Source organism: Peromyscus californicus, unplaced genomic scaffold (assembly GCF_007827085.1).
Source record: "Peromyscus californicus insignis strain IS unplaced genomic scaffold, ASM782708v3 Scaffold_18__1_contigs__length_77618521, whole genome shotgun sequence".
NCBI lineage: Eukaryota > Metazoa > Chordata > Mammalia > Rodentia > Cricetidae > Peromyscus > Peromyscus californicus.
The window spans coordinates 12,160,644-12,449,001 of record NW_026294480.1 but is presented as its reverse complement, the minus strand read 5'-3'; the positions used below and the strand labels follow the sequence as shown (position 1 = coordinate 12,449,001).

The 288,358-nt window shown below is 44.9% G+C and overlaps 2 protein-coding genes and 2 long non-coding RNA genes across 4 annotated transcripts; 2 read left to right on the top strand and 2 right to left on the bottom strand.

Annotated features, from left to right (window-relative positions):
- Window positions 1-95,342: 95,342 nt before the first annotated feature.
- On the bottom strand, window positions 95,343-99,288 carry LOC128113390 (uncharacterized). Its single transcript, XR_008219430.1, has 3 exons — window positions 97,074-99,288; window positions 96,240-96,523; window positions 95,343-95,686 (listed from the first exon to the last, which is right to left on the bottom strand). It is a non-coding gene; the product is annotated as an uncharacterized LOC128113390 (long non-coding RNA).
- Window positions 99,289-102,082: 2,794 nt separating this feature from the next.
- Ankh (ANKH inorganic pyrophosphate transport regulator) lies at window positions 102,083-241,213 on the top strand. The gene is made up of 12 exons (XM_052743047.1): window positions 102,083-102,299; window positions 185,661-185,877; window positions 195,702-195,820; window positions 199,194-199,277; window positions 206,636-206,806; window positions 208,821-208,955; window positions 211,241-211,333; window positions 214,939-215,034; window positions 233,629-233,758; window positions 236,397-236,520; window positions 237,374-237,473; window positions 239,278-241,213. Exons 1-12 carry the CDS (start codon window positions 102,204-102,206, stop codon window positions 239,389-239,391), a joined length of 1,479 nt encoding a protein of 492 aa, XP_052599007.1. The 5' UTR covers window positions 102,083-102,203; the 3' UTR covers window positions 239,392-241,213.
- Window positions 241,214-255,133: 13,920 nt separating this feature from the next.
- Otulin (OTU deubiquitinase with linear linkage specificity) lies at window positions 255,134-281,114 on the bottom strand. Its single transcript, XM_052743046.1, has 7 exons — window positions 280,858-281,114; window positions 272,818-272,894; window positions 269,209-269,303; window positions 265,728-265,871; window positions 260,889-261,014; window positions 258,212-258,481; window positions 255,134-255,674 (listed from the first exon to the last, which is right to left on the bottom strand). The coding sequence occupies exons 1-7, from the start codon at window positions 281,007-281,009 to the stop codon at window positions 255,480-255,482; spliced, it is 1,059 nt and encodes a 352-aa protein (XP_052599006.1). The 5' UTR covers window positions 281,010-281,114; the 3' UTR covers window positions 255,134-255,479.
- Window positions 281,115-281,173: 59 nt separating this feature from the next.
- On the top strand, window positions 281,174-286,661 carry LOC128113388 (uncharacterized). The gene is made up of 2 exons (XR_008219429.1): window positions 281,174-285,365; window positions 285,473-286,661. It is a non-coding gene; the product is annotated as an uncharacterized LOC128113388 (long non-coding RNA).
- The last annotated feature ends 1,697 nt before the right edge of the window (window positions 286,662-288,358 follow it).

The window sequence follows — 288,358 nt, the reverse complement described above, 5'->3', positions numbered from 1 at the left end:
TTAATGCTTGATTCCCAATTGGTGTGACTATTAAAGAAGGATTAGGAGGCATGGTGGGTGGATTTGGAGGTTTCAAAAGCCCACACTAGGCCCAGCCTCCCCAACCCCAATACTCTCTCTGCCTACCTCTTTAGGATAAGATATAAGACCTTAGTTACTGCTTGAACAACATGACTGCCCACCTGTGCCATGATCCCCACCGTGATGGTCATGGACTAACCCTCTGAAACTGTGAACAAGCCCTCTATTCAGTTTCTTTCATAAGCTCCTTTGGCATGATGTCTCTTCACAGCTATGGGACAGTGACTAAGACATACCTGGAGGAGGGACATTACATTTTACACCTCTCTGAGCACCCGGAGTCTCGTAAGTTTCATTAGCTTCCCGGGCCGAGGAATTTCCTCAGCTTCCTCCAGGAGGGAATGTTTCAATTTGGAACAAATAGCTACCCAGTCAAAAGCAGGGGAGAAGAGCCAAAGCCTCGCAGGTGAAATTTAAGCACTAGATCCAAGAAGGAAGAGAAATGTTTAGAGTGAAGTAAGCTTCAGTTTCACCTTCAGGACAGATGTGAGTTTCTTAGGACTGAGATAGAGACTAAGAAACTGGGTAGAAAATTTGAAGAGGCAGTGGACCCTGCAAAGCTTCACGCAATTTTATGGGGCCAGGAAGACAGCATCTTTGTTAAAGTGGCCTTGAAAAACCCAAGGGAAGAGGAAGAACTAATCTGACACTCAGCAATGTTTTCCCCAGTGTGTATCACAAAAGGATATAACACAAAATGGATTTAAGATTAATGAACAGTAGAAATCTAAATAAATATTAATTATATAAAACAGAAAGAGTACCTGTGGATATCTACATACATTGGTAATTCAGCTGCGTGACAAAAGTACCAGCAGGAACAAGGGATTATATGGGACTAACTATGTTAAGACTCAACATCATCTTGCAATATAAAGGACTCGTTATAGTAGGTTGGGTTTTTTGTTTTAATCTCCAGAAAAAGAACTTAAAGATAGAATAAGACTTTATAAGAAAATCTCTTTTAAGATAGTAGAAAAGAGATTAGAAGAATTGAGAATTGAGTTGTTTAGAAGAATATATATATATATGGAGAATGAGGGGTAAGTACCCGGAAATCATTAGGAGAAGATGACATGAATGGGGGAGGGGTCTTACACAGGGACCTAAGAAGGCTCTTGTTGGAAAGATGACTGAGTGCAAACATAGAAGATGAGCAATCTGACTAGATATCAAGGAGAAGGGAAGAGCAGAGATACCAAATGTGGAAGGTTCTCGATAAATCAGTTTAGTGAGATTTTGCTACAACAATCTACCTAGCCCAGCAAGGACAAGGGCCAAGGTCATTGCTCAATCACAAAGAAGAGTCACAACAGCCTGACTAAAGTTTTGCCAAGGAGGGTGCCTTTGTCAGTAACTAGATGGCTTCACCAGGGGAATTCTCTCCAAATATTCAAGAATAAATGATAACAGGGCAAGAGATATGGCTCAGCAGTTAAGAGCACTGGCTGCTCTTTCAGATGACTCAGGTTCAATTCCCTGAACCTACGTAGTGGCTAATAACCATCTATAACTTCAGTTCCAGCAGCCTGATGCCTTCTTCTGGCCTCTTCAGACCCCAGGCACAGGTATGGGATAGAGATATACATGCAGACAAAACACCGATACACATAAAGTTAATTTTTTATTTTAAAAAATGAATAAACTATACAAATGCTGAAGAAACTTCTACAGAATAGAGAAAGAAGCTGTACTTCCTAATGCATTTTATCAGACCAAAGTCAGCTTGATACCAGAATCTGGAAAGAACACAAGAGAAGATTTACATGACCATTTTCTTCATCAATACAGGTGATAAACCAGAAAATGAGAGCAGCCCTTGACCCCTAGGAGATGCCTGGCCCTGACATCCATTCCTAAGAGCAGACTTAGTACCCCCAGAAAAGCCTCCATGTTCTCCTGTGGAAATTAAGCCATTTCAGAGAAAACCAGTAGCCAGAAGGATTGGTGTGTAACTATGATGAATCAAGCCAAGTTTATAACCGTGTCCAAACACAAACCAAAACAAGACCAGTGCTCAGACCATAAAAACAACTGAATGTCTTCTCACTGCGGCTACTGAAGATCTCACCAGTTACAGCTCTGGCTTCAGTGCACTCTTTCCATCTCTGAGATAAGATTAAGATGTTCAATTATAGAACATCCTCATTTCCTGGCAATGTGATTGAAGCAAAGTGCTACTTCCGAAAATTCTCCCTGAAAATAGCAACTCTTTCATAATTCCTTTCTAACCCCAGCTCTCACTCCAATGCTCATTTTCCCCTACAAGAGAGTTGTTTGGGGGATAGAGCGGTAGCTCAGTGGTTAAAAATCACTGACTGCTCTTCCTGGGGACCCAGGTTCAATTCCCAGCACTCACAGAGAAGGTAGCAACCAGCTGAAACTCCAGTTCCAGAGAACCCAATGCCCTCTCTGTCCTTCAAGAGGACTCTATGTATGTGGTGCACAGACTGTATGTGTTTACATACATGTAAGCAAAACACCCATACATAAAAAATAAATCAATTTTTTAAAAGACAGTTGCTCAGGCTGGCTTCAGACACATGCTCCCTGTGTCTCTGCCTCCCAAGTAGCTGGGGTTATAGATGTGTGGCACCATGCCTGGTCCTCACTTCTCAGCCCCTTATTCTGCAAATGAGTCTTTTCTCCTAGAAGACAGTAGTTCAGGGGGATGAAGAGATTGCTCAGCAGTTAGAAGCACCGACTGCTCTTCCTCAGGACCAGGTAGACCAACCCGGATTTGAACATGGAGTGAAGTTAAACCTGGCCTTTAGCTTCTTTTACCATCATATCTTCAGTTCTGACATCACAGCTGTGGACTACCAGACCAGCTCCTGACTACCTCGTAAAGAGATGTCCAATGGTTCCTCCTGTGACCAAAGTTTCCTTTGCTTGTAACGAGCCATAAATCAAATTCACTGAATTTCAAATATGTCACTGGTTATCTGTGACTATAGGGGATTCACATATGCTGATGTATTCACTAAACACAGCTGATCCAGCCATACATAAATATAACAATAAAAAAGGCTCAGGCAGAAGGACAGCAGAGAGTCCTAGAGCAGGGTGGGCAATTTAGCAAGACCCTGTCTCAAAACAGCAACGGTAACCACAAAATTACAATATATCACAATCAAGTTAGGTAGACTTGGGAAAGAGATCTCAAGATTGGCTTGATATTCAGAAGACTAAAAACAGGCCTTATAAAGGGCCCCAGAGAGTTTCTGGGTCTCTTCTACCATATGAAATACAACAGGAAAGGTACCATGAATGAAACAGAAAGTGACCCTTACTAGACACTCACTCTTCAGGAGTCTTGATCTTGGATCTCCCAACTCTACTACTACGAAAAACAAATGTCTCTTTATAAGCAAAAAAAAGTAAACCTTAAAAATTAGAAAATCAAGACAACTAATCACAAAACAATAAAAATTTAATTTTTATTCTTGTAGGGAACAGAACAAAACTTCCTTTTCTTTGATATAAAATGTGCTGTATTTATAGAAAACTATACGAGCACCCAAGTCAATGATGAAATATGAAGGAAGTCTTACTTTGAAATAGTGAATGAAGTAAGTGGTCCACTATAGTCACTTCAACTCAAGCAACAGGCATTAGCTAGTATAATAATGCAAGAAAATAGTGGAACAAAGTAACAATGATCTGAAAGATCCTTACACTGAAAATTAAAAATTAATATCTAGTATAGTGAAAAACATAATATTGTAAAGGTATTAATTATTCCCAAATTAGTCTGTATCCCAGCAGGACTTTTTTCAGTCAAAAACTGAAATCTCATTTAAATTTTACATAGTATGCTGGCTAGTCCAATTTGATACAAGCTAAAGTTATCTGAAAGGAGGGAACCTCAATTGAGAAACTGCTTCCGTAAGATCCAGCTCTAAGACATTTTCTTAACTGGTGATTGATTTGGGAGGACCCAGCCCATGGTGGGTGGTGCCATCCCTGGGCTGGTGGTCCTGGCTTCTATAAGAAAGCAGACTGAGCAAGCCATGAGGAGCAAGCCAGTAAGCAGCACCCTTCTATGGCCTCTGCATCAACTCCTGCCTCCAGGTTCATGCCCTATTTGAGTTCCTGCCCTGACTTCCTTCAATGATGAATAATGATGAATGATATGGAAGTGTAAGCCAAATAAACCTGTTCCTCCCCAACTTGCTGTAGTCATGGCGTTTTCATTGCAGCAATAGTAACCCTAAGAAATGAAAAGGTCTAAGAAAGGTGATGGTGGTGGTGGTGGTTGTTTTGTGCATCTTTATATGTGTGTGGTGGGTTTTTTGTTTGTTTGTTTGATTTTCTTTTTTTTTTTTTTTTTTTCGAGACAGGGTTTCTCTGTGTAACAGCCTTGGTTGTTCTGGAACTCACTTGGTGGACTAGGCTGGCCTCTAACACAGAGATTTGCCTACCTCTGCCTCACAAGTGCTGAGATTAAAGGCATGCACTACCATGTTCAGCCCCAAGAAAGTTTAAGACCATCTAGAAGAAAAATCAAACTTGGAGTTTTACACAAGCAAACCGTGAGACACACTGCAAAGACACAGCAATTAAGAGTACGCTGTTAGCTCAGGGATGGAGCAATAGAGTTATGGAACAGAAGACCATTAGCTTACTTTAGTTTCCTATTATGTCACAAAACACCCAACAGCTTAAGGGGGAAAGAGTTTATGTGATTCACAATTACAGGTTACAGTCCACCGCTGTAGCAGGAACTTGAAGCAGCTAGTCATAGGGTACCCACAAGGAAGAGTAGATAGCAATGAATCAATGCCTATAATCAGTTTCATCCGCTACAAGAGAGCCAGTCACAAGAATTGCTGCTGCTGCTGCTGAATCAGAAAGAATGGCACCAAGCAGGGAAAGACCTGCTAAAAAAGTTAGAAGCCAGGCCAGACAAGGTCATTTCTTTTAAAGTTGATAGTGAAGAAAATAGTTTGAATTCACAGAGCAGTTTAACAAATGGAATGGATTCAGTGGAGCCTTCCCAGAAGTGGAAAGCTTACCTAAGACAATCCCTGCAAAAGTGACAGAAGAGAGTTTCTTTGCACCTAAGCATTGTGTATTTCAGCCACTGCACGTTCTGAAGACCTATCAAATGGCATCCACGTGTCCTGGAAATGCCAATGCTTCCTTGACACCCAGTTGTGAATGGAACCCTTTAAACCCAGAATTCACTGCAACTCAAGATGCAGCAAATGAAATCTTGGTACAAAAGTCTATAACTTATTCTACCAACACAGTACAGGAAGAATCAAATAAATTGCAATGTGCTTTGGAGTCTCTTAACAGCTTGTAATGAAAAACAAACTTAAATCAAAAAGAAGCTACTTCTACAAATTCAAATTGCTTTTTCAGTGAAACAAGTCACATCACTTGAAGTAGCTGAAGTCAAGAAATCTCAGCCACAGCATGATGTGCCATAGTTCAGAAAAATCCTCCAATCAGAAACTAACAAATTAACCTCACACCTCCTGGAGTGGGACAGGAAGATGGAACTGGGTGATGGTAGATGATGTCAACTAAAAATTCAGCAATCCGATTAAACTTGGGGAATCTGGCTGGCAAAAAGGATAATAATGCAATCAAAAAAGACCTCAGTGGGGGAAAAAACTATAAGTGGTATAACAAACGAAGCAAAGCAGGATGGTGGAGGAAGGACGGTCACTAGGATCATCTAGCTGCCATTTACAAATGTGACGAAGAGAGACCGAGGCAGGAAGAGCGCCAAAGTGACAACTGTGGAAACAGCAAAGGAGTTGGCAACGTGGTACTTGATGCTGGGTCTTTTCAGAATTGAGAGCCCCTTAAGCTGTCTTCAGTCCTTTCTTCTGAACATCGTTCTCAAAGATTTGGACCACTTGTGTCTGCCAACAAAGCTGTGCCTGAGAGCAGAGCTAAGGGGACCTCGTAAGACAAAGAATCTCGCTGGAGAGTCCCGATCCTCAGAGCAACAAAAATGTGCCCACATTGTTTTCAGATATTCTTGAAAGCGGGCGCAGCACGGTAGAAGATGCTCCGTGTCCTGGAGAATGAGTAACATAGATCATGGTGTAAATAAGAAAAATCTCAAGATGAACTGCTTCCCTATTGAAATGGTGACTTTGCCTCTTCTTGATGGTGGGGTGGGGAGGATATTAATACTACCCCCCCCCCCAAAAAAAAGGCAATTTCAGGTGTGGAAGGAGGGGAACCAAATTCTAAAGTCTCTTCCCAGGATGTGGTGGTGAGTAATCCTGAGAAAGACACCCTGTCAGAGAATAACTCCTCACAAGAAGAAGCTGAAATGTCCCAGTCAGAGGCTGATTCGAGTCCAGCATCCCTCCGTGTGCAGTACATACTCAGATGCTGTTCACAGAACTAAGGGCAAGCCAACTGTCAAAAGCAAGATGGAGATAAAATCTGCTCAGTCCATGAGTAAAGTAACAGGCCTCATTTAGGGACAGCAGGGCACATCTGTAACCCCAGCACAGAGGAGGCAGGGACAGGCAAGATCTCTTTTGAGTTCCAAGCCAGCCAGAGCTACAAAGTGAGACTCTGTCTCAAAAAACAAAAACATTTAAAAAAAATAAATTTCTTATATACTCATTTGAGAATTCTGAAAATACTGATCACAACACTCACTGTGGTTTTCTTGCACTGAGATGAAGCCTTTTTGTATTGCCCAGGCTGGTCTCAAAAGCATGTGCTGAAGCTGTTCCCTCTGACTCAGCCCCATAAAGAACTGTGCATCGTGAGTGCCTCAGGCACGATGGTCTACTTGTTTGCTCAGCAGCAGAGAGCGTGCCTAGCATGCACAGATCCTGGCCTCTATGATTCCAACACTACCAGAGAATAAATAAATTACACAGCAAAAATCCCTGAATTTTACATTTATATTTCTCTCCTAGGCAGAAAGCTTTTTCCCAGGGTTCACTCACTCACTTCCTTTAAGACTTCCCCCCACATTTAAGCACCTCAATAAGGTTTTCCTGGACTGCTCCAACTAAAGTGTCCCTCAGTGCCTACTCTTATTGCTACCTCCCACCTGACATACTATATATGCTGACTTTATTTCTAGGCCTCCACCAAGCTCCATAAAATCTCAGAATTTTGTTCATTACTGTATGGATCTCAGAAGCTAGAAATGTTACGGGGACATGGCAGTGACTCCAATCTGCTACAAACATGAAACTTAGCTTTGTAACTTGACAAAACATCACACCATTTCCCACCTAACATACTTCATTCTCTCCCCAACGCTGCACTTGTTGTTGTATTTAGAGGACCCAGAAATATATTGCACCCCTACTCTGTGGTTTTCTTCTACCCCTACTCTGTGGTTTTCTTCTACTCCTGTGTGGGGCATACATGAGCTACAAAGACGGTGCTGAGAGGAAGTTAGACCAAGTTGTCTACGCAGAGATTAGATACAAATGGTGCTGAGAGGAAGTTAGACCAAGTATTTTATGCTGAGCTAAGATACTAAGATCAGGAGATGATGTCAGTGCATAAACAACTCGTAAACAAGAAAATGAGTATAGGGTGACCTTTAAAATGATTGGTCGGTTCCTTCACCCCCTCCTAGGCTTCTGGGGTTTTTCTATAGAAGAGGCTTACTGCCTAACAACTGCCTAACAATAAACAAGTTCTTGCTTGACTTGACTCCCCTGCTGTGACTGATTGTCTCCAGGGAAGAGGAAGGCTGGGAAACAGGCAAGCAGTGCACTTACCTTTCCTTGGTTCCAGGCCACCTCTTCACAGGTGACCTAAGTTCCCAGTGGGGCAGAACCCCACACCCCTGCTCTGTGGTTTTCTTCCTGATCTGTCCTACATCACTATTGATTCTCATACCTATCAATGAATCACTATGTTTACACCTGATTTTATGTTTAAAATGGAATTACAAACTTTGAGGGGAAAAGAAGGTACAATATATTGTTTTACTAAAAATTATCTATACAAATGATACCTTGGTCTGTTCCGTATGATCTTTGGATGAAAAGCCTTTAAACAGTCAAAAAAAAAAATCAATTCAAAAAAAAATACTGGCATGTAGTTGGTTTTTTACTCTTGAGTGGCCTGCCACCCAGCTCCCAAACAAATACATGGACTCTCATTCTTATTCATGAATGTCTGGCCTTAGCTTGGCTTGTTTCTACCAGCTTTTCTAACTTAAATTATCCCATCTCTATCTAACTGCATTTTGTCTCTGGACTTTTTACCTTTCTTTATTCTATATATCTTTCTTTCCTTCTTAATCCATGGCTGGCTGGGTGACTGGGTGGCTGGGTGGCTGGCCCCTGGAGTCCTCTTCACCTTCTCCTTTTCTCACTGCTCCCCTTTTGCTCTTCTTCTATTTATTCTCTCTGCCTGGCAGCCCCGCTTATCCTTTCTCCTGCCTCGCTATTGGCTGTTCAGCTCCTTATTATATGTTTTAGGCAGGCAAAGTAACATGGCATTACAGAGTTAAACAAATGCAACATGAAAGAATGTAACACATCTTTGCATCATTAAACAAATATTCCACAGCATAAATGAATGGAACACATCTTAACCTAATATTCCACAACACTGGCAAAAGTTTATTCCATGTCTCAGTTTAAAATTAAAAATTATCTCTTTTATGCCATAAAGGTATTTGTTAAATAAATTATCTATTTTCTAGCTCGAGAGTTAAAGGAATTTATTTTATTTATTTATTTATTTATTTATTTATTTATTTATTTATTTATTTATTTATTTATTGTTTATCTGTTTCAAGATAAAAATCATAGATGTACCTTTTCCAGATTGGCTTTCCTCTGGTCTTTTTCCTCTGGTCCTGTGAGGAGGGAGAAATGGCAGGTTGGTGGAGACCCACTTTGATATTCCTGGTTTGGCTTTCTTTCATTGTCCTTTAGATTTGGGAGGGTGCTCTCTTCTTTGTGTTTTCAGAGTATTTATTGGTCACTTGGAACTGTAGGGACCCTAAAGGGAGGAGGATGTCAAACAGCAGTCCATAAAACATTTTAGACAAAATATTACATCAAATTTCTAAAAGCACATTTTCGTCCAACTTCATCTGTTAAGAAATGCTTTTAACTGTGTACTGCTAATTTCCCAACACTCTAGCATAAGTTATTTCAAGCTCTAATCATTTTGAAAATTGTATTCATTGTGTATGCTTTCATTTGCTCAATTTAAAAAAAAATATTGGTATATTGATTACTTTAAGCTGAGTCACTCAAAGAACTTTAGAAAGAGCCATTTGGTCTATTTTTCTTACATTCCTACATTCAACAAGACTAAAAATTCTTTTGGCCTCTTTTTATGAAGCTACAGTTACCCTGGTACCAAAACCACACAAAGATGCAACAAAGAAAGAGAATTACAGACCAATCTCCGTTGTGAACATTGATGCCAAAATACTCAATAAAATACTGGCAAACTGAATCCAAGAGCACATCAAAAATTATCTATCATAACCAACTAGGCTTCATCCCAGAGATGCAAGGGTGGTTTAACATATGAAAATCTGTCAATGTAATACACCATATAAATAAACCAAAAGAAAAAAAAACTCATGTCATCTCATTAGATGCTGAAAAAGCCCTTGACAAAATCCACCACCCCTTCATGATAAAGGTCCTAGAGAGATCAGGAGTACAAGAAACATACCTAAACATAATAAAGGCAACATACAGCAAGCCAACAGCTAACATCAAACTAAATGGAGAGAAACTCAAAGCGATTCCACTAAAATCAGGAACAAGACAAGGCTGTCCACTCTCCCCATATCTATTCAATATAGTACTCAATATTCTACCTAGAGCAATAAGACAACAAAAGGAGATCAAGGGGATACAAATTGGAAAGGAAGAAGTCAAACTTTCACTATTTGCAGACAATATGATAGTATATATAAGTGATCCCAAAAATTCTACCAGGGAACTACTACAACTGATAAATACCTTCAGTAATGTGGCAGGATACACAATTAACTCAGAAAAATTGGTAGCCCTCCTATATACAAATGATAAATGTGCAAAGAAAGAAATCAGAGAAACATCACCCTCTACAATGGCCACAAATAACATAAAATACCTTGGGGTAACTTTAAGCAAGTGAAAGACCTGTATGATAAGAACTTTAAGTCTCTGAAAAAAGAAATTAAAGGAGATATCAGAAAATGGAAAGATTTTCCATGCTCATGGATAGGTAAGATTAACACAGTAAAAATGGCAATCTTACCAAAAGCAATCTACAGATTCAATGCAATCCCCATTAAAATCCCAACACAATTCTTCACAGACCTGGAAAGAACAATACTCAATTTCATATGGAAAAACAAAGAACAGGATAGCTAAAACAATCCTGTACAATAAAGCAACCTCTGGAGGCATCAGCATCCCTGACGTCAAGCTCTACTGTAGAGCTATAGTAACAAAAACAGCTTGGTATTAGCATAAAATCTGACATGTGGACCAATGGAATTTAATTGAAGAGCCTGACATTATTCCACACCTATGAACACCTGATTTTTGACAAAGAAGCCAAAACTGTACAATGGAAAAAAGAAAGCATCTTCAACAAATGGTGCTTGCATAACTGGATGTCAACATGTAGAAGATTGCAAATAGATCCATATCTATCACCATGCATAAAACTCAAGTCCAAGTAGATCAAAGACCTCAACATAAATCCAGCTACACTGAACCTGACAGAAGAGAAAGTAGGAAGTAGTCTTGAACAAATTGGCACAGGAGACCACTTTCTAAATATAACACCAGTAGCAGAGACACTGAGAGCGACAATTAATAAATGGGACCTGCTGAAACTGAGAAGCTTCTATAAGGCAAAAGACACAGTAAATAAGACAAAACAAAAGCATACAGAATGGGATTAGATCTTCACCAACCCCACATCTGACAGAAGGCTTATCTCCAAAATACATAAAGAATTCAAGAAGCTAAACATCAAAATACTGAATAATCCAATTAAAAAATGGGCTTCAGAGCTACAAGGAGAATTCTCAATAGAAGAATCTTAAATGGCCAAAAAACATTTAAGGAATTGCTCAACATCCTTAGTCATCAGGAAAATGCAAATCAAAACGACTCTGAGATACCATCTTACACCTTTCAGAATGGCTAAGATCAAAAACTCTGAAGACAGCTTATATTGGAGAGGATGTGGAGCAAGGGGAACACTCCTCCACTGTTGGGGGAAGTGTAAACTGGTACAGCCACTCTGGAAATCAGTACAAAAAATTGGGAATCAATCTTCCTCAAGACTCAGCTATATCACTCTTGGACATATACCCAAGGAATGCTCAATCATACCACAAGGACACATGCTCAACTATGTTCATAGCAGCATTATTTGTTATAGCCAGAACCTGGAAACAACCTAGATCCCCCTCAACCGAAGAATGTATAAAGAAAATGTGGTACATATACACAGTGGAGTACTACTGAGCAGTAAAAAACAATGACATCATGAAACTTGCAAGCAAATGGGTGGAACTAGAAAAAATCATCCTGAGTGAGGTAACCCAGACTTAGAGGGATAAACATGGTATGTACTCACTCATAAGTAGATACTAGATATAAAGCAAAGGATAACCAGACTATAACCCACAGCTTCAGAGAAGGTAGCTAACAAGGAGGACCCTAAGAGGAATGGATGGATCGCCCTGGAAAGAGGAACTAGATAAGATCTCCATGAGCAAACTGGGGGGGGGAGGGAAATAGAGGGTATGGGATGAGGGATGAGAACATAAGGGACGGGGTGGTCGAGCTGGAACAGGGATGGAGTGGGAGAGCAATGAAAGAAATGCCATGACAGAGGGAGACATCGTGGGGATAGGGAGAAACTGGGTGCTAGGGAAGTTCCCAGGAATCCACAAGGATGACCCCAACTTAGACTACTAGCAATAGTAGAGAGAGTGCCTGAACTGGCTTACCCCAGTAATCAGATCCGTGAATATTCTGTCATCATAGAGCTTTCATCCAGTAAATGGTGGAAGCAGATGCAGAGATCCACAGCCAACCACCAGGCCAAGCTCCAGGAGTCCAGTCAAAGAGAAAGAAGAGGGATTCTATGAGCAGGGGACATCAAGATCATGATGGGGAAACCTACAGAGACAACCAAACCAAACTAGTGAGAACTCACAGACTTTAGACCAACAACTGTGGAGCCTCCATGAGACTGGACTAGGCCCTCTGCATAAATGAGACAGTTGTGTAGCTTGATCTGCTTAAGGGGCCCCCTGGCAGTAGGATCAGGATCCACCCCTGGTACATGAGCTGGCTTTTTGGAGCCCACTACCTTTGGTGGGACACCTTGCACAGCCTTGGTGCAGGGGGAGGGTCTTGGATCTGCCTCTACTGAATGGACCAGGCTCTGCTGACTCCCCATGGGAGGGCTTACCTTGTTGGAGGAGGGTATTGGGGGTAGGAGGGGGAGTCTAGAGGGGCAGGAGGAGGGAAGAGGAGGATGATCTGTGAATGGTATGTAAAATGAATAAAAAAAATTCCTTAATAAAAAAAAAGAAATTTAAAAAAAAAACTGCTCAAGAAGGCAACAGGGAGATGCAAATGTCCAGACCAGCATTTGTGGGACTTGCAGAGTTGATTTCCCTGAGATGTGTATGACATGGGGATGCAAAACAGTGCCTTCTGGGAGAGTTCTGAGGAGAGCAGCCTCACAGGATCACACACAGGTTCCTACTGCAAGCTCCTTTGTTCCAGGAGACACCACGGCAGACTGACCATGGGCGCTTTCCTCTCGCCTCTGTCACATGTAGTCTGACCAAGGTGCAGTTATAGACAAGCCCCCACGCTTTGGCTCAGAGGTAAAGGATGATGTGCAGATACCACTAACCCATGCCTGAGTGAAAATCTGGAGACAATGGCCAGAAGAAAATCAGAACAAGAGAGATAGGCAAGGGGGTGGGGAGTTCGGGTAAAACCAGGGCTGGAGTTAGGGACCCATGTGCATGATCAAGCTACCTCACTACTGAGTTCATTTTAAATATTAAAAAACCAATTTGCTTCTAATGAAGAAAATTTATTGTCCTCCTTAAAAGAAAGAAAGAAAGAAATATTATGCCTTGGTCATTTCTTTGGATTTCATTGACTTTATGAAGAGACTCCCTCCATGTCCCTTACTTTTCTGTGCATTGGCTCATGCATCAATTAGGTTATTAGGCTCAGCCCAAGCCCAAATAAGAAGTGGGCCTTTGATGGGCTCTAGTTTTTGCTTCCTCAAGTTTATCACTTATTTCTAACCTCTATGTTTTTCTGTAGAAAATTACATCTAAGGGTTTTATTAGACTCAAGTTCAATCTTTGAGGCAAGAATATGTCTTAAATAATCCCTCTTTTGAACACATTCCTTTCTGGCTTTCCTTTTTTTCCCCTAATTTTTGAGCTAGGGTCTCACTACCTAGTTCCTGCAGGCCTTGAACAAGCCTCTGCCTCCTGAGTATTAACTGGGATTAAAGGCATGAGCCACCATGCCAGGCCCCTCAACTACATTTTCATCATCTCTCCTTACATGCCTAAAGGGCATCATAACTTCAACACATCCAGCAACAGGTTGTATTTATATATTTGTGCATACATACACACACATACATAAATACATACATACATACATATGTTTGTAACAATAGTAAAAGAAAAAGAGACTATCAATTTGAGGGAGGTGGGAGGGATTGGAGGAGTGGTACCTGAGAAGAGCTAGAGGGAAGTGAAAGTGAGGTAATTATATTTCCATTTAAAATGCAGTTTTAAAAAGGAAAAGGAAAAGAAAAATTTAACATAAAGCCACAATGAAATGGTACCACATACCTACCAAAACATCACTATCAGAGAGGCTATCTAGCTACTAGATTTTTCAAAGGCTAATGGTAATATAAATTAGTACAATGAATTGAGAACAGTGTGGCCATATAATTAACACTACCCACAAGCTTCCCCTGTGGTCATCAATTTTACTCCAGAGTATATCCACAAAAGTAAATGAGTGTCGTTGGTAAGTCTTTGGTCTTTTTTAGGGGGCCCACCACCCAGCTCCCAAATAAATCACACATGGAGGCTTATTCTTAATTATGATTGCCCGGCCTTAGCTTGGCTTAGTTTCTAGCTAACTTTCCTTAACTTATCTCATCTACCTTTTGCCTCTGGGCTTTTCCCGTTCTCTTTTCCCATTCTGTAAATCTTACTCCGTTGCTGGTTGTGTAGCTGAGTAGCTGGCCCCTGATATCCTCTTCCTTCTCTGGCCCCTCCTCAATCTCCCTTTCCTAATTTCTCCCTTTACATATTCTCTCTGCCTGCCAACCCTGCCTATCCTTTCTCCTGCCTCACTATTGGCCAGAGTGATGGCCAGAGTGGTCTTTATTAGACCATCAGATGTTTTAGACAGGCACAGTAACACAGCTTCACAGACTTAAACAAACGCAACATGAACAAAAGTAACTCACCTTAAAATATTCTACTACAAATGAGTACATACATGGACCAAAATACATGCCCCAGAGTGCTGAGAGAAACAAATTTCCCAATAATGAAAAACTGAAAGCAAAGGACTAGACTCAGAGGTCCATAAACAGTTCATGGACAAATAGTGATTCATTCCCAAAGTAGAATTGCCAAGTAAAAATGCGAGTGAACAAGCCAACCACCTGGAACAGCATACACGAGCATATTGACTGAGAGACATTGTATACTAACAAGTACGCATGGTAGGCGTTCATTTGAATAACATTCAGTTTGCACATCTAACAGTGACTAAGTCAGGGTATTGCTGCTTTACTTGGGATATGAGACTGGAGTCATTGAGCATGTGCTAAAAAGTGACTGAGGTTGAGTTCACAGCAATGTTCTGTGTCTTGACTTGGGTGACATAATTTAATTCATCTTGTGAAATTCCATCACCTGCTTTTCTCTAGTTTTGTTGTGCTTTAATACAAGTTTTATTAGCTAGTTATTTAGCTGTGCTGGGGATTAAATCCAGGGCCTCATGCATGATGACCACGCAGTCTACCATTGAGCCACATCCCTGCCTCAAAAAGTCAGTTTTTGCTTTCTCTTTTTGTTGTTGTTATTGTTGTTTTGGGACAGAGTCTCACTATGTTGCCTAAACAAGCCTTCAATTTACTGCCTCCTTCCTGAGTGCTTTGACTATAGGCCCACACCATCATGCTAGCCATGCTTAATTTTTGGTATACATTAACTATTGTCTAAAACAACAGTGAATAGGGAAGAAAAAAATCTTATTTCTTCAGGGATACGTAAATGAGCACCATGGAGGTGTTGACTTTGCCTGGCATTTGAATTAGGAATCTTGGGAACTAGTGAGCTCCAAAGTTGTTCCAGCTACCAGCAAAGACATAACCTGCTTCTGTGCATTTATGAAGACCTTCAGATGCCTTATTTCTCATTCCATCCTTTCCCACTCGTTTTTTTAAATGCCCTATAGAATCTGCATAGCATGCTAACCAGCTTGCTCTTTATTCCTGGCTCACTGGCACTACTTTAAGGCCCGAGCAAAAATAATTACACTGTGAAACCCAAGTCTCCCTCTCCTGCCGGTGCCTGGGATGCCTGCAGCACCGCACTGGCTCAGAATGGAAACGGGAGTCCTGACCATTTGTAAGGCTCACTTCAAAGGCTCACTGTGGGACTGAAAAGGCCAGCTTTTCAGGGCAAAAAATGCCTCAACAAGAAGGATAAGTATGCCTTATCCTGGCTGTTCTAACATAGCCTATGTTGATTCCACTGTACAAATGAGCACTCATTAGTTAAGGTCTGAATAAATATTCAGAGAAGAGGGTCATGAAGAAAATGGGTAATGGGGTGCTGGGGCAATGCACTGAATTTAAATTCTGGTTGGTTTTGTTGCCATTGTTTTTCGTTTGTTTATTTGTTTGTTTATTTCTGTCCTAGCTGGATCAGGGTCTCTGGTCACTTAATGCCTTTACCCCCCACCTCCACCCCAAAGAGACATTTGATTAGAAGGTCACTGTTGTCCTTTTTTTAGACTGTTGCTGCCTTTTTTTTTTTTTTTTTTTTTTTTTTTTTTAGATTTATTTATTTGTATACATGTATCCCTGCAGGCCAGAAGAGGGCGCCAAACTCATTACAGATGGTTGTGAGCCTCCATGTGGTTGACTGGGAATTGAACTCAGGACCTTTGGAAGAGCAAGCAGTGCTCTTAACCTCTGAGCCATCTCTCCAGCCCCTGTGTGTGTGGGGTTGGGGATTTAGCTCAGTGGTAGAGCGCTTGCCTAGCAATCTCGAGGCCCTGGGTTCGATCCTCAGCTCCAAAAGAAAAAGTTTCCTTTTAAATGTTGCTGCCTTTTAAGCCGAGGCTGTCCTAATCAGCAAATGCAACTCCTCAACTACAGCAGTGGTTCGGCTACAAAGGTCGCAAGCAGCCTGACGACTCTGTTCCCTCAGGCACCGACTCTTTCAAGTCTACTAAGGAAACATATGGAAATCTCTGTCCCCCTAAGGAACTCAAGATTCAAAGGTTAAGGTGGAATTCTGCTCCTCAGAGAGGCTGACAAGCAAGTTACTCACCTCCTCTCCTTGCTCTATTCTCCCAAAAAGCCCTTCTCCACCTGGCTCCTTCCTACCACTTCCTGTCAGCTAGTTGCTGACTCAGCCTCCTGACCTCCAGGTGAATTTTATTTAATCAAACAAATGTAATACATCCTTGCATCATTAGACAAATGTTCCGGAGCATAAACAAAAGTAACACACCTTAAAATAATATTCTACAACAGGTCACCAAGCTGGAGATTTTTGTTTGGTTCGTTGACTTTAAACTCTGCTTTAGTACCTGATGACCACAGGCTCTGAAGCAGAACTGAGGACCGATACTGTTAGTTATTTTGTGGCGCTGTGCTCTTACCCTGCAAGGAAATGTCACAAAACACGACAGAATCCGCTAATAAGAGTTTTATTAAGATGAAAGGGACAGAAAGTGCCCAGGCCTGTGGGAGACACGTGTATAGAGAAGAAGAAGGAGCCAGGAATATGGCAACATAACTACTCCATGCATGTGCTAGATCACATGGCTACGCTGCGGGCTTATGTAACCATGCAAAGTCACGGATCCTGGTCACGCAAGACGCCTTGACCCGGAAATGGCTATCTTGACCTGGAACTGGCTAGGCGGAAGTGTCCAGGTCCACCGGGCGTGTTGTGAACCCTTCAGATACCTCCTTTGGTAGCACATGGCAATGCCTTGTCACAGTCCTGAAATCCTAACTAGTTGTGTTGATAAGTTACCATTCTTCACGTGCTTCCTGCCAGAGAACTTGTGTTTGGAGACCCTTCTATTCCCTTGGTGCTACACTTGCTCAACTGGGCAATTGTGTTGCTTAAGCCTAGAGCTTCTGGTTTTATTTTTCATGCAGCATCGGATATAACAGTGCATACTAGCAAATAGTATTCTTTCACGGTGCCAAAAACACCAGAACAATTCTTTTCATCCAACTGATCAGAGGGTTGTTAAACAGGAAAGAAAATTGTATCTATTTTCTCAAATGTTTGGACAGGATGTGGTTTCCAATCAGAAGCATTTTAAAATGTTCTGGGCAAAAGCATGAAATCCATGTCTAATTAACATGTTATAAAAATGGAAATCTCCCAGCTTACTTCCCCCTGTATGGACACATTAGACATCTCCCAACTTCAGTTGCCCTGAGCATGATATGTCCAATGACAGTGTAAGTTTCCAGTGACTCAGGTGCAGGAAGAGCTGTGGACTCTGCCCTGCCTGGCCTTGCTCCATACCGCATACTTCAAAAACCAATGTTATCAACGTCTTTGACCTTCTTGAAAGAGCCTGAGGGCAAATGGTGGAGTCGCTATGAGCTTTTGTGTGCCAAGTGTTAGTCTAAGCACAGGATATACAATAGAAGGTTAAGGTAGACACAACTGTTGACCTCTTGGAAATTACCCTACAAAAGAGGCTTTAAGAGTGAAACCAGAAGTTCAGGTTGACTAAGTGAAGGCCCTTCATACAATTTTTAAAAGATCTCATTAATTTTGTACATGGAGTTTTGTTTTGTTTTGTTTTTTTGAGATAGGGTTTCTCTGTGTAATAGCTCTGGCTGTCCTAGAACTTGCTTTGTAGACCAGCTTGGCCTTGAACTCACAGAGATCCACCTGCCTCTGTCTCAGAATGCTGGGATATACATGGAGTTTGAAGATAGAAAGGCAGTTCTCAAGGTTTTATTTGTTAGTATCGACATTCACTTTTGCTTCTATATTAAATGTCTGCTGTCCAATATTTAAAGGATACTGATGGAAAAATAAGCACAATATGTAAAGGAAGCCCCTTCAGGCAAGAAGAATGTATAACCTCCATTTGGCTGTGGACTAAGAAATGATAAAAATTCAGAATCATAAACTGTAATGCTTTCCTGGAGAGGGCAAGGAGAGATGCAGATAGAAGAAAACTCCATGTCACCTTCTTGGGGGAGTAAAACATGAGGAGTTGGGGGTTGGGAAGAAACCTGTGGCAGTTAATAAACCTAAGGCTTTTAGAACAACAGAGTTCAGGTTCGTGGAGGAGATGGGTTCACTTGATTCTCTAATTTGGGCTCATTCATAGGCAAAGGTCAACTTCATTCCCAGAAAGCATCTTGCTATGTTTTGTTTTGCTTGTACATTCCAGAGGTGTCCAAAGATGGTGTCGGTTTCTTCCTGGGCTCATGAATAGTCAAGCCAAGTGGCCAAGAATTCAGGGCAAAGCTGAATGAGGCTCATCTGAGTAACAGAAGGAATGAGGGACTGGATGAGGCAAACAGAGATGGGATCCCTCAATACAGAACAGTTGTTCATTCTCTTGTGTTGCAGGAAAACCCTCTGAAGAGAATTCCAAAAATGCTCTAATATTTGGGGAAGCACATAGCCTACCTTGAGGATGGGGCCTATGTGATAATGACTTGCTTAAAACAAATTCTATAATGTAATCAATGGATTCCTCTAATGATAAACTAAAATTGGGGGTGGGACGGCACAACTGAACACAGCCAGGAACAAACATGGGCTTTAAGTGGGACATAAAGCCTTTCGTTGGAGACGTGGGATCATCTGCAAGGCTACACACAAACTCAAGTATCATTATGTCCGGAAATTTTTTCTGTAGTTTGCCTCATTATTGAGACAAGATTTTATTATGTAGCCCAAGCAGACCACAAACTCTTAATCCTACTGCTTCAGCCTCCCTAGTGCTGAGATTACAGGGGCCAGTGCCATTTGCTTTGGGTAAAACAACTACCTAGCGGCAGATCAAAAGATAACGAGTCCATGTAAATAACAGAAAAGCTTTGTATATGGGATGGCTAATCTTGGTTGTCAACTAGACAAGCTGGGAAGAGGAAAACTCGATAAGGAATTGCTCCCATCAGCGTGGCCTGTGGGCGCATCTGTAGGGCATTTTCTTAATTGCTAATGGATGTAGAAATGCCCAGCTCACTGTGGGTGGCACAATTCCTAGGCACATGGGCCTGGGTTGTATAAGAAAGGTAGCTGGACATGGGCCTGGGGGAAAGCTAGTAAGTAGTGTTTCTCTGTGTTTTCTGTGTGAAGCACCTGCCTTGAGTTCCTGCCTTGGCGTTCCTCAATGATGGACAATGAGATGAAATAATCCCTCTCTTCTCCAAGTTGCTTTTGGTCATGGTGTTTGTCACAGCCACAGAAAGCCAACTGGGACAGTATACCATCAAGTCAGAGCCCCCAGTAGAAGCCGCTTGAGAACCCAACAGCTGAAAAATTGTCCTCAGTAAAGTTCTTTTTACCTGGGCAGGGTGGCACTAATCTGTCACCCCAACACTCGGAAGGCTAAGGCAGGAAGGTCACAAGTTCAAGGCCAGCCTGGGCAGCACAGCACGGCCTTGCCACTTGCTCAAAAGACAAGAGGCAGTGAGAGAGGAACAGGGGTAGATACAGGACAAGAGTCCTCCATTCTGGTCTCCTGGCATAGCTGCTAACTGATGCATTACTACAGGCAGAGATGATGAGGTAAGAATTCTGAGCAATGCTTGACTCTGACTCTAAACACAGTTTTATATGACTGGCCATAGAGCTACAGGATTTATTCAATGCCTATGTCTAAGGTGGTAATGCCTCTGTTGGGGTAAGCCATTCACAGTTGATTAAAGAAGATGTCATCATTCTTATGGAAATATGAGATTATATTTATGAGTTCTCTCTCACACCAATATTTCAAAGCACAAGCCACTTAAGGCAAAACCTTTTTTTTCTTAAATGTACATTCTCCGGGTATCGTGTGTGTATGTGTGTGTCCGGGTATTATGTGTGTGTGTGTGTGTGTGTGTGTGTGTGTGTGTGTGTGTGTGTGTGTGTGTGTGTTGGTAAACACTCATTCGAGTGCTAAGTAACAACAAATCTAAAGTTAGATTTCATCATTCTTGTCGACTTTGGGACAGTATTACTAATGTGATCTTGACATCTCTCCTACAGCCTGTATGAGACTTGATAAATGTCGCGTTGGTGAGCAAGGTGAAGAAAACAGACTATATTTAACTTGATAGATGTAAGAAGCCATCAGGCGGGGCACTGGAAGGCAGTAATCCTTTAGCCACTGCCTCTCTGAGTGCTTATGGATCATACAGTTCCCTGGAGATCACAACATTAGAAATAAAAACCTCTGAGTCAGGGCACTTTGATTGATACTGTCAAATAGACTCCGGCTTTCAGTTTGACTTAACTGTTATTAATTTTTATTATTGCCTAATGGAACTAAGCCAGAGTAAATGTATGCTAACTGACCCTATTCCCAAGCGCTGCTCACTAAATAAGAGCATGCTAACAATTCCAGAAGGTTATTGTTAAATCAAGCTGATGTCACCATTTCCAACCTACTGAGGACTCATTGATACTGAGACGTGAAAGATAAGGCAGGAAAATGTCGAAGATAGAAAGTGCATTGGATTTTATGAGATAGACTTGTTTTTACACAGAAAATGAAGGAAATGCCCTTTGTAACTCTAGGTCCCCTGGTCTGTGAGCACAGGAGGCGACATTCCCAGTTAAATGTGGTCTCTGCATTCATGCAGAAGGCCTGGAGAGACAGATGGCATGGAGGTGCCTGTTCCCGGATATTACAGCAGATACTGCACTTCCTTGAACCTTCAAGCCAGAGTGCACTCTGTGAGAAATTAATTTTCATTGGGAGCTGAACGGGAGCTCAATAAAAGAAATGCCTACTGCTGTTATCTTTTTAAATTCTGAATCATAATGAAAGGCTGGTGTTATCAGAGATCTCCACCTTATCTATATTAAACCTAGAAAGAAAGAAGGTAGGTGTATGGTGGCGCACCTGTCTGGAATCTGAGCATTCAGAAGGCTGAGGTGGAAGATGAGCTACTACGTAAGACCCAATCTCAAAACTAAGTAAATAAATGAAAGAAGGAAAAAAGAGAGAGAGATGGAGGGAGAGGAGAAAGAGAGAAAGAATAGAAATGAGAAAAAAAAATTTTTTTAAAAACTAGGGTGAATATGTAGCTTGGAAATAGAGCATTGCCTAGCACCTGTAAGACCCTAAATTTGGTGAGGCCCTGAATTTGGTGAGACCCTGAATTTGGTGAGGCCATGAATTTGGTGAAACCATGAATTTGGTGAGGCCCAGCACTACGAGAACAAGATGAAGAAGGAGAGGAAGATCCTCATCTGTCACTGCCAGGAAAGGCTGCGAGCTTTCTCCTGTGGCCCTCGGGAGTCGTTGCCCCTCGTTCCGCTCAGCTAACTCTTAGTCATGGTTCATGGTTAAGTGGCCAGTAGATATTCCTCTAAACGGTTTTTGTGCTTTGTCATAAGCACAATGAGTTGTTTTTGCTGCCACATTAAATGTTCACTCGACTGTAAAAATTAGTGAAACCCAAATACTTCGTTCTAAGCTGAGCTGAAAAAGCAAGCTCCAGCTATGCTCGGAGGCAAGTTAGAGGACAATTTAGGCAGGCTGTCCCACACCAGGAACTTTCTAGAAGATTGGCTGAGTAGAAAGGAAAGGCTTGGGGGTCTCAAATATTTCCTCCAGGAGACTGAACACACTGGAAGCGTTTCTTCATACTGGCTTGGCTGTAGTTCCATAGCCTGTAAACAGCTGCCCTGTAACTGAATTTGTAGGTGAAGACACAAAATAGACCAACATCTGTCTTACTTCATTCATCAGGAAATCACTTTCAATTGCATCCAAACAGACAGCATCTCACTGGAGCTCTTTTTCATCAGATGAACATTTCCTTTTTTAGGGAACAAATAGAAAAGTTCGCTGTATGGTCAGGTGTCCCGGGACACTGTCCAGTCTGAAGCTACAGACCGAGCAAACACTAAAACAGTCAACAAATCACTCAGGGAAAGGCAGTAACGTCACTTCCAAGACAGGGTTTCTTTCTTGTCAAGTTCCCCAGGCTCACTGCTTTCTGCAAATCCTCTGTGAGGTGTAACCAGACTCCTCTGGAACACTTCAGCTGTGACAACCTCCTGCAGGCCCCCAGGGGGCTGTCTACATTCATCTCAATGTCTTTAACTGAAATCGTTGTCTCAGTTTAGTTGAAAAGCAAAGAATAGACACAGGGCAAAAGTCCTGGACCATGGATGGCACTTTATCCACACATTAAAACCTGGTTCCACCTTGTTTTCAGTTCCTATTTTCCAGAAAGCAATGGTGAGTTCGATAAAAGACCATTCATGGACGTATCTTTCCACTCTCTGCCCTGTTATTTCACAGTGTAAAGACACTGGTACCACACATGCAGTCTTCTGGCTTGGTGCTGTGTTCCTGTGGATGCCAGAGATGGTGAGCACAGTCTTCAACATTAACTGGCTGCTTTCTCTAGGCCAGTCACTGGCTAAATCCATTGTGTATGTTATCTAATTGAATCCTCCCCGTAACCTAGAGGGTGGTATTGCTATTACACTGATGTACAGAGGCTCAGGAACTTAAGCTCACTTAGCTGACTAGTGAGCACCAGGATTTAAACCCAGAGTCTATAGAGCAGTGGTTCTCAACCTTCCTAATGCTGTGACCCTTTAATACAGTTCCTCATGTTCTGCTGACCCCCAACCATAAGATTATTTTCATTGCTACTTCATGAATCATGATGCAAATATCTGTGTTTTCTAATGGTCTTAGGCAAGCCCTGGGAAAAGGTTAGTAAAACCCCAAAGGGGTCCCAACCCACAGGTTGAGAACCACTGCTATAGAACATCCCCTTTTGACAGTTTTGACATATTACTTGGAGAAATAAACAGATAAAATGGCAACTGTAAAAATGTTGTTTTCAAGATGTTCATGAACGTGATCAAAACTCTCTGAGTTTCTAGAACGCCAACCTGAATAAGCCATGCTAACCCCTAGGAACATGTTAGAGTTTCTCGTACATTTCCAGACGCTAAGAAGGACTGGCCCAAAAGACCTACCTGGAAACTTAGGTAGCAGTGGACAGAAATTAATGAGTTTATATTCAGCTTGGAACTCCAGCTGAAGAAAATAGAGATGACAACCCATCCTTCCTGTCTCTCTGCAGGAAAATCTACATTGAAATCTCAAAATGAGCTAAAAAACTGTAGCAACAGAACAGGAAATGGAATTTAAGTTTCTCCATGTCTATGATGAACCCTTCTGAGTGACAGGAAGTCTGAAATGGCGGGTGTGCCAAGGGACATAGAAGCAGCCGTACAAAGGGACAACTCTGCAGAGTTTGGATGAAGTTTATGTTGCCTGTCCTTCCAGTCTGCCTTATTGGATGGGGCCTTGGTTACTGATTTCTCAGAACACATTCTACCCTGAGTGGTTAACCACGTTTTCTTCTCAGCTTTATGTTCCCATAAAAGGTCACAAGAAATCAAGTTGTGAAAAGAAGGTTTACTCAGTTCAGAGTCCTGTTGGTTCAAGTTTAAGAAGAGGCAGCCCACTGTTTTGAACTTCAGCTAAGGACAAGAGATGTCAATGATAGGACACATGTGTCTATTTAAACCACTCCTCACATCTTCAGGGAGAAAGAGAAGTGGAGGCGTGAATGAGAGAGAGTGGGGAGAGGGAGAGCACAAGGAATCCCACAATGTCATCTAAGGGCAAAAGGAAACCCAGGGATGAGTGAGGGTAAAGAGTGTCCCCATCATTTACACTTCTAAAAGCAAGAAGAAACTTCTAAAAGGTGGAGAGAATCTTTCCTAAAAGACGCAGTGTATTGAAAGTTTGTTTGATACCGCTTCTTTATACTGTAAAAAGTACACTCCAAGTGATTTCCTGTGTGTCTAATTTCCACCAGTGTCCTGGGATTCAGCTAGGGCCTGTGCTATATTCTATAACAAGCAAATAAACTGTGAGTCAGAGAGATCACATGACCTAAGACACAAATCCTATGATGTGTATCTCAATGCTTCTCTGTTATCTATCTCATCTATGTATTGAGGTCAGCAGCACAGTGGGAAAGCCAAGATCTTTAATTCCAGCCCTGCATCCAAATGCTGCAGACTAAGCAAGCATACTACTTTAGGCAACTTAGAACTAGTGTGAAGTGACTGCTCATGGGTGACCTTTGTTGCAATAATTTCCCCTTGTGCAAGGAGAATATATCCTTAGACCCACGGTGATGCCTGAAATGGCAGGTAGTACCAAAATCCATGTACACTGTATTTTTCCTTATAACACATACCCATGATAAAGGTTAATTTATATATAAAAAGGCACTAAAAATAATCCTGTCATATGATCCAGCTCTACCATTCAAGCATATGCCCCAAAGACTCTAAGTCAGCACACCACAGAAATACTTGCACATCCATGCTCCTTGCAGCACTGTTCACAACAGCCAGCACATGGGACTAGCTATGTGTTGATCATGTTCATCAACTGGTACGTGAATGAAAAAAAATGAAAAGAAATGAAATTGTAACATTTTCAGGAAAATGCACACAACTGAAAACCATCATGTTGAGTAAAATAAGCCACTCAGAAAGACAAATGTCACATTTTCCCTTACCTAGAGAACCTATATTTAAAATTATAAGTACATGTGTGTGCAAAAGATCGTTTATATATCAGGCAGGCACAGTAAGAGGGAAATAAGGACTAATACAGTAGAACGTTCATAACAATACACAGAACAGACATGTGAATATGTGTGCATGCTTCTCCCCCAACCCCCATGTCTTTGCTTTCCTCATAAAGGAACACTGTACCAGGCTTTTTCTTTTCGGCCACCAACCAGCTCTCAAATCATGACATGGAGACTTATTGTTAGTTTTGAATGCTCAGTCTGACTTAGGCTCATTTTTGGCTATTTCTTTTAACTTAAAGTAACCTGTTTCTCTTCACCTGCATCTTACCCTGGGGCTTATTACCTTTCCTACTTCTCTGTATCTTACTTTCACTGTTCTTCTGTGTCTATCTGGCTGGCAGCTGCCTGGCTTCCGGCCCCAGGCATGTCCCACGTTCTCTCCTTTCTTCTTCTTCTTCTTCTTCTTCTTCTTCTTCTTCTTCTTCTTCTTCTTCTTCTTCTTCTTCTTCTTCTTTTTCTTCTTCTTCTTCTTCTTCTTCTTCTTCTTCTTCTTCTTCTTCTTCTTCTTCTTCTTCTTCCCCTAAGCCTAGATTCCTCCTCCTATTTCTTTTCTCTGCCTGCCAGCCCTGCCTATCCTTCTCCTGCCTAGCTATTGGCCATTCAGCTCATTATTAGACCAATCAGGTGCCTCAGGAAGGCAAGGTGGAACACATCTTTACGTAATTAAACAAATGCAGCATAAACAAATATAACACCCCTCTCCACAGTTAAATATTCTGCAGCATAAACAAATGCAACACATCTTTCCCCAGTTAAAATAATATTCCACAACAGAACACTTTATGGCAATGGTTCTCAACCTTCGTAATGCTGTGACCTTTTAATACAGTTCCTCATGTTGTGGTGGCCCCCAACCATAAAGTTATTTCATTGCCATTTCAAAACTGTAATTGTGCTACTATTATAAATCATAATGGAAATATCTGATATGTAAAACCCCAAAGGGGCCACGACTCACAAGTTGAGAACCACTGCTTTATGGCTTGTCTTCAATGTAGCTAAATTGTCAACATTGTTCTTGTGCTTTGGGGTCATCAAGTAAACTCAGGGCTTCTTGAGCACAAGCCCTGCCATCCCTGGACAGCTGGTCTGCTAAGGGACTGGCAGATGACATGTACAGTGTGGCTATGGACACCAGATATCAGGGGATTCACCACATTGCCCAGAATGATCTAAGTTTAAACTTATGAGTTGTTTGCCTAGTAAGTTTTACACTCAGTATTTTCAGATCACTGTTGACATCAGTAAATGAAGCCACAGAACTAAAAACTATAGGTAAAGAGGACTTCGTACTTTTGTCATTGTCCCAACAGTCATCCTATCCACAAGGGCTTCATTACAGTGATCATCCTTCTCCTGGTCTTAGATTGGAAAGTGGTAATTAATGAGAGACCAGACAAGGAACCTTTGGAACACCCAACTAAACCAAATAATATCTAACTTTGAATCATCATTACCTTTTACTCTTCTGTTGATTGCTTAGCTGTGAGAAGCTAAGCTGTCCCTCATGAGAAATATCCATCCCTGCTCCTCCAAGCACTGGAAAGGAGTCTGGTTATAGCCAGATCCAGGACTATCCCATACTTCATAAGCCCCGGTGAAACAAGTGGACCCAGGGACCATTTTGGCATCCTCAAGAGACACAAGAAAGGCCAACAGACCTAGGCCGGCACCTGTTCTTCTTCGTCCTGGTCTTTGTGTTCACCTAATCCACCACATTCAGCATTATTAGATGACCAGAGCTGAGTGTAGTCTGCCCTGTTAACACCACAACAGGCCACCTACACAGGAAAATCACACAGGACTAGAGAGGGAGCCTCTGTAACAGCAGGCTCGGCCCCTTGCAAGTCTGCAGTACAATGTGGAAGAATGAACATTTCTCTTGTTACTATTTTCTCCTCTGTGACAAAGCAGAAGTAACAATAAGAATAAAAACGCAAGCAGTCCTAATGATTTAGCTAGAATGACTAGTTTGTCCAACAGTACTGGCTTGTGCTGACTACTCTTGTACAGTTAATTATGTGTTCCCCTTCTTCAAAAGGTCTTGGTTTAGAAAATGAGTCATGTGGTTTGTTTAGGCTGAATTGCTTAGGAAATGACCCTCTGTTCACTGGTCTACACGTTTACTAGTTGACCAATCTTCAAATCACCCCCCCCCAGAGCTCCTGGAGAAAATCATCAATCCACTTTTACAAGAATGTTATTGTGATGTTTCGTGTCTGTTCCCTAACCCCTTCATTAGAAATGTGTCTGAAGAACTCTCTTAGTTGATCACTTGATCATTCCATATGGTGGATGATTTCCCTGGCATCGCTGAAAAATGAGATAATGTGCAAATACGTAAATTCTGTGAAATTGAAATGTTCCCTTCTGAAGACTTTGTATGTTTATGTTCAGGTTCCCAAATACATCAGACAAACGTTCCACCCTGAGCTACATACTCAACTGTATACTATTATTGTAGGCTTTGTAGTAAGTTTTGAATCCAGGAAGTGTATGTGACTGTTAAATGTTCTGAATATTTTTAAAAAGATTTATTTATTTATTATGTATACAGTATTCTGTCTGCATATACACCTGCAGGCCAGAAGAGGGCACCAGATTTCATTACGGATGGTTGTGAGCCACCATGTGGGTGCTGGGAATTGAACTCAGGACCTCTGGAAGAACAGCCAGTGCTCTTAACTGCTGAGCCATCTCTCCAGCCCCTGAATGTTTTATACTAAACATAATTTTGTCTTCCATCTAAACAAAGATCATTACAAAAGATTATTTTCTATTGTGGTCTCCCAAGCCCTTATGACTGTCTGTGTTACCATTGTTCCCATCTGCTATGGCTAGAAGACTTTGAGGAAGATGTCCCAGGAAGGCTAGGAGGGGCTGCAAGATAGACTCCATTGTAAAAATTTGCTGATTTTGGACATGATTCATCCAGTGAAGGTGCCTGCCACCAACCTGCCCCTGAGCCTGGTAACCTGAGTTCAGTGCCTGAGACCCACAAGGTGGACCTAGAAGACCAGTCCCTCCGGTGGCCCTCTGACCTCCACACATGCTGCAGCAAGGGCACACACACCCACAAGTAAACAAATAATGTAATATTAAAAGTTTCTTACTGCACGATTACACCGTTGATGAGGTTATGATGGTGCAGGGCTGCTGGCATGATGATCAGGAAAGTCTTGCTGGCTGGCCCCTCGCTGAACCCCTTTTAATCCTGCTTTTCTTCCACATTCTCTCTAGTTGCCAGCTCTTGTTTATCAAACTGTCCACCACTGGCAGTTCCCTTTTCTCCCCACCCTTTAAAATTCCATTATACATAGCTGCAAATGATTAGACATTTCAAAGGAAGACAGCAATCTCACTAACCAGTCGTCCTCATTTTCCGCAAACAATTCGGAGTCAATGGGCTCCTATCAGAGAGCGGGCTCTAGGTGAGCAAGGTGCATCTGTAATTCTAGCACTGGACAGACTGAGGCAGGAGGAGGAGCATGAGTTTAAGGCTACCCCGGGTTACAAAGAGAGACCTCACCTCCAGAAAGAGAAGAAAATGTAAACCCTGCCTTCTTTTTTGAAAGAGTAAGACTCAAGAGTCTTGAGGCAGCCATCACCTTCCTCCCAGGAGGACTACCCTATTTCTACACCCCCAGCTATGAATGTTCTGTACAGAAAATTGGGCCCCAAAGTCTAATCTTTTAAAAGCAAAGTGTTTTTGAATCACTGGCTTTAGTTTGTGAATTAGAATAGATGGCACTTTTCTGTAAAATCCGTGACTTTCAGGAGAACGTTGACAAGCACAAGTGGACACAACCATCCTCATTTGTTCCCACCTTTGCCATTCTTATTAAGTATTTTCCTGGGAATCTTAAGCAGAGCCATTTGGCAAGAAAGAAAAACCTGGAAGACATCCAAATTGGGAAAAAGAAAGTAAAAAGTTATTTGCTCACAAGTGATGTGATTCTAGATGTAAGAAAATCTAGAATCCATCCAAAACTGTGAGCACTAACAAGCTTTCAAGGTACAAGATCAACACACAAAAAGCTATGTTTTTGTGCAGCAGCAATGAACAATCCAAAAGGAAGCAAACAACTCCATTTGCAAGAGCATCCAAAAGAATGAAAATCCAGAAATAAACTTAACCAATTATGTCAATGGAGATTTTCCATTGAAAACTATAAACATTATTAAAAGAAACAAAAGAGCCAACTAACATTGCAAAAATGACAATCCCTCCCAAAGAAACCCATGCTGTACATGTGGCTAATGCAAACCCCACTAAACTCCCAATGATCTGTTTTACAGAAATGGAAAAGCAGATACAGAAGATCCATGCAGAAAAATAAACGGCCCTGAATATTCAAATCAACACTGATAGGAGAAAATAAATTTAGAAGATACACTTCCTGGATTTAAAACTTACTACAAAGCCCACAAGAGCACACCACTGAGGGTGTAGCTCGGGGGGCAGGGGGGGGGGGATATTTGCCTAATGTATGTGGGAACCTGAACACTTCATTTTGTGTGTCAAATGGGATCTTATCAAGAAAGAGAAAAAGACTGCTGAAATGGCCAGCAGGTGTCTTAGTTAGGGTTTCTATCACTGCAATCAAACACCATGACCAAAAAGCAACTTGGGGAGGAAAGGGTTTATTTGGCTTACACTTCTACATTGTAGTCCATCACTGAAGGAAGCCAGGATAAGAACTCAAACAGGGCAGGAACCTGGAGGCAAGAGCTGATGCAGAGGCAATGGAGGGGTACTGCTTACTGGATTGCTCCCCATGACTTGCTCAGCATGCTTTCTTATAGAACCCAAGACCACCAGCCCAGGGATGGCACTCCCCATTGATCACTAATTGAGAAAATGCCTTACAGCGGGATCTTATGGAGACATTTTTCCAATAGAGGTTCCCTCCTTTCAGATGACTTTGGCTTGAGTTAAGTTGACCTAAAACTAGCCAGCACAGCAGGAAAAAGCATTTGCTGCCAAGTCTGATGACCTGAGTTCAAGCCCTGGGGTCCACGTGATAGAAGGAGAGAACGGACTCTCCCCACGAGTTGCACTCACACCATAACACATGTGCATGTACACACACATAAAAATAAATAAACAAATAAATAAATGTAATTTTTAAAAAGAAAGAAAAAAAGGCAACCTGTAAAATTAGAGAAAATATCAGCAAATAATAATGTGACAAGGGAATAGCATTCAAAATATATGAACAAGAACAGGAACAAAAAGAGAAAATCAAAAAAATCCAAAAAAAAAAAAATGAGCAAAAGCACTGGTGATGTGGCCTGGTGGCAGAGAACTTGCCTAGCATGTGTAAGACCCTGGGTACTATACTGAGTACACTTCATCAGACAATCAAGGGCAAGGAATTTGAACTGGCCTGTAATCCCAGCCCTTGGGAGCTGAATTCAGGAAGATTATGAGATCAAGACCAGTCTATCTACATAGTGAAAATCTGGGAGAGAAGTCAAGAACAAATGAATTAATAAACGTAAGTAACAGTTTCTCAAAGATGTACAGATGACTTACAAGCTCATAAAAAGGTCTTTCACATTACTGTTGTAGCTAATGGTGCCCTTGAACTTCTGATCTTTCTGCCTCCAGCTCCCATGTGTCAGGATTACAGACATGTGCCATCTGTGGGTTTTAGGCTGTGACGGAAATTGAACCCAGGGTGTTATGCATGCTAGGCAAGCTTATTTTCTTTCTTTCATATGAAAATGTTATTAGTAATAATTAAGTTAACCCAAATATGAGAAAGTCCTTTTTAAATTTTTTCTGCTGTTTGTTTATTGATGTTTGTTTTCATTTTTGTTTTGAGACAGGGTCTGGCCTTGAACTCATGATTTTCCTGCCTCACCCTCCCAAGAGCTGGGGATTATACACATGTGCCATCATGCCCAGACTTCAAACGGAAAATTCCTTATGTGAATGCTATTTATCTAGTGTCTATTTTTTAGAACTAGGTTATCCCAATCTAAGAAAGAAGCAAAATTCCATCCACTCTAAGTCTCTCTGCCATTGATGGGAGATTCTTATATCTCTTATATATGTCAACAGGTGGAACACTCCTGAAATCCCAGCACCCAGGAGTCTGAGGCAAGAGGAGCTGGAGTTTAGACCCAGCTTAGGCTCCAAGAAAAACCATTTCTAAAAAACTAAAATAACAATAATAGTATAGAACACTTTAATAGGAGCTAAGCTAAAATACTAACAGGAGTTACTTCAGGAAATAACCCCACAGGACGGGGAAAACCTTACCACTTAGAAGCATTTGGTGTTCTTGCAGACCTGGGTTCAATCTCCAGCACCCACAGGAGGATCAGGAGTTGAGGGCTCTTCTCAGCTACATAGCAAGCTTGAGGCCAGAGTGGGCTGCAGAAAAAGCTCATCAGCACTGAATTTACCATGTAGCAGACACTGCACTGAACAGCTTTCCACTTTGCCCTCAAAATAATCCTTTGAGGTCTCCACTCCTGACGGTTTTTCACTGCATACATAAGAAATCAAAAGGCCAGAAAGGCTGCATAACTTGTTCAAAGTGAGAGCAAACAGTTGGAGTTTGACTTTGAACTAATTTTTCACACAGAAGCCTGGGGTCTCAACAACCACACCAACTCAAGTTCTTGTTTTTTGCCTTCACTGCCATGCCTCAGCATGAAAGCTCTGGGTTACAAGCATGCAGATTCACAAACCAGGCTGCTTAGAAACACGGGACTCAGTCTGAATAATTTCTATAAAAGTCAGACTGTGGTTGGTAAAAGAATATTAGTATTCTTTTGAAAGTATTCCTACTTGGGATTATTTGTATTAGACACAGTTTGATTGCCACAATATCTCCCTTTCTGTCTAGCCTTCCTCTGTCAGTATCGATCTTGAAAAGCAGGCTTGTGTATCCTAAGTGGGTGAAAAATCATGACTAACACTCGTTGAAGCAAAGGGCCACAGCATAGATCAGTGTTCTTCAAAGAGAGAACTCATGTCAACTTGACAGCAAGATGATAAAAGCTATCTTGGCATTAATGATGAATAGAATATCACGTGTGTTAAATCGACTTCTTACATAAAATTTTTAAAAAGAATTTAGTGTGAAAAAATCCATGGATAGAATTTCTTCTTACAAAATAACCAAGATAACCTTATAGAACCCAACCCTGATCAACTTAAGTCATGAGTAAAAGCTCATTGGAACACTGTTCACTAGCCCCTCCAGCACCAGCAGGCACCATTGAATAATCCTACTGAGAAGAGAATGTAGGCTCTGTCCACAGTGAAGGTTTGCTTCGATCATCCTTCCATTTCCTGCAGTGTTGGAGTTCAAATCTTGGTCCTAACATGCTTAGCAAGCACTGCACCTCTAAACTGTATCCCCAGACCTTTTTTATTGTTGTTGTTTTTACATCCTGACTACAGGTTTTTTCCCTCCCTCTTCTCTCAGTCTCTCACACCACCATCCCCCCTCCCCAATCCACCCCCCTCTGTTTCTCTTCAGAAAGGGCAGGCCTCCCATGGATATCAACCAGCCATGGCATATCAAGTTGCAGTGAAATTAGGCACCTCCTCTCCTATTAAGGTTGGATGAGGCAACCTAGCAGGAGGAAAGGGTCCCAAAAGCAGGCAACAGAGTCAGAGACAGCCCCTGCTCCCACTGTTAGGAGTTCCACAAGAAAACCAAGCTACACAACTCTAACACATATGCAGAGGACTTAGGTCAGTCCCATGCAGGCTCCCTGGTTGTCAGTTCAGTCTGTGTGAGCCCCTAGGAGCCCAGGTTAGTTGATTCTGTGAGTTTTCTTGTGGTGTCCTTGACCCCTCCAGCTCCCTACAATCCTTTCTCCTCCTCTTCCACAGGATTTTCCAAGCTCCACCTAATGTTTGGCTGTGGGTCTCTGAATCTGTTTCCATCAGTTGCTTGATGAAGCCTCTGATGACAATTGGGTTAGGCACCAATCTATGAGTATAGCAGAATATCATTAGGAATCATTTCATTGACTTTTTTTGCCAGTTGGTTCTATCCTAGGTCTCTGGGTTATCCCACCTCTGGGTCCTGGCCCTCCAGGCAGTGTCAAGTTTAGCTCCCTCTCATAGTATGGGTCTCGAGCTGGACCAGTCATTGGTTGGCCACTCCCACAATTTCTGCACCACCTTTACTCCAACACATCTTGTAAGTAGGACAAATTGTAGATTGAAAGTTTTGTGGCTGAGCTGGTGACCCAGTCCCTCTACTGCAAGTCTTGCCTGGTTACAGGAGATGGCTAATTCAGGCTCCATACCCTCCATTGCTAGGAGTCTTAGATGACGTCACCTTCATAGATTCCTGGAACTTTCCATTGCAGTAGGTTTCTAACTCATCCCAGAGATGCTCCTCCAATTCCAGTTGTCTCTCCTAGTACTCTCTCCTTCTACCCTCCCCCAACCTGGTCCCTCCTGTTCCCACTCATAACTTCCCACCCAGACACCCACTTATACCTACCAGTGATGGCTATTCTATTTCCCCTTCACAGTGAGATTCATGCATCCCCCCTTGAGCCCTCCATGTTACTTAGCTTCTCTGGGTCTGTGGATTGTAGCATATTTATACTTTACCCTTTACTGCTAATATCCACTTATAAGAGTACAGAGCATGTTTGTCTTTCTGGATCTGAGTTCCTCACTAAGGATGATCTTTTCTAGTTCCATCCATTTGCCAGCAAATTTCATGATGTCATTGTTTTAATAGCTGAGTAATATTCCATAGTGTAAATGTACCACATTTTCTTTATCCACTTTTCAATTGAGAGCATCTAGGTTGCTTCCAGTGTCTAGCTATTATGAATAAAGCTGCTATGAACAAGGTTTAGCAAGTGTCCTTGTGGTATGGTAGAGCATCCTTTGAGTATATACCTAGGACTGGTATAGCTGGGTCTTGAGGTAGGTTGATTCCCAATTTCTGAAAAACTGCCATATTGATTTCCAAAGTGGCTGTACAAGTTTGCACTCCACCCCCAAACCTCTGCCTGGCTTGATTTACATTTTTAACACAAGGCCCTACTTAAGTTGCTTAGACTGGTCTTAAACCTAATCTGTAGTCTGGGTAGGTATTGAACTTGGAATCTTCTTTCCATGGCCTTCTAAGTAGCTAGGATTCCAGACCAGCCAACCCTACCAGGCCTGGCTATGTCTAACTTTAAGTTGTTGGGTTTTTTGGTTTTGTTTTTTTAATTTGTTTTGTTGCATCTCTGTGTGTGTATACATACATGTATGTACGAGTGCATGTACCGTGGCACGTATGGAGGTTGGATGACAACTTGTAGGAACCAGCTCTCTCCTTCTACCATGCGGGTTCCAGCTCTTGGGCTTCATGGCAAGCCTCTTCACACACAGTCACCTCATCAGCCCACAACTTCCATTTAAAACAGAGTAACAAAGACTTTACATTTCTAAAAGGTCTTAGAAACTCCATGAGAGACTAAGATGAGGTTCAATGGTAGAGTCCTGTCCTAGTGTAGTAGAATATTATTTTAAGGGGTGTTACTTTTGTTTATGTTGCATTTGTTTAACTCTGTGAAGCTGTGTTACTTTGCCTGTCTAAAACATCTGATGATCTAATGAAGAACTGAACGGCCAGCAATGTGGCAGGAGAGAGAGAAATAGGTGGGGCTGGCAGGCAGAGAGGATAAATAGAAGGAGAAATCTGAAAAAAGAAGGAGCCAGAGAAGGAGGAGGACTCCAGGGGCCAGCCACCCAGCTACACAGCAAGCCATGGAGTAAGGGTAAGATTTACAGAAGTAAGAGAATGGGAAAAGTCCAAAGAAAAATGTAGACGGGATAAGTTAAGGAAAGCTGGCAAGAAAGAAGCCAAGCTAAGGCTAGGCATTCATAATTAAGAAAAAGCCTCTGTGTGTGATTTATTTGGGAGCTGGGTGGCAACCCCCAAAAGAGCAAAGAGTAAAAAGCAACTAACAATATCCAAGTGCAGGCATGGCCTTGGCATGTCTACAAATGTAGTTTACTTTCTGATTTTTGTTTTGGCTTTTTTGATTTGCTTTGAAAGAGGGTCTCATGTGTCCCAGGCTGGCCTCAAACTCACTAAGTAGTCAATACTAACCTTGAACTCCTGATCCTTCTGCCTTACCTCCTGAGTACTGGAAAACAGATGTGCACTGCCACACCTGGCTCTTCATTTAAACTAAAGAAAGAAAGAAAAAAAAAACATAGGGAAGCCATTTTGTCAATTCAGAATTTATTTATAGAGAAATAAATCCTGGAGTTGTCGCATTTTGAGTGACATCAAAATGTCATCATCTAGAGTTAGAAATTAGGGGTAATGAAAATATTGTGTGACAAAGGAGGCTAGCAGGAACAGAGCTACAAACGCAGCTGGAAGTCTCCAGGGTCCAAAGGCACCAATAATAACATTTTGATTCCATAGGACAACTCTCAACCAAGAAACCCAAAGCTGACTATAGGTGGAGACACAGCCATCTCCTAAGTGCTCTTGACATGCACAAAGTAGGACTTCAAGTAGTGGGAGCTAAGGGTGGGAACCATTTCTGGGGAAATTTGGAAAGGAGAGCCACAGGCATGGATAAATGAGACCTTCCACTCTTCTCCTTCATTCCTTTCCAGGCTCCCAAACAGTGATCCACCACAGTGTGGCAGGCCAGGGCCTCATGCCTAGAGGAAATGTTGTCATCTTAGACATCAAAAGTCCCATCTTAACTGATAGGCACAGTTCCCATTAAGGAAGGTATATTAATCCATTGTTTACTACCATGATAAGATACCCGAGGGGGGCTACTATATAAAGAAACAGGTTGATTTAGCTCATAATTTGGGAATCCTGAGGTGCAAACAGCATGGCACAGGCTCTGGCAAGGGTTCCCCTGGGCTACATCACTTAATAACAAGAATGGGCATGTCAGGCCAACAAGATGGCTTGGCAGATAAGCGTACTCGCTAAAGATCTCAAAACCTGGCTACAAGGGTAGTGGGAGAGAAGTGACTCTACAAAGCTGTTCTCTGACCTCTACACATATGTCGTGGTGTACACACACACACACACACACACACACACACACACACAAATTAATAATAATAATATAATAATAATACATAAATACAACTATTAAAAAGAATGTGCATCTCTATGCGGTTTCTTTCCTATTCCTTCCGGTGCTACCAGGATTTGATCCCAGTTCTCCACACTCATTACCTAATCATCTAATGGTTTCCCACAGGTGTCATTTCTAAATATGGCAGTGAAATGGAGTTTCTGACCACGTTATACCATTAACGTGAGCCCTTGGAGGATGCAACACCTGTATGAGTTCAGTGAGGACAAGCACATTGAAGTGGAACAGTAAGTTCTCCCTGTCAATGGGGATCTGCTTGAATACAATTCTGAGATTCGAAAGGCATGGCCTCTAGACAAGGCAATCACAGACGATCGGTGGAATGAACCTAGATGGGATAGAGAGGACACTTCTGAAAAACAGGAAATCTATGCCCACTTGGACTTGACCACAAGACATTTCTCCCTGGATCTTAAATGCTGTCATCAACCAAGCCCAGGAAGAAGTGGGGGTGGCCAGGAAGCTCTCTCCTTCCAGCACTGGGAGACCCCCAAGAAGCCTCTGGAGTTTTCCGGTACTGGGGAGGCAGGGGGCTGGCTCTGCCTGTTAAACAAACAGCACAGAGCCTGGGGATATGACTAGGTAGCAAGCACAGGGTGAGTCAGCCGGAACTCAGCCCACACTGGCTAGGGATGAGTGGGTGGTGGAGAGTGTTCCCTCACACCAAACCTCTCACCACAGCTGTCTGGGCTTCACCTTCCTCGCCGTCCTTGGGAGATGAGATTCCATGAGTAGAAAAACATCCAGAGAGCAAAGGAGGTGAGTCAGCCCCGTAATTGCAAAGGGCTGTAAGCCTCTCTCCACACCGTTAGCTTTGCCAGGGCTTCTGAGGCTTGTTAAGTCTCTTGGCAATGGGTGACAAATGGTACAGTTTCTACCCAGAGTCGAGTGATCGCACAGGCAATGGTGGATGCTCTCTGATTTCACTTCCGGCTTAAAAGCAAGTCGGTTTTTCTTTTTAAACTATCAGCCTCAACCATCGCACCCTGCGTATTTTCCCCACAGCTGAACACTCACCTTCAACATTAGCAAACCTCTGGGCCGTCATGCCTGGTTTTAAACTTAAGCTTGAGGGAAAAGATTTTAATTATGTATTCATTTCTAACAGTCAAAGGTTTATGACAGCGGATGAGTGTGTTTCACAGTTTTGTTTGTGATGGATGTCACAGTCAGACAATTAGAGCAAATAAACTAACGGACTCCTCTTCCTGTGGCTAAAATGGCATAGGAAGTGATTTGTAATCTGTCACCAGATGAGCTCGGCTAAGCAGTAAGAACTTTTCTCACATTTGGCTAGCATGGTGTAAAACACTTGGAAGACTAAAATATGTACACTTTAGACTGGGGGACATGTCTCAGCGGCAGAGTGCTCACCTGGCTCGCCCAAGGCCCTGAGTTCAATCGCCAGTACTGGAGTCAGGGAGTATTATCTTATCCATTCTCAGCCAACAATGTTAAAAATCCCAAGAGGTTGAAAAAAAAATTAAATGGGAATTTAAATATGTATACACACATACATATACATATACACTACATGTATCCTTTTTAAATTTGGATTTACATATATAATCAAGAATCATCTCAATTAGTGGTCAGCGGTCTAGAACTCCTGTCTTTGGGGTATAAGCTAATTGTCTGAGAGAATGTGGGAAATCTGATGATAAGATACTAATGTGTTTTATTAACATCTAAAATGTAGATATGGACAAACAGTACTGAAAAACACCTAATGCAACCACTGCCATGAAAATTTTAATAATACCATAAAATGTTATTGCCTTCTGAAGATTAATTCCATCTTCTAACAGTTGATTGCTTCAAATAGATTTCTCCATCTTCCTGATTTGGGTCCATTTTTAACACATCCATGGAAAACAGCATAGGTTCCAGTAAAGTTTCACAATGAACCACTGATGTGAAGCTTGTATTGTATTTAGCAGAGACTCTGAAGTGTCTGTTGAATAATTACCTACCTGCGATGCCATCATATACCATTCGCATTAACCAAAAAGTATTAGCCCTAAAATAAAGGATGATATTTGAAGCTAACACCTGCAATTCCACCATTTGGAAGGCCGAATGTGATGGTTAACTTGACACAACCTAGAATCACCTGGGAAGAGAGTCACGGAGGGCCACCTAGATCAGATAGGTCTGTAGGCATGTCTCAGGGGTTGAAGAGAGTGTCTTAAAATAATATGTAGGACCTGGCACCTTTAATCCCAGCACTTGGGAGGCAGAGGCAGGTAGATCTGTGTGAGTTTGAGGTCAGCCTGGTCTACAGAGTGAGCTCCAGGACATCCAAGGCTACACAGAGAAACCCTGTCCTGGAAATAATAATAATAATAATAGTGTAGAAAGACATAGCCCATGGTGGGGAGCACCACTCCCTAGACAGGGACCCTGGGCTGTTGAAGAGTGGAGAGCTGGAACTCGCTGACAGAGGCAGGCCAGTGAGCACACATGCATCTTCTCTCTGCTCCTTCTGGCCGATGCGATGTGACTGGCTGGCTGGAGCTCTTCTCTGATCTCCCCACAATCATGGTCTACAGCTACGACTGTGAGCTGATGTAAACCTTCTCACCCCTACGTTACGATATTTTGTCACAGCCACAGAAAGGAAACTAAAACACAGAGATAGGAGGGTTGCGAAAAGTTCGAGGATAGCCTGGGCTACACAGTGAGTCTCAGGCAACACTGGCAGTGACCGTGGTGGGAAAAGGAGAAAGACAATCTAGACGTCATTAGAAGCGAGTAAATAAAAATCTAGGAGTGGGATAGGTCGGTAGGCCGGCAGGTGAGCGTGCTTGCTCTCTGAGCATGAGAACCCGAATTTGAATGCCCAAAACCCACGTAAAAAGTTGTGCATGACTGTGCATGCCTATAACCCCAGAGCTGGAGGAGGGCAGGGGAGCTAAGGAGTTCACTGGCCAGAAAGCCCAGCAGAAACAGTGACCTTCCAGTTCAGTGAGTGACACTCTCTGAAGGGAACAAGGTAGAAAGTGGTAGAAAAGGCACCTAGAACCCTGCTCTGGCTTTCAAATGTGTACGTGTGGGCACACAGCCCCACACACTCATATGGATACAATACACACAGTGGGGGGTGGGTAAAGAAAAATCTAACAAGCAAGGGATCCCTCCATAGGGACTATGCTCCAAAAAGTCAGTGCATGCACTAGGGATAAATCCTGGTCCCACTGCCAGTGGCCCCACAAACTGCCTAAGTCACACAACTGTCAGCCACATTCAGAAGGCCTCGTTTGGTCTCATGCAGGTTCCCCAGCTGTCAGTCCAGAGTCAGTGAGGTCCCACTAGTTCGGGTCAGCTGTCTCTGTGGGTTTTCCCATCATGATCTTGACCCCTTTGCTCATATAATCCCTTCTTCCTCTCTTCAACTGGACTCCCGGAGCTCCACCCAGTGCGTGGCTGTGGATCTCTGCATCTGCTTCCATCAGTTACTGGATGAAGGTTCCATGATAACAATTAGGGTATTCACCAATCTGATTACAGGGGAAGGCCAGTTCAGACACCTTCTCCACTACTGCTTGGAGTCTTAGCTGGGTTCATTCTTATGGGTTCCTGGTAATTTCCCTAGCATCAGGTTTTTTTCCTAACCCCTCGATACTTGGTCCTGCCTCAACATGATGTGCCAGACTTTTGACTCCCCGTGGGAAGCCTTATCCTCTCTGAGGGGTGGATGGGGGGTGAGCTGGAGGAGGGGAGGGAGGGGGAATTGTGGTTGGTATATAAAATGGGAAAAAAACTTTTAAATAAAAATAAAATAAAAGATGATAAGCTGTTAGCCAACTTCCTAAATATTCTTTAATTGTGTCTAGCAATAAAGTAAAAAGAAAATGATGAAAAAATCATCTAATGAGCTAGCAAGTTGGCTCAGAGGGTAAAATGTCTGACCAGTAAGGCTGAAAACGTGAATTGAATCCCCAGAACTCACATAATAGAGATCCAGTCCTGCAAGGCATCATCAGACCTCCAGACACACTTTGTGGACAGCTCACACCACCCTCGCACACATAATAAATAAATGTGAAAATGATTAATCTAGGAACGTTAATATCATTAGGCTAATAAAACTTAATTGCTAGACCTGTGGTAATTTAGAACATATAATAACCTTTCAAATGACAGTGGCCATATCAAAAAGTTCAGGGAAAAGGAACGCTCGCTCACGACTGTGGCTAAGTGAGCTATAACACACCTACACCGAAGGCTATGAAAGCCATTTGAGGTGACCAGGAGTTGTGCCCTTGAACTGAAGGATTTCCAAGAGTAATTGTGACAACAAAAGATGGGGCCAGAGAGATGGCTCAGTGGTTATGAGCACTGGCTGTTCTTCCAGAGGACCTTGACTCAGTTCTCAGCACCCACAGGGCAGCTCACAGCCATCTGTAACTCCAGTTCCAGGGGATCCAACATCTCAGATATTAGGCGCGCACATGGTGCACAGACATACACACCAGCAAAACACTCGTACACATAAAATAAAAATAATTTTTTACACAGATGCAGGATACAGGCACACTAAGCCTATCTTTATGATAGAAATAAAGTTTAATGTAGTTATGAGTAGGTGTGAGTCCAAATGTTCACATAACGTGCATATATAGAGTTTACACATGCCCACGTACATAGTCATATGAACATATGATGGTAATATGGGACACACCAGATAATTAACACTTTTCCTGGGGAGATAGAGGGTAGAGGCCACACGGCAGAAAGAGAAAAGGTAGAAGAACAAGAAAAATAGCAGACTGAACTAGAAAGTATAATTCTATTCTGCAAAATTATCCATGCATGTTAAAGAAGTGAGAACTAGGGAAATGTATGTTTATAAACATGTAGAGATGACTTGGGAACCCTGGAGAAGCAAATGTTCTGGAATAATTACGCCTGGTGTGTTTCTGCAGCTTGTCGTCGTTAGTTTTGCTTTTCCGTGTTATGAACGGAACACGTCCTGGCTGAGAAATATTTTACAGAGGCAGAAGACTAGGGTCTTATCTACCATTCCATCGACCCATGTGTTCACCACCAAGTTCCTAGAGCACGTCCTCCAGCCGTTACTAAGGAGAGTGGGTGTGGTGTGTGCCTTCCACCACAGTCTCCTGCATCTGCTCAAAACACAGTTCTCCTTGCTCAAGTACTTCCTCCTCACCGGCCTGACCTCCCGGGCTCTCACAGTCAGGGGAGCCCCTCTGAGTCACCATCACTCCTCTTTTACCCATTCACCCACTTGCCTGTCTCCCTCCTCAAATCAATACCAAGAGAAAGGGAAGTTCTAGGTGCCCTTTGTCCAGCTGCAGAAGCAGGATTCACTCACACAAATGAAACCGTGGCCCCTCCCGGCTTCCCAGTCTCCTGTAGTGATGCTGCTGCCCCAACCTTGAGAGGGAGCAGCCTGCAAGACCACCCCAACCCCAAACTCAAAACATAAGGTTGGGGCAAATGCTCGTGCTCTCAGCCAGCACTGTCTACTTCCCAGCATGTTTCTTCCTCCGGGTCCTTTTCCCGAGAGATGAGACTGAGACCACCCATCCCCCTTCCCTTTATGGGATCTTTCTCTGAGAAGCGGGGATGGGCTTTGAGAAATCATCTCTAGACAAAACTTTACTTTCCTCCTACAGCTTGGCAGCACATGCCAAATGTAAATGTCAAACACTCATTTTGCTTTTGTAAAATGTCCCTTGGCATTTCTGTTATGGGGACAAGTTGCCATTTACTTTTCTCAAGGCCATACCTCGTGTGAAGACAAACACCTTGGGCTGAGCAGGACAAGGCAGTAGACCAAAGAGTGCAGACGCAGAGCACAGGAAACTTCTTTTTAGCAGCTCCTCTGTTTTTGTAACCTCTGTTTTTGTAACCTTTGCTGGCATTGACCTTCTTCAAACCTGTTCATGTTTCTATCGTAACTTGTTGCCCTGATCACACTGTTCAGGGATTTAAGATAAGTAACCTCTGCCCTACAAATAAAAGAAGAAGAAGAAAGGAGGGAGAGGAAAATAGAATTCATAGAAAATGAGAAATGTCTTACCTACAGCTGGGGGTCACAGCTAAGGCAAGTTAAAACCAGAAAAATCATGCGATTTTACTTAATATAAGCTCTTGTATGCTGGGTACGTGAGGTGGGATTTAGCTACGTAGCTCAGCCGGTCTTGAACTTGCTATGTAGAACAGACTACCTTCAAATTCATGATTATCCTGCCTCTGCCTTCACAGTACTAGGATTAAGGATATTTAAATACACTTTTTAAGGGACATGTGAGCTTTCAGAAATTAAGAGCCCAAAGTACAAACAAACTCACATAATATTTTACTCTATTTGTCCTAGTTAGCATTAACTCTCAATTTACACAGCCTAGCATCACCTGAAAAGAAGTTTCAGTTGGATAATTGTCTTTGTCAGGTTGGTCTTGAGCATGCCTGCAAGGGATTATCTTCATTATTAACTGTTCCAACAGGATCGGCCCACTGTGGGCAACACCATTCCCTAGGCAGAAATCCCTGGGGTCTATAGAGAATCTCACTGAGCATGGGTGAGAGCAAGGTATCCAGTGAGCCAGAAAGCAGTTCCTCCATAGTTGCTGCTTCAAGCTCTTGTTTAAGTGCCTGCCTTGACTTCCCTTGATGAACAGTTAATGACCTGGAAGTATCGGCCAAATAAATTCTTTCTTCCCCAGGTTGCTTTCAGTCAGAGCGATTTATCACAGCAACAGAAGGGAAACTAGAACATTAGGTGTGATGAAAATGTGGACAAGTATGGAGAAGGACAACTGGACCAATGGGGGTTCATCCAGTGGCGAAAAACTGAAGAGAATGTAACAGGACGCACTTGCCCAAATTCTTCTCTGGGATCCCTTGTCCTTTCCTCCAGGTGTAAGGGGGCCACCCTCAGACCAAAGTCTGTGACCTGCTGCAGGAGGCAGGGTAGTGATGGTGAGAGACATGTTCTTACTTCTGTTTCTGCCAATGTGCCAAATCTAGTGATGGCATGTCCTGAAGACCATCATACCCAAAAAAGCAGACATACCTGAAATGCAAACCTGTGAGCACAGCCTAAAAGATGGCATCGAGGTGTCTGGTTTCACTGAATAAAAATTATGGATGTGTGTTGAGTTTCCAAGACATGATGAATTCAGCGAGAGGTAGGACTTGGAAACGTGATGTCCAGTTGTAGAATGGCTGAGAGGTGTCTGGAAGGGATGTCCTACACAATGATGTAAGTCTTAGTTTCTCTTTTAGCTCACATAGGCCTGTTTGTGGACTGCCAAGCACCATGGCCACTCCAAGACACAAAGCATCTCAGAGCATGAGCAACCAGGGAAAGGCCATAGACACAATCAGCTCTCAGGTCCCCACACCAGAGAGCACAGAGGAGTCTTCAATCCTTGTGGTTAGGTCAGAAGATGTCCCTCAGGGATGAAGCCTAGGCAGAGAGAATACAGGTGAGCTGAGCTGAGCTGAGACCTGAAGCCAAGACAGATGCCCAGGTAAAACAGGAAGACAGATGAGAAATAAACCAAGCAGGGGGACACTGTATGAACAGGAAGCAGGTCCTCAGGGAGGGTGTGAAGTCACTTAGTGGAAGTTGACTGACCTTTGTCTCCCCTCTGACACATGTCAAGCATCTGTCTTGGTGTGAGCAGACAATAATGGCAGATTCAACAACAAAAGCCAGAGCAGGCCCTGAGGCTGGTACCCAAGGGAGCCAATCTCTGGATATGTTCTCCGGTTCCAGCAAATGAGAGAGCCGGTGAGGGAAGAAATGAGCGTTTGCTTTAGCGCTGTTCAGATCTCTCGCACAGGACAACTGCTGTCAGAGCCAAGGCTGCTGACGCCTGCAATCCTCTGGATGGGGACAAAGTAGGTCATTAATATAGGTTACAAGAGCTTCCAGGCTACCGAAGTCTGCCCTCCCTGGCACTACCATCAAAGTTATAGGGCAGTCAGCTCTCGTAATTCATGGAGCCATTTATAGCTGAGAGAGAAAGAAAAAAAGAGAGAGGGGGGTGTTAGAATTGCTGTAATGCCAGATTAATGGGAACATGAACAGTGACTTCCTAAAGGCAAGAACTCTGAATTAAACACCATTTCAATAGGTCTCAATTAAGTACGGAAAGAAACACACTGTAGAACCACACAGATGGTGCTGAGAAATTAAAAACAATGAATATCGTGGCCACTCTATAAAAGCCAGTTCCTAGCACTAGCTGGTAAGCTGTCCAACACTCTCAGCTGGAAACTATAAACTCACTTTATTTGGGGACAACTAAGGCCTCGGGGCAGGATATGATGAGTCCAGTAAGTGTTGACATCCTCCCAACACCTCTTTCCAGAGCATACCACCTCCAGGCCACTCTCAGCACCTGCACTGGCACCAAGGTCCCCTCAGCTCTCACCTGAATCACTGAAACAATCGTTCCACATGCAGGACCAAGCCCACTCCTCTACCCACACAGTGCCCTTCCCGGTAACGAACTAAGAGCCACTCTGGCCCACAGAGTAGCGCAAGGATATGCCCAGGGTTCTCTCTGCTTATGTGCCATGAAAGCCCTCCTGTGGGTCCCGGATGGATAGAGATACTGTTTATACATTGTCCCTAGTCTAGCTTCAGGGCCCATAGCCAATCTCAGGATAAGGGACACTTGTGTCCCACTCCTCCATAGGCAGTAAGTGTCTCCAGGTACACCAGCTGTGTATTAGATCATCTAAGTTGCTCTTTTCTGCCCAAGAGTTGGGGGGGGGGGTTGAATTGGCCCAGGTTTTTGTACTCCCAATCCTCTCATTGTTGTGTGTCCTAAGACAAGTAGCTCACTCTGAGCCTCTGACAATGGAAAATCGTGGCGTGCGTCATGAACACATACATGGAACATGCTGTTCTCCATGCCATGTGGGCATTACCTGATGCAAAGCAAAGGGCTTCCCCTCCAAGACAAGGAAATTGGGTCATACAATGGCACATTCCAGGGTCAGGCTAGGGACCCAGGCAGCCTCTCTGCAGAGCTCAGACTCCAACCACATTCACCTAGCTGGCTTGTTGACAGCAGCCTGTGAGGTACAGTATAAAGACATCCCAGCTTGGTCTTTAGGAACCATCCTCCTCCATGTTCCCCAAAGGAGCTAAACGAATTCTTCATGACTGGGCCACCATTGAGGATTTAACACACACTCAGGAGGATGTCGGAGAAGTGCTAAATGTTGAAAAATAAGCTTTAATTGTCCTTTCTTGTTCAAAATCTCGTCCTATCCATGCTACATGAAAACACAAGCTGGCCTTTTGCCTGCTGAGAGTATCAGTTGGAGGCAGGTCTTTGAGAGTGAGTCAAAGTTACTGCTTTCATGATAAGTGTTCCCCGTCTGCTCTAGGCTCCATAGCTCACCTCATAGCACGGTAGGGGATCTCTTAATGCGGTGGCTTCCCCTCGTTTCCTCGGGTGGCCCTAGGACCTGGTGCATGATAAGTGCCAGCCGTTACCCTGAAGGACTGTCCTGCTGCCTGGTTGGTGTGCTTTGTCACTGCAGCAAGATGACACTTGGCAATGGCTTAGTGAGTTCCACCTAGAAGGAGGAAGAAAGGAGAAGCCTTGGCTGCTGCCACAAGCCAGAATGAACCTCTTGACGATGGCTCAGGCCATGCCAAGTCAGAACAGCCAACACAGTGTGAGTTCTTGGATTCTCTCCCAACAGCGCTTGAGACAGCAGGGGGGCCATGACACAGGAAGGCCCTCCGAAGCAGCCTCCAGCCGCAGCTTTATTCCTTCCCAGATGTATTGGTCTTGCTGTCACCCCCTCATTTATAAAACAGATAAAACAAAAACCCACTCTGTTGGATTGTTCTGAGGCACAGGGAGGCAAGATTCAGGTCATGACAGAAGCCCATCCAAAGATGACAGACACAGTAGACAGACCAGGAGAGTGTCTGAACTACAGAAGGTGATCCACAAACACCTCTGGTTTCATTTAAAAAGTACAAAACTTCCAGTGCCATCATTTGTCCGGTGTCTTTGTTTTACTAATGACTTAGTGGTAATTATCACAGTTCACAGGATTTCTATCCTGACACATAGAATATTCTGCTGCTTGCTGGTATCCTGTTCATCAGACTATCCACACAGCTTCACACAATTATAATTGTGAGTCATGACCATGACCCGGAGACATGGCCGTCTACCAGAGCTGTCTTCTGAATCATTGGAAAACAGAGTGGATGATGTTTTAAATGGCCTGCTTTCAAGTGTAGGCTACCATGCTGTTTTTGAGATGTCCGTTGACTGAGGAAGAGACTCCTTTCTTCTGTTTGAAGACACAGTGAAATACCCTCCCGTTCTTGTTAATTTCTAATTACAGTAGGTAGGAATGACTCTAACAAGCATTTATGAAACTACTTTGCTCACTCACTTGCTGAAGGTTAAAGAATGTGTACCCCTTCCAAAAAAAGTTCTTTACTCATCAGAGTCCCAGCAAGAACTGGGTGGCACATAAGCCAGGAGTATAACTAAAGCATTGCTAGAATCATCACCCACCATCCAGTCTCCTTTTCACACCAGACGTTGGCTGGGCCCAACAATAGACCCTACAACAAGAGAGTCTCCGTTGATGTAGCCAGACTTGCAGGTCACAGAACATACTGGAAAAGGAGGATGGACCCAGGAGGCCCAAAGTTACACAACATAGTCGCTTTATAAAATGAGGTCTCTCTTACCATGGAGAAAGACTGGATGTGGGGGGGCGTGGTTCTTGGGTCCTAGTCTGCTCTCTATTGCTGTTATGAAACACCATGGCCAAGAGCAATCTGGAAAGGAAGGGGTGTGTATCTGGTTCACCCACTGCAGTGTATCATCAGGGGACGATGAGGCAAGAACCCGGAGCCAGGAATTGAAGCAGAGACCACGGAAGAACACTCTTTACTGGTTTGTTCTCCATGGCTTGTTCAGACTGCTTTCTTCTACAACCCAGGATCACTTATCCAGGGTGGCACTGTCCACGGTGAGCTAGCCCCTCCCACAGCAATCATTAACCAAAAAATTGCCCCACAGGCCAGCCTTATGGGGCATTTTCTTAGTTGAAGTGTTCTCTTCCAAGGTGACCCTGACTTGTGTCATCGTGAGGAAAAACTAACCAGCCCAGTTGATTTGTTCATTTGGGGTTTTGTAGAACAGTCTGGACTTCAACTTACTGTGTAGCCGAGGCTGACCTTAAACTCCTAGTCTTAAGGTTTTTATTGCTATGATGAAATACTCTGACCAAAAAGCAAGTTGGGGAGGAAAGGGTTTATTTGGCTTACACTTTCCCCATTGCTGCTCATCACTGAAGGAACTCAGGGCAGGAACGTAAACAAGGCAGGATCCTGGAGGCAGGAGCTGATGCAGAGGCCATGGAGGGGGTGCTGCTTACTGGCTTGCTCCCCCTGGTTTGCCCAGCCTGCTTTTTTATAGAACCCAGAACCACCAGTCCAGGGATGGCACCACCCACCATGAGCTGGGCCCTCCCCCATTGATCACTAATTGAGAAAATGCCTTACAGCTGGATCTCATGGAGGCATCTCCTCAACTGAGGCTCCTCCTTCTCTGATGACTCTAGCTTATGTCAAGTTGACATACAAAACCAGCCAGTACACTCCTGATCCTCCCACATTCAGGTCCCAAAGACTGAGATTACAGGCATCCCCATCACACTTGGCTTAGAAAGACTGAGTTCTTAAAACCTGACATAAACAAAAAAGTAAACCAATCATCATCCAGTCACCAGAATGCCATTCTCTGCATCCCTAGAAACAATTTCTGCTGCATCTTTCCTTCCTGTGGGGCTTTGTGCCACATCTCCTTAGGATGCTAACATTTCTGCTACATTACATCTGTATCCGGAACACACCTCACATTTCCAAACATCATGCATAAAAATTACAGCATTTATGAGAAAAAAAATAGGATCCAAACCCGTGCAACTTTGCAAGCGGCGTCTTCATAAAAACAGTAATTGGTTCCTGGGAGATAACTGGAGCGGACCAGCAGGCAGTCCAGCCAGGCTGGAGGCTACCACTGGCCATGAACAATGCATGGAAGTGACAGAGTAGAATAGAAAAGGCTGGAGCAGAGCTGGCGGGTGCTCAGACCGACAGGAGGGCTGGGGAGCTCAGGGCTGTCCTGAGGCCTCCAAACCCATCTGGACATGGCTCTAACTTTAATTCTTTTAAAATGCAGTCAATGGTTCTTGCTGGTGGGTCAGGGCTGAGCTGAAGGCTCTACCTTTTTCTAATGAAGTATTAATGGCGCTCCCATTGTGTCCTGCACAGAAGTCCCCCTGTGAGGCAGCCTGACTTCCATGTTTTTACACTGGCATTGCTTCCTTAGAAAATGGGAGGTTAGGGCAAACCTTGCAGGTTATTGGAACCGTTGCAGGGGTGAGAGGGCTAGGTGAATGAAAAAGAGGAGGGGTCAAAGGTTATAGGTGGCCAAGACAGCTATGGCTTCCTCCCAAATACTCCCAGACTCTAGATTGAGTGGGCCATCTCCAGAAAGGCCTCAGGAAGCCACCATTCAGAAAAGGCAGGAGTGGAAAGAAAGGGCAATCTATCAGCCAGTTCCTTGTTTCCTGTCCTACCTGTCACGAACTCCACCTGTCAATTGTGTTGAAGCAACTATGGAAACCAGAGGCCCTGAGGATCCAACCGGGCAGACAGTATTTCATCCATCAGAGCTCTTCAACAACAGACCATCTCCACTGCACCCAGAGGAGACAGAAGCAGCCAGCTCTGTGCTAACGACAGCCCTCACTGTTATGGAGGCCCCTGTGGACAGGAGGTGGAGAAGGGTCTTGATTGGAAAGATGTATTCCCTGTGCACAGATTGCTTGTGGGATAAACTGAGCCCCCAAAGCTTTCATTGTAGCAAAGCCAACCACGCTGTGGGGCTCATGTCTGTGGCATCCTGGAGCTGTGTTCTCTTGTTCAGTGTGTGAGAGAGGAGGCAAACCTGATCGTCCATGCTATTGCACACGAATCTATGCCTCAGTGGGCATCAGGATGTTTTAATGCATATCCATTCATCCTACTCTTGTCCTAAAAGGCTTCAGAACTCCAGGTCTTCACTGTGGGAGAACATTGTGCTATATAATTTAGTACTGTTTTGGTTTCATTTTTGATCTGTGTCAACTGCCCTGATAAAGCCGGTTGCTTTTTAAGGAAGGGAAGATTTTATTTATCTTCTAATTCTAGATTACAATTCATCACTTCAGGGAAATCAAGGCAGGCACTTGAGCAGCTAGTTAAAACAGAGAGGGGGATGCCTATCTTCGCTTGTCTGCATGCCTGTACTAACTCTCCCTTCTTTTAGTGTTTTGGGTGTCCTGCCTAGGGAATGTTGCCACCCACAGTTGACTGGGTCTTCCTTCATCAATTATCAATACAGCCCTCCCCAAACATGCCTATAGGCCAGCCTGATCAAGATAATTCCTTATTAAAATACTCTTTCCAGGTGATTCTAGTTTGTGTCAAATTGACAGGTAAAACTAACTAGCACATACACACAGCTCACCTGTTGAGAGGTGTCCCTTTCAAGGGCATCTTTCTCAAATCAAAACAGTCAGCAGCTGTCAAGCCCCTGATGGCCCGCTCTCTGCTCCTCCTGCTCTCTGCCTACCTTGACTCTTCAAGGTCCACTTCTGCCATCCAAGACCAGGGAAAATGACTGCAGGGCATGAGGAGAGTGGTATGACATAGACTGCATTCATGATGAGGTGGTTACTGCTTCAGCATGATCCTTATCTGTGGATTGACTGTACGGACTTAGCACTTGTTTGGAGACTGAGCTATGCAAGTCTCCATGACTCACCGAGCATTGCCACACACTTGACTGTATAGGCCTCTTCAAGTTTTCCAGAATGATCACAAGATGTTTCACTGGGTTTTTTTTTTTTTTTTTGGTTTTTTGTTTTGCTTTGGTTTTTGCATTACAATGTATGTATCTGAAGTCTGTGAGTGTACAAAAGGAAAAACAGTGTCTCTCTTGATCCACTTTCTTTAACTATAGTTAAGAATGCGAACAACTTATAAAGAGATTTGTTTGGGTTCACAGTTCTGGTCCTTGAGTTCAAAAGCCTGTATCTGGTGATGGTCTTGTTGTTAGCAGAGTCTCGGGTAGTACAGGGTGTCACATGATGAGAGACAGAGATTCTGTGTGTCTGTCTGTCTATGGGTCTCTGTGTCTGTGTGTTTCTGTGTCTGTGTGTTCTGTGTCTGTCTGTCTCTGTGCTTGTGTATCTGTCTGTGTGTCTCTGTGCTTGTATGTGTCTGTCTGCATGTCTCTATTGTGTCTTTGTGTGTCTACATATCCATGTATCTGTCTGTGTGTCTCTGTGTGTCTGTATGCCTACATGTCTGTATGTCTCTGTGTCTGTGTGTTTGTCTGTCTGTGTGTTTCTGTGCTTATGTGTTTATGTGACGTTTTCTGGAGACTCTGCTGTGGCTCCACACTTAAGACCCCACCAGCTGCCATCCCATCATGGACTCTCTGTAGAGACAGATATGTCTAGGCTTCCCAGAGTTTCCCTTGAAGTGCAGCTGGAAGTTACCACCACACTAGCTGTGCTTACACATTTGAACCACAGCTGCATCTGTAAAGTGCCTCACTCACTGGATCTGGAGAGGGAAGTCCCAAGCCCTTGGACCCTGCCCTGAGCTCAATTTCTGATACTCACCTCCCTGCAAATTCTGCAAGCCTGTGGGGGTAGGGGAAGGGGAATGAAGGATTTGGAAACACCCTGGAGGACTTTTATCAGTTGTCTCTAAAGCCAACATGTCTATTTCTCTCTTGACAAGTAGCTATGTGCCTAGATTCTCCTGCTCTTTCCTTTCGCTTCTAGGACTCTCTATGAATCTACTCCCAAACAGTCAAGGATTCCAATGCCACAGTCTCAGTGCTTAGAACTAGTTACATACAGCCTTCTCATTTGGTTCTCCCAAACTCTTCCAACCAATTCCGAAGCTGTTAGCACAATCTGGGGCATTTTTAAAATTAGCCACCGCCCCACTTTCACTGCCAATTTTCTGTCTTTGTTCATTTTACATTACTACAATGAAATACCTGAGGCTGGGTGTGTTATAAGGAAAAACGAGGTTTATTTGGGCTTGTGGTTCAAGGTTGGTGGTGCAGCTCTGTGGATGGCCTTCGCCAAGAGTTCCAAAGTGATACAGGGCAAGATGATGGAGCACACATACATCTGTTCTGGCTCTCCTCCCTTTTGCTGCAGAGACCAGGATTCAGTCATGGAAACTCGACCCTGATGATCTTACCAATTCTTAGTCACCTGTAACAGGCCTGACCTCCAAACACTAAGTTCCTCATAATGGGGACTAGCTGTAAACACATGAGCCCTGGGGGAACATGTACCCAAATTATCTTTTTAACTTACAATCCATTAATCTCTGTCTCTCTGTCTGTCTCTGTCTGTCTCTGTCTGTCTCTGTCTCTCTGTCTCTCTGTCTCTCTGTCTCTCTCTCTCTCTCTCTCTCTCTCTCTCTCTCTCTCTCTCTCTCTCTCTCCCTTTCTCATCATGGTGATTCAGTCTGGGGCTTTGTGCATCCTAGGCGGTCATGTTCTACTGAGCTTCACTCCAGCCTCTTTTTGTGTCCCTCATCATATATCCCTTTCATGTTGGAGCTGGAGACGCTGAAGCGCACCTGTGTCTCTCACCATCCTTGTTGAGCATGGACTTCCACTCAGGGGATGATCTCCAGAAACTGAGAAGCTGGGGACCACCTTCTCTGACAGTGTCACTTGACCAATGGGGTTTCTAATCACGGGATGAAGCAAAACAGCAACAGGCCCTCACCCAGCTGTCTGAGATACCTCCGTGTGTATCTTCCTCCATCTCGACACATCGGTGCTGTCCGTCCTTTGGCACCAGGCTTTAGCCGACATCAAACGGTAAGTATCAAATGACACCAAGCAGATGGATACCACCTGGGCTTCTAGCTTCTGTTAATCAAGCTGGTGTCATTGGTTTCATCTCCAAATCAGCCAGTTGCTTAAATGTGCTTGATTGTACTCCTCTCGGCACTGACACCAGGGGAGGAAAAAACAGTCTTGTAATAAGTTTTGCAGAGAAGAGTCTATGAGCAAATAAATTTGGGACAGACCAGGTTACATACATGTAAAAGGATATCTTCATCACAGGACTTCTCAGGGTCTTTGGGTTCCTATATATTGAGATTCGACTCCCAACAGGGAATATAACATACAGTGTTTTTCTCTCTCTCTCCCCTTCTTCCGAATGACTAACCAGTTAATTTTATGTGGCAATTTAGTGGGTATTTTTAGTTGAGATGAACATTTAAACCATTGAATTTTGAGTGAGGCAATTGCTCTGCAGGCTGTAAATGATCCCCACACCACGAGCGGCCACAGAATGGGACGACTGAGCCCTTAACAGAGGGAGTTCTCCAGAAACCAGCACACTGGGCACCATTGTCACCCAGTGGCTCCTGTCTCAATCCACTGGCACAAACCACAGATTTTGAATGTGACAGGCTCCATAATCATGTGAATTATATTCTTATAATGAATTTCTTCATCTACATATAAAATAAGTAAACATACTATTAATTTTGTTTCTTGGAAGAACACTGGCTAATAGAGCCAGTTCACGGATAGTGTCCTTTTCTCTCCATGAAAAAACAAAAACAAAAACAAAAAAACTACTAACATTTTTGATACAGCAGAATCCTAAGGAGAAGAACCAGCTAAGGACATACCATCCTAAGCCCCAGCAGGCTAAAAGATCTGTTGTCTTGCAAACAGAGTATTTTTAAGGAAGAGATCTGAAAATAAAAATGAAGATGCCTATAGCAATTATTTATCACCCTGTTCTAAAGATTTCATCTTACTGGTTTCCTTCACAGGAAAATTTTTATAGCACTGTGCAGTTACTATCCCTCACACACTAAAAAGAAAAAAGGAAAGAAAAATTACAGAGGCCAGGAGACAGCTCAGTCAGTAAAGAACTGTCCGCACAAGCCTGAGCCCCCCTCGTTCAATTCCCAGGACCCATGTAAAAAAACCTGGCTGTGGTGACACAAGCTTGTAACCCCAGCCTTGGAGAGGCAAAGACAAGAAGATACCTGGGGATGGCTGGCCAGCCAGCCTAGACAAATGGGCAAGGCCCTGCAGTGGGGGTACCTGTCTCAAAAAGAACAAGGTGGATAGAACCTGAGGAGTGACATTCACGGTTGTTCCTCTGGCCTTTACACACGTGTGCATGCAAGTGCATGCACACACACCCCCCCACACACACATACACCACAAAAAGAAATGTAACATGACTGAAGAGATGACTCAGTGGTTAGAAGCTCTTTCTGCTCTTCTGAAGGACCTGGGTTCAATTCCCAGCAGTCACATGGTGACTCACAACTGTCTGTAACTCCAGTTCTGGAAGATCCACGTCCTCTTCTGGCCTCTGAGCACACCAGGCACATAAGTGGTACACAGACATACATATACAGCACTCATACTCATAAATTTTTAGAGAGAGAGAGAGAGAGAGAGAGAGAGAGAGAGAGAGAGAGAGAGGAAGAAAGGTAACACAAGTATTTAATGTGACCTCAGGAATATTTAATAGATGCTTTTTCACCTCTGTAACTATATTCCACTATAAACACATGATAGTTTTTCTTGGAGAATTCATTGGCAGGAGTGGCGAGGACCGCATCTATGATGCATCTGTGCTGACTGACTTTTCCTGTAGGTGCCGGGATCTGTTGTGACTCACCCAGCAAATGGAAACCTCACTCCCACCTCCCCATGTGCTGAAAGAAACTTGCTGAAGAATTGTTAGCTGTCCTCCTCCATATCCACTACCAACTCATCAGCTCCTCCTTGGGCTGAGGCATACATCTCAGCAGCAATACTGAATCCAAAATCCTTTGCTTTACAGAGGAAAATGCAGCACTGTGAAGTGGTCCCAGAACTTAGGCAGAGATAGGCGGATGGGGGAAACGGGCCAGACTCTACTAGGACTTCTGGCCTAGCCTAGGCTACATCATACCCTGTCTCCAAACCGTATAGTCCTACGTTCAAAAACAGAACTTTAAAATAAAAGTACTGATGAAATCACAAGCTCCCTGAGGGGTTTCAGCAACACAGTTGCTGTTCGATCTATTCTTGCCTTCAGCAAAGACCATGACCTTGCTGTAGCAGAGCAAAAGTATGCTTTCCTTATTACAACGTGTATTTTCAGGAGCTCACATCATAAGATTAAGATCACTATTCCTAAGAGCCATGCAATCCTTCCCAGGAAGGGGGAGAACAAAATTAGACATTGATGTACCAACTACTTTTAAGTAAAAAGAAAAGCACATTTTTACAGAAACAAACTATCCCAGTAATTCTTTTGTAACTAGGTAGCTGATGTTTGCCTACCTGTATAGCTAATACTAAAGGATTACCTACTGTATGGCAATGTCAGATAGTTCAACTTGTTCAGATTCTCTTGGGTATTATTTTGAATGCTGGTTTTTGCACTTTGGCCAGGCTGGAGTGAGATTCAAGCCTTTTAGTCACCACCCAGGGTTAGCAGCTCCAAGATACAGTAGAGATTCTTCAAAGTGAAGCTTTGTAGTTGAAGGGACGAGAGTTCAGATCCAATAATTCCCCAGTGATCACTTGAGAACCCCTCAATAGCCAGTATTATTTATGTTAATAAGATAAAAGGCAAAAATGGTACATGTGGCCTTCCCCACAAAGCCAGTCTGCAGGAGGACTGCCTTTGAAATTAGAAAGAAAGCTTGTTCATCCTTTCTCAGGGTCATTAGGCAGCAGGCGAAGCTCTTTGAATAATGTCTCTGCGGCTGTGACTCCAGCCAGACTGACCACTCAGCATTTCTAAAAGACACTGGGCTGCTACTAAGACAAAGGAGTCTGTTGTCTTATTAGACCTGGATTTGATGAATACATCTGCAAGGTGTAAAAACAGTCCCCACCACTCTACATGAACGGACAATGGGGAAAAATGGTCCTTGAATGAGAGTTTAAAATATTTTTCAAGGGTGTTGGGCTCTAGCAATGAAACCAACAACATGAGGGTAAGTGTATTGCTTCAGTTGAGAGTCTTTTCTAGAAAAGAAATGGGTTTGGGGAAAACTGAAAGGCAAATAACTTTATTCTGACAAGAATCAGTGGGCTTGGAAATATCTAAAGAATGAAATTTCTTGCTGAATACGTTCTAGGAAATCTGGTGAGAGCTTGCCACTCGATGGTTTGTTTCTATTCATCTGGTTAAAATAATGCAAGAAAGATCAAACTATTTCAACTTCTTGATGAAAAAACTGAAAATCATCTACTGTTCAGTGACAGTTTGAACCTTGCCAAGCACTTGGATCACAAGAGAAAGATCACAATGTAATTCGGTCATTGGAAAAGACATTTGGGGCTACGGATATAACTCAGTTGGTAGAGTACTGACTTAACATCCATGAAACCCTGCATTCAGTGTACTACTGAGGTACTACATTAGCCAAACCTGGTGGCACATGGCTGTAATCTCAGTACTCAGGAGATGGGGGTAGGAGGATCAGAAGTTCAAGGTCATTCTCAGCTACATAACAGAGTTTAGGCCAACCTGAGTTTCATGAGACTCAAAAAAAAAAAAAAAAAAACAAAGTAGTGGACTGAAGAGATAGCTCCACAGTCAAAAGTACTGTTGCTTTTACAGAGGATGATGGTTTGGTTCCTAGCTCCACATGAGAGCTGACAGCCATCTGTAACTCTAGTTCCAGGGGATCTTCTGTCCTCTTCTGGCCTCCATGGGCACCAGACACAGATATGGTGCACACACATCCATGCAGGCAAGCTTGCACATAAAATAAAAGTCAATCTTAGAGGTGGGAGGAAGAGGCTTGTGGTGGCCAACTTGGTTAGATTAAGAAACACTTAGACGTTGGCAAAGCACACTTTGGTGATTCTGTGAGAGCATTTCTAGAGAGGATTAACTAAGGCAGAAGAGCCTGTCCTGACTGTGGGTCCTGGGCTGAAGAAAAAGGGAGACAATCAGGAAGCAGCTGAGTGTTTGCATTTTGCTCTCTCTGCTTCCTGATCCTCCAAGAAGTGCTGAAAATCTTTTCTCCCTTAAGCTGCTTTCTGTTAAGTATTTCATCACAGGAATGAGGAAAGTAACTAATATGGAGGTTGAGTTTGTATATGCACATAAATTTTATAAAAAAGCAAAAAAAAAAAGTTAGGCAGGCCTATTGATTTAGGTCTATAATCTCAGATACTCAGGAAGCTGAGGCAGGGGGACTGAAAATTCGAAGACTGACTGTGTTACGGAATGAGTTCAAGCCCAGGTTGGGCAGTTTAGTGAGACACGATCTCAAAGTGAAAAGCACAAAACGATCCAGGGATGTGCGAGAGCACTTGCCCAGCATGCAGGAGGCTCCAGGTTCAGTCATCAGTGCCACAAAAGAGGAGGGAGAGGGAGGAGGAAGAGGAAAAGGGGGAGAATCTTTAAAATGTCATTACCTCCAACTTTAGGGCTCCACAAAACACAGCAAAAACTCTAGTACACTTCGCCATTCACCAAATTATTTTTTTTTTAGCTTACTCTAATATACCATTGAATTTCTACCTTCAGATGTGATAAGCATTGGCTTAGAATGATTCCTGTGATAAAATGTTCTTGAAATCTGGGAAAGTCAGTCAAGCTCTTAGGGATGCTGGTGTTCAGGGCCTTCTCCAGCATCCAGCACAGCTGAGGGGACCTCAGACATGACCTTGCCCTCTGGGACCTAAATCCAGGTTACCAAGCCAGAGTTGATTCTGCCTTCAGCTCCTCTACCTCACATCCAAACACAACCAAGCCTTATACAGACAAGTGTTGGTCTGAAACATGCACAGTCTGCACCTGAGCACTGGGTCCATGCATGAAGGGATGCATTTGACTGAACCCACATCACTAACAGCATCTGCTCCCACCTCTGGCCAGCAGGGAACAGGGTAGCTCCTTTGCACCCTTGAGGTGGTTCAGGAAGAACCCTCCAAAAAAGGGAAAGTATTATCATAAAAGTAAGGACTCCCTTTGCATCCTTTTTCTGTTGAAGATTCTTGTGATAAATAATGGACACTTTGTCACTGCTTGGTATTACCTGAGTGTGTGAACTATACATAAACACTATAATAGAAAATAAGTTCATGTAACCTAATTTTATTTATCATGTGCATTAAATTTACTTATCTGCTTATTTATTTATTTATTTATTGAGAGAGAGAGAGAGAGTGTGTGTGTGTGTGTGTATATGTGTGTATGTGTGTGTGTGTTTGTGTGTGTGTATATGTGTGTATGTGTGTGTGTGGTGTGTGTGTTAGAGGGGAGTTACAGGACAATTTGCAGGAGTTGGTTTTTTCCTCCTACTATGTGGGTTCCAGGGATTGAACTCGGGTCATCAGGCTTAGCAGCAAGGCCCCTTACCCACTGAACCGTCTCAACGGCCCATGTTTACATTATCTAAAAGGGACACCTATTGCAGGACTGTGTTCTAAAATAGGAAGACGGAGCCGGGCGGTGGTGGCGCACACCTTCAATCCCAGCACTCAGTAGGCAAAGGCAGGTGGGTCTCTGTGAGGTTGAGGCCAGCCCGGTCTACAGAGTGAGTTCCAGGACATCCAGGGCCACACAGAGAAACCCTGTCTCAAAAACTAACTAACTAAATAAACAAACAAACAAATAAATAAATAAAATAGGAAGATGGAATGAAGAGATGTGGAGATTTCTAGACCTGAGAGAGGAGACAGGGAGGAAAAATTTTTCATAAACTGGGGGAAACTGAGGTTTGACTGAGCCGGAAGCCAAGCAGGGAGTGAGGGGCAGTCTAGGGCCGAGTAGAAGAAAGGCGACTGTATCAGTTACTTTTCTTTCTTTAAAAAAAAGAAAAACAAACAAAACTTTAACTACAAAAATCATTGCAATTTTTTTTTTAAAAAGTCACACACTGAAATTAATTAGGTTAATTTTAGTTACTTTTCTACTGATGTGACAAAACACCATAACCAAGGCAACTTGTATAGGCAACTTGAAAGGATCTGGTTGGGTGTACGGGTCCAAAGGAGAAGCATCTAGCATGGCGGGAAAGGGGCAGACACCGCAGCTGAAGCAGCGAGCTGAGAGCTCATACCTTGAACGACAAGCAAGAAGCAGAGAGAGAGAGAGCGAGAGAGAGAGAGAGAGAGAGAGAGAGAGAGAGAGAGAGAGAGAGAGAGAGAGAACTGGGGATGGAGCTAGACTTTGAAACTTCAAGGCCTACCCCCCAGTGATGTCCTTCCCCAATAAGGCCACCACATTTCCTAGACTTCTCCAAACAGAACCACCAACTGGTAACCAAGTGTTCCAATGCCAGAATCTCCTGGGGACATTTCTCATTCAAACCATGACGGCTAGGGCACAGGGCCTGGCTGAGGAAACACTACGCACCAGACAAACTAGGGGAGCTGACGTCGTCTTCTACGGCTTGTGAGAACCCCACGTTACGTAGTTCCCTATCTTGGACAAAGCACCTCTGCAGAAATCCAGGGAACTGAGACGAGCTTGCCAGGACTGCAATGGATGGCTGTGGGGTCATGTCCCCTGTTCCTGTGTGTTACGTGGAATTGAATTGGCTCTAGGGAAGAATGTTGGGAGGAGCTGAGTTGGGAGGCAACGGTAAGGCAAAAAGTAATGAAGGCCTGAGCCAGGTGGTAGCTCTGGAACTGGGAACACCCAGCAGTGGCCTCTTAGAATAAACGTGCCCATGTTATTCCCCAAAAACGCAGAAAGGACAACAATAACATCCTGACCACAACAGACAAGCAGTAAATGCAGGCCCACCAAACAGGGCCTTCTCCACCCTTGAGGTTTAGCCCAAGAGCCCCGCCCTTGGCTCCTTCCATTGATGCCCTCCCATGCAGGAGGTAACCCCCCAAATAGTTTTGCTCTGCATAGCATGACTGCTCAGGCTATGCTACCAGCATCTGTCATGTGTTCCGTGCTCACCAGATCTTTGGGGCAGGGGTGGAGAACAAGTTCATAAAGAGGACATCAGGCTGGACACAGGCTAACCCTTGGAAAGCGAAGTGGTAGTGTTAGCAGTAGCAAATGTTTGCAGTATGTTAGACGTTTAGTAACAATTCACTCATCACTTCTAAATTTTCAGTGCTAGGGATTAAACCCAGCGCCTCCGAACATAGACAAGTGCTCCTCTTCTGAACTACACAACCAGCCCTTTTCATTTTAGGGCAGGGTCTGTGGAGCCCAGGTTGACCTTGAACTGGTGATCCTCCTGCCTCAGCTTGCGAAGTTCTAGGATTACAGGCATGTCCTACTTCTCTCACTGAGCAACTGTAGTTTCGCAGTAGTTCTTGTGGTCGGCATAGGAATTGTCCCTCGCCGGCTCTTGTGTTTGGTGCCCGGTTGCCAAGCGAATGGGTTTTGTGGAAGTGGCTGGATGCTGAGGGCTCTGATCTAATCAGTGGACTAGCACCTTGGTGGAGTCACCTTCGCAGAGGGTGGAAAGCGGGAGGTGGGGCCGAGGTGAAGGAGGGAGGTCACTGGGGGCATGTTCTGGTGGGCAGTGTCTTGCCTGGGCCCTTCCTGCGCTCTACGTTTTAGCTATCACGGTGTGAGCTGCATTGCGCCACCGTTCTCTCCCCATGGTTCTCTCCTCACCATTCTCGCCCCACCATGGCACACTTGACACCGTTAGAACCACAAGCCAGAATAAATTCTTCTCCTTAAGTCGTTTGTGCCAGGTATTTGGCCGCAAGGACAATAAAAGTAGAAATGCAGGTGAAGGCTGTCACATTTTGCCTAAATTGGCAGGTGTTCTTTTTTTTTTTTTTTTTTTAAATATAGACATGCTGGGAACTGGGTGTTTTGTAACCAAGGAGTACATTTAATGTGGGAATGCTGATGAGAGGATTGGGGTGGTGGGGAAGGATTATGTGTTTTGGTTATTTGCTTATTAATGTATTGCCATGGCTTGTCTTTTTCTCGCTGAAAAGTGATGTCATGCTAAAGTCTATGATGTCTTGGGATGAAGGAAATGTAAAGCTATTGTCTCTGTTTTAAAATGGGACTCAAGGTGATACAAGTTCTCATCACTAGTGGATAAATTCACACACTAGTGGGTAAATTCACACACACACACACATCTGTCTTACAGCCTCCTCATTTAATGGCATTCTTTTTTGCCATAAGAAATGGTCACTGTGGGAAGGAACTGCATGCTAAGGTACTCAGCCATGAGTCCAGCCCAGCCAAGCCATCAGCAGCATGAGATCAGTTAAGTATCCGCTCAGCATCACTCAGCCCGGCATTTAGCTGGCCATCATGTTCAAGCTGGTGAGAAACAACAGCCCCTCCCTTCATGTAATTCACACACCAATGAGAGGCCAACATCAAACATGAGTGACCTGGATAAACATAGCTTCACAAACTACAGAGCATCCCCAAAGAAACCACAAGACACTTTGATAACATAAATCAGAGGCCAGACACTGTCTGGGGCACCGGGGACAGCCTTTCCTGATGATGTGACTTTTGAGTTCCGTTTAACAATTCCAGTAAAACGGGTGGAAGGAGCGAGTTGGGTGGGAGCTGCTGAGTCAGGAACCATTTTCAAGAGGAAATGATCTATTTTAGGGAAAGATATTAGAATGTGCAAAGGCCCGGAGGCCAAGGAGAATATGTTGGGTTTTCGGTCTAGAAAGGGAGGGTCAAGGAAACCTGAAGAAGAGAGATTTATGAAATGAAACTAGACAAGTCCATGGTGAAGAAGTGATTTATCCTGAGTACCAAGGAAGGCTGCTACATTGTTAGTTTTAAGAAGGAGAGTGAATAGAAATCTAATGGCAACTGTGGGGAGTGCAAGAAATCCCTGCTTTAGGCCGGGCGGTGGTGGCGCACGCCTTTAATCCCAGCACTCGGGAGGCAGAGCCAGGCGGATCTCTGTGAGTTCGAGGCCAGCCTGGGCTACTAAGTGAGTTCCAGGAAAGGCAAAAAGCTACACAGAGAAACCCTGTCTCGAAAAAACCAAAAAAAAAAAAAAAAAAAAAAGAAATCCCTGCTTTAGGTCAGTATGCCCATAAAAACATCACAAGTAGCAACATAAAATGCTCTTTCAGAACAGCCGGGGCTCGGACTGGTTCAGTAGTTAAGAGCATACACTGCTCTGCCAGAGAACTGGAGTTCAGTTCCCAGCAACCACAGCAAGCAATTCTCAACCACCTGTAACTCCAGCTCCAGGGTATCTGATGCCTCCAGCCTCTTTGGGCACCTGCACTCATGTATACATACATGCATGCATACACACACACACACACACACACACACACACACACACACACACACACACACAGAAAATTGTCGGGGCTTATTTCTACTAATGCCCTAGAAGTAAAATCACAGGCTGTAAAGGTTAATTTCAACTGTCACCCCATGGGTGTATCAGTGAGATGTCTGCAGAGAAGCTTAACTAGAAAGAGAAGGCCCTGTCAACAACATTGCCCTGTGAGCCAAAGTCCTTAATTGAATGAACAGGGAAGGGGAAATGGGCACTGAACACCAGTACCTATCTCTCTCTGCTTCCTGACTGTAGACGCAATGCGACCCGCTGCCTCCCCTGCCTCCCACAATAGAAAGCTGCTCTCAGCACCAGGCCTTCCTGACCATGATAGACGATACCCCTTCAAGCTGCGAGCCCAAATCAGCTCTTCCTTACGTGCTTTCTACCAGCTATTTCATCACATCAATGAGAAAATTAGCTAAGACATGGGCTATAAGCAACATCTGAGCTCTACCCAACACCTGTCACATGTAAACTAATAGGACTATACTGTAAGTCCGTCTCTCAGCCACTGAAGACTCCCTGGCTGCCCCTTTATCTGAATCAGTTTCAGACATGGAAACACGCTGCATTTAGGGGGGTTTCCGGCTGGGTATAGGGAACCTCAGGGTCACATTCTAGCATTTAAGGAGTAACAGCCACTGAGGGTGGATATGTGTTTTTACTGAGAATATTGTTCCTGGCCTCCCGTTGATAGAAGACAGCCACAACTACAAAATAACAGGCTGTCCTTCCTCCGTGAAGGAAGATTGTGTCTGTGTGCTAGCCACAGCGTAGGAGGTGCTGAGCAACTGAGGCCTTCCCCCTAGTGACTGGAAGTGACTGAATGCAGCTGAGGGAGGGGGCTGGCTCTGTGGTTCCCACGGGAGCAAATAGTAGGGAAATCGCCCACCCAGCCTGTCCTCCAGCCAAAAGCCACTCCTTTTCCTAAATTCTGAGCCTGCTAAAGGAAGTCCAAAAGAAAACAGGCTCAGAGGAGCAAGAGAAACAAAGCGTGGCAGAAGCAGTGTGAACTTAGGAGTCTTGATCCTCAGTTTCAGGGGTGGGGACAGTGATGGACACCTATAATCCCATCTCTCAGGAGCCTAAGGCAGGAGGGTTGCAGTGAATTCAGGGCCAGCCAATAAGCATTCCCTACACCACTATAGGGAGTGTCACATGGTCTAGTCTTTCAGGAATCAATTCAGCAGTCTGTACCAATGGGCTTACCGACGTGGACACATTTTTCTATCTATAATTCTCTTCCTAGAAATTTACCCTAGGAAATAGTCAGAAATAGACAACACCCCCAAATCCTATTACACACAGTGGCCCAAGCTGGAACAGTTTGTGTAGCCAGCTAGACAAATGAGAGAAAAAAATGTTAGTGTTGGCAGAAGGTGAATTAAAGTCATTGTTCGTGATCTGTTTCAGTGTTTAAACATATTTTATTTCAGACAATCTATTTGAGATTTTTTTTCCCTTAAGAAATAATGCTTCCATTCCAAACATATATCAAAATACACAGCTCAAAATAACATCGAGCAATTAATCTTAAGTCCCAGCATCATATGGCTGACAGGCCACACTTGGTTATGACAATGGGCAATAGATCTGAAGTAATTGCCAAATTTGTTCATGTGTTTCCATTTATAACCTATCCTTAAGAGAAAGCAGAAAGGCCAGTACTTGGAAGGCTGAGGCAGGTGGATTACTATGAGTTCAAAGCCAGCCTAGGGTACAGGTAATGAGACCCTGTCTTAAAAACAAAAACAAAAAACAAGCAGGCAGTGGTGGCACATGCGCTTGATCCCAGCACTCAGGAGGCAGAGGTGGGCGGATTTCTGTGAGTTCACGGCCAGCCTGGTCTACAAAATGAGTCCCAGGATAGGCTCCAAAGCTACACAGAGAAACCCTGTCTTGAAAAACCAAAAACCAAACAAACAAAAAACCCAACCACTACAAAAAAAAAAGTATTCTGCCAACTGAGCCACACTCTCTACCCTTCTGTTTTGTTTTTTATTGTGCTTGGGATTATTCACTGGTTTTGAGGGTCTCATTATGTCGTTTGTTGCCCAGGCTGGCCTTAAACTCCTGGCTGTCCTATTTCAGCCTCCAGAAGAGCTGAGACTATGGGCATGCACTGCAGCTCCAGGCAGGAATCCAGTTTCTTGCAAGTTCATGATGTGAGTCTCAATACCAGAGCTGATCACGCTTTGCCTTTGGCCTTCCACACAGGCATTTCCCCCAAAGAGTGAGTGAGCTGCAGCTATCTGGATGGATGCCCTGCTGATCATCTTCCTCTCCTCCTCTAGGCACAGCCTAGGGCAAACATCTCATAGTAAAGTGGTGTGAATAAACCCTGGCAGCTGGACGGAGTCAGCACTGCTTAGCAGGAGTCCAGAGCAGCGCTGAGGTGGAGAGGCCGATAGTCATGCCTTTAGAGAACATTTAATGACATGGGAAGTTACAAGCCTATCAGTTTAAAAAGCATCTTATAAAACTGTCACAATGACACTTCATCTCCAATTCTGTGCATGTCAGGGTTAAGGCAAAGGACGGTGGCTGCTGTTTCTGAGTAGTCATTACTTTTTAAGTACTTCTTACTTTGTAAAATTTCTACAAGCAGGCATGAAGTTTTGTTTTGTAAATAGGGAAAGTCCAGGACAATAAGGACTCTCCCACCCAAAATTAGCTGTTTTTTTTTGTTTGTTTGTTTTAAGGTTTATTTTGTTTCTAATTACATACAGGGGTGGTGTGTGCACATTGGAGCACGTACCCATGGAAACCTGTTGTTCGAATCTTTGATAGTCTTTTAATAAAAAACCCAGAGCCAGATATGGGGTGAAACCTGAAAGATCAGAGAAGCAGAACAGCCAGCCACTAGTTCTTACCTCTACGAAATCCTCAGCCTAAAGAGAGTGAGTTCCTGTTTCCTCACGCCTTATATACCTTTCTCTGCCCAGACATCACTTCCTGGGATTAAAGACTGTGTGCTTCCCAGTACTGGGATTAAAGGTGTGTGCCACCACTGCTTGGCTCTGTTTCCAGTGTGGCCTTGAACTCACAGAGATCCAGACATAAGAATCTCTGCCTCCCAAGTGATAGGATTAAAGGTGTGTGCCACTACTGCCTGACCTCTATATCTAATCTAGTGTCTGGCTCTGTCCTCTGATCCTCAGGCAAGTTGATTAGGGTACACAATATATCACCACAGAAACCAGAAGAGGGCAGTAGATACGCTAGAGCTGGAGTTACAGGCAATTGTTAGTACCCAACATGGGTGCTGGGAATTGAACTAAGGTCCTTTACAAGAAGAGTATGCACTCTAACTACTGAATCATCTCTTCAACCCCTGTTCTTTTAAGCTCTTGCTTTCAAGGACATCACCTTGTAACAGGCTTTCTTTGGGGGCTACCAGTTGACTCTCAAATCATGACATGAAGACTTAATATAGTTATGAATGCTCAGCCTTATCTTATGCTCATTTCTTGCTAGTTCTTATAACTTAACCTGTTTCTCTTCATCTATGTTTTGCCTGGGGATTTTTATGTTTCTTTCCTTCTGTATATCTTACTTACACTGCTTCTCATGTCTCACTGGCAGCTGCCTGGCTTCTGGCCCGGAGTGTGTTCCTCCTCTCTCTCTCTCTCTCTCTCTCTCTCTCTCTCTCTCTCTCTCTCTCTCTCTCTCTCTTCCTTCTTCTCTTCTCTTGTTCTTCTCTTCTGAGACTAGAGTCCTCCTCCTATTTATTCCCTCTGCCTGCCAGACTCTCCAATCCCTCTCTCTGCCTAGCTATTGACCGTTTAGCTCTTTATTAGACCAATCAGGTACCTAAGGCAGGCAAGGTGAAATAAATGTAACACACCTTTTCACAGTTAAAGTAATATTCTGCAGCATAAACAAAGGTAACACATCTTTACATAGTTGAAGTAATATTCCACAACATCCCTTAATGCTACTTTTTGTGTGCTTCAAAATTTGCATGAGCTTTGCCACATGGCCAGGCCATACTTTTGCTAAATGTTGGATGTCTGCCAGTCACCTGGGTGCTTGGGGCAAACCAATTCACCTTATTTTAACTACCGTGGGATTCATCAAACTAAGGTGGCATAATATACTTTGACTTCTATTGTCATGGTGACAAATTCCTGGCAATAGAAATGTAAGTAAGAGGGGGAAGGATTTACATTAGCTCACAGTGTAAGCAGGAATTCAGTCCATCCTGGTGATGGCATGGCCTTGGGAGTGGGAGGTGATTGCGTTGTTATCTGCAGTCAGGAAGCAGGGAGTGGGACTAGGTTATAAAAACCCAAGGCCCACCCCTGGTAGCTCACTTTCTCCAGTGAGGTTTCACACCCTTCTAGAACAGCACCACTAGCTGAGGACCAAGTGTTCATACACAGGAGATGCTTAACATTCAAACCCCAGTGTATATGAAATCTATCAGTTCCCTATGGGTAGCCAGGCATTCAGGCTCTTCCCAACTTTTCATTATTACAAACAATGCTGCAGTTATTAGAGGCCTTCATAATTAGGAAAGAAAGAAGTCCTTGGGATCAAGACACCAACAACCATGTGAGCAGGAAAAAAGATGGTGAGAGATACAGCTATGCCGGGAGAAGGGAAGATTTCCCAGGCTGGAGTTTGCTCCTCGTTTGGCAGGGAAGGGAGGGCCCACCTGTCTGGTACTCTCTGATGCTCTGCCTATGTTCTGAGAGTCCACGGATAGGCACCCTCAGAGCTGGGCCTATACCTTTGCACTGATGACTTCCACAGCTGGGTGTGCACATAGAGAACGTCCACCTTGTGTCTCCTCCACAAGGACTTGAATAGTGGTTGGAACAAAACCATCTCCTTTGATTTGTTGAATATTACAAAAACCTCATGTACAATCACAGTTCCCATTTTTTCAGTTGGGGAATGGAGCACAGAGAGGTTAAGGAAATTGTTCAGAGGCGCACAGTTAGTAAGGGATGGAGCCAGATTCAAACCCAGGCAGGATGACTCCAAAGTCCACATTCTTAACATCTGTACTGCCTCCCATAATTTTCCACTGGCCCAATCCTTATCTCATTCCCCTTTTACAGCCTTGCCTCTCCCCTGCTTCAAGGGAAAGGAGCAAGGTTGCCCAAGCTCTGAACTCTTGCCTCATCAGCAGAGTTACCCACCACTCCCTACAATCCCCCAAACGAACGTTTGTATTTGCAAGTCAGATCTTACATCAACGGTGTATTCCTTAACACACTCTAATGCCCTCTGTCTGACCTTTCTTCCTCTTCAGGTGCAAGTATCATGTCATCAAAAGCAGAAATCAGGAGAGTGGGAGCTTGCAAGTTATGTCTACTATCTCTACCGAAATCCACATAATCACTATTAAAAAATAGTCTGAAAATAATATGTATCAAACCTGCCAGCCTTTGGGAAGACTTGGGGTGCCATGCACATCTGTGGGCCAAAAGGGTGGTGTGATTTTTTTTATAATTGTTGAGCTCATTGCTCTGTGTGTGTTGGTGACAATAAATTGGGAAATGACAGCATCAAATGACTTCTCTTATTTTCTGTGCATACTGAGTTTGCTTTTTGCCAGCTTACTCTGTCCGCTACTGAGAGAGCTGCATTGGAAACAGCCGCAGCTCAGATACGGTTTGCTTATTTCTCCTTACAGTTATGCCAAGTTTCTCTTGGCGTGGTTTAAAACCATCTTATCAGTTGTCTACAATTTAGTACTGTTCTGGGATCCTTTTGAATAGCTTTTTTTACCTGTTGACCAGGCTTACTTCCAAGTCTACTTGACCTGGTACTAATGCAGCCACACAGCCCTGTTCATTATTAGTGTGTTTAAAATGTGTCTCTCCCAGACCACACTTGAGTTACCTCTCCTCCAGCCTGAGAAATCTTGTCTTGTAGCTTCACTGTTCACTCCACATCTTGGATTCCTAGACTGTTGTAGCAAATGATTCCAAACCCAGTGCCAGGCATGGCAGAATTGGTCCCTCAGAGGTCTGGGTGCTTGAAGTATAAAATCAAGGTGCTGTGACCACATAGCTTAAAACACAGACCTTCACTGGAATTCTTCAGCATCTGTCTCCGCAAATGCTTCTTGAGCTCATCTTCTCACATTGGATTGCCTCTTTCCTGGTTTCATTTATAGTACCTAAAAAGAAGGCTGAAGAGGAGCGTAGGTCTGGTGATCTGATGGCTGAATACCCTAACTGTCATGATAGAACCCTCATCCAGTGACTGACAGAGCAGATGCAGAGATCCATGGCCAGGTCCCAGGCGGAACTCCAGGAGTCCAGTCGATGAGAGAGAGGAGGGATTCTATGAGCAAGAGATAGTGAGATCATGATTGGAAAAAGTACAGAGACAACTAGCCAAACTAGTGGAAACACATGAACTGTGGACCAATAGCTGAGGAGCCCCCATGGTACTGGTCTAGGCCCTCTGGATAAGTGAGACAGTTGTTTAGCTTGAACTGTTTGGGGGCCCCCAGGGAGTGGGACCAGGACCTGTCCCTAGTGCATGAGCCAGCTTTTTGGAGCCTAGGGCCTATGGTGGGACACTGCACAGCCTTGGTTCGGGGAGGAGGGACTTGGACCTACCTAGGCTAAATGTGCCTGGCTCTGCTGACTCCCCATGGGAGACCTTGCCTTGGAGGAGGGGGGAGTGGGGGTGGGTTGGGAAGAGGGGCTGGGGGATGGGAGGAGGGAGGACGGGGGAATCTGTGGTTGATGTGTGGAATGGATGGAACAATCTCTTCATAAAAAAAAAGAAGAAAGAAAGAAAAAACAGAGGAGCATAGGATGCAGCTCTCTCAATCCACAAGGAGAGCAGAAGAAAGGCAGCATTTGGTACAAATCTACTGTGACTTTTTATGTGTTTGTCACATGACCTTCTCAAAAAAAAAAAAAAACACCTTAGGCAAGGGACTAATGAAGAGTCCTTGCTTTTGCATATTTTCTGAAGTTACAGCCTCAGCAACTGCACCTAGCATATGTTCCGCCCAAGAAAGCATGCTTATTGTACACGAAGCAGAAAGCCTTGAAAACGTAGTGAGAACTTGCCCATCAGACAGGCACAGCGCAGAGAGAGTCATTTCTCCAGAGTGACCCTCAGCCTTCTTGTTCATTGTCATTTCTCATCAGGACGGGCTCCCAGGTGGCTCTGTCCAGGTGTCCTGACACGTTCCAAAAACCAGGCCTTCACCATCCAAACAAACGTTTTCCTGACTCTGGAAGGGTTCCTCCGAGAACTCGAGTGCTGCATGCTCAGCACCAACGGTTAGTTGGACTCTGTAGAACTTTCCAGAAGACTGCTGCAGAATCAATATTCATCTAACTATATCCATTCTTGCTGTCATTGGAAGGAAGGAAGGAAGGAAGGAAGGAAGGAAGGAAGGAAGGAAGGAAGGAAGGAAGGAAGGAAGGAGAGATCGCTTAGTGGGTAAAGCATGCTCGCCTGCCATGCAAACCTGATAACCTGAGTCTGGACCCCATGAACCCATGGGGCAAAGCTGGACACTGCAGCTCAAGTGTCTGTGACCTCAGCACATCCCCATGGGGAGATGAGAGGTCCAGTTAAAAATCTTAGAAGCTCATGAGTCAGCTAGCATGAATTATACAGTGACAAAGAGACCTGGTCTTAAGAACAAACTGTAGCCGGGCGGTGGTGGCGCACGCCTTTAATCCCAGCACTCGGGAGGCAGAGCCAGGCGGATCTCTGTGAGTTCGAGGCCAGCCTGGGCTACCAAGTGAGTTCCAGGAAAGGCGCAAAGCTACACAGAGAAACCCTGTCTCGAAAAACCAAAAAAAAAAAAAAAAAAAAAAAAAAAAAAAAAAAAAAAAAAAAAAAAAAGAACAAACTGTAAAGGTTACAACTGACATCCAAAGGTGAGCCTCTAACTTCTACACACACACTATGGGATGCATGGACACACACACGCACACGCACACAGGCATGCACGCACACACATCAAATGGGCATATTATGTGCCTATTCAGAATGGAGTTTCTAAGGCTTTGTGTTTCTTGGACTGCAACGGATATTGTTACAGATAGAGGAAGCTGCAAATGCAGAGGCCTTGAACTGTGAAAAAGTAAACACAAAAGCTTGGGTTGTAGCCACTGGCGAGCAAGGGAGTCTTTAAAGAAAGTAATTCAAGCGGGGAAAGAAGAGCAGAAAGCCGTTAGCACAGGGAAGAAAGAGGATCCCCCGGGGCCCAGCCAGCCGACAGCTCATCCCAGGCAATAATGGGTGCTTTTCCCGTGGAAGAGCCACTCTGGAAGGGCATCGTCACCTAGAGGTCGGCCCCTGAAGGCAGCACCAAGCCACTGGGTGGTCTAGTCTCGCTGTTGTCCATTTGCAGCCCCACATGGAGGTAGCAGGTCCCCCAATATCTTACAAATTTAACTGAGGCTGTCATGTATGGAAAAGGGAAGAGGGACCGGTGATTCCCCTCCTTTTCCTTCCTTCTGGAGACTCCCCACGGAATGTCGACATTACTCGAAGCGCTTGTATCAGGTCACCTTTCTCGTTGCAGCGGCATGTGCGAAGTTCTGAAAGAATAAATTTTAAAAAAAAAAGCGTAGTTTAAAGCCTACTTAATGCAACTTAAGGAGGGAAAGACCCCTTTGGGCTCACACTTTGAAGGGATATGTTATGTCCACAATGGAAGGAAAGGCACAGAGGCAGGAGAGTGCCCACATGTGGATAGATCAGGAAGCAGAGAAAGGAGAAGGTTGATCATACGGCTTTCTCTTTTCCCACCTTGTATTAAGTCTAGAACCCCAGACTGTGGGGATAGTCCTGCCAACATTTAGGGTATGTCCTCTATCCTCTGTTAGTATTCTCTCACAGACACCACAAAGGTGAGCTTCACCAATGCCTTAGGTGTTTCTTAAATCCAATCAAGTGGTCTAGACCCTACTACGATCCCCTCTGTCTCAGCCAGGCCTGCTGAGCATTGGGATTATAGGTGTGTACCACCACACCTAGTCTTCTGGAATCTTAGCCATCTGGTCCCTGAAAGACAAGAGAGGACATCAACAGTGTAGTCGAGAGGACTGTAATAAACCAGGCATAATAGTGTATGCTTGTAACCTCAACACTGGAAGCGGGAGGATTGGCTGCAGTTTCAGGCCAGCCTGGACTATACGGTGAAACCCTGTCTCCAAAACTAAAAAACACCAGAAACGTCTCCCGGGAGTTGCTGCAGGAAGTGGGATGATGCTCTAAGTGAAAACATTCCAAATAAATGGCTCCTGGACCTCCTCAGAACCCAGGGGCTGACTGCAGTAGCTGTGCAGGTGTGCTTAATACATAAAAGCCATCCATCCAGGGCTGGAAATGCAGCTGGTACCTGCTTAGCAGCCATATACAAGGCCTTTGTTTCAATCCACAGCATAACAGAAAGAGACAGAGACAGAGAGAAAGTTGTGGGCTATCCATCAAAGAAGACTACTTGGACACCGTTTTAAGCCAATAGAAGTCTTTATTAGCTAGCTGATATCTACCCTGTGCATTTGGGATCCCAGCATTAGCCCTGAGCCTTTCTCAAGGTAAAATTTTAAGCACAAAAACTATATTCTGCATTGACATACTTCATTTAACCAGAAGCAGAACTACAGAAGCCAAAAAGCAATGCTAGTACATTTAGAGACCTTCCCAGAACTATGGATTTTAATAGATTAGGTCTTTGTTTTCATGTTGGCAGGTGATGATGTTTAACATGCTGAGTTTTATGGTCTGGATGGTACTTCCATCATGGTATCAGCTGTGCTCAGGTCGAAAGGCCTGTTACAAGAGAAAGAGGAAGGAGGGAGGGAGGGATGGAAGGAGGCAGGCAGGCAGCAGGCAGGAAAGCAGGCAGGAAGCAGGCAGGAAGGCAAGCAGGAAGGCAGACAGGCAGGCAGGAAGGCAGGCAGGCAGGCAAACAAGGACTGAGGAACTGGTTCAGTTGATAAAGTGCTTGCTTACCACACGAGCATGAGGACCTGAATTCAATGCCCAGAATCCACATTTAAAAAGCAGGACACAGTGGCACATGTTTGCAATTTCAGTGCTAGAGAGGCAAAGACAAGTGGATCTCTGGCACTTCCTGACCACCTAGAGACCCTCTCTCAAAACTCAAGGTGGTACCTGGGGGATGACACCTCCGTGTGTAGATCCCTGTCTTCCATACACATGCACCCCCACCCACATGTAAACATGCACAGGCATGCAGACACGAGAATCTAGCCAAACTCTTCTCCTGTTTCCTCATTTCTAATGTTTCTACTGTGTAAGTGATCAAATGAAGTGTTGTGATTTATTTGAAAGTCCAAGAAGGAAGGTACTTTCCAAATGAAGTATTGGGTTTGTTTGTTTGTTTTTAAACCAATAAGTCTATTATCTTAACAAAAGAAAAAGGTGTCAACAGGGTCATACCTTCCCACTGGGCCCTGGGGAGGAACCCATCTTGGCTCTTCCTAGACTCATGATCTGGACATTCCTGGGCTTCTTGCATCATAACACCTGCCTGTTTTCCTGTGGCTGTCTTCCCTCTGCGTATGATCTAAATTTTCCTTTCTTCTAAGGACAACAGACATAGGGTCTACCCTGCTCCAGTATGACTTCTTCTGAATTTGAATATATCTGGAAAGACCTTCTTCCAAATTAGGTCATACCCAGAGGCCTTGAGAGTGAGAACCTGAACTTTTCAATCCACAACAATCCATTTACATAGAGCGTAACTCCAGATGCTGTTGGAGACAAGCTTCTAAGCCCACGGGTAGGGGCACATGGTGCATCTTCATGTGGTCATTACAGAGCACAGTCATGGAAATGAAAAGCCAGCTTTCAATTCTCACTTCAGTAGTGGAGTTAAGCTGTCCATTAGAAAGCATCAAATCATTTGTTGTCATTTGTTTTCTTAATCTTAATCATTGTGTTTAGTCTAGATATTAATCCTCTGTCAGATACAGAGCTGGCAAATATTTCTCTCCTAGTCTTGGGTGTGGTTGCGTTATAGAGACTTGTAGTTTGATGAGGTCCCATTTGTTGATTGTTGGCGTTGATTCCTAAGCAAACAGAGTCCTGTTGAAAAGGTCACATGTACCTGTGTGGTAAAGTGTGCTACCCGACTCAGTCTCAGAGTCTCGGGTTTCACATTGCGGTTGCTGGTCTATTTGGATGTGATTCTCGTGCGGGAAGAGATAAGGTTCTACTTTCGTCTACATGTGGACATTCAGTTTTCCCAGCACCATTTATTGAAGATGTCTTTTCCTCCAGCGTGTGTTTTTGGCATCTTTGTGGAAAATTGTGGCTGTAATCGCATGGACTTGTATCCGTTGATAAATATGTCTGCTTTTGTTTCAGTACCATGATACTTTTATCACATTGTTATGTGGTATAACTTGAGATCAGGTACGGGAATCCCTCCAGCAACATTCTATGTGTTCAGGGTTCCTTCAGCACTCCAGGGTCTTTTGTGCTGCCATATGAATTTTAAGATTTTTTTTTCTAGGTCTGTGAAGAACACATGGGGACTTTGATTGGATTGCATTGAATCTGTAGGGTTTTTTGTTTTTGTTTTTGTTTTTGTTTTTTTTTTGGTTGGATGGTCATTTTCACAGCATTAATTCTACCAATCCATGAGCCTGGTAGTTCTTCCCATCATCTAGTGTCTTCCTTAATTTCTTTCTTCAGGGACTTAAAGCTTTTGTTGTAGGAATCTTGTACCTCCTTGGTTAGGTTTACTTTAATGCTATTTATTTATGAATCTATTGTGAATGGGATAATTTCTTTCACTCCTTTCTCATTACACTTGCTATTAGTAATTTTTTGTATGTGTGAGTTTTGTATCCTGATACTTTGCTGAAAGTGCTGGGGGTTTTCAGGTGGAAATAATTTGGGATCTTTTATGGATAGTGTCCTATCATCTGCAAATAGGGATAATTTGACATCTTCCTTTCCTATTGTGTCTTGCCTTTTTGCTCTAGCTAGGAACCCCAGGCCTGTATTGGGCAGGAGTGGAGGCATCAGATAGCCTTGTCCTGTTCCTGGTTTTTATGGTATTGCCAACATTCAGGATGATGTTAACAATGGGCTTGTCGTATATAGTTTCTATTATGTTGAGGTATATTCTTTCCAGTCTTATTCTCTCTAGGACTTTTATCATGAAGGAATGTTGGGTTTTGTCAAAGACCTTTTCTGCCTCTATCGAAATGACTATATCATTTTTGTCTTTAACCCTATTTAAATGATTTATCACATTTATCAATTTGTACATTTTGAACCTTATCTAAATCTCTGGATAAAGTCAACTTGATCATGGTAGATGATCTTTTTGGTGTGTATCTATAATCAGCTTGCAAGTATTTTTGTTGAGAATTTTAAAATCTATGTTATTTAGGGATATTGGGCTATAGGTCTTGTCTAAGTTCGGGTTTTCTGTTGCTGTAAAGAACACTATAATCATTGCAACTCTTATAAATAAACATTTAATTGAGGGGCTTGCTTACAGTTTCAGAGGTTTAGTCTATTATCATCATGATGGGGAGCATGGTGGCATGCAGGCAGACATGGAGTTGGAGCTGAGAGTGCTACATCTTGCAGTCAACAGGAAATTGACTGACTGTCACACTCAGAGAAGCTTGCTCAAAAGAGACCTCAAAGCCTGCCCCTATAGTGACACACTTCCTCCAACAAGGCCACAGCTCCTAATAGTGCCACTCCCTTTGGGGGCCATTTTCTTTCAATCCACCACATTCCCTTTGGGGCCACCAAGGGCTTATTGCCATATCATAATGCAAAAATTCATTAAGTCCAACTTCAAAAGCCCCCGTAGTCTATAACAGTCTCAAACTTATTTCAAAGTCCAAAGTCTCTTCTGAGATTCATGCAATCTCTTAACTGTAATCACCTGTAAAAATCAGAATCAAAAAGCAGACCACACACTTCCAACACATAATGGCACAGGATATACATTACCATTCCAAAACGCAGGGAAGGGAGCATAATGAGGAAATACTGGACCAAAACAAGACCAAAGACCAATGCAAGATCCAAACTCTGCATCTCCTTGTCTGATGTCAAAACACTCTTCAGGTCTCCAATTCTGTTCGGTTTTGTTGACTGCAACACACTTCTTTCTCTTGGGCCGGTTCTACTCCCTGTTAGCAGCTCTCCTCAGCAGGTATCCCACAATTCTGGCATTTCTAACAGCTTGGCTTCTCTAAGGCAATCCAGGTTTCAACTTCGTAGCTTCACACAATGACTTCTCTTCTAGGTCTCCAATTAGGGACACCTCTGACACATGCCCTTGCCTCAGTGGCTTCATTCCATATCTCCTTTCTGCTGTCCTTAACTCTAAAGCCAGAACCACGTGGCTGAAGCTGCTGAGTTCTGTTGCTTGCTGGGGCTGGAGCATGGTACCCTTGTTCAACTACATTTTCATCAGCTTTCTGTCTTTCACTGCCAAAGCTTGGCTGTCTTGAAACTTGCTCTGGAGACTAGGCTGGCCTCAAATCAGAGATCTGGCAGCCTCTGCCTTCCCAGTGCTGGGATTAAAGGTGTGCCTCCACTACACCTGGATTTTCTTCCATTCCTTTTCCCAAGTTAGAAATTTAACTGAGTAGGATCTTGCCCTGAGGTCACCACTCCCTTTATTCCATTTCTTAATCCGTTTATCTCCTTGAAGAAAGGATTTAGCTGCATTCCATTTTCTGGTGCACTTTTTCTCCTCAAATATTTTTTTTTGTTCAATTTGATCCTTTTGATTATATATCTTCATTAGAGTTACCACTAATACCCACAGGACAGAGTCTACACAAGGCTATTTTGAGATTTCTTCTGCCAACAGAATTAATCCAAAACTCTTCACTTTGGCCTCAGGCAGATTCTTCAGACAATGGCAAAAGGCAGCCACTTCCTTCACCAAAATATCACAAGAATGATTTTTACGCAATATACTAAAATTCTTCTCCTCTGAAACCTTGCTCCTACTAGTATGGCTCATTAAGCAGTGCTTAAAGCATTCCACTGCTTTTATAACTCAAAGTACCAAAGTCCAAATTCCTCCAAACAAACACATGGTCAGGCCTATCACAACAATACCAGGACTGTTATCAACTTCTGTCTAAGTTAGGGTTTTCTATTGCTATGAAGAGACACCATAATCACAGCAACTCTTATAAATAAAACATTCAGTCCCTCATCATCGTGATGGGGAGCATGGCAGCGTGCAGGCAGATGTGGCTGAGAATCCTACATCTTGCAGACAACAGGAAGTTGACTAACTGTCACACTGATGGAAACTTGAGCAAAAGAAATCTTAAAAGCCTGCCCCCACAGTGACACACTTCCTCCAACAAGGCCACACCTTCTAATAGTGCCATTCGCTTTGGAGGCCATTTTAATTTCAAACCACTATAGGTATATTTGTTACTGTTTTTATCTCACTTTTGTATTAGAGTAACATTGTAAAGATTGCAAGCTGGTGCTTAACTAGAAGCTTCCTCCCAGTTAGTGCTAGGAGAGAAGTCATCAATAGTTTTTCGCAGCTCTGAACCACATGAGCTAGAGTAACAATGGGCCTAGCAAATACGTTCATTGGTGCTATAGTAGTACAAATGTTGTGTGGCTTTCTAACTGGATTTAGGATCTACTCCATAAAAGATAACCCAGGTTTGGTACTGTAAACGCTGCTGAAGACCTTGGCTGGAGAGGTCATAGGCCCTAGGATAGAGCCTACTAGTATGATTTTACTAAAGGAACATAGTATCAAACTGCTTCTACGTGCTTGCTCTTGTACTCAGAGATAAGTGTATCTGTCACTCCATCAGAGAAGCTTCCACATGCAGTGAATACAGAGACTCACAACTAGTCAAGTACAGACAGTAAGTGATAAGTGACTGTGGATTGCTCAGCCCTAATTGGGGCATCTATAACATAGGCCCTCTCCCAAGGCTTGTGGAACATCATGGAAGTGAGAGAGAGAAAGAGCAAAAGCAAAAAGGATAGCTATGAAACACAGTCCTATGGGCCATCACACCCATGAAGTCACAGCAGCTAGAGCTGTCTGCACAAGACCTAGCCAAGATCAAGCCAGTCAACACAGCAGCCTGGACAGGGGAGGGTCTCCTGAGACCCCACCCCTAAGTGAAGAACTTAGGGCAGGTGGTAACTGTTGAGTCAGTTTTCTTCAGCAGTATGACCCACAGTAGTTGTCTATGATCCAGAGGATGCCTATCAGCAGCACTAGTTAGACTCAGTGGGTTAGGAGGAGGAAAAAGGGGGGAGGGAAGAGGAGGAGGAGGGAAAACAGGGGGAGGGGAAGAGGAGGAGGAGGGAAAACAGGGGGGAGGGGAAGAGGAGGAGGAGGAAAAAGGGGGGGGAGGGGAAGAGGAGGAGGAAAAACAGGGGGGAGGGGAAGAGGAGGAGGAGGAAAAACAGGGGGGAGGGGAAGAGGAGGAGGAGGAAAAACAGGGGGGAGGGGAAGAGGAGGAGCAGGAAAAACAGGGGGGAGGGGAAGAGGAGGAGGAGGAAAACAAGGGGGGAGGAGAAGAGGAGGAGGAGGGAAAAAAGGGGGGAGGAGAAGAGGACGAGGAGGAGGAAAGTGGAAATAAACTTGGAAGAAAACTGCAAGGGAATGTTTCAGGAAGAGTTGGGAGAATGGAGTAGGAATCGGATACAACCAAAATACATTGTATCCAGGTATGAAATTACCAAAGGGGAGTCAGCAGGGAGAGGTGTTTCATACTTGTAATCACCGCACTTCCAAGGCAGAGGCAAGAAGATCATCCTTAGCTATACAGTAAGTGAAGAGTCAACCTAAGCTGCTAGAGATCCCGTCTCAGGGAGAGAGAGACAGACAGACAGAGAGACAGAGAGAACCAAGGAGGCTGAGGCATTAATTCCAGGAGTTCCAGACCAGCCTTTAAGGTTACCTTGTAAATTGGAGGCCTTGGAGGCCAATGTCAGTTACAAAGTGAGACCTTGTTTCAAGGGGGAAAGAAATGAATGTCTGAATCTTGTACTCTCCTCATCAATAAATAAAATTATTAAAATAAACTTGGGCTCATTCCTCGGGTCCCACCTGTCAAAGTAAAGAAATAGCCCTGTAAATCCTTGCCTCCTTACTGTGACAGAGGAACTGGCAGATGTGAAATGTTACCAGATTGAAACTTGACCATTACTAATTTCAGCATCATCTGGCTTGGGGGAGGGGGTGGCCATTAAGCAAAAGACATAATAAATCCATTACCTAGCAAGGTAGTTCTAGTGGCTTTAATCCCACAATCTTTCTGATGTTACCCTGAGGCCTTTTAACTTTGGAGCTACTTAGCAAGAATATTGCCATTACTATCATGATGGAAAATACGGAGTGTCAAGAGTTCATTGGGTCCGGATGACTCACCTGGGGACAATAAAGATGAGGTCAGCCCTGCACAGAGCCCTCCCTAGGGTGATGACTCCTGCCTCGTTGGTGTTATCTCTAATGGTCTGCTGCTTTATACAAGGATACTTTCTGCAGTTCTGGGGATCTGGTTGATTCTGGTGTGTAGGGACCAGGAGATGCTCCTTTCGTAGGTATGGAGCCTGATCATGGCGTGAAATGTGGGGAAGGAAACGGTTGTGATCTGGCAATCATACGAACATGATGAAAAAGACCACCCATGTGAGTCTGCTCTTCCCCAGTTTGAGAAAGTGAGAATCCCATTTGCTCACCTGACACTCTCAGAAAGCGATCTGTTCCCAGTGACAAGGGGGGATTTGGAGTGTGTATGTGTCTGCGTGTATTTTGGTTGGTGTTTGTCTTGATGAACCACTGAGTAAAGAAAGGGTCCTGTCTCTTCTTCCTGCCTTCTCTTTGCTCAGCACCATTAAGACTCGCTCTTCCTGGACATGCTGCCTCAGTCACATCCCCATTGGAAATTCTAACCATGTTGCTCTAAGCCCCTAGAAACCAATGCTCCTAAGCAAGAGAGTCTTGAACGCTTTCAAAACACTTTCAAAAAGAATCCAATGGTTGTCTGCTATGGCCTGGATGTTTATATTCCCCCAAATTTCTCTTGTAAAACCCCTAACCTCTAAAGTGACAGTTTTAGGGAAATGAGCTCAGGAGGGCTCCACTCTTGTGGATGGAGTTGTGTTCTTATAAAAGAAACTCTTGAGATCTAGCTTCATTCCACCAGGTGGGATAGCAGGAGAAGGCATCATCTCTGCAGAAGAGAAAGACCCTTTACCCAACCTTGAATCCATCAGTGCCCTGATCTTGGATTTCTGGGTCTCCAGAACAGTGCTGCCCTGATATAAATTCCTTTATGACAGTCAGAGTGAATGAAAATGCTGTACGAGCAGAGAAAAGCAAACAACACCCAGACGCCTACTCCCACCCAGCCATATTGGAACAGTAAACTCTTGACACTCCGTATTTGCCATCATGATAGTAATGGCAATATTCATTGCTAAGTAGCTCCAAAGTTAAAAGGCCTCAGGGTAACATCAGAAAGATTGTGGGATTAAAGCCACTAGAACTATAGAACTCAACAGGGCACCTATTGGAAGAGGTTTTTTTGTTTGTTTGTTTGTTTTTTAAAGAAAAATCCCTGGACCATTTCACTTAGATCTTCTGAGTAACATTTCATAGATATGGGGTTGGATCATCAAGAAATGTTCAGAGAACACTGGGTATGGTGGGAGGAGCATGAGCATTTACTGTAGTTTCAGAAGCACCCACTAAAGTCACCTGTCTACTTGCTGTCAAACAAAAGCTCCATTAATCATTGCCTTCTGGTGCCTCTAGAGCAGTCATTCATTACTAAGCACTGGTATTTCACAACGTCTTTAAAAAGAAAATGATCCCAGCTTGGTATGCTCAGTCTGTTTTCTTAAGTAAGAATGTTTAAAAAAAAAAAAATTCAATACAATTGCTATTATATCAGTCCATGAAGAGAAGGTCAGAACTGTCAAAAAAGACTGGCTGAGGCTGAGGAGTTGGGGCAGTCAGTAAAGTGTTTGTCATAAAAGCCTGAGTTCAGATCCCCATCAGCCAAGTGTGAGAGCACACCTGTAATCCGAGTGCTGGGGAAGTGAGATGGGAGGGTCCCTGGAGATCACTGACCAGCGAGTCTTGAGGAAATGGTGCACTCGAGGTTCAGTCAGCCCAGAAAGAAGGTACAAGGGGTCAGAGAAATGGCTCCGTAGTTAAGAGCACTTACTCTTCTTAAAGAGGGCCCAGGTTCGATTCTTAGCACCCACATGACAGCTCACAACCATCTGTAAGTCTGGCTCCAAATGATCAAATACCCTCTTCTGGCTTCCATGAGCTTCTGTACACATGTGCTGCACATACATAAACTCAGAAACACATCTGTGCACAGAAAATAAGCAGATTTAAGAAATATAAGGGAAGAGTGAGAAAGGAAGACACTCAAGTCCACTTCTGACCTCCACATGCACACACACACACACACACACACACACACACACACACACACACACAGCCAAGCATGGTGGCTCACTCCCCTAATCCCAGAATGCAGAAGGGTAAGGCAGGAGGTTTGCTGTGAACTCAAGGCCAGCCTGGGTTATCCAGTGAGTTCTAGCCTCGACAGTAAGATCCTATCTCAAAAACAGGAAAAAGAATAAACGTCCTGTCAATGAACACTATAATTCTTTAATTAAAGACACGGGGACTCAGCTCCCCTGCATGACAACTCAGTGATTTGGGGCAAGTTCCTTAACCTCTCCATGCTCTTGTGGCCCCATCTGCAGAATAAGGAGTCAGCAAGACTTGAGCGGCTTTTAAGGATTAAATGGGGATTAGCCATGAGTCTTTGTTTCAACAAACCTGTAATTTATCCCAGCACTGTTGTTAGTTTAGTTACTCCAACTATAATTTGCAACTGTAACTATTCCTGGACAAGGTATATGTGCCACAGGTTTTGTGAGACCCCTCTAAGACTGAGTCAAAGTCTCCATAGCTTCCTTCCGAGAGTCATGGGGAGAAAGGGAGCCAGGAGATCCCTCACAGAGGAGGGGAGATCTTGGGGGGGGGATATTAGGGAATATAAGATCTTTAAAAAGGAATGAACTAGGTTGTTAGATGAGAACTAGACCGAGTGACAGCGTCGTGTCTAGCATGTGCAGGTTAAAGTCTAGAAGCCTGAACTCTCTCCCATCACCTTCGGTCAGCCTGTTTATTGATTGAAGAACTGGCTTCCATCAAAACAGCAGTTTCTTTTTGCTAATCCACCTCCGTTTGCAAGAGCAATCCTAGAGAAAAGTCTCTCCAGTTCTGACCCTGACCAGAAGGAGATGTGCTTCCAGATTTGGGGGTGGGGGATGAGGGTTGGGGTGTTTGGGGCAGGAGACGTTGTAGCAGACAGCTTTCAGTAGATCCTGCACAGAGCTGTTGAGGACATCATGGTACCCAGGCCACAGGATGCTAGTTGAGCCCCCTGCAGCTGTGTTAGGTCCTCTGATGAGCACCATGGCATCACCAGGGAACTCAGATGCAGCCACAGGGCTGATGGCAAGTCTATATTTAGACAAGTCCCCCAGGGCAATGATAAGGAAGTGTACTCTATGATATGAGAAGCACTACCTTGACCCAACTCTGTAAATAAAAGACCAGTGCACTAGAGATGATGAGCTTCAAAACCCTCCATGATGGCATGATGGCCTAGCACTCATCTTCATGGGATCACATTTATTGCTTATCTGTGTATCAAGGATAACAGCTGCCCACAGACAGAAGGGCTGTTCCATAGAGCGTTATTACTGCCCTATTACATTACTTGCAAAAAAACCCACTGCCCCACCAAGACTTTGATATTTCCAATAACCTGTAACATCTGGCTTTTTTTATCATTTGTGCTTTTATAGGCAAGCTCAGAGACCTTAGATGGATTGCCTGGATCACTCAGGTTCAAGTTCAGAGCTCCTTCTTGACGTCCCAAAACCCATGGCCTACCACAGCTGAGAAGAAGATCCCACATGGACCATTCAAATTCCTGGTCACCCAGGACCAGTTGAGCACAAGAGCTGTTTCCAACTCCAGGGCCTTAATTTATACCTGCAGCTGCAACAATACATTCAGTCTATAAATTTCACAACAGGTCTACTGTAGTGGCCCACAGAGGCTTCCTAGTGAGACCTTACTCAGGGTCAGAGAATCTGAGCTTGCTTTACCCAGCAGGGCTGCATAATAGGATGATTTGGCCAGGGTCATGTTTACCAGGTGTTTGGAAGGGTCTACACTTGGCTGTATGCTTTGTGTGCTTTGATCTTGCAAGGGGGAGATCTTCTGCCTCTCCCCTTGGCATATTATAAAAAGCCTTTTTGAATAAAGCTCTGGGCAGCTGGGTATTGACCCAGAGCCCTCCCAAAGCTATCCTGTGTCTCTGTCTTTCTTATCATCTCTTTCTATCTAATATTTCCTCATTCCCCTCTCCTCCCCCCCCCCAGAACTCTTCAAAAGGTGGGAGCAGGTCGGAGCTGGTCTCTGACAGACTCCCAAAATCTACTCCTTACAACCTTCAGTTCTTTGCACTTTAAATCTAGTTTACATACACTGACCAGAAGCCCAGCTCTGGGGTTGATTCATCACCTAGCTCAGAGGTATTTAAGTCATTACCTGGGGTATTGTTGTTAGGGTGGGGACTAAGCCTATTCTAGGTCTCATGGAGCTAAGTGGAGTTGCTGAAACTGTGAAGTCACGAGGGTTTCTAGCAAACAGGTGAGAAAGGACACCACAGTGCAAGAGGTACAAGCAGTGAGAGACTGAGCTGAGTGAACTTGGAAGCATCCTTGGGAAGCAGGGGCTTTGGTAACCTGGCTCCCAGAGGTGAGAAATAGAGAGCTAGGCCAGCTCCTTTATAGCTGTGGAGCTCCAGGGGCTATAACTAAAAGCCAAATTGCATTAGAAAGGAAATGTAGGCATCTGGATCTACATGGACAGAAGGGACATTGACATTTCTCAGACCACCTGGTCAGTGTGCTAGAGTCATTACTGTAGCTGAAGTTTTCTCTGGTCCTGCCCAGCCCCACAGACCCCACAGCTGCTTATAAACATAGTCACTCAGAAGCTTATATTAATTAAAACTGCTCAGCCATTAGCTCAGGCCTACCACTTACTAGCTCTTACACTTAAACTCAGCCCATTTCTGTTAATCTATATGTCACCATGTGTTCTATGGCTTTACCTGTGTGCCATGTACCATGCTGCTCCCTGGATGGTGGACTGGTGTCTCCTGACTCAGCCTTTCTGTTCCCAGAATTCTCCTTGTCTGTTTATCCCACCTATATTTCCTGCCTGGCCACTGGCCAATCAGCATTTTATTTATCAACCAATCAGAGCAACACATTCACAACATACAGAACATCCCACAGCACCTCCCCTTTTCTGTCTAATCAAAAAGGAAGGTTTAACTTTAACATAGTAAAATTACATATAACAAAACAGTAATCAAGCAAGAATTACAGTTATAATATCTAGTCTATTTGTATTTGGCAAAATTAAAGAAAATATTCTGTCTATCCTATATTTGTGAGTCTAAAGTTTTATATCTAATTTATTTTTATCATAACCAAGGAAAATTATAACTATCTAGTCTTTAACTACATCAAAGACCTCAGAAGGACATAATATTACCTAAGAAAACAGGAAGAGCATTGTAAGCAACTTCCAAAACTCTGGAAATGACAGAGACAGCTGCCTGCCTGGACAGTCATCCAAAGTTCCTCTGCAATGTTGGGGTATCCATCTTCAGCCCATAGGCCTAGTCTCTCAGTCACTTTTCTCTGTATCCTGTAGAATAACTGACAGTCTCTTCTGTGAAGCAGGAACCTGAAGGACCATTTTGCCTTGCAAAGTTCAGTGGTCACCTTTCTATGGGTTCTGCATATCCAGCAGATACAACATTTTGTCAAGCAGTCCAGGCAAGAACAGCTTCTTGCTCAAATGGCTATTTTGACAAGAAGAAGATAAACTCCATATGGAGTGTCTTTGATGCCCATCTTTCTCTTTGAAGTAAATCGGTGCTGCCAGGAGCTGACATGTCTCACTGTCCAGAAAGTCTAAGTTTGTAAAACATCTTAAATGCCATATTCTGTAGGTCTTTGAAGTGTTTGAAGATTACCTACCTAATTGAAATATATCTATGTATACGTAGAAAACTGAAGTAACATGACTGTAAGTTTGATTATCATAGATGACTAATTATTAATCTGTATTTCTCAACTATACACTACAATTTTTCAGGAAAGCTGTCAAGGTCACAGAGTTAGTTGTTGACAGTCACTTCCCAGCCAGGAATGCCTGACCCTGGCAACCTTCTCTTCCCACTCTGCTGTGGGACCCAGAGAACCACAGGGTGGGAAAAAATGTGAGTTGCATCAGCCACTATTTCTTAGGTGTTTCTGTGAGCCTCTCTAAATGTTTATATTTGGATTGAGTGTCTGGAATCTGAGATTCAACAGTGTGTGCATGCATTCATGTGAGTATACCGTTTCATATTCATAAGTGTGTGCCTGTGGAGGATGCGAGTTAACATCAGTATCCTCTTCAAAGGATGTCCACTTTATACTTTGAGACAGGGTCTCTCACGGAACCTGAAAATCACTGATTTGTCTAGATTGACTGGCCAGGCCAGCATGACCCAGGGATTTTGCCTCCACCATCTTAGGGCTGGCATTTTTCATGACTGGCTTCTTCATGTGGGTTCTGGAGACCAAACTTGGGTCCTGGAGTTTGCCCAGCAAGCAGTTATGAACTGCGCCATCTCCTCAGCCTTCCAGAACTTTCTGAATACTGAGATGATGACACAGTGCTCAACAAGTTTCTAATTTGGAGCTGAGTGCAGTAACACACTTGTCATCTCAGCATTTTGGGGGGTGGAAGCAGAGGGACCAGTAATTCAAGGCCAGCCTCATCTTCACAAGTGAGTTGAAAGCCAACCTGAGCTACACAAGGTCCTGTTTTGTTTTTATTTTTTGTTTTTAAAGGTTTTAAATGTTGGGGTCAAACATGGTGACACACACCTAGAATCTCCTAGTACTTAGGAGGATAAGGCAGGAGGATTAAAGTTTGAGGTCATCCTCAACTACATAGCAAGTCCTGGCCTAAAAGAAAAAACATAAAAAAGGAAGAAAGTGGAGGAGGCAAGTGGGTTCTATAGGGCGAGGAGTGTAGCTTAGTGGTACCTTATGCTTCCCGGGCTCAAGGCCCGGCACCAAAAAACAACTTTCAGTTTAGAAGCATTTCAGTTTGGGTGGTGAGAAATGCTCAACCAGTAAAAACCATGCAGTACTCCCAAGCCCAAGAAATACTCAAATCAGGAACACTTTGGGTCCCAAACATTTTGCATTGGGGATGCTCAACCTATGTGCTTGGGAAGTGTGCACAAACACGAACTTGGACATCCGAGTATGTCTAGCTTTAAGCCCCGATTCCTTTCCCACCTCTTTCCTCTAGAATGTAGCACAGCCGGATGGACAGTGACTCCCCAAACAGGACAATCAAATCCTCTGCATCCAGTAGTGAGTGTGACTATTATTTATTTTGTTTTATTTAACTGCAGGGTATCTCTGTGTAGTCCCAGATGTCCCAAAACTTGATATATAGACCACACTGGCTTCAAACTCACAGAGAGCCTCCAGCCTCTGCCTCCTAAGTGCTGGGATTAGAGGTGTGAGTCACCACACCCAGCTGTGATCATTATTTCTAAAAAGGGATGCTTGCAAACAACGAAGCTAGGGTCTAGAGATAGGTCTTCCTGGATTTAGGGTGCCTCCACAGTGTCCTTCCCAGAGAACAGGAGGGAGTAATTTAACAGATCTAGCCAAAGGCATGTGGAGACAAGCAGAGATTGGCCTCTACAGTCAACCCTGAGAAAACCTCTAGCCACATCAAGTTCAAAGAGGCAGACTACAGTTTTCACTGAAGCCTTCAGAGAGTATGTGGCCATTATTTCATACTTCAGATCTCCCAAACTGTGAGAAATCCAACTGGCTTAAGTCACTGAACTTTCAATTATTTGTTATGGGTCCCGATGAAATGAATTTAAACTGAAATCAACAGTCTTTCATGTTTTAAGTATAACCTTAAAAAAAATCTTTAACTGTACGAATAGCCTGTACAAGTTATTCCAAACCCACTCAGCTTTGGTTTGAAAACCCCAGATTTGAACATCTATGTTCAGAATATTGAGTAATTTTAAGAACACACAGCCTGAAAAAAATATCTGTGAAGCAGGGAAGTTCCTTGGCTACGTTGTTCTCAAGGAAGAAAAACTCCTCGCATGCGGAACAGTTTTCGAGGACTCAATAACATGCTGTGGGGATTAGGATTATTTGTGCTAACCCGATAGGATTCTAAATGGTGTTTTTTTTTTTTTTTTTTTTAAATGTGCACTAAGCATGAAAGAAAGAAAGGGAGAAGGAACTAAACACGAAGAGCTTCGATTTCACCCACGTTCTGCATTGCAGCCCTCCATCTGTGAGAGGGGCCTCAAATTCCATCCTGCAGTTTTGAGTATAAACAGTTTTATTTTGAGTCATTCCCCTCTCTCATGCTAATGGGAAGTTGTTCAAGCCATCTTGAGCTGAAACGGAATCTCAGTGGTAAAGAAGCCCCTGCTAAACACGGTGCCTGCCTGATCCTCTCCGCAGCCTCGTTCTGAATCACTCTCAGAACCTTCTGCAGTGATCGGCCACTTCCGAATGAGGAAGCCCTGCCCCAGTTTTCACAGATGCTGGGGTAAAGGACCCTAGACTTACACACTGGGAGTAGGAAGAACACTGTGAGCCCGGTGGTCTAGGTCGAACAGCAGGGAGCCTCGGGGCCCAGAGAACCTGAGTTTGAGTTCTGACCACATCATTCAACACTGTGATACCAGCAAGGTACATAGTCCAGAGGTAGAACACCTGCCTGCATTTGCAAAGCCCTGCAGTTCTTCCCCAGCATTGCAGAAAATACTCTAAATTATTTTTAAGGGGTCAGAGAGATGGCTCAGTGGCTAAGAAGACTTGCTATTACTGTAGAGAATCCAGGTTTGATTCCCAGCTCCCACACTGAGAAGCTCACAACCACCTGTAACTCTAGTTTCAAGGGATCTGATGTCCTCTTTTGGTCTCCATAGACACCTTCATGCATGTGGTATGCTCACACATAAGTAGGCACACATATGTAGACATAAATACAAATTTTTAAGAATGTTTTAAATTCTATGTTTGAGACCAGGCATACTGCTACATATTTATCTACAATCCCGGCACTTGGGAAGCTGAGGCAGGAGGATTGTCACTAAAGTAAGGGCCGGCACATACAGTGAGTTCCAATTGAGATTCAAGACCCTATGCCCAAAAAACAAAAGAAAAAACTGAGTGTTAGCTGGATGTGTATCAAATGCTAATAATCCCAGAGGAGGCGGAGGATCAAAAGTCAAGGTCAATCTCTGCTATAAAAGACCATAGCTTAAAAAAAATTTTTTTAAACTTTAAAAATGAGTAAGATAATTGTATATTTTTATTGTATGCAACATAATGTTTTGATATATGGCTATATTATGGAATGATAAATCAGATTATTTAACATGTGCATTACCTCACATTTATCTTTTGTGGTGAGAACATTGCCTTACCAGTTTTGAAACATAAAACATATGTGGTTCACAATAAATTTGGGAGGTTGAGACGAGGTCTCTGTAGAGTCAGGTCTGGCCTTGAATTCCTTATTCTTCTGCCTCGGTTCCAAAGTGTTGGGATTATAAGTGTGTAGCACTGTGCTGGGCTCTAAAGTACAAATATGTGATTATTGTTTGTATGTGCATATGAAGCATGTGTGTGTGAGGGTGTGCCTGCATCATGGAGAGGACAGGACAACCTTTGGGAGTCAGTCTGGCTCTTGCTGGCCCTCTGTGGGATCATCAGACTCGCACAGCAAGCTACGGGTATTTTTATTGATTGGTCAACCCACCTGCTCCATATCTTTGGAAGATCTTCCTCTTTCTGGCTGAATTTTTGTGTCCTTTGACAGAGCAACATTCCTATTTCCCGATTCTATAATTAACATTTTTTACACTCCACAGTCAAGTGGTACCGGGAGCTGTTTTCCTGTGCCTGGCTTATTTCCTTTATTAGAATGTACTCTGGGTTCACCCATGTTATTGTAAAGGGATGAATAGTATTCCATTGTGGTAGATACACATTTCCTTTAGCCAGTCATCAGCTGATAGACGGTGGGTTCCTCCCATGCCACCGTTACTGTGGACAGAGCTGCGGTGAACATGGGAACGTGATGCCTCTCCGTCACACTGACTTCACACGCTCTGTACGCTAGCCAGTGCTGGCTCTGGAAGCTCATATGTTTTTAATTTTTTGAGAAACCCCACACTGATTCCCATCCAAGCAAGTTACTCAGCCTCTTTGAGTCTTAGCGTCTTCATTTCAAAGATGAGAACAACAATCTTGCCGGCTGCGTAAATCCACATTGCGGTCGGCTCTCAGTCATGGCTTCTTTGGCTTATCCATGTGCTTAGCCACTTTCTCCATGTGCTGTCAAAATCATCACCCCCTAAGCTGGGGGTAGAAGGACATAAATGAAGGCCCAGTGTTGGGGAGACTGATAAAGGGGGACTGAGACTTTGAGGCCAGCCAAGGCTACAGGTAAAACTGTATCCAAAAATAAAAAAGGGGGGGGGGAGAGTTCTCTTTCATTTTTCTCCCTCCTCCTTGAACTCCTCAGAGCAGCTGCCCCCTTCCAATGTGAGCTTTGGGGCAGAGTGTTTGGTGTTTGGCCTTAAATCTCATCACTCTCTTATGACCTCCTTCCTGCCGAAGACCCCAAAGTCCAAGTCCAGCCCTCTTTCTCTCTCGGATGCTGAAATGTAGCTTTTCTTTTTTGGGGGGTGGTGGTGCGGGGTGGGAGCTACAGTGAGGATAGAAAGTAGAGGTTCATCAATAGGAGGTGAGCACTCTACAACGAAGCCACAGCCCCAACTCTTTATTTATTTAATTGATTTGTCTGTTTGCTTTTAAAAAGACAGGGCTTTGCTATTTAGCCTTGGCTCACCTTGAATTCTCTTGGTAGTCCAGTCTGATTTCAAACATGAAGTCCCTGTCTAGCTGAGATTATAGTCATACATTACCATTGGCGACCTAAATGTTGTCCTTTTCTTTTTATTACTATTTATTTAGAAAACACATTCAACTTTACCTGTAAAGATTATCATGTTGATTTGGAGGTTATATAAGCTTCAGTGTATAAAATTTTGTAGGAGAAAGTTAAGCAAACCCTGGGGAAGGCAGCAGGAACAGGACTAGAGCTCTAGTGACCGATCTACTCTCTTTTTTGCCACAGGATCTGAGTGGGGATCCAGAGAGAGCCCATCCTCAACACATCTGGCAGACACACACTCAAGTCCCCAGGACAGACTTGTAAAGTACTTGCCAGACACAGGAGTGAGAGCAACATGCTTTTCTTTACCTGCTGGCTGGGGCTGTCAGCAGCCAAGCTCTCTGGGCAAGCAGGTGAGCAAACCGCTGTCAGTCAGCAAGTTCACGGGTACCTGCTGTGTGTGCGCAAAACAGCTCTGGCTACTGGGGCTGACCAGTTGAGTGTCAAGCTCAGACCCAACGCCCACCTGTGGCCCCAATGCCGGGAAAGACCTGGAAAGTTACTACACCGAGGGCCAAAGGGACTGGTACCAATCCAGAGTTAGTGGCAGTCCCATCAGCTCCAAGGGCAAAACACTCTTGGAGACAAATTGGCAGAGTCCTTAGACAGAAGGAGACCAAATTACTGACTCAGGGAAACCAGACCCTCTCTGGAGGGGCTGAGTCTTTAGAGCGATGACTGGAACATTCTTGGGTGGGGCATTTCACTGAAAAGCAAACAGCGTGGCACTTCATCTCCATCCAAAACAAGTCTCCCTTCACACAGCCCAGCCATGGCAGCCACCTTGGGTCTGACCACACCTGAAGGCTCTTCCTGAGGCACTAGCCTTTACAGTAGCCATGTGAGCTCACCCTTGTTTTTCCCAACTCCTACTCTACCCTAACCTCTGCCCCATCCTCACCCAGGCCTTCATGCTGCCCCCTACCTCAGTCTACTCAGGAGTTGCCTTCCCTAGGCAGCTCTACCTCAGGCCCTGTCTAGTGGTGACCCCAGTCTCCACCCTGCAGAGATATATATATGGCCAACCCCCAAGGAGCCAGGGGAACTAGCAGTGCAGAGAAGCAGCTTTAGGATCAGAGACTAAAATCTCATTTCGACCATGTGCAGTTGCATGGACAAGCAGGGCTACCACCTGGATTACTATGGGCACTCTCCTGTGTTTTCATATCCTGGCAGCAAGATAATAGGATCCATGGACTGTACCCTGCGCCAGACCACTCCCTCCTCTCATGTGCAACTACCAGAAAAAGAGACTGATTCTGAATTCAACTCCCGTGGGAAAGGGTACAGCCAAAGTCTCCTGGGACCAGACAGTTGGCCTTCCCAATCCTGCTTCTAGACAGCTGGCACCTAGGCTTAGAGAACCAGACAACTGTGCCTAGGATGTTTACTCCTCTGAGCAAAGGTACTCATCTTCTACAGAATGAATGATCCTAGGGAGGATCCCTCTACCATGGCTTAACCCCATGGTGAGTGCAGCTTAAGACCAACCAACCACAGATATGGAGAGAACCAAGCACACCTGTGTGCACACAAAATTTTCAACACTAATAGGAAAACAGAATGCAAAGCATCTCATTGATGTTTGCATATTTATTAGATGTTGTAAGAAGATCTTGAAATATTTGATTAAAGAAAATATATTAAAATTAATTCCATTATCATTTCAGTGAAGTGATTTTTATAATAATCTAATTATATGTTCTAAATATATCTAATTGCTAATTCCTAGAACCAGAGAATATCAATTTATGTGATCAAAGGGTTAATGTTCCTTTCTACAGAGAAAGTCATGATTATCTGTGCACCCTGGTGTTAGCATCTGAGTGTTGCTGAGTGACTGGATGTGATCTTCTATCTGCAAAGTATGTAGTATGCAGTTGTAACTAGAAAAATTGGGTCTTCTTAGGTAGAGTATCTCTGAAAACCCACATATGATACAATGTGTGTATATAATTCTTCAAAACCAAAGAGGAGGGTGCCATGTATATCATGCCTGCTGAGTTATGCATGTAGCTATCCTTCTCATGAGTACCCAGCAGTCACAGTGGACAGCATGACCCCACCTCCTGACTCATCCATAAGCTGAGCTACTCAAAGGTCCCTTTGTTCAAATACACACATAGTAGCAAAAGAGGCCTAATGACACTATGAGATGGGCATTGTCACTACCTACCTAGGATCTGGACCAGAAATGTAGAAGGTAGCAGGATAGGGTAGGAAACAAGAGGAGGAGGAGGAAGAGGAGGAGGAAGAGGAAGAGGAGGAGAAGGATAAAATGATGATTGGAGATTCAGAGAGAGTCCTAGCAATGTTTTATTACCTGGTTCTAGTCCCTTCCCTTCTGAAGGTCACTGTGTTTTTCACTTGGGTTCCACAGAACACATCTATATCTTCATAATCAATCTCTCTTTTCATGTTGGCCAGTTTTCTATAAGTCTGTTTTCTACTTCTATAACAAAATGCTTGAGGCTAGGTTGATTTTGTTCATAGTTCTGATTCAAGATTGAGTACCTGTTAAGGTCTTATTGTGGCAAAATACCAAGATGATCACAAGGCACATCATTGCAAGAGACAAGGAGCACACAAGGATTCAGTGGAGGCCCAAACTGATGACCTTATCTAATCGTAATCAATTCACAAAAGTGTCATCTTAAATACCAAAGTTGCTCTAAACTTTCATCTTTTTATTTTCACAGTGGGGATTTAATACTAACATGAGTATCAGGAGAGGCAACCTGTATTCACCCTAACCAACTATTTAAACTGATTTTTCTTATATATGGTACCAAAAGAACCAACAAAGATACCTTCATGTAGTTTAGGACAAATGAGCACAATTGCTATAAAGAATACATTGTAGGAGTCCAGCATGGTGGCACACACCTTTAAACCCAGCACTTGTGTGGCAAGCTCCATGCTGGGTGCCAAATGTAGCATGAATTTTAAAAGGTCTTATTAATAAAAAACCCAGAGCCAGATATCGGGGTAAAAACTGAAAGACAAAAGAAACAGAACAAGCCACAGCCAACCTCACCTTGCCAACTCCTCAGCTGATCTTATTTTCTCAGACTAAAAGCCTCTGAGTCCTCACCCAAATGGATCTCAGCTGAACTGCTGCTAAAAAGCTGCTAGTTCCTGGCCCTCACACCTTATATACCTTTCTGCTTCCTGCCATCACTTCTTGGGATTACAGGCATGTGTCCTTCACAAGTAAAGACATGAGATCTCAAGTGCTGAGATTAAAGGCATGTGCCACCATGCCTGGTGCCTGGCTCTGTTCCCAGTGTGGTCTTGAACTCATAGAGATCCAGACAGATCTCTGCCTCCTGAGTGATAGGATTAAAGGCGTGTGTGCCACCACTGTCTGGCCTCTATGTCTAATCTAGTGGCTGTTCTGTTCTCTGATCCTCAGATAACTTTTTTGTTAGAACATAAATAAAATATCACCATACACTTGGAACGCAGAGGCAGGCAGATCTCTGTGAGTTCAAGACCAGCTTGGTCTACATAGCAAGTTTCAGGACAGCTAGAGCTACATAGTGAGACCCTGTCTTGAAATAAACAAACAAACCAGCAAACAAATGAAAAACAAAAACAAAAAAAGAGACTACATTGCAGGCTGGGTATGTGGTAATTCCAACACATGAAAGGTGGAAGCAGGATCAGATGTTCAAGCAAGGTCATCTCTGGCTACACAGTAAGTTCAAGGTCAGCCTGGGCTATAGGAGAGCCTGTCTTTAAAAAAAAATGTTCTAGTGTCATTTCTGTTCTGACCAAAAGCAACTTAGGGAGAGGAAAAGATTTATTTACTTACACTTCCAGGTCACGGTTCATCACGGAGGGAAGTCAGAGCTGGAACGGAAGCAGAAACTTGTAGCAGAGATTACAAAGGAGCGCTGCTGGCTGGCTTGCTCTCTAGTTCAGCTTAACTAGCTTTCTTATTCAGCCCAGGAAACCTGCCCTCCGGTGTGGACTGGGTCCTCCTACATGAATGAGGACAACCAAGACCATCGCTTACCAGTTATGCCCACAGACTAACCCGAGGAAGATCATTGTTGAACTCAGACAGACGCCTTTTTCAGGTGATTCTAGGCTATGTCAGGTTGACAGTTAATGATAATAATAAGATCAAATAATAAAAATCAAATCCCAAACCGAAGAATCCATCACCAATGATGTTGCACTGGGAGACAGCTGTGCAATCCCTGTCAAAGCTGTCCCCACGTTTGTCCCAGCCGGTGGCCTTGATGGCTGCAGCTTTGGCACAGTCTGACGTCTGCCTCTTCTCCCAAGACTGCTGTACAGAGCAGTGTGAAACAAACGCAGACAAGGCGAAACAGCCTTTGGAAATTAATTCCAGTTCAGTGGTAATGTATGGCGGTTTGCCTCTAAGCTCTATGAACCTCAGTTTCCTTATCTGCGGAATGGGGGTGATAAATGACCCCCCACCATGGGGGCTTGCAAGGATAGCATGTAATCATGCATGCAGTGTGCACAGCACTTTTCCCAAGGAAAAGAACCCATGAGTTATATCAATGATAACAATAAAATGGGCAGTGAATGTTTTTGCCCTCACGTCTCTCCCTAGCTTCAGTGATCCTTTGCTTGCTACCCGTGTGTGCTCTCTGGTGCCTTTGTTGAGCTCTGGACTCAAGCCCAGGCTCTGCTTGCTCTCTCATGCATGCTATTTATACCCATCCTGTGAGGCTGCAGGACTATGGTGCTGCTGGGCATTCCCTGCAGGTCCTCTCCACAGAGCTGAATCTCCAGCTCAGCTGTGGGCTTCACAAGGGGCTTGGCGCAGTGGTTCTTAACCTTCCTAAGGCTGCTACCCTTTAATAGGGTTCCCCATGCTGTGGTAACCCACAACCATAAAATTATTATGTTGCTACTCCATAACTGTCATTTTGATACTGGTATGAATGGTAATGTAAATACCTGTGTTTGCTGATGGTCTTAGATGACCCCTGTAAAAGGGTTGTCCAACCCCAGGGGTCGCAACCCATAGGTTGAGGACCATTGGTTGGCCTTTTATGATACTGCTTCCCCTCTCAGCTGTGGATGCTACCAGCCCCTCTAGCTTCTTCTAGCACCTCACTACATCTTCTGGTGATTTAGCTGTTTTGAAGTTGGGTGCAGTGGTAGGTGCTTGCAATCCCAGCAACACTGGGAGGCAGAAGAAGGAGAAGCTTGAGTTTCGGCCACCCGGGGTTAGTTATAAGATTGCCATCTCAAACCAAGAACCAAGAAAGCCAGGTGTGGCCGCTGACTGACCTCGGGAGGACTGTCTCAAATCCCAGCACAACCTGAACTATATAGTAAGTTTCAGGCTACCCTGAATTTTATCTCACAGAAGGAAAAAAATTTAGAGAGAGACACCATATTCATTTTACTTTTATCAGAGTATGTCTTTATAATTATTTTAGTTTGTTATTGTTAATTTCTTCCTGTACCTAATTAATAACTAAATGCTATCACAGGGATGTGTGTATGTGAAGTCTTCCTTGAGTTTTTCATGCTTAATCTCCAGTGTAACAAAGTGTTATCTTTTCCATCACGTGGTTAGTGCTGATCAGGCTGTATCATCTTGTGTTAACACATAGGAAGACTTGCCTGTTTTCGAGGCTTTCTTCTTAAGAAAGAGGAAGACAGGGAAGTGTGTGTGTTGGTGCTATATGAGGTTGCAGGCATTCACCGAGAGCTAAAACACTCTGTGCATACAGTAGGACTCCTGTTTGCACACAGAATATACAGTGCATGTATGCGTAGTTTTTTGGATGCCCTGCCTCAAAACCTCCTGGCCTTTTTGTAAGAATGAAGTTCCAGAAAGAACCCTTTCTAGAGTCTGAGTCATAATCTGTGGGCAAGGACTGAAATTCTGCATTTCAAGCATGTGAAGTTCAAGAACCCTGGCAAAACAATTGGTATATTTTTAAGTACCAGGGTTGGGGTATCACTTCGTTGCACACCAGTTATGATACTTTAGATTATTTGTACTTGGCTCCTCTTTGTATTAATGCCTCAACCTACACATACAGAGTCTCATTCTCACAGGATTATTTTGAGGGTTGATATTATGATGCTGTATTCTATGACTTTGATAAGTGCACACACCAGTCTGACAGCTTCCTTTCAGAAGTTTTGGGACTTTCTGCATAAATTATCACATCATCTGCAAATAAAGAATCAGGTGTTTGTTTACAGCAGGCTCTCACTGTGCAGCCTCCTACCTCAGCCTCCTGAGTGTTGGCATTATAGGTATTTACTCGGCTCAAAAATTAGTGGTTTTTTTGTTTGTTTGTTTTTCCTAAATGTGTGCCTTTTATTTCTTTCGCATGCCAATTGCATTGACTAGTATTATCACTGAGTATTGAGTAGGAGTAATCAGAGACATATTTTTCCCCATCTGGAAAGAACTGTGTTCTGTCCAGTATCATCATATACCGAGCATTTTACAATATGCCTAGCATAAGTAGACACTCAAAAGATGCTGCAAGATGAACTATAACAAAATTAACTGATCTACAAAGAGCCGGAAAAGAGTGATTTTATTAGCACCTTGCCCATCTATTGAGTCATAAGCAAAATCATTTAATTAGCAGTGAGCTAACACATTGACATAACATAATTTCAAGTGCAAAAAGTCCTCTGGTGGAGTTTAAGAATACAGAGGTGAGCTGGGTGGAGTGCAAGTGGCATGGCATCCTCGCTCATCTAATGAGTTGATGCCATTCCAAAGAGGAAAAGCAGATCAGGTTGAGATGCAGTGCCCAGCCAAAGAGTCCTTGTTTGTCCTCCTTTTTCTTAAGAAGAAAGCCTCGAAAACAGGCAAGTCTTCCTATGTGTTAACACAAGACGATACAGCCCGATCAGCACTAACCATGTGATGGAAAAGATAACACTTTGTTACACCGGAGATTAAACGTAGAAAACTCAAGGAAGACTCAATTCAAACATAAATGTTTTTATATCTATTAGTATATTAGAGTGTGGGGAAGCAGTAAGAGATAGTTAAAAAACTATTGTAAGTAAGTCCCACATCAGATAATGTAATATTTTGTGCAGAACTATACACTGGAAACAGGGACTAATGCAGCTTTTTTTTTTTTTTTGGTCAAATAAAAAACAGAAAACGAACGATCAAAGTGAGTTACACAAGAAATCTTTGTAAAAGTCATACTACTGCAAGAACTCAAAATGTAAACATCACTAACTATTTTAAATCTCGGGCATTTTATATTATGTGGCCAGTGAAATGCAGCAGGCAGAAGGTGAACAAGAGCAGGACTAGAGGGATGAAACACAACTGCACGTCAGTCCCACTGCTACCTCTTCGTCTCATTCCGCTCAGAAAGAGTTGCCTGAGCTGAGGAGGAGTTGCACAGCCCTTCCTTTCTGTTTCTCCGCATGAGCAAAGCAGCAACTTACCAGCTAATGTATCTCCAAAATTCTCAACGTCATTGTCATTGGTGGCGACATCTTGGAGCAACAACAGTAGCATCTACTCCAAACTGACTTTTGTCTTCAGACCACTTTTTAAGGGCAGGAGTGAATTAATAGTCACCAGCATACAAAGCCAACAGGTTGTATAATTAACCTAGCAAGAGTCTCTCCAAATGTTTTGCTGATTAGCAATTATAGGGAAAATACAAATCTAAAAAGCCACGCAAGGCATAAAACTGAGCTTTGATTGAAGTTGCCCTGAATCCTTCCTGTGGAAAAAAAAAATACAGAATAAACAAGAGAAAACTTGTATGACTTTGCCTTGTATCCATACTTTTTTCTTTTGATTCTCATTTTTCGATGTATAAGGCTGAAAGTTTTCCAAAGTTTAAATAAGACAACATGGTGCACTAAGAGAAGCCTTTCTTCTATCCGTTCCTCCCCGGTCTCTTTCTTCTCTCACACACATTTAAATAATCTTGGGCTTATTTTGCCAGCATCAATTTGCAAATAAAAGCAGGCTCACATGCATCTAAAGACTTCAGCAGTCATACTTCTCTCTCTCTCTTCTAAGCACCCAAGTAGCCTGCCATTTTATGTCTTGGCACCTTGCTTTTTCACTTAACAAATTATTCTGCAGATCACTCCATATCTGTAGGTAGACATCATCCCCTTTCCTTTTAATAGCACAGCAGTTTGAGGCATCTATGTGGTCCCTTAAATATATTAAAGAAGTGGGAACTGTAACTCATCAGGCTTAATCTGACTACTTCTGGCTTATCTACTGCAAATTTCAATTGGGGATAATTTACCACTTACCTCCTGCCTCCAACTACCTGGCACATGCTGGGAGCACAAAAGCGAATTTTGATCATTCCCTCAGGTTAATTATCAGGCTTTGGGCTAGAACAACAGAAGGATAGCATGCATAAAATTTCCAGTTGGGAAGAAGCAAATGTTCTCCCTTTTGTCCCTAGCCACTAAGACCTGGGCGGCAACCTTCGTCAGTAGGCTGATGTTTACATGCACACAGTCTACAGAAATTGCCTCTCCTCCCACTTGAAATCAGCTACAGAGCAAGCTGGCACCAGGCCCAGCTGCAGAGCTCTGAGACTTGAATGTATATCTGGTCTACCCTATTTTAGGGGGCATGTGACTCATTTGAATATCAGGCATCAATCTTTGGACTGAGGCTTCCATCAGAGCAAATTGCTAATTTGGTTATGCTAAACACAGGATGCAGTATAATTACAATGACAGATGTAGGTAACGCCAGAAAGTTGAGCATACACAAGTCTTCATGGCATCTGCTGCCAAACCAGCATCATCACTATCATCCCAGTCTGATGTCCCTGGATCCCTCAAGTCAAGGACATCTCAGTCACATAGCCCCCAAACTGGATAATCTTAAGCCTGGTATTTTAGTCTCTCATTTGCAGCAAATATGTTGAGGGACAATTTGAACTTACACATTTAAGATTAATTCAGAAAAGAAAGGTCAGTCAGACATGTATGTGACATTTATTCTTTTGCATTACATTTTTATAAAAATTGCACACAATGGTAGTCACAGCACTTGGGAGACAAGAGGATTGAGTATGGGGCCAGTCAAGACCACACAGTAAAACTATGGATTAAAAAAAAAAAAAGGTGGGAGCTTAGCAATAACCTTATGCAATAAAATAATATTACTAGCCACCGGGCGGTGGTGGCGCACGCCTTTAATCCCAGCACTCGGGAGGCAGAGCCAGGCGGATCTCTGTGAGTTCGAGGCCAGCCTGGGCTACCAAGTGAGTTCCAGGACAGGCGCAAAGCTACACAGAGAAACCCTGTCTCGAAAAACCAAAAAAAAAAAAAAAAAAAAAAAAAGATAATATTACTAGTCATTCATGAAACTATTTTTTTCAAACAATAGCTTTTTCCTTACTTTGAAAGCAATACTGCCTTCAATGTTTTATAAATACCTTTGTATTTGTTACTTTTCTGTTGTTATAAAATACCATGACCTAGGTAACTTATAGAAGGAAGAGTTTATTTGGGCTTCAGCCTTCAGAGGGTAAGAGTCCATCATGGTGGGGAGCCACGGCAGCAAGCAGTCGTAGTGGCTGAGCAAGAAGCTGAGAAACTTGATTGTCAAAGACAAGCACGAGACAGAGAATTAACAGGAAGTAGAAGGAGACCATAAACATTCAAATCCCATCCCCAGTGATATGTTTCCTCCAGCAAGGCTCTACCTCCCGACATTTCACAACCTCTCCAAACAGAACTACCAACTTGGGACCAAGTATTCAAGTATCAGATCATATGGGGGACAGTCTCACCCAAACCTTGTCTTCTAAAACAGTCTCTCTTTATAGATTTATACTTGCTCATTTTGTTAAACACAGAGAAATGTAAATAATTCTTGCTCATATTTATGCCATGCAAATACAGCTACTGTTAATAAGTGAGCATATTCTCTTTCAGGATTTTTTTCTGTTACATGACCAGTGTAACAGTAACAAGGTTTGTAAACCTTGTAATGATGGCTAAAAGTGTTCAAATACAAGGCTTTATAAATAAAAAATAAAGCTGTTCCGTCCCCAAGATATTGTCTTCTAAACCTAATTTACATACTGCTGGGATATATCAGTTTCTGCATAATTCAGAAAACTTCCTACTTATTACCATTGTTGTGGAATATTATTTTAACTAGGCAAAGATGTGTTACATTTGTTTACGCTGCAAAATATTACTTTAACTGTGTAAAAGTGTGTTACACTTGTTTATGCCACATTTGTTTAGCCATGTAAGGATGTGTTACATTTGTTTGTGCTGCATTTGTTTCATTATGTAAAGATGTGTTGCATTTGTTTCACTTTGCCTGCCTAAGGCACCTGATTGGTCTAATAAAGAGCTGAATAGCCAATAGCTAGGCAGAAGAAAGGATAGGCGGGGCTAGCAGGCAGAGAAAATAAATCTAGTATCTGATTATGATTCTAGTTTCTAAAATACTTGTTTTCTTTTTAATTATGGGGGAGGGTGCACATGAGTGTAGGTACCTGCAGAGGTCAGAAGAGGGCGCCGGAACCCAGGGAGCCGAAGTTTCAGGCAGTGGCAAGCCACCAGACTTGGTGGCTGGGAACAAAACCAGAGTTCTCTTCCAGAGAGAGTAAACATTCTTAACTGCTGAGCCATTTCTCAAGCTCTGATTGTGATTCTGCAGTGTAAAAAAACAAAAAAACAAAACAAAACAAAAAACCAGATTAAATCTTACATTTCTTTTTCAAGTTGCCCTGGTGTTACTGGAATTCATATTCACCGAAAGTCTAAAGAAGTGTTCTTTGCCTTAATCAAAGATGACACTAACTCACTCGTTAAAAATACAATTAAAAATACTCAAGGACAATGGCCTTTAACTGATTTTTCTCACTGTCCACTTTAGACCATGAGTGTGCATTTGCTACTGCAGCTGAGATGTGGCAGCCCTGGTCCAGGGACCAGTGAGAGCAAACTGGCCTTCAGGAACATTGATCGAGGACCTCATCAATTCACACCCCAGACAGAGGTCAACACAATTAGACCACTTTAATTGAAATGAGCCTTTCAAAAACTAGACTAACAGAATGGGTAAACCACCAGACCATATTTGCTTTAGAACAGAAGCCTTTCTCAGTGGATTTCTTTAAATAACCCGTTCCCTTTCTGTCCGCTTAACTTAATAGCTGACTACACAGAAACATGTCTTTCAGGAATTGCTCCTGAGGAGAGTCCTGTACACAAGATCTTCCTGTTTTGCTGGAAAATCTCCTTTAAAGGTAGCTGTTTGGCATATCAAACGCAATGAACAATTACCAAAGTTTTGTTTTAATTACACATGATGTAATTTGGGGTTACATGGAGCTGCAGGTAAATCAGTTTCCTACTTTTTGCAGGCCTCATTCAGAGTGTGTAGAACTGAAGGGGACATAAGGCATCAAATATGGAAATACTTAACACTTTCAATAGAGTTGGAAATATCTGCATCAGAAAGTTAATGTCTCAATCTCTCTATTGTGTATTTAATTAGTTTTCAGAGGCAAGGTCTCCCTATATAGTCCTGGCAGGCTTGGAACTCATTATGCAGCCCAGACTGGGTCTGGTCCTTACAGCAATCCTCCTGCCTCTGCCTCAGCTTCAAATGCAGTATTAACACAAGCCTTACAGAGATAAGGGAATGGGTTCATTCCTAAGCACAAAATAGCTCACTGTTTTAAATAATACACCACTTTATTTCATTATGCGTATTTTAAAAGATGAGTGTGCAGGCACAAGTGGAACAAACTGCCTAGTTTAACTGCTACAGAGTGAAAACCCAAGGCCCCTTGTTCAGAAATTAGTAATATCAAGAGGGCAAGACCAGGGTCTGAAGAAAGAGGTGGCTCAGCAGTTAAGAGCACTGGCTGCTCTTCCAGAGGACCCTAGTTCCACTCCCACCACCCACAGGGCGGCTCACAAACTTCTGTAATCCGGGAGAGCCAACGCCCTCTTCTGGCCTCTGTGGGCGCGGGACATGCATATGGTGCACAGACATACATGCAGGCAAAAACATCCATACACATAAAATAGTAAAATTAAAAAATATATATTAATGACAAAATTTAAAGAAGGCAAGAGCTTAGTGCCAAAGCGAGCGCAGGCCTTGCTGTGAGCTGAGCTTTTTGTGACTGTACATGTGACATGCCCACAAGGCCAGCCCCGCCCTGCTGTGAATCCTTTTGCCTTCACTGCCTTGGACCCTTTTTTTCATACACTGTGATGGGATGCCGGGTGATGCTGGCTTTGTCAAGCCGTTCAGTTTTAGGTAAGAGTCTCAGCACAGCAACTAATTTATCAGGGAATCACTAGGGGCATATTATAACACGACCGAACAGATTTTCTTTTCTTTCTTTCTTTTTTTTTTTTTTCCTTTCTAATTTAAAGGCAGATTTACCAATTGGCTTTACATGAATAAATAGTTGCACATTCCTAGCAAAAACTGGAGGCCAGTGTGGAGCATCCCAGAACCCTAGCTCTGGAGCCTACCGGGCATCCAGTCAGTCCCTGCCACCTGGTGTATTTTCCCCAGGGGCCACAGATCTCCGTCGTCCCTGGAAACCCCTAGGGAGAAACTCATTGTGCAAAACCTTCCTTCTGTCCTTCTGAGGCAGCAGCATCCCCATCTAAAACACCTGCCTGCCAGTCTTGAGGCCGCCAGGACACACCGGGGCCTTCCCAGCCCGGTTGTCCCCGGAGCTCTGCGCCCCGTTCCCAACTCTGCCTTCCCGGGCCCTCCAGGGACAGCGCGGGGCCGTCAGTGCCGGGTCACCCAGCCGGTGCAGCCGGGAGTCCCGGCTCGCCTCCACGCTCCGTGCGTGCGCCCGGCCGGCCGAGGTTAGCGCCGGGGTCCGACGCGGCCAGAGGACCCAGGCGGCTTGTGCGAGCGCAGCGCCCCCGGTGGCCGGGCCGCACGCAGCGGGGCGGGGAGGCGGCGCCGGGCCGGCCCCCTCCCGGGTCGCCAAGCGGTGTCGCGCCTCCGCCCGCCCCTGATTTCCTCCGCGCGGCGGCGGCGGCGGCGGCGGGCGGCGGAGGCGCCTCGTGCGCGCGGTTATTTATTTATTTCCGGGCCCAGAGCGCTTATAATGGAGCCGCTGTCAGCAGAAGCTTCTGCTGCCGCTGCCGCCGCCGCCGCCGCCGCCGCGGTCGTCCCTGTCCCTCCTCTCTTGCTCCCCGGCAGATCTTTGTTGTGTGGGAGGGCAGCGGGGATGGACTTGAGCTTGCGGCTCTCCTGCTAGAGCAGCCGCGCTTGGAGAGGGCGCCGCCGCCGCCAGCAGCCGCCGCCCCAAGGCCCCGCCGGCCGCGGCCTCCGTCCCCGCGCCGCGCTCCGCGCGCCTCCCAGCACAGTGCCCTCGCGGCGGCAGATGAGTGTGGGGTCAGCCCACGGCGGGGACTATGGTGAAATTCCCGGCGCTCACGCACTACTGGCCCCTGATCCGGTTCTTGGTGCCCCTCGGCATCACCAACATAGCCATCGACTTCGGGGAGCAGGTAAGCCCGGCGGCGCCCGGTGCGTCCCGCTCGCCCGGCCTCGGCCTTGAACGCCCCGGCGGCCCGGGAGGGATGCGGGAGGAGGGGAGTCACCTGCTCCGAGCCCCCTTTACCCTGGAACATTTGACATGGCTTTGCAGCTTGCCGAGGGTGACTTTTGCAGCACCCCGTTCTCTACCTCCGCAGATATTGGAGACTTTTCCGGCTTTCTCTGGAAAATGGCAAGCGACGGGATGATGGAGAGCATCACCTATAGAAGGGGGTTTCGTGCTCGGGATGAGTATTATGTAATTTGTGATTATGTAAACCTCGGGCCCGAACTCCATGTAGTTTTTAGTAGCATTGAGTGCTGGTTTTTTACTTGCACTCGGTTGGTGGTGGTAGTGATGGTGGGAGAATTTGCCTTACCATGTCTCCAAGTTGATTTTCCACGTACTTCCAATTTTTACATCTTCGCTTGCAGCCTAGAATAAGGTTTAGGGCTGTCCTGAAGGTGCCTTGCTTAGCGGACCACTGACTATCTCTACTTTAGGATTTCTGTTTCCTTTCTTTCTTTCTTTTTCTACCACCCTCTTGGACCAGTAAAGAACAGGAGCACATATCTGGTGCTGTCTTCTCGTCCTTGTTTCTTTTCATATTATCTCCATGTGGCGTCATTGCCAATCTGGTGCGGCAGGCTCTTCAGCGGCTGTGAGGCAGGGTACCCCACACTTTGCCTGTAGGAACTGTTTTTTTTTGCAGGGCTTCCAGGCGGAAGCAGTTACATCCTAATGCCTGGGAGAGGATTTGAGGACCGGAGCTGCATCTTTTTCAAAAGTCTAAGATAGACCCACTTTTGCAAATGGGCTCTTTTCCCTCCTCCACCGTGCTTCAAAGCAGTGGGATAAATGCCCTTTTGTTCGTTATGGGGATCCTGTGTTTGGGGATGGAGGCGGGAGTGAGGAGTTCTCCACAGTCACTGGGTAGGCAGGTGTAGTCCACCTCTCCGTGGGGAATGATGGTTCATATGCGAAGGTGAAGAGGCGGTACAGAAGCACAAGGAAACGAAGTATCAGCTTCACATGCCTTGAAGTAAGAAATGCGCGTTTATCAAAACATCTGATCAGCTTTTAAGTCTCTGACTTGCCGAGAACAAAAGACTAGGGAAAGCATTTCAAATGTTTCTTGGGTAGGTTTTGTTTATAATTATAAACATCAGTTAGTGATTTCCTCAGAGACTGTGGTAGAACTTTCAGAGTGGAAATTTAGGTTCCACTGAAAAGTTTGGATACTGCACATCACTAATCACATAGAGGAATCACATGAGGGTCTCAGAGCATGTGTGTTGTAGGGTGTCCAGCAGGAGACCTGTAAATTTATTCCTGGCTTCCTGATTCTCTGCAGGAACAGTATGGACTTCTCTGTCATTTTATAGCTTGTTAGGGAGGCAATACAGTGGAGTAATCTAACAACTACAAAGGTGTTATCAACTGGGCCTGGAGGCTCAGGCCTTTAATCCCAGCACTAGGGAGGCAGAGGCAGGTGGATCTCTGAGTTCAAGGCCACCCTGGGCTACAGGAAGGGTTCCAGGTCAGCCAGGGTTACACACAGTGTGACTCTGTCTCAAAACAAATAAACAATACCCACAAACCAATCTATCATCACATTAAAAACATTTGACAAGTCTTGAGAAGTTAGGGTGGGTTGAGTTCTCCACTGAACAAGAAAGTTATGTAGAACAAAATGACATAGACATTCATATATTAAAATATACATATATATTAAAGTATCTATTTTCACAGAAACGACTTTTGATAATTTAGATAGAGAATTGTCCTTTTAGCCCCCTTGTTGCTGCTTGATCATCTAAAGCATCCATCACTTCCATTCACTGACAATCAAGTACATGCTTAAAATATCATGTTGTATTTATGCATGTTCTATTTGAGGGATGAATGGGAGGCCTAGGCATGGTCAATCTCATGCCCAAGAAATACACAGATAGTAAATGGTAGACCTGAACTTCAGGTCTACCCCCACCTTGACCTTTGCTGGCTCCGATGGTCACCCTCCTCCACTCCAGGCTGCACAGTGATAATTTATTTCCCAGGTTTCTAGGAAATTTAGAAGTAAGTTCTAGCTTTCCAGATCTCATCCTAGGCCTAAATTGAACCTTAGCTGCCATATTTTGAACCTTTAAATTTTTATTTGTTTATTCATTGATTTATTGATTTAGTGAGAACACACGTGCGAGTGTGCATGCACACACACACACACACACATACACACACACACGGGGGGGGGGGGGCGGCAGAGGGGAGTGAAGGGAGAGAGAGAGAGAGAGAGAGAGAGAGAGAGAGAGAGAGAGAGCAAGCACTTCACAAACTACCCTGTGAAAGTCAGAGAACGACTTGTGGAAGGTTAGGTTCTCTCCTCCATCATGTGGGCCCCAGGGATTGACCTCAGTTTGTCAGGCCTGGCAGCGTGCACCTTCACCATCTGAGCCATCTGGCTAGCTCCCATAGTTTGAACTTGAAAGTCTCCATAGATAAAGGGAAATTATGGAAGAGTGCTCTCCCAGGAAAGGGAAACTGGAACCTGGAAATCTGTGTTAGAAGAGATGATCACTCAGATAATTCAGTGGAAACAATGTTCAATTCTAGTAAGGTTGGCTTAGTCTTTGGAGGAGAAAGAATAAGAAGCTGTTGAAACCAGCCTTTACTGTAGAACCCTCTCCGTTGCTAAGGAAAGAAGCCAAAGGCTAGGGTATGTTTTATTTTAGAATTTTATTTACTAGTAGGTGTGTGTGTGTGTGTGTGTGTGTGTGTGTGTGTGTGTGTGTGTGTGTAGAATGTATACCATGGCACACATGTGGAGGTCAAAGGACAGCTTTGTGGAATACAGCATATTTCTTTTTTTATGCTACCTGAATGTCTATTTGATCACCAGTACAGAGTCCCTAATTTTCTTGAAGCCAGGTTCACCAAGTGTCTTAGGGTTTCTATTGCTATGATGAAACGCCATAACCAAAAGGAAGTTGGGGAAGAAAGGGTTTATTTGGTGTTCACATCTACATCATAGTCTATCATGGAAGGAAGTCAAGGCAGGAGCTCAAAATGGGCAGGAACCTAGAGGCAGGAGCTGATGCAGAGGCCATGGAAGAGTACTGCTTCCTGACTTGCTCATTCCAGTTTGCTCAGCCTACTTCCTTATAGAACCCGGGACCACCAGTACAGGGGTGGCTCCACCCACCCACCATGGGCTGGCCCATCCCACGTCAATCACTAACTAAGAAAATGCCTAACAGTCTTGCCTACAGTTAGATCTTATAGAGGCAGTTTCTCAACTGAGGCTCCCTCCTCGCAGTTGACTGTAGCTGGTGCCAAGTTGACATAAAACCCAGCTGGCACATCAAGTTATATAGAATAAATAACTATTTCAAAAGGTACTTAATAGCACTTAAAACGCTAAGGGCAACTTGAATAAAGAACGTTGCAGTTGTTCCCAAGATGAAATTTATTCTACCCCGTGCCAGATTGTCCTCATTCTGACACTAGGTAGATACCTACCCCCACCAAGGACAGGAGTTTGCTGTGTAGTCCAGGCTAGACTTGAACGCTTGATTCTCATGCCTCAGCCCCCTAAAGTCTGAGACTAGAGGTATGCGCTGTTAGGCCAAGCAGGTATTTCCAATGGCTCCAAAGGAGTCACTGAGTCTGGTAGAGTTCAATGTGGTCATCTCACATTGTGAGTCACCTGACACGGATGTTAGGAACCGTCCTCTGGAAGAGCAGTGTGCATTGTGTACTGCTGATCCATGTCTTCAGCCCCAGCCTAGCCTTTCTTAAGGAGGTCCTTCGTAATCTAGAAAGCCTAGGGTTAGACTTCTAAGTTAGGGGTGTCTTGAATTATCAGTGTCATAGATGGAGGGGGGGAGACTGGAAGGGCCAGAGAAGAAGTTAGTAAGTGTTCTTCCCTTCTAAAATACATCTTCCTTCCTCCACAAAACAAAGTTTTCCATAGACCAAGAGGTGTAGGGACAAAAAGGGTGAGTATTAGTGTGGGACAGAAGTCTCACTTGGAAAGGACTCTTCCTTCATTCAGGGTCGCTGAGCCATTCAGGGACCTCCTAGGAGGATTTCCTGATGTCATGATCAGAGTATCTGTCTGTACCTGTGGGAACACCATCAAAGTGCTGAAAAACACAAGTGTCGATCCCAAGCTAAGTTTCTAAATGGTAGTAGGAGAGACACTTTACCCCTTCAATCTATTCCATATTGGTAGGATAAATTTCAATATAATTATTTTTCTGTTTATAAAAGTAACATATGGCCGAGCGCCATAGAGCATGACTAGAATCCCAGCACTCAAGAAGCCCAGGCCACATAATGAGTACCTGTCTTAAAACATAAAGTATGCTAGTTGTTAAAGTTTGGTAAGAGCTGAAAAGCAGGGCTAGGGAGGAAGGTATTTTTATAATTCCACTATGAAGAGAACATTTTAATGATTTGGACGTCTCTTGACAACTAGTTTTTTGAACCTAGTTGAGAGAGAGAGGAGAGTGTGAGTGTGTGTGTGTGTGTGTGTGTGTGTGTGTGTAATGTTTCATAGGACACAGAAGCATTTTCCCCAAATAATTTTAAAGTACTTATGGGCCTAGGGATGTATCTTAGGGGTAGACTACTTGTATAGAATGCTCAAAGGCCCTGGCTTCAATCCTCAACACTACCACCCCCACGCCACCAAAATAATAATAATGATAATAATAATAATAATAATAATAATAATATGATAAAAAGAAAGAAAACAAAAGCCCAACTAACTAAGCAAACAAAAGAACTACAAATATTTAAGGGTGGCTTTAAATGGCAGCATAATAATTTCATTTGACTTATGAACATGTTTTACGTCTCTTTGTTGTACATTACCCTATTGTTTGTTCTTTGGCAAAGTAAAGTTTCGATGGACATCTCACTGTTAACAACTGCATACTGTGCTTTGTCTGACGCCCTGGGCTCTATGCCTGGCATGCTTCTGAGCCTATTTCAGTGTGTCATTCTTACATAGAAAATGAGGTCATGCTTTTCTTACAGTCCATATTTAGTCAAGGACAGTGTGACCTCCTTAGCGCTCTGTGTGACTTTTCTCCTGTGCTTCCAATTCTCCTCAGTAGTGCATCTGCCTTAAAGTACTTCTCTTTAGGTTACCCGGGAAAGCAGGTTATTTGGAGAGGTGCAAAGGTCTAATCCTGTGGTTGGTTGGTCTGTGGTCCTTTGTTTATTGAGGTGGTTTGATGAGCAGCTGAAATGGTACTTTGTCAGTTTGCTTCTTTCCAAGCCTGTCCTTCATACATTCAGATCATATCTACACCTCTTTCCAGGATGGGATCAAGTTCTTAAAAGTGATTTTGGTGGTGTATAGTGTAATGTCATTTGTAATATAGGAATACTTGTGAGATGGGGCACGCTCAGCTGTATATTAATGATAAATAATTTGGTTTTCATTTCTTTCTACTCTTCCTTGTTTGGTTTAGGGTGATGGAGGTGGTCATGGTGTAGTGGGAGGGGAAGAGATCCTGGGTGGATATGTAACTCCCTCACTGTCATATTAAGCTGAAGACAATAAACCCTGTAAAAATTCCCAGTATACCATGCCAGAGAGACCTGGGGATATCTTCATGTTTTAAAAAAGATATATATCAGGTGTTCTCGTGAGTGCTCTGGCTCTGTTAGTCACCCTGGAGATTAAATCAAGGCCTACTTTCTTCAGTGTTACCTGGATACAAGTGACTCACAGCAGTGAATTTTCTTAACAACTGAAGCTTGGCCTTTCAAGAACAAAACTTTTCTTTTTTTTAAATATGAAAACTAATCTCATTAAACAACATCTGTCCATATTGTGTATTTCTCTACCTTATGAAATATAGTTTGCAAAACATAGTGCAACATTTTTGGCAGCCTGTGCATGTCTGTCTTGTGCTAGGTAAGAAGGCTGGCCATAACTGTGTTGCTCAAAATACTCCACAATGTCACACAAAGCAATAGGAATTGACTTTGCCCAGTCCTGAGCCATGTGTGGGCACTATTCCTATGAGCTTTGGAGACCCTTGGATGTGTGATAGAGCTTGAATTAAAAAAGAAATTTTTATTGTAGGTCATGTATGTGCTTTCATTGTCTTTCACCAGAGAGTTGGTGACTGACGTTTATGCAGTGTGCCTACCCAACCTCTTTAATAACAGTGACAGAATGCAATTAAAATAACCAGCTTGTTGAGGTTGCTTTTAAATTTTCTGCCTTGGGTCTGGTCTGTGTCCAGGAAACCAAAATTCATTAGACTACCAGGCAAAATAAAGAATAAATAACTTTGGTAGTCTCTAGTAGCCGCTAGTGTCACGGTTTCTTTTGTTCATTTCGTTTCTCTTGTAGAGAGATCTAGAGTCATTGTCAATGACATAATTTTTTTTTTTTTGTCCTTTACATTTTTGGTTCTTTCAGAGTTTCAAACAAGGTATTTTAATTGTATTTATCCCTCCCTCCATGCCTCTTAGATACATCATTCCATCCCTACTCACCCAACTTTGTGTCTTTTTTTTTTTTTAAGTATTTAGACCCATTAAGTGAAGTTTGTGCTCTTTGTATACTCTTGGGTGTGTGGCATCCCACTGAAGAGCCGTCAAACCACCATGGATCGCATTCTTAAAGACACTGACTCTCTCTCTCTCTCTCAGCAGCTATCAACTGCCAGTACCTCCCCTCTCCATGCTAGAATTTTGTCTGGCCTGAGCCCTCGCAGATCTTGGGTACACTGTCTTTTAATGACATTGATTTCTTATGTGCAATTGCCCTGCTGTATCCAGAAAACATTGTTTCCTTCTAATTATCCATCACCTCAGACTCTTACACTCTTTCTGTCCCCTCTTCCTGAGCCCTGAGAGAAGGAGTGTAATGTAGATGTATCGTTTAGAGTCGAATACTCCATAGCCTCTTATCTTCTGCACGTTGATCAGTTTTGGGTCTTTGTATTAATCACCATCTACTGCAAAAGAAAGCTTTTCTGATTATGGTTGAAAGATGCACTAATCTAAAGGTATAACCATAAGTCATTAAGAGTCATTTTAATATACTATGTATATTTAACAGAGTAATAGTAATAGGTTCTCACCTAGTACCTATACTTATCTAGACATAGGTTCTTGGCCTGATAATGGTGTCAAGTATGGGTTTTATCTTGTGGAGTGGGATGTAAATCCAATAGGAAAGTGGTTGGTTACTCCCATGACATTCACACCACTATTCCACCAGTAGGCATATCTTGCCAGGTTGGTCATTGATGCAACTCATAGGGTTCACAACTGGGTAATATTGGTAATTTGTTTTCTCTGCCCCAATAGTGTGAATAGCACCTTCCAGTACTGTGAAGGCTAGCCAGTAGGAATAAAGTTTCCTGGTGAGCACCAGCTTGATTTCTCCGTGTTCGATGACATGTGTATGGTATCTTAAAAGGATCGGGTCCTAAAAGGATAACAAAGGCACTGGCAGTAGTCTATAATGTTTGGGAGTCTGTGGGACCATGCTGACCCACAACTGCAAGGGAGGTAACCATTCCTGACACTAGTCTCTTTGTTTATTATCCTGTGGTGTCTAGAAGGAGCATTGTTGCCCCATTAGTATAACTCCATTTAAACTCCACATGTGTGTATATATTAGGAAACTTCTATAGTGGTAGACTTTTTTGAAATGTCTTTAATGTTAGTTAACCCTCCCCCTATTCCATTTTCTACTCTACCCTTCTATTTGCCTCTCTAATAAACCCTTCTTGTACCTCTATCCCTTTCAACCCTTTATACCACCTACCTGTTCTATCCACCTTTCTTGAGATCTCCCATATGACTCCTTAGTTATTTCCTGAACTTTGTGGGTATGTTGAATGCAATACATATGCCTGAAGTTTCTGATAAGGGCCCCAAAACTACAAGTAGTAACCCCAACAGTTAATAAATGGAACCTCAGGAAATGCTTACATACAGCAAAGGACATGATGGTTCAAGTGATAGGCAGTCTGTAGTATGGGAAAAATATTTTGACCAGCTGTACATCCCAACAGAGGTGGTATCTCGAATATACAAATAACTTAAAAGACTGAGCATCGAGGAAGCAAACAACCCAATTTTAAAACAAGGTATGGAACTGAACACAGAGTTCTTGACACAAAATACAAATGACCGGTAAACTTAAAAAAAAAAAAATACTCAGCATCCCTAGCTATTAGGGAAATGAGATTAAAACTGCTTTGAGATTTCATCTGATCCCAATCAGAATGGCTAGGATCTGTAAAACAAATGATCACAAAGGCTGGCATGGATGTGGAAAAAGAAGAACACTTACTGCTGGTGGGGGTACAAACTGGTTCAGCCACTGTGGAAATCAATGGGGAGGTTCCTCAAAAAGATAGAAGCAGATCTATTACATGATCCAGCTCTATCCCTACGATCATCTACTCCAGAGACAACTGCTCATCCATATTCATTGCTCCTCTAATCACAGTAGCCATTAAGTAGAAATAGCCTAGATGTCCATCAACTGATGAATGGATAGTGAAAGCATGGTACCTTTACAAAATGTAGTATTATTCAGCTGTTAAGGAAACCAAAATTATTAAATTCTCAGGTAAATGAATGATAGATCTGGAAATAGTCATTCTGAGGGAGATAACCCAGACCCAGAAAGACATACATTGTGTGTTTTCTCTCATTTACAGATATTAGCCTTGAATATTCATTGAAGTGATCTTATAAGATAAGAAAGCATTGTTATATTTGATAGAGTTCCTACCCTCAAATTGCTTAGGTGGTTTAAGAAAATACACGAGCCCTGGTATGTAGAGTGAGTAGAAAATTTCTTAATAAAGAAAAATGAAAAAAAAAAAAAAAAGAAAAAGAAAAAAAATACGCTCGGAGTGGTGAGATGGCTCATCAGGTAAAGGTGCCTGCTGCCACCAAGTCTGATAACCGGTGTTTGCTCTCCTGGATCTATATGGTGGAAGGAGAGACCCAACTCCTGCAAGCTGTCCTCTAGCTTCCACACGCACAATGTGGTTTGTGCACACACACACACACACACACACACACACACACACACACACTATAATAAAATAAATGAAAGAAAATCCATAGGAAACACCTTTGCAGTCAGAGTAGGCTGGGCTGTTGGATTGGCTGGCACAGTTTACTCCAGCCCATGCCACACAAGCAGCCTGGGTAATTTCTTCTGAGCATTAATCTGGTGCTGGCAAAGCAACCGCAAGATGTTTGTTTATCGCTCTCATGAAGATGAGGCAGGCCCTTGCCTCTTCTCTCCAGATGCTCTTGTCCAAGTGGACAGCCCTGGTCTCCAGAAGTCAGGACAGGTGACCAGATGGGGAGATGAGCAGGCTTCAGACCAACCAAGCCTTGCAAACCTAGGTTTGGTGTGATTTGTTTTTGCTACTCCCAAAGCTCCGGGATCATTCTGTTCCAAGGACAACCACCAGATTCCACAGTGATGCTATGAGAACAGTTGAAATTCAAAGGACTGGTGACATTTAAGAGTTGTCACAATCCAGTAACACCATGGTTTCTCCCTTACCACTGGATGTGGCGGCTTCTTCATTCCAATCGTGATTTTGAAATCCGTCCTGAGGAGAAAAATAACTATTTGTTAGAGCAAAGGGGTTATTTATTCCCAGACGAGGATTTACCTTAACAGCCTGTGTATCTAGATCAGGAACTGGTGCAGGGTTCTTGGAGGGAAGTTGACAGTTCTGCCCCTAAGAAGAGCTGTATATCCCGTGTTACTTAGGTCTTATCGGGCCTTTACTGGTTTTTAGATTTGTGTTCACGGGCTTTCCATTGCTTTTGTTTGTTTTGAGACAGGATTTCAGCCATGCTGTCCTGGAATTCACAGGCTCTCTGCCTCAGTCTCCCTTGGTGCTGCTATCACAGGCATGCTCCATTCCACTCAGCTCTCAGTTTTAATAATATTTCCATGGGATTAGGTTGGTGAGATTTTCATTGGTTGTGACACCTTGGGTCCTGTTCAGTAGTCTACTCACCAGCATGGACTGATTTCACTGTCCCATGGGCTGACAAAGGGTAGGACTCCTTATCACAGAGCACAGGCGTTGTGAGGTTCCATCTACACACCATGCCTAGCCATTGGCTACCACCACACCCTGGCTGAGATACGGGTGGAGACCTAAGGAGGTGTTTGGGGGTGGAGGTGGATGTAAAAAGTGGGAATCCTGGATTGGAAGTCCCAAAAGTAGCTAGAAAAATAAAGCTGGGACCCTTCAGGACACTAAGTTGGAATTATAACCTCCAGAAAACAGGAGGTCTGATGATAGATGTTCCTTAGAAGCAAGAGGAGACATGCATGGGAGGGTGGAATTCAGTGTTGTGATTATAGTATTGACAGTGTGAGGAGTGACATTGGTTATTTTGAGGGGCCCAAAGAAGAGTATTTTTGTCCTGAGGTTTCAGGTTCTGGTATCCATGGGAGCCATTCCCTGGGAGAGCTGGCATTAGTGCGTCTTCCACTCAAGTGATAGTGCCCGTGTAGCGGCAAGCTCTCCCTTGTCCCCTGCCTTCTTTTCTAAACTAGAACAATGAGCCAGGGAAACATGTGAGGTCCTGACTGTCCTTTTCTGGTTTGCTTTTGGGCTTGGTTGCCCCTGTTTTGTGTTTCCAAGACTCTTTAAGATAGAAGTTTGCTCTTTGGTGTAAATAAGCTTTGACTGTCAGCCCCTGGGTCAGGCAGTATGGAGGAGACTTTACATAGCAAATTGAAAAATTAAAAAGTTGTGACCTAGGAGTGGTTGAAGTAGTTTAACAGGAAAGTCATCGTGGCTAGGTGTGGTCTACACTTGTCATTTATGGAGACATACTGCACAGAGTCAAGGTGTGTAGCCATGGTTAATAGGAAAGAGGTAACACCCACCACTTCATGGTTTTAGCCACGCTCAATGGCACAGTAATAGCTTGCAGCCAGCCTGGTAAGGGCCAAGACCTTGTTCCCCTCACTTCAGAGCTCACCTCATGTTGTCTTAGGTCCTTCCAGAGGCCTTCTTCGTGGGTTGGGTGACGGCCTCAGACTCAGCGTTGCATCACCTGGAATACCTGTCCTTGAGCCTGACCTGAAACCAGGCACGCCTCATTTCTGCTCCCCCCTGGGCGGAAGAGTGCTATGCGCCACACCACCCATCAGCCTGGACAGGCGTGGTCACAAGCGTAGGTACTCAGCCCACAGTGTATTTAACAGACTTCCCTAGGCAAAGTGGGGCTTACACAGTGAAGACAAAGGAGCCTGGGCTGAAACTTAAGGGGGCTAGTGACCCACTGACGGTCCCCAAAGTGAAGATGAGCGTCAGTGGCTGAACTGCAGAATCCATTTGGTTCTTCAGAAATTCTTATTTTGTATCTTCTTTCAAAGGGGCAGGGGAGAATGTTTTCCTCTTTTAAAAAGTGACATGTAATTTACACGCACACAAAATCTACAGCTCCTAAGCATATAACTCCATGCAATTTGACAAAGGGCAAATGCATGCTTGTGCATAATCTACACCCATCAAGATACAGAACCATCTTATCAGCTCAGAAAGTGCCCTGGTGCCCCTGAGACCATCTCCACTGGAGGCAGCTGCTGTTCTGATTTGTTTATTGGTCTCTGTAACTGCTCAAACAAATGACATATGTATTCAGTCCCTAAATGACAACCTCTGGAGCCACTTCTTTATGAAAATATTTATCATCATTTCAAAATATAGCTTAAGTTTGAAATGTATTTTAAAAATGAATATAAAGTAGACACACACACACATATATATATGTGTATATATATATATATATACATATATATATATGTATATAGAGAGACTATTATCCAGGCTTAACAATAAAGAAAATTATAATGTGTGTTACATTATGTTAGGTGAAATATGCCAAACACAAAAATAGCTGTATGATACCACTAATAAGAGATAACTACCTTAGCCACAGTCATAGAGATAAGGTGTACACTGCTAGCCAGGGGAGATGGGGTTGGAACTGCTTGGTGGGTACAGTGTAGAATTTCAATATGAGGTGTTAAAAAAACTTCTGGAAATTGATCCCAGTGGCAGTTGTACAATGAATTTATTCAACATCACTGGTATGTATGCTTTAGAACTCTTATAAAGATAAATGCTTATATATTTTTTTCTCAATTAAAAAAATTGGAATAGGCATCATAAGCTAGTGGCAAAGTGTGGTTTTTGAAGATCCCTGTTTAAAATTACATGTGTTACTTACATTCCCTTTCAGACAACCTTCTTTTTATTATAAAGGAAGGAAAGGCTGGACGTGGTGGCATGGAGTCTTCAATCCCAGCACTTGGGAGGTAGAGGCAGGTGGGCGGGCCTCTGAGTTCTGCCCCACCCCCACCCCTGGTTTCCACTCCCCATCTACATAGGGAGTTCTGTGTAACCAGGGCAACACAGTAAGAACTTGTCCCCAAAACTGACAGCCACAAAAGACAAACTTCAAATACAGAATACAACTTTTTGATGCTCACCATCTCGGTGTGCTTCTTACTGTGTACGTGTTCCTTTGCATCTGTTTTCTGTGTGTGTGCTTTAGGGGAAAAATGTAGCATTTCCCACCTTCTATGTATGCTAGGTGACTCCACTTGGTTTAAATATTCACGTGGAGTCTGAGGGCTGGTGTTTCTAGCATGAGGTCTCATGACCATGCTATAATTTATTTAACCCCTCCTCTGTGCCTAGGTTGATTCTGTTTCATCCCTGTTACTGGTAATGCTATGAAAACGTGTGTGTGTGTGTGTGTGTGTGTGTGTGTGTGTGTGTGTGTGTGTGTGTAGAAACCTTTGTATAACTTGATTATTTCTTTGGTCACGTGTATGTGCAATACGTGTACAAGGCCTCTTTAGATACTCTACATTTAGTTGGGAAAGTTGCCTCAGTTTCTCTTAGGAACTGCTCTGCCCTGGTCTAGAGGGTTTCCTGCCTGGGAGCTACTTCACAGTCTGTGGCTTCTTCCCTGAAATTCTGCGCTTTAGTTATCAAGCCGTATGGTCTTGAACTCCATGGCTTGTTTTATTAAAAGCACTCTAAAATGATGGTTGATTAAGGGTATCATATTACTTTATAGACAACTCTGGATTCTCTTTTCACATTTTGGACTTTAGGCTAGGTGTACTTGCAGGAAAGTGGGGATTCTGTTGGTTTTCCTGGCAAACTTGGAGAAGTTTGGCTCCCTTTGAACACACTGGTGAGAGAGGGGGAAAAGGCAGACAGAGCCTTGGCCCTGAGTAAGGTACATGAACCAAGCGCATCACTTTCCTGCCCCGAGAGGTGAGGATGAACAGCTGTGGCCTGTGGGGCCTCTGGCTCAGGTGCAGCTTCCTGGAAAAGCGGCATTGGTGATTTTGTAGAGAAATTCAGCCTTGATGTTTAGCAGGAACGGAAAGGGGCGTGGGTTCTCATCCCTATTTTGATGACCGTGGCTCCCTCCATTCTTCCTGGACTTTCCACTTCTGTAGGCTGGGAAGGAGGGGGAGAGAGGAGGGAGCAGAAAGGGTTTCCATTAATGCCGATGTGACTACCATCCCTGTAACATGTTCCTTCCTTCCCTGAGAAGTGGAACACTCGGGTCCAAACACGCACGTTGCCTAGGAACCGTACAGACTCCTGGGAGTCAGGACACCAGATTTGGCTTCTGTTTCTGTACTCACTGAGTTTGTGACCTTGAACCACGAACTTGGTGTGTGGCTTCACCTTCCCCCACTGTCAGGTGGTGGGGACAATGGGGTGACGCAACTTTCTTTGGGGGAGTGCAGAACAAACATGAATACAGAAGTGCTTTGAAAAGTATGAGGTGCTGTGTGTAGAGAATGCAGTCTTGCCGAGACTTGAGCTCATGGTCCTGCTTGGCTTTGCAAGTGGTATTTTTGCCTTATGTCCATCCGGTGATTCTCATCAAGGAGATTTCTTAAGCTGGAGCCAGCCGGGCTGGGATACGTGGAAGCATGCACATGGAAGGTGCTTGGAGAATTTGGATAGTGCAGCATGTCGGCCCCCTACCCCAGCCTTGTGGAAAGGACATTTAAGGGCGGGGTCTCTCATCTGTGTGTGTTTTAGTTGCATTACTAGAATTTAAGTAATGTGATTTTTTTTTTTGGAGAGATGGGTTAAATTTAATTTTCGTTTCATTATAAACTACTGTTTGACACAGGATTGGGGATGGTGGCTCATGTGATCTTCACATACGAATGATACCAAATATTTCTGAATTTTATCAACAATTATGAGAGGAACACACCAGAGTGCTTTGAGACAGTATATGGTGGCTGCTTAATGAGCTCGAAGTTGTGACTGGCTTCCTCAGGCGTGAAATATGGGGTGTGTATGTGTGTGTGTGTGTGTTCATTAAAGAGTAGAGGCTCAGAAGCACAGAGACCACGAATGTGTCTTGGATACTTATGGTGTCTCAGGCAAAGAGCTAGTCATGGGTAACAATGAGACAGCTGCTCTGAGGTTCCTAGGTAAAGCAGGAGGATCTCTGGAGCCTAGGAGTTCAAAGCCAGCCTGGTCAGCACAGAGAGGCCTGGTTTCCACAAGGGAAAAAGAAGCCGGGAGAAGACTGAAGAAGTCTTTCCCTTCAAGTGAGTCTGCCTAGAAGGGCAACTAATCAAATAATAGAATCAGGGCTGAGACAGGGGCAGGGCAGGGGAGGCGTGCTCTGGAATCCTGCAGAAGGAGCCCTGGCTCCATCCTCAGAGGCAAGGAGGCCTTCTGTTCCTGCTGAGACCTGAAGGGAGTGGAAATTCTTCTGGAAAGCCCCATTCTAACTGAGGGACGACACGGGTTTACTGAATGTGGAGCTGGGCCTGCAGGAAGCGAGAATGGCTGTGTTAGGAAACATAACTGGGCTGGTCGGGGCACAAGTTTGGACTCGACCCAAGAGTGTGGCCTTGCTCCTGAGCCGTATGGAACAAGAAATGGTTCTTAGTAGGGTGCAGTGTGCTTGGATAGGCATATTTGACATGTAATTTTGGTTTCTGTGTGGCTGGTGAATGGAGGGAACCAATTAGGGAGCCACTGTGGTTCCCCCCAATTAGGTGGCTGTAGCCTTTTAGGGATTAGAGTGACCCAAGAGGCTGGAGGGGAAGCCAACCTAGTATCTGATAGACTTGACCGTGGCTCAGGCTCGGATGGGGTGGCTGATTGGCCACCCCACTTAAAGAGAGCTAAGTGAGGGGGGTGAAGGGCTCTGTTCTAGGACTGGTGACATAGCTCAGTCCACAGTCGCTAAGTGATGACTCAGGGTCTGTCCCTGGAACCCCACAATGGAAGGAGAGGACCCACTCCAGAAAGTTATACCCTGACCTACACACACATACACACACACACACACACACACACACACACACACACACACACACACATACACACACACACACACACACACACACAGACACACACAACTTTTTATAAAGGGGCTCTATTCTAGCCATTGTTAATTTATTAATATATTTTGAAAATATTTGAAATTACTTGTCTGAAAGAATACAAATTATGAATGAATAGTGGAAGCTAGAAAAACATACTTAATATCTGGATCTTGATAGCCCCCCCTTCACACACACACACACACACACACACACACACACACACACACACACAAGCACTCCACTACATTCTTTGTAAATGGGCTCTTTTTAGAATTCCTTTTTGCCCAACTGCAAATGCTATGAATATTCATTTATTCTTTTAAAATGTAAAAGTGCTTTATCATGATGGGGTCAGTTCTCAGCCATTTGCCTTAATGAAATAATGATATGGAAGATTTGAAACTACTTGTGACTATTTGCCATTGGGTTGCATTAGGACTTTGGAGCCTGGTGACAGCAGAGAGATACCATCTGGAATTAAATTCACTGTAGCTCCTTATCTGTCTTTCTGTAATCTAGATGCTTGTGTAAGCAGCTGCAGGTGGACCAGCCTCGGAGGGCATCCTTTTATATTTGTTTCTTTGTATTATTTGCACCTTCCAATCTAATTGTATCATAAAAGTCACTTAGGCTGGGCGGTGGTGGTGCACGCCTTTAATCCCAGCACTCGGGAGGCAGAGGCAGGTGGATCTCTGTGAGTTCGAGGCCAGCCCGATCTCCAAAGCGAGATCCAGGAAAGGCACAAAGCTACACAGAGAAACCCTATCTCAAAAAAACAAAATGAAACGAAAAAAAGTCATTTAGAACACATTTTTCCCCCTGTAAAAATGAGATTATAAATTGTGGCTAGGTTTTGTTTCTTTCTTTTCTTTTTGAAACAGGGTCCTGTTGTGGTTGATATTTTGTGCATCCCAATAAACTAATCTGGGGGTCAGAGACAGAACAGCCACTATATTAAACATAGGTTTTGGCAGTGGTAGCACACGCCTTTAATCCTAGCATTCTGGAGGCAGAGATCCGCCTGGATCTCTGATCCGCCTGGATCTCTTTGAGTTCAAAGCCACACTGGAAACAGCCAGGCATGGTGACACACACCTTTATTCCCAGTAAGTGATGGCAGGAAGCAGAAAAGTATATAAGGCGTGAGGACCAGGAACTAGGCAGGTTAAGCTTTTAGCTTTTAGCAGCAGTTCAGCTGAGATCCATTCAGATGAGAACACAGAGGCTTCCAGTTTGACGAAACAAGATCAGCTGAGAAATTGGCAAGGTGAGGTTGGATGTGGCTTGTTCTGTTTCTCTGATCTTTCGGCGTTCACCCAAATACCTGGCTCTGGGTTTGTTTTATTAATAAGACCTTTTAAGATTCGTCTTACATCCTGTAGCTCTGGCTGGCTTGGGACTCACAGAGCTCCTTCTGGGATTAAAGGTGCATGCCACCATGCCGATCTGTGCGACTGAGTTTCTAAGCCACTCCACCACAGCTGTGTATTCTGACTTAAAAGTCTCAGCTTGGTAAAGTAGCATGTGTCTGTGATTCCAGCACTAAGGAGGCTGACACACGAGACTCAAAAGTGCTAGCCTAGCCTATTGACCCTGTCTCAAAAATAAATAAATAAGATACATTTGCCATGAGCAATAGTAATAAAGTCATGCTGTCAAAATAATTGTCATCAAAGAAAGCTGTATTACTGAAAAAAAAAGTTTGTCTTGTCCCTCTGAACCTGAACAACTAGTTTGATCATAATATGAGGAGGGTGATGGCAGTCTGGGGAACCCATTGGTGCCAAGAGCCATGGAGATAGTATTAACTTAAAATCGAAATGTCTTCTTGATGCATGGGACTCAGAGTTGTGACTATAGCTGTTTCAAAACCTCAGGAGTGAGAAGTGAGTGAAGACAGCCTCCTTGGGCACAGCTTGACAAAGACTTGGAAGCCGGGAGGACTCTGGGAAATGGACCTCCCCTGGGTGGAACTGATTGGGAACCTGGGTTGCACTATCCTGGCCTGTGCAGAGCACTGCAGAACTGCTCCCCTGGGGCATCTGGCTTGGGTTGCTGGGGTGAGGAGTGAGTGGGGCAAAAAATGAAGGGACTGTGGCCTTTGCTCAGGGGAGGGCGTTGTTCCGGAGAGTCACAACCCACTGCCTGTAAAGTGCTGTCAGTTTTTGGACCAGCGTATTTTCTGCTGTTGGGGTCACAATGAAGGCCATTCAAGATCTAATTTTTAAATTAGATTTATAGATTGTATTCTGTGTCAGAGTATATGTATATATGCACACCATGTGTGTGCTTTGTGCTTGTGGGGTCAGGAGAGGGCATCAGATCCCCTAGAACTGGAGTTAATGGATGGCCATGAACCACCATGTGGTTGCTGAGATGGAAGCCAGGTCCTCTGCAAGAGCAACAAGTGCTCTTACCATTGAGCCTTCTCTCTAGCCCCCCATTGAGAATGTTTGAACACTGAAAATACATCTCCTTTCTTAGAGACGTGGTCTTCTGATGATCCGTAGGTAGCTACCTAGACGTTAGCATTCATGTTCTCTGCTCTGTAATTCACTGTGACCTCGCCCTGTCCTGCAGGCCTGGCAGATTTCCAGACCCTTGTCGCTTTCATATCATGTTTCCGTTCCCTCAGTTTGTCCTCAGGGGGCACTCGGGTCTATTTATATTATAGTATTGCTGGGTTTTTACTGAGAGTAAATTTAAAATCACCCATTTGCAACTTTTGATTGAGGTTTATCTATATGTTCTTTAAGTTGATATTTCCTTGTAAAATAGTGCAAAAAAACCCCATCATATTAATAGCAAGAGATTCATAAAGTACTAGAAAGCTGAGCAAAATAAAATGTTTTCTATAATTAGAGCATGCTCATTTTATAAGAAGACAATCTCTAATATATTTGTGTATATGTCTATATTTTGGAGACTCAACCATGTCATCTATAATATAAGACATGTTTCCACTTGCAGGCACAAAAGGCAAGTGTTTGTTGGGTATGTTGTTTCTGTCCTATAATCCCAGCATTCAAAAGCCTGAAGATGAGAATTGCAAGTTTGAGACCAACCTGGACTACAGAGTGAGCGCCAGGCCAGCCACAAATAACTGAGACACAACACTCTGTCAAAAAAAAAAAAAAAATGCTTACCCCCTAATTTCTTAATTTCAGAAGAAATGGACAGTTTTAGTTTTGTTGTTTTGTTTTGTTTGACAAGGTTTCAAGTAGTCTAGCCATCCTCAGACTTGCTCTGTAGCCCAGGATGATTTTGAACTCACAGTGGTCCTCCTACTTACATAGTCCAAGTCCTGAGATTGCAGGCATGTGCCACCATGCCCGGTCAGAAGGTGGACAGCATAATTTCAGTACGTGACCGACGGAATGTGCGTTGCGCTTCCTTGCCCGGCATGCACTTCATCTTTGTAGACCACCTCTAGTTTGCAAAGCACATTCTCAATGGCTGCCTAGGAAGAGAGTGATATCCCTCGGTAATGTCTGTAGAGCATGCACCTGACGAAATTCCCCTCCTCTAAGACAGAAGCACCTGTCGGTGCTGCAGGGTGCTCCCCAGCAGGATCCCCCTGGACTGTGGAGGATTCTAGAGACCAGTGTCATGGTACAGTGACCTGACTTAGTGATCTAAGGGTTGCTGATAGCCTGCCATCAAAGCTAGCCTCCCCTTGCTTTGGGTATCTAAGTCTCCTCCCATCCCCTTCCAGGATCATATACTGTCATAATGAAGGAGGTGAGGGATGCTCCCTGTCACCATTAAGGCATGAGTTACCCCTAGAGCCAAGTAGAGTTCAGCATCACTGCAGGTTCTATCCTGTCTCCCATCTGTCCCTAAACATTCCTAACATGTGGCTCTGACTTGTGCCCCATCTCTCTCTGACCCTTCACCCTCTCCTAAACTAACATGGGCACAGTTCCCTCTGATACACAGTGTACCACTTTTTTAAAATGTAATCATAGTGTGAAAAAAAAATACATGATGTGGGCTCTCTGGACATTAATTGGCAGTGCCTTCTGGCACACGGTGGGTGCAATTCCCCTGCTTTTCAGCACCTTTTCATAAGTTGAGTCTGTTTTAAAGATTTTTTTTCCCTGCCAAGCATTCATTAGTTTCAGATTGAGTTGCCCTGGTTGCCACTGTGATGGATTCCTTCCCTCTCCTCGGCAGCCAGCTCCAGAGGAGGCAGAGAAGGAGTCACATTGATTCCACGCCACCCTTCTGAGAAGTGCGGCAGTGCCCGCTGTCTTATAGGGACCATTATGCACTGTTCCTCCTCCGTCTTCCCATGATCCCCTACGACAGGGCTGCTCTGTGACATAGCCTCTGTCTCGGTGTCCACGGAGGTTTTCTTCTCCCGTAGAGTTCTGCACACAGTAGGAACTTCAGATGAGCTTTCGTAAGTTAAGAGTCAAGGAAATCATGGACTTATCAGGTGCCAATGAAATTTTGTTCAAGTGAGTGTCGACACAGACTCGTCCATCTGTCAGACAGAGCCCACTTTTCTCTGTATGTGGAGTGAATGAAGTTTGTGAGGTGTTTCCCTAAACACACACACACTCACACTTGTCACTGTGGTGTGCACATTAAGCTCAGGGTATACATCAGGAAAGCCGAGGATACTTTGAGGTGTAAGCAAACCAATACAAGCAGATGGGCCGTGTTCGGGACGGATGATGGCTGGGACTTGAATGCAGGTTTGGCAGCTGCTTAAGCGCGCAGTGAAAAGAGCTGCTTTCTGCAGCATGCGTGCGTGCGTGCGTGCCACGCCCACGGGGTCTAACTGTGTAGCCCAGGTTGACCTTGAGTTTGCCTCAGCCTTTGGAGAAAGAGCTGATTACAAATGAGGACATCGTAGTTGGTTTGAGAACAGTTTTATTATTGTATTTGGTGAAAAGGTTCATCTAGTGAGATAAACCATGTGTTTTGTGAGGCAGTTTCCTCTGAGGGAGCAAAGTCAGCACAAGCTGTCAGTCCGAGGGGGTCCCCTGTAGGGAAAGGGTGTACAGGAGGCTCACAAGCAGTGAGGAGCTCCTTTTGAGCTCACCTTCTCCCCACCCACCCCACCCCCATGTCTAATATGTACCTTAATAAATGCTCGTAATTTTCTGTGCAGGTAATGTGAATAGTGGTCATTTTTGGACAGGCTCTGTGTGGGGAATACTGGAGGGACAAAAACCTTGCGGTGGGAGGATTCTATTTTCTCACTGTTCCACAAAGGGAGAGAGTGTATTTAAAAATAGAACTGGAGTGCCCTCCCTCCCCCATCTCCAAATGAGGCAGCAAAAGAGAAAAGTGGGACTCACCTGTGTGCAGATCCAGCGGAGGAAATCTGATATTCTAAACTGCTGACTAGGGTGCAGGTGCAAGCCTCAGGAGAAAGGGGCAGAAAGAAGTGTGGTGTGTCTAAATACACAGCCCTGTTTTGTAAACTAAAGTCTCCTCCCCGCCATAAGCACATTTCCTATGTGTTTGGGACTGTTTTAAAAGCCAATGTTTCCTTACAGACGTTATTAAATCATTGGTTACACAACCTTGGCAGCCTTCTGGTAGTTTTCTTTTGTTTGAGATTGCCATTAGCCTGAACGAAAATATTTACAGGCTTCTTGAAATAGGCTAGATTATGTTAAACAGGGAATGAAATGTAAAACTAAAACCTTAGAAAGCCAAGCATGGATTTGCCCCAAAGGTGATAATGGGGCTAATAAACTGATCTGTGACCCCTCTGGGAGAGAGGACAGTGAGTCATCAGCATCATGGGGGCTCGGGATTCCACACAACTGCCTATCCTTGGGGTTTCCCACAATGAGGAATAACCTCACGTATGTGCTGCTGTTTTTCCTGGGAGTAGACAACACGGAGGCATGGAAACATTTATGCTTCTCTTTCTCCTGTTTGAGGGTCTGGGGATTTGTGCTCTGGCCTTTGGTGGAGAAGTGGTAGAGAGGCAGGAGAGGGAAATAAATGCAACCAGTCATCCTTCAGCAGACTAAGAGTAATGTGCAACTCAGTCTTCTTCATAATACAGTCTTCTCTTCTTGGTAACTATTACTGCTTATTGCAAAAAAGAACGCTAGTGACAAAGATTTGCTTCTTTATGGAACATGGTGGTAAGCCCAGAAATGGAATACAAGTCCCTGCTAGGTTCTCTACTGTCAATTTCCTAGAGTCTCATAATGAGTGGTGCTTGTCTGAAAGCATATGTTACTCCCATATTGAGTAGGAGAAAAATCTCTTTATCCTAAGATTGTCAGAGAGACGGGCTCCGGAGTAAGCAGACATCCTTTGCTAGCCCACGTGCTTTGGAAGCCTGGGCAGCAACAGCTTGTCATTCGGCCGCCATGCTCACAGCAGTTGCTAGGATCTGAAGGAACAATTCTGCTCTAAACAAGATCACGGGAGGACCCAGGAAGCCCCTGATGCTTGCCGTGAACCTGCTCTTTGTTACCTTGCTGTTCTGTGAGCATGCTCCTGCCTTTGCTGTAGGTGGCAGGTCCCCAAGGACCTAAGGGTACTTCCTTTCTCCCGCAGCCAGGTCTCAGCTGCACATCCCTGGCCTCCACTACAAAGAAGGCTCTGTCGGAACCAGCCACAGCCTCTGCTTTCCTTGTTATCGCCATGCTCTTCTGGCTAGCCACCTCCTCATTCATTTTGGGGGGCTTACTTCTTTTTTCACCTCAGTGTGGATTCAAGCTCTGCTTTGATTGAATAACTGGCTTTCTCCCTGTCCTTGCAAATAGCACAGTGCTGATGAAAATGGGCCCTTCATAAGACAACCTGTAAGACAATGGCCAGAACTGAAGACTTCACTGCATTCTTAGCAATTCTTCTCATTAGGTGTCAGGGGTGTGTGTGTGTGTGTGTGTGTGTGTGTGTGTGTGTGTGTGTGTGTGTATGCTCACACGCATGTGTGCTTTCTCTTAAGTTATTAGTGTTGGATGACTTGTCTCTGGTAGAAATGGCCCCAAGCAATAGTCAGTTGACTACCTGGGCCTTTCTGTTTACCCTTTGCCCATATAAGAAATAATAGAAAGGCTGGCAATATCACCCAGCAGTAAAGTGCATAGGCCCCTCGGCTCATTTTCCAGCAAGGAAGGAAGGGAGGGAAGGAGGGAGGAGAGAAGGGAGGCAGGGAGGGACAGAGGAAGGGAAAAATCCTTTTAAAAGTGGAGGGAATAGCCGGGTGGTGGTGGCGCACACCTTTGATCCCAACACTCGGGAGGCAGAGCCAGACAGATCTCTGTGAGTTCAAGGCCAGTCTGGTTTATAGAGCAATATCCAGGACAGGTACCAAAACTATACAGAGAAACCCTGTTTCGAAAACAAACAAACAAACAAACAAAAAGTTGAGGGAATAAAAATACATAAAATGGACTGTTAAGTAAACCCCCAGATCACTGTTGCATCGTAGTCCATCTCTACTTACACACAAAGAGTGTGGTCGTAGAACATTACTGCTTTCCTTCTTTATGTGAACTGTCGTGGCCCGACTTGGAACATTCACACACAGTTAGAAATGCTATCTTATACAGTTGACTCATAGGAATGATTTTGTGTGTGTGTGTGTGTGTGTGTGTGTGTGTGTGTGTGTGTGTGTGTGTGTGTAGCCTGGGGTAACCCTGAGCTTGTTCTATAGCTGAGACTCTAAACTCCCGGTCTTCCTGCTTCTACATCTTGCTTCTGCATGCTGGAATTATAGGAGAGTACCAATAGGCCCAGCTGGGAATAGCATTCTTAGACATTTGTATGACAGACTTTACACTTTTACAAAAACCAAACCATCTTCCTTAGAGTTTGACATTCTGCCTTAAGCATGATTTACTGAAAGATATTCAGTTGTATTTAGAAAGCACGGATTTTCCTAGATGATCTCAGGGTGCTGCTGTGTAGAAAGGTTTCTAAGGACGAGGTTTGCACTCTTGCATAGAACTCTATCACCTCTGCCATGTCATAGATAGTTGCATCTGTCCTCGTCACCCTGTTCCTATGGTCCCTGACAGTCCTCAGAGCTCATTATAGGAAGAACCTGGCGTCCAATTGACTCCTGTAGGGACCTCAGAAGATCTGCAATGTTGTAAGACCATGTAGTGAGGGCAAGTGGGTTGAAATCTCACTGTCCACCCTCATGAAGGCTTTTCCTCGACACACAACCCGACCAGGCCTGCTTCATCTACTTTGTACTATCTTCTCCTCATGTCCTTTCTTAGCGTTCGCAGTGAACCAGACAGCTGGGCACGGTGACATTAATCCCAGCACCTGCAGGGCAGAGGCAGGTGGATCTCTGTGAGTTCGAGGCCAGCCTGGGCTACATAGTGAGTTCCAAAACAGAACAGGCAGGACTATGTAGAGAGACCCTGTCTCAAAAATAAACCACACTGTAGCCAGCAATGATGACTTCGCCCCTCAGCACGGTGGAGTTTTGGGTACGAGTGGATGGAAAAAGAAATCTCCAGACTCATTGTTGCATCTGAATTAAACTCTTCCACACCTGCTAATTAAGTAAAAACATAGAACACCACTCATTTCTGTTCGTTACCAAGGTGGCAATTGGAGAAAGTCACTGGGAGACATGTTTCTATCAATACCGCTAATCTGGATGCTAAGTGGTTGGATAGTGCTGAAGTCTTTGAAAGTTGAGTTGCAGACAAAGGGCTTTCTTTATTGGCTGCCTTCCATTCTCCTTTCCCCTCTTTGCCTGCTTAGGCAAACAGGAGTAGAACTGCATGAAGAAATCGATAATATGATAGATTGGTAAGAATTTTCTTCTCCCAGGGGAATTATATTTAAGGAGAAAATTGGTTCCAAACACTGTGGCTCCTGTCTTCCCTGGAAGATGCTCCCAGAAAGAGACCTATCTGAGACAAAGACAAAGAGCTTGATCTAAACTAAAAAGGAGATGGGGAGTGAAAGGCTCAGCTTTCAGACTCAAACATGAGAAACCCTTGAAGTCTGAGGCATGTGTCAACAAATGTCCCAAATAGCAAGGCCCTCTGCCACTATGAGATGAAGGGCAGAAAGGACAGTTCCCATTTGTGATTGGAAATGGGGGAAATCAAAGGTTGCCTTTGAGTTCTGTTGTTTCTCAGGATCTCTGAGCTTGCCCAAGACAGACAGCTATGGTGGAAGCTTTTCAAAGTGAGCCAGTCTGCAGTGTGAGAAGCTGCAATTGAGCGGGAAAGAGCAATAGTCTTCCTGGGTATGAAAGACTTCTGAACTGAACTTTGTTTCTTTTAAGCTGGTGGCCAAGAAACTGGGGGGAGGGACGGGGCGTGGGGGGGCTCACTGAAAGCCTGTGCATTGCTGGAAACTCACCTTTGGTCAAAAGTAAACTCAGAGACACCTGGCAGGTGGAATGTAGCTGTACTTGTTGAAATTAAGCAAGCCCATTTAGTGTAGAGAAGGAATAGGCCATTGGCGAGGTACATAAGATTTAGGGTTGTCCTAAGGTTGCCAGACTGGGTATATTGAAAACTCAAAAAGACGTTAGGCCACCCCTGACTTCAGGGGAACTAGGGCAAAGGCTGTTTTGTAGTGTGAGGCAGATCCCTGCCACACAGATAACGAAGCTATTCTCTCCTGCAGCCAAGTCACTGCTGGGCTCCACTGTGAATGAGAACTTGACTCCAGCAGAGGTTTTGTGGGCGACTCAAGCACACGCTGCTCCTCCCTTCTAGCTCTCCTTGGACTTAAAGGTCAAAGGTGAAAGAAAGCATAGTGTCCATTCCAAAAGCTCACATCTGTCTCTGAAAGAATCCCCGCTGGGTGCTTGTGTTCCTTAAGGACAAGATGCGTGCCTTACGAGCTGGCTGTCAGGGTTTCATTATTGTAACCCTTAATCTACCCCGCCACACCTTTATTCTTCTTTGTGTGTGTGTGTTGTTTGTTGTTGTTGTTGTTGTTTGCTTTTGTTTTTGGTGGGATTTTGCTGACTTTGTTTTGTTTTTGAGATAGAGTCTCATTTTGTAGCTGAGGCTGAACTAGAACCCTATCTATATAGACCAGGTTGGCCTCAGACTCACAGAGATCCGCCTGTCTCTGCACCCCAAGTGCCTGAATGAAAGGCATCGTTCGTTACGTTTTGTTTATTTGGGGGAGCTGGATCTTACCTAGCCCAGGCAGACCTCAAACTTCTGGCCTTCTTGCTCCTGCCTCCCTCACGCTGCGATTTTAGGTGTGTGTCGCCGCCGTACCTTGCTCTTATGGCTTCTTATATAATTTTTCTTTGATGGTAGCCCTCTCATTACTCACCTGAAGAGGAAGCCAAGAGCCAGCATCGCTTGAAGAGGTCAGCAGAAATCCGTGCACCAGGGCAACAGAAACGTCTTCTCTCCTTGCCCTTGCTGCTTTCTTTCTGACTCTTCTCCAGTGTGTGCCCTTGCCAAGTCCGCTTCTGCACACTCACTCGTCTTTGTCCATGCCCTGAGTTGTTAGAGAGAAGCTCTCCGGTGGGTGACTGGTACACCTATAAAGTAAGAACCCCAAGGCCCCGCGCCAAGCTGCCCCGGCAGACAGGCTGTTATCTGCTGCAGAGCTGCTGGCAGGTCTGTATCTAGCAAACAACCTCTTGTGAAGTGCCCATGGCCCCAGGGCACCCAGGCATGTTTAGCTCAAGGCTCTCTGGATTACTCTGAAGTTCTCGAAACTGAAGCCGTTGGACATCAGCAGAGCTAGGGAACAGAGCATGCTGAACCCAGGCCAAGCCCAGGTAGAACAGGTTTTCTCCTCATGGGTCTACCTGTTCAGGACATTCTGCTCCGGGTGTTGTGATTGAAGGGGGAAGGAAAGAGTAACCACCATCGCATGTGACATGATGTTCCTTCCAGGATCGCAAGCACGTGGAACGTGATAGAAAGGACCCTTGTGAGCTTATCGTTCAGGTTGGGGCTAGAGAAGAAAAGTGGTAGCCCCTGCTCCTGCAGGCCTTATCTATTCCAAGCCCAGCCCACAAAATTTATCTGAGTGCTTTCTCAGGCTCTTTAAACTAAAGGCTTTGATGCTCTGCAGGCCTGGATGACCAGTTCCAGCTTGAGACACAGCCAGAATCCTGTAGAAGATGGTTTATGTCTTAGAGACCTCAACATACTAGCTACCGAAGACTGAACACCCAAGATTACCCAGGGCTCCATAGTAGGCACTGCACAGCTGACCCAGGCCTTCCAGGCAGTCCCTCTGGGGTGTCCCTTGGTCATTGCCTCCGTGCCTGGCTTTCTGATGTGTCAGTGATCTGAGTCCTTGATGTGGTTCATTCCAGCCTGAGACACTTAGGCAACCTCTAAATCTAGCAAGTGTGGACATGATTGACAAGGCTCTCAGCCGAGTCAGAAGCCACGCCCCCCCCACACCCATACCCCATGACCAGGCAGGTCTCAGGTTCCTGGGACACTAATTATTTACCATCCTCACCTCAAAGCAGGCTAGGATGGTGTTTCCAATCTCCTCACAGCAAATAGCCTCTTCTGTGTCTATTTTCTAGGAATTCATTCAGTGTAGTGAGAACTCTGGCTTGTTTAACCTTTTTATTATCTTCTGGGGGAGTGGGGTGTAGAAATTGTTTAGAGTTTATTACCCCTTTGTAAGACACTAGTCCCTTTTATTTTCCTCAATACCTTTTGACATATTGACAATTCATCTCAAGAGCTGCACAGTCAACTTACAAAACATCAAAAATAAAAACCTCATGATATTTTAAGGAAGTCTTCAATTTCGTGGTGTTCCCCATTCATTGCTGCCCGTCTTAGCTGCATGTAGCCCTTGAGTGGCACGTTGGACTAGAGCTTTGGAATCACCTGATTCTGGAATTCTAGGATATGGGAGTTCAGTGACCCTCTAGCACCAGATGTTACCACATAGATAATCACCCTCAAAGGTGTCATTACATGAAGTGAAAGCAATATGATATGGAGAGACAAGTGACGCCCGCTTGCATTCATGTGTGGCCCTCACTGTAGTCACCTTCACAGAGACAGAGTAGACATGACAGCAGGGGCTGGGGGAAGCAGGGAAGGGGTATTAGTGTGTAGTGGGGACTGGGTTTCAGTTTCATGCGATGAAGCAAGTTCTGGAGAGGGATTATGGTGTCAGCTGCCTAATAGGCATACACTTAGTGCCACTGAACTTCATACCAAAAACTTGGTGGCTGTTATGTACATTCACATGATGATGTAAAAAATGAAATTCTAAAGGAAAAATACCATCACATACCTTTACTTATACAGTCACTGCTTCTCCTAGGATCCTTTTTATGCAAATTGAAAAGGCCTGGGGTCTTTCTTTCTTTCTCTTTTTCTTTCTTTCTTTCTTTCTTTCTTTCTTTCTTTCTTTCTTTCTTTCTTTCTTTCTTTTTTAAACAAAGTATTGTATAGCTCTCTATCCCTCAAGCCTTTTTATTTTCTGGATTCTACCCAATGATTGTAAAACCTTGTCTGCCCCTTAGTAACAGTTACTGTCCTCATGCACACTAGTCGGGTGTATCTCCCCTCAAAACACGTAGGACAGCTCCAGTCATGTATTTTTGGGTGAAGGAGACATAATCCTGATTAGGGTGTCAGTGTACGGAGTTATGAAAGGTCAGATAGTGTAAGGATGTTGAGAAGCTGTGAGTTCTTTCTCTGTGGCTTCATTGTGAAGCCTCCTTTCCTTAGTTTCTTTTCCTCTCTGGAGATATCCTTAGAATCACCTTCCAAGATGTACCTCAACTGTCTGTAGGTGGTAGTACCTCCCTGTGGGACAGATAGTGTGTGCGGCTGTCTGGGCATTATTAGAAACCACTAGAAATTTAGAACAGAGAACTTGAAAATGCAAAACTTGCCATTTCTACAGTCTTATGTAGTGGATACGCAAGCATTGACCTTTCCTTCCAATGGGTCGCGTCACTAAACAGTGGCTTCCACTGAGATCACCTGTTACTGATAACGCACAGTTCAGAAAATTGTAGCAGCGGCAGCGGCAGCAGCAGCAGCAACTTTCTTAATACATTTCTGTCCCAAGCCAAAATGAAAAATGATGGGTACTCACACTCTGTAGTGCTGGCAGAACATTCCTTCTTTAAAAATCTTTATTCTGGATATAGTAAGGCAAAAATAAACTATTATTTTTACAGTGCTGTCGAGCTGGGGATGTTTCTCAGGGCTATAGCACTCACCTAGTATGCACAAGGCCCTGGGGTCAACCCCAAGAACCCCAAATGCCAGGAAAATTCCTGACTTCAGTTAGACAGCCCACTTGCTGAGCCCCAGAGGGTTAGGGTATCACCATGTGCAGGCCTGGTGTGTTGGTGAGATGTGGTAAGGAGTCATGTGCCATCTCCATTGGGAACAAAGCAAGAGCCCTCCATTTAAAACATTAAGAACTTCCTGCCCTTTCTCCTGCTTATTCTCGGACAAATTCTGTGTCATCATAGAGGGCGAGCCTGGGCAATTATGGAGTTCAGTGAATGAATGATCAGAGACTGGCTATTTTCTATGCTTTGAGTTGCCATCAGTTAGAGAGATGATACTTTTGCCAGTGCATGCCATGCCCCTGCCTCTGAATGCTCTTACATTTTTACATTCCTTCCCATATCAAAATAAATGCTAGGTCCCACACACATCCATGACATACACAAACTATCTTATTTATGATGCATAATTAACGTGTTGAGGCTGCAGGGTGGAGAAATGAGAGCTACAGATTCCATCATATTTTCTGGTACCCTGTAGTTTCTTCTGGGGAAGAGCGTCAAGGCTTGATGATTGTCATCTCTCTCAGCAGGAAGGTAATCTGAGTTTGGAGACTGATCACATCTAGCCACCCTGGCAAAGAAACCAAACAAAGCCCCCTTTTTATTTGGAAGGTGGAAAGAAGATGTGAGGTGAGATCTGGCCTCGGCAAAACCATTAATAGACCTTTCTTTAAGAAGACCAATTAGGAGGGTCCAAGGAGTTGCCTCTAAGGATAAAATGCTTGGCATGTAAACATGAGAGCTAGGTTTAGAGCACCAGAACCCACGTAAAAGCTAGGAAGGTGTGGTGGCTGCCTGTAATCCAACACTTGAAAAGCAGATACAGGGGATCCTGGGCAAGCTGGAGAGCTGGGCTATGCAGAATTGGTGAGCTCCAGTTCAGCAAGGGACTTGGCCTCAATACAGTGGAGAGTAATCCAGGAAGGTAACTCAAGTTAACTGCGGGCCTCCCCATGCATGCATATACATGTGTGGGTGCACAATGCACACATACGTGCACTCCTCACAATTCAAACATGCATAACCCTCTAGACATGCACAAATACAATTCCTGTGTCAGACACTAAGTCATTTTCATGTGCAGATGAGTCGTGTGTCAGGCTGTAAGTTTTAAGTTATTGGTGTTAGAGTTCTTATTTGTCTTTTTTCAATGTTAGGGACAAAAATAGGACAATCTTTCCTTGCTGGAAATGAGAACTCAGTCTGGATGTTTCTGAACCAGGCACTTGGGTTTCAATACAAAGATTAAAACTGGGACACAAAAAATACCAATGCTGCTGTCAATGGGTTCCTGGGTTCCTGGGTTCCTGGGTTCCAGACATGGGGCCCCATCATGCATACTCTGCTCCTGCATGCAGTTCATGCTTTGGTTTTCTGGTCTTTCACTAAACCGACACAAGAGGCTCCATTTGCTAAAAGTGAGAGCTCACTTGGGATATCTATTAGGATAACTGGGTCAAAACCTACTCAAGGGTCACTGCTAAGGTTTTACTGGCTTATTTTTTTTTTATTTGGGTTATTGTTTAATGAGAGTTTAGTGTTTCCAAAAAGACAGTTCCGTGGTGCTTGGGTCTGGGGTACTCTTTGCCTCATGTGGATAATGATTTGTTCCGTGACCAGCACATCTCAACTCGGGGCACAGGGAGGGACTTAGCCAGCCTTCTGTCACACCTGCAGTTTGTATATACTGGCAGAAAAATTCACACCGTGGACTGGTCCGTTATGCTCATTAAGTGATTTACTACAAAGTGAATTTTTTCCCTAAAATTCCCTGTATCAGAAAGTGTGCAAAGACTTAGCAGCCAGATGAAATAACCCCTTTGGAATTGAGCAAAAACAGCTCCAAGCCTGAATGCTTGTGTTCTTGTATTTCCCTTCCATGTCCCTCTGGGTTGCCTGTGTAGTGGCGTGGGCCAGCTTGTCCCTAGGAAGAGCATGACTCGACATGGCATGATTTTCTGGAGCTGGAGAGGACTGTTGATGAGTGTGATCCTGGCAGGAGACAAAGAGTGGCTGGTTAAGCAGAAAGGCAAACAGGAAAATAATTAATAGCCGGGAGAGACATCTGCCAGAACCCCCTAGCATCCAAACACATAGAATGCACAACCAGATACCAATTAAGGGAGAGTGTGGGATTTGTGCTCTTCTGACCACCTAACACACAAAGATGCCGATGAAGATTAATGACCCAGCTGCAAAAATGATCTTTGAGTCAATAGTGCTGGACCCGAAAAGCATTTTAGCATGCACCAGGCTGGCTGCGGGTGTGGACTGTCAGGTTTTCTAAAGGTTCCCTTTACAATGGGGCATATTCTGCCAAGACACAAATTATTCTAACAACTAACCAGAGGTACAGCGTTCATCTCTACGGGCAACATCCGTCTCCTTTAGGCTCAACAGAATTAAAAATATATGTAGGAGCATTTTAAAATTTAACAAACTCTGTGCACATCCAGATTAAAAAAAAAAAATTATAGCCACAATGCGTCGTCGTAGGGGCCTCTGAAGCAGTGATGGATTCTGCTTGACTCATTAGTGTCGATGGCATTATTCAACTACAACAGAGAGCACTACCTTTGCTTTCCCATCTTGTCTGTGTCTTGTCTGATCACAGAGGGGGGCTGTGATCCCTTTTCTAATCCCGCAGCCCTCCTATCATCGTCCAGGTTCCTCATGAGGAGCCCAGTGCACAGAAGGGCTCAGTGGACTTGCTCAAGACTACACAGTGCACCTTTATGTGTTTTAAGAATCTCGAGAAATTCCTCAGTGAAGCCCCGGGAGAGATGATTTCCCTCTCCCAGCACAAGTGTCCTTTTCCCAGTCTCTGCCCATGTTCACCTGTATAGCCAGCCACAGTGATAAGGCTATTTGGGAAGGCTGTTTGTAGCCTGTGAGGGGTCCTGTGATTATCTCCATTTCACAGATGGGAAGGGTAAGGTCAAGGATGCCAGATAAGTTGTCCAGAGTTAGACAGCGGTTCTTATCTGTGCCCCACAGGCCAATAGTGCACACGTTGCAAACCCTTCTGCTAGTCCCTCTTCACGTTTTATACAGGATCCTTCCAGGCTGCCTTTGTTCTTAACCGTTGCCTATGAGGTTCACGGGATGTGAGCACGTTCTGAATATAGGCCAGGTTGATACAGAGTGAGGTGCCTGTCATTGTGACTGCAAGTAATCCCCGTGAAGGTTTTGTTCGGTTTCCTAATTCCTTTCTGCTGCTGAAAAGAGTTTTCAGAAAAGAGAGAAGATAGGATAGGGCTGAGGCCCAGCTCTGCCTTTGCTGACCCGTGTTTACTTCCTCTGAATGAAGGACCAGTCTAGAAAGAGATGCCCTTATGTGTGACACAGTTCCCACTTCGCACTGTGTCATAGGCTCAACGGGACCTAAAGGTCACTCTGACCCATCCTCAGGGTCAGCATAGGCCAGCCAGTCCATGCAGGGGAACATTTTAGCTACCCAGGAAGGTCTCTGCACATGTTATACATGCCCTTGAGGTTATGCAGCAGCAAGTGTTCAATAGAATCCTTTCTTATCTCACTTCTAAATCCATCCTGGGGTTCATACCCACAGGAGGGAAAAAGCAAGCACTTCTCCCTCCCTCCCTCCCTCCCTCCCTCCCTCCCTCCCTCCCTCTCTGTCTTCTTTGCTCCCTCCCTCCCTTCCCCGTGTGTGTATGTGTGTGTGTGTGTGTGTGTGTGTGTGTGTGTGTGTGTGTGTGTGTGTGTCTTCCTATTCTAATAATGCAGAAGGTTGGTTTTTCTAACAGCCCACCCAGCTCTGAGAAATGACAGTGCCTTTTTACTAGCCTGCCTGTCACCACAGCTAGCCAACAGCCTCTGTGTGGATGAAGTCTTTTCAGATCTGAACATTCCAGGGCAAGGTGTTCAGCTGACAGGACATGTATCTCATTTTTAATGAGTGTGGCAAGCTGATTCTTCTTAGTGTTAAGTCTCTGTTAGAATTTCCAAAACATGTGGCTATGCCACGACCTGAAAGGAACAGGAGTTTACTTGCTTCCAGACATCTGCACATGGGATCCCTTCACAGCCATTAAAATAAGCAAGAGATGAGCCATTGTCCTTGTCCTGGTCCCTGTGTCACCAGGGATCCAGCTGAGACAGCAGGAAGAGCAGCATTGTCCCCGGAGCTGCCTCATGGGGTAGGCTTGTCAAGCTCAGGGCCATCAAAGCAGCACTGGGACCCCCAACTAAATCAGAAAACATGTTCGATCCCCGAAGCTGTCACTCAACTATAGCTACTTACCTTTTCTTTGCCAATTGGAAGTTACTCTGGAAATGATCATTGCAAACTACATTTCTAAAAAAAAGTGTTGCTGTTTCCAGTCACTCAACAGCCTTATTCTTCCCCAAATGTTCATCCATTGCTTTCCCTGGAGCAGACATCTTTATCCTCCTTTTGAACCTGGCTTCAGCCAGCATACTCCAGATGTTCTGAAGGGTGGTCTTTCCAACAGCCTAGCGAGCCATGCAGGCAGCAGATGAGAGCTAGAGATTCAGGAAACTAAAGTAAGCAGTAATTGAAAGTTCACCGGTTGCTTTCCTGACCCAACCTGATCCTCAGCATTTTTAAATTATCTATTAGAAATTTTCTGTCATTTTTACAATTTTTTTTCCAATTTGCTTGATGATTCTATGAACTGGCCTCATTGTTGAATATGCCCTGTTTGCATTTCATTTCTGCCCCGTGCATAGCTACCTTTGGTTCCAGTAGCCAATAATTTGATAATCAACTTCAGTTAGTGAAGTTTTAGAATTGCCTATAATCTAGGAATATTTTCCTTTCATTGAAACTATTTTGGGAGCTTATAACATATCACAATTGTGGAAATGATATTTAGTAGCACCTGGAAAGATGTCAGAATTTCCATGGAAACAATAAGATTTATGCTTGCCACGGCACCTTTTAGTACTTTTAAAGTATTTTTGTTATGTTTTTAGCTTTTGAGTTATGCTCAATTTTGGAAGGAACTCTGCTGAATTCTTAGGCCAGAAAATATTTTTAAAACCCTGTATTTGGAGATCACTGATCTAAAAGTTGCTTTTCTTGGAAGGGGGGCTGCCAGGAATTCTCACTGTAATTTCGAGTAGAGCTGGCACACCTAGAATTATGATCTGGGGAGAAATATAAAATTGGGTATGTCATTGGGCAAAGATTCTCTTCCTTCTTTCCAAAATTGGAAAATTTTAAAAGTAAAACATCTCTTGTAAATAATTGATCTTCACTCCTTTAAGTCCCTGGATCTTGTCTACTGAATATTTAGGTTTATATCCATAGACCTGGGTTGCTCTCAACCCTGTGTATAAAAAGCTTCTTTTGCAGTGGACGGAGTCAGTTATGAGGTTTACAAGTGGTTAGAGAACCAGTGAGTGCTGAGGACTTGGCTCTGAGTGGGATGTCTTTATCCACCTTCCTGTCAAAGCCCCGGGAACATCACAGAAGAGGAGGTAGACAGAGTGTGGGAGCCGGAGGATGGGGCGAAGTGCTGTGACATGCTGCCTCTGGATATGACACTCTTGAACTCACAGTTGTGGTCACCTATAGAAGACCTGCACAAGATCAGGCTAGCCCAAATTCCAGCATGGATCTGGGAGGAGCTCATGAAGTGTCCCGTCCTTAACTGAAGAGCTATTGGCAGTTGACAGCTCCTGAATCCCTCTTGGGGTGGGAGTGGCCACCGGCAAGAAGTCCATTCTCCAGTGGATGACCCCCACTCATGTACACATGGGCAATACTCATTGAATTTAGTGGGCTCTTTTTCTTTCTTTAAGAAGCCATGTAGTAAAGTAGATATGATCACATTTCACTGGATACACATATGGAATTCTCAAAGAATAGATTTTGAAAAATAATTTAATTTGATGATGAAAGAGAGTCATTCATCCATGGCAGTAATAGCTTTTCCTCAGTTGTTGGGATTCTTACACACGCATGTGGGGAAAGAGTGTTTTTGTTCTGTGACTATCTCAGATTGGGCGTGTTCCCCTACTTGCACTGTTAGGAGAGTAAGGCTTCAGGGAAAACTGGATCCTGTGACCATGTAAGTTAGGACTGTGTAAGGCTGGCTGCGAACAAATGACTTCCTGCTCTGCAGCCTTCCCTGGGGAAGCAGGGTGTTCATGGTTGTACCAGACACTGTGGTAATCTCAGCTGTAAGTAGTCCTTGCTGGAGAAGCAAGGTGTTCATGGCTGTACCAGGCACTGGTAATCTTAGCTGTAAGTAGTCCTTGCTGGGGAAGCATTTTAGTCGGTTGTAAACTCCAGGAATGGCACTGGTCCCTTAAGATTAGATTGTACAAGGACACTGTTGTCACTTTGTTTTTGTTTATTTTATTTTGTTTCTTGGTGTGTCTGTGTGTGCATGTTCATGTACATGGGGAGGTCAGTGGTTGACACAGAGCGTCTTCCTCTATCACTGTTCATCTTATTTTTTCTTTTCTTTTCTTTTTTTTTTTTAATGGTTTTTCGAGACAGGGTTTCTCTGTGTCGCTTTGTGCCTTTCCTGGAACTTACCCTGTAGACCAGGCTGGCCTTGAACTCACAGAGATCTGCTTGGCTCTGCCTCCCAAGTGCTGGGATTAAAGGTGTGTGCCTGGCCATCTTATTTTTTTCATACAAGGATTTCACTAAACCTGGAACTCTCTGATTCAGTTAGGCTTGGGGTCCACCTGTCTCTTCCTCGTCAGGGCTGGGTTTACAGGCCTGAGCTACTGCACCCAGATTTTTACATGGGTGTTGGGGATTGAACTCATGACCTCATAATTGCATAGCAAGCATGTTACTGACTGAGCCATCTCCCCACACACCCCCTCCCCTCACTTGTGAGACAAGGTCTTGCTACATAGCCCAGGCTGGCCTCTAATTTGTGGTGCTTCCTGCCTCTCCTCCTTCTGAGATTACAGATGTGCACCGCCACTCCTGGCTGTAGGCATTTGAATTGGGAATGTACACCCTGCAATGATCACACAATGACCCAATTGCCCAATGGTGCAATTCTCAGAATATATCCCCATCATTAAGGGATATAAAACTACAGATCTTGGTTTTTCACCGCAGTCCCATGAGCCAGTATTTTATAAATATATATATATATGTGTGTGTGTGTGTGTGTGTGTGTGTGTGTGTGTGTGTGTGTGGAGAGAGAGAGAGAGAGAGAGATAAAGAAAGTCACAGAATGTAAGGAAATCTAGAGGACACAGCCAAAGGAAGTTGAAGACCCATATGCAAACAGCGGTCTTGCCCCAGAGTCTGTGCTATCAACCAATAGTCTAGACCAACTTAAATTTCACCAGCCACGCACAATCCAGGCAGAGAGAAGAGAGGGCCTGTGTCCGCCCGTCCGTAAAGGAGGTCTGCAAAGCACCCACGCACAGCCCACCCACTTCTCTGAGAACCAATCCTTTCACCAGGAAGCAGGTAGCCACATGTCATTCAGCCTTTCCACTGGCCTCCTGGGGCTCCGACTTACTTCCCCTCCCCCTCTCTCCCTCCACCCTCCCCCGTTTTTCTTTCTTCTTGTCCTCCTTTTATTTCAATGCAGGATTTTTGTTATAGAGCCCAGGCTGGGCTCAAACTCACTGTAGTCCAAGCTGCTCTCAAATCTGTGACCCTCCTGACTCACGCTCACAAGCACTGGGGTTAGGGGTGCACTCGTAGGCCTACCTTTCTTGTATCTCACTTCAGATGACAGCTGCTTATGCTGGGCCCCTGCTCGGGGACGGCCGCCGACAACTTGACAATTGGATACACTCACGGTTTTCCTTCCCTGGAATGACCTTGTATTTCAGCAGAGGCCTTCTCCAGGTTACAAGGCCATAGTCTGAATGGTAATTTGATTGCCAGTAATTCCCAAGGAAGAGGAGGGGCCGTGACTGTTTGGATTCAGATTATACCAGGTGGTCCTCTGTGCCCACACCTTAGTGACAGACTAAAACATGCCGCCTTGTTTCCAGGTGGTTCCTGCCACCTGCCACCCCCTCCTTCATTATGTCTTTTTCTTTTGTGGTCCTGGAGCTGGAACCCAGGCCCTCATATACTGGACCAATGCTCTGCCTCTGAGTCACATCCTCAGCCCTTCTTTAAACTACCTCCTCCTTTAAGCTATTCTTAATTAATAGCATAATTATAAAAATAAATGCAATTAATTGTTAATATTCAAAAAGGCTCCTGGCACATGCATTATGCCATGAGACAGAGCCCTATGGATGCCACCAGGGCCATCTCCTGAGAAACTCACTGTTAGAATGCAATTTTTCAGACACAGCCCTGAAGTCAAACCCTCAAAAAAGAGCAAAGTACTCATGAGAATGTGGCACCCTAGGCACACTATTGGAGAATACAGCTGTTCAAACAGCACAGGGTTCCCTGCACTCTATCTAAATCAAAAGGGAAAGAATGAACTTAGAGAGTGCCTCTCCCAGGAACACTGTGTATTGTTAAGGGCCTTCTTCAGGCAGCTCCTTACCTGGCCGCCACCCAGAAGATGCCCTTTTCATGCACAGACCTTCAGGGCAGTTTTAATTCACTCATGGTTCTTTAAAAAAAAAAAATAATAATGTCATTCATTTATTTATTATGGCAAGGGTTGGGATGGGCAGTGCATGCCACAGAGTGGATGTGGAGGTCAGAGGTCAACTTGCATTCTCTTCTTTCATCGTGTGTGTATCCCAGGGATTGAACTCAGGCCTTCAAGAAAGTGGCAAGCACTTTTCTCCACGGAGCCTGCTCACCAGGCTTCCCTGATAATTCATATTGTCAGTTATAATGAGGAGGACAAGAGACTCCAGAAGGACTTACTCAGTTCTAGCTAAGCACGATGCTTGCATGTTTAACCCCAAACCTCACAATGACTCTAGAAAAAGCGTCCCAGGGTCTTCGCTGATTGGCCATTCGCTGATGGGGGGGGGGGGGAGGCTAGTAGTTAGAAGTGAGGTGACCCACCCAAAGTCACATTATTCTCAGGCCTTGGATATAAAATAATTAATTCACTTTTACCCTGCACTACACTGTAATAGCCAGGAATGCTTTCATGAAGAGATGCCCCCAGACTCCCTTTGTTCTTCTTCAGTCTTGGAGACTGGATTTCTAGAAATAATCCCATCAACCTCCCAAAAGCTGAATATGCTATGCAGTTAGAACTCAGCTTCTACTGGAAAATGTCAAAATCCTACATATATAATACAGGCTCTGAGATAGGAACGGGGAAAGTGTCAAGTCCCCACTTTATAAATAAACCGCCAAATGCTTGGGAAGTGTGTGTTTGGGCAGGTTGCCTGCTCTCTCGTGTAGCATATCAGCAGGAGTGGGATCCTAAATCCGCTTCCGCCAGGCTAGCGCCGCACAGCCATCATGCATCACATGTGTCTCAAAAACCAGCCTTCGAAAGAGAACCTCTTTGAGAATCACATTAAATAAAGAAGCCGTTGCACACTCACCTGTAATCCTCAGTAAACCGAGGCAGGAGGATCGAAGGTTTGAGGTTACCTTGGACTCCACAGTGAGACCCTGTGTGTAAACGAGAGGGAGTAGGAGAAGAGGGAGGTATGAGGCAGAAGGGGAGCTGGGAAGGCCATTACGTGTTTCCATGTTCTCCTTAGACCTGAGAAATGTAAGCTGTCCTCCTGTACACAGGATAATGATACGGAATTCATAAGTAAGGTTAGTGTTTTTGTCAGAGTTTTTAATCATCATAATTGATGAATAACTTCAGCCAGGAATGCATCTACCTACCCACTAAAATGATGGTCTTCAGACTGTAAGGTGACCATTTCTTACATCAGAGGACCATCACTGTGCGATTTCCAATCTTCACTTTGTACCGTCTATGTTTGAGAGGGAAGGTTGTTCATCTACAAGTAGTTCTGCAGCTACTACCAAGATTTGTTACATAGAAATCTTCCTGTGCCTTGAAGGTGTCCTTCAAAACATTCCTCTTCTGCTAGCCTGGGCTCATGGGGCAAGAGTGTTTTCCTAATACCCGGCCCTATCAATATTGCCTGTGGCTGGCCTCCAGGGTCCTGCCACGTCCCTCTATTTACATACGCCCATCAGGCCAGAATAACCTGAGGTGGGCACAACAGGACAGGACAGGAATAGAAAGGAAGGAGAGTGTGCCCACCACCCCCTAAAAGAGGCCAATCCAAACATCTCTAGGCTGTGAGGGCAGGAAGTGGCTGGAAAGATATTCCCTGATGGCTTGGGATATGTAAACATTGTGGGTTGGGATCGTGTATGTGCGCACGAGTTAGAGATGAAAAGCAACTTTCCTAACATAAAAACAATTTGAGTGTAACTGAAATAGACTAATAGCAACAGACCCAAGCAAGAGAGCAAGACACTGTCAGCAGCTCGGCGTTGGGGGCCTCTTGCCCCAGACTGCCTCCACACTGGCCGTTTTGACCAGCTCTGTACAGAGAAGCAGCCAGGTGGGCAGTAGTTAAGCACTGAGGTCATTCACCACTTTGCCTGTAGCTTTTTGGCTTATTTAGCACTCAGAAGTCACCTGGTTTGAGGAGAGCCTGGGCTAAATAACAAAACTCTATCATAAAATCAAGGGGGATCCAAGAAGAAGGTGAAGAGGAAGAAGAAGAGGAGGAGGAGGAGGAGGAGGAGGAGGAAGAGGAGGAGGAAAAAGAAGAAGAAGAAGAAGAAGAAGGAGAAGGAGAAGGAGAAGGAGAAGGAGAAGGAGAAGGAGAAGGAGAAGGAGAAGGAGAAGGAGAAGGAGAAGAAGAAAGTAAAGAAAAGAGAAAAAAGAAAGAAAGGGAAAAAAAGAGAAAGAGAGAGACTCATTATGTAGCCCAGGCTGGAGTCAACTCACTACGTAACCCACAGGGCTGGTCATGAAAGTGTGGTGTTTCCACCCTAGCATCCCTAGGGCTAGGATTGCAGGTGTGTTCCACTGCCCAGAAAGCTCTCAGTCCTGGGCAAACTGAGTCACGTCACAGATACCTGGTGTTGAGCCCTCTGCTTATCCATGGAGAGGTGGCCCAGTTTTCCCTTTGTCCTCTTGGAGGATCCATTCTTAGATGGATAACTGTCTTCTCATGAGGAGAATATAGATGAAAGGAAGCTGTGACTCTTCGATTATTTCCAGGGTTGTACCGTGCATTAAGTAACAAATCCAAGGGCACTGAAAGCTGTTTGAAAAGTCACAGATCACCAGCCACTCATCTCCTTTTAGATGTTCTGATGGACTGTTTAGTGGTGTGTTAATAGTGTCATTGTTATAAGCAATGTGCTTTCAACTCACATTTGTGCAAAGTTTTGCAGTTGGTGCTTCAAAACCACTGTCTCCTTCCTTGATATTTCCTTCCTAGTATTGCATGTGGAATTCTGCCCTGGAGGGCAGATGAGGTAGATGTCCCCAAACCCTATGGTTAACTTTTATTAACAGTGGATATGAAATATCTCCCCACCCCATAGTCTCATGTGTTTGGACACTTTGTCCTCATATGGTGGCACTGTTTGGGGAGTTGTGGAACCTTCAACAGAGGAGGAAGTGAGTCGCTGGGGTTGGGCCTTGAGGATGAGAGCCCTGTTTGTGCTTCCTGACCTGTTGAGATTTAAGTGAGCAGCCTTCCCTGTCATGATGGACTGTATCCTCCCTCCCTTCGGTTGCTCTTATCAGGTATTTTATCACAGTGACACAAGCTGTAGCTGACATATTCCCCAAGGCCCATTGCTCTCCACTGGTGCTCAAACCACCCTTCTCTATTCCATGAAATGCCTGATTCCCAGGCTTAGTTAACTTGCTGGTGCATTCATGGTGAAGCAAATAGTAAACCAGAGAGTCCTTCAGACGTGGGGGCTCTCAGAAGGACACTGGCAGAGAGTCCATCAGACGTGGGGCTCTCAGAAGGACACTGGCAGAGAGTCCATCAGACGTGGGGCTCTCAGAAGGACACTGGCAGAGAGTCCATCAGACGTGGGGCTCTCAGAAGGACACTGGCAGAGAGTCCATCAGACGTGGGGCTCTCAGAAGGACACTGGCAGAGAGTCCATCAGACGTGGGGGCTCTCAGAAGGACATTGGCAGAGAGTCTATCAGACTTAGGGGCTCTCAGAAGGACACTGGCATTTCATCTCCTGTCATTCTCCTCTGTTTGGTCAGAGTGGCAGCAAAGTGCCTGGGCCTCCGCCCCAGGCACTTTATTGTCCCTTGTGGTCTTCTGTGACACCAGGTTCCCTGGCTTTTGTTATTGATGATTTGCTGGCACAGACATGTACAGGTGAGCGTGAATGTTCTGTATATGTGCGTGAAGGCCAGAGGACAACCTTGGATGCCATTGTAACTTTTTTGTTTGTTTTTGAGACAGGCTCTCTGTCTGGCCTGGAACTCACCAAGTATGGTAGGCTGGCTGGCCGGCCAGTGATCTCCAGGTATTCCGCCTATCTCACCTCCCCAGTACCGGGGCTACACGCACAGGCCTCCGTGACTGGTTTTATGTGTGGATCCTGGGGACCAAATTCAGGTCCTCATGTTTATGTGGCAAGCACTTTACCCACTGAACCAACTCTCCAGCCCAAATTAGCATTTTTCATTTTTGTAAAGATTTATTTGCTTTGTTTTATGTGTTTGAGCATTTTTGCCGGCATGTATGTGTGCGTGCCACGTGTCTGCCTGGCAGTCAGAGGACGAAGGTATCAGATACAGATGGTTGTGAGCCACCATGAGGGTGCTGGGAGCCAAACCCAGGTCCTCTGAAAGAGCAAGTACCCTTAACTGCTGAACCGTCTCTCCAGCCCCACCCCACCCCCATTAGTACTTAAATACTTGCTGATCATTTCTAAAGATCAAGAAACAATCTCTAAAAACGCCTCAGTTCCAGTGTGATCGTCCCATCTGAATTTCAGTGCCCATGTTTCATGTGGCTATGATCAAAATGGTCAGGGCCCATTCTTGCCTAAAGGGCACCTGTTTGGCTACAGATAGAATTGTCGATGTCTTGTCCAACTTGGAGACCTTGCGTAGGTATAGGGAGCACTGAGAAGAAGGGTGATGGGTCTGGGGAGATGACTCAGCTCTGAAGAGCACTTTCTGCCCCTCCAGAGGACCTGAGTTCAGTTCCCAACACCTGTGTGAGGCAGTTCACAACCGTCTGTAACACCAGCTCTAGAGGATCCAAAGGCTCTAGAATTCTGTTGGCATCTGAACTCATGTGCACATACCCACATGCAGATACATACACCTACCCATAATTAACAATAATAATAAAAATAAATCTAGAAAAAGGATGAAAATTGCATGGAACCAGACGTCAACAGAGAGCCAACTGTTTGATTCCTGATTGGAGAAAGTTTGAAGTTTTGCTATATAGTCATGTGCTGTTTCACAATAGGGATACCTTCTTCAGAATGCATCATTGAGTGATGTGGTCATTGTGTGGACATCAGCTTGTACCTGGGCACACTTAAATAGTACAGCCTACTATACAACTCGATGTTGTACAGTCTAGCCTACTATATATACAGGCCTTTTTCTTAGCAAAATGTATTATGACCATATGGTTCATGACCATATGGAATACACTTAGAATACTTGGCACATGGTAAAAGTATTAGGAGTTACTGTCACTAAAATATACTTAAATCATATTCCTTCCAAATAAAGGAGGGAATGAAATGGAGGGAAAACTATAGAGCCAAGTACACTAACTGCCAGAGCACACAATGCTGACCTCTTGCCACATACCCGTGAAAGGTTCCTTCCCATTTGTACCATAGCCCTGATCCATGAGGTGATGAGGCTCTATACCTACTCTTAGGACTCTTAATTCCCTGAATAGTTCTGGTGTGTTCTGGGCCTCTGGGCTTTTCCTCAGCCAGCTATCAGGTTAGAGAAAAGTAAACTTACTTGCCTTCTGGTTTCTATAGACTAAATCCAGACATACTGCAGAACAGACCGTACAGGGTGTTCATGTTGCTCAGAATAGCACCTTGTTAATTTGTCATGAGCAGAGTGGTTTGCCAAGAAAACAGAATGCTCGTGTGTGTGGAAAAACACAGATCCGTGAGTACTTTATCATTTGGGTTACTCTCATTTGCTTATCAGGTCAACCATGTATGCATCCACTCAGTCTGCAAAACTGGCCTCAGCATCTTACCCTCTGCTGATAATAATTAAGGTCCTAACGTGGATCTGCAGTTAGTATTCTAGTTGTATGTTAAGTAGCCTGATGCCATGGGTATTTGACATGTAATCTTTTTGAAAGGAGATAAAACACAAACCTGTAAGTCTCCAAGGATGGACCATGCAGAGACTCACTTTTGAATTAGCTATTTCTTACAAAAAAAAAAAAAAAAAAAAAATCCAGCGTGATCAGTTAGGATGAGTCAGCTCATTACTGATGTGATCGGTTCCACAGCGTCAAGTCCCTTGTATGGAGCTAAGGACTATTTGGAAAGCACTGAGAAGTGGAGATTTACACAAAGGTCAGATGGAAGCGGCCCCCTCTGTGTACTGGTACAAAGAGCAGCGATTGCCTGGAATCGCTGAGTCAGAAGAATTTGTGTGCCCGCACATCTGCTCAAGCTCTTTGACCAAGTCACAAGGCTATCGAGGGTTGCCTAGTTGTTTGAGCCTTATCAGCCGCTGTCAACCTGACGACTTGGCCCCCTCCATCATGGCAGCCAAACAAGGAAAGCACGTGCATATTTGCTCTGTGGTCGTGGACTTTCCATTTGGGTTTTATATAAACATCAGAAACAGGCAAACAAACTACCCAATCTGTCTGTGACTGGCAGTCAGTAATGACTTGCCCTGTCCGCCCCATATCCCAAAGCATTTTCCCTGGTAGGCTCTTTGTATGTTTGTTTGTGAGACAGAGTCTCGTGTAGCTCCAGCTGGTCTCCAGCTCACTCTGTAGCCTTAAACGGGTATCCCTCCTCCACCTCTCAAGTGCTGATCTTACAGGTGTGCACCACCATGCTGGGCTTCGCACATGTATTCCTTATCACATCTGTCCTTCAGCATAGCTTTCCCTGAGTGGTGAAGGTGAGAGCATTCAGCTTTCATGGTTAGAAACTAAAAGCCTGGAACACTGATCTGGTCTTTGTCAGGCTAAGCCGAGGTCAGGGACCAGGAAAAAACACAGAAGCACCCAGGGCTAGCTCTTGGGCTGGGGCAGTAATTCAGTACAGACTTTGAACTCTTAGGAGCGTTCATTCTTAGGAGCTGAGGAGCCTTTTATAACATATCAAGGGTTACATGATCTCCAAGCTGCAGGGCTCTTCGTTGTATTTATTAACTCACAGTGTTTCAAAATGACTTCCGATTTCCGTGTTACAGCACAGCGCGCCTCGCTCCATGCCCTGGAATTGAGGATCTTGTTTAGTTGCACGTCCAGGAGGTTGTGGACGTGCGTTATCACCTCTATTTAATTCAAATGTAGCTTAATCTTCACATTAGGAGAGACATTACTTTTCATATCTCTACCACGGTGAAAAAAGAACAGCGTGGTAACCACTTCCCTTCTGATGCTGATTTCCAAACAGGACTAAGTTGTGTGCGTAGAGCAGACAAATCGCTTCTAGGCTAAATCTGCTCGATAACCCCCATCTTCTTTCATCGCCTTCTTTTCTTTTTTTCTAATAAATCTAGAAAGGAGACAGACTCAGTGTTTAAAGTGCTTGTCAGACAAGCATGAGGATCAGGGTTCAAATCCCCAGAACCCTGCTAAAAAGCCAGCTGCTATGGCAGAGAAAGGTTGGTGGGTCAGGTCAGCTAACCTGTCATTCATAGCAATGAATGAGAGACGGTGTCTCTGGCAAGGTAGGAGGTAAAGGCTCATACCCGTCCTTATCCTCTAACATTGACATGCAGCACACTGAACACTGTGTATGTGTGTGTGTGTGTGTGTGTGTGTGTGTGTCTGTGTGTGAGTGTGTACATGTGTGTGCATATACACGCACATCATGCATCATATGCATACCTACATTAAGAAGTCTGGAAAAATTCCACTTTTATCACTTTAGTGTTTTCCTATTTGTATTTCATCTGAAATCCCCTGGAGGAAGGTAGTTCTGCAAACAGATGATTTCAGCCTTTGTATTTCTGGAGCCTGTTTGGCCCCATGCTCCGCTCCACTGTCTGAGAGCCCTGCTGACTTCTGGTCGGTGTGAGATATTCTTGCATACCACCTACTTGTTCAGCGGGTTCCTGTCCACCCGCTAGTTATCTGGGCAGCACCACAGGAAGAGGAGCACGTTTAAATATGGAAATGACTTCTGACATGTCAGAGGCCGCAAACTCAGGTCATATGTGAGTTGTGATCTCCAATTTGCTAGAGAATACCTACTTATTTTCTACCAGTCTCTCAATTACAGGATTATTTGTGGGATGGGCACCCACCGAAACCCCATGCTGTATTTTTCTCCTGTGTAACATTTGCATAGAAAATTATTCATGTTATAAACAGAGTCTCTCTCTTACATCGTTGTTGTTAGTCCTGATGTTCTGGGGATAAATGCATTGGCATTTAAATGCATTCAAAGCACTTAGGCCCAATAAAGTAAATGAACGAAAGTTATTTCCTCATAATGTACTATAGATAGTATAGATTCAGCTGTCAGACCTTCCAGGTAGTTAAGATTCCAGTCTGTAGTTCATACTTTACTCTTTGCAACAAATACAGTCAATCCCAGGTGTGCAATTGAGTGTTAGGCTTTACTTACCATTGTAAAATTATAAAATGCAGTGATTAGTATCACCCAGCCCAGATAACCTCAAATTAATCACCATATTAACTGGCAGGTACATAGGGCACATGAAAAGGGCAAAAGCGATTCTGTGCCTTTCATGCACTTAGAGATGTGTGGTCATGAGTTTTCTGAATCAGGGCAGGTTTTAGTGTTGTGGTTAGTATTGGTGCTTGATGCATACCTAATTGTCATGAGAAGTACAGGCAGTTACCTTTTAGAAGTGAGAAAAAGATTGTATAATAACTGAATCCATGTCTGAGCAGATGGGCCCCGGGGAGGGTCATCATGTGTCTCTGCTGTGTGCTATTCCTGAAGTGTGAAATACTCACTCTGCTCAGATGGCTAGGGAAAACCACCTCCCCCACGGAAGCGCCTCATGTCGGGCTAGCCAACAGAAAGCCAGATGAGCCACATATGACAGTTAACATTTTCTAGTTGACATCATTTCAGTATTACATTTTATTTAGCCTAACATATCTAAAATACTGCATTTCAACATGAAGTCAAAATAAAATTATTGTTGGGGTTGTCTCTTTTATTTTTTTTAACTCTGTCTTTGACACCCTGTGTGTTTTCCTGTTTATAGCTTACAGAAGCTTAGATAAGTGAGTTGCAGATGCTCAGCACCTGCATGTGGCCGCTGGTGGCTGCTGGTGGCTGTGCTGGGTGTGCTGGGTAGTGCTGGTCAGAAATGATGATAAAGTTACATCACTAACTGACTGACACTTCAGACTGGGGGGAAAAAGGGATCATGTGAGATGCCTGTTCGTATGTAAAAAAAATGAATAAATAAAAATCACGTCTTGAATAGGGAAATGTTGACAGAACTTTCCAGAAAACAAAACAAAATAAAACTATTTCAGGCATTTGTTTGCCCAGGTTGAATGCTTTTACCCTGCAGGATTGACAGTTTTCATAGAGAGGAGAAAAAAGGAAATAAAGAACTGATCTAATGTTAGCCATTTCTTCAAGGAAATTAAAACTCTACATCAGAAAGCCATAATGTGAAGGAGTCCCTTTTTTTTTCACTCTTCTATCTGGGTCTGGTGTTGCCATGGTTACATGCATGGGCTACAGCAGAATTAAACATTGTAGTTATCACCAGAGCACTTTAATTCTTGGGTTACTTTTCAGCTGAAGATGTTTCTGTTCTATTCCCCCTAAGAAGATCAAAGCTTCCCCTTTCGCATTTGCAGAAAGTTCACGTTATTGGTTTAATTTTTTTCATGTTATTTTTATTTAAGCATGTGTGTATGTGTCTATGTGAGTGAACGTCATGTATATGTATGTGTATTCCTGTATTCATGGAAGCCAGCAGCAAGTGTTGGATCCTCTGGAGCTGGAGTTAGAGGTGTTTGTGGACCGCTGGACATTAGGAACCAAACTTGGGTACTCTGGAAGAGCAGCTAGTGTTCTTAACCACAAGGCCATCTCTCCAGCCCCAAAGGTTAATGTTTTGATTTAGTTTGGCCAGTTCCCAGATGTCACACTGATGCCATTTCTGAAGCTTCTCAGCCCTCACTTATAAGTACAAGACCACACTCACATATCAATAGTCAGTGTTCGTTCACAAGCACGAGACAGTGATCTGCCTTTCTTCCCTGGCGTGTCTCTGGAGTGCAGGCTACTTTATGCCATTCCATCTGCAGAGGAGAGCAATGAGGACTGTAAATTCTAAGTGAGGTGATGACAAACTGTCTTCCTGGCTGTACAGAAACATTAACCCTCATTTTGACAATCATAGATTATCGGCCTCAAGGGACACATAGCCGGGACTTGCGCTCAAAATTAACTTGAAATGTATCTATTACCTATATGATGTTGGCCTCTCCTGCAGGCTTGGCACAGTCTTGAAACTATACATTTATTGAAGGGTAGTAACTGGTAAATTATTATATAATAATAGTAAATTCCACCCTTAACCAGGTTTTGGTAAGGCTCCTCCGAGTTGTGTTCACAGCCTTAGCCTTCTGTATCTGCCCTGACCTGGCCCGACTTTAGAGTCCTACTACCAATCAGTTTAGTGAAGCCCCTCCCAGAATGCCTCTGGCTTCTGATCAGATGCTTCTGTCATTTGGAAATTCCTTGCCTACCTCCAGCAAGAATTCCTCCACCCTTGATGTCACCCTTTAGCAATACCCCATCCACCGATTTCCTCACTCCTCTCGTTCCTGTATTCATCAAATCCATCTGCCTCTTGTTCCTGTTGCAGTAGAGTTTAACCTTCATATGCTGGTGAATACCAAAGGTCTTTGTCCTTTTCTTTAACAAAGCGATCCATAAGAGCCACAGAAAGCTCATGTATAGCATCAGTACCTTTTACTGTAATGTATACATGGTGAACTCTTATTTCATCCCATGCCAGAAACCAAACAATGCTACTTTAGGTAGGCAAGTGTGAATCCTATGGTTAGGATTGAAGCTCATACATAGAAAATTCATTGTTTATCAATATCATTATACATCTTATTATACTTATATCCAAGTGGTAAAGACTGTCTGAGAAATGCTATATGCTACTTATAAAATTCCAATTTTACTGGGCATAGTAGCACACATCTTTAATCCCTGCAAGAGGCAAGCAGACCTCAGTGAGATAGCCTGGTCTACATAGTGAGTTGCAGACCAGCTAGGTCTACAGTGTGAGACCCTGTCTCAAATCAAATAAAATACTATTTTTCACTCAGTCTTGTGGAGTCCTTATGTTTCGACTTAGGTTGGTCAGTGGGAAATGGTGCACTTCTCCAGGAACTCAGGTATTCTTCATTCATACCACGGTGTCTGGCCCAAAATATGCAGACACGCATCACCCACTGGTGTTATACACTGAGTTGCAATGGTTGCTTAGAGGTGAGGTTTAATGTGCTGTTATTTACTTTCGGGAAGTCACTGTGAGTTTGCACACAGAGTGGCCGTCTGGCAGATACACGCTTCCCACTGCCAAGGTGACAGAACTGCATTAGGACCTCATCCAGTCACATTTCTTGTGGAGAAACTCTCCTTGGGTAGTTGTTGGGCCCCACTGGGAGAGTGCATTTCATTGCAAATGCCTTTTCCTGACCTGGTGGTAACACTGTGGTCCCAGGTGGGCATGGACACAGGTTATCAGCCCATTTCCTGCCAGTTGTCTTTCCTCAGTGTGCAGTTATCATATAAGTTCTACAAACGAGGGTGAGAGAACAGCATATTGTGTGCTTTCAGTATTTCCTTTCTGTGAAGATGATTTTGGAGACTCCCCAGGGCCTCCTCCAAGACTTCAGCAGCTTCTGGACCTTGGGCAGGCTCCTGCTGACCCGCCTCCTTGGGAATCTCTGTTGGGACTTGAGGCTTTAGTGCCTCAGTGGGGGAGACACTTTCCATGTGTGTTTAAACCTCAATAAATTTCTGTGCAATCATTTTTAGAATGGAGCATTTCATGACTTTAGGAAATTAGCTCTTTCCGGAAGCAAAACAAATTTAATTCTCAGTTAAAACCTCTGTTCAAGGCATTCTCTACCACATGTTGTTGTGGATCACCACTTTTCAGAGCGGGATTTTATTTTCTACATTTCTGTTAGAAAGGTGGTGATCTTGAAACCCAGTTGTGTGGGAGCCAGTTTGCATGGGTGCGTTTATATGAATGAGACACCCCCTCTCCCCTGCCCTGCCTCTGCAGGACAAAGAGAGAAAGAGATGGAACTGCACTAGGGGCAGAGGTGAGAGGTGAAGAGATGGGGGCACTCTGTCCCCTTCTGTCCCTACTGAAGAGTGATAAAGACAAATCCAGAGCAAGTAAACAGTGGGCTTCCTTGTAGAATAAAACCACATCCATATACTTAACGAACTACGGGTCAGAGTAGATGCTGAGACAAGTCACAGAGAGTCGTTGTTCCTGGCTCCTTAACCTAGCTCACGTCAGGGCTGAGGAAATGGCTCTGTCTGTGAAATGACATGAGGACCAGGGTTCAATCCCCAGAACATGCAATTTAAAAATCCAGGTTGTGGGATGGGGCAGTGCAGGGACATGGCTGGAGATGCCTGCTGTCAAGCTTGATGACCTGAGTTTAATCCCAGGGACTCACGCAGTAGAAGGGAAAACCCAACTCCCATAGGCTGTTCTGATGACCTTTGTGTGTGCTGTGTCTCCACCCCTCAACATACACACACACACACACACACACACACACACACACACACACACACACACACACACACGTACTTGTGTATATACACACACACAAATTTTGCATGCTTTGCATCCATTTTTTACATTTTTAAGCCTTGCTACTCCTGTTACCATAAACTATTTTTTACCCTGGAAGTCTGAGCTCACTCTGTCTGGTTGGAGCCTGTCTTAGCTGAACTCTGACATTGCATGTCATTCGGCAATGTCTGTGACACTGATGCCCCCATGAAGTGAGTCTCTTGATGAGTATTTCTCAACCTGTGGGTCATGACCCTTTGAGGGTTGAATGACCCTTTCACAGGGTGGCCTAAGACCATCAGAAAACACAGGTATTTATATATGATTCAAAACAGTAGCAAAAAAATCACAGCTATGAAGGAGCGACACAATAATTTTTTGGTTAGGGATCACCACAACCTGACGAGCTGTATTAAAGGGAGGGTGGCAGCGTTAGGAAGGTCGAGAACCACCGTCCTAGGTGGAGTCACCACAACATGAGGAGCTATATTAAAGGGTGGCAGCCTTAGGAAGGTGTGGTTCTAGATGAAGTCCTTAGGGGACCAAACAACACTCCAATCCTTCATGTGTGAACCGAAACCTACGAAAGTGTAGCAGGTGTTACACGCTCTGAAGCAGAGACTGTCTGAAGCAGAAAGGCGGTGGGAAGATGAGCACCGAGGGAAGCCGGTTAGACGTCTTGGGGGAATGCAGAGTATGTAATGAGAGCTGGTGGGAGATTAAGTTAATACCTCAAAGACAGTATAGAAAGATACCTTTGTTTCTTCTCGGACTCTCCTGTCCATTCACTCTCTGTGTTTGTTATTGCCACCCTCCCATGTCACTCGTTTCCACTCATCGTCCATCATGTTAGCATCACACACAGGAGCCTGCCGCCTTGGCAGATATGTTTAGTTATGTTGTGTGCTAATCAAGGAGCATCAGGCATGGTCAGATGGCCTCTGATGTGAGGTCTGATGGCCTCTGAAGGCTGCCACAGACAATCCCAGAAAGCCCAACAGAACCAGTAGCTTTGATTCATCATCGGTCCTGCAATGGCCACTTCTGATCTCTCACATGGTCCATCCTCTCCTTCTGCCTACTTGGCAAAAGCAACAGAAAAATGAGAACCTGTGTCTACAGGCATCAGAGCATTTTATCCAGTGAAATATTTGAATTTAGAAAACCTCGTGCCACAGATTCATAAAGATTTTATTTTGCTTTTTAATTTAAAAATCTATGCCCAATGGAATCTTGCAACAATACATGCATTAACGATCCAAGGAATCAAAAAAAGAGCATCAGCTTCTTGCCCCTGGGCCCATCTTTTGTCACATCCCAAAAGAAAGCTTTATTCCATGCTGGACCACTTGTTAGTATCACGTTAGGCAAAGCTCATGGAGAGGCTGAAGTGCCAACTGCTCTGCTCTTGGGGGTCTGAGTTTCTGAGAAGTTTTTCTTAGGACCAGACCAACCTGTCACAGGCTCCGCTGCGGGAACAGTCAGGCAGACTTGGTGTGAACAGACGTGAATGTGAACACTCAAAGAGGATTCAAAGACGAGGGCCTCCAGAAAGCAGTGAGACTCCAATAAAACGTGTCTGTGAGAGCAGAACCACAGGCTCCATCTCAGGGCTTTTCTGCCCTGTTCACATGGTGTGGTTCATTCTCACCTGCTTTGGACAGTGTCTAACCCAGTGGTTCTCGCCCTCTCACATCATCCGGTTCTGCTCCTCTCTCACACCTCGGTCACTCCCCAGTGCTAAGTCAGCTTTGGAGGAAAAGCATTGTGAGAGAATCATCAATGTATCTGGGCGAAGTTGAGAGGAGATTAAACAGAGACTGTTTAAAGCACCTCTTCACAAAATCTGATAAACTTTGTGTGTGTGTGTGTGTGTGTGTGTGTGTGTGTGTGTGTGTGTGTGTGTGATGAATGAATGAATGTGGTTGAGTGTGTGTGTGTGACTGAATGAATGTATGTGTATAAGTAGGTGTGTGTGTGATGAACCAATGTATATGAGTGTGTGTGTGATGAATGAATGTGTGTGAATGTGAGTGTGATTGAATGAATGTGTGTGTGATGAATGAATGTGTGTGTGACTGAATGAATGTATGTGTATGAGTGTGTGTGTATAATGAACTAATGTGTGTGTGTGAATGAATGTGTGTGAGTGTGTGTGTGACTGAATGAATGTGTGTGTGATGAATGAATGTGTGTGCATGTGAGTGTGATGACTGAATGTGTGTGTGTGATAAATGAATGTGTGTGAGATGAATGAGTGTGTGTGTGAGTGCATGTGTGTGATGAATGTGTGTGTGTGTGTGTGTGTGCCATGACCTGAATATGAAGGTCAGAAGACAACTTTCACCCAACCCCACAGTCAAGCTTTAAAAAAAGCTTGCATTTTATTTATGTATTTACAGAGAGAGAGAGAGAGAGAGAGAGAGAGAGAGAGAGAGAGAGAGAGAGAGAATGAATGCACGTGCACGTGCCACATCAGAAATGCAGAGATTTGGTGACAGCTCGCAGAAGTCAGTTCTCGTTTTCCAGCATGTGGGTTCCAGGGACTGCACTCAGGTCTTCAGGCACAAGTACCTTCACCAGCCAAGTCACCTCCTCAGTCCTGTTACTATCATTATCACTTAGAAATTACTATTTTTATTATTACTGCTACTACAGCTTCCTCTCCTCCTCTTCCTCCTCCTCCTCCTTTTTAAGACTGATTTTATTCTAAGCCCATGAGTGTGGGTACCCTCAGAGGCTAGAGGCATCAGATGCCCTAGAACTGGAATTACAGGCACTTGTGAGCTTTCTGACGGGTACTGGGACTTGAACTGTGGCCCCCTGGAAAAGCAGTTTGCTCTCTTAACCGCTGAGACCTCTCTGCATCCTCTGGAATTTCCCCTGCTGTTCATGTAGGGAAACTCTGGCTATCGTTATACTGTCTTGTGACTCAGCTAAATGTGCCCAAATGGCTTTTCAGTAGTCGCCTCGACTCAGTGTTCCTGTAGGAAATTCAGGTGGTATTTTATATGACTAATCTGCACACCGCTTCTGCTGGAATTCTCTGTGGTCATACTTTTTTATCTGAGGGCCTGTTATCAATAACCTTTTGTATCATCCTAAAATATTCATACGCAATGAGAAACGGGCTACGCTAATAAGGACCTATATAATTATACAAAATGAGTGACCAGGATGATCACACTGAATACAAACCAGATCAGGGCTGTTGTGTGAGCTCTGCTGATTCTGTGCTGACAGGCAGGCCCTGATCTCGCTCCTAGTTCTAGGCAGCACTCGCATTGGTTTGTTGCGAGTCTTTACTTAGTAGACCGTCAGTTACTTGGAGTTGTACTTTATTCATTTGAGGATAAAGGCAGGTTCAAGAAACAACCACTATAATCCTTAAGAGTGACCTTACTCGGGACTATTGCAGAGGTGCCAGGGTAATTCCAGTGGGATATTTAACTCGAAAGGCAAAAGAGGAGGAAGGCCTCATAGTCAAGGAACACAGTGATGGATCAGTGAACTTGCTAAGAGCAGACTCCATGAGCAGGACTTGCTTGCTAACCCAGTCTGGATGGTCTGAAGGCAGACTGTACTGGGTGATTTTGTGTGTCAACTTGACACAAGCTATAGAGTCATCAGAGAAGAAGGAGCCTCAGCTGAGGAAATGCCTCCTGAGATCCAGCTGTAGGCATTTTCTCATTTAGTGATCAATGCGAGGGTGGGGGCAGCCCATGGTGGGTGGTGCCATCCCTGGGCTGCTGGTCCTGGATTCTATAAAAAGGTAGGCTGAACAAGCCATGGGAAGCAAGCCAGTAAGCAGCACTCCTCCATGGCCTCTGCCTCAGCTCCTGCCTCCAGGATCCTGCCCTGACTGAGTTCCTGTCCTGACTTCCTTCAGTGGTGAACAGCAATGCTGAAGTTGTAGGGTCTGAGGAAACGCTGAAGGAAGACCCCGGACTCAAATAGTATGGAAGAGTAAAGAGTGTGTATTAATATTCCAGCATATGTGGGGTCGCTCACCTGTGCAAAATGGCTCTGACCCTGAGAGCAGCTCCTTTTAAGCACAGCTAGGGGAATTTCAGGAACAGTGAGGTCATCAAACGTAATTGGTTAAGCAAGCAGCAGTTAAGTTAGTGTTCTTTTAATTGGTGGAGGTTTTATTTTTGGACATACTTGGGTAAGTTTCAAGGGGATTGCAGGAACTGTCCTTGAGACATTGTGGGGCCTGACTCAGGCCTTGTCCATGCTCTCTCCCTCGTCCCTGAATGTAATTTGTTGACACATGGCCCTTCGTTGGGAGAGACACCTGTTTACCCCTCCCAGAGACTGAAACCTAAATTCAGTAGTAAAAGTGGGAGTGTTTAACCCCTTCAAAGTATAGGCCAAATAAACCCTTTCCTCCTCAGCTTGCTGTTTGGTCATGGTGTTTCATCGCAGCAACAGAGACCCTGACTAAGACACAGATCATGGCCAGAAGGGAAGGATGAGGAAGTTGATCATATGTTGCCGGTACTCAGGTGTCAGCTCCAGGGGTCCATCAAGAGTCTTGTTACTACTCACGTAGCCAGGCTGGAAGCTGCCTGGAACACGTGGAAAGAGGGCCTTGGAGGAACTTACTCAAGTTCGGCCAAAGGGTCTTTGTCACCACAAGCCTGAAGACTGCGGTGGTCGGCCTTTAAAACCGCATTTGGGCAGGTCTGTAGATGCCTGTGTGGTGTTTGCAGAGCAAGAAGCACCACTGCCCTCCACAGCAACGGGTAAGGAATGCAAGAGAGGTGAGAGATCCAGCCTGGACAGTGGGTGAGGCTGGAGAGCGTAGTACATTGATGGACCTTAGAGGATCAGAGACAAACAGTACATTAGCCTGAGCAAAGGACGGGGACTGGAGAATATGGCCCCATCAGAAAGATTTGCCTCAACTTTGACACTCAAGTTACTCACATCTAGGGGAGGAAAAACAAGTAAGTCTGAATTTCCATTAACCCTTAAAACAAAAATATGTCTTTCTTTGGTAATATTCAAGCTTTGTGAGCCCCTTTTTTTATTTTTATAGGCAAATATACTCAACAAAAACAATATCTTCATGATCGCATGACTGATATAGGGTAATCGAAGCAGGAAAGAACAAGGTACAAGCTATCATGAGTGGAATTAAGAAAACACTCAACCTTGACACAAGCACCTCTAGTGGGCCACAATGGTGCCATTCTTTCCCTGTTGTCTTTAGGCCTAAAGGATTAGGAGCAGAGGAAGAGATGGGTTAGAATGGATTATATTTAACACGGCTCTAATAAAGTGGAGGTCTGTCCCAAGCCCTGGGGCCTGGTCACAGGAGCTGGCTCAGTGTTTCGGTTGGGAGAGATTTAAAGCACCCAGGCGTTTGTTTTGCAGAAAACACGAACTTCAGAGAAAGTAGCTTAGTTCCTCCTTGACTGGACCCCCGGGAATGTGAGGTAGAGATTTAAGGTTGGTTTCTTTTGAAATAAAAATGAATTCACTGGTTTGGAAATCAAACTTCTTTTTGTTACTTTATCACTCAAGGTTAATTGTTCACTTGTCTTTGGGGACTGGGTCTAACACAATTAGAACATTGTTAAGCTGTTGTTCCAATGGTATACTCCCACAAGGCAATTCAAAAGGGCCTACAGTATACTGAGATTTCTGTGAGCTGAAGCCAGCAATCCTTCCTCCCACTCCTGACAGCCATTGCATGCGGAGGCTTCCTTCAGAGAGTGTGATGTCTCCGAGTGGCCAGTGAAGTTGTCAGAAGGGAGCCCTGGTGCCCAGGTGGACCACTGGGCTTTCTCCTTTGCCTTCCTCTGTCCCGTGTGTGCATGTGCATATGAAACGCCCGAGTTACACGGGTACGGTTGTGACTCTTCCAAGCCCAGTGTCCGTTCTGTTACCAGCCACAGTGAAGTGTTCAGAATGCAATTCGCAGCCCAGGGCACAGGAGTTAACTCATTTAGAAGGCTGCGTGGGCTCCACCGGAGAGGTCATGGCCTGTACTTACACAAACATGATTTATCTTTCGCTTTTTATAGTTCATTTATTTCCCACCTACTTTCTTCACCTCAAGGTGCCCTGATGAAATCATAATTCTCTGTGAAGTGGCCTTCTGTCGCCATGGAAATGATAGTATTGAATCTGCAGTTTTATGAATGCAGCGTCCTTCCCACTGGTGTGGATGCAGAAGAGGCAAAACACAGCCTGAGAACAATTTGAATCTCTCATACAGAAAATTAAATTTCGAGATAAATGTTCATCCTGAAGTAGTGAGTTAGGAAACTTCTGAGAGGAAAGTAAAGATGAAGCTTGAAGGTTCTGTTCGTTTCATTTTTAGAATTTGGGGGAAACGGGCTTGAATTCTGCAAATAATGTGATAAATGGCCGAGCACTGTGTTCACATTAATGCAGTTAGTCCTGTCCCCTGTGTGCTCTGAGTTTGATTCCTTGAAAGTTAATTCTGAACTTAGTACCACCGTGTATGTCCATGCTCATCACTGCTGCATTTCCTGTTTTTTTTTTTTAAATAAGTTAATGATTTCATATTTTCATAGTAGAAATTCTCCTGTCCCATGAAATTCAGAATTGCATCTTGGTTGCTGGTTCCCTGAAAGGGACTTACTTAGAAGCCGTTGGTGGCACATAGTTCCCAGGAAGTCAGAATAACAAGCTAAGTTAGAGAGTGAACAGAGTCCCTGCTGTGTCTTGACTTCAGCTGGCATCCCTAACCAGCTTCCTGTGAAGGCTCCTTTGTGAGCAAACTCTTGGTTTCAGATCTTAATTCTGTTTTGGCTTTGGGAGTCCAGTGCCCACTCCAGAGTCACATTGAGACCAGACTGACTCAGAGGAAGGACCCCTCCTGTTGACTCATCTCCCCACTTCCTGTGGGTCTGTAGCTTCCTTTGGAGGCCTCCCATTCAAGTGGTCCCTCGTCATAGCCTGTAAGGGCCGGGAAGCTCCAAACGATGTGAACCAGATCCTTGAAGGCCATACTTGCTCTTTGGCTCTTCGTTCCATCAGAAAGGTATCTTTTTACACCACCATAGATTGTATTATGGAGAAAGAGAAATGTGGAAGAAAAAAAATCAGAGCTTTTTCATCGTGTTATATACTTGTCTCATCAAAGTCTTTCAACACATACTCTTAAATGCGCCCCTGGACTTAACTATTTTTTGTCTGTTTGTTTAGATAGGGTATCACTAGGACATACAGATTTTAGTGTGTATGTGTGCGTGCGCGCACGTGTGTGCACCAACCTCAAGAATTATTCTTCATGTATAAGCCACCTTTTTTTTTTTTTCATTTTTTAAGACATGGTCTCTCACTGGCCTGCAACTTGCCAAATAGGCTGGTTGGCCAGCAAGCAAAAGGATTTGCCTGTCTTCCAGTGCTAGGTTACAAGCACATGATACCACAGCTGGCTTTTTTTTTCTTTTTCTTTTATTGGGTTCTAGGGATTGAAGCTCAGGCCCCCATGCTTGAAAGGGCAAGCACTTTACCTACCAAGTTATCTTCCCTGGCCTGGTATACAGGCTTTCACAGATGGACCAGTAGAAATATATAACTCAGATGATCCCATATGTATAGCAATAACCATTAAAGAAAAAAAAAGTGCCATGAATTTGAGGCAGGGTGGGGTGGGGTGGATGAGAGGGATTGATGGGAGGAAAGAAAGGGGGTGAAGGATATAATTATATTTTTAAAAATAACACTATGATTGCCTTTTAATGTAGAACTATATTTTTCAAATTTGTGATACTTGGCATTGTTCAGAATGTGAAGAATTCACTTTGTGTCTAAAATAACACGGGCTCCCTCAAGAAAAGGCACATACCATTTTTCGTCCTCTTTTGTTACTTTATCAGGAATCTAGTTTAGGAATCTGAGTGTCTTCTCCAGCGTTTCCTCTTTTCGTTTTCAAGAGTTCACAAGAGGACAGTTAAGTTGATGGGGCCCAGGGACAGAGCACATCTAATGGAAAAGCCACTGTGGCCCAGTTCCAGTAGAAGAGTGTCCAAAATCAACACAACTCACCCTGCAGTGTCCCTCACTGTCTGGAGTCATCCCTGCCCTCCTAAGAGGAGATGACACCCCACTGGCCACAGCCATAGCCAGGGCTCCCCTGAGCTCCTCAGGAAAGGGCTCACAAATGATAAGAACGCAGCAAGCACCCACCAGAGAGCACCATGCCAGTGTTACACCACTCAACTGCCACATAACCTCAAATGGTGATCACTAAAACTAGGGCAAACTTTCCATTTAAAAATTAAATATCTTGATCCTGAGCAAATAGTAGGCTTCTCTGAATTGTTTTTCCCCTACCTAAAGATACCTAAAAGATATGGTATTTAGAGGTTTTAGGGGCTCAGAGGGGCAGTTGTGAGGAAGACGAGCCACATAGGGGATAATGCGTATTAACTGATCGTGTTAAGTTTTCCCACTAGCTATTGAATTAAACAATCAACAGTGTTGTGATGGCAAAAATAAGGGAGAGCTGAAAATCATGGTTGTGAGGTTTGTGCCCACCATGTACGTTTGTAACAGCTCTAAGCTGGCATTAGCTGTGGGTCTGTTTTGCATTATCTGAGTTTGATACATTCCCATCTACAGTGTGAACGAGTCAGAAATTATTTAATGTTGTGGGTGCCTTCTCAGAACGCCTACCTATGTGCTAATGAGAGTGCTTAGGAATACAGACCTCTCAAAAAGCCACAGAGAGAGAGAGAGAGAGAGAGAGAGAGAGAGAGAGAGAGAGAGAGAGAGAGAGGCCATTGGATATGGAGGATATTGGATAATACTGGATATGGATATTGTGTTATTGAGTCGCCTTGGTTAGACAAGGGGCTGCGATTTTGTGTTGTTCTGATATCCTGAGGCAAGGTGAGCTGAGTCTAGAACCATCTGCACAGTTCTTTTACCTCCAGCATTGATAGCGTTGACTGGGGTAATCCTTGTGAACTGCTATCTAATAAGGAAAGAAAGGTACAAAGCAAGATCACTGGAAATCAGGCAAATTCCATATAAACTTGCCACCTCAGAATGATAGTCTAGACAAAGGAAAGACACTTAAATTATGCACATTTCCAGTTGCTCAGGCTGACTTATCCAAGTCATATAAAGCAGCCCAGTGACTCCTCTAGACGCAGAGGGTCTGGCATCAGAGGATGAGCTAGATGCCAGCCTTCTGATTTGCCATGTAGTTGCCTCCATCATTTAGCACCTGCCGTCAGCAGCCCTCATAATGCGTCCTTCCTTGTTTCCCAGCCCATTCATTTCCTCTATTTGCACACTCTCAGCAAGAGTATCTCTTATTTCGAGAAGTTAGCCGCAAATTCACAAACTTGCGTTCCGGTCTTTGTTTTAGGTGAGGCTCTAGCTGCAGTTATCAGTCCTCTGCTGGGGATTCCATCATTGTTGCTGAGTGGACAGGGTAAACATGAAGCACACACACAACACACACACACACACACACACACATACACACACATTGGCCCTCTCTGGCCTGCTTCATACTTGCCACTCAAGCATTCACTTTAAATAAAAAAAATCCATTCATTCTGCCTTCAAGAGTTTCTTTGGAGTCTTGGGTTGCTCCAAGTGCCGGGAGTGCAAACAGTGGCGCCCACCTGCCTGCGTGCCTGAAATTATAAGCATCTATGCTGGGGGACAGACAACCAGAAACCTGTTAGGAGGTGGCTTGCAAGCTCCGGTGACAGGGAGGGAAACGTACTGCACACCCAGCTTGTCACTCTGGTCGTGCAGTGTGGCCTAATGGGCGGGGCGGGGTGGGGGTGGGGGGTAGTCACTACCTCTGTGTCTTCGGGTCTAGGGAATTCAAGAAACAATAGGATCCACTTCATAAAGTTATTGGATGACAGAGTGTCTCATTCATTGTGTGCTCATCTGAAATGGTGGCCGCTGGTGGTGATGGTAGTGGTGTTGATTTTTGCCGGAGCAGTTATAGGGAGTTTGCAGTGGATTGGGGGGGGGGGGCGACTCAGGAAACCTTGCTGAGCTGGAAAGAGGTCAGATCTGATCTGACGGTACAGTAAAATGAAACTTGGATTTCTCTGAGATAATGAGAGTATAGAAGAGATATGACATTCATAAGAAAGTGAAAGAAAACACAAAAAAGACATTGGAATGGAAGACTAGAAAGGATGGAGCCCAGGGCCTGCAGTCCTTTCCTGGATAGCAACTGTCTAGGTGGGGTTTCAAGTTCTCGACCGCCTGATGCAGTCCTAGACCTCAGGCCCTGACACTCAAACAACCAAAAAGCGTGCTAGGGCTGCATGGGACCCACGACACTAATTCCATGGCAACCAGGGACTGCAGTTCATACTAATCAAAGTGTGCGTCTGCAGTGATTGACAGTGCCCTCCTGACATCCCTCTGCACATTGGTCTCAGAGCTACTGAGTGTGTTAGTCCAACAGTACTACTACCAGGATGGGGGAGAATCCTACTTCCATTCAGCTGATGTGTATTGAATTCCTGTTGTGTGCCATGTGATTCAGTATGCCATGAGTGGTATGCTATGGCATCAGATATACATCATGGGAGAATGGGAATGGGATGAGGGCAACGGACCAGGCCTGTGGACCAGAGGACGTGAGACAAAGGCGTCTAGTAGTGAGGGTGTCGCAACATGAGGGAGAGAAAACCAGCCTGAGTGGGAAGGAAGTCTACAGTCTGAAATGAGACGCCATGTCTGGAGTCTAGAGCTGGGGAAGGATGGGGTGTGGTAAAGAGGGGTGGAGGGCCTCGGAAGCCCAGCAGAGAAGGCTAAGCTAGGATCTAGGATGCAGGGGAGTTGTGCAAGGAGACACACGTACAGGTTCTTCTAAGGTGAAACAGAAAGCAGACTTAGAAGCAAGAGGAGGAGCGGTGGGACATTGGGAACCGTTGTGAGAAACAGCACTGCTGGGTACAGGGCACGGGAAGGAAAGGAATGGTAGAGAGCGGATTCCAGCATGGAGTGGATTGGGAATGGAGGGGTGCAGGAGAGGGATACGGCAGTGATTCTACCCAAGATGGGAAGATGATGACCACAGAGAAAGGGAGAAAGGAAAAGCCTTGGCGGTGTCGGGCATGATGAGTTTATCCCAAACACACTGAGATAAGGACTCTGCCAGGCCCTGCCCCATGAAGCTATGTGGTAGATGGTGACCCTGCATACCTGAGAGTCCCAGGAATGAGCATATTGGGTGTGGGCCTTGTTGGCCTGAGGACAAGAATGGAAATGGTGGCCGTGAGTACAGTACACTCCTGAGGAAATGGCTGCTGAACTTTCCAACAGCCGACACAAGAGGAAACAGTCACGCATCTGTGCTGTGGCCCAGGTCACAGTCCTCCTATACACAGCTAGATGCCCGTCCATAGCACATGTACTCAGGGGCAGGATCCATCCTGTTTATAAGGATGAAGCCACTGTGTGTGATGTTCAAGTCATCTTCATGACAGATTCATATCTTGGGGTGGGGGGTGGGGGGATCCAGGCTGAGAAGATGGTGTCGTTGGAAGCCAGGCTTTGGGGCGCTGGTATAGACATTCAGTTCCCTTCTATTCCTGTCAGACCCGCCTCTGCAAGCTCTGCTTCGTAGATAAGTCAGTGAGGGCAACAGAATGTCCCAGGAATGCTTATGTGACATGAATCTCAAAAACAGAGTTCTGCAAGCAAAACTTGTGAGAAAGTCTAAGGCCTTGTCAATTGAGATTCACAGCGTATAAAAGTCTCTGAGGTGTTCACTCCATTGTTTAAAACAGTTAATCCAATGCTGCTTTTGTGTGAATGGTGTAGACGCATGCATGTCTGCACATTGGTATGTGTGGGTGCGCTTGTATGTATGGATAAGAAGTTGAGGCTACCCGTTGAAGCCATGTGTCTTCCTTGATTGCTCTCCCTTATCTTTTGAGGCAGGGTCTCTCGCTGAAACCCAAAGCTCACTGATTCACTAGCCACTAGCCAGCTTGCTCTGGGAGATGCCCTATCTGCTTCCAAGTTTGAGAACTATACAGTTCCCCGTGCCTACCCAGAATTCCATGGGTGCCGAGGATCCAAACTCTGGTCCTCATATGATTACCCCTTGAACCATCTGCTCAGGCCCCAGGAGCTGTTCTACAGGGTACCTGCCCATCTCTGGAGAAAGCAGTGTCTCTTGGGACATACTTTCAGAAACATTAGCTTGTTGATGTCTAAATCTAGGGTGTTCCGTTCTGTAATTCCAGCTGAGGCAAGAGAATTGCAAGATCAAGGCCAGTGTGGGAAACTTCGTGAAAGAGAGGCTGTCTCTAAAAATTAAAAAAAAAGAGTCCGAAGTATAGTACAGTATCAATTAGTGTGTATGAGGCCCTGGGTTCACCCTCCAGTCATGCATAAGCAAACAGACAGACATCAAACATCAAAAAAATAAATAAATAAATAAATAAATAAATGAATGTTGCTAAAGAATCTAGCATTTAGTCGGGCGGCAGTGGCGCATGCCTTTAATCCCAGCACTCGGGAGGCAGAGCCAGGCAGATCTCTGTGGGTTCGAGGCCAGCCTGGGCTACAGAGCGAGATCCAAGACAGGCACCAAAACTACACAGAGAAACCCTGTCTCGAAAAACAAACAAACAAACAAAAACCAAAAATAAATAAATAAATAAATAAATAAATAAATAAATAAATAAATAAAAAGACCTAGCATTTTCCCTTTGGTGTTTTGTTTCTTATTAATTGGTTCATCTGATGTGGGCATTATAGATAGAGTTTAATTACCACAGAGTATTGCTGAGATCTCTCTATAGAGGTCGGTCAGCACAAAAGCTGTGTATTTTGTTCCCAAATGCTTCCTACTGAAATAAGTGGATAGCCCATCAGGATTGGATCACGCTGCCGACATTGAAGGTGCCTTTTCCCCCTACCCTCTTGTTGCTAACTATGTTTTCATATTTGGTGGTAATGACTTTGAGTCAACAACCACGTTCCAGTGGTCATTTGCATGCCACCGGGGAAATGGAAACGTTTCCGTGCACAAATCCAAAGAATTCAGGATAAGAAAAGAGCAACTGTTGACTATGATGACTGTTGAGTGTGGGGCCGGGGTCAGGCTTGAGTTCAGGCATTCTTGCTCCCCTCAGACAAGCAGGATGAAGCAACACTTCACCCTCCTCCTGTACTCCAAATTCAAACCCCAGTACCAGGGAAAAGACACCCTGCAAAGGAGACACAGGAGCGGGCCCTCCGGAGCCAGAAGGAAATCTATATGTTGCTTCACCTTCTACTGAAGTGAATGTAGTTCACACTTCTTCGAAGCCCTGGGACAACATGGTGCTAAATAAGCCTCCTTCACATAATTCCAAGAAAATGAAACCGCTTCCTCCCGAGCCTCGCTTTACAAACCTGAAGGCCATCCGTTAAAAAAAAAAAAAAAAAGTCTGTTACATGATGACACGTGGCAAGCGCTCTCATTTGCTTCTCGTGCCCGCCACCTAAATGGGAAGGATAATTAACTAACTTTATAAGAGATCTGCCTATGGGGGAGGCGGCTTTTCACCACAGCACATTTCCAGATGAGAACGGTTAATAAATCTGAGGACGTTTATCTTTAGATTGTGATCTAACAGCAAGCAGAAGGAGACGTTATGGTAGGAGAGCTCTTAAGTAATTAGGACTGGAAGAAGGGGTGGGAGCAAGAGGAGGCATTTAATTAGTCACCCTGCAATGCTCCCTGAATGTCCTTCCTGTGCGGCACTGGCTGTCACTAGTCCATGGTCGAGGCTGCTCAGTGACCCTGTTTCCCTGTCTCTGTGTCTCCACTCTTGCTGCCCCTGTTACATGATGACATCATTGCCAGTGCTGGGCACACAGGGAAACAGTAGCATGCAGTGTGAGCTTGAAAAAAAATCAGCCTATATGAGGTGTCCACTGTGGCTAAAGTAAGTGTCCTGTGCAAACAGGTTCTGCTGCCCCAGAATGCACCGGTGTTTGCTGCACACTCCTCATTAGCCCCCTGCCCAGACCACCCTGCCCTCCCTGGTGTGCACACCAGTTAGCTGTTCCTCAGCAGGAGAGAGCCCCGCGCCCAGATGCATTTATTTACCCTGTCCACGTCCCTCCCTCCCTCCCTCTGAGCGGGTTCTCTCCAGTGTAAACAGATCCCAGAGATATTAATTCTGTTTACCCCAACGCGAGTCTGCCATCAGATAAGTGTTCGCTTAGCAAACACGTTCGCTGTGCAGGCCGGAACGGCTCATTGGTTAGCATTGCTTCTTCCACTTAGAGAAAAACACCCCCCCCCCCCGTGGGTGGCCGCTCTATTCTTTGTTCAACCATCAGCAGCAGCACAGAAATGCAGTGACAGCAGATGCACAGGGAGAGGGCTCACCATGGCAGGTAGCACGTGGGCCGCACCTGCCAGGGCCTCACTTGCTGTTCCCAAAGGCCACACAGCCGGCAAGGGCCACTAGGTGTCTCTTGCAAAGCGCCCCATTTAGGACCCAGATTTCCCTAGAGCGGAGGAACCCGAGGCAGGCGGTGACTGTGAGGACAGCTGAACTCGGATCCAGCACCCTGTACAGCTGCTGGATCTGGCTGCCTGACAGTTTGCCTGTCTTGTCTGTTGCCTCATCCTCTGGGCGTCTCCTGGTTACTCAGCCTCTCACTCCATACCCTGCTCTACCACAGGGAGCCATTCAGCTCATGGTCTTCCTGGTCTCTGATCCCCTCCAGTGCTCACCTGGCTGCCTGCTCTGCCTGGGTCTAACCTCTTGAGTTGGGAGAATCCCCGTAGGTCCTCGGCATAGTCACCAACACCCTGTAAGGGCCAGGTCATTAGTTGTGTCAATGTTCAGGAGAAGTGGGGTCCTGGGTGCTATCTCTGTACATATGTGGGATCCATGTTAGCTTGCTGAGAGGCAGAAGCATTTGTCATGTTGAGTCTTCAGATTCTGACAGTGTCTTCTAGGCACCTCTCAGCTCAGACTCCTTAGCTTGATGCCAGGGCCAAGATAGCTCGAGGAGGCAGTCAGACTCAGCCGACACATCCTGCCCTCTTTGGACATGGGTAAGAACACCCACCTCTCCTTTACCGGAGGCTTTACCATAAGTAAACATCACTCTGTTTTCTCTTATATAACTTCAAGGATAGGTGATCAGCCAGAGCAGGCAGAGCTCACTTGCTCTCTATGACCCTCTCTCCATGTTTGAGATCCTTCCCTGAGCACAGAGCATGCTCCCAGTATCCCAGTGTCCTCTCCGTGCTCCATGGCAGTGCTGCCTCTTGGAAGGCAGGGAGCACCTTTTAGACCTCTTCTCTGAGCTCCATGTCCCTCACCATGGACAGAAACAGGCACAGGGTCTCAACACATTCTTCCTAATCAAGTGTCTGCAGGCAGGTCCCTTCCCAGTAGTCCCTGGGTGGCTGACATCGCCTGATATGGAGGGAACCAGGCTGGAGGCCCCAGCAGAGGCTATGGAGACTTTGTAGGCATCTCATTGGAAATGGGTCTGCTTTGGTTTAGTTTGGTTTGGGTTTTAAGATAGGTTCCTGCTATCCAGCTTAGGCTGGACTGGAATTCACTGTGTCATCCAAGCTGGCCTTGACACTGTGATAGTCCTCTGGTCTCGACCTCCTGAATGCTGGGACTGCAGGTGTGAACCACCAGTGTCCCAGCATGTACTGTATGCGTTTCCTTTTACTGTGTCCAGTTGAAGAGGGTAACTATTGAGTGATAAGAAGCTTCATTGATGTTGCTTCTGGCAGCTAGCAGCATTTATTCAAAACTAGTTTTTGTTCATACTGAACAACAAAACTATGTTTTAAAGAAGAGCATCTAGTAAGGAAATGTTTGCTCCCTCTGGAGGCCCCCAGGGAAGCGGCAGGATGGCTGGAAACGGAAGTTGGAATGACATCATTATCTCTGTAGCTTTGCCTTTTTCATGCAGATTACCGAACAGTTATCGGTTCCTCGGCTGCTGGACTAGAATCATTAAGTCTCAGGCAGTTTAGAGCAACATGGTCACTTCTAGAAACCCAGCTCATCTAGTTTACATCCTAAACCCCACCCACCCACCCAAGACCTCACTGAGAGGCAATCCAATCCAAATGGCCTGTGGGCTGACTATGGCTATCTGCTACAGCTAGTCTAAAAAGGAAGTTAATTCCAGTAGATTTATGCTAGAATTTTATGCCGCAGGTCTTCATGACTAGTATTCAGTCTGCCCTGAAGCAAAATAACACACTGAGTTCTGCTTGGAGCCTTGAGATTCCTATGTGCCAGGGCTTAGACTTGGAACTCTTCCCTTAAGCTGTCACATCTCTACTGTTCTTGTTTGGGAAGAACAAGAAGGTGAACGGCATATGTCTTAGTCATTATTCAATTGCTGTGACAGCAGACCATGACCAAGGCAACTTATAAAGAAAGCACTTAATTTTGGGTTCATGGTTCCAGAGGGTAGAGTCCATAACCATCTTGATAAGGAGCCTGGCATCAGGCAGGCAGACATGGTGCTGGAGCAGTAGCTGAGAGCTTATATCTGATCCACAAATTTGAAGCAGAAAGAGAGCTAATGGAAATGACATGGGCTTTGGAAACTTCCAAGCCTGCACCTAGTGACACACTTCCTCCAACAAGGCCACACCTCCTAATCCTTCCCAAGTAGTTCCATCAGCTGAGAACCAAGCATTCAAATACATGAGCTTGTGGGGGCCATTCTCATTCAAACCACCACAGAATATGATCTCAGTTAATCCTCAAATGCATCCATCGTATGTGAGGCAGACTTTTAGGGGTATTTCTATTTGGCTAAGGACAGTTAATCTCAGAGAGGTTGAGTCACACATTTACAATCATCCTGTTTGCATGTTAGGAAAGAAAGATGTGAATCTGATGGGCAGAGGCTGCCTGCTCACTTGACTGAAGTTCCAATCCTGCCTCTTAGGAGCTTTGCCGCCTTGTGAGCCTAATCTCCCCACTGGGTCCCTGTCTTTCCACCTTTCACAGGAGCTAAGACTGACTGCCGTGCTGGCATTTCAGAAGGATCAAATTAAATGTGGTGACTCGAGCTATGCCCTGCCAGACCCCAGAGCATGCATAGGAAGGTACTTGAGGGCAGTGGCATCTTCCTACAGTTCTCTTCAGAGGTGGATGTGAAAGTGTTTTTAGAGTTCTGCTTAGCAGTTCCTTTAAAATACAATTTACAAAGAGATAGAAAAGAGCCAGTGAGGAGGTGATTTGGTCTTGTTCCAGGTGTATTTTAAGGCTCTATCCTTTCTGCAAAGTTTACAGCCAATGTCAACAAGTAGTTGGTTTGTCTAATCTCCCTGTGGTTTGCATAGAAGGTAGATTGGATGTTTTTCAAAGTTGGGACTTCCTGTTTTTCCTCATCCTTGTTTTTCTCTTTGAGTTCTTCAATTTTTACACCAGCTAAGAAAACATTCAATAGAGTCATATGGGACAAATCTCACATCCCATATACTTTTGTGATGATTAAAACTAGGTGATAAAATAGTTTGTTGTATTCTATTGACTGCACTTCCATCTTCAAATGGAAGCAAATATCTGTGGAGAGACAGTTTTGTTCTGTATTTTTTTTTTTAAGAAAGATTATAGGAGAATCTGAGTGCATTTGAGCTTGTGACAATCTGCTGTGTCCTGATCTATGGAATTGAAAGTTACCAGTGATGGTGCACATTGGTTATCCCCGTGCTAGGGAGGAAGTTGTCCCTGGGATTCACTGGCCAGCCAATCTAGTGGAAATGTTGAAATCCAGAGATAGTAGGAGACACTGTGCCCCCAAATACAGGAGAATGATAGGGGAAGACACCTGAAGTCAACCCCCCGCCTCTACATGCATATGCACGAGCAAACACCTCCTCCCACATGAATATCCACCCCCTACACACACACACACACACACACACACACACACACACACACACACACATGATTAAAAGGTGGGTAGTGCTTATGTAATGATACCTACAGTTGGCCACTGGCCTCACAGACATGTGTGCACACATCCACAGACATATGCATACACATGTACCTGAACATATTACAGAGAGAGAGAGAGAGAGAGAGAGAGAGAGAGGAAGTTGTGAAGGCTAAAAAGTGAGTACATGACTTAGAAAGGGGGGTTGGCTTCTCAGTTCCCAGGACTCCGGAAGTACAGCATGAATCTGAGTAATTGCTCTGAACCCGAATGTCATCGGAGGTTATTAAGTTTCCTTTACAAACTACATTTAAGTCATGCTAAATGTAGAGCACTGCTAGTTAAACCATGTCAACACTGAGCTGGAATGCTTCTTGCATTTAGAATAAACGCTGTTTTATATATATAATGCTGGATGAACTGAGATGTGGTCATTCCCACACAGCCCCAGTGACCTCTTAACACGTGAAATACTTTTTTTCTTTCTGTACAGCTACACTGGGCACATTCCATAGACCTTTGTTCTAAAGGCTTATCCTACCCATTTTGGTCAGCTAGAGTTACAGTCCTAACTGTGGGCCTCGTCTAGCTATCCTGCTCATATCTGACTATTTGCTCAGTCCTTGTCCCTCTTGGGAATTTCTTTCTGCCCTTCCCCTGGCTTCTCGTCTTCAGCTTACTGAGTCTGTCCACCTTAGGGTCTTACGCTTTAATCCTGGTTCTCAAGTTTGCTAGGTCTATAATGAAATGTACAGGATGAGGTAAGTCGTGATGAATGTCTGCAATACCAGAACTCCTGAGGTAGCAGCAGGAGGATCAGGGATTCAAGGTCATCTTTGGCTGCAAAGGGAGTTTGAGGCCAGCCTGGGATACATATCTCAAAACATCAACCAGCCAAGCAACCAACCAACCAAAGAGCTATGTGTATACATTTAATGCATATAGTACATCTTCCTAGCTCCCAGCTCATGTGCATGGTACACTGGCCGTAAAAAGTTAAGATGGCTACTGTCTGTGGCAAACATGATGCTAGACAGATAGGCCTAATCATAAGCGTAGCTGAGTGAGTGACATATTTCTAGGAGTAAATAAGAAATGCCAACCGTTGCTGTGCCAGGAGCAGTCACGGGGCACCAAGTGGTTAGCGGGCTACGGGGAGAACAACCCGACTGTTCTCAGAAACTGGGTAGAAGGTAAGAGGAGGCAGCCGCTGCTCTTCAGCCGAGTAGGAAAACAACCGAGGAAGGCCAGAAGGGCTGCAAAGAGCGCTTCGGTTTGTTTTGGTTGTGTTTTCCACTTGTTTGTGAGTGAGCTTGAGAGGCTCATTCTATAGCTCAGACTGGCCTATAGCTTGTAGCAATCCTCCTGCCTCTCAAATGGTATTACAGGTACCTTGCTTTGGTTTGTTCTTTGTGAAGCAATATTACTTTAGCCCAGGCCAGTTTGGAACTCACTAAGTAGCACAGGTTGACCTCAAACTCATGGCAATCCTCCTGCCTCTCAAATTACACACATGAGCCGCCACACCTGGCTTCTCATAGTTTTTAGACAGGCAACCCTGATGGTCCTGTAAAGTTTCTAGGACTCTAGGATGCCGTCATTGACCTGCAGACTGGCTAAGATGCCTTCATGCTCTAGGGGCTCTATTATAATTGTTTTCCCTGTTTCAGACAAGTCACAGTTTAGGTACTGAAGTCAGAAAGAGAAGGAACAGGGCCCGAGGAACCGCAGGCTTTGGGGGCAGCACACAGCTCCTAACATTTATCCTTGTATGACAGAAATCATGGTGCATTTCCAACAAGTTGAACAGGGAGGACTCTGCTTAGAGATGGCCTCCCACGTAAGCACTGAGAGCATGATAACAACAATACACCAACATTTGCTTGAGGGAGCGTGGTATTTACATTTGCACACCAGGGAAAGCAGCGCCTCATTGATTTTTGTGTGCCTTTGTACAGCTCTTAATTTCCCCAGGTTAAGCCAGTGAAAGTACCCCCTGGTCTTTGAATAAGTAATGCAGTTATGTGTAACAATTTTTCCCTTCTCCTAAAGTAGCCAGTCATCACAGCTCGCTCTATGTCACTCTCTAATTCTTTCTCTCTGCTCATATACATAACGTTGCTTACTTCTACTTTCACTGGTTAATGGCTCAATATATTGAGCTTTCGTCCCATCCTGCTTTATGTCTGTTGTTCCCTTATGTGGAAATATCATATCTTTAGTGTCTCCCTCTCGGTGGACAGCCATACTGTTGTCCACTGCCTGCTGTTCCAGACTGCTGATAAACATGCTTGTGTCCTGCTGTTCTGCTGTGCTTTGCATCCGTTTCTGAAGGGGGATCACTGGATTGGGAGGTTCATATACTTTTAATTTTATTCTTCTTTTCTGTGTTTGTTTTTATTTTTTGAGACAGTGTCTTACCCTTGTAGACCAAGCTGATTCAAAGTCCCAAGCCTCCTGCCTCAGCCTCCAAGTGCCTGGATTCCAGGAAGATTAAATCAGTTGTTTTCAGTTTGAATGTGATGGTGATGGCCTGGCTGTTTCATTTCCCCAACACCCACTGAAGCGTGGCATCTTTTTCCTTTTCTGAAATTCGCTGTCCACAGTGCCAGGCCTTTCTGAACTTCATTGTGTGTTCCTAGTCATTTCTCCTGTATGAAGCTAAAAATCATTTGTCTTATGTCCAAGTGAAAACCCAAATTGCGAGATTATAACTCAGACTCCATTACAGATAAATCTAGCAAGATCTTTCATGTACTTCTATTGTTTTTCTCATCAAGAAACAGTTTGAGTCTCCATTTATTTGTATCTTAGTGTTCGTCCTTGAGGAGCCAAATGCTATGATTTGTTTTTTATTTAAGAATACTTGTTGGAAGGGCTGGCAAGCTAGCTCAGCAGGTAAAGGTACCTGCCGCCAGGCCTGATGACCCGAGTTTGATACTGGAACCCACATCGTGAAAGGAGAGAACCAACTTGTAGTAGAATATTATTTTAAGGTGTTTTACTTTTGTTTATGTTACATTTGTTTAACTCTGTCAAGCTGTGTTACTGTGCCTGCCTAAAGCACCTGATGGTCCTAATAAAGAACTGAATGGCCAATAGTGAGGCAGGAGAAAGGATAGGAAAGGCTGGCAGGCAGAGAGTATATATAGAAGGAGAAATCAGAGAGAGAAGAGATCTAAGAGCCAGAGAAGGAGGAGGACTCCAGGGGCCAACAGCCACCCAGCTACACAGCAAGCCGCAGAGTAAGAGTAAGATTTACAGAAGTAAGAGAACGGGAAAAGCCCAGAGGCAAAAGGTAGATGGGATAAGTTAAGAAAAGCTGGCTAGAAACTAAGTCAAGTTAAGGCTGGGCATTTATAAGTAAGAATAAGCCTCTGATTATGATTTATTTGGGAGCTGAGTGGTGGGCCCCCCAAAAGAGCAAAAACATACAACACCAACTCGCTTACGTTGTCCCCTGACTTCCACACATACTCTGTGACACAAGCATGCACATGCTCATACAGTCAATCAATGGGAAAAAATTAAAGAATCTTGTTTGACGTATTCCCAGAATTTTGTAATTTTGTCTCATGAGAGATATTTTATGAGTCTGATGCATAAAATAATAAGCATATCAGTGTAATAAAATGGGAATGTGTGTCCATCAGACACGGAGAAAGAATATCCTCTTTCAGTTTTCTTGTTTTCCTTGACACTGGTTCCTTTTAAATAATAAATATACAGTAGGGAGTTTTATTAAAGGAGATTGAGAGCCTTAATCTCCTAGCATACAGTTATATTATTAATGTCTAAAGTAATCTCCATTTTACCTGGAAAGATTTAATACTTCCACATGTAAGTTCTTTTTTCTTTGGGGTCCGCTTCGAGCAGCAATGTCACAGGACCTGTACAGACAGAAATATCCCCTTTGGGCAGTGGGAAGCCTTGAGGGGAACTGTTCTTCAGCTGCCAGAGGATGGAGCAACAGTAAGGAAACCCTAAGCACATCACCTGTGGAAGATTTAGCAGGGTGTGAGCTGCTGCAAGGGCACTGGGCAAAACCCACAGACCACCCTGTAGGCCGGCGATGCCAGGCCACTGTCCTACTATCCATGGGAACATCACAGTCTTCCTCTGTTTGGAGTCAGTGAGGCCTTGACTGGGGTTGTGCTGGCTTCCACGGGTGCCCTTTCCAGGGACCAACGTCCCCTGTCATTTACAGGAGCCAGCACTGATGTTCTGTTCTTTCCCCCAAAGAACTCCCTGGAAGCTACAGTCCAGCAGAGTCATCGAGCTGCTGCTTTTGTGGGACTTACATGCCTAGTCTTCAGGACAGGGACTAGACCTGGGCTTTGCCACTAGATACTGTGACCCCACTCCTTCCTGATTCAAAAAATAATACGGAGAGAGATTGAAAAGTATACCCGATATTGACATACATATGAACAGGAACACCTCTTTTATATACACACATAACTCACACACACACAGAATAAAAAGCAATAACAATTCCACAAACAGTCTTCTGAAATAGAAGATTAACCTTGGGATTTGAGTCACAGAACTATGAGAAAAAGAGATCTTAGAACAGGGTTTCCCACAGCAGGTGCCGGATGCTCAGCTACTTTCGTCATCATCATTACTGTAGTGACAGGGCGTCAGAGGGGCCAAGTGCAAATTGCTTGTACTTAGTGTGTAAATACATTTGCAGACATCATGGAAGGTGATAGACAGCATGTAACAATATGTATCTAAGTTAGAGACTACAACAGCAGGGAGCGGAGATGCTGAGCAGCTCGGACACCCGGATATCCCCAGCCAGGGCTACGGTGGCAGAGTAATCAGGAAAAATCTGGCCAGCAGAGACAGAGCAAGCATGGAAAGTTCTAGAAGTGCTCTTTCCACCCCCAAGTTAGACTTCTGTCTATTGGCGTCCCTATGCATGTGCATGCCTATGGAGGCCAGACGCTGACCCAACCTCTCTGTCTCTCTACCTATTTCTAATTGATTATCTTTTTTGTTTTCAGAGACAGGGTTCTCTGTGTAGCCCTTGGCTGTCTTGAAATTCACTCTGTAGACCAGGCTGGCCAGGAACTTGCAGAGATCTGCTTGCCTCTGCCTCCCAAGTGCTGGGACTAAAGGTGTGCTCCACCACCACATGTCTAATAAAATATCTTTTATTTATTCTTCAACAATATCATACAGATAAGCAGTGTATCTTGGTCATATCCACCCCCCAACTCTCCCCTCATACTCTCCTGGGTCACCACCCCCAAAATCCTTCATCTTGTCCTCTTTTTCTTTTTTTTTAAATAGGTTTGTTTATTTTATTTTATGTGTGTGAGTGTTTTGCCTGTATGTGTGTGCACCACGTGTGTTTCTGGTACACTTGAAGATCAGAAGAAGCATCCTATCCCCTGGAACTAGAGTTACAGATGGTTGTGAACCACCACCACATGGGTGCTAGGAATTGAACCTGGGTCCTCTGGAAGGGCAACCAGTGCTATTAACCACTAGGCCATCTTTCCAGACCCTATCTGCTCCCCTGTTCGTTTGTTTTTCTTTTTGTTTGTTTGTTTTGGTTTTTGTTTCTTGGGTTGTTTGTTTGTTTGGAACCCACTGAATCCACCTAGTGCTGCCTGCTAGAATGTTTGGCCTGATGGTGTGGAATCTTGTGCAGGAAACCATAGCTGTAGTGAATCTGTGAGGGCGATGGCCATGTCGTATCAGAGGACAGCATTTCACAACACAGCTCTCCATCCTCCAGCTCTTACATTATTTCTGTCCCCTTTTCCATAATGAACCTCATGGCAGTGTGGTATAATAACCCTGTTTAGGGCTAAGTATTCAATAGTCACTTTCTCTCAGCACTTTGAAGACCAGTTATGAATCTGTCATCAATAGCTGACTGATGCAGAGGAAAGCTTCTCTGGCAATGGCTGAAGGAAACACAAATGTGTATAAACAAATACTTGGAAAGCACCTTGACAACATGATAATAGCAGTCAGTTCTCCCTAGGACCTCTGACTTCCCACACCATGGACCTTTGAGCAAGGTTTCAATACCAACCATGAATTTCCTCCTTTGGAGCAGGCCTCCAAATCCAATCCAAAATCCCTGTGACTTTTATACTAGTCCACCAGTGGGCTCCACACAAGAGCTTTCTTTCCAGGAACCCAGAGCTCACCAATTAGGCTAGACCGGCTGACAGGCCATGCCCAAGCACCCTCCTGTCTTTTCCTCCCCAGCCTGAAATACAGGCACATTCCCACTAGCAGATTTTTGCTTAAATGTTAGGGGTCTGAAGTAGGTCCTCATGGTGGCAGGGTACACGCTTTGCCAACTCCTCCATGACCCCACTCCCTCCTGATGTTTTTAAACTCAGGTCTGACATGAACAGGTATCATGTTGACATATTAACCAGGAAATATTTGAGGACCATGTGTAAGTATAAAAAGCTACTAGGAAATAAGATGGTTCAGTAAAAATGTGACATCATGGTGAAAATGAGGTTTTGGTTTTGTTTTAAGAGCACAGGAAGCCTTTAGTGTTTTTCTAAAGGACACTAGAATTTTCTTTTGTTTTTTCTTTTCTGATTTTTTTTTTAGATAAGCATGTAGCCTGAGAATGACCTTGAACTCCTTCTGTCCTTCTGCCTCCCACTTCACAAGTGCTGGGATTATAGGCATGCAAGCGACTAGCAGTAGAATTTCCTTAGAAATATTCCTTCTTTGTCAAAACTTCGCCAGTTAAATTTGGCTGAGTAGACGAGGTTTATATCTAAATAATGGAGAGTGGAGAAGTTCTGTGACACACATTGAATTATGCTATACTTCATTGTACCTTTTCTGGTGATTGGCATTTATCTATCTTCTATCTATCTATCTTCCTATCTATCTATCTATCTATCTATCTATCTATCTATCTATCTATCTATTTATTTATTCATCCATTTATTGAAACAGGGTCTCATTGTGCAGCCCTGGCTGGCCTGGAACTTGCCATGTAGACCAGACTGACCTCAAGCTCACTTGTCTTTGCCTCCCAAATCTCTCTCTCTCTCTATCTCTCTCTCTCTCTCTCTCTCTCTCTCTCTCTCTCTCTCTCTCTCTCTCTCTCTCTCTCACTCTCTCAACTCTCATCTATGTATCACAAGTGGCAGCAAACACCATTATCATCTTTTGGCTGGACCCGGTCATCTCAGGGTTTTCAGCAAACACTAAATATAGACCTACAGAGCAGAGCCATATTTGATTTCTAAAGAGACCAGCCTCATTTGCCTGCTGTTCCCTTCAGACCACAGGCTCACACGTGGGTGTCAAGCTCTTGGCTGGAGCTCCAGCTAGGCAGAGCTGTAGAGAAACCCTTGAAAAAAACAAAACATAGCTGGAAAAGCACCCGGAAGACAAATGATCCAATTTAACTCAAACCACTTTTTAAAATACAGACAAACAACAATAACAGTGGAAAATTACAGGAACCCAGAATCCTGGGGAGGACTGACATCCAAAATGACTGACCACCCCAGTAATTAGAAAAAGCTGACCCCACAGGTGTCTGGGTCTAGCCATGCTCTTCTAATTCCCACACCTCCACAAATGTCACCTTCCTGAAGATGCTGAATTCAGGAAAGATTTGTGAACTACCCTTTAACTGTTTCATGATGTAATGAGTGTAACAGACACTCTGAAGCTTTAGAGGGAAAAATCAACTTTATCAAAAGGCTTAGAAAACATCCTGGACTGTCTCCACACACAACAAAGGGTTGTCTAGGCCTGTAAGTCTAAGGGTTTCTCTAATCCAAGATGAGACAAAGGAAACATCTTACTAAAATTAAAAAAAAAAAAATAGGACTTTTGAGCATTGAATATCAAATCCCAACTAGAAACCTTGTAGAAGAATTTGAAAAGCCATTTCTGAATGAACAGCAAGATGCTTCTCCTGATATGGCCCTGGTCTTCTGGTAGCCTCAGAGTCCCCAGCTCTAGGCACTTCCTGAATTGGATAGCCATCCCTCTTGTGTCCTCACAATCCCCATCTTCGGAACCTGGAGATCCACAATGGCACACTCACCCTCTATCCTTGTTGGTTAATTTGCTGTTCTGGGGGTTGAACCAAGGTCTCCTGTATAGTAAGTAGTTAAGAATTCTACCTCCAAGCCAGCCTACCAGCCCAGTCACTCGGCTCTCATCTGGTTCTCTCATTTTCTCTAGGTCTTAACCTATAAGCTTGATTTTCTTCTTAAGCAACTAAATTCCTCAACATGGCATGACTCTGTCAGGGAATAGTTTGTCCTGTTTTCCAGAACCCTCCAAAGCAAGTGAAAGAGGGGAGCTGAAAAAAACTTGTGTTTAAGCTTAACACTTACGAGGCTAATCATGTGGCCCAATGCTGCATTCTATTTGTGTCCCTGTTAATATGGTTAAGAGACAACTGGATGCCCAGTTACATGGGGCTAGAGTATGCTGGGGCAGACATATCAGGAGACACCCTGCCTATCTACTCAGCAAATATCAGAACCATGCGGATAGGTACAGTGTACCTGTCATCACTTTGCATATTTTAAGCCCATAAAAATCTATGAAGAATTGTGATTTTTTTTTTGAAACCTATAAAACCAAGCCCAAAGCGAGGATTTTACCCAGTAATGATCATATATAAGTTACAGATCATTCGTCTTTGTTCCTGTGTTGAATTCAGACATCCATGGCGTTAAGTAAATTTGAGAAAATTGGTAGCAAATGAACCTGTCGTGTTCTGCCTCAAGGTGACCAGAACGCACAGTGTATGTGCAGTCGTGGGGCCCGGGGGTACATAGACCAGTGCCGAACAAGAGAGAGAAAGGGGTGTGGCTAGGACCGAGCCAAGAGGAAGCTTGAGACGGACAAGATGCGCGCTGTATACACCCTGATAGGCAGAAGCCAGATCAAACAGGGGCAGATACGAGCAAGGCCCCACAGAAGACTAGAGGCCACCCCTTGAGCTACCTGATCAGACTGGCCTTTACACGGTAACAGGTGTGAGGCGGTGAGGAAAGGCCTGGGCCGCAGGTGTTTTGTTTCGTTGTCTTGTGCTAGGGAACAAGCAAACAGGAATTTCATCTCTCCTGATGCCCTTACTGTAGAAGATGTAGGAGGCCGGGTCCTTCTAAGAGGGAAAGAGGACTACCAATAAGGAAGATTGGAGACAGCCAAGCTGCTGTCAGCACCATGGAGGCTGGAGACTGCCATGGAAGCGGGTTAGGTTCTGTACCAGATTCCAGCTCTTCTCCAAGTTGAAGCTTACAGAAGATGGGAAGGGTAGACTGGGTAACTAAGTATTGAGTCCCAGTCTAAAGACTTGACTTGTGGGTGTTGCTGAAGGAGGCTCACAGTAACTGCTTGAGCTGTCATGGGTGTGGGGTGACAGCAGGCTTGAGGGAACAGGTGACGTGTCCTGAAGAATCTCACTCAGTCTGCAGTTTAGCAGACTTGTCTGGTCTCCAGGTCCCAAGTTCAAAATGTTAGGTGTTGCTGGTCAGTGGTGATGCACACCTTTAATCCCAACACCGAGGAGGCAGAGGCAGGAGGGTCTCTGTGAGTTCAAGGCCAGCCTGGTCTACGGAATGAGTTCTAAGACAGCCAAGGTTACACACAGGGAAATCCTGTCTCGAAAAACAAAAAAAAAAACAAACAAATGTTGGGGGTTTAGGATTTTCTGTCCTAAACAGTTCTTCCAGGGGAGGCCAGATCAAACCTGTGAGTTCTATTTCCCTGGAGGGGAATTTTTACTTTTTATGTCCTGTGGTTTGACGAACGTGTTGCATCAGAACAGAAGAGCAATAGGCAACCACGAATCTGGACGATGCTAGGATAGGCGAGTCAGAAGTGCCCGCGACCCATCAGTTTTTCTGGAAAGTTGCTGTGTCTGTAAGCCACGCTCCACACTGCTGCTGGTCTTCAGCGGGGATCTGAAGTGGGAGAAGAGACCCGTGCTGTCTCATGTGGGACTAGGACTGAATTGTGAACAAGGGGTAGCGTCGTCTTTAGTGTCATCGTGTGTTGGGGTACTATTAGGTCCGGCCACAGTCTAAGCTCAAATGTCTTTGTTTAGAAAATCAAAGGTGTAGGAACTGGCCTTGAACTAGCAATTCTGCCTTCATGGGGACCTCGTTCATCTCAATGACATCGCAGCTACTTTTTGAGCTGAATCTTAAAGCCATAGCTGGTCCCCTTCCCCAGCCACAGCAGCCTCTCCTGGACTTGGCCTAAGATGCAGCTGGGTTTCAAGCAGTATTGCCAGAGACCTCTGACCAACCCAGTTAACTTGGCAACACAGCCTAGTCACATGCCAGCAGGACTCAGCGTGCATGCCCTTGACAGCCTTGGGTGTATCCCCAGAGACCTACATGGAGGATTCTTGGCTTTCTGGTCCTTTCTATCTATAGCCTTCCCAGAGGATCTCTCACAGGCCACCAGCTTTAAATGCTGTCCCTGTGCTGATGACTACAAAGGAGGTCTACACACGGAGGGCTCCCCTGCATGCCACACACCTGTGGTGGTACTTTACCCTCTCTGTCTGCACTAGCCCTATCTTAGGGAACTCCGAACTGCTCAACCCTGAACCTCAACAGTCATCCATTTTCCCCTTTGCCTCACACCCACCACGAAGACCATCTTCTGCTCTCATTACTTAGCCTCCAAATTATCTGGTTCTATCTGCCTGTACTACCCTACGTTTCCATGCCGCCACTTCTGGTCTGGATTCCCCCATAACTCTTGATCAGAGCTTGTGCCCTTTTCTCTCCAGGCCACTCCTGTCACCGCAGCTGGTGACAGAACTACATTCTTTGCCCTGTCTGGTATGATCTGCTTTTTCAAACTCTGTGTGTGCTTCACTCCTGAGGCTCAGCCTTCCTGCTGCTCTTCATCCCACTGGCTCCTCACCCCTCATATGTCAGCCCCAGGGCTCCCTTATGGGGGTTCCTCAGTCTCCCTAAATGAGTTTCCCCAGGACTGCCAGTTCCTGGGCATATTGCTTTCCTTCAGGACACCTCACAGTGGATATTTATACTTCTTACACATGTTTTATTTCATTCTCCAGTCTGTCCATCCTCCTGTCACACATGGGATACCCTGCCAAGCTGTGGTTCTGGGGACAGAGCCATGCCATGTCGGTCTCTGCTCCCTGGGGCTTGTACTCAGAGGAGATAGATACCTGAGATAACAGTGAATATACAATGTGCCAGGAAGTGAGTGTGTTGTGAACAAAAGAGAGGGGGATAGATGGTACAAACAACAGGTGGCTGAGGGACATGTCAGAGCCTAACAGGTGGTAAGAAGTCATCACAAATAAGTGGAAGATGAGTGGTCTGTCTCGTATGTGGTTTTGAAGAAATGTAAACTGTTTGGAGGTAGTTAATTTTGATCCACCTCTCAAAAGTGCCTGAAAGATTGAATAAAAAAGTGAAGTGTGTAAACAAAGCCATAAAGTAGAACAAAATAATCATAGCCGGGCGGTGGTGGCGCACGCCTTTAATCCCAGCACTCGGGAGGCAGAGCCAGGCGGATCTCTGTGAGTTTGAGGCCAGCCTGGGCTACCAAGTGAGTTCCAGGAGAGGCGCAAAGCTACACAGAGAAACCCTGTCTCGAAAAAACCAAAAAAAAAAAAAAAAAAAAAAAAATCTTATTACAGATGGGTAAATAGCAAAGGCTAAAAATGCATGCAACAAGTTCTGTGGAATGATCAATGGTGCTTCATAATAACAATATTCTGATATCAAGAAAACCATAAAAGTAATAATTTGGGCTGGAAGAAATTACTACAAACAAGAATAAAAAGAACTAAAGCACTAACCTAGCACATGTTCTTAATTCTGGAGCTTTTTATGAATTTCAATATTAAAGTCAGGATAAGTTTTTTTTTTTTTTTTTTTTTTTTGAAGTGAGGTATGCATCTAATAGCATCACCGCAAACATTAGATCAGTGGGATGTCTTGTGGGCCACAGCATCTAATAACTGAAAGTCCTTGCTCTCAGTGTCCTTTTTAGTCTAGGAACTAGTGCCCTGTGCACAGCCTATCCGTATCTCTTCCGAGGTCGTTTGAGTGACCCACTCAGCAGCTGAGTGACGGAAGCTGATCCAGGCTGAAGTCTGCCCATGTGAACCCCATGCTCTTTCCTCAAACTGCCGTAGTCGTTGGACTTCATGACCCCTTCTCAGCCTTGCCAGCAGCTGTCATTAGCTCTGCCCTTCTTCCCGCCTACCTCACCTCTAGGTTTAGGACTCAAATCGGAAACTGTTGGTGGAAAGAGAAAGTACAGCCAGGACCGATGGGTGGTTGTGGTTATTTATTTTTAACAACAACAAAAAAAAATTGGTCAAGAAAGCATGTAAACAAAAGGTTTGCTACTAAGTATATTTGAAACTTGTGCTAAATAATGTCATTTAAATTTTAACACACTTTTATGCACTAAAGACAGTTCACTGGCCAGTGGGATGGCTCAGCAGGACAAGGTGCATGCTACCAAGCCTGACAACTTGAGTTCAGTCCCTGGAACCTACGTGATGGAAGAAGAGACCTCACTGTTGCAAGTTGTCCTCTGACCTCCACATACATGCCCTGGCACAAGTGTACACACACACACACACACACACACACACACACACACACACACACACACACACAGTAAATGTTTTTTAAAAAGACATTTAAAATTCAAAATCATAGACTTTAGGAAAGATGGGGAGGGTTTAAACTAATACCATTTCTAAGAGGCTGAGAAGGGGTTTCATGGTGTTATGTTGGCACTGTGAATTCTATGGGTTTGGGGAGGTCAAGAAGGGATTCCGTGGTGTAATGTTGGCACTGTGAATTCTTTGGGTTCTTGGAGGACGAGAAGGGATTCCATGGTGTTATGTTGGCACTGTGGATTCTGCAGGTTCTGGGAGGCCGAGAAGGGATTCCATGGTGTTATGTTGGCACTGTGAATTCTTTGGGTTCTGGGAGGACAAGAAGGGATTCCATGGTGTAATGTTGGCACTGTGGATCTGTGGATTCTGCAGGTTCTGGTAGGCTGAGAAGCTAGCAATTAAAAACTGTTCTACATTGACTTTTAGTGGAGCAAGACCTAAGGAGAATAGATTCATACACATTGTACATTAACGAGCAAGCACATTCGGAAGAGAGTGGAGCAAGCAGGATAGGGTGCTGAGGAGAGGCAGCAAGAATCAGTGTCTGCTGGAGTCTACCCCCAGGTCTCATGGGGAACTGTATGTGAGTGACCCACATGGAAGCAGGGAACTCGTCCTCATAACCTGTGACTATCAGCTCTTGGCTTCCTGCCACCTGGGGATCTGCAGGACATGATGGGTGGTACCACCAGTGTCTATCACAGGTTCACAGTGGCCTAACTCGGTAGATGACCAAGTTGGTAAGCTTTGAGGCATAGCAGGAGCCTGTAGTCAGGCTTTTCTTTGGACCATCTGCTCACATGGAGACTTATTTATATTAATGACATGGAGACGTATATTAATTATGAAAGCTCAGCCTTGGCTTAGGCTTGTTTCTAACTAGCTCTTATAACTTAAATTAACGCATTTCTATTAATCTATGTGCTGCCTCGTGGCTTTATTACCTCATCTCTATACTGCCTGTCCTGCTTGCTCTGTGTCTCCTGGTGTCTCCGCCTTCTTTCCAGAGTCCTCTCTGCCCAGAAATCCTGCCTAGCTATTGGCTGTTCAGCTTTTTATTAAGCCAATCAGAGTAACACATCTTCACAGTGTATAAAAAGATTATTCTATAACAGGAGCCCTCTAGTTAAACATAGGATTTATTACCTGGGAGTTTCTTGGTTTTTAGTTTGCCCTGTGGTGTTAAGGTATTTGATCTGCTTTGATAGAAGGAAACGTTTGCTTCTTAAAGAAACAAAGAAGAACTAAGAGTTATCACTGCTCTACAAACACTAAACTATAAACACTATAAACACTATCTTGTGGATAACTTCAAGTTACTACAGGGAAAAAGAAGATAAATTAGAAATAGAATTGAAAAGACTTGTCAAAAACTGGCATTTTAATTCCACCTTTGTCAGCAAAAGGATTAATTCCTCAGCTGTCATACATTTTTGTTCTAGGCTTTTCTAAGGTTGTTTCACACAGTGGTATTTCTCTACAAATGCATCTGGGACTTCCCAGTAGTGCCTTGCGCAGAATGTTCTGCTGTCAGTGTTCACTGTGTGACTCAGCAGCATCTCTAGTAAAGACAATGAAACAAAGTGTCCATGAGGAATTGAAGCCCTTGAGTTTTGCAAAGCCTGAACTGACAGTGTGTGATATTAGAGACCTGGCCTTCGGAATACTTTTCAGTAAAATATGAAATACCCCACCACACATACATACACACACACACACACACACACACACACACACACACACACACACACCATAGCATGTCTGCAGTCTGAATACATAGTATAAGCAGGTGGTATTCAATTATAATTGGAAGGGTTTCATCCCTACTTAGTGGTACATAAACCTAAGTGGTACATAAATAACATACTTTACAACCAACAGCCTTACAGCCAGTGGAACATAAAAGGTGTTTGCTTTGCTAAAATTTAGCGCAATGATTCTTAAATATTATGTGTTTGAAGAGCCATCGTGGGTCTGTTGGTTGAGTCCAGCTTTTCGTCTTTCACAAACTCCTTGGCACACTTAGTGCTCTGCACGGCATCTTTAAAGACGATTGCAAAGTGGCACTTAGGCTGTGCCACAACTGTTTACAGAGAAAATTATGGACTCCTATCTGCCCAGAAGAAATGGGACAGACAGGGAAAATGCATTTCTGCTTTGAGTGAGCGTACCGAACCCAGCTTTTATGAGTGTGACTGTGCTGTGGAAAGACTCTTCTGTTGGGAGAGTGAACACAGCAGGCAAAGGCTTTAGGGTGTCGTTATTTTAAATGATGACTCTGTGACGGTGGATACATGTCATTAGACTTTAGTAAATCCTACTGGAATGTAGGACACAAAGAACGAGCCCTCGTGTTGACTACAGATGAGTCATGACAGTGTGCCAGCACAGGCTCATCCTTTGTAGCCAGCGTCCCACTCTGGGCCAGGATAGCTGGGGAGACACTGTGCTTGTGGAGGGAGGGGACAAAAGAGAGCTGTGTCATTTTCGTTCATGTTTTCCAAGAACTTAAAGCTACTCTAACAATAAGTGTACTGTAAACAATTTATAACCACGGTGTGAAGGGAGGAGAAGGTCTAAAGGGAAAAGGGCAGGCGGGAACAAGAGAGGGTAGTGGGGAGAAGGACAGCATGGTGCGGGCTTCTCTTAAGTGGGTCTAGATTTAGCTACACACACACACACACACACACACACACACACACACACACACACACACACACACACACACGTGTGACCTGGGAGCAGAACAGGGACTATTTCAGGAGGGAAAAGGGGATCAGAGAAAAGGGGTCAGGTCAGGTGAAGGAGGTGAATATGAGCAAAGTAGCCTAGGCTGGGCTAGAACCCAAGAACCTCCAATCTGTTGGGATCACAGGCATGAGTTACTACAACAGGAGTTTTAAAACATCAACTTTTAAATAATACTCTTAGAACTGTCTTTTGATATTCAGAAATACTGTTGGGTGTGTTACTTTCCCTAATGGGTAGGTATCTCCCCCGAAAAAGGTATTCGGAATGAAGCTAATGTGAAGAAAAAAAAAATGAAAAGCCAGTATTTTCTACAAACTTAGGAGTAGCCTCATCCTACACACTGCCCATCATTTCCCCGGAAAGCGCATCTGCCAAGTCCCGTGTTGGAGGTGGGATTCTCCAGAGATGTGGCTCTGTTTCTCATGCCAGTGTTGGCTCTTCTCTCCCTTGCAGGCCTTGAACCGGGGCATCGCTGCAGTCAAGGAAGATGCTGTGGAGATGCTGGCCAGCTACGGGCTGGCATACTCTCTGATGAAGTTCTTCACGGGCCCCATGAGTGACTTTAAAAACGTGGGCCTGGTGTTTGTGAACAGCAAGAGAGACAGGACCAAAGCCGTCCTGTGCATGGTGGTGGCCGGCGCCATCGCTGCCGTCTTCCACACCCTGATAGGTAAGGCTGCTGCCATCACGAAGCATTTCATTTTAGTCGTTTCTTTTTCCTCTCAATGGCTTTAAATATAGTTGCAGGCTAAGTGGCTTCTTTAGTAATTATTAAACCTTTCTCATGAAAATTTCAGAGGATTGAAGGATTGAAGTTTGTGCTGTCCTGAATCAATAAAATTTTAAAACACTTTTTTTTCCCTGAAAACTATAGTTTTGTGCCTCTGATTCCCAAAGTCAGAGAGTGAGTGGTTTTATAAGTAGGTGAAATCTAAAATAGTATTAGTACCCAATGGTATTTAGCAATAGTACCTAAAAAAATAATATTCCAGGAGGTGGACAAAATAACAGACATGCCCACATGATAGCAACTCAAAGAACAGAAGTATGGCGATTGTTATTTTGAATTTGTGCTTATTACTACTGAGAACCAAACAATGACAGGTTGTTTCATTGAGATTAATTTTCTCCAGGACTCCTGGATGCTACTTTATTCAAAAGCATGCCTAAATACCCTTGGCAAGGCTGTCGCTGAAACTAGAAAGCTACATCCCAACTACAGCGACCTTGTACATGCTCCTGAAGACCCGGGGAAAGCATGTTGTATCTGGGCTGGGCTGCTGCTTCTGCCTTCTGGGTGGTCCTAGAAGCCATGGGGTGTGGTTTCAAACAGCTTTGTCTACCTGGAGTAAAACTTGGGGGACACATCTGTCGGAGCCGGTTGCCTAAAGCACTTTGATTTTTTTGTTGTTGTTGTTTTGTTTTGTTTTTTGAGACAGGGTTTCTCTGTGTAGCTTTGTGCCTTTCCTGGAACTCACTCTGTAGACCAGGCTGGCCTCGAACCCACAGAGATCCGCCTGGCTCTGCCTCCCAAGTGCTGGAATTAAAGGCGTGCACCACCACCGCCCGGCATGCCTAAAGCACTTTGAATGGTACTTCATGAGTCCGCTGTGTACCTTATATGGTCACTGGTTGTATGAGAAGCATGAATGTCACAAAGTAAAGGAGCCAGAGGATTAACCCAAACCACTTACGGTGTATTCATTCGTAGAATGCCAGTGTTTACCCATGCAATTGTGAATCAGAGAGTAAATAGGGAAAGGGCCTTCGCGGTTTTCCCTTCTAACATGGCATAGAATTTTGTTCTAAGGGCAGCACAGAGGAAAGGAGGCCTGCTGGCAGGTGTATTCAGCTGAGAGCTGATAGCGATCATTTCATTTGTGCTTAAGAGCCCAGGGAGTGGGCAGGCAGAGCTGGGTGCCTTTCTTTCTATGAGCTTACACCCTAGCGAGTGTTTGGATACAATTTCTGCGGCTACATTTGATTTGAGTCATTTCCAAAGACGGCATATATATTGAGAAAAATGTCATACATTTTAAAATAAAGGTCTTGCCCACACAGGTAAATAAATTCCCTTTTGCTATTAGTCTTTTTATGAGGACCCTAAATAAATCCATCTTCCCCTATTTTAGCCACAGTGGGATGAGACTTTGGGATGATAGCTTGTGACTGTGAACTACCAGGAAACAGAAAAACTGAGCAGAGCGTGTTATTGACAGTCATGAGGAAAATGTTAACTCTGAGCTTTGCCATCTTATTGTATTGTAGTTTTGAGAGAAGGTCTTATGAATCCAAGACACCTCAGACATGTTCTATAGATGAGATTGACCTTGAACTTCTGACTCCCCTGTCTTACCCTTCTGAGCTCCGGTTACAGGCTTGCACCACCACACTCAGTTTCTGCAGCAATGGGGGTGGACCACAGGGCTGCAAGCAGGGCAGGCAGCATTTTCCTGACTGAGATACAGCCCATTGCTTTTCCATTTTAAACATGGAAATTTTAAGACACTAAGATCTTAAATTTAAATCAAATGTACTCTTTATCCCACTTAGACTAAATAATTTTATTACACTCGACTTTTTTTTTATAGCTAATACTTCTATTCCTTCTACCAAACAAATTCTTTGACTACTTTCTGAGGAAGTACATCGCACTTGACTTTGAACCCCTGCATCTAGACTCTCAGGATTCTCTCTGCGGCTTCCCTGGCAACCCCACTGGTGAATCTCTCCCATTTCTGCTCTTTTGCATCGGGCATCTTTGCACACGCTCTTCTCTCCTTCTTCTTTCAGGGGTTTGTACGATCTTCCCCAGTCTTGTCTTGTCTTATGCGGCTCTCCCTCCACCCATCCCCCGCACCTCTTCCTGTTACTGTCTTCTCAGTCAGTGAACATTTCCCTCCGGTGCAGTTTTCTGCTCCAGGTACTTTTTATCTGTAGAGGACACTGAAGTCCATTTTCACCTCTTAGTGAGGGTGAGAGCAGTCAGCTCCTAACTGGGCTTGTGGCAAGGGCCACTGACGCGGATGTGACACAGCCACTCACACAGTCACCTCTGCTTGAACTGAGAAGCCATGGTGGGAGCCCTGTGCCTTCGTAATCATCTATGTCAGAGGCTGAGACCGAGGGAGCAGCAATTCTTATCATGTACACCTCCCTGGACGGGGCATGCCAGCAAGAAAGCCACAAGCACAAACGCATAGAGCTTAACGCCAGTTAAAAAAACACACACACACACACAAAAAAAAAAAAAAAAAACACAACAGAGAAATCTAGGCATAAACTGAACTTCTCTATATTCTTTTTTCAGACAAAACTAGTCCGAGTGTTTCTTTAGGCATTATTTTGTCACTGCTTTGATGAGTTTAACTCTTTTCCTCCAATCCGTGTGTGTGTGTGTGTGTGTGTGTGTGTGTTCGTTTGGTGTCCATTTCTAGAACTCTAGCATAAGCTGATTTCTGCCAGTGAGAGCTTTGAGAGATAGCAGGGTAAACCGACAGCGAAGCAGAGGGCCTTTCCCACCCCAGACTTGGAGGGCTAAGGGCCAGGTAGTCATAAACAAAGGACAAGCCCTTAGAAGGAAATGAAGAGAAGGTGGGCACAGCCATGTGTTTACAACACAGGAAATGGAACAAAAACAAACAAGTCCAGACCGGAATTGGACAGGTGTGAGATGGCTGCCATGTGCTGGAGCCAGAGTCAGGTAACCAGCCAGAGCTCAGAGCCCAAGCCTGGGAAGAGATCTGCTGGACACCTGGAAACCAAAGAGCATGGGGGAGTGAGAGGGCGGGTAACAAGAAAGAGCGGAGTAGAGCCAGGAAGCCATTAACGGATGTGATGGGGTGCCTACTATGTATGCCTTTACCAGTAGTGGGCATGTCTGTGAGGCCTCAAGGATAATCCCATGGGATAAGGCAGATTTATTCCAGTGCTCATGTATGTTAAGTGGAGCTTTAATCAATAGAGGTCACGTGTTCTCAGTGTGCGCCTTTAGACCTCATGGGCTCTGAAAATCTCCTTTCACATTTAGAACAATTGGCTGTGTATTGTAGCTATGCATCGTGTCCATGCTATAAACTGATGCCTCGTTTAGTTAGGTCTCTAAGATTTGTTTTTTTTCAATACCATGTGTCATTCCCGGATGTTTCCAGAGACTGCAGAAACCCTAACAAGGAGCATGCACTTTAACTAAGTGACCGTGAACATGCCACTCTTCACAGTACTGGTGCTAATGATCTGCCGACCCCTGGGCGTCGTCTTCACTCAGAGGGGCTTCAAGTTGAACCATGTCTGTATCTGAAAAATTGACTGCAGACTTAGCACCTTAGGCTTATCAAGCCGATGTAATCTCTGTGCGCCAGTTAGTGGCTACAAGGCTGCTGATGTCATCTCTGTGCGCCAGTTAGTGGCTACAAGGCTGCTGATGTCATCTCTGTGTGCCAGTTAGTGGCTACAAGACTGCATTCACTGGATGCCCTTTGTTGCATCATCTGTTATTAATTGTTCTTGTCCCAGTAAAGGAAAGAACCTACTGTGGGTCCTTCCCACTGCCTGGGCAGTAGCTAGCGTCGACTTCTTCCTTCATGCTTGTTTTCTGATTTTCCTTTCCCCACTGGAGAGTGAGCCACAGGCAGTCTCTTGTCCCTAACAATTCTGCACATGGGTGTCGGTTTTCCAGACATAGCTGGAGCAGATCCCACCAACCACATAGGCTCTTCCTCCAAGAAAGCTTGGTGGAGCTCGCGAGGGAAAGATGGTTCCAGCTCTTACTTCGCAACACCCAACCGACCCAGGCCTCATGCCATGGAGCAAATGAGTAGACAGCTGGAACTGTGTTGGATTTGGCAGCCTTTACATCTAGAAGACTCTGTAGCTGTCAAGTCCCTGTCAGTCCCATGTACACCCACAGCCTGTCTCTAGCTAGCTGAACTGCAGGAGCTTTGAACAGATTCTTTGGGTGGCTGCCACTTAGCCTCCCTTTGGAGTTTAATCATAGCTGTGACTTCTTCCTTGGACTCACTGTGAGACTCCATTTATTAAAAACTGCAGAGACAGGGTTTGCCACCACCACACTTGAGTTAAGCCTGGCAGTCATGGTGCAGGTAATATTCCATTGCTTGTTCTTAGCAAACCTGTAACGAGGACAGGTCGCTGACCTGATATTATAGTTAGTTTGGGTTGAGCCCCGATTATTTTCACCTCTAAGGGCATTGTGAGTCCTTCTGACTTCCTTGTTCACACAGAGGAACTGTTGCTGTGCAGTTTGGTCCCCGTGGGAACCAGCTTTATGTTCTGAAGGAGCCTAGGAAGCCAACAGGGGAACTGAACACACACAGACTCTTATCATGGGTAACTAAAATAATTTCTAGACTGTTCTGTCTGCCTTATCTTTTCAGATTCCCCACTTACTCAGGAATCACAGACCAACCCTAGGAAAGGTAGATGGATTCCATATGGAAAACCACACCAATCAGTTTCATCTATTATCTGAAAACCCACTGTGAGGACGGGGGATGTAATGGGATATTTCCACGGAGTCTATTTGATGGTCAAAGGAATTTATTTGGGGGGTTAACTCACAACCAGAATAAAGGAGTTGTTTGTGGAATCCTGGAGGGGTGGGGCATGGTCCAACGCAGTTCTCAGGAGAGCTCTGCCTTGATACGCACCAGCATCCAAGACCACAAGGTAGCAAAGAGAAGAGAGCACCTACCTATACGCATCCCGGGTCTTAAGGGTCCCTGGTGGTCACCCAAGGGACAAGTACCTAGCAGCTACCTGCTGCCTCACTAGGGGTGGTGCTTCAGGGCATGGCACCAACAACCACCCACTACAGGGATGTTGTTCAGTAGATAGAATGTTTGCCCAGCATTCACAGAGCTCCATATCTGAGCCCCAGATGTGGGGACACCCACCTGTAATCCTAGCACCTGGGAGGTAGAAGCAGAGGAACCAGAAGATCCATTACATCCTCAGTACAGAGTGAGTTTGAGCCCAGCCTGGATTTCATGAGACTTTGACTCAAAATAATAAAAATTTAAAAAAAAAGAGAAAACAAAAGTCACCCCAGGACTTAGTGGGTTAAAAAGCAAACGTTCGCTTTTGGCCTCCAGATCATGGCTGGCCAGGTGAGATTCCTTTGGGCTTTACTGGGCTCCCACCCATGTGAGCAGTTGAAGATCAGGATATGGCTTAGCTGGCAGTGAGGGTGCTCTCTGGGGATGGCTGTGCAGCCTCTACTGAGTCTTCCCTTACTCTGCCACCTTCCTAGTCCAGTAGCATTGTCTGTGCTTCTTTGGATGGCAGTGACTTGACTCCTGCTGTCAGGGTGGAGGCACAGCAGCCTGAAGCCAAGAATCAGAGGCACTGTAGCCTTTGTTTGAACACTGCTGGCCAGAACACATTGTTGGCCAGCCTAGGGCCAAGGGGTGAGCACATAAACCGTACAGCATGTGGCAAAGGAGCTGAAAACTCACAAAGAGCATTGCTATAAAGAGGTGGGAAGATCGGAGGACACTTCTACAATTACTTCTTTGGGGCATGATGGACTTACCAATGTTTTCGATCTATAGTTATCAAAACCCAGGTTACTTCCTGGTTTTTCACTCAGGAATACGACATACCCTCTAGTGAGACGCCAGTACCCATAGTAACTTATGATGACTCCTACTTTGCCAAGTATTATACCAGTGAGGCTTTGGCTCTCGTGATACAATCTCACGTTTACTTTGCTTATATTATGCGTGGTCCCAGGCTATTTCTACAAGACCTTGGCCGTATGTGCACCTCCCATCCCCATGCTTTCCAGACAAACGCTGCTCAGTACAGAGTATCGTTGAGTCTATTATGCATCAGTGTCCCAGCTCTCGTGCAGAAAGCTGTCCCCCTTCACAGCTGGGTGATTGGCACAGTGCCTCATATGAATAAGTCATTCAACACATATTTGCTGAAGCGCTTTAAATGTGGCTTATCAGCCATGTAAGCACACACTCTTTGGAAGCAATACATACAGTAGAAACCCAGGATGAACTTGCAGGCTCCTACAAAAAGCCTCCTCAGTAGGACTCAATGAGTCACTAAATAGTCCTGGAGAGACTTTTACCCATCGATACCCGGGGAATTTGAATCAGAACAGGTGTTCTACCTGTTTCTGCATTTTACATCTTGGAAATGACTATATTAGGGTGTAACTGAAATTGATGGGGTCTCAGCTCCCAGAAGACATTCTGCCTTAGATTCTCTCTCATTAATGTGACTATTTCACCGTTTGCTATAACTGCTGGTGACTACCAGCCCTGCACGTTTGCGAAGCACTGATTGCAGAAAGGGCTGTACTCAGTCGCCTGGGGTAATGAGATCAATGAACTGAAAGGGCCTTCCTCTCTCTTTGTTTGCTCTAGTTTTGAGCCTCTTACGGTGCATCGACTCAGTGTCCTCCTCCTGTTTGCAGTCATAAAGCCTGCTTCCTCCGCTCAGGCCTTGTTGAATTTGTTTTATAGCTCTCCTCTTCGGGAGGAAGACTAGTTTGCAGAGCAGTCCTGGGAAGGCAGTTGTTAGGCGCTGAAGCCTGCTAAATAGTCATTAGGGACTATGCAAAGCGTTTTATACAAATCATCCCGGCCACCAGCTTTGGCTGATCTGGAAACAGCTCAAAGGCTGGCTGGCACAGGAGAGAGGAGTTGGGGGACAGAAAAGATGAGGTAGAAATAGTTCCTGGCATTTTATGCACATAATATCCAATGTGGAAACAGCCACTTGGTTACAATCAGATTCTTCTCCCATAGAAAGAATAAGTAAGAAAATAGTAAGAAAGAAAAACTGTCTTTGGCTTCCAGGTTTCCCCTCCAGTAGCTGAAAGAGGAAGGGTCTAAAGTAGAAAAAAGCAAAAGGAGCCCTGGTGCCCATGAGTCCCAGATGCTCTGAAGCTGGGTACATGGAGCCGGGCAGGCGCTGGGAGCTGGAAGAACAAGGGCGGTACTTAACGTCCGCAGACAGATCTGGGAGAAAGGCTCCAGAACCACACTGTGCTTAAGCCGCCATTAACCTTTTTGTTTGTCCTCTTACAAAAAGTTCCCATCTTGATGCCATAGTTAAAATCCATTACTGCAAGAGTCAGGATGCTCACTTCCATTGGTTTCCCCTCTCCCGAGTAACAGGTGCAGATCACATGCCCTGCTGTCCGCTGCACACATTCCAGGCCTCATCTCTCCTTGCTACCACACCCTCCTCGGAACCTATGGGGAGTCATTGGTAGGGCTGCTGTATCAAAATCCTACAGACTGTGTAGCTTAAACGACAGAACTTTACAGTTCTGTGGGCAACAAGTCTGAGGCCTGATTCCTTCTGAGCACTTTGAAGGACAGCCACCCTTTGCCTGTCCCTTGGTTTTGAGACTTTCCTGGCAGCCTTCGGCATGAAACTGAATCACCCAGTCTCTACCCTCACAAGGGCTTTTTTCCTGTCTTTGCATCTAATCTCTCCCTTTTCACAAGTTAACTAGTCATATTGGGCTGGACACCCACTCCAGTATGAACTCATCTTATTATATCTGCAATAGTCCGGTAGCTATACAAGGGCAGAGGTCCAGGGGTTCGGACTTTGATGTTTGAACTTTAGGGAGACATGGTTTGCCCATGTCACTACCATTTTGGCCCTCAGCCCTTCCCTATCCCATGGTGCCTGGGGTCAACCTTGTAGTCAGGTCTTGTCAGCTGGCATGCTCCATGGACGGTAACCTTTACCAGGGGATTTTCACTCACCCGCTATTCATAGCAGCCCCATGCTCTTGCAGGTGGTGCCACTGACCTTTCATCCCAGTGGTTTCTGCCAGAGTAGGGGCGCTTGTGTGGGTGGGTCAAGACTGTCTCCTTGCAAGACCCTGCACAAGTGAACATTTGTCGATCTCATAAAAACACGCACATAAGTAAATAGCGGCCAAGATAAAGAGAAAATGTCCATGGCTCTGCCCCTAGAGTAGACTGTGTGTGAGATGCAGCACTCTTCCATTCGGGCTTTGGGTTTCCATCCGCTGAATGCCGGGCTGAGTGTACCTCACTGCAGACTCAGACAAAAGCACTCACCCTGCCTTCCAGGGTCAGCTTGGGCCACCTGTCTGCTTCTCATCTCGGTCAGGGCTTCTGATCCAAATGGCAAATCCAAGCACAGCTGTCTCCTCACCCCTCTCCCCGCCCCCCGCCCCTCTATAACAAGTCTCATCTTCCCAGAGCTGCTCTTTCCTTCAGGATGTCCTCTCCTGGGGCTTCTCTTCTTGCTCCTCAGTGGCCTTGACAGGCCTGCCACTCTGCTCACCCAACACCGTGGCTCCCTCTGCAACCATCACCTCAACCCCACCTTGTTCTCTGGACCTTGGAACTATCTTAGCTCCTTCGGCTACTTGCCCACTCTGACCTCTGCAATTCCCAAAGATCCATTTTAGGTTCCTAAAAGTCATGTTCAAGGTCAAATTACTATAAAATCCCTGTGACTCAAGACCAGTGCTGGCAAAGGAGCATTAGTATCTCCGTTGACTGGCTTGTGTGGTGATAAGTCCCTGCCCTCTGAACTCTGACATGGGGGTCCTGTTTTTCACCTTAGCTCCATTATGATGTCAGAGTTGTGTCTAGGTGTCACGTGTACACATCCATAGTTATGAGAGAGGGACATATGTGGTGGAGCACTTATAAAGCCTTGAAGAGCATCGATTCATTTTTGTCTTAATCTGCATCCATGAGGTCAAACTAGCAGACCGTCCTTTCGTCTTTGTTAATAGCATCCCTCAGGATCCTCAAGGCCTACATCTTTCCTCTTACCTGTTGGGCTTGGATATACCCTGAGTATATATTGGATTCCCTCTGTGCATCAGTCCCACACCATGACAAGTCTTGACACAGGAGCACTCCCAAAACACCCTCTGGATATCACTTTCTGCTTCATAGGACAATTTCCAGTAGTGACCACCCTCCTCCCAAGAAGTGGCATTGACACTGGCAAGTGTCAAAAGCTTGCTTTAAAACTTGTGCTGAAAACTCATGCTAAACTCTGGAAATTTTCTCTTAGGAAATACCTAATAATATTTAAATATTTAGCTTCAACTGTTTCCACCAAGCATTCTGTTATAATGTCAGATAATACCACGAATGTACACTAGGAAATTGGGCAAATCAATACTTAGCAAATACAGAGGAAAATCAACCCATTGGGAGTCATCCGGTGAGTGAGAAGAGATCATTCAGAGATAGTTGTGGCTTAGAAGGGAGTATATGGTCTGGCCTCCTTAGGTAAGCATGTTGGAACTCATATGCATACCTAACACACCAAAAAAGTACTTGGTAACTGGAATCCCCACCTACCCCGCCAGTAAAAGAATGAGATTATGCATGAGTCTCTTACAGTTTTTTTGACTTTTCTGCAATAAGCAGATATTACAATTAAAATTATTTTAAATGTCTTGGACAAAAATCATGTAAACGCCATGTCTGTTTTGGTCCCTTGTAGCCTACAGTGATTTAGGGTACTACATCATCAACAAGCTACATCATGTGGATGAGTCTGTGGGGAGCAAAACCCGAAGGGCCTTCCTATATCTCGCTGCCTTCCCTTTTATGGATGCTATGGTAAGTAGAGGAAACCATGGGCTTTCCTTTTCCTTAAGGCAAAATATGTTTATCATAGAATTCATTATTTTAAGCATTTTTATGTGTCTGGTTCAATAGTAGGAGAGCATTCATGTTTCTGTGCCATCAGTTTAGAGTGCTTTTTATGTTGCAAATTAAAACTGTTCCCATTAAACAGGAATGTTACCTCACCATGCCCTATTCCAGAAACCACTCTCTACTTTCTGTGTCTATAAATGTGACTCTATGAAGATACCACACAAGGGGATTCAAACTGTGTGTATTCTCTTGTGACTGGCTGATTTTATTATAGACCGCATCGATGTTCTCTCTGTGCTATAGAATGTGTCAGAATTTCATCCCTTTATAAAGAGAATAATATTTCCTTGTATAGATAAAATATATTTTTACCTATCTACTTATTTATATTACTTCTCCATTTGGGCTACTGTGAATAAAGTTAAGAACTTGAGTGTACACATATCCTTTTGAGTCCCTGCTTTCAGTTCTTTGGGGAGTCCCTGAAAAGGAGTCCCTGCTTTTCAGTTCTTTCCCGTCTAGAAATGGGACTGCTAAGTTGTCTGGTGCTTATGTATTTTTTTTTAATTTTTCAAGGAACCGTCAAGCTCATTTCCACAGCCGCTCACCATTTCCACCTACAGTGTAGGGGGTTCCAGCTGACCCTTGAACTTTAGCGGTGTCCATCAATTTGTGATGGTTTTTACATATGTCTTTGCCACAAGTTCTAGCAGACGGCAAGAAAGCACAATTGGACACTTTGATTTACTTTGTCATTTATTTTGTCTGATAGGTTCAGTAACAGAAGATGAGGCTAGCTCTCTCATGCACTGGCTGCTTGTGTGATGCAGACATGCAGGTTCCACAGTATTGCTTCTCCTGAGCAGTGGGAGGGGCTGTGGCATCGCTTAGTTACCAGGCTTATGATATAAAGAAAGAGCTGTCGTGAATCCTGTGTCAATAGTCGTGAAGGGAAGGCTTTATTCTTTTCATTTAGGTATGGCTAGAAAGAGACAATACAAAATTAATATTTAATAGCTAGTAATAAAATCTTCCATTGGCCTCTTTGTAAATTACCGTAGGCAGGAGAGCTGGGTCACCTGTGGCCACCTGTGCCTGGATTTCCCTTTCATTACTTTGGCCATCTGTGTTGCCTCTGGCAGCTGATGCAGGTGAAGCCAAGGACAGTTCAAAGGGGCTGTGCAGTCCCCGTACCCCACACTTTTACACAAGGAACCTGGTGCATATAGGCAGCTTCATCAGAGATCAGAGTCAAGCCTTGGTGCTGAAAGAGTTAAGGTTGAACTGGACAGACTGAACCTATGATGTCACTCTGTCCACCCTGTAAACTGGAAGTGGGGATCTAAACAGAGAGCTGTAATTAGACAGTGAATTCTGGGAACTCATGACTTTTCATGGAAGGGAGTTGCAGACTCCTAGATGCTCTGCCTTCTATCCCTGCCAGCCGTTTTCTTTGCCACAACAGCATTTTTAAAGCTCAGTACACACTGAGTGTCCCTCATCCCAAATCCCAGACCCTAACTTCTCAAAGACCTAAAGCGTCCTGAATGGTACCACATCTGGGAAACCATACAGTCAATTTCATGTGTGAGATTCTAATTCACACTCAGAAATCCCTTAAATATTATGTAAACTTACTTTCAGACTCTTTGTATAAGAATACAAATTTTGTGTTTAGACCTTGGTCCCAACCTCTGGTTATCTATCTGTCTGTCTGTCTGTCTCTATCAATCTATAACATAGATGCATAGATAGATAGATAGATAGATAGATAGATAGATAGATAGATAGATAGATAGATAGATAGGGATTGTTTTGCTTAATGTAGTTGTGGTGGTTTGAAAGAAAATGATGCCCAGATTTTGTTACAGATTTTGAATTCTTCCAGGCTTCGTTATCTAATAATTCTAGTCCCAAGTATTTTTGGATATTTACCCAGCACAACACTAGAGTGTGTGTGATAAGGGCCCTTTCCTTCATGTTTTATTCATAAATTCTTCTGAAGACCCCAATAGAACAGTAAGACGCTGCTGATAAAAGCCAAAATAATAAACATTTATAAAAAGCAATCATCTTCCCTATGCACATGCAGGCATGCACATGTACATGCCTGCAGCACCATCCTTATAACTTGGTTGAGGAGATAATTTTTAGAAATCATGAAGCTTTTCACCCATGGCATTAAGACAACAAGGCTACCCACAAGATGCTATTCGCAAATGTTATCTACATTTTTTTTAGACATTTGACACCTTGGGACCCCAGAGTCAGGGAAGGAAGTAGATGCAGCCACTGTTACGCAAACTCTTGACCCAGACCCAATGATTTGCTCATTGTGTTCAGCTCAGATGTCATGTTAGTCCTCTGTGTTCTAGATTGCTTTCGATTGCTGTGATAAAAACCATTGAAGCTTAGGGAGGAAAGGGCTCATTTCTTCTTACAACTCCCATGTGCAGTCCACCGCTGAGGAAGCCAGGCAGGAACTGGAGGCAGAGACCATGCAGGAACACTGCTCACTGAGCCACTTCCTAGGGCTTGTTCAGCCCGCTTTCTTGTACAACCTAGGCCTACTGGCTTAGGAGTGGCTCTGTCCATAGTGGGCTGAGCCTTTTCCATACCAACTGTCAATCAAAAAATTCCCCCCAGCTTTGCCTACAGACCATTCTGTTAAAGGCATTTTCTCAGGTGAGGTTTCCTCTTCCGTGATGACCCTAGCTTGTGTCAAGTTGACAACAACTAACCAATACAGTCTTTTGGTCTAAATCGACCATTAAGGTAAGATGTGAAGTTTACGCATCCTGTTGTGAACATCAACCTCCACACCTGCTATCTGCTGAGCTTTGCCTTGCCCGCTCCTATTTTAGGATTTTCTCCAGCCTCCCTCCAACACACAAAGCCAAGCTCAGATCCTGAAGACAACATCATCACAGAGTCCTGATCTGCTCATGAGCTGATGACTTCAGTCCCAACCACCTTAGAACTCTCGCTCTAATGTCCTTTTGGGGATCAAGACTGCTCCAGGAGAGACCTTGTGTCTCCACTCTTGGGGGTCATTCAGCTTCCAGCCATGGAGACCAACCCAATCAGCTGGCTTATCTCCTTATCGGTGCTACTGAATAAATTTGTGCACTCACTCCTCATTCCACTGAAAATCCAGTGTGGCACTAGCCAGCCACTGGATGAAGTTACTTTTACCAGTGAAAGACTTCTCAGACCCGCTGCTCTGACTTTTGGAGGCACAGAGTGTATTTTAGGAATACCTACTAAGTCGTAATGTAAGGAGCCCCATAATCCCAGCCACGTCTCTCATTGAAAATTCTGTTCTTTCCGGCAGGCATGGACCCATGCTGGCATTCTCTTAAAACACAAATACAGTTTCCTGGTGGGATGTGCCTCAATCTCAGATGTCATAGCTCAGGTAACTACGGTCTATGTATCTGTCACAGCTCCTCAGAGTGGCTGTCTGATGAATGATTGACTGATGGAACCGAGATGTTGAAACTGTATTTACAGTTGTGTGGGGGTGGTACTCCCCAGTATTTGGCTCACAGCAGATATGGATTGTGATGGTTGTTTGATGAGTGAGGCAAGGTAATATCCTGTAATTGGAGTAGTGTCTTATACAATCTTGCTAGGATGAGGTTGTACAGGTTTAAATGAAGTGCCTGAGATTTGAACCATTGTTTTTAAAGTGTGGGAATGTGAAGTGGTTAGTAAGGATATGGGCAATGTGACACAGTGGATAAAGTGCCTGCTTTGCAAGCTTGAGGACGAGAGGACAGAACCCCAGCACCGGGGGAAATGTGTAAGAGTGTCTGTCTGTAACCCCAGCACTGGGGAGGCAGAGACAGGAGAATCCGGGGGCGTGCAGCCAGCCAGTCTATGAAGCAGCCAGCTCCAGGTTCAGTGAGAGACCTTGTCTCAAAACAGAAGATGGAGAGTGAGAGAAGAGATACACAGAAACCTCTGACCTCCACATGTGCATACACAAGTGAGGGTGCTCATGCACATGTGTACACAGGCACATACACACACACACACATACACACGCTCACTCACATACTCACGCGCACACACACACACACATACACACACACACACACACACACACACACACACACACACACACACACACACACACACAATGATAACAGAGTATTACCAGATACATTTGGGGCCAGTCTTATGTGGTCCCTTGGCTCTTGCCCTTGTCCACATAGTCCCTACAGGGCCTGACAGAACAATCTATCACTTGGTTTCTGAATGAGCTCTTGGGACTCATGGAATTATTCTTTTTTCCCTCTTTTTTAAAGCTTTATGTCTTGTTATGGGTGGGGCACACAAACTGTGCACACATGCAGGGCATCACAGGACAGCTCTGTCCAATCAGTCCTCTCCTTCCTCCTTTGCCTGGATCTGGGAATTGAACTCAGGTCCCCAGGCTTGAGCAGCAAGCTCTTTATCTCCTGAGCCATCTGACCGACCTGGGTTTTCTGTTATTGTTGTTTTGGCTTTGGTTTGGGTTTCAGTTTATTTATTTGTTACAAGATCTCTCTGTCTCTCTCTTTATAGCCTAGGCTGACTTTGGACACTCCAATCCTCCTGCCTCAAACTCCAGAGCACTGGGATTATTTTCAAACATGGTTTCTGGTGTGGGTGCCGTGAAGTTCTGTCACTCACACATCATTCCCCACTGTCTTCCTTAGGGTGACTGTTGCTGTGATGAAACACCTTGACCAAAGCAAACTGGGGAGGGGACAGTTTGTTTGACTTAAACTCTCACATCTTAGTCCATCATTAAAGGAAGTCAAGACAGGATCTCAAACAGGGCAGGAACCTGGAGGCAGGAGCTGATGCAGAGGTCATGGAGGAGTGCTGCTTACTGTCTTGCTCAGCCTGCTCTCTTATAGAACCCAGGGCCACCAACCCAGAGTGGTACCACCCACCATGGGCTGGGCCCTCACCCATCAATCACTGACTAAGAAACTGCCTTACAGGCTTGCATATAGCCCTGATCTTAAGGAGATGTTTTCGTAACGGAGGTTCCCTCCTCTCAGTTGACTTTAGCTTATGTCAAGTTGACATAAAACTAGCCAGCACACCCACATTTCAAAACGAACAGGAAGTCGGTTCCACTGCCTGACCACATTGTCTGAGAGGAGGGCTTTCGTTCCCCTTCAATCTCAGGGCTGGCACCAGCCCTGGCCCGCCTTTCGTCTTTTTTTTTTTTTTTTTCTTCCCTCTAAGGATAAAACAGGAAAAGTTTCTGGGAAAGAAGATGCATGCAGTCCCTATCAGTCTGAGCAGGACTTAGCCATGCGGGGGCGGGGGGGGGGGGGTGCTTGAGCATAACATTTTTCTGAAGAAGGGTTGGACCATCATTTCAGCTCACACATCCCAATTCTCAGTTCCGCCTACAGTCAGCTCCTGCATTTGTCTTAACTGTACAACTTCATCTATAAACCACTGCTTGGAAATAATCTACAGTTAAACTGTTAGGTTTAACCTCCTTAAAGACCAAGAATTAAATTTCCAAATTAATTGCATTTATTCCATGGGAAAGTAATTGAAAATAATTCTTGCGAACATGTATGCGTGTGCCTGAATACCAGCTAGCATCATCCTTTGATCTATCTTGTTAATTTTCCTGTACCGCTATTAGAGTTTTGTCCCGGAGTTACGTTCAGCATCCTCTGAGAGCTGGATTAAGCTGCCTTGTTCACGTGCCATTTAATTTGAAGTGAAAGAAACATCTCGCCTTCCAAACAGAAGCAGCAATTCAGTGGGAGTTTGCAGATGTGTGTTATTACAAAGGCGGAAAGACAAAAGGAAGCAGAAAGGAAGAAGAAGGAGTTTAGCTCTGCCTAAGATAAATGGAGTCAGCATCTAGGGACAGGAAAAAAAAAAACATACTTATGGAAAATACTTTGCCATACACCCACAGCCATTTTCCTCCCTGCTTTCCAACCTGATCCTGACCCCTGCTTATTGGAATCAACAGATCTGGTTGGGGGAAGCAAGGGAGGCTGAGTGCAGATGCCTTCTGGCTATTCCTGGTAGAGCAGTTATTTTAAACCTTGTTGTCTGAGTTCCTGTCACAGTGTGGTTGGGGGAATAAATATCATTTTCCTTTGTAAGTCTTCTCTCCTGCCCCCCTCAACCCCCCACCCCACTTCATTCTTCTCATTACCTGAAAGCTGTCAGGGCACCTAACCTGACCGTTTGTAAATAGGTCCTATGCAAAGCACTTTGAACTATCTACCTTGTCAATGCCAAAACATAACCATCAGCTCCAAAGGGATAAGAGTTTATTCTGAAGCTAAATATGAGCAACCATGGTCCTAAGAGTACAGATTTAGGTTACCCCCAAATTCCATGTCTGGGGTGGTAATAGTTTGAAGACATTTTTATTCTAACAGTACAAAGAAAATCATTAGTCAAGACACTTAAAATACATCAGCGGCAACAGAATGTAGGCAGGTCACAGCCAAGCAAAGTGGAGAAGACTCATCTACAAGCTGTAGACGCCTCAGCGGGTGGAAACTGGGGTTCTCGTTGATACGTTCCAGAAGGTTTTATCTGTTAGTCTTGGGATGTCAGCTCAGACCAAGGTAGACAAGGAATGGCTGTTTATAAGACTCAAGATAGCCCGGAATAAACTGTAAACAGGGCTGTGGACCTGCAACATTCCAACCTCTCCAGGGCCACTACAGCTCTAGTCATCCAATCAGCCTCGCAGAAGGTTCCATGGAGGGTGCGGCTTTTTTCAGGAACTTCCATGGTGTGAAGATAAATCAGTGAGAAAAGTGGTTAGTAATACTCAGAGTTCTAGCAGCAACTCCCACTTTTAAAAAAAAAACTGCCCCAAAGTGTATTGGTTTCACACAACAGTACAAGGTGAGGCACGTGACCTGCTCTCCACCTCCGGATTGAATTGTAGTTCCAGGTGTCCCCGTCAGTGACATCGCAAAGGAATTTGTCTTGTTTTAGTCCGTGTTCATCCAGACTTTCTTTACTTGTTCGGCATCAGAGTGAGAATTCTCCTGATGCTGTTTGTCCTTCCTGGTGCCTCCCAGACTTTGCCCTCTGCTGAAATAACCCCCCCCCCCCACCCCTGCCTTCAGAGGTCAGCTGGGAGCCCTCTCTGCTCATGGTCTTTTCACCTCAGCCTTTGACAAGACCCTGCCCTGGACTGACCCTTATTGTGCCTGCCTCACCTGTCTCCAGCAGCAAATGCTTCTGCAGGAACTGTAAGTCACCTCAGCTGACCCTGGGGAGCTGCTGCAGAAGGTCACTCCCCCGTCACACTTCCCAGGAGGTGACCTCGGTTCGGTTCCCACGTCTCAGAGAACACTGAAGCAAGCACATTCTTACCTTGTGGCCCTTGTCCTGCAAGCTTAACTTGCAGCCTCCACACTCCCACATTTGAAGAGGTGCTCTCTCTCTCTCTTTCAGGGCCACCTCCTCTACCTGTCCCTCGGGTCCTGATTTGGCCTGCTTTCTGGGGAGCCTTATTAATTAGTTTTCAGTGACCCTCCTGTGTCCATGGATGAGTGTCTGGGCATGCACGCATGCTCACATAGATAGAAAACCCAAGGGCAGCGAGCAGCTTGTTCTTGATCCCCGCGTATCTTGTTAGCTAGCTACAGTCCTGTCCTTCTCTGTATTACTTCACAGCCACAGTTCTTAGAAGGACAGCTTCCACTCACTGCCTCCTTTTTTTCCCCACTTCCTTTTCAGTGTGTTCCCTGCAGAGGTCTGGTTTTACCTCTGTCAGTTCTTCCAGAAGGTTCTTACTAAGAACCTTGTGCCCTTCGACCCAGGAGGCAATTTCCATTGTCTCATAAACAGCTCAATGGCTCTTCACTCTAGACTCCTCTTTCCCTAGGAAACACTGGCCTCATGCTGCCCATGAGGGCTCTTAACTCCTGCCCATGTTGGTGTGGATGCTATTTGCCCCCCCCTCAATTTCACATCCATCCAGCAGGGTTGATCTCTTTAAGAGGTGGAGCCTTACTTAGATCACTGAGCGCTGCCCCTGGAAGGGTTGTAGGATTCCAGCCCCTCTGGTGTCATGTGTTCAAGTGATCTTTTCCTGTCACACACACTTCTCACTGTTGCCCTCAGCCATGAAGCAACACAGCCAAGGTAGGTAGAGGGGTCCCCCCAGGGCCTGCCCCATGCTGTCTAGGATGCCCAGCCTCTAAATCTACATTAAATAGGCCCTCTTATAATAACAAGAAAATCAAATCGTGTTGTCTCCTAGGATTACAGCATCTACAACATGACTGTGATTCCTCCGTTAAATATCCATAGGCTCCCCCTATTAGAGACCCAGACAAAGCTACTAACAGGCCCCTGAATTGAAGATCTTCCGTAACAAGAATCTGGCTGAGTAAATTGGCAAGTGCGATCATCAGGGTAGAAGCTCCGGAGCCACCCTGGGAACACTTCCCTTATCGTGGAGGGTTATGTTCTAGTCCCTAGCATCACTTCCCTTTGCTGTGCCCTCCCCCACCCCCCGCTACTGTCATTCATTCTAATCAAAAATCATCCCTTCCCACCCACAGTGCTGAGCAGCCTCCTCACGCACCCCCACCCTGCGGCCCTGGCTTCTACTGTTCCTAGTGTGGCCACAGTTGTCTTATCCATCAAAATCCTGACCACCTCAGGGCTCCTTGAAACTCTCAATCCTCATGCTGACCCAGGAGGGGCTGAAGCCCACAAACCCTACTCACTGCCTGTCCAGCCCCAGCATGGTCCTCGTACCACCTTGTTCTCTGGTCCACCGTCCGCCTACCACAGCTCCAACCTGGAAGAAATACTCTGCCTCAGTTTCCCTCTCCTCCTTTCTGCTCCTTCCACCTCTGCTCAGTCTAAGGGTCTCAGCTCAGGCAGAGCCCCGCAAAGAGATGCTCAGATGCTCCCCCCCCACCCCCGACCCCACCCTCCACAGCGACTCTGTCATGACAGGCAGTGGGTACTCACTGGCCCATTGTTTGATTAGTGTGTCTGTCCTCTCTGCTGGATTGTCAGCCCCAAGAGGTCAGTCCAGGACTGTCTCTATCACTGAGTACCAGGGTCTGGCCTGGGGCCCGTACATGCTTTCACGGGGAACATCCTCACCACTGACGCCACAGGTTCCTTTCTTATATAATCTGACATGCTTTTGGTGGCCCTGACAGATTCAGCACTGTGATTCCAGACTAGGAGGCAAAGTGCACAGGTATAATGCTGAGTTGGGAAGTGATGTGGTCTGCCATAAAGACGTAAGGGCGGTGGCCTGTGACCAGTGCTGGGCCACATGCTTCAAGTCAGTTAGAATTTCAGGGGGAGGCTGACAGCATCTCCACCTTGGCCTTGGGGGCTCCACTGCCAAGCCCATCCCCCATCACCCTTCTGCTGTGTGGGCTTACCTCTCTTTGGTATGTATCCCTCTCCTTGTTCAGGTCCTCCTCCATGGTCCTGCTCCTCGGACTTCTGTCTTGCAGAACTGTCTTGACAGCTTAGGGTTTAGAGGATACACTGAGCTTTACATTTTCCATTTTCATACAGTCAGGCTTCAGACTCTGCATATCACCACTGTGGTTTCCAGTGCACTTTATGAAGATGGCAATAACGTGAAGCTTGCTATGGATATGCCACGCTAAGCTCTAAAAGGGAGCTCTGACTAGTTAGCTGAGTATGGGCATTGTGTCCACAACCTCAAATGCCCAAGCTTCGGGCTCAATCCGTGTGTCCTGGCAAGGCTTCTTCCTGCTGGTCTCCACATCTTTTAGTTCACTGTCTTTGGTCCAGTTAGAAGCAGCATGGGGACAGTCATGGGCATGCTTGCTTCTGTCACTGCCCAGCATGTCCTCCTGGCATGGCCAGTATGTGTGACTGAGTGAGCGACTTAGTGAGAATGAACACCTCCCCAGCTTGTATCTTCTCAGGTCGCCCGTGTTCTCGGCTGCCTGCTCATAGCCACACATCCATGTAGCACCTCTGTCCCCATGCTCTGAGAACCCAGTGGTGAGGTTGGCCACATTCCAGGCAGCTGCAGGATGAGGAAGTTAATACATCATAAACTCTGCTTTCGAGACCGACACATCCAAGAGAGATTAACACTTCATCATGACTTGAGTCTCTCCCGACTGTGGTCACTTCTACCATCCACACAACCCGTTTGCAGCCTCTAAATATCACCACTGTGGTTCGGAGCATTAAGTTTTGTCGATGGTGAATATGAAACCCGCTCCTTCCAAGTACAAGACGTCCAGGTCTCTAAATCAGGAAACAAATGGGCATTGTAGTCACATAATAGTTAATATTTTAATACCTTTCCAAGCTGAGAATTTTATATTTTTCTAAGTTGGGTTGTTCCATCATCATTGCCAGTGGTGTTTGGAACAGCATTATTGGTGAGTTCTATCCTGTGAATGTTCCAGCCGTATGTCCCTGTACATCACAGACTGCCACAGCTTTTTCCTCTGCTGTGGAAAAAGCCTCCAGTAGCCACGAGTGAGGCAACTAAGAAGCCCAAGTTTCTAGGTAGTTCTTAGTTGTTACTAGAGATACAAATTGCCTTAAAAGAGTCCCAGTGGTGGGGCTCACAAAATCATGGTTGAACTCCTCCAGTGAACCCCAGGCATCTGCATCTGGGTCACAGGAGGTCAGGATAGAGTCAGAGCCCCTGGTGAGCTCTCCCTGTCAGCTGCTGGGTTCAGGAGGGTGACCTAGCCTCTTGGACCAGCTCCCTCATTCTGCTGACCTGCCCTGTCTTCTCTCCTACAGGTTGTTTTCGTAGCCATTTTGCTTCACAGTCACCTGGAATGCCGAGAGCCACTGCTCATCCCCATCCTGTCTCTGTACATGGGTGCGCTTGTGCGTTGTACCACACTGTGCCTGGGCTACTACAAGAACATCCACGACATCATCCCTGACAGGAGCGGCCCAGAGCTGGGGGTGCGTGCCCCTTTTGACATTTTAAAGTATTGGCACATACTAGTTGTACAAAAAGTAACAGGACACACTGTGCAATTTTCATACTTGCATGTGTCACATGTTGGTCATACTCAGCCACCTTGATTCTTCTCTCTCCCCAGCCCCCTATCCCTCTCTCCCTAACCCCCAGGGCAGTCATTATTATCTGCTCAACCACAATTTGCCCAAGACCCAAAGAATGTGAAATAAGAACTCAGTGTAATAAGGTTCAAGTGCTAGGGAAGGCAGTCAGAGAACCATGAACTCTACAGATGAAAATGATCTTAGAAGTGACCATCCAGCCTCCTTCTCACCAAAGGAGGAGACAGGGTGTCATGTCAAGTCATGGGCAACACAGCACTCATACCTCCTTGTACTCCTTGGTAACCTCCTTTTCGGTCCAGAAAGTTTCAGGATTCATGGAACCTTTGTATTCATGTTATATTGTTTTTAACATCATAGCACAGGCCCAGGCTCTGTTTATTTTCTCCACACCAGCCAGTGTGGCACCTCCTAGGGACTCGGCAGAGCTCTAGGTACCATAGTGTGACGGGAAATCTTGAGATATGGCCTCTAGTTTCAACAAGTTTTATAACTTACTAGGCAGGGAAGACCAACACCGAAGCAACAATTAGAAAACAAAACAAAAACTAGATGAGTCCAAAACAGCATCTGCGCTGCAGAGAACCCGAAGGCCTCCAGTTTGGGTCATGTGGTCTAGGAAGCCTCCATGGAGAAGTTCGGGTGTGTCCCGGACCTTTAAAGTCAATTAAGAATCAAGTCAGGGCAGGCGGTGGTGACGCACGCCTTTAATCCCAGCACTCAGGAGGCAGAGCCAGGCCGATCTCTGTGAGCTCGAGGAGGCCAGCCTGGTCTACAGAGTGAAATCCAGGACAGGCACCAAAACTACACAGAGAAGCCCTGTCTTGAAAAACCACATACACAAAATAGAATCAAGTCTAGAGTAGAACAGCCAACCTTTCACAAGAGGCCAAGCATTCTGCTCATCACAAGTTATGAACAGTATTGGGTTTATGTGCATGCTGGCTTCTACTCACGTACATTAGGCATCACATTAGGAATGATCATGTCTAACCCTGACCACACTCCACCCCCAGTCCCCAGCTTAACCATACAATGCTTTCATCATGTCACAACAGTAATTGTGTTGATCACGTACCTCATCCTAGGTCAAGCTATCCTTGACATCCTACCTAGTTATTTCCACCACTTGGCTGCCACAATTATCTTTGATAGGACCAATCTCTCTCTCCTCTCTCTCAATGTTCAGCCTCCAGCAGAGGGAAAGAAATCAAAATGCCTGAGATGATTCCATGATGTAACACTTACCCTCTTAAGAAACAAAACCAAAATTGTGTAACAGAAGCCACACTTGAAAGATAGCACACACCTTGGCCATAGATGTCTTAAGATATGGCTGGTCCTTTACTGTGCTTTTGTTTCACTTATGGCTCTGCACAGGGTGTGTGACTCCTATGAAGGCTTTGAAGGCGGGAGTCTCTGTAGCTGAGCTAAATAGTCCTGCATTCATTAGACACATTTATATATATTGACTGATTCCAAAGTAGATTATAATAGCTTTCTATTTCTCAGAGTTACCTCCTACTGACATGGCTTCTTGCCAGTCACTGTGATGACATAAACAGAGACTCATTTCAAACCTGCTTCTCAGGTCCTGGAGCTGGGCTCCACCTTGTATGGTTCCGCATATGGAAAACAGTGGTTGGGATGCATCGAGCTCCAGTGTGTGCTTTGATTTCTCAGTAGCTTGCCAGCTGTCTGAATTAATTTCTAATAAGACTGTACACTTCATTTTAATTCAACTTGGCATGTCTACAGAGGCTTTTCTGTATGTTATTGTTAAGCATAATGAAGTAGCTGTTGATTGGCCTAAGAAGGCCAAGCTTTGATTTGAAGCTGTTTTCTGTTCTGCTTCTGGAACCGAATGAGCTTTGACCTCCGTTTCTCCACACAGGGCGATGCCACCATAAGAAAGATGCTGAGTTTCTGGTGGCCTCTGGCTCTGATCCTGGCCACACAGCGAATCAGTCGGCCCATCGTCAATCTCTTCGTGTCCCGGGACCTGGGCGGCAGCTCTGCTGCCACAGAGGTAGGGCACTCGGTGGGCACGTGGGCACACGTTGAGGGATAGAAGTGGTTCAAATCTATTTCCACTTCACCTCCAGAGCTCAAGCAATTCTAAAATATTAAATCATGTGACACGGTGACAAAGGAAGCCATGATTGGGTGACCTGTGAAATTTTACATTTCTATGACTATGGAAGAAAACATCGACTTCATCCTTCTCGCTTACCACATGAGGAGCTGAGGCATCGGAGAGAATGACACGGACAGAACCTGCTGGAAGCTGGGATAGTGAGACCGTTCTAGCTTTCTGATCTCCTTCCCACGGCCCTTCCATTTCTCTGTGGTGTCATTGTGCGGCTTCTTCACTGTTGTTGCAAAGGATGATGGGACATGCCTTGTAGGAGCTCTAGCAGTGCCCGGAGGCCTGTGGTGACCCGGCCTGGCCTCGCCTACTCTGTCCCAGTGTCATACACACGACACCTATGGGCGCTTTGGTAATCAGCCCTCCTCCCGATGGGGTCTCCTGTGTGTGTTCACTCAAAACTCCAGAAATGGATCTGGAAACTGGCTGCCATGCCACAGCAGGGGTTGACTCATCCGTTCCTTCTTTCGAGCTGGGGATGAACAAACAGAGTGACTTCATTTGTTTCCTCCTCCATTGCCTTCTGGAGAATTAATTCTGTTGCTGGCACCGCTGGTCCTTTAGGAAGGCTGGTGACTTCTCATTAAGGCCTCCTGTTTATACCTGGCCTTGACTGCGCCGTCAGCAGCTCCCCAGCCCAGAGCACCCTGCCAGTTTCCATGGCCTGGGAAGAGCTCCTGTTGGCCCGGAGAAGATGCCTATAAATCCAGAGCAGAGTGCTTTCTCTGGCCCCCGTTTGTTCCTGGATGTTGGTATCTGAGGCCCAGCCGTCATCTTGGGTGGCTGCTGTAGCGCTGTAGCCTTCTCAGTCAAATACTGACTTTCCAAGTGCAGTGTATGAAACCCCCCTCGCTTATGTGCTAGAATTCCACCTCCCCATAAACAAAACAAAAGAGGACAGATTTTGTATTAGGCATTTCCAAATTGCCAGCTCCGGCACAGAAGCTCAACCCAAGGGAAACAGAGCCAATGGTTATTACATATTGTGTGCTTATGTCTCGAACATTTGTGTGCATTTCAGTCATTCCCCACCAGGCCTGAGTGATTAATATTACCAGGGCCATTCCTGTGGAGAAACAGAGATGGGAGTCCAACAGAGGGAGGGTTCCCACCTCACACAGGAGTGACAGGGAGGTTTGGATCTAGGTGTGCCTAATCACGATGTACTTTTACGTTATGCCACGCCACACCACACCACACCAAGTTTCCCCCCATAGCTGTGGACTGCATCATGTCCTTGTGTGCTGGGCACAGTTGCTCGGTCTGTTAAAACAAATGAAGCCTGACTTCCTCTTTCACCAGTGAGTTAAGACACTGACCGCCAGAGTGTGGCCCTAGATGCCAAATTTTCATTTTTCTCCTTTTCATTCATGCAAGAAACAAAAAGTCTTTTCATGGAAACCTGTCCGTAGCCTTTCCTGGATGGGATATTTATTGATGGTACTGAATTAAAATTCTGAGTTGGGCCACAAGGACAGAGCAGCCTGACACGTGTTGAGTTTGAAAGACAGTGGCATGAAGTCACTGACAAACAGGTCCACCACTTGGAAGAACAGCATGGAGGAGGAGAAGGGGAGCCAACCCAAGACTCTGCTCCTGGTGTAGGGAATAGTGTGGACCAGAGTCCAGATCACCAGCGTCTGCCTGTGATCCAGAGCACGGGAAGCAGAAGTGTGGGATCCTCTGAGCAAGCTGGCAAGCCAGATGAATGAGCTCTAGGTCCCAGTGAGAAACCCTCCCTCAATATGTAAGGTGGAGAGCAACTGAAGAAGACACCCAGTGTCAACCTGGCCGACACACGCGCACACGCCACACATATACCACACATGTGTGAACATACACTTGCATACGATGCACACATGCAAAACACCACATGAGGTTGTGATTGACTCGGGAGCTTGGTTAGGCCCCAGTGGAAAAAGCCAAGAATCCGGAGTCTGAGGAAACTGGATTGAAATGTTGGCGTTTTAAGCAAGGGATCTGGCCTGATCTTCATTCAGTTCATGGGAAACACTTCCCTGGTATCATCTCTACTCTGTTTCAAACCATCTTGTGGCTAGTGACTACCTGGGCAGATGTGCCACTTGCCTCGTCCCCTGGCCTGGCAAACCCTGGAGGACTTCCTGCTGATGCCCACGCTAACACTGTCCATTCCTCTCTTGCAGGCAGTGGCAATTCTGACAGCTACCTACCCCGTGGGTCACATGCCATATGGCTGGTTGACAGAAATCCGTGCTGTCTATCCTGCTTTTGACAAGGTGAGACCTCGATGGCCTGGTGTCAGACACACACTTCATAACATTGCCACTTGATGGACAGGGGTCTCCGAGGACAAACACTGGGCGTTTTCCTCTGAGACTAGCAGAGGAGAGTGAGGCTTATCTTGCTGCAGATTCTGTAATGTTTTTCCAGTTGGTATTCCTGTGGTCACATTATTCCTCTTGAGTATTTTCAAGGAGGAAATAAATAATCCCCACCCCAATCAAGTTCTTCGGGCTTTGTTCCTGTGGCTTATTGTTGGTTAGTCCATGTCATACCTTGTGGATCCTGTACTAGATGTCCAAGCTGTGGGCGTGTGAGGCTGGGGCTTGAGCTCCTAGGCTCATGGCTGTCTTTCTGCGGTAGGGGGGTAGGCACAGACAGTGTCCATGTAGCAAGACTTGTTTCCTGTTTGTTTGGGGTTTTCTCTCAAGGTATATTTATTTGTGTATATGTATGTGCTATATGAGTTTATGTGCACCAGATGCAGGCAGGTGACCTCAGAGGCTAGAGGACATCAGATCCCCTGGAGTTGGGAGTTACAGGTGATTGTGAGCCACCCAGTGTGGGTGCTGGAAGCCATGTCTCCAGCTCCATACCCCACTTTTCCAGCTCAACCAAAAACCTCAGTGGTTAGCAGCTCTACCCTCCGCGATGGCTGGCCCCTCCAAGGGAGGCATCTAACCCTTTTGACCTCATCTTTGGCTTGGTGGGAACTGTCCTGCTTGCCATTTAGTAAATGTCTTTCTCACTATACTTCTCTTGTTTAAACTTACAGCCTTTTGCTCTGAAGCAAATAGCTAGCAAGGCATACTATTTATATATAGTGGTGTGTAACGTTCTAAGAGAAAAAATGGAAGAGGAACAAATAGCCTGCCACTTGTTATGTGTTTTGCCTTGATGTTTCCCTGGCAGTAGCTGAGAGTCATTGCTACCTCTATTTTCTGTTATCCAAGTAAGAGCCCAGTGAGTACAGGGAGAAAAGTCCAGGGCCAATGTCTTCAGCAGGTCAAAATGGTCCGCTGAGCTCTGGTTCCTAACTGTACTTCACCTGCTTCCTCATCCTCCCCTAGCTCTCACTCCAACTTCCTGTGGGCACAAAAGGCCCGTGGAGTCATGCAAACAAGGCCAGGCCAGAGGTTTTGAAACTGTTCCATTTTACTCACACTACCAGCTCTGAAAGATCTCCTTTGATTGTCTTTTAGGAAGGCCAGACTTGTAGAATATATAGGTTCCAAGAAAGGTACCCAACTCCTTCCACTCCACATCACACTCTAAGCCCAGGGCATTCCCCAAGTCTAGACAAAGACCACCATTAGTCTACCACCCTACACACACACACACACACACACACACACACACACACACACACACACACACACACACTGTTCTCACCTCCATGACAGCATTCTTCCATACTGCCCAGCCTCCTGCTGTTCCTCCATTTCCGTTCCCCTTCTTTTCCTGGGTACACATACTCATCAGAAAGCCTGACTCCCCTCTCAACTGCAGGGGTCCCTCCAGGGATCCTCGCATGAGACGACCAGCTAGCGGTCTTATGCAGGCCAGTGCTGCTGTAGCCCTCCCTTAGGAGTCTGTTGGTTCCTGCCCACCACCAGTGACAGACATCTGGGTGCAGCAGCAGCATGAAGAGTTTCTCCTAGGTAGTATTTTTAGTTGATTCCTATAGACACCTGAGACAGTGTGAGGTCTGGGTCGCTTTAAGAGAGGGACCTTCTGTTTAGTGAGTTAATGCAACCTACAGATAGAATCACTGCTTTCATTTCAAGGAACGTGTGCAGTAAGTCCTAGAAAACAAACACAGATGTCAGTCTTTGCTAAATTCCAATTCTCCCTTTGGTTAATGAGATTATATAATGCAACTTAAAGACAAGGGCAGGCACTGAAATGGGTGAGCTCTTGCCTGGGACTGTCCCATCTGAAACTGGTTTCGGCTGCCTTATAATAATAAAACTTCAACAGTACCACACTCTCTGTCTTCAGCAGGAGCACCCAAGAAAAACATTGTTTTGCTCTTAATCACAGAGGTTAGAAGCTTTGAAAATTTTCCTTTAATAAGCCTACCTCTGGCCAGAAACTGGAGTTACTTGGGATCCTTTTCAAGCCTCACCCATTGTTCCCACACATTCCAGTGAGTAATCCCAAGCCGTATTTGGGAATGCCATCTGGCCACCAATATCTTAGACCCCTCTGTCTGAGTGGGCTCCCAGGGTTCCCTGTCTGACTGTTGTAGTCTTTGACCTCTCTGTGGGTTCTAGAAGAGCTTGAAAACTGTAGTGCTTCTAACTAATATAAAACACGTGTGCAAATTCTCAGGTTTTTTTTGGTTGGTATCTATCAAAGAGTTCACCAGGCAAGTAAAATGGAACTATTTCTCTAATGCTGGTGTGCCAGCTCATTTCAACCACATCTGCAGAGATATGTATGTGCTTTCTTACAATGCCCTGCCAGAGTCCTCACACCGGCCATCAGCATAGGCTAAGTGTGTTTGGATGAGGTTGCCTGATTTCCACCGTGTACCTCCCTCCCCAGCCCCCTTAAGCCGATGTGGAGCCAGGTGTCATGGATAGCTTTTGTCTGTCAGCTCTGGAGCTAAGGTGATCTAGAATGGAGCAGGGTTCTTCCCTGATTTCCTTGGGGGGAGGCCAGATCCTCACGTTCATTGGGAGCATGCTTGGCGGTGGGCTGGGACAGCCTCAGCAGGCCTCCTCCCCCTGTACTTCCTGGTGACCTGTGAGAGGATTTATGAACTACCTGCTTACAGGATTTGCTTACAATTCAGGGTAGCCAATGCTCTTTGAGATCCTGTTCTGTTTAAGGAAGAGTACAAACTGCTTCTGGGCCAGAGAGTGGGCAAGATATGCAGTATTTAATCTCAGGGGTGCACAGGGGTCTGAAAATGTGCGGACACATTGTCTACCCAAACAGCTCCATTGTCGTCAGGAGTGAGGCCAAGAAACTGTCTCTAAGTCAAAGGTTACAGAGGCTTCCCCCAGCAGATGGTCTGGGAAGGGGATGGGCCTTCAGGAGAGGGGTATTTTGAAAACCAGGAGATCCAGCAAAGGGAGGAAAGATAGATGTGTGGATGTAGGAGGAGAGCAAGGAGTCCTGTTTGGGATGCAGGGGGAGAAATATCGGTGGGAAGGTGTGTCTGGGGTCCCGGGCAGGCCTTTAAGTGCTCAGGGAAAGTTTTATCCCTTTGGTAGGGAGGAGAGGACCCCAGAGGTCAGGGAGCTATGGCATTTAAGGAGACACCAACCCAGGTGGCCAGGCACAAGATCTGCTGAAGCCAAAAGGGGACGCATGAGTCAGGAAGCAGGCTTCAGAGCCAAGGCCCTTCGGGGTGAGCTGGCAGCCTGGTGCCAAGGGCAGAGGACTGAATGAGCCCAGAGTTGCCTCTGGTTAATGTTTCTGGGCAGGAACCTGACAGCTGCTTCAGAGACCCGATGTGACAGCCATCTTCCAAGCTGTCACTTGAAATCCATCCTTGAGGCCCGTCAAATAAAAGAAGGTGCTTTCTGTGACCTGGGGGCCCAGCCAAGGATAAGCCAGCCTTGTCATCACTGCCGTTCTCTCTTCCCAGAATAACCCCAGCAATAAACTGGCGAACACAAGCAACACGGTCACCTCAGCCCACATCAAAAAGTTCACCTTTGTCTGCATGGCGCTGTCGCTGACGGTAAGGGGAGAGTGGGGATGTGGGGACAGTGCATGCTCTCCCTCTTTCTCAGTGTGAGCGGCTCTGTTCACAGAGAGGGAAAATGCCATCTTCGAAGAAAGAATCGTGTATACCATGCTGTGATACTTGGCCATCTTAGTTAATGACGGATTGTTGTTCAAGACCATGGGCTCTAGGAATAAAAGTATTTCCATTGCTTCCGAGGCCCACAGACATGATCAAGAAAGGCAGCTTTAAGTTGAATAATACTCTTGTCTATTTTTTTTGTGTGTATGTGTATATGAATATCCTCTTCCTGGACCTCTTTCTATCTTCCTTACTTATTTCTCATTTAGCCTCAACATGATGATTCAACTAGTGTGGCTAACCAGCTTGCCCCAAGGGATCCCCTGCATCCATCTCCCAAGTGCCAGGATTACAGATAGCTGGCATAGCCATCCACTTAGTTTGCAGGCATTGCCTGTTTCTAGGAATTGAATGTAGGGCACTGCGTATGCTAGGTGAGCTCCCTGTCTTGGAGCTATACCCCTATCCCAGTATTCTTCTCTTGCTACATAATTTCCAATTCATCTTTTAAACTTCCAGTCAACTTTGTAAACACCACTGCCCTTTCCCAAACTTAACTAGTAGTATTTTATTTTCTCTAGTAGAAATTCCTTTCCTAATTACATTGTACCGATATAACTGACTAATTTGGCCATATTCTGGGGGCCTCTCCTGAGTTCCAAAACCTCTGCATGAATTCAGAAGACAGGGCTGTGAATAAGAGAGAACACCACTGAGCCACTGGTGTCTGGGTACACTTTCTTTTTTTAAGCGGAGTCTCACTCTGTAACCATGACTGGCCTGGAACTCACTATGTAGACCAGGCTGGCCTAGAATTCACTGCGATTTGCCTGCCTCTGCCTCCTAGGAGCTGGGTGCACGTTCTTAAGCAAACAACACATCCCAGCTTTAACAAGTTGCCATGTGGAAAATAATATTCAGAAAATATGAGGGAAAGGGCTCAGGCTGTAAAAGCCAAAAGACATACTATGCAATTTAAGATTGATAGTTTAAACATTTACTAAAGGCAGGGAAGAGCAAACCAATTTACATGGTAGCTGTGCCATGTGATTGCTAAGGGATTAAAGAATACGGCTCCTTTGAACTTAGCTCGGTTTTCCTTTATTGCTGCGGCTATGCTACTCCTAAAATCCTACAGAACTTCATTTCGATCTATACATACTATATAATGACTGCGCAGTCATCATTAACCACCAGTACAGAGGCAAAGGGCTGGAGTATCTTCCTGAGATGGGGAAGACAGTAACTGCCACCTTCACCATAGTCCTAAGAACCATTTAGCTTGATGAGGAGTGTTGATCATCCTTGAAAAGCAAGCCCTAAATGTGTTTCAAGCCTCCAGCGGCCACTCAAAACCTACAGCTCTCTCTCTGGTCCAGCACCTGGATAGTGTGTGGCAGGGACAAGCCAGGGCATATGCTCACAAAGCCTCTGGGACCACTGAGTCATACCGTCATGTCCTCAGCACCCAGCACCACTAACACTCCCCCCCCTCCAGCCACCTGTCCCTGTGAGATGGGTGACACACACTGACCCCAAGGCTCCTAGCTAGGAGGGAATTTCTGATCACGTCTGCGCTTGGAGTGGACCAGTGACCCCAGGCGACCTGTCCCCCTGTTGGCATTTTTTTTCTTTCTTCCTATGGTGTACCAGTTTTTCCATAGTTCCCTAAAATGTTAGCAAAACACGGAATAACTTTGAAACTGCTCAAAGGGGTATTTTAGGAAAAAACCAGAGAAGTTTCTGTTCCAGGAACAGGCCTCAACTTTTGGAGACTGTTAAATGACTTGGAGTCCAAAGCTGACTTGAAGCCAGGTCCTGGGACAGCCTCATCTGCTGGGAGAGCTGACGGTTCAGGGCTGTCGTTGGGGGGGGGGGGGGGGGAGGGCTGTCATTGGCTCAGCTGCCAGAGTTCCCAGCCTGTCTTCTCTCACGTGGACATACCTTCTTGTAGCTGGAGTTGAGTGAAGGAGAACATGGCCACACTGGGTGTGAGGACAGCCTTTCCCACTGTGATTTGTAGCCAATAATTTGAACCTCTGCAAATTTGATCTTCAGCAAGTTTAAAATAATGACAGGGTTTGGAAAAATACTTGCATCTCCCAGGCAAATGTTGGTTTCTTATTTTAATGTCAGATCAAGAAAACGTGCAGGAAGAACTGGCTTAGTACGAGTCTACCTTAGAAATGGCCACGGAAGCCCTTGTTAGAAGATTTGGAGATGAACAGTTAAAACCTTTAATTTTCAGAAAAAGAAACAACTTAGGATAGTGATCCGTCCACATGCCCAGCAATAGGACCTGCCAGAGCTCAACCACCTGGAACTCTGTCCCATTAACCTCCCCAAGTCTCCAGATGAAATTGTTTCTTCAACCTGAAAAGCTACAGTATTTGAATTTGTAGCTCAGCTGTCCGTATAATAGTTCAGCCTGTTGATCCAACATCTTGGCCAGAGGAATTGTCCCTAAAAAGCACATAGAAAATGTAAAATTGGGTTTTTCTATACTGAACCTTTAGCTCTATGTGTGTGTGTGTGTGTGTGTGTGTGTGTGTGTGTGTGTGTGTGTGTGTGTGTGTACCTTTTGATATCACATGACACATTAATTCTTGCACATCTACTGGTACCCTTAAGTCTCTGACATACACAAGGCAGGTCTGCGATGTGGTTGGTCCCTAGGCCACATAACCCATCCATGATAACCCATGAGTCAACCAAGCAGTTGTCACACCTTATCTCTGGCTCCTGCTCTCTATGAAGATGTTATTCAGGGGGAATGTAAATCAGAAAAGCAACATTTGCTGTGGCGGCTCATTAGCGTCTTGCTGCTCACCCTTCGGATCACAGTTTCCAGAACTGTCTGGTCTGGAAACCGCCAGATCCAGTGAGACAAGGGAAAGGTTCGGGATCTTTAGTGGAGCTAAAGGATCCCGTTCCAATGAGTAGAGTGTTGGAGAAGTAAGTCCTTAAGAGCAAGAGGGGAGTAGACCGGGGCTAGCTATCTACAATCTAAGGGAAAGAGGACAAAAATAGACTTGAACAGCATCAAAGGATGGCTTGCCTTCTGGGAATGCTGTATTGTAGCCACCCAGGAGAGGCTGTGATCCGGACGAGAAGCCAGCCTCAAAGAACAGGTGACTGTCCATGCAGTGGCCACTCTGCCACCAGAGCCTTTCTATAGAGCCACGGCTGCTTTTACTTTTGTGTCTATTAGGTCCTGTGACAGCTAGCATGCCCTAGGAGTCTGTTTGTCTGGATAGATGATGTTATGAGCATGAGGAGAGGAAGGTGCGGAGTAGGCAATAAGGAAGACTTCCCTTGCTGAGGGAGGAAATGGCTACCTGAGCTGGAAATCCCTGCCACGTGCATGACCACAAAGTGCATCGTCGTTCCTGCTGGACTCTAGATTTGGGGCTGAAGTAAAAACTCTGACCAGAGTGGCACATGTCTCCCCAATAGTAGTGTTGGTAGGGAATAAGTATCCCCAAAAGGTGACAGACCATAGGTGTCTAGGACCCAGGTCAGCTCCATGAAAGCCAAGAAATCAGGCTGCGAAATTTACTGCATTTACTCATGAACCCAAAACTTGTTTGGGGGATCCCTTTTCCTTTGAACTCTTTCTGACACTTGTAACAGTTTGTGGTAAACAGGGGAGCCCTAACAGCTTCGGCTGCTCACAGTTGACCGGCTTCCGGCTGACTTCACAAATAGCCTTTGAAGAGCACTGGTATTTCTCCTCTCCGATTCCCTAGTGCTTTAGTTTTGGGGAGCGGGTGCCAAGAACGGGGCCCCTCTGTCCCAGGAGAAGTGGAAAGAAATCTCTGCAAAACACTGGCTTGACTGCCTTGGAGGCCTTCCCAAGCCCCTTTGTACACAGTAGGAGCAGGCACTGGTCCAGAGGGACCTTGGCAAGTGGAGCCAGGGGGGCACTTTTGTGCAGTGAACAACTTACCCAGCCATCCCAACACCCCCTGAATGCTAGATCCCACGAAAGTCAGAGAAGCAAAAAGCAAGGATCATAGAAAGGAAAGATGGAGAGACAGATGGAGAGGGTGTGGCAGGCAGAGGGGGGAGGGCTCAGCTAGTCAGAAAAAAGACAGGAGGTTGCCACAGAAAGATGGGCAGAATGGAGCCAGGCAGTGGTGGCGCATGCCTTTAATCCCAGCACTTGGGAGGCAGAGCCAGGCGGATCTCTGTGAGTTTGAGGCCAGCCTGGGCTACCGAGTCAGTTCCAGGAAAGGAGCAAAGCTACACAGAGAAACCCTGTCTCGAAAAACCAAAATAATAATAATAGTAATAATAATAATAATAATAAAGATGGGCAGAATGGCAGAGGTATGGGGACACTCAAAACAGGAGAGTGAGGAGCCCCAAACCCTGGAGCCCTCACCCACTCTTCTGGGTTTTGGAAGTCTTTCCTGTGATTGTGAACTTCAGATTCTGTGGTTGAGGTCCTCAAATATTTATTAAGCTTGGGTCTGGTCTTTCCCCAACCAGAGTCCACTCTAACGGTGATCACCTCGTTGAGGCCCCACCTGAAACACCGGTCAGATTATATATCCACCCGCTTAACACCCCCCAATGGGGATTACATTCCTATACATCACCCACTGAGATATGGCACTACCTACCAAGTCCCACTGCACAGGCTCTGTTCCATGCTCAATTTACCATTAGAGACCAGAAAAGTCCTAGAGAGAAGTGGCCGGACCAGGATCCATTTGGCTTGTCACAGGGCAAGGAAGCGGGAAGATAATTAGCTTACTATCAGGAAGCATGCCTGAAGATGCTCTGTGGCCATGAGAAAAATGGGTTTTACTAAATCCGCTTAAATACAGAAACCAAACCCATCCGGGGACACTGATGGGAGTGGTGTTTACGAAGCAGCTCTCGGCTCCAATGTGTCTGGGTCCAACCCCACTGACTGACAACCCCCAAGAAATGTCAGAGAGACTCGAGGATGTGACACCTGGCTTTCAAGGCTTTCAGGTTAGAGGTTCTTCCTGTGAGGGCTTTTCTCCTCCCCTTGAGAGCCTGAAACAGATGGATTGCCTTGCATGGAGCAGGTGGGGACCCAGCAAAAAGGAAAGTATCTCAATTCTTTGGAATATTATCTTGCTGGGCATGGTGGTGCAGAGACATACTGATCTCCGTGAGCTTAAAGCCAGCCTGTTCTACATAGAAACTTACCTCAAAATACAGGGCTGGAGGTGTGGCTACTTGATAAGATGCTTGCCTAGCCACACAAAGCTCTAGCTTTGATCTCCAGCACTGGGTACAGTGACATATGCCTATAATCCAGCACTCCACAGGTGGAAACAGAGAGGGTCAGAAGTTCAGGTCATCATCCTTGGTTATATAATGAGTTCAAGGCCAGCCCGGATTATATGAGACTTCAAAAAGATAAAAAAAAAAAAAATTATCTCAAAAATCTACCAAATAAGCTTAGGATAAAACCAGCCCAATAAAGACCCAGAGTGCCTGGTCCAAATGCTAAGTTGCCGCTGGAAACGTTTGCTGAAGTGAGAGATGATTTGGTTCAGGAACAATCTGAAAGAATCAGCCCCCTCTTGGGTCAGCAGAGGGGTGCTGGCTTGCTCTGCCAGGGCCTCAGCATGACCGAGTGCAGCCACTCTTGGAATCCAGGCTGGAGAGGGACGCTCCCCCAGGCTTTGTTCCATGCCTTCTGTTCTAAGGGCTCTGGATCAGATGGGCCACTAGTCCAGACCCAATAAAGAGCTCTGAATAGTGCCATGAAATTGTTCTTGGGGATCTTGTCATCCCTTCTGAGCCCCCAAAGAACCACCGGACTAAAAAATAGCATATGTGATAAGTGACAAGAAAATCTGCTTGCCAGTCACTGAAAGCTGCCAGAGCCTCTCTCTGTGTAGAAGGGGATCTTAACTGATATCTCTGAAGAAGGCATGGACCCTCAGCAAGACATTGAAGCATGTAGGATCCACCAGGATGACCTCATTTCAAAATCCTTCATTTAATCACACCTGTTACCAGAGAAAGTATATTCAGTAGTTGTGGGGATTAGGGGCTATATATTACCTCTGGGTGGTCCGTATACCTCCAACTACAGGTACTAATGGGTACTTTAGAGAAAAATAAAATACAGTCATCTCTCCTTACCCACAGATTTTCCTTCTGCGGTTTCAGCTACCTGTGGTCAACCACAGCCCCAAAATATGATATGGAAAGTTCCAGAGAGTTTTTAACTACGATTCTGAGTAGCATAATGAAATCCCATGCCGTCTTGTTCATTCCTGCCTAGGACGTGAATCTACCCTTTGTGCGGTGCTGCCACTCTGCATGCGTTACAGGCATGTTAGTCACTGCCAGGGTTAACCTTGTCAGCTTCAGTAGCTTGAGAAACACCTGGGTGATTATTACCACACACCTCTGGGTGTGTCTGAGAGCATTTCTCCAGAGGGGAAGGGAGGGAGGAAGACCTGTCCTGAATCTAGGCAGCACCGTGACATGGGCTGGGACCCCAGGTGGAATGAAAGGGGGAAATCTCCGGTGCATACGGGCCTTCTCTCAGCTTCCTGGCCCCTGTGATGGGAGTTGCTCTTCCTGCCACCCCTCCCCAGCTGTGATAGACTGAAACCTCTGGAGCGGTGGCCAAAATAAGCCTTTCCTCCCGTTGAGTGCGATCTCTCTAGCATTTGATTGTAGCAATGTGTGGCCATGCTAGACGATCACTTAGTAGTGGCCAAGTCACGTGTGAGGTTGAATGCTCTTGGCAGATCACATCGCAGTGATTTTGTACATGTCATATTCTTGAATTATTGTAGGTCTGTGTCACAGGCCTGTGTCGTTCCCCTCCACTGATCTTACCACACTGGTACTCTCCCACAGCATCACAGGAGGGGTGAGCACAGTACAGTGAGGTATTTTGAGAGAGGCCACCCTGACATAAGTATCGTCAGGACACCATGACACAACAGCTTGTGTTGTTGCAATAGGCCAGACTATCGTGTTTATTAGTTGTTAATCGCCTACTTTTTTATTTATAAGTTGAACTCTGTGTTAGGTATATAGGCACAGGAAAAATCGGTGTATGTAGGGTTTGGTACTAAGTATGGTTTTACACATCCCCCAAGGTTCCCGGGGTGTGTCCCTGGAGAATAAAAAGGAGCTCTTATGAAAGGAAAGAAGGTAACAGACGTGGTATTGTTGGAAATAAGCTCAGGGTCGCAAAGGAAGAGATGACCACTCCAATTGCAGAGTCTGGACGAGGCAAACTCCATCTTGAGCTGGGGAAGAGCAAACACACACCAGGGCAGGAAGTGCGCCTGGTTTCTATCTAACTCAGGGGCTGGCTGAGCCTTTTCCTCCATTGGCTGCGGGGGGGGGGGGGGGGGGGGGGGGGGGGGGGGGGGGGGGGGGGGGGGGACGACACGACACCTCACAATCGTATTCACTTGGCTGGTTTGGAAAGAATTGGTGCACAGGAAATGAAGGAGGAACAGGAAATGGGTCACTGCTCCAAACCATCAGCTTCCTAGAGTAAAGCAGTGGGATTATTGGGTGAGGAGGGTCAGACATTTGCGTAAAAGTCTTAAAGCATGGGATTTAAAAGTAACTGAATTTCTTGTCCTAAACACAAATTTTATAGTATTCAATACAATAAAATATCAGATTCATATTTGATATTTCTTACAGCATGTTGTTCAGGATGTCACAGAGGACTGTCTTGAGGACCACGTAAATACCAGGAGAATGTGCAAAAGCCTATTTCCCTATTAGCCCATGACATTTTCTTTTATTTTTCCTTGTAGCTCTTCTGAGAAAATGAAACACAAACTATAAATCAGGTCTGACCTGGCCAAGTCATCTTTGACTTAGAGTTTTCGTTAACTTAAGACCGACCGCAAGTGTTTATGAATTAGCCATGGGGCACCAGAATAAGCCTGAGCCCAGTAAATCCAGGCAGCCATATTATTTTGGCAGTCCAGAACTGGCCCCTCGTGGAATCCTCCTTTGGGATCCTAGTGGGCTCCAGCCATCTCCAGAAGTCGCTGTCACTTGGGAGTTTTTCAGCAAGTTGACGGCATGATCTGAGCCTCTGAATGTTATCACAGAATGCTCCGAATCCCTCCCGTCTGGCCTTCAGATCCTCTCATGCTGTCTGTACACCTTTTCCGGCTTTAAGTCTGTTCTGTGCCCTGGTCTGGTGCACACTGCCACAGCCTGAACAGTTTAAAGAGAGCAGATAGTGTAGCCTCTGGGGAGAAGGGGGCAGCCACGCACCTCCTGAGGCCCTTCTTGGGTCTTTTTGCCAATCCAAACCTGAACTCACTCCACAGCCAGCTGGTCTCTCAAGCCCCAATGCCAGAAGGCACATGAGTGCCATCGCAGCAGAGGCCACCCAGAACTGAGGAGGAGGGCGTTTGGTACTCTGAAAATCTTAGTCCAAAAGCCTTAGAATTTCAGGCTTCAGAGCAACGGGATCTGCTCTGTCAGATCTTCCTTTGACACATGCATCCTTCTCGTGAGTCACAGATTACCTCCAGTGCTGATTGATAGGCTCAGTGTGACCTCATACCGGTGGGCTCAGTGGATTCAAAGATGTAGGAGCGCCGGGCGGTGGTGGCTCACGCCTTTAATCCCAGCACTCGTGAGGCAGAGCCAGGTGAATCTCTGTGAGTTCGAGGCCAGCCTGGGCTACCAAGTGAGTTCCAGGAAAGGCGCAAAGCTATATAGAGAAACCCTGTCTTGAAAAACCAAAAAAAAAAAGATATAGGAGCTCTGCCTCTGCACCCCCAATTGGCCTCCACCTTTGAAAGGTAGCAAGGTCACCTCCATGTTGATATCCACAGTATCTGATTCCCTAGGAGAGCCAGGCAGCCACCTGCTCCTGAGGTCTGCCTGTGCGCCTGAGTCACACACCACGGGTAGATAGAGAGGCACAGGGACCAAAATGCCCAGGTTAGGAGTCAGAAGCTGGGATCAGGGTCTGCACAGCAGCATCTCCTGTCTTCAGTGTCCCCGTCTCAGAGCTATTGACCATAATTCAGGAGCTGCCTGACTCCCCATTTTGTCTTCTGTCTTGGGCTCAATAGGTAGAGTCGTCTATATGCTGGTCACATCAGGACCACCTCCTCTCTGGTAGCATCCCATTGTTCCTGACTAGACAATGGCCACACCCAAGCTGTGAAAGATTCGAAACCACTCCCTTCCCGTGGTTGTGTTTTTGGTGGCCTCTTGGTCCAGATTAGCCGTGGAGCTCCTAGGCATGACCCGGTCTTACCTCTTGGTTGCTAAACTGCCCCACTGCACAGCTGTCACTCAGCTGTCCTGGGCGATGCTGGGGCCTGTCCCAGCCTTGGTACCATGCTGACCCTTTGTCTAGAACAAAGGCTGCCTGTGTCAGCCTTTGTTTCAGCTGTCCGCCCCTCCCCCGCACCGTGAGGCGGAGACCGCTGCCTCATTGTTCCCATTATCCTGCTGAAGAAAATGACTCCCTTGTGCACAGGGGCAGGAATGATGGGGCAGAAGGTAAATGAACAGAGGTTGCAGCTCTCTCATACCAAGGCACAGGATGGGGTTCTTTCCAGTGCCTTAGGGCATCCTGGAAAGGGGCGGGGTGGGGGGCTGAGTCCCCGTCACAGGGTGTGATAGTGGCGCCGGTCCAGCATTGGATGGGGAGAGGTAACTGAGCAGAGTTTGTTCCCACCAAACCGTTTCCCTTCCCTCCCCTCCACGCTTCTCTCTGGAAGCTGACAGGGTCTGGCTTTTTAATTCCACACCCCTAGCAGATTTAGGAGATTGATTTGTGGGAGAGATTCAGAAAATGTTAAATAATTAAAATGGGTCCCCAAGCCCTCTTCATAATAGACGGTGAATATCCACATGTGCTATGAAAAAACAGACGTCAAGATTGCTATGCTGTTACGAGACAGTTTTAATTTTTTGAACTTTTTTTCCTTTTTCTCTAAATTTGATGGCATTTACGTATATGTACTCTGTGTGTTTGTATGTGTGGGGGCACAGGTGTATGCAGATACGTGTGTATGTGTGTGTGTTCACATGGAGTTGATGTCAAATGTCTTGCTCGATTGCTCTCTACTTAGTTTTTAGATAATTTTTATTTTAATATTATGTGTATTAGTATTTGCCTGGGCACCCCATGCATGCAGTGCCCTCAGAGGACAGAAGAGGGCATTGCATCCCTTGGCACTGGACTTACAGGTGGTTTAGAGCACCCAGGTGGGTGTTGGGAATTGAACTTGGCTCCTCTGAAAGGGGAGCTGGTGCGTTAACTGTTGAGCCAACTCTCCAACTCCAAAGGTTTTGTGTTTCTTTCTTTCTTTGTTGTTTTTGAGATTAGATTTCATTATGTAGCCCTGGTTGTCCTGGAACTTACTTTGTAGTCCAGGCTGGCCTCAAACTCACAAAGATCCACTCACGGCCTCTGCCTCCTGAGTGCTGGGATTAGTCATGTGCCACCACCATGGGCTACTTTATTTTTTGAGGCAGTATCTCCTGCTGGGCTAGAGCTGGCCAGTTCCAGCCAGTCTAGTCAGGCAGTTTTTACCAGAGATCCCCTGTCTTTGCCTCCCAAGTGTTGAGATTCCAGGTAGCCAACAGGCATCCCCATCTATAGGTGGGTGCCTGTTATCTAACTCTGGTCCCCAGGCTCACACAGCAGGAGCTCTACCCACTGATCCATTTCCCCAGCCCCTAAGAAAACGTCTTAAGTGTAGTAAACGACACATAATCTAAAGTTACCATCTTGTCCACTGTGCTGCTACAGAGAGGTACATTCCCATGGTTGCACCATACCCCCAACGATAGAACTCTTGTTCGGCTGAACTGAGTCTGTGTGCACCATGCCCCTCCCCCTAAGCCTCAAATTCTGAGTTGATTGTTAAGTCAGCAAGGAAAAGCTACGCTGAAGCTAAAGTGTGGAACTTTCTGGACATCCTTCAGCTCTGGTAAGAACTGGAATCAAACGTGCTGTAGATAACAGCCTGTGGAGCGGGCAGGTGTGTGGCACCCAGTACCCTCTCTGTGCTTGGTGCATGGCGCCCCCTGCTGTTAGACATGTTAGACATTAGTCTTTCCTCCATGTAGTACTACTGTGTGACTCAGGGATGTCTCCAAGACACGTGCTTTTGACTGTCTCATCAAACCTCAGTCAGAGGAATGGTTTTCATCTTCTTACTCTATAGAAAAACAGGGATTATAAAACTCCATCCGAAGATGCTTATTTTTATTTTATTATTATTATTTTTTTTACCATGAATATGCTTGAAAAGGAAATGGTAGCATCCACGTCTTCACCAGTTATTCATGACAGATGTGGAATACCTGTGATGGCCAGCAGGCCAGATGGAGACTATCAGGTGCAACGTCAGCGTCTTCTTATCCTATGCTTTTTTCAGCTCTCCAGCACAGAAACCCAAGATGTTTCCGGGATGCGTATGACCGGCTGCTGTATTCAGCGGGCCGACACTTGGCCAGCCTGACCTTACAGAAGTCCCTACCTCTCCACACTGTAGGCTGCTGTCAGTCATCCTTCCTCCCAGGGTTCCCCACCTGTGTCCTTCTCCTTCCGGGTGGAGTACCTGTCCCAAAGCCGCCACCTCCCGCTGTCCTTTTCAGGTGCTGTCTCTTGTGATTTTTCATGAAGTTGCCCTTCTGCAGATGCTTAGCAGTTCCCTGGGATGTGGTAGTCACTCCAGCCTTGCCCCCTGTCCTTCCACGGTGCTCATCCCCATGAGGCAGTCCTACCCGTTACTTTCGCACGCTACTGTTACTAGACATTTCCACGCTGGCAAGACGTCATGGCTTTCTACTTCAGATCTGAGATGTGCACACAAGACATTGGCTGCTGAAACTGAGCCCTTGGCTTCCTTTGGACGCCTCCTCCCTCCCAAACATGACTTCTCGTGTCCCTGACAAAATATACACGAAGACCCATTTTTCTGCAAAGATATAAACAGGGATCTGTTTTATTTAAAAACTGTTTCTGGTTGGTGGGGAAGTGGGGGATACCAGGGTGTCTTTGAACTAGAGGGAGCATCTCTTAGCTTTTGTTGTGTATAGTTTGAGGGGTGAGGATCCTGGAAGCTCAGTGGCCACCAGAGCTACCCTGGCTTCTTGTCTTGTGAATCTGAGCAATGAAATTCACAGGCCACAGGGGGTGATTTCAGGAAGAATTACTTTACTTGAGGGGGCTTAAGAGAGGAAGAAGACAGCTGTACCGGAGGGTCCCAGGGAGGGGCGGGCCCTTAGCCACACAGCTGTGGAGTCATAATGCTTCACTGATGGAGGGGAAGGGAAGGGAAGGGTTGTCAGTCCAGTTCCTTGCAGCCGTGGCTGTGGCCTGAGTGTGTCTTCCTGGCAAGAGTGCTCCTTCAGGGAAACAGCCGACCCCTTACTGGCTTCTCAAAGCCTCTGGCCGCGACAGAACCAAGGACATTTTTGGCTTTGACCTTCCTTTTCTGGCATCTCTGGGCTCCAGCTAGGAGGCTAAGAAAGAAAGTGGCCACTTTTCTTTGGGGGTCTTTTTACCCTTAACTGCCTAGCCAAATTCTACCACCCTTTCTCATCAATATTTCTGGGGAAACTGTGGGCAAATACAAACATGGAAATGAAGTCAGTCCTGACCCCAACGTATCTAAATGAGTGGGATCCACTAGTGATGTTTGTTGGAGTCCCAGGAAGCCACTTGGATCAGTAGAAGCAGACAGGGATGAACTAAGGGTATCCAGCCACACACGGAAGCACTGCGTCCACAGCCCGACTTTCTCACTGAAGGAAGCCGGCGTTGACTGCCTTTCTGGGTTAAACCTTTATGTCAGTATGAACCAATCCCAACTCAGCACACAGGTCCTCTAAGGAGGGTGGTGCTCACAGCAGTCCTATAAGGGCGGGTACCATCCCATCTAGAAAATGAAGGTGCTGAGGCATTTTCGCCTGGAAGCAAAATACAAAGAAACAGTGGCTGGAATTCACCCCGGGCGGCTGGGACTCGGTACTAGTTACTGCTAACACCTCATTACTGAGCTGAACTCCTGATCTGTGTCTTTAAGCACTGGCCTCCCAGTGGGGGAGTTCAACCCAGTTGCACATCTGTTCTTTCTAGTAAATGCTCTAAATAACAATGATGCCCTGGACCAGGCATTTTAATTCAGGACAGCTGTATGCATTTTACTTCTTTCTAACTTCAGGAGATCAGAATTTCTCCTTGACTGCTAATTCTAGTTATTAGGCCATGGAGAAAACTTTGTGAATTCCTGAAATGTAGAACCATCAGTTTAAGGAAATTCAAAAGCCAGATCACTGTGCAACACTGTCTGTAGAGCAGAGGGCTCAGGACAACCAACAATGGATGCACCTCTCTCTTACCCCACAGAAGCTTTGTGTGTTCTGAATTGAAGTGCCAATGGGGAACAGCTGGCTTCTCAAATCCTATAAACGAAACTTCACCATTGTTGACCTTGACTTTGATCACATGACCCAGGAATGCTGTTTGGCGGTTCTCTCCCTTTCTGTGTGCTTTGACAGGATTTGTCCTTGGTCAGCCCACACGAATAGGCCGACCGGAAGGTGTGCTCTCTCCCCTATTTGTCTGTTTCTGTCAGCATGGGCTTTGGGATGCTCATTTTGTACTTGGGGTTGTATCAAGGCTGTTTGATTGTGTTGCTCCTAGTCCGTCTTGGCTGTTGGGAAATCCAGTGGCTCTAATGTCCACTTGGCATGTCCTACTATTGTTCTGCTTTCTGGGTACTTCCTTACTTCCTAGCACTTCCTGGATGGTGATAGTCTTGCATATTCCTAGCTCTGGTCCTAGACTGGGTCATTTCCCTAAGGAGCTCTGGGTCCTTTGGTTGGACAATAAATAGAAAACTCAAGATCTGGGCACCAGTTGGGCTGCTCTATTTTGAAGGCTCCTTCCTAATGAGATGACATGGACAGCAAGTTCTGCAGCAGAAAATCCACCCCGCAGCCACTCCAGGGCACAAATCATGCCTATCGTCAGTAGTTTGTTAGGTTTTCATTCTGGTTTGGAAAAGTCAATGTCACTGGCCTCTCTGCAAATATTTGAAGAACACAGCATGTCATGGTCAACCAGGAGGACATGTTCTGAGTTAAGACTACACTAGGTGAACTCAGTAGTATTCCTAAAATACCCCTTGCAGAGGGAGCTCCCCAGTCTTGTTTTTTCAAACACTGGCTCCAATTATCATGCTAGGACATGGCCTTCATGTAGGCGTCGTAGCTTTTAGCAAGTGTCCTTCTGCTCCTACGTGGTTTGCATGTCCTTTTCTGGAGAGTGCAGCAAGTGTTCTCTTGTGGAAGACTGAAAGGCAACATACCGTTTTTCTTTACTAGAAGCCTGAAGTTTCTGCCTTCAGAGACTTCATGGAAAGGGAGAAAAAGGCCTCCCAAATGTAGGGCTCCTGCCCTTTGATGGCCTTCTGCTGGGTGGAGCAGTAGCTTTTGATTTCAATCTTCCTAAAAGACAAAGAGCTAGACCCTGCATGTGTGTGTGTGTGTGGTTGACAACACCAGGGGCATGCTCCCTATCTGCCCCCTTATTAACTGCCCTCCCCCTAGAGAGCAGATCACTTCCTACAAGACAGGAAAGGCTTCAAGGGAGCATCATCCACGTGGGAAGGCCAGAGGGAGGAATTAGCCACTTGCTGCATAAGCGTGCTCCCACCACACTTCTGACATGCAATAACACCCTCCTTTGCTTTGCTGTGTTGTGACTTAGAAGCTACTTTACAATGATTTTGCAAAACCCACAGAGATTGCAACTTGTGTTTGAGGCACCGTCTCCTGTTCAGATCATCTCTCGCTGCAGAACAAAGCGCACTAATGATTCTCTGGGAAGCCTGAGTTTTGAGCAGAATATGGCCTCTGTGTCACATTCTACCCGCTAAGGAAACAGAATGGCTCATTTAGGAAAAATCCAATGCACAGATCCATGGCAGACTGGAGGGGTGGTTTATAGCTTTACTGCTGTGGAAAATATTTAGGGCCCACCATAAAACAGCCCTGAAAGAGGGATCTTTCATCTGTTTGTGGGGTGTGATATAGATCGGGAGATAAATTGTCTCCAGCACCATACTCCGTGCTGTTCGCACGTTGTTACTTGAAATTACTGCTGTGCCTGGGCTGTAGGCATGAGTGATGTCACACTATTTGAGCCAGCACTGGGGAAAGGTGGCAGGCCACTTTCCATGGTACTCAGGTAATAAAGTCCCCAAGCTCCAAGTTGCTATATCTGAGGGAGTGGGAATGGGTGTGAATCCTTCCCTCTGATTAAGGGTAGCACACCTGCTGCTGTAAACCAATTGAATATGCTCCCAGATGCTGATGAACGGAGTAGGGGGGGGGGAACCCATCACATGTAGGGAAAACATTTACAGATAATTTACACTTAATGTGTCACTGTGGCCAGCCTAATTCCATGAGACTTAAGTTACCCAAGTGTAAATGATGATGTCCTGTTCTAAGATTTCTGTGTTCTGTTTTCACATGACTGCAACTCATTTTCTAATGTATTCAGTTTTATTTTAGACAAGACTTGCTTGTATTTTAGGAAAAGGAAGTAAATATTTGATGGAAATGGCATGGTTTGAACATTATCCTCCCAAGTTCTATCATTACATTTCTAAATTAAATCAGCATAAAATGTAAAGTTGATTCTATTAGGCTTAGCCCACTGCCCATCCATTCTCTTTCCATCTCTGTCCCCTCCCCTGCTCCTAAAGGCATGCCCCCAATCCAACCCCACGTATCCTTCGGGTGGATTGCAACTGTGTTGACCTATACTACAGGAAATTCTTTTGATGAATTATAATAGCCAACTCCTAAATCTTAAACAGTTAATAATTGTCTTATCATTTTTATTAGCTGTGTTCTTAACCTTTGTTTAGTTCCACATTCTCTCTCTGTATATCTCTTGCAATGCATTCTGACTGGACAGGTTTCTTATGTCTCACTGGCAGTGTAACTGGATGACCTGTTCACCTGGCAGTTTCCCCGATCTTCTCTGTTTTTCCTCTTTCTTTCCCTGACTCCCCTGATTTAACAGACAATTCCCTAAGAACATGCTGGAGATGTGTGTCTGAAAGGTGTGATAGTTAACACTGTCAACCTAGCAGAATCTAGAATCATCCCTGAAGACAAACCTCTGCACCTGCCTGTGAGGGATTTTCCACATCATTAGTTGAGGCAACAAGACCCACCCTAAATGTGTGTGGTGTCATCCCATAGGCTGAGGGGTCCCTGGATGAACTGCAAAGGAGAAAGCAAGCTGAGCATGAACATTCATCTCTCTCTGCTTCCTGCCATGCGATCAGCTGCCTCCCACTCCTACCCTCATGCCTCCCCCACAGTAATGGTCTACCTCTCCAACAGAACTAAGATAAGGTGCCCTGAAGGTGCTCTTAAGGTGTTTTGCCGGAGCTAAGACAAGTAGCTAATACAGAAGGTGACTGTTGTGAGGTCTTGAGTAGGGAAGTGGTCTTTCTTTCAAGACTCGCTAAGTCACAGTTTGGTTGGGAGTTCTAGGAGAGAAATCACCTTCCCTTGAAACCTGTCCCTGCAGGTCTTCTGGCTCCCGGCGCTGTGAGCTTTGTCTGCTCTGTGCCCAGCGCTGATGCTCTGTGCCCAGCGCTGATGCTGATGGGCCCAGCGCTGATGCTGATGGGCCCAGCGCTGATGCTGATGGGCCCAGCGCTGATGCTCATGTGCCCAGCGCTGATGCTCATGTGCCCAGCGCTGATGCTCATGTGCCCAGCGCTGATGCTCATGTGCCCAGCGCTGATGCTCATGTGCCCTGCTGGCTCTCTGCCTCCCAAAGGTGGTTTCTCTCCATCCTGAAATTCCTCTCCCAGCTCTGAAAGGTTCGCTCTGCCCTCTTTCTGGAGCTTCTGGTATCAGAATACTAGACTCGTTTTTTTTGTTTGTTTGTTTTGTTTGTTTTTTTTTTTTTTTTTTTGGTTTTTCGAGACAGGGTTTCTCTGTGTAGCTTTGCGCCTTTCCTGGAACTCACTTGGTAGCCCAGGCTGGCCTCGAACTCACAGAGATCCGCCTGGCTCTGCCTCCCGAGTGCTGGGATTAAAGGCGTGCGCCACCACCGCCCGGCACTAGACTCGTTTTAATACACACACACACACACACACACACACACACACACACACACACACACACACAATCTAGTCTCACTCTCCCTTTATTCTTCAGCCCTGTCTTTGTGGCTGACTTCTGACTCCGTGTTCATCTAATACCCTTTTCATTTCTATGCTCATCCTCCTAATCCTTGGCTCTTTCTTGTTGCATGATTGTCTTCTAGATCATTTCCATTCTGTTCTTGATCCATGGGTACCATCTCTTCCCCCAGCTCTCTGAGAATGTCAGTGAGATAGAAAGGGTTTTTGTTGTTTTATTTTTTTTTCTTCTTCCTACATTGTCTTAATTTTCTTTTTGTTTTGACTTTGAGGCCATTACCAAAGTCTAGGGACCCCTGGTTGTATGTTCATGTGTCTAAGTAGGGTACTGACAGCTGCCTAGAAGCTGTGACTGTGAACACAGGGCTAAGATGTCACATGTGTGAGTCTCATTGCTGAGACTGCTTCTTAGGGAGTCTGAAACCTTCAGAACACCAGGTCTTTCTTAGGTCAATGAGAAGCTGCTCTGGTTTCCTGTCTGTGGGTCTCAACTGCTTTCTGTGAGCTGAGGAAAAGGCAGGTCCCCTGCCTGGAGTCCCCAGAACTGTGCCCTCAGCCACATGAGGCACTATTTCTTCTTACCCAGAGACTAATATGCTCTGATAACTTAAGGGAAACAATCCCAAACCATCCAGAAGGACAGTGTATGAACTGCTCACAGCTGATTTCAGCCAGCCTCCCATGGCCATGCTTCCCCACTTCCTAATCTGAGGGGAAGGGAAGTGGAAAGTGAGTTCTGCATTTCTGTCAGATTGGGTTCCATTTTCTGGAGTTAGCTAAACTTTCATACCTGCCCATCTGCTTTCCCAGCATTCCAGAGACTGTGGTTGCTGTTCCTTCCTTTACCCTTGTAACATTAAAAATTAGCAGGTTACAGATGACTCTGCATGTCCGTGTGGCAGATACCATCCGAACACTTTCAGATCACAGTCTAGTATTTTGCTAAGGCTGTAAATGTTGTTTTAATGGACATGTCCGCCCAGAACTGATTGAGTGAGCCATGGAAGACCCTGGCTAAGCCTCAGTGAAAGCAAGGTGGTCTCCTTTCCTAGTCCAGTTACCCATGCAGATGTCACCTACAGTGGATGTGCCACACAGGCTATCCCTATGGGGTACATGCAGCAAATGGACCAGTGCCCCCCACTGGCGGGTGAGAGCAAGGCAGGAATGTGTAGCTGCAAGCCTGGAATACCAGCTAGATGCCCAATGAGCATGTTCACCATCTTGTGGAACACTTAGGGACCGTGTCAGACCTGACCTTTTCACTTCACTTGTGTATGCCTTCTCCTCACAACCGTGTTCAATGCTGTCCTGATCCACCCTCCAGCTCTGCTTTGTAATGTTCTGGACCCCCAACGTCTCTGAGAAGATTTTGATAGACATCATTGGAGTAGACTTCGCCTTTGCAGAACTCTGCGTCATTCCTCTGCGCATCTTCTCCTTCTTCCCAGTACCAGGTAAGGAGCAGGGGATGAATCACGTCACCAGCGAAAGTATAATCACTTCGCTCTGCACTAGGAGGGATGCAAAGACACCAGCCAGCAGGCTAACCACCCTACAAATGACTCAAACAGCACAGCTTATTTTTCCTAAGCTCCAAACACAATTAAAGGAAGTAGAACCACAGGGGCAGTGGGTGGAATTTGTGAGGAACAGTTGACCTGTCCTCTGTCTTGATTATTGGGGTTCCTCAAATCCGTGCGTGAATTACAGCTCATAGAGCATACACCAGAGAACCAGTTTTATAGTAGGATACTCTTCAGAGTTAAAAGAAAAGTAAAATGAATGAGCTTACTGCTAAAACCTGAAGATGAACTGAGAAAGAAAAAGACACTTAGAAAAGAAGACAAGGTCCAAATGGCTCTTGGCCAACAGTGACGTCAAACTTAGAGCAGAGGAAAGCTGACTCAGTGTTGTGAGGGTGCCTGAGCTGCTGCGCGAGAAAAGCAGGCTGTGGGCTGAGTGATCAGGAAGCAGCTCTTGCTATCGCAATTGTTTACCTGCGCTCCATAAGTATATTCTGTCTCTAAAGGTCATCTGCTAACCCAGTAACCTGTGAGAGGCAAGGACAAAGCCTCAGGAATCAGTTACTGAGAGGGAGACCTTTGTACAGTTGCTTCTGCTCTTTGAAACGCTATACTGAATGCATGGCAACTAGTCAAAAAATATACAAAGCTGGGAGTGGAGCCGTAGGCTAGGTTTAATCCACAGCAAAAGGCAGGCACACAGGACAGGAGGGAGGGAGGAGATAAAGGACTCCTCTGAACTGTTAAGGTGGAAGCCAGAGTAAAAAGTCCACACTTAAGAAAAACTGTGATCTTTTTTTCCCTTTTTTTTTTTTTTTTTTGTGTGTGTGTGTGTGTGTGTGTGTGTGTGTGTGTGTGTGTGTGTTTTAGTCTGTTTTGTCCTATTCTAGTTTGCTTGTTTTTATTTTCTTATTTCATTTATTATTATTTTTTTTTAGAGAAAAAAAGGACGTGGATTTGGGAGGGTGGAGAAGATCCAGGAGGAGTTTGGAGAGTAGAAACCACAATCAGAAGTATTGGGGGGGGATCCATTTAAAAACAAAAAAAGATATAAGCATGGCCAAGGGCATGCCATCTAGCCACATGCTGGGCAACAAGCAGCCCGTGCCGAGGCCCCAGAACCTCTGGAGACCAGTTCTTAAGGCTGCCACCTTCTGAGCTGGGACAGGAGGGAAGGGATTGACAAAAGACAGCTTGGGGCTGCGTTGTGTGGACTAGCTGAGCAAGCTTTAGGAAGTTGACGGCAGCTGGAGAAGGCTACAGTTGGGGATCCAGACACGTGCAGTCCACTCTCCCTCCTGGGGATATGAAGGGGGCTGGAGACCCAAACCAGCACAGCGGGGACCAGGTGGTCTCCTGGGTGGGGGTGAGCTCTTCTTGGTGGCCTTCGGTCTCAACTCTGCTGCCTTCTTGTAAGATGAAAAGCTCAACAGCTGTCAGGCCCCAATGGTTCTTAGCAGTGTGAGGTATGGGCATCAGATCAGCACCCATTATGACCCTTGCCCTCTCCCTTGGTCAAACTGAAGCGGAGCTATCTTTCCCTTAAGAGAAGAAAATGAGCCTCATCCATTTTTCGTTGTTACCCCCTGTGGAAGGCAGAACGCACTGTTAGACCAAGAAGACCGAAAAGCTGTGAATGATGCTCAGTGGTAGAGTACTTTCCTAGCATGTTGAGACCCTGGGTTCAACCCTCAGCACTACAAGGAGAAAAGAAAAAAAAAAAAAAACGGCGGCAGGTTCTTCATCACACAGACCAGTCCTGGAGTTAGAGTTACCCGAGAGTAAGCGTATCTTCTCCAGGAGACTTTGCAGGCATTGCCTAGAGGGGGTCAGGGCTCTCCTTCCCAACCAGCGCCAAGGTCTGTGTTCTACACAGCTGCGCCTTTCAGCTGTGCACCCGCTGTCCACCTGGGCCTTCCTTCACAGTCAGTCTGGATGCCCAAGAGTGGGTGTGGGAAATATGTGCAGTGCCATTGTGTGGTAGCAACAGAATGAGTGAGCAGTGGCACTGTGACAGGAGGCAGAAAGGAAAATGGCCAAGGGTGGGGTAGTCCGGCCCAAGAAGGTATAGTGGGAGATGGGGACAAGGTCATTCTCCTCTCTCCACTGTTCCCGTCCCCTCTGTCCTCTCGGACAATAGAAGGGTGACAGCTTCTGCTCCCAGCTTTTCTGCTCACCCAGCATCAGCGTTGCCTCTTTTCTGGAATCTATCCCCCTAAAGGGGGTGGTCAGAGCTAGACTGGGGGAAGAGGAGCAGGACTGGGCTAGGCCATCCTGGGAATAGCCAGGCCCGCCAGAACAACAGTGATCCCAGGGAAGCAAGGCAGCTGCCTACAGCTGGTCACCTAGACTCGGGACTGAGGAGGCGGGAAGCTGGGTAGGAAAGGGGCCTGACCCCAGCTAGGCTCCAAAGTAGGAAGACGAGTGACCAGGCCTGAGTCACAGCAGCGTGGCTGGGAGTTCCTGCCAGCCGTCAGCCTTTAGAGTTGCTCTCCTGGGCCCGCAGCAGAGGGTGGGATGAAGCGGGGTAGTAGCAAGCCCCACAGCTGACAAGTCCTCTCCTCGGCAGTGACTGTGAGGGCCCATCTCACTGGATGGTTGATGACACTGAAGAAAACCTTCGTCCTGGCACCCAGCTCAGTGCTGCGGATCATCGTCCTCATCACCAGCCTCGTGGTCCTGCCTTACCTGGGGTATGTGTTTGCAGCATTTGGCATAGCTATGTGGCTGCGGGTCCTCTGCCACTGAAGTCTTCTGTCTAGAGGATTAAAGCCTGCATAACCAACTGAAATCCCCAAGCATATTAGAGCGAGAAGTTCAGGGTGCTCTGTCTGCCTGTACCAGTGTGCCTTGAGATCTACACTAGCCTGGACACAGGTGATGCTCAGGGCTCACTTCCTGTCATGAGGAATGTGCAAACCTATTGGTGTAATTATTAAGGCCACTCCACGTAGTTAAAAGATTTATTTAATGGCGTAACTTACAAATTAAGGGATAGGTAGGTCACGGGGTCTGGGGAAGGTGTATCACAGTCCAGCGGTGTTCTCTGGAGCTCTGCTCGATCCACCTCCACTATCCAGGGTCCTGCAACAGCGAGAGCACCCGCCGATCCAGATCTCGGGTCCCCAGGCGCCTCCCTTGGCCCCACCTTGTAGGAGTGACAGTTGCCGAAGTCTCAATGGGGGTTGGAACTTCCAGATCAAAGCTGGAATGGCTACCCACTACACAAACCCATGGGAGGGAGGAAGGCCCTGCCCTCAGAACTCCTTTTCTCTAGTGATGGAGACACAGACTGGTCTCTAGGCCTGAAATGATACCAATGGACTAGGAGCTGACAGCTCCGCCCTGAGTCACAGGGGTCCACCACGAAAGTGGGTGACTGTTAGGTACTGTCCTGAACCCAGTGGATGGAGGATACCATTGCTCTGCCCCTCACTGCTCTGTGAGAGTCCTGGTTTTAAGCAGTAGCAGTTGAGTTTGTCGTCAACTTGATCATGTCATGACTTGGTTTTAACAGACAAAATGTCTCTGTGTTCTCATTTCCAGGGTGCATGGAGCCACACTAGGTGTGGGCTCCCTTCTAGCGGGGTTTGTAGGAGAATCTACCATGGTTGCCATTGCGGCGTGCTATGTCTATAGGAAACAGGTGAGAACCTATGGTCACAGCTTTGGGGACAATGAGGACCTCTCTGCCTTCACAGATAATTTCCCTTATCAGCTCTCTCTCAGGAAATCCATTCTAATCCTGCTGGGCTACCTCACCCCTTCCATACCACATCCACTCTGTTATATAGACGCTCAACCTGAAAGCAGAGAGCTAGTCCATCCTGAAGGCAGGGTATTCAAACTGTATGGGGTATATTTATCTGAGGAAAGAAACATATGTACCCCATGAAGTTTGAATACCCTGCCTTCAGCTTTCCTCAGATCTCTTATGAAGTTCTCTGGGATCTGAAGGCCCATGTTATTCACCTAGATGAGATTAACCAGGGAGTGGATATAGACAGAGATGGAAGGAGCCCAAGGCAGACCTTGGCATGTCGATGCTTTCAGGCTGGGGGTTACAAAGGATCAGAGCTGGTAAGAAGAACCCAGGGAAGCAATCAGGAGAGCCCAGGGATGGATGATGGAATTCATTCAGGGGATAAGGGGTCATGCGCTTCATGGCCTTGGGGGTCAGAAGAAAAGGGGGAAAGTGTTGAAGACTGTTAAGTATAGACAACTCTTTTGAGTTGTTTTGCTCTGAGGAGGAGAGGGCTATAAATGTGATTTCAGAAAGCCAGTTAAGATGGAGCGAAGTTCAGTGAAGTGTTTGCTTTGGGGACACACCCAATGAATGGGATACTAGTGGGAGAAGGGCAGCCAAGCCAGTTGGCCAAGTGCATACCAGGGGGTTGGCAGCTGATGGGAACCCCCATTCAATTTGGGGGACAGTCATGGGAGCTCTTCTGGTTGCTTTTGCTTGGATCAGTTAAGTAAAAAGCCAAGTTGCCCCTGACCAAGGGCCATGGGGATGAAGGCCAGAAGACAGAGAAGGGCGTGTGAAAGCCTGGACTAGCCTGAGCTAGCCAGGAGAGTAAAGAGTGAAGGGCTAGGAGAGCCTGGGAAGGCCCTGCCACAGAGGGCAGCCTCCTGAAGTGGGCACTGCAGCACAGGACTTCTTGTGGGCCCCCAGCCACATTGGCATTTCCTGCTGAGATTGGAGATTTGAGCCTGAGGTCAGAGTTCTATCTGGCAAATAGGACTCAAGAAAAGCAAGAAAGAATGTATTTGTAATTGCTGAGCGTTCCATTTAAATCACAAGGGAGGGGTGAAAGGATACAGGCGACCGAAGGCCAGACTAGCATGGGCAGAGCAGTGATGGGAGCCAGGTTCTGAGGACAAAGTCCTGGGAGAGGTGGAAGTAGAAGTCCTCTCACCTGGATCTGTTGCTCAGAGCTTTGAGAACACAAGGTCTGCATGGGCCCAGGAATGACTACTGAGTGACGACTGACTGCCAAGAAGGCCCTTTCTGCAAGGACAAAGCAGCATGGCAGTGAGGCCACCAGGAATTAGGACGTGCAGTGAGCAGGACAGAGTAAAGCCAGAGCTGTCACAGGGGACACCAGCCAATGACAGATGGAAGGACTAGTCTAGAACGTAAGAGTCAAGGTTGGGGCTTTAGCAGGACACGGGAGAAGCAAAGCCTCCATCTGAAAGGGCTGTAGGGAGCTGGCATCCAAGGCTACATTCCAAAGAGTGACAGCAAGGATATGAAGGACAGGGTCCCCCAAAGTACCTAGCACTGTGTGCCAGATACACAACAGGTACATGAATAACCACAGTGAAAGGAATACATTGAACTAGACTCATCCTGGGTCAGGATGCCTCATCCTCTAGATCCCCGCTCACAGTACTGCTATGGTGTGTCCTGTCCACACACCCACTCTGACGTGTCTTCTTTTATCTAGAAAAAGAAGATGGAGAATGAGTCAGCCACCGAGGGGGAAGACTCAGCAATGACCGACATGCCTCCAGCAGAGGAGGTGACGGACATCGTCGAGATGAGGGAGGAAAACGAGTAAGCACAGGCCGCCAGGGGCCGTGCAGGGACGCTCAAGACAGCAGCTCCATCCCTTTCTTCCTCCTCCTCCTCCCCGCAAGTTGTCTTCTGAGTTTTAATTTTTATTTTTGGTTATGAAAGAGGCCTTGATTTAAAGGTTTCGTATAAATTCTCTAGCATACTGGGTATGCTCACAGATGTGGGGACCTAAAGAAAGGTCTTTACTGTCACTTTGTAAACACAGAACCGCTGACTTCATGCCCCTGCTTCATAAAAACCCAAAAGATAGAGCCACCTCTCGGTCGACGTTTCTACTCCCTTGGACAATCTCCACTTTGGAACCAAAGGACTTGGGCTGTGCCGTTGCCTCTCGGGTCAGACTCTTTCCTGTCCGTGTTTGCCTCGTAAGAATCAACAGGTTGAATGAAACTCAGCCTCTTCTGACTTGCTCCCCAAGACTGTGGCTATAAGTGATGTGACCTGGTGCCCATCACACCCCTCCCACTTTGGAGTCATGAACTATCTACCACACACACCAGTGAGCCACAGGCTGCAGCCCAGAGTCTCCATGCTCCCAGACGAAGAGCTGGGGGTCATACTGGGCCGGCGGAAAAGGAAATTTAATCTCCTGTAGAAATCGGATCAGAGTCGCAGATGGACTTGATCATCAGCATCTCGCGTTGTTTTCCTGGTTTCCCTGAGTTGCCGCCCTCCCCCTCCCCACAGTGTATATACATGAGCTGACTTTCCAGGGGTGTCACGGAAGTGCCCCTCCAAATGTCAGCATCCTTCCGCATGACTTTCCCCGAAGGCTTGCTTTTCACTCGCCTTCCCTGAAGATGGCACTAGATCGAGAGAAGTGGAGCGTTCTAACTGTCCATTTCATTCTTTACAGTGAGCAGAGCTTTAAGTCGTAATCTAGCAGTCTAATGCCAGGTTCCTGTCTCGTAACTTCTGATGTAGATGTGTTGCCTGTTCCTGCCGTTTGTCGTCACGGCCCTGCAGGACAAGCAACTGAGTGTGCTATGGTACTCCCCTCCACACCATAAAGCAAGACATTTTATAAACAAGTATCAAAGTCACTATGTGATACCCCTGAAATAGTGCATTGGAAATCCATTTAGTGCAGTATATTTTTCTAAGTTTTGGAAAGCGGGTTTTTTCCTTTAAAAAAAAAATTATGGATACAGTTCACTAAATTCCTGATTTAGTCAAAATAACTAGACTGAAAGAACCTAAACAAAACAAATATTTTAAAGATATAAATATATGCTGTATATGTTATGTAATTTATTTTAGGCTATAATACATTTCCTATTTTCGCATTTTCAATAAAATGTCTCTAATACAATTCAGTGATTGCCTACGTGCTCCACATACCTACAGCTCACTCTGTATGTTGTACCAGTGACCGTTGTATGTCACAACCGTCTTACAAAGCCCTTTGTCTATGAATGGATGGGCCTGTAGATGCCAAGGGAACCCTTTTTCATGATGGGCAACCTACGGAGAAAATAAGCCCCTTGTGCAGACAAGTAAAGGTTGGAAGGGCAAAGGAAAATGGAAAGAGAAGGCAGATCTCTTGTGTTTATTTTTTCAGTGTTGTGTACTCCTCATGTTAGGACTGGCAGGGCACAGGTTGGCTGTCAGCTACACAGGCTTGCATTCCCATCTCTGGATACCCAATGTCCTTCATCCGTGCCCACCACGGGAACAAGTCCTTTGTGCTTCCGTAGTGCTTGTCCGTGATTTCAGGGGCAGATCTGAAAAGGTAACTTCAAAGTCTTAATTGTATTGGCTTTTTAAAGTACATGACTAGAAAATTAAACAGCAGTATTTTTTAACACGTGTGGCTATGTTCATGCTTCTGGGGTTGGAGCTTAAGTACCAGATTGCAAAAGCAAAACCCTTTCCCTCTAAATGTAAGAAAGAACAGCTAGTGACTCTCCATTGTGCAGTTCGAACATGTGGCTTTAAGTCCAAAGCCACCTCGCTTGATCAAGATGAAAAAAGTCCCTGAAAACCCAGGATGTAGTGCCAGGCCCAGGCCTCAGCAATGGATTTGTTCAGACCTTCATCTTCTGGTGAGGGCAGGCTTCTCTACACATTACCTTCTCTGGGCCTGTGTGGTCTCCTGACAGCCTAAGGCATCAACAGCTGCCATGCTGTTGTGGTCAAACCAAGAATTCCATTGTCTGGACTTGGGGTCTGGACTGGGGAAGGGGTCACTTTCCCAAGGCATCAGGGCAGCCTACTTCACCGGCCTAGTGTTATTTTCAAACACTTTGCTCAGCTGAGAGACAGAAAAGGACCATGCCTGTGAAATCCCCTTGTCGAGGACTGCAGGAAGACCAGGTACGACTTTCTCAAGGTTAAGCAACTGTAGACAATTACAACCTAAAGTTGCAAGGGCCGGAGGCAGGTTTCCATCTGAATACTGAGAAGTCAGCCTTGCTGGAGCGAGGGTTCTCTCGGAAGAAGCAGGGAGGACTGTCTTCCTGAGGGGTGACGGGGTCATTCTAAGTGCACACCTGCCATTTGCTCTGCCCTTGTTTACTGGGTCCTGGCATACAGGGCATCCTAAGGCACCCGGGAACTGAGTAAACAGGATTGCTGTGACTCACGGCGGGACAGGCCTGCCACTGCGGGGCCTGGCAGTGTTGAGGCTTGCAGCTGGCAGGAAACTCACCACCGAGGACTCTTTCATTGGAAAGGCCACTTGTTTGCATGTGGGGGTAACAGCTGGTCAGTCACCCCTTGCTGCCCTGGTGGGCTTCTCTCACACCACAGGTACTCCTCTCCCATTTGAGGCCTTCTGGTTTTTGGCGTTCGCTGATGGTTTTCCTTGGCGATGTCCGTGGTGGAGGGAGGGCCTCAGAAATGAAAACACTCACTGCTGGTTTAAGCTGCGTTAGGAGGCGCATCCCTGCAATGCGGCCCCCTTCTGCCCCGGCAGGACTGAGACAATTACACACCTGATCATGGGAAAGGTTACTCCATCTTATCTTTAAAGAAGGAATTAAACCGCTCCCTTAGTGCAGGCCTGAGTGTGGGTGTGTGTATGCCTGCTCTGGAGATAAGTCTCAGGGTGAGTCAGACACGCCCTCCACTGAGCTACACTCCTAGCTCCCAGCTCTCCCACCCTCCTACCTCTTCTGTTTGGGGATATTTTCTTCTGAAATGGGCTGAGGGAAAGGAACTCTCTTCTAGCTTCACCACGTTCTCCCCAAACTGAAATGAGAGTGAGATGTGTGTTACCAAATAGGAAAGACCAATATTCTTGTCATTAGTTCTTTTTAGGGTTGGGGGGGTTGTTTTTTGTTTTTGTTTTTTTGAGACAGGGTTTCTCTGTGTAGCCCTGGCAGTCCTGGAACTCACTACATAGACCAGGATGACCTGGAACTCACAGAGATACTCCTTCCTGTCTCTGCTTCCTGAATGCTGGGACATTCACATCTGGCCTCTTATAATTAAATTGTTACCTTGAGAAATGTTTTTTTGATACTGATTTTTTTTTTCCCTGCTTCAGTAAAACTTTCAATAGAGTGTGACCAGAACATTACGTGCTGGTTTGTGATGACCCGCCAGGTGTCAGACCTACAGTATTGCAAGAGAGCTAACTGCCGAACTTGGAAGGGAACCTCTGGGCACCATCAGGAGAGGGGTCTTCTGTATTCTCAACGCCGCCCCACACTTTCAGAACCAGAAGTACAATGCTGTCTCTGGTAGGACCTGGGAAGGTGAGGCAGGTGACTTCAGGGTTACCTGTGAAACCCAGTGGTTTCTGTCTGCCTTGCCACACAGCCCCTATACAAGGCTCTTTTATAGAAAGCATCTGAAGCATCAAAAAGCATGGTTTTGAGCAATGTATTTGGAAACCATGAGAGAGACTTCTCTGTGTGGTTATTCTGAGCCTCTATTTTTGTCATTCCAAGTAGCAAAACATCAGGTGACTCATCAGCTGATCTAACCACACATGAAACAGGATGTAGTGGAAATCTAAAGAAAAACGTAAGAAAGCGAGCCTGGGTCGCCTGCTCATTCAAAGGCTAGCCACTAAAATTAACACCCCAAAGCTAAGCAGGAAAGAAAGGGGCCTGTAACCCAAACAACCCGAACTCCACTTAGAGGTCGGGAAACACAACTAACTGCATAGTTTACTGACTGATCTCAAAAGGGAAAATAACGCGAAGACAAAGAGACTTGAAAGTTCATTTTTTTTTCCCCTTGCAAGATGGAAGGTCTGTTGTTAGCTCTGCTAACTGATATGGCTCCCTGCTGGGAAAAGCACCTCCATCAAAGAAAACAAATTCTCGGCCAAGGACAAGTGGTTCCAGAATTGTAACTAGTGCCTTCAAAAATTTTAGTAATAAATTTTTAAGGTTTTTATTTAGTACCGTCTTTGAGTGTGTATACTTTAGTGTGAGCATTCACACAACTGTGCACACAATACAGAACCCAGATTCACTGTCTTGCTTCCTTGTAAACAAACAGGGTCACTTTATGAACCTGGGGCTCAAATTCTGTTGCCCAAGTTGGAAACCATCAAGACCCATCAATCTTGTCTCTGACTCCCATCGCTGGTTAAGTGGATGCTGGGGATCCGAACTCTTGTCCTCATGATTTCAGGGTAAGCCCTCTGAACCGCTAAGCTCTCTCTCCAGTCCACTGATAATTTTTTTCTCCTTCATTTGCAATCAATCAACCAGAATCTCTCAAAACCTGTCGAGGAGAGATGCACTTTTATAGCTGCCAGATGCACATGGATGGACTTAGTGAATGTTTTCAGATAGTACCTCCTTTCAGTAAGGTCATGTAGCTCCAAGTGCACTTTACCAGCAAGAATGGACATCCACTTCTGCAGAAACAAATGTCAACCAAATACACACATTGAAACAACATGCAAGAACTGGGAGTCTTTTTACACCCAAAGTAAGAGTTCCTTGATGTACAAGGAGATGAGGACAGACCAGCTAAAACTGGTTCTGACACAGCAGCAGTAAAGTCCCACTGTTTCTTCTGGTCAAGAGGATAAAATCTCTGGCCTGGGCAGAGGCCTAACATCTAAGTCACCCAACACGTAAGCGTGAACACAGTCCAGCGGGTCTACCACCTGGGAGCACACCAGGAAGGTGGGAGCACCCACAAGAAGGCAGACTCACCTTAAGCCAAGCTTAAGAGACAAGGAAAATAAAGACCTTCCATGAGATACTTTTACTTCCCAGAATCCCAGCCCCCAGCACAGTCCCTCTAAGCTGCCTTGCGGTTTAGCTGCGGTCTTACCCCAAAAGGTACAACTTCCCCATTTTTCTGTCTCCTTTAAAAGACTGGCAAGAAGCGAAGTATGCTTTCCCCAGTACTTCAGGACTCCATGCTTTTTCTCTAAAGCTCTCTCCCCACCAGGTGGCTGCCTGCTGCAGTGTGGCATGGCTTTCTTCCTTCTCTTCTCCTTTCCCCTGCAGGCAACCACTGAGATTTACAGCTTGCCTGCTCTGGGAGTTTTCTTTTTTAAACTTATAAAATTGTCCTCGAGCTTCCATTTGATCCATTTTTAATAAAACTCTCATTAAGGAGACGAAGAACCCCAAGAGGGTACTGCAGGTCCTTTCACTTTGAGCAAACCTTGATTTTGACTTTCAAACTCGCCTGCCTTCTAATTCTTTAATCAGAGGAAAAAATGAACCCATTCCTACACCCTAGACAGTATCTGCTGCTATACAGTATATAGCTTCATGGAAATTCAGTGTCATGTACAGTGGTGGTTGCTATAAATGTCAGAAACACATTTCCAACCATGGGTCCAGGAAAGGCAGCCTTTGGAGCTGCAGAACATTAGGCCAGGGGGACTCTGGTTCCTGTGGTGTAAGGCTGTGAAATTCCAAGACCCCTATTTCATGAACCAACTTCTGAAGGTGAAGGTCATACCACCTTCATGTCGTAGAGCAGATTCAGGGTATACACCACAGGAGCTAGCACTCCACAATGTCTGTCATGTCACCACGAAGCAGGCTCATTACCCCAGGGGGGGTGCCACATCTATATGGTCTTGGAGGCAAGTACCTTGTTCCAAGTACTCAATGACACAGTTTGCTTTGCTTTGTGGCCTCTTACTGAAGTGACCATCTAAAGCTGGTATGGTAAGGTGTCAGAGCTCCAGAAACCTGACGGACTCACACATGAGGTTCTGTCCCACATCAGCACACCCTCCCTCGCTCCCTGAAGGGAAGCTTCCAACCTAGAGGCCTGGAGCCCAGAGCAGAGCCTTCCACCCTTCTCTGACCTCTGATCATCTGCCCACTCACAGTCTAGGCTCCTTCCTGCCCCAACATTTCATGTATGATCCAGTTTTAGAACACAGTATGCAATTTGACAATGGGAAAGCGGCCTCATTCCTAAGGTCGGAACACGACCAGCAATGCACACTTCCCGCTCTAATGAAATCCAGACTGGGAACCACTCCTCACACGTGCTGCACTGCCCGCTTACAGCCTTTCAGCTTCCTTCACAGCACACTGCAGACTGAAGTGCCAGCATAAAACTAGGTTCTTCATAGTTTCTGGATTTTCTTATTCTAATCATTGGTTTGTTCACTCACCGGTCACTTGATTTCATAGTCTTAACTACGGTTTCCCCATTTTTCAAATTTACGTATTAAGTTTGGCCCTTTGCCTCAGTAGCTAAAATCTCCAAGCAAGAGAATTCCCCCCCCCGAACTTCCTGTCATAGTTAAATATGATCCACTTTACTCATTCTTTCTGCATTATGCTTTTTATTTCCCACCACTTTAGGCATACTGACAGTCCTTCTCTGAACTCTCCTCCAGTTTTTCTCTGTCCTACTCATGATAACGGAAGTCCCAACGTTGCTCAAATCTGAGAAGAAAACCTGCCAACTCCTGCCATCTGAAGTCTGGTCCACAGTCTTTGAGGGGAAAGCCCTTCGACGTCATAACCCAAAAGATGACTTTCTCATATTCCTCACGCTGTATTGTTTTACTATTACATATCCATAATGCCTATGGTTATAAACATCCTACTAATTTGCTGCAAGGTTTCTTCTTTATTGTTCATCTTTTAATTATATCTTCTATTCTGCTTATACTGTGAGTTTTCTTTGCTTTATTGTTTTGTTTTGAGATAGTCTCATTAACTTACCTAGGATGGCCTAGGTAACCCTCCTGCTTCAGCTTTCCAAATGCTGATTATAGACACGTCATCATGCCCACTGCAATTTTGAAGTACTAAGTAGTCATGCTTACTTGCTTCCACCAAGGAACTGGGACGTAATGTGTCTTCCTATCTGGCTAGAGTCAAGGTGAGCTCCGTATCTGGCCAACCTGAAGACAGTTTGGAGATGCACTGGCCCAGGTGGCAGGAGTTTCCCTCCTTGAAGAATGGCACCATAGGGAAAGTCTACACAACTCTCCTATTTCCGTAACATCCCTGTCTAGACGAGTAGCATGCATCACCTACACACACACACACACACACACACACACACACACACACACACACACACACTCTCAAGGTCCCACTAACCCTGTCCTACCTCCTAATGCCTCTCACTTCATCCCTTCCTGTGTCTTAGCTCAGGACTCCTGGGGAGCCACCCTCTTCTGACTTCTCCTTCCTGACAGTACCAAGGGCAGCACAGGATGGAGGGAGGCAAGCAACTGTGTAGCTCATCCCACTCCTGTTACCCCACGATTCTTATGTTTTATTTTAAAATGTATTCATTTTCAACTTGTTTTTTCAGTGGGGGTGTTACCAAAGGACAACTTGCAGGAGTCAGTCCTCTCCCTCCACCACGTGGGTCATCAGGCTAGGTGCGGGCTAGATGTGGGCCTCTACAACAGTCTTTTATCCAGGCCCAGGTGTCCTCAGGACCAGGATGTCACCAATGGGTATTTTTTATCCTCCACCCTGCACACCCATTATTGGCACACACACATACACTGCTTTACCTCATGTACTACAGAGAAAGTTCTGGAATCTACAAGAATGACCAGTACATTGCTTTTCTGGGCTAGCCCTTCTACTCTAGGTGCTGAGTGTCTACAAAGCTTGAACTGACACTTCATGTCCACAAGGGCACAAAAGCAAAAGAGAATTCACGAGATCGTCCCTTCATGTTGGTGCACTGTCCAGCCTGGCAGACGCCAAGCAGGACGGGGCTAAGCGGCGAACATCTTCATTTGGCTCAGAGCTGGCCATGTCCGTAACAAGGCTGGCTGGAGACAAAGGGTCATCTTCAGGCTGCTCCGTCATCAGACTGCTGGGTGTCACTGGATTCTGAGCTTACAAGGAGGAAGCATTAGCACACCAAGGCAGCTGTCAATGAAAGGCCCTGGACTGGGGAAAGGGGAAGGATAGAAGGGTCCCTGACTGGACCCCAATAGGAGAGAATGTGAGCGAAGCCTTGGCCGGGCCCAGGGGTGGGGCTGGCTTGGGGCAGTACTTGTCGTAAGTTAAGATCTTGGCTGTCTCTTACCTCCTTCCTCAGACTCCAACTTTAGAGAGTCAAGCAATGAGTTGGAGCACTCTCTTATTCAAGATACAAAGGGGTTTTCTGTTGTTCGTTTGTTTTGTTTCCTGTCAGTAACATGGCACTGCTCTCTAAGAGACGCCTTCTGAGGACTACAGCACCTATTGGTCCCTTGCTTGACTAATTGAGATCTCTGTTCCCTGGTTTCCAGTGCCTTTTTTCTGCGACAGTGCCACACAAGTTCATGCTATCCCACTTCCAGATGCATTCCCAGCAACTAGGACGGTCAGCACAGACCAAAGATGTTCTGTGCACAGCAGCCTTTCCTCAGCAACACGTGACAAGGACTATTATTGGAGGCCTGTTTTGCAGGCCGAGGGCATCTTTCTCCACATCTGTGGCATGCCAGCAGCTTGAAGTCCTCACTACTACCTGAGACTGAAGACAAAAAAGAGAGGGGGGGGGGGGGGAGGGAGGGTGGGAGGGAGGAAGGAAAGAAGGAAGGAAGGAAGGAAGGAAGGAAGGAAGGAAGGAAGGAAGGAAGGAAGGAAGGAAGGAAGGAAGGAAGGAAAGGTTTCTGGGCTACAGGCTGCTGGATGGAGGCATGGACGCACTGCCTCCCAGAGTCAGCAGAGAGCATGGCTCCCAGCGCTGGTGGTGAATTACCTCCGCCATGTTGGGAGGCTGAGATGGGCGGAGTCAGCAGCCAGGGCAGCTGCTTCAGTCCTAGCCATGCTGCAGTTTAAAGCAAGAGATTCACAATAAGACTGTTTATAGTATGTGTAAAAATGTACACAGGCTTGGAAGAGAGAGAAAAAGGAATATATAGAGTTATATAAAGAAATCGTTTTTAAAAATAAAGTCTTTAAAGAGACAGTAAAAATAATATAAAAAATAAGCCATGTAAAGATGGATCTTACACAGAAAATCTGGATTGTGTTATCTTTGGGATTTTTAACCACAGAAAGACATTTGATTGAAAAGGCTGCTAAGTTAAACAAATATATATATTTTAAAGGTATCTTGACTTCAAAATTTATGTCTAAGGATACATTGCTTTGGAAAAGGGATTCTGCTTTTGTTTTCACAGAAGACAAGAACCTATGGATTACTTCCAGGCTAATATGGTTTGATCAAGGAAGACCCCAGAGGTCTCCAGGATGATTCAACATCCAAAACAGGTTCAAGGCAACTGGCTCAGAGAATACAGCATCACAGACTACTCCAGTCAAGACTTGACCATAATTCTTAATTTTCTCAGAATCCCATAAGATTCCTCAACCAGCAGGAAGTAGTATGAGAAGCTACGCCCAAATTCCCAAAATATTGTTTATAAATGTTTATTTTTATTTAAAGGGGGTTCATTATAATTGCAATCTCTTTCTAAAAGAAGAAATGGGGATATGATATAGAAATGTAGGATATAGATATGACAGGATAAAAAGGTAGATTATTGAATCTACTTTTAAAGAGCAACAACTTGTTTAAAATATTTTACATTGATATGGATTTTAGTTTATTGCAACAAATTTAATTTTGTTATACTGTATGTATATTTCTACTCTTGTTTAAGGTATTATGTTTGTGCAGCTTATTTGAAACTGCGATATATAATTAAGAAATGTAGATAATTAGCTATGACAATCAAATTTATAGTCATGTTAGTTAAGTTTTTAGGTAAAGATATATTTCAATTAGTTAGATAATCTTCAAACACTTCAAAGGCCTACAGAATATAGCATTTAAAATGTTTTAAAAATTTAGACTTTCCTGGACAATGAGACACATCTGCTCCTGGAAGCACCGATTTACTTCAAAGGGGAAGATGGGCATCGAAGACACTCCATATGGAGTTTAATCTTCTTCTTGGCAGAACTGGCCATTTGGGCAAGAAACTGTTCTTGCCTGGACTGACAAAATGTTGTATAGACTGGACATGCAGTACCCACTGAAAAATGACTACTACATTTTGCCAAAACAAGACAAGATGGTTCCTCAGGTTCCTGCTTCGCAGAGGAGACTGCCAAACATTCTACAGGACACAGGGAGAAGCGGCTAAAAAACTCTAGGTCTATAGGCTGAAGATGGATGTCCCAATGTTGCAGAGGAACTTTGGGTGACTGTCCAGGCAGCCAGCTGTCTCTTTCATTCTAGATTTTTGGAAGTTGCTTACAATGCTCTCCCTGTTTACTTATATCCTTCTGGGGTCTTTGATGTAGTTGAAGACTAGATAGTTATAATTTTCCTTGGTCATGATAAAAGATAAATTAGATATGAAACTTTAGACTCACAAATATAGGATAGATAGAACATTTTCTTTAATTTTGCTAAATACAAATAGACTAGATATTGTAACTATAATTCTTGCTTGATAACTGTTTTGTTATATGTAATTTTACTATGTTAAAGTTAAAACCTTCCTTTTGATTAGACAGAAAAGGGGAAGTGCTGTGGGATGTCTTTCTTTATGCTGTTACTATGTATTGTTATGATTGGTTAATAAAGAAGCTGCTCTGGCCTATGGCAAGTCGGGTTATAGCAGGAAATCCAAGAGAGAGACAGGAAGGATAAAGGCAGAGGAGAAATGAGAGCCAGCCACCCAAGGAGCAAAACATAATGGGATGCAGGCAAATCCACAGAACATGTGGCAATATATAGATTAATAGTTTGGGTTAATTTAAGATATAAGAGCTAGCTAGCAAGAGGCTTGCCATAGACCATGCAATTAGTAATTAATACAAGCCTCTGAGTAATTATTTTGTAATTGCCTGCAGAAACACAGGACCTGGGCAGGACTGGAGAAACTTCTGACTACATGAGACAGACTACATATGGTCAAGACAAAGAAAGATTTAGGGAGGATCAGTTATTTACCTAAGCCAAACTCATCTTGCTTAGAGTAGGCAGTGAAACTGTTTTTTCAGCCCAGATCCATGGCCAAAACTCTGGACCTCTAGGCACTATGCTGATCACATCATGTCTTCTAACTTCAGCACTGTCCAGTAACACTACATCAAATCTTAACCCCTCTGACCCAAAAGCAGTGACATGTCTGAGTTGACTTCAGCACGAGCTAGGCCTTCAACAGGATGCTAGGAAGTTCAATCGCAGGTCCCAGGCTGCCACGGTCCTTAAAAGCAGATGCTTAACCACAGCAACAAAGCAGGCTTTGGAGTTTTCTAACTTTATTTTTAGTTGTTTCCACCATCCTTGGCATCTGTGTGTATTAAAGGGATCAAAAGCAAAGACCCAGAGTAGGCTCAGCCTCGAACAGTGAAGACAAGAGGCAAATGACAGGAAACTTCCACCCCCATGTGCCCGGCATCTGAGATAAGTTCACAAGTAGGAAATAAGAGAGCAAGAGGCCAAACTGCCCACAGCTTAGGGGCATGGTTTTCAGGGCAGTGAACATCTGACCAACACTGCCATGCCAGTGTGCAAAGAGCAGACTTGGCTATCAAGTAGACAAGAGCACAGCAACGTTCATAAGAGCAATCTCCTGTCACGATGATCCCCATGGAAGAAAAACACCCTCCTCACAGGTAGAATCTAAGACTAGGCTACCAACCTCCTCGAGCTGCTAAAATGCAGGTAACCAAGCCAGAGCCCTTTCATAAACAAATGGAAATGAAAGGGAGTTCCTTACATAAGTTCATCTTGGCAACTCTGAAGTCACAGCATTACTACAGTGGCTGCTGTGTTCCCATAAGGACTACCATATTTTTAGCACCATTGATTTTTGTTGCAGATCAAGGCAATTCCCAGTAGATAAATGAAAGCTAATCACAAAATGTATTTTGAGGTTCCAAATTAAGGCTCAAGCACCCATGGTTACTAGGAATATAATGACCAAGACTGGATATTTTGAGCTCAATATCCTTTTCTTGTACTGACTTATGTGTTACTGACTTGTGAAAAACCAGCAGAGGGCATAGAACTAGATCCTAAACCATTGACTCTGAAGATTTCATGGCTCATGAATGTCTTCACTCACATCCATTCAACTGCTGCTTGGCTAAGTGCCAGACCCCCCTATCTCTCTGAGAGATAAAAGGTTTCCTAAAATAGTGAAGTGTTAAATATTATACTTACTTTAAAAGAAAGGACTTAAATTTTGGGGGCAGGAGTTGATAGAATATATCGTTATTATTCATTAACTCTTCTATTCTCTTATAATTTAATCACCGGTCTGTTGGGCATCTGCTGCTTTTGTTTTTATATAGTGTGGCAGCTAGGGTTAACTGACAACTTAACAGAATCTAGACGCCCATGGGACATGAACCTCTTGGGCTTGCCTACAGATGGCCTTGATTGCTTTCACTGAGGTAAGAGAATCCATTCACCCTGGTAGCACCTTGTCCTGGCTAGGAACCTGGACTGTATAAATGGAGAAAGGAGTAGGCAGCAGCATGCTTTGTGTTTCTGCCTGTAGATGTCAAGGTCCTGCCACCTGACTTCTCTGCCATGATGGATCCTTGAACAGTGAGCTAAAATAAAACCTTTTCCTCCTAAGTTGCTTGTCACAGCTTTTTATTACAGCAACAAGAAAAGAAACTAAGACATACATCATTTTAAAGTGCATTCTAAAGCCAGTTCATCCTTCAGCTCACCTCTCACAGTTCCCTAGACTTTCTTAAAACTGTAAATTGACACTATGCTCCGCCTCTGCCAAACTGGGGATCTGGTGTTTCTTTCAGATGAAAAGTACACAGTGGAGGCTTTCTATTTCTACTGCAGTTATTGCTTTTTTAAGAAACAACAGATCTTACAGCAAAGCTATCTATTTTATGTACACCTACAAGCAAGATTCCTCAGTGGTTTATGCTCCTAAAAATATGCTCCAGCCTTCAACGGGGAATACCTGCAAAGTAATGCTTAAGGAAAAAAGATAGGAAACTGATAAAACTAAACTTTTACATCAAAAGAAGACACAGCAGGAAGTGTATGTCAGTCCTGCACATGTATTCACCATTAGAGTCTGTTCATCATTGGTGCTACATCACCTCAAAAACACCTAGAAGACCTTCACAAAAACAAGACGACTGGTCCTTAGGTAGAGAGCACATGTGGGTGAGTGGGAGGGACAGGAAGAACAGCACAGAGCCACTTCGGAAATCAAAAGGAAAAAGCTTCAACACATTAAAAACTCACAAATGCGCCTAGCATGGTGGCAATACCTAGAATCACAGCTCTCAAGATGTGAAAGCTGGGGGATGACTATGTCTCAAAAAGTCAAAATCAATCAACTAAATTAACAACAAAACAAAAATGAAAAAAAAAACAAAGATGTTCTTCCAACAGAAGTTTTATCAGTCCATATGGTATGAGATTTTACTTAGTAAGTCCTAAAACTGGAAGGAAAAAAATACACAAAACGACATGCAATGTCGTTTTCCTTCAAGAAAAAGCTCATCAGACATTCCTGAATATTCTGTAGTATAATCAAAGTGTCAGCGGCTAGACAGGAAAACAGGATGGCTTTTTCTCTGTGCAGGTAGAGAATTTCCTTACACGTTCAGGAGGAAATGCAACTATCTCAGATCAAACTCTAAGTTAGAGGCACTAATGCTGCCATCATGACACATACATGTGTCAACCAACAGGTGTTGCACACCCACAACCAGTGCAGGTAAGTGAGAAAATGTGAAAATATTCTGAAAAGGCAACATTAACTTTATGGGACATAATACAGGGAAACTGTATCTAACAATGTCACACACAAGAACAAGAAAGTACTACTACATATAAAGATGTTCCTAGAAGTCCAGTTCAAGTTCACTAAGATTAGAATTGTCTTTAAAATGTAGATAAGCATGAGTATTACCAAGAACATTACTAAAATTCTATAGTGATGTCAGCTCAATGGACAGCTTAAAGGTACCCAAAGGGCACAGATCACTCACGCTGGGAATTATCTAAACATTTCAAGTTCTGCTTTCAAAACTGTTCAAACATGAATGCCAGGCATTTCCTACTATTTAATGACAAACAATAAAATAAAGTGTCAAAGTCAACAGTAAGCCATTATTATTTTAACTTGGCTGCTAGGTGCCTCCTCACCCAAGGGTACCATAGCATTTCACAGTGAAAACACAGAGTCTTCCTAACATAGTCACATACATTCAGAATGGCATTTGATGCTAGCATTCTAATCAATAAACAGTTAACAAAATGTGGTGATTTTACTCATGAGGCAATGGAAGAAATACTACATCAAGGGTCTGAATGGTTTGTATATCCTGAGTTTTCTTACCTAAGACAGTATTTTTTTAAGACTTGATTTTTAATGAAATGACAATTTATATTTTAAAGGGTTGTCCTGCCTCCCAAAACAAGTTGCTTATTATCTATATGAAACTGGGTCAAATTAAGGGTCTTAACTATCATAAAATAAGTTCAACACACCCCGATAACACCACCGACAAATGTTGAGTCAATTTGGGTGCTACAGATGGAATCCTAAAGAGGGATGTGTCTAGTTCCCATGAACAAAGACCAAGGGCTATGGCCCTCGAGGGAAACAAAGGCCCCAAGGAAACCCATGCTGAGCACCTCTCCCAATCACCCGTGCCCAAGTCAGGACCACGACTTGTGGCACGCACACAGATCTATCGTAGCCAGCACAGCTGCCTCCTCCTGGCTGCCCAAGTAGCTCCAATGTACTTTTGCATTGCTTACCACATGCTTCTGCTTTGACTTGCCTATCTGATATCCCAAAGAGTTGGCTCTCTCTCATCTTGTCACAGGATGAGTTACATGGGTTTGGCAGTTCGTGAGATCTTCATGAAAGGGGCAAAGTAGGACCAGCAGCCAGCTCAGCCCCACATCAACTTAAGTGACAGTTTTGATATCCACCTCTATAAACAGGTGGATATAAATGCAGTTCTGACTGTAGAATCATAATCATTGGAACTTATAATAATCCACACCTCAACACTACAGCACATGTACCAACAGGATCTCTCAATGCCAGGGCACCAAGCCTCAGAAACCAATGTCTAGACTTCTCCCCATTCTTTCCTGTATTTCTTCCAGGCTTCAAAAAATCTATTCTGGGACCCAATTCTTAATCTTCTAAGAGACTATCTACTTAAAAAAGTATTAACTGGCATATAAACTCACTGCCCATCCCTCCAAAAGCAGACAAAGCTGTCAAAAGATACTGTAACTATCCGTTCCAGGATATTATCCCTTAAGCATATCTCATAGGAAGACCACTAATGAGACCCATCACCACCACCCCCTAAAAAAGAATAAAAATCAAAAACAAAACTACTGTCTGAAAAAGTACAACCAGTTTACCGTCAGAACTTTCATTGGACATACTCCTTTCCAAACAGTTTCCTCTGACACAAAAGCATCTGCCTTATGGAGACACAGTTTGTACTTCCAAAGGCACGTGCTGAAGCCCCCAGTGAATCACACTGTGTAACAGAGAGAACAGTGAGTGAAGACTTGGCTAGTTCTCATTACAAGCTACTCTTCAGAACATCACAGTCCAACTTGGCTCCAGGGGCCCAAGAGTTCTCCCAGATGGTTCTTGGAGAGCTGCAGACCTGAGGCCCTCAGAGGAGGAGCTGCGTGTGCACCTGCGCTGCATCCCATGGCTGTCCACCTGTGGGTCTCTCATAGACTTGTCTCCTCACACACTCTGACAGGGATGTTATAGTGCCGATCGTCCTCAGCTATGAGGGTCACCATTGGCCAGTCCTTGGGGGGGTCAGTAGGATAGACTGTGATGAACTCCTCGGTGTTATACTTGGACAGCCGGTACACCTGGATGGTGTGGCGAACAGCATAGGCAAGAAGGAACATTTCAACCTGGGAAGGAAAAGCAAATGAGTGTTCTGAGCAGAGCCACAGGGAAAGATGGGGCCAAACACCAAGCTACATCCATTATCCCAGACAATGAACAGCAGTGGCTTAGCTGCAACCTATCTCCTCCCCTTTGAACCTAGTCAAGGGGAGGGGTAATAAAGAATGGAGTGCATATCTGATAGGAAACTTATACTCAGAAATATAAAGAATGCTCCCAAATCAATGATTAATAAAACACCAGTTTAAAATTGAATGAAGGACTTGGAAGACATTTCTCCAAAGAAGACACATGAATGGTCAATAACCACATTAAATCATAAGCTCTTAGAGAAAAGCAAACCAAAGCCATAATGGGATAGTACTGCATTCCCATGAGAATGTATATGAGTATATACTCATACTCATGAGGACCCATGAATACAGCGTTTTCTTTGGGAGTGATAAAAAACATGGGGACTGAAAATGTGCTAACTGTCGATTCATCAGACCTGAAATGGTTAATTTACACTCTATGAACTTCATCACTTTAAAAGGCAGTGAAAGCAGAAGGAAGACAAGGAAGATGGGGCACTGATAAACTGCTGCTGGAATGTAAAATACGGCAGGCGCTTCTCTTTTTCTTCATTTGGCAATGCTAGGGATCAAAGTCAGGGAGAGCCTCATGCATGCTATGCAAGTGTTCTGGCACTGAGCTACATTCCAGACCTGTACAGCAGTTCCTCAAAATGTCACACACAACATTACCATATGCCCACAACAATTCTGCTCTTGACATATACCCGAGAGAAATCATGAACACACACACACACACACACACACACAGAGTCAATAAATATTCACAGCAATTAGAAGAAACTACCCAACTACACATCAAACTGATGAGTAAAATACAATATTCCCATACAATGTCAAATTACCTGCTAATAAAAAGGAATGAAGTATCAATACATTCTAAAACACAATGGATCTTAAGACATGCTAAGTTAAAAAGCCAGTCCCAAAATACCACATTACTAAGAATGTCCAGAATAGGCAGCTCTATAGCCAGAAAGTAGACTATGACTACTAAGGTTTGAGTAAAGGAAGCCTGATTGCTAATGGGCTTTGTTTCTTTATGGAGTTCCAACATGGTCTAGAACGAGACTGCACTGGTGGTCACAATGCTTCAATACGAAGAGTTAATGTGCTTAAGTTATAGTTCAAAAAGAGCAATTTTGAAAGAGGATTCACCATAGCAGCAGAGCTCCCTGGGTCCCTGAGGGACTAACTTCAGCCTAGCATGAAGACCAAGTCCTACTAGACTCTGCTACAGTTCAGGAGACATAAGCAGCCTACATTCTGAGTACAAACAGTTATTTCAAGTAATCATAAATATTTCTGGTCTGGCAGTAACCACCAGTCTTTTGCTCTTTCTTAGTCCTTAAGCAAAACAACTGAATAGATTTCATAGATTTCTATCAGGCAGAAAGACTAAGAGAAACCCAACCTGGCTCTCTATTCCTTGAAGTATCTTTCCTGGCACGTCGGCTTTTTCCCAAAAAGCTAGGCACAGGAGTCCAAGTAGAGAGGGAGCAGGTTAGATTCAGAGTCTTCATGTTACTTTAGTGGTTAGCTCATCACACGCACACATGCACACAGAGTATTAATTTTTTTAAAGAAATGATACAAAAAGTGAAACCCAGTAGGGTGACTTGACCTTTGGCTAGGGGTCACTACTGCACGAGGTGTCTGCACAATACTCTAAACTTAGCTTCCATGCAAGCAGACCTGAGAGAGAGAGGCTGGGCTCTATTGGCTCCAGCAGCCAAGAGGAAGCAAGCACCTCAAACGGGTCTACCCAGTGCTTTATAAAATATCTTAGCCTCCCAGGGAGTCAAGAGAACTAACGGTATCCACCACTTTACACAAGCAATCCTGGGACTATGTGAGGGTCGGGACTAACAAATATGTCCATAAGTCTTTGGCATGCCTCCCTAAAAAAGGGAGACCTTCACTTCCCTCCCCTGAGTAAGGAATATATTTAGTGACTAGCTTCTACCAAACAGAATGTGGGGTAAGTGGGAGTGTGTATCTTCCTCCACACCAAGAGCAGCCCTATAGAGAAGGGCTTGTGCCGTGAGGAACTGAATACTCCTTCTGGTTACCAATGAAGAACTGAGATTTTCTGCCAAAAGTCACGCATGTAGCCGGGCAGTGGTGGCGCACGCCTTTAATCCCAGCACTCGGGAGGCAGAGGCAGGCGGATCTCTGTGAGTTCGAGGCCAGCCTGGTCTCCAAAGCGAGTTCCAGGAAAGGCGCAAAGCTACACAGAGAAACCCTGTCTCGAAAAACCAAAAAAAAAAAAAAAAAGTCACGCATGTAAGACATGCAAGTAAACCCTCCAGGCCCCAATCAAGACTGAAACCGTAAAGGACATAACAGAAGCTCACAAGAAGTTGGACCGGAAGCACTTAGAAAAGCTGCTCCTGAACTGGCCTACAAAGTGTGAGATCCCATGTGATGGCTAACAGAGATACAATACTCTCAAATGCACAACTCACCTGTTCAAGGCCACCAGTGTGTCCCACCTGGTTTAGGTGGTTCCTTAGCAGCTGTCCAGGGTCACTTGATGTGTCTCGAGCAAACAAGAGCACAGAAAAAAACGGAACTTCCTTTCCCTTCTCTTTATCATCATAGAGTTCGATAGCTCTGTTTAACATTAGAAATTTGACAGCTTCATAGAGGCTGTACTCCTCTTCTTCATTTGTGAACAGTTCATCACACGCTAGCTGCCTGGCTTCAGCAGTCTTCATTTCAGCCAGGCTCGCCCACTACAATAAGGAAAGTTGTCACAATTAGAATTACTGTTCTGAAAATCCCTGGCATACTTCTATACCATGAGTACAAGGTGATTTCCAAAAGTAGGGGGCCATCAGACACATGCCAATGTGAAAAGCTTCAAGTTCTCACCCCACACAGTGGTATTCTTCAGACTACATGAAGCCCTTTTTGAGCATCTCCCCTTGTTAATGTGAAAAAGAAGTACCACACAGTAAGGGAAGCAGGGGATGTGAGGTGGAAATGCTGACTCCGAAACTTCCCAGGCAACAAGAACAACATTAACAATCAGAGATACCCAACAGAAAAAGTGTGTGAGAGGGAGCCATGAAGCACAGCTGTGATGGCTACACCTGGAAGAGGTTGTAGACAGTTACCCCAGAAATATGCAGGCAAGCCTCCAAAATGGAAGACTGCCAAGGGAGACTGTGGGATCTCCTGAATACTGGTTTATTAAACTTACCCCTATAATATCTTAAAAATATACATGAGTGTCTAATGAATAAATCCAATCGGAAAGTCTTGACTCCTAATTAAAAATAACGGTTTCCAAATAATAGGCAAACTCTTTAAATGAACAAGAAAACATTGTAAATATGTGTACTGCTAAGTGGCCATGAAAAAAAGATGTCACCATAAACACCAGTCCTTATGAATAAGCATTAATTGGCATTGCTTTCAAACACCAGTCCGAATTTTAAACCTAAGAGAAATTTTAATGATCATGACTATTCAGAACTCTTTCCAATCTTAACAGCTGGAATATGTTGTCCACATCTCATATTTTCTAGAAGCAGACCATAGTGCTGAGTAGAAGCATGGCTCTAAAGTTAGAAAGTCAAGATGCAATTAAAATTGGCTTTTGCAGGGCTTTAGCCAATCTCCAGTCTGTGGTCCCCTCATCTTTAGAACAGGATGACCACAGCCATGCCACTTTTTTGGTTGAAAGGGTAGAGCAGCCCAAGCACCTTTTAGTGCCAAGCATGACAAAGAGAAGTCTGACAGCTGCTGGCACAGATTACTAATGAGCAATTTTAATGTTACCGTAAACTGGCATCACATACACATTCCCCCAAAGGAGGGTCTAGTTACAGTCAACATACATAATAAAACAAAACTAACAGTTTTTCCAGACCCTAAAAAACATGAGAAAGAAATTGCAATCTACAGCTAAGCTGATGAATTCACCACTCCCTCCCTCACAGAGCTGCAGCCTGCCCTCACCACTTCACTAGGCCAGAAACTGGGTAGATGCAGGCTTCTAGCCCTAAACACTACACACTACACTCCAATAGGCAAGGAGAATAACCGTGTTCTTATAGTGTGCTCTACCACAGAAAGGTAGTTAACTATATACACCAGACCACAGGCTCGGGATAGTTTTAAAAGACAAGTTATTAAATCTACTTACTGAAAAACTGTTTTTAACACAGACTCTTAAAATCTGAGAATAACTGGAAAGAACTTCATAAACACACAGTGGTCAGTGAGAATATGAATGTAGGCTAAAGGGCTGGAGAGACAGCTCACAGTTAAGAGCACTTGCTGCTCTTGCAGAGGATATCATGTTGACACTCACAGCCACCTCTACCTGCAGCTCTAGGAATCCAACACCCTCCTCTGGTCTCCACTGGTACCCATATGCATGCGTGCACGTGCGAGCGCGCGCGCGCGCACACACACACACATACACATACACACACACACACACACACACACACACACACACACACAAAATAAATTAATAAAGGAATACAGGCTAAATGATAACCCTGAAACTTACAAATATGACTTAGAATGAAAAATATATTTATTAAGGTTTCTTCTGAAAAAAAAATTAAATATCTGAGATACTCATATATAGTACCACCTCAAAGAATACAGAATGTTGGTGGTGTTTCTCCATTTTACCAAAGACTTTATGGGAAGAATTTATGTTCTTTTAAAGTTTGCTTTTTCAATGTGTGAGCATGTATATGTGTGCACATGTGTAAGGGTGTATATGTGTATGCATGCATGTCGAGATGAGGGTCTCTCACTGATCAATTAGGGTAGACTAGATGATCAGTGAGCTTCAGGGATCCTCCTGTGCCCTGCTCACCATTACTGGGATTACAATCATGTGCCACCCCATCTGGCATTTATACATGAGTTCTGGAGATCAAACTCAGTTCCTGGTCATGCATGCATTCTACTGACTACACAACCCAGCCCCAAATTATTTTGTCTGAAACCAGCAAATTCTGGCTTCAAAAGAGAACCAAGAGCCACAATAAACCTTCTTTATAAATTTAAAAAATAACTATGAATAAATAAACAAGCCTAGCGCACTGAACCTGCTGAGGGAAAAAAAGAGAAAGCTTTGCACCAATCAGAGACAAAAAATTACACGGGTCAGACCTTCTTCCTCAGCAGGGCAAGAGACTCCTTAATTCTTTCAACCAGGTCCTCATTCTTTCCATCAAACCTCAGTCCGAGTTTCCACTGCTTGATCCAGCTGTGCTTGTTTATCAGCTTCTCTGGTAACTGGAATATCAAGGGGCAGAGACAGACAATGAGGTGTCAACACTACAAGATATCTATGACACATAGGGACACCACAAAGCCTTTAGACAAAACCCACTTGAATTTCCAGAATCAATTCCTGCAGTTAGCATATGGGTTCAAGATGGAGAATCGGAACCCGGAAGTCACAAATTCAGAAAGCAGCCACACAGAGGGCTGCTAGGATGAATGCTTTTGGTTCAGATGCACAGGAGTCCAGCCTGCAGAACACCAACCACAGGTGGGGACCTAACAGGCAAATCTGAGGCTAAGCTAAGGAAGTACCACACTGGGTCTTCACAGTAACCAACTTGGCTTCTGGGCACACTGGCAACCTTACCACTCATTAGTACTCAGCGAGGTAATTGTAGGCACGGAAGGCCCGTGATCAAGTCAAAGCCTGCTCCTTCCCTGATAAAAACAACCCACTAAAACACAAGACCTGTCTGTTATGCAATATTAACACACATATTTAATCAACAGCATAAGGTGGAAAAGATGAGCGAGACTCAGCAGCACTGGGAGGGTCAGGGAGCTTCCTTCCTTCCTTCCTGACAGAAAGACAGTAACTATTATGGTCTTCATTTTTTGTTCTGGTTCCTGGACTGTTTCATTTGTCCCTACATATCAAAGAATCTGGAATAGATGACAACATGAGAAACTATGCCTTCCCAACAGTCTGTCAGGATAAAAACCAGACTTGGGCTAGCTATGGGCACGTCACTGCACTGCTAAGACTCCACCTCTGTGGTCCAGTGAGATGGTTCCACAGGAGAGGCAGGCACATACACACAAATGAATTAAAATTTTATAAATAAAAAGACTCACCCCTGAAGTCCAAAAAAACAAAAAAACAAAACAAAACAAACAAACAAAAAACCAAACACATTCCCAATGTCCTATGCTGGATTTGTTTAACAGTACTAAACAGCTTAGAATGAGATACGTTCAGTTGCACTGGGACCTAAAGACTCAGAGGCCCTTTCATGAACAATATTCTGATTGTGCTTTCTTAGTCTGTGACAATCACATGCAGCTAAGATGGTTTTGTCACTATAAAAATCAAGAGCACAGTACTGGCACTGCATCATCACTCAAGGAGGAAAGGCATGTGGTCACTATCGTCTTCCCACGACAAATGACCGTTCACCGAAAACTGCAACAGGCCACTCTGTGCCTACACATTCCTGCACTTCTGAGTCCTGGACAGGCAATTTCTCAGTTTAGTCTCTATCACCAGAATCTAACATGCCCTCAAGTGGCAACAAAGTGAAATTACAACCTCCCTTCAAGAACTACACTCAAGACAAAAAAATACCTGTCCCAAAGATGCATAAGGTGGGAAAGGAGATAAACGGCAGCCCAGAACAGCGGAGGATTCTGTAACACTGGACAGTTATCTAACAAGCGGGTGAAACAGTCAATTCAGTTACTTTTGGGAGATACAAGTTAATTTCCTCATCTCATTCACTCACTAGTCACTCACAAGTCAATCTGCAGACAAAGTGATTAACCAGGTCCAGGGTGTACACTTCCAGATGTGGGAATCTTGGAGAAACGTCCAAAAACGTAAAGCACAGAAAAGCACAGGTTAGAGGGCCAACAAGACGGCTCAGTGGGGAAAAAGCACGGCCATGTAAACCTGCTGTCCTGAGGTCAATCCCAGGAACCCTTCTGCTGTGGGATGGTCTGTATGTCAAATGTGTTGCTGATTGGTCAATGAATAAATCACTGATTGGCAGTGCCCAGGCAGGAAGTATAGGCGGGACTAACAGAGAGGAAAATTGAGAGAACAGGAAGCTGGAGGGGGAGACACTGCCAGCCGCCATGATGAAAAACAACATGTAAAGATGCCGGTAAGCCACGAGCCATGTTGACAAGGTATAGATTAATAGAAATGGATTAATTTAAGCTGTAAAAACAGTTAACAAGAAGCCTGCCACGGCCATACAGTTTGTAACCAATAAAAGTCTCTGTGTTTACTTGATCGGGTTTGAGCGGCTTGGGACTGGCGGGTGAGAGAGATTTGTCCTGACTGTGGGCCAGGCAGGAAAACTCTAGCAACACCCTTCTAAGTGTTGAAGGGGAACAAGCTCCACAAAACTGTCCTCTGACCTCCATACACTCACTGTGTGTATGGATGACGCCCCCCCCCCCACACACACACACACATTTTTTAAGGAACTATTAGGAAAGAACAATGGAGTTGTATTTTTTTATTGAGAAGAAGTAGATACAACTTTAAATGCTTTCATGAGTCACAATGGGGTCCACATAAATACCAATCCTTTCTATTAAGCACACAGGCCTGCCTGCCTTCTGTTGGAGTAAGAGATACAAGAAGCAGACTGGCCAGGTGGTGGCACATGCCTTTAATCCCATCAGAAGCAGGAGGATCTCTGTGAGTTCGAGACCAGCCTGGTCTACAGAGCGAGTGCCAGGGCAGCCAGGGCTACAGAGAAACTCTGTCTCAAAGAACCAAAAGAAAGAAAGAAACAGACTGAAGCAAGAAATGACTATGGTAAGTGTTTAAGGACCACTGTGACTAACCTAGAGAACAGCCTGTATTCTCTAACCAACACCTACAGTCTTGATAACACGACAACAGCAAGTATCTAAAGCATCATCCCAAAACGAAACCACAAAGAGCTTTAGTGCCATTCTCTAGTAAATGTTGTCACAGTTCTCACCCACTCAGAGATCTTTAAAAATACAGTACAGTTAAAAACTAAAAAGCTTTGGCCCGCCATCTCCAGGTTGGGGCTGGGGTCAGAGAATCTGCCTGCCGTCAAGCAGGTTGGGTTCTGGACAGAATGGGAAAAACAAACAACAAACAGGAAGCCTAGGGCTAAGAGAAAAGGGACAGCTGTATGTCAAGAGGGGCAAGGGAGACAAAGCTCAGCTGCTAAGCAGGAAAGCAGCAAGGTCAGGGAAGCTGAGCAGCAGCAGAACGGAAGGTCCCTTCCACTGAGTCACTTCCAAGAGAGGACTGCTGAGCCTGGCTGTCTTCTTCTGATGTCCTGGCATCGGGCGGAGGGTAACACAGTCTGCCAACGGAAGCAGACAACTGCACACCTGCTCACTCAGGGAGTCCCCAGTACAAGCAACATCTGTTGATCTACCCCTCCTCTCCTAGCACCCTCAACAGAGCTCGAGGCCGGTGTTTCACTCAAGTCTTGGGAACAACAAAACAAACTGTCAAGAAAGGTCCAAACACATTAAGTTTCTGAGGGCAGGAGAACAAAAACATCACTTCTTCATCAGAGATTGAGCAGAATCAAATCAGTCAGCGTGAATACTGACTGCCCAGTGGCCATGCCCTCAGCAAGGCAAACTTGTGATGCTATGGAAAAGAGGAAACCACACAGAGCCACTGGGAATTGAACAGCTGTTGGTACATTACTCCAATTAAGCCAGGAAAACCACATGACAGCCACATCATTCCTACAAGGAACACATTCTAATACTGATCAATATCAAATGCAGCCTATCTACTCACCCTTTTGGAGGTGGGGGAGGCAGTTCTTGAGAAAAGGCCGCACTATATAGACCAGGCTAGCCTAAAAGTCACAATCCTTTTGCCTCAGCATCAAAAGTGCTGGGATTACAGGGATGTACCACCCCACCTTGCTTACCTGGCCTGTTTCACATGTGGCATTTAGGACATTATGTGCACCAAAAGCTCTTAGAAAGTATAAAAATTTAAGTTCAGTGTCAAATAAGCCCAGAAATATAAAAAGCCCCTCAAAGGTCAAGGCTCAAAAGGATCAATATGATTTAATAATAATTTTCAAAGTACTCTCTTTTGAAGCCCACGTGTAACAGGGACAAGTTAGTCAGCACACACTCACTCATTCACTATACTTAGCACAGATTAGTGCAACTGGCATTTAACTGTTCCTCCTAGGAAACCCTACTGATAAGTGTTAGACCACACAGAAGGAACATCTTGGCCAGGTTTTTATCAGCCAGGCATGCTGGCTCACACCTGTGACACCAACACACAGGAGACTGAAGCAGAAGGATGACCACAAGTTTGAAGCCAGCCTGGGTTGGGCTACAGAGTTAAAACTCTGTCCAGTCCACACTCCAGAAAGCCCTTCACCTCACATGTAAACAAGGAACAGCAAAGCCATGTTAACTAGTGCCAGGGTTTACAGAACTTCCTTTTATGATCCACTACACAAATGCCAGCATGTGGCCTTCTTTGTACTGGGACCTGGAGGCACAGATCCCGAGGACTCTACCACACGGTAGATCTAAAGCACTAAAGACAGCCAGGCCCAGGAAACGTCTCTCTACGTTAACACTAACATTTCACCATGGAAAGAATATCATTTTTGAACTGCACCTAAAACCCTGGCTGGACACCAGTAAAAAATTCTACAACCTACTTCACAGAAATACTAAAATAAAGTCAAGTTGTTTCTATGTGTTTTTTATGAATTCTAAGCATCACTCTAATTCAGCTTAGCTGTTGGTATTAAGTTTTATCATTTTTCTCTTCTGGAAAATACTGGTCATTTCTAGTCATCTTTTTAATATATAAAGCCATCTTAGACATGCAAAATTGAACAAATCCATACACTGAAATCATGCTGCATATAACACCGTCAGGCAGCATGAGCAGAAAGGAGATACCTTCTAACAAGAACTTCCTGAAACATGGAGACTCAGATCCATGCAGCAACATACCAGCGTGAGCTCTGGGTCCTGCAGCCAGAGGGGCAGCTCCGCCAGCTGGCTCATGGCCTGGAACAGTGTGGCCCTCAGCGCGCAGTAATTATCACCACGTACTCGCCTTATAGATGTGAATTTCTGAGAAACTTCCTCATAGCCCTTGGGAGAAAACATCAAAGAGTTCAGATGGTAGTTACTGGCTTGAGAGAGCAAGACAAGTTCCATTCCTACAGAAAAAAAATTGCCCTAAATCACTGGGAAGTGGGAAACAAGAACAGCTCAGTCTTTCTCGACTATAATTCCATTTATTTTAAAATAATAATGCTGTATGAAATATCAGCATCTATAACAGTGGTTCTTAATCTTCCTAATGCTGCAACCCTTTAGTATAGTTCCTCATGTTGTGGTGACCCACACAACCATAAAATTATTTTGTTGCTACTTCCTAACTGTAATTTTGCTACTTTTATGAATCATAATGTAAATATTTGATATGTGACCCCCCAAAGGGGTTGCGACCCACAGATTGAGAACCACTGATCTCTAACAAATGCAACAGATCTGACATACAAAATAATTATCCAGCACTAGCTACCCTCAAAGCCCTTTCCTAAGTAACTGAGGGAGCATTCACCGCCACTCACTGGTGACATTCAGAAAGGTTTAATCTGTGGTTAATTAATCTCAAATGCTTTAATAAAGAGAACAGGAAAAGGAGGGGAGACATGCAGTATCTCTATCTCCAGATTTAAAAATGTACAAAATCTCAAGTTTCCCGTGTGTGTGTGTACACACAGGCATATGTCACTTAATGATGATAGCACATTCTGAGAATAAGTCACTAGGCAATGTCATCACTGTGGACACAACAGAGTGCACTTACACAAATCTAGCTGGTGTGTCCTACTTACTATACACTTGAGCTAGATAAGCTCTTACTGGGTATTAGCTGAGGAATTGTGCTAACAAGCCACCGTGAAAAAGAGATTCAATCAAGTGTGAGACAACACCACAGTCAGGAGATACAGCGACCATGAGATGTATAAAGTGGCTGCTGGCATAATATGGCACATTGTTCTCCACAAAAGAGTGACGTGACAGCATCACTGCAGTAATGACACAACCCGACACACCACAGCTACATCATCGGGTGATCACAAAGTCTCAGAGCCCTTAGACTCTGAAAGGTCTATAGCTAGACATGGAGTCTATTATTTCAGAGAGGAATCTAACTCTTTAAGAAGTTAATTTAGATTTATAAACACTTCCAAGAGAATATCAGAAACTAAACACAGGTAATTAGGCAAGAAAGGGCTAACATAAAATCAAGAAAGAAGTTAACAGGCAGTGACGACAGCCAGCTTCCACCACGGCTCTCAGAGCTGCGCCTCTAAATGGTGCTTTGATCTCATTACTGACTGGTCCCCTCTTTCCCTGAAACCAATCCAAGAGAGGAATGATTTTCCCATAATTTCTAAAACATGGGAGACATGGGTAACCTGAGTATCTTCAGTATTGGACTTTAATGTGCCAACTGATAAAACAGAGCTTTGGAAGAGGCTGAGGCAACAGAATAAAATTACTAGTCAGTGAGGCATTTCTGGGGCAGGTAAGAAAATAAGACACATGGTTCCACTCAGCTTTCTGGGTGGAAAGCTGGAAACCCTGGGTAGTTGATAGCACGGTCAGCAGAAGTCCTCTGAAGAATAAGTCTTTCACCCTTAGCAGACACTAAGATCCAGGGTATTTTGTGACTGAGTTCACATATAAGGCCCTAGGATACAAATTTACAAGAATTAGGACTGAGGCTGTCATTTTCTCTCAGATTTCCAAGGGGCAAAAGGCATTTGGGGACCTAAGGTGAACCCTATGAGTAATATTTTCTTAAAGAAAAAAACCAAAAAACAAACAAACAAAAAACGCACAAGCTATGAGGGAAACTAATTAAATTTTGAAAAATTTAAAGCCCTAAGCAAAAAAATTATAGGCTATTTTTCTACCAAATATGAGTCTATCAAATATGGGATGGAGAAATAGCTTAGTGGTTAAGAGCACTGGCTGCTCTTCCAGAGGACCTGGGTTCAATTCTAAGCATCCACATGGCAGCCCACAATCATCAATAACTCCAGTCCCAGGAGATCCAATGTACTCTCTGGCCTCAACAGACACTGCACACATGTAGTGTAGACATACATGGTAGCAAAACAGACCATATACATAAAAAATAAATAATAAAAACAAAAATATTGGTCAGTATTTCTAGAACACAAGAAATATATTCAAATTCAAAATGTAAATAATCCAAGAAAAAAAGTACTTAGAACCTTAAGTGCTAGGTGGAAGTCTGACCCTGCCAGTTCTGTAGCTCAAGAGTGGTCCAACAGTTGCACTTTCACATATTTACCCTCTGACTAGGAATATTGGATGGGAATCACTCTGTAAGGAGAGCCCACGGGGTGCTGCAGCTCCACTACCATCCCACAGTCTTGGAGACTATGTTAGTGTTGCCAGTATATGCAACAGAACTAAGTGAAGGGAGCTCCTGGCACACCTTAAATAAGGGAAGTGGTTCAAGATCTCTCTGCACAGAGTACTGTAACATGAATCTTAAAAGGTCTTATTAATAAAAACAAACCCGGAGCCAGGTATTGCGGTGAACGCTAAATGATCAGAGAAACAGAACAAGCCACAGCCACCTCACCTTGCCAGTTCCTCAGCTGATCCTGTTTCCTCAAACTGGAAGCCTCTGTGTCCTCATCCGGAATGAATCTCAGCTGAACTGCTGCTCGAAAGCCTAAAAGCTTAACCAGCTTTTAGTTCCTGGTCCTCACACCTTATATACCTTTCTGCTTCCTGCCATTACTTCCTGAGATTAAAGGCATGTGTCATTAAACATGCCTGGCTGTTTCCAGTGTGGCCTTGAACTCACAAAGATCCAGACAGATCTCTGCCTCTGGAATGCTAGGATTAAAGGTGTGTATGCCACCATTTTCTGGCCTCTAGGTCTGTCTAGTGGCTGTTCTGTTCTCTGATCCCAGATAAGTTTATTATGGTGCACAATATATTGGGGGACACAATATCACCACAGAGTACAGGAGAATTTATACCCTAGGATTTAGACAGCATGTGTCCAAACACAGGAGGTGTAGAATCACCCTGACTATCCTTGAGGCTTTTACAACACCAGGTTAAGGAGGGCATTCCCAAATTTCTCAAAGACAGCCATCAAATGCTGACTCAATTCTCAACAACACAGCTATGTGTTCTTCAAAGAAGCTAAGTTACTGAAGAACTGATGTTGCTTCTATATTAATACTGTGACTTCAAACTAGTCCTTATCTTTGCAGTCTGTTTCCTCATCTCTAAAATTAGAACTCCAATATTTACAGCATTGTCTTATTATAGCAGTTGTCTTAACCAATGTCTAAAAACATAGTATGATATGTAACTTAGGACAGATGGTTTGAAGACTCAAATAGGTGCACGCTGGCTGTACCTTTTTCATACACGTGGCTTTCTGAGTATTTCCCCTCCATTCTTTTTTGCAGTAGTCCATAATATCCATTTCAGGAGCCACACTTAGCCTGGGTTCTGTTGAAGAATCAAAATGGCAACAATAAACGAAACAAGTCATGAACCAAAGAGTAATGGAAATAAAGGTACTGCCTTACCTGGGGTAGAGGGGAGTCCACTCTTTACTCCTTACTTTCTCTATTTTAAAATTTCCTGAATCCCACTACTGCCCTTGCCTCTAGTTCAGGTCACCACTATGCCACCTCCAGAGTGGTCTCTCAATGGGTCTCCCTTGTCACCATTTTCCAGATCATTCTCCACACAGCAGTTAGTCAAGTTGCTCATTTAAATCCTGAGTCAGGTGGCAGCCCTTCTTCCTATGCTCAGACGGCTGCAGGAGCCTCCTAGATCACACTCATCTGACCCACGGGTATCTATGAACACTTTTATAATCAGAAGCAAGCAGATGAACCATGAGAAAAAACCTCCACCATCTGTGATTTTTCATATCTATTAGGCAGAGATAATACCGAACAAAAATTGTATTTGTATTTACCTAAAAGACTACAGTTTGTTAGTAAGTCAAAAAGTAACAGAGCTCTCGCTATTGGCTAATCCACAGACTTCCTTCCCCAAAATTAGTATACCTCAGGATCAAACAAATGTTATCAGGTTTTTTTTTTAAATGCCTTTAGATTCTCTTCTCCCCACAACATCCTTCTCGTGTGTGTGTGTGTGTGTGTGTGTGTGTGTGTGTGTGTGTGTGTGTGTGTGTACACTGATGAATAAACCTAGGGCCTTAAGATTTTCTTGATTTAATGGATGACGTTTGATTTCTTGATATATACCTATGACCTATGACTATGTGCATGTATGTATAAGACAGTTGGTTATTTCAAAAGGAAAATAGGCACATTCTTGGGTTCATCTTGGCTTCTTTTTTAAACTATAAGGGATACAGATATTAACAACTGTTTTAGGAGATGAACCTAGAAGTACTTCAGACACAGAGAGCCCACATATCTTGTACGTGAAATAACTGTTTCATTCAACTCAACACACATTCCCTGAAGCTCTGATGTGTCAAGCACTGTGCCATCACTGGGAACGTAAAGACAACGAGGACAAAGCTCCTGCCCTGAATGGACTTCTCCAGGAGGAGCAGAGACCACAAGCACTTACAAGCCAGTGGACAGTGGAAGCCAGAATGATGGAGGAGCAGCAATTTGTTTTCTACGTATATTATAAAAACTGCCTACTCAAAAAACAAAAACAAAACAAAACAAAAAACCCTCATTGTTTATCATTTCATAAAGAAAAATCAACCTTTTACAAAAGGGGGAAATAATCCATGCACAGACAACATAGATATATTTCTGCATGGAATACATCAGGGTTCACCTAGAAGTGAAAGAGACCACAGTATCACTGTTGCACAACCCACCCTTAAATAAAGACCTTTCCTCTTTGAAATTCAAGAGATAGTTTTTAAGAGCTGATCAGAATAAGGAAGTACTCCCTATCTGCCTTTCGACTGTCCTCCCCCACAAACAGGAAGAACTGCTAATAGGCAGTCGGGACCCTTTCTGGGCTCTAAGTTCTTTCCAGACAGAGTGTGAGCCTGTGGAGAAAGCACTTTACTAGCAGAGGAAGGGCTTCCAGACAGGAAGGCTCCCTTCCTGTCTTCCTCTCTGCTGTCCTCACTCCTGACCCCTGGGCAGGGCTGGGGAATCCTACCACCTTAGATCACAGGGTAGAGTTGGCCCAGAGGTCTTATAAAGGCAGGAAGTCAAGTCAGAAGGCTAGTCCTGCCCTGAATCAGAGGTCTGTATGAGGTGGGAGGCTTGGGGAAATGAAGTACTTGCACAGCCACAGCATGATGTTACCTGAATTCCACTGGGCTACTGTCTCTGGGAGGACACCAGCCATCCCCACATACTGACTAGACTAGGAGATGGAGGCACAGGATGACCTCATCAGCTCACTGAATTACAATAGCCTCCTTCTAACTGTAAATTACACAGGCTCCCACTGCTGCTTCCAGGAAGACCATTTTTATTACCAAAACCAAAAGAAAAAAAAAAAAATTAAATAAGGGAAGTAAAAAAACCAAAGTGGTAAGCAGACATTCAAATAAGTAAGGTTTGGACCTTATTCATCACATAAGTGATGAACATAATAATCACACCCGAAAGGGTAAGAAACAAAACTGGGGCTCCTCCAGGAAGCTGGGACTCTGAGAAGATAGACTAGGATTGGAATCTCAAAATCCTTCTGCAATAGGTCTGGTGGAAAATAACCTGGGTTTTAGGAGCATACAGCTTCTATCACAACTACTCAGCTTGCATGAAAGCTACCAAAGACAAACGTAAACTTACAAGGTCCAACAGATCTTTATTTACAAGGCTGGATAGGAGGTCAAGGCCTGGGAAGCCTTTATGGAGCTAAGTTAGACGGAATGTCTTTTCACCAACCAAGAGAGCCAGAGCCTCTCAGTCTTGCTCCGGGCTCTGTGGTGGAGGAGGCGGTGCTGCTACAGGCCACTTAGGAAGAGCAGGAATGCAGCGGGGCTGAGATATCGGGAGCACTGTCAGACTGAAGCTGCATGTCACAAGACTCACTAAAACGCTTGGACGCCTGTGTGGGAACAATGCTGGACAGAAGAGAATCACAACAAAGCCTAGAAAGTGGAAGAGAAGAACAGGAGGTTCTACAGCATTAGCAAACAATGGGTGAACACAGAAGAGCATGATGCTTGAACAGCATTCTGTGTCCCGAGTGATTTGGAACAACAGAGCCATGGAGAATGAGCATCCTATGAAGTTCTAGGGAGGACCACTACAAAACATCTCTGCTGCATGTTGGAATGAGCTGACCAGCTCTGGAGGAAGACTCAGAAAACATCAAAATCTTATGTATCCTAATTACAAAGCTTTTGTTAGCCATAAGTGAAATAGAAGCCAGTTCTCAAAAAAAGTAGAACATGTGAATTACACAAGCAGTGAGAAAGATAATAACATTCAAACATACTCTATCAAGATCTCTATTCAGCTTCTGCATAGGCCTATCTGCAATGGAAGGACACATTTCACTTGTACCCCTGCTGGGAAGATCACCACAGGCCAGGGAGCCAGGAGGAGCACCAAGTCCACACCAGGAGCACTGGCGGGAGTGAGAAGAGCAAGCCCAAGAGAGCAGCACTGACTACGGACAGTCACAAAATGATGGGTGCTGTCAAGCACATGGCCATTCTGCTGTAGTCAACCAGAGCCACACAGCTTTCTTCAGACAAGGATATGTGTACAGCTAACTTCTCAAAACATCTTGCAATTGAAAATGAAAACTGTGTTCACATCCAAACTGTTCTAAGAATGTAAAGAAATAAACTGAGAGAAGGCAGAGTCAACAGAGGCAAGGAAAAGTCTGCCCTAAATCTACTTCAGCAAAGTGAGTAATTCATAGAGAAAAGACTGTATGCATTAGAGGACTTCCTAGGAAATACATGCCGCATTTCATGAAAGCGGATATACTAATCCAACTGGATTTTCTATAAACAAAAAAAGGTCTACAAACAAAACAATTCCAAACATACCTGATATCCCTCTTTCATGTATTAGCAATTCTTTCTCCTTTTCTATTTCATCTGCAGCACGGTACATGTCCTCCTCGCTGAAATCACACCAAAGTAGATATTTTCAAACTCTTGTTCACTGACATTTCCCAATGTGTGATAATATATAGCTGCTTATGAAATGCTTATGACACAGAAATTTAACTATTTTCATATACAGGATACCACAGTAGTAAAATATGGGTCCTAGGATGCTCATGTGTCTATCTCAACACTTTCTTCCACTTCAGAACTGCTTCCTTTAAATGAGACCATTCATACATCACATGACTCCAATGCCATTTAAATAAAATTGACTAGCATGCATCTTAATCAGTGACACTCCTGAAATGATTCTACCAAGTTCCAAGAACAGAAACAGTGCTAATAAAAGCATTTACATAGGAATGTCAACTTTTGTAACGTTACAAGCAATTCTGACAGCAGCTACTCTAAAAACATGAAAATAGAGAATCAATTATTCCAAGTTCCCTTAGCTAAAATTCCTCAAGGCTTCACCTGTTCCCTAAACAGCAACCAACCAACCCCCCACATGCTGCTGTGCTCCCACAAGCTTTAATGGCTACCACTAATGACCAACTTCTTTAAGAATATAATCACTACCAGTGAACTACTAAGTATTAGGAAGGGGGGAAAATTCAGAACAAAGATAATGAATAGGGCTCCCACTTTGAAAATGCCTCCCTTTCCTTGAATATTTAGAGGCTTGGCTAGAGCTGCCCAGTATGTTCCAGCTTTATTATTAATCCAGGCACCTCGAAAATACTATTAACCCCCAAATAACAAAGGGAACAGAACACAACTACCTTTGCTAAAAGCAAAAGACATGTTGGGAAAGAACAGTAGGAAGCAGAGGGGCAAATGGTGCAGGCAGGGAAGCCCAAGGCTGCTGGAGGGGCAGCTAGGCAAGGCAAGCTAGTAAGCCAGGAGGAAGTCCCAGGCTCGGGAACTAGAAGAAGCAAGTCCATCTGAAGAAATAGCAATGCACGGAGCTTAAAAATCAGGAGATTCCTCATAAGGAGTGTGCAGGCCTCCAACTCTCAGTATTTCCCATGACAGTGCCCCATGCTCACAGCAAACTGGGGAGAGAGGAGCTTCAAACACAATGGAGTCCAGGAAGGAAGAGGTGCCAGGCTCAAACAGAAGGGACCAAGTAAATGAGTACAGTACTTCTGCTTCTAATCTCTTGATCTGCGGACATGGCCTGGCAGACAGAGCTGGGAGACAAACAGCGGATCAGGAGAGATAGATGAAGAAGGGTGCTAGAGAGTAGACTGCAGTGAGAATCTAACAAGAACCTTATGAAATTATCCAGTGTTTTCCAACTGTGAGAGAACCAATGCCTAAATCTGCACCATGCAGATGTGGTGGTACATGCTTATAATCTCAGTACTCAAGAAGCTATGGCAGGAGATCTTGATGTCAAGGTGAGCCTGGAGTATGGAAAGACCTTGTCATTCATATAAACGAATACTGATCTATGAATTATATATGTGTAAAATATATACAAAGTACATATCTGCCACTTCCCTCCAGCATGGTTTTGATTATTCCCCTAGGTACTACCCAGAATTCAGTCCAAAAACAGCCACAACTGCTCTGCACTTCTACACCTGTGACTTCCTACAGGTGTTCTCTCATCCCAACAGGTTCAGAATCCTGATCTGTCTCTCTCCTATGACATCCTGACACATTCTGTATGGGCCTACCCTCTACTGAGAACAACAGTCTCACCCAAGTCAGACTGGCAGAGTTTAGCTACCTTTTACCCCAGCTCTTATTACCTCTAAGTACAGCAGTTACTAGAGTATTTACTTCATAGGACTGTTGTCAAGAAAGACATACTTAAAATAATGAGTATTCAAAAAGTTAGCTACTATTAATTTTCATATATCCACTGATACAGAGAGTCCTAATAAACAATTTGCCCAGTGATGGTTTCTTAGGCTTGTTTTCCCTAGTGTGTATGTATGTATATGTGTTAGCAGTGTGATGGTAAGAGAGCAAGGATCATATGCTCCAGTGACATTTCAAGTAAAAGACATGATATCACCCACAGAGCTTGTGCCAAAGTTAAAAGCAAACAGATCAAAAGCCAAAAATAAAATATGACCACATGTTTTCATTCTTCTATCAAATTTAATAACATCTTTCCGTCAAATCCACTATTATACCTATTAGAGAAATTCTGATTCTCTAAAACAGTCATTGAAACAAATCACTTTCTTAATATATTTAAATTCTCAGAAGCTGTCTTTGGACAACACTTCCCCAATCTTGCCCTCAGCTTTCTCAACTTCAATGAGAAGGCTGGTAAGATCTGTATGGTCTGCGGTTCCTCTTCCAGCTAAGTTCTAATCGCCTATCATATATTTGCATTTCAGGCAAATTCTGTGGCTAGCCTGCATGAACACTTGGCTCCCCTCTGGTCCTCTGTTCTTAACTTACAAAATAACCAAAACCATAATCACAACCCCAGTGCCCAGAGGAGGCAATCCAAATACAAATTCCAAGCTGGGCAGTGGTGGCGCATGCCTTTTTTAATCCCAGCACTCGAGAGGCAGAGGCAGGCAGATCTCTGTGAGTTTGAGGCCAGCCTGGGCTACAGAGCGAGTTCCAGGACAGGCTTCAAAAGCTACACAGAGAAACCCTGTCTCAAAACAAAACAAAAAACTCCTATGAGGGCCAACAGGAGAAGAACTAAAAGAAACAGAGCAGAGCAAACAGGAGCACTGAGTGCAAAGGGAAAGCAGACAGCCAGGAATCGGGGACAGGAAAAGGCAGGGGTTCAGGACACAGTCCTCACAAGAGGAGCAAAGCAGAAGCTGCTGACCAGCCCACAGCATCTACAAACTACTTCAGCAACCGGACAGTTCACCCAGATCCTTGCACCAGCATCTGCTAACTTCCTTGGCCACCAAAAGCAAGCTGTAATGTGGACCTTTAGAAATGATCCCAAAGCTGTGTTTCCTTGGAAACCAGGTAAGTGTCAATTTTAAGGAATGAAGATCGACACAGTCAGAAAGGAAAGCATGTGACAGCCAGGAGGAACTATCCACCCACCTAAGGGTGATCAGGAAGAAACAGCACTTGCCTAGCATATCCCAGTCTCTGGAGCTCACTCCCTACAACAGTACATAATAAAATAAAATGACTCCATTTTATTATCTGTCTTGGGGCTGGAGCTCAGGGGCTTTTTATCCCCAGCACTAGAACAAAACCAGACCATAGTCTTGATGTTTTAAGAGTCAAAATATTACACTGAAAACAACTACAAAAGGCAATTATATTTAAAGCTGGGAATGTGAAGCAGGTAGAGGTCTGGTTTTGTTTGGTTTTGTTTTTTCTTTTATGGGAAGGGAAGATAATGAAACAATGCAAGGAAAAGGGGTATTATTAAGATAAAGTCATCAACGCTGACAGCTCTGAAAGGATGGCAACTTTTACTGGTAAAGATGTGTCCACTCTGGCAAAGAACAGAGGCCACAAACCCCACAGGCTCAGACGATCACCAGAGCCAAAGCTTCGCTCCTATAAACCATGACAGCTATAAAACAGTAAAGAGAAAAATGACTCAATGTCTAGACATGCTAGTTAACGTTTAAACTGGACAGTTACATTTAAAACCCAAATGATAATAATTCCTAACTAGAAATTCCCTAGTTTAGCACCATGGCATTATTTGAAAGGATCCATTAAATCAAGTTCCATTAAATACTATTTACCCATTTTCTCATGAGCTAAACTATTTTATTCTGAAAGCAACATATCAGATTGAGTAAGCTCCAGTGCACACTAAATTATAACTAGTACCTATTACCCTGCTCAGAGATTGCCATATCAACAGATTTTAAAGATATGTGTGTGTGTGTGTGTGTGTGTGTGTGTGTGTGTGTGTGTGTGTGTGTGTGTGTGATGGGAGGGGGTTGAGACAAGGTCTCAGGCAGATTTGAACCTGGCTTTGAACTCCTAAGCCCCTATACCTCCACCTTCAGAGTACTGACTGGTATTACAGGAATGGACCATTAAATACAGATAAGACTTGCTTGTAAATGCTCACTAGTACAGACAAAATTATATTATTTCCAAGAAAATAGCAAATTAAAGGCAGAGCTCAGTGAAGCAGATTTCTGTGAAACCATAGTTTCAATTTCTAATTCAAGACATGAAATGAAAAATCAATTCTAATTTATAATACACAGCTTACAAGACATTATTTTGTTTTAAAAAGATGTACTATAAAATAAAATAAATGTTTTCCTTTATCAGAAAAAAAAGTATTTATTTTGATTTTGCTATTTTATGTGTATGAATGTTTCCCTGAATGCATGTCTGTATGCCATGTGTGTGCCTGGTGCCTGAGGCCAAAAGAGGGTGCTGGATGCCCTGACACTGGAGTTACAGATAGCTGTGAGCCACACTGTGTGGATGGTGGGAACCTAAACCAGGTCCTTTACAAAAGCAGCAAGTACTCTTAACCACTAGCCATTTTTCCAGCCCCCAAAATAGTATCTTCATCAATATGCTGAGTGTTTGACCGAGGCACCCTTAATTATTCAAAAAAAAGAACAGAGTGTGTAATTCTGTTCAGGTCTGAACTGGAGCCCTGCAGTTCACACTTAACTTGGTCTGTCCTAGGAGACTGCTGGCTCAGGCAGTATTGGTGAGACACAGTCAACCAGAGTGACACCACCATGTCTTCCCACACAGACACAGGAAAAGTAAGGACCATGCAACCTAGCCCTTTTCCACTGTTCAGTGACTGCAGAAAGGGGTAAACAACCAGCAAATGCAGGAAAGTACCAGCACCTAGGCCAAAATTCCACCCGCTTCTGCAAGTGGACTTTCCACGTCCAGCTCATGCTGCTCCATGTGACTTCCAGAAGTGTGTAAGGACAACACAGCGCCTTCAACAGTGAGTTCTGGAGACATTCTTGATGATTGCTGACGTAGGTTCTTCCTCGGGTGGGGAAAGGAGAGGGGTCCACTACTACCCCACCACTGTACCTATTCTTAGCCTGCTCCCTGTGAACTAGACTGGGCAAGGGCAGAAAAGACTTACCATAACAGCAGGCTTGGCAATCCCTGAAAACGGTTTAATACTTACAGGGCAGGGAGTGCTCACAGACCTTTTAAGAATCCATACCTTAGCATGGAAACTCAAGTTTGCCCTCAATTTCATAGCGCTTCACAGACTACCTGGTACACCTCCACACATAGCCCGCCCACCGTGAATCCCAGATTCAACACCAGTTCCATCCTCAAGGAGAATGAGAGGGTACATGGGGCGGTCTGTGAATTCCCTAACCACTTCTGGTTTGGTCACATCCCTGAAAAAGACAGTGTGGTATAATTGTCTAAGGGGTAGTCAACAGATGGAGCAGAAATCAAACATGAAGGGATGGGGGATGAGCAGAAGATAGAGCAAAGGAGAACTGTAACGTGAGCAGCCAGAGCGCTTACAGAAAGTCAGTTAATCTGGTCTTCAAAAGGGAGCCCACGTTTTCCTGCGAGCCATCCTTGGGGCCTGGGCAGCAAGCAGTGTATACGTGTGGTTTATGTGTCCCTCTTCCCTAGTCTCTCCCTTGTGAAATGCTGTGAGCTTACCAGACAGAATCAGAGAGGCCTCTGCCACTACAGCCATCCATCAGACCCTTCAGAGTCACATCCCAAACACATAATTCAGCTGCAGGAGACTGGCTATTATTTGCCGTCATAATTAATTTCCCCTCAAATGTAGTAAAAAATGACTCCATAGAATATCTCAAATCATATCTAGTCTTACTATGTTCCCTATTTTAAGGTGCAAATATTTTCAATGATTCCAAGTGGAAAGAAAGATCTGACCCGTATGGTCCAAAACAGATTTTTAAAGCACATTCTTAACAATATTAATTTAAATTTACACTCAAACTATTAAGCTGCATATATCACATATGCATCTATTATACTGTGAACTATGTAATGTTTCTATGATGCATGACCCTAAGCCTCACAAAGAAAAATAGCCCAACTACTCATATAATGCTGATTCAGAAAGATAAAATACACTAGTGGTGTGATGCTGAAATAGTAACATGTTTAAGTTATACTAGCCTCATTTCCCCACCTGATAAAGAGTCAAAGAAGAATGGGATAATTTAAGGCAACACAGGCAGTGAGAGAGAAAGAAATTAAGCTAATAAAACCACAAACTACAAACACAGAGGTGGTAAAGTTTGCTGTCTTTATGAATCATGCCTCTGTCCAGTTGCTAAGGAGGTCAGGAAGAATTTGGGGGCCGGGGCAGCATGCTCAACCAAGCATCACGAAACTTGGTCTTGAAATCCCCTACCTGTGTCTCCCTTGACAAGTTGTGTCTGCAGAACCTGCAAGTATTTCCTCAGAAAACCTACCAAACGACTCTGTGTACTTCTGGGAATGTGGTTCTGGCCTCAAAAGTTCAGGCATCTTTCGAGCCCTGTGAAACTGCTAGGGTAAGGCTGAGCTGCAGGACTTAACAGGCCGGGAAGGCATGCAGGGAAGGGCTGAGGACAGGAGGAAGGTGAGCAGTAGGAACAGTTAGGAAGCATCTTGGGCCCAGAGAAAGAGCAGAGGCAAGAGACATCCTAGGTTCCTAACCCATGCAGTCTCAATTTGGCAGCCATAGACTAGACCAACTCATACATAGACCTGTCTATGGAATTCAACATAAAGAAAAACCACGGTCCCTATTTAGGAACCAGGACATTTCAAGCAAAAGCCAGAATATTCATCAACTACAGAAGACCCAGCGACTACGCCTGGGGCTTAGAGCATGCTGACCCAAATAAAGAGCTAAAAGCTCTCCAAGTCCCAAAGCTAACTGCCAATGTCACCGACTCTTAAATTTCCAGCCTAGCTCCGGGAGAAAGTTAAGGCCTCCTAGCCTAAATCTTTCCTCAGTAACCATTAGCTCATTACACGAATAATTACCTCGGCACAGGGGTGCTCAATAAATAAAAGAGATCAAAGCCCACCACAGTGCACTAGGCAAATGCGCTATTATATCACACCTTCATTAACCAGGCTTCAAAAGACCCCTTTTCAGGAGATTAAAAGAGCCCTAAAGGTCCATTTAGACACATCTTACGATTTAAATTTCAGGTCAATAAGAAAATTAGTTTGAGGCTGGAGAGATAGCTCAGTGGTTCGGTTCCCAGCACTTACATACATGGTGTAACTCCAGTCCCTGGGGTTCAACACTCTCCTCTGACCTCCTCAGGGCACCAGGCACAGACACACATGCAGGCAAAACCCTCCTACACATAAATCAATCAATCAAAAAGAAAACCATTTTTTAAAAGATAAAGAAAATTAAGTCTGGCTGAGCTTTTTAAATATGTCCAAAGGCATACGTAACTGCCACGGACTCTGAAGTGTAGACACCTCTAGACCAAGCAAAATGTAAACGCTTCTGACTTAGGCCAGTAAGGAACTGCTCTGAAACCGCACTGATTGTGTGTGTGTGTGTGTGTGTGTGTGTGTGTGTGTGTGTGTGTGTGTGTGTGTGTGTGTGTTTAAAAGCAATGGGCGGAAGGGACACCCCGCCAGGCTCTGACAGGGTAAAACTGAGAGGGCTAGCCTGTGGCCAAAGTCTGTCCAACAGGTGCGACACTCTTCAAGTGGTGACTAGTCTTCCCAGGGCAGAGACGTGGCGAGGGCAGCCCTGGGGCTGTGACAGGGGCGACCTCACTTCCTCCGAGCCGGGTCGTGGGGGGGGAGGAAGAGCTCCAGGGAGTGAGCCGGTCACGAAACCAGACTCTCTTCGGCTCTCTCCCCCAAACTCCCCCGAGCTTGGGCTCACTTTAGGGATGGACAGCTGTCAAAGCGGGAGCGGGGCGGCCTGGGTGACCCAGCTGGGGACAGGCTCGGGGACTCCGGGCTCCTCCTCCGTCCAGCTCGCCTCCTCGGGCTCGCCCGCAGCCGAGGGTGCCCAAGCCCCACGGCAGCCCCGCGTCCACGCCCGCCCCGCTCACTCACTGCTCGGCCGGGCACCGCATCGCGGCCCGGGGCTGCGCGCCGGTCGTCACCTTCCCGCCCTCCCGCGCCGCGGCCCCCGCCTCGCGCGCCGGCGTCTCGGCGCAGCTCGCTCCGGGCCACGCTCCGGGCTGAGGCATGGTTCCCCGACTCATGGGCGGCCGCCACGCCGCCGGGCCCTGCGCTCCCGCCGTCCCGGGGCCGTGGCTGTGCCGCTGCACCCGCGCCTCGCGAGGTCCGCAGAGCGCTTCCGTGAGCGTCACTCGGCCCCGCCCCGCGACCTTTGACCCGCGCCGAGGGGGCGTGGCGGGAGGCCAGGCGTCCCGGAGCGGGGCGTACGCCTGCGCAGAGCGGCCCGGGCCGCGGAGCCAGAGACCGCTGGTGCCGGACGTCCACTGCGCATGCTCAGATCCTGCGTGCGAGCGCTTCTCGAGACCCCCGGGTACCCAGGCGGGAGGAGTAGGTGTGAGAGGCTGGGCGGGACCCCCGGCGGGGCGGCGTGGAGATGGAAGGCCCTGGTAGTGAAGGGTCCCAGTGAGTTCCGAACTTCACCCTCCGTTTCTTGGGAAACTCTGGCTGGCACTGGTTCCTGAGTGACAGCGCAGCCCTCGGAGCCCACGTGGCCCTCGGAGCGGCTGCGAGGTCACAGTTGAGCAAGCGCAGCTCGGTGCGTAACCTTGAATGTATTGCTTCCTCTGGTAGTTTTTATTTAAGAATAAGAGCAAAGGGCTGGTATTAACAGACACTTCCAAGAGCTGACATGAACTGTTTCCTCGCTGAGGCAGTGGAGGTGAGGAGGTTGAGTGAGGAGGCTTAGCTTCAGCCTTGAGCATGCAGAACCGAAGTCTGGAGGGATGGCCCGACAGGGACAATTCGGAAGCCTGCAAAGAGGTTCAGCGGCAGAACAGGCAGGTAGCGGTGGATCCTATGGAAGGATGCGGGAAGTCAGATCATAAAAAGCCAGGTTAGAGTGAGGAGCTTGAGCTTGGTCTTCGTTGAGTGCTTTTGACGAGATCATTTTGAAAGATCGCTTTTGCCTGCAGTTAAATATTAAACGATAGGGCTAAACTAATAATGTCCGGGGGACAGGGAACACACTAGTGTTAAACATCCTCCACGGCTGATTAAAACTTCCTGAATTATGGAGTGCTAGAAAGTTACAGATTAGAAGCAACTAGTGGCTATTAGGTAAACCTTCATGGAATGTACGGACTTTTAACTTTTACCAACCCAAGAGCAGAGAATATCATCAGATAGCACCAGAGACCTATAACAAACATTTATACCATCTACTTGATTTTTCCTCCAAAGTATTTTGTTTGGGGTTTTTTGTTTGTTTGTTTTTGTTTTTGTTTTGCTTTTTGGAGACAGGGTTTCTCTGTGTAGCTTTGGTGCCTGCCCTGGATCTCACTCTGTAGACCAGGCTGGCCTCAAACTCACAGAGATCTGCCTGCCTCTGCCTCCCGGGTGCTGAGATTAAAGGCATGCACCACCATTGCCCAGCCCTCCAAAGTATTTTTAAACTGCCTTTAACTTACTATTTTACTCATTCTGTTACTATAAAAAAAAAACTACTCATTCTGTTACTATAAAAAAAAACTATGAAACGGTTACCATGCTGGAACGTATTTGGGATAACCCAAGTCTGTATTCCTGGACCATGGTGCCTCATGTTCATTTGGCTCCAGAATAAACTATCTCTTACTCTCTTCCAGGTGAAAACTGTTCTTTGTATAGACAGCTGGGATATAAACTGAGGGAGGTGGGGACATCAGAGGGTCTTTTGAGACAACTCGGAGGCATTCTTTTGTCCTTTTTTTTTTCCTTTAAAGGGTAAGAAACACACATACTAGAAATCCAAAGCATAAAAGAACGAGCAAGCTGGTTGTGGAGTTGAAGGATGTGGGGTTGTAGTAGGCTAAGTAATATGTCACCACCCCAGTTCATGTCCGTCTGGCACCTCACAATGTGTCTACCAGGAGAGAGTCTTTGCAGATGAATTAGGTAAGGTGACATCATGCCGGATTAGGAGGTTCCCTGATGCTCATGCTTGGGGTTCTGAGAGGAGAGGTTACACAGACCTATAAACAGCAGAAGGAGGAAGGCAGAGACCAGAGGGATGCAGCTGGAAGCTAAGGAATGCCGGAAGTTCCCAGAGCTAAGAAAAAGCAGCCAAGGTTATCCAAAGACCCTTCAGAAAAAGCTCAGCCCTGCCAGCCATCTCATTTTACACTTCTAGCTTCCGAAACTTTAAAGGTGGGCTTCTGTTTTATGTCATCTGGTTTGTTGTACTTTGTTATTACCAACCCCAGGAAATTTAATGCAAGGCTCAAATGGAAATAGTTTAAATTTTACCATGCCAAATACGCCTGTAAGTAGCTTAACAGGTGTGGTGGTTTGAAAGAAAATGGCCCCCAAAGAGAGTGGCATTATTAGGAGGTGTGGCCTTGTTGAAGGAAGTGTGTCAGAGGTGGGCTTTGAGGTCTCATATATGCTCAAGCCACGCCCAGTGAGACAGACCACTTCCTGTGCCCTGTGAGTCAAGATGTAAGAACTCAGCTCCTTCTCTAGCACCATGTCGGCCTGCATGTTGCCTTGCTTCCCATCCTGATGATAATGGACTAAACCTCTAAAACTGTAAGCAAGCTACCACAATTAAAAGTTTTCCCTAAGATAATAGGTAAAGATCTTGGATTCAGTATTTTATCTCAAAGGTTTAAAAAAAATACCTTCATGGTATATGTTTAAATACAGAATAGATCTTTCTCTGTTATGTTAAACTTGGAAAATAGCTACAAGGTGGATTTAGGAATCCACTGTGAGAAGGACATAAGTGAAACTCCATTGCTCACTTAACTTCCACCCAGACGTGCCCACACTAAAGGAAGTGGGAGTATGAGAACTACGTGGACATAACATAGGAAGTATCCAAAGGTTTAGCAAAGAGTTGGCAGTTCTGGTCAGGCAATAAGTAAATCGGAAGCAATACCATTCTTGGAGGGATTGCAAAGATTAGTGTCCTGTCAGAGACTTGAAATTTGCATCGGTGGTCATACCTACCATATCCCTTTCCTGCTCACATATTTAATATCTGCAGAACACAAGTGGGGCCTGGGCAATGGCATTGAAGTCTCAAACTCAATTACATGGTAATTCCACTTATATTTCTATCAATAATTTGCTAATTGTGGATCTAGCAAACGCGCTTTTTTCTTCTATACCTGTTGAAAAGAAAAGAAAACCAGAAGGGTTTTACTTTCAACCGGCAAGACTAGAAATAAGCTTTGCTGCCCCGAATGGAGCTACACTAACTCCTGGGCTCTGTGTTGTAATTGAGTCCATAGCAGCCTCCATGTTCACTTTTCCCTCCTACAGAATCTCATACTTATCCTTGACACTGATGATGACATGCAGGAAGTAGTGGAATGGGAAGAAATCGAGGGAGATCTTTGAGGTCAACAGAAGCTGTTTCGTCTCAAGGGTTCATCACTCGGGGCTAAAATCCTGGAAAACCAACAGCCACCAAGGCCACCCCAAGCCAGTCGTTTCCAGAAAACTCAAAGAATGAATTTCACAGACAACTTAAGGGTGGGGATTAGAAAGAAGAGAGCTCAAGACAAAGGAAGCAAGAAGTATTCCTTTATAGCAAGAGGGGAATCCCAAGAAAGGTTGCCACTAAGGTCTTTGTTAGTAAGGCTTTACAGGGTTGAGGCATGGTGAGATCAGCTGATCAAGGCAATTGGCCTACCCATGAGCTGTTCATAAGTTTCTCCATTCTGGTGGGTGGACTGGAGTTTTGGGCACACCTTCAGGACCAATAGCTTCCAGGCAGCTCAGCTCCTTAGGTTGCTATTTGTCTTAGTTTTATTCCCTATTGCTCTGATAAAACACCCTGCCAAAAGAAACTGATGGGGGAAAGCTTATTTTGGCCCAAGATTCTGAGTTACATACAGTCTATCATTGCAGGATGGTCAAGGCAACTGGTTACATCCAGTTAAGAGGGGAGAGAGAATAAATGTGTACTTTCCTATGCTCAGCTCGCTTTCTCCCATTTTATATCATTAATTCATGACCCCAAATTAGGGGATGGTATTGCACACAGTTAGGCTGTGTCTTTCCCCGTGATTTAGCCTAATAGAGATAATCCCTTCCATGCATCTTATGGCCGGCCACCTGACCTAGACAGGCCCTCACTGAGACTCTTCTCCTGGTGATTCTAGAGTGTGTCAACCTGACAAAATGGACAGTCACATTAGATAAAGGAGAAGAAAGGTAAGAAACCAGAGTGAATCAAGACCCCTGAAACGCTTTTGACACTCCCGGCCTGCAGCCAGGACAGAACTACTGACAGAGCAGTCCCAGCCTCTGGCCAAGACTGAGCTGCTTGCCAAGAACAGGAAGCGGAGCTACCCTTTTCCAAGTCCCTCTCTAAACTGCCTGGCCCGTTTCTTTCTCCTGTTTTCACCAACAGCAACCACTCTGGACCTGTTGGCAGTGCTTCAATGTCACAGGTAGGTGCGGGACATCTCCCCAAAATTCTACTTCAGTGAAGATTTAGGATGTCAGGAAGTCACTTCTAAGATGAAAGGTGAATTGTTGTATCTCACCCTTCCTACAGAAAGTGGGGCATGGGGCTGGCAGGCGCTGTGCCCAGTGGGAGAAGAGAAAACTCTGCGGCAGGTCTCAACTCGTCGCCGTGCCACTTGGGCCATATGAGCTTGGAGATCCAGTTGTGCTTGACTTGGTACTGGCAGATGTAGATGCCACTTCGTCTTTGGCAGGCACATAGAAGTGAATCACAGAACAAACTCAGCATTTGGAAGAAAGCCCTGCTCTGTGGAAACTACTCTGGGTTTAGTTGGATGTTGGATGTTGGCCAGAACCGAACCCTTAGATATCACTTTACTATGTGGTCTGAACTCGGTGGCAAATCAGGTTGGTAGTAAATAAATGTTGATAGGATCTGACTGCACATCTGTGGTTTTCTTCGTCATGCCCACAGTCCCAGAATAATGGGGGAAGGGGCATTCAGAGAACAGTTAGAAGAAGGGCATCCTATAAAATATCTGACCAGGCTGGAGTGATGGCTCAGCTGTTAAAAGCGCTTGGTGTTCTTGCAGAAGCCGTGGGTTGGCTTTGCAGCACCCACCATGGTGACTCACAACCACCTTGACTCCAATTCCAAAGGATCCAAAGCCCTCTTCTGACTTCCTCGGGCACTGCACCCACAGAATACACATACACACATGCAGACAAACACTCATACACATAAAAGAGAAATGAAGCCAGGCGATGGTGGCACACACCTTTAATCCCAGCACTTGGGAGGCAGAGCCAGGCAGATCTCTGCGAGTTCGAGGCCAGCCTGGTCTACAACGCGAGATCCAGGACAGGCACCACAACTACACAGAGAAACCCTGTTGAGAGAGAGAGAGAGAGAGAGAGAGAGAGAGAGAGAGAGAGAGAGAGAGAGAGAGAGAGAGAGAAACGAGTCTTAAGAAAAGAGCACTCTTCAGAACTGTCAAGATCTTCGAAAGGAAGCAATTGGAGAAACCATTATAACCAGAGGCAGTCTAGGGGCACAGCAACTAAATATGCAATGGTATCCTTGTAACACAAAACTATTTTTCGGTTATACAAGGGAAGTCTGAATAAACAGTGAATTTTATGTGTAAATATTTGTTCATTAAGGATAGCAAACATACCATGCTAACATGAACATTTTAGTATTCAAACAAACTGGATGGGAAGCATATGATAACTCTATATGAAATATATTTTTTATAAATAAAAACTGCTCTAAAATCTATTGTATTTTTAAAATTTTTAACTTTTAATTATTGTGTGTGTGTGCATACATAGTATGTATAGGGACATACATGCATGTGGAGATAAAAGGGCAACTTAATGGAGTCCATTCTCTCAGCATCTATGTGGATCCCAAAGGACCAAACTCAGGTCTCCAGGCTTGTGTGGCAGGCGTCTTTATTAACCACTGAGTCATCTTGCTGGCCCAAGTCTGTTGTATTTTCAAAACTCAAACTCAAATCACCATGTCATAAATGTTAAAACCAAATCTTTCTAAAATAGTGAAGCATATCCACTTGTATCGTTCTTGTCTATGTCATTTAAATTTCTTACTAATTTTTGGCTCTTTAAGATAGGACTTTTTGGAGCCCAGTCTGGACTCAAACTCACAGTGTAGCTCAAGGGTGACCTGGAGCTGAATGTCCTGCCTCCACCTCCCAAGTGCTAGAATTACAGGTGTTCGTCAAGACACCCCACTCAGAACTTAAATGCTAATTATTTCATCTGCATCTCACCTTTCAAATTTTCTATATGTGTGTGTTCTGTACTACTATCCAGACATATGTGTAGAAGTGTGTATGTGATTCTTCAGCATGATTGTTGAGGACACGTTTATTTTTAACCAATATTATAAAACATAGTTGTATATGTATTTGACTGAAAAACTAAATTAATTTTTTAGAGCTCATCATGAGAAGGCCAGCGCCAGCAAGGTGGCTCAGCAGGTAAGGGTACTTGCCATCAAACTGATGACCTGAGTTCAACCCCTGGACCTGAATGATGGAAAGAGAGAACCAGCTCCCACAAGATGTCCTCTGACCGCCATATGTGCCCCCACATGCTTATTTTCACACACACATTATAAATGCAGTTTTAAAGTATTTCAAAATTCCATAAACTGCGATAACAACAAGCCTACTCTTTTGCCAAAGTGAATAAATGAATAATAATAATATAAAAATACTGTGATCTTAAGTAAAAGCCCATATAGCAACATGGCTAGAGTTGACCCCAATTGCATTAACTGCTATGTAATATGATCGTATAATTTGAAAGTGCTTGGTAGCTGATACTGAAATCACCTTCAGTTAATGCAGCTACTTGGGTGGGGGCTTGCTTAGAATAGCTAATGTGTAAAAGAACTTAAGTTTTTTTTTTTTCATTGAGGTTTTCAACCCTTGGTTATAATTACTGTTCACACATTATACTGCTGGGCCATTATACTGTTCTCATTGTTGGCTTTTAATTCTCTTTAACTAACTTAGTAAAAGTTGGATACATACATACCCTCCTCACGCCTTCTCCACATCATAAACTCTTAACAGCAAAGTTAAAGCTCTATTCTAGTCTATGGACTTCCCCAAAGCCACAGCAATGAAAAAATAGATCTGAAGTGTATTCTGTACATCAACGTCTAAAGTTTTGAGCAGAAAGGTACTTTTTAGTTTATTCTTGTTTCACAGATTGGTGTACAATACTCAGCCTCAACAGGAAGCACTGTTAGTTTCAGTTAGAAATTAACCACTGTAGGAATACCCAGTCATTAATTCGAAAGACCCCCTCCATTTTCAGCATTATGGAATGTTCATGTAAAAAGTAATTTAAAAAAACAGGATTAAATGATGACCAACAAAAAACATGTGCCTTTGCAGTTCTGAGACTGATATAAATCATACAGGAAAAGAAAAAAAGAAGA

Coding starts and splice junctions, on each gene's coding strand:
- Ankh (XM_052743047.1), top strand. CDS start 102,204: ATGGTGAAATTCCCGGCGCTCACGCACTACTGGCCCCTGATCCGGTTC. Junction 102,300..185,660: donor CCATCGACTTCGGGGAGCAG/GTAAGCCCGGCG, acceptor TCTCCCTTGCAG/GCCTTGAACCGGGGCATCGC. Junction 185,878..195,701: donor CGTCTTCCACACCCTGATAG/GTAAGGCTGCTG, acceptor GGTCCCTTGTAG/CCTACAGTGATTTAGGGTAC.
- Otulin (XM_052743046.1), bottom strand. CDS start 281,009: ATGAGTCGGGGAACCATGCCTCAGCCCGGAGCGTGGCCCGGAGCGAGC. Junction 272,895..280,857: donor ATGCGGTGCCCGGCCGAGCA/GTGAGTGAGCGG, acceptor GTGTGATTTCAG/CGAGGAGGACATGTACCGTG. Junction 269,304..272,817: donor ACATGAAAGAGGGATATCAG/GTATGTTTGGAA, acceptor ATTCTTCAACAG/AACCCAGGCTAAGTGTGGCT.